At 46.8% G+C, this 288,358-nt stretch overlaps 3 protein-coding genes across 3 annotated transcripts; 2 read left to right on the forward strand and 1 right to left on the reverse strand.

The window, feature by feature from the left end:
* Positions 1-14,407: 14,407 nt before the first annotated feature.
* Suclg1 (succinate-CoA ligase GDP/ADP-forming subunit alpha) lies at positions 14,408-38,282 on the reverse strand. The gene is made up of 9 exons (XM_051202935.1): positions 38,142-38,282; positions 33,530-33,633; positions 29,379-29,495; positions 27,306-27,518; positions 27,049-27,106; positions 22,375-22,458; positions 20,663-20,814; positions 15,931-16,119; positions 14,408-14,631 (listed from the first exon to the last, which is right to left on the reverse strand). Exons 1-9 carry the CDS (start codon positions 38,236-38,238, stop codon positions 14,605-14,607), a joined length of 1,041 nt encoding a protein of 346 aa, XP_051058892.1. The 5' UTR covers positions 38,239-38,282; the 3' UTR covers positions 14,408-14,604.
* Positions 38,283-54,526: 16,244 nt separating this feature from the next.
* Positions 54,527-207,372, forward strand: Dnah6 (dynein axonemal heavy chain 6). The gene is made up of 76 exons (XM_051202998.1): positions 54,527-54,754; positions 57,662-57,814; positions 58,737-58,999; positions 64,047-64,314; positions 66,774-66,908; positions 67,000-67,120; positions 67,405-67,531; positions 68,230-68,398; positions 69,365-69,481; positions 70,571-70,771; positions 75,027-75,147; positions 79,559-79,710; positions 81,828-81,980; positions 84,538-84,789; positions 89,064-89,192; positions 94,533-94,646; positions 96,766-96,909; positions 98,502-98,714; positions 99,617-99,709; positions 101,481-101,600; positions 102,488-102,668; positions 103,325-103,421; positions 104,407-104,626; positions 105,750-105,914; positions 106,001-106,111; positions 111,150-111,275; positions 111,365-111,520; positions 112,621-112,782; positions 115,583-115,720; positions 116,354-116,521; positions 119,376-119,524; positions 119,942-120,049; positions 123,445-124,000; positions 124,907-125,029; positions 129,530-129,712; positions 130,559-130,702; positions 133,514-133,735; positions 134,737-134,884; positions 136,965-137,122; positions 138,461-138,592; positions 140,118-140,289; positions 141,746-141,892; positions 142,874-142,947; positions 145,306-145,460; positions 147,717-147,948; positions 148,940-149,092; positions 153,028-153,168; positions 154,954-155,196; positions 156,848-157,015; positions 158,720-158,955; positions 160,747-161,008; positions 162,643-162,766; positions 163,453-163,649; positions 164,479-164,682; positions 165,328-165,453; positions 167,162-167,326; positions 168,309-168,376; positions 170,230-170,410; positions 170,770-170,949; positions 174,139-174,372; positions 179,041-179,176; positions 183,774-183,916; positions 186,663-186,853; positions 189,776-189,936; positions 191,432-191,520; positions 192,558-192,704; positions 193,615-193,753; positions 195,897-196,016; positions 196,990-197,111; positions 198,023-198,152; positions 200,381-200,508; positions 201,630-201,815; positions 202,310-202,382; positions 204,185-204,336; positions 205,313-205,535; positions 207,148-207,372. The coding sequence occupies exons 1-76, from the start codon at positions 54,527-54,529 to the stop codon at positions 207,249-207,251; spliced, it is 12,426 nt and encodes a 4,141-aa protein (XP_051058955.1). The 3' UTR covers positions 207,252-207,372.
* Positions 207,373-242,379: 35,007 nt separating this feature from the next.
* Tmsb10 (thymosin beta 10) lies at positions 242,380-243,596 on the forward strand. The gene is made up of 3 exons (XM_051203001.1): positions 242,380-242,592; positions 242,909-243,020; positions 243,288-243,596. Exons 1-3 carry the CDS (start codon positions 242,395-242,397, stop codon positions 243,320-243,322), a joined length of 345 nt encoding a protein of 114 aa, XP_051058958.1. The 5' UTR covers positions 242,380-242,394; the 3' UTR covers positions 243,323-243,596.
* The last annotated feature ends 44,762 nt before the right edge of the window (positions 243,597-288,358 follow it).

The following is a 288,358-nucleotide window of genomic DNA, read 5'->3' on the forward strand; positions in this document are numbered from 1 at the left end:
CCTGGGGAGAGAGAAGATGGTTCCAGCATTAAAAGCATTAGTTGTCCTTCCAGAATATCCAGGTTAGGTTTCTAAGCCCACATGGAGGCTCACAATCATCTCCAAATCCAGCTGGTCTGGCGCCCTCTTTTGGACTCTGTGGGCACTGCATTCCTATGGTGCACATACACATACGCAGGCAAACATGCACACACATAAAATAAAAATGTCTTTCCAAAGAAGATAAAATCGTTTCCTTCTTGGAATTTTCCTTTTAGCAGAGAAATGCACACCATTGAGATGATGAACAATTATCTCGATAATAGTATGAGAACTGAAAACAGAAATGTGATTTAATAAATATTCATATAACAATCTATATGAATATTTATTAATTAAATAATCCATTAATAAATATTCAAAATAATATAAATTCATGCTGACAAGTGCATGACCCACACATCATTCACTTACCCAAGGATAAATGAACTAATAAATGAATGGTAAGCTGTTGTAAAAATAGAACATTCCTGTGAGCTGGAAAACTTCCTGCTGGCAGTGGAACTCTCATTCAACACGAACATTTTTATCACATACCTCAGTGGGTGGTCTGAATGAAGGATGAATGACAAATATGCCCATTGGGCTCATGTACTTCAGCACGAAGTCCCCAGTTGGGGGCACTGCTGAGGTGGTTTACAAGGTATGGTCATCCTGGAAGAAATGGTCACTGGGGGGCGAGCTCTGAGAGCTGAAATTCTCCACCACTCCCAGTTCTGTGTTTCTGCCTGGTGCTTACATTTAAGGGTGTGAACTCCAGACCTGCCTGCTGCCCTGCCTCCCTACCCCCACCTCCCATGATGTACTCTATCCCTCTGGAAGCCTGTGCCCAAATAAACTCTTTCTTCCTTAAGTTACTGTGGCCTGGTGCCTTATCAACTCAGCACTGTCCACAATCCCCACAAAGACCAGTGTCCTTCCCCTCCCTCCCACCTCTTCTCCCTTAGATGTACACAATGTACACAATGAACACAATGTTAAATAATATATATGTATATGTATATATATTATATACATATACATATATATATATATACATATATATATAGGAGCCGAATTACAGAAGGAATGGGTAGTAGAATTTTAGGTTAGAGCTAACCGAAACTAAAGCAATGTGTTAACTGGAAACTCCATTAATAGACACAAATAAATTACACACAGATTCCAGTTGACTATGGGGAAAAAAAATATCTTTACTTGGAGTTTTTCAAAATGGAATGAGTTTTGTCTAAGACACTTATTTCCAGGGGAATTCAAGCAGAGCCTATTTGCCTCCTCTTAGAATTGTTATGGGTCATTTCTACTGAGGCTATAAATGGTCCTGTAAGGTCCTTAAAAGAGTTTAATAATATGATTTGAGCTAATGATGAAATAATTTATGAGCCCTATGTCTCTGGGCTCAGCTCAAAGGCCAAAACCATCTCCAGCTAATCAAGGAAGCTACTTGATGTAAGGTGACAGACAGAAACGCCAGGAGAGTGGCCTCAACTTCTCTGCAATTCACCGTAGGCCTCTCCTTCTGAGGGAGCCTCTGACAGGTGGAAAGAATGCTAAGGAATTAGGAAGCCGCTTAATATCTGCTGGCTCCAGAATCACACTCTGCCCTACAGAATGGAGGCACATGCCTCCTACTATCTACTCTGCCTCACCAGTCTCACAGGGGGAGCTTTGCCATGGTGGTAGACACTATAACCTTGGGGCTTCGGAAGCGAAGCAGAAGGATCACGGCCCCAGATCAATGCCCCACTACATAATGGCTCTACGGCCAATCCGGGCTGCATGAGACTCTGTCTCAAGAAGACAGACAGAAAGAGAAAGGTATGTGGGTGGGTGGGAGGTAAGCACAAGAGACTTTGGCTTCTGCTGCAATGGAGACAGGAGATTTGGGGATTACACAACCTCCAGCTCATCTAAATCATATCACATGTGGCATTCCCAATAAATGTTAGTTTCCTCTGTAGCCCGTGAATGCTAGACCTTCACATGTTATCTGATTACTATGAGCTCAGTCTGTATTGTGACAACCACCCACCCACACACACGCACACACACACACACACACACACACACACACATGCACGCGCACACACACACACACACACACACACACATATTTGCACATGCATCATGTATGAGCACACACACACTCACACACAAGAGAATGGGAGGCTCTTTTTGATTTGATCACCTCCACAGCAACAGAGATAACAGATTATTTAAGGGCAGAAAAAAACATTAATTCTCTGACGAGCCTGGAAATGAAAAATCCAAGTCGTTTGTCAACTTTTCATGAGATGTTGTAGGTAGCCAGCACATTTCTGTGATTTTGTGTTACAAATCCACTACACTCTCTCTGCTATAGATGTGGCTTTAACAGACATGGTCTTCCAGATGACCTTGGGACTTGAGTCTCTTCTGTCTCTCCCTGCCTCCATCTACTAGGAGTCCATCTTTTACTTACCACTGATTGCTACATCCTCGCTACTTAAGTTAGCAGACCCTGAGGGCTTCAGACTCAACCAAGTCAGGAAAGCTGCCCCAGATTCCCACCCTCAATGACTGTCTAGTACCAGTTTCTCTAGGTTCAGAGCATTCTATAGAATTCACTTCAGTAACTTATAATTTGAAATAATGTAAGGCTCATTATCAAAGGACTTAAAAAGCAATAGAGTCATTGAGCTGGCCTTGCAGATGCCTGAGAACACGGTTCAGTAGTTGGCCATCTAATATGCTGCGATCAGGAAATTGGGGAGAGGAAGTTATCCATCCATTAGTGTCAAAATCTCTTTACCAGCAAATTATGTAACCTTGTTTCTCAGTATCTACAAAGCTGAAGCTGGACAGCATGATGTTGTGACAGATGCTGGGTTGGATGGGGTGATGTCTCTACAACTATGTCCACTCTACAGTATTAATCTTCCAAACCAACACACAAGGGAGTCTAGGAAACGCCTACAGTGTTTAGAAATGCCTGTGACATTCTCAAGACGGAAAGTCTACACAGTGGAATTTGTTATGGTTTAGACGTTTGTGCAATTTCAAAATTTTCCTGTTAAAAACTAATTCCAGGCTGGTGCCATGCTCAAGAGTTAAGAGCACATACTACTCTTCAAAGAACCTGAGTTCCTTTCCAGCACCCATGTCCTTGGTCGGATCATAACTGCCTATAGCTCCAGATCCAGGATATCTGATGCCCCCTTCTGGCCTCCACCAGCACCTGCATTTATGTGTACATGTCCACACACAAACACAATGTTCAAAAACTAAATATGTTATGAAGGAAGTGTTATCTCCAATGCAACAGTATAAATAAGTAAGTGAGGGCTTTAGGTCAACAGTTCTCATCCTGTGGGTAGGAACCCCTTTGTTGTGGGGGGGGATGCTAACAACACTTTCACAGGGGTCAAATGTCAGATACCCTGCATATCAGATATTTACATTGTGATTCGTATCATACCAAAATTACAGATATGAAGTAGCAATGAAAATAATCTTATGGTTGGGGGTCACCACAACGGGAGGAACTATATTAAAGGTCACAGCATTAGGAAGGTTGAGAACCACTGCTTGGGATTAGACCATGAAAGCTCTACTCACATGAATGGGACCAGTGTTTTATAAAAGGGCTGGAGGAAGCTAGCTACATCTTTCCCTCTCTTCTGCCATGAAAATACATGGTCTTGGGGCCCCTAAAGAGGAAGAGTATTCCCAGTACCACCTGAAAGCAGAAGCCTTGAAAGGCTTCCCAGACTCCTTAACTATGAGCAATATATGCTACTTGTGAATCACTCAGTTGTAGGAGCAGTGTGAGCCTGACAGGAGGCAGACAGGCTTGTTGCTGGAGTAGCAGCCGGGAGCTCACAGCCACAATTGCGAGTTAGAGGCAGAAAGACTGGGAGAGGGGACTGGGTCTGGCATGGGCTTTTGAAACCTCAGTCCACACCCAGTGACACACCTCTTCCAACGAGGCCACACCTTCTAATCCTTCCCAAGCAATTCCACCAACTGGACCAACCATTCCAACATCTATGAGCCTGTAGGGGGCCATTCTCATCCAAACCACCATACCAGCTAATTTAATGTAAGAACTCCTTACATAACTCAGAAACATGCCATTCATCGCCAGTTTAGCCCCAGACGAAAGTCATCAAAGACAATCCCGAAGCCTGCAGGATCCAGCAAATTATGAGAGCTTCATTCAGGGAAGACTCCCCAGCGTGAGGAAAATTCAGAGGTGCATGGCTATCGGCCCATCCCTGACTGAGTCAGAGCACAGGAGGTTTGAGGCCAGCTTGGGTTATATAACGAAACTCTGTCCTGACAGAACAGGAGCTCAGGAGAATGCCTGGTAATTAAGAGCACTTGCTGCTCTTGCTGTAGACCTGAGGTTAGTTTCTGAGTCTGTATCAGGCGGTTTGTAATAACTCTAACTGCAGCTCTGAGGAGCCTAACACCTTATTCTGGACTCTGAAGGCATGTATATATACACCAATAAAAAATAAAATTAATATTTTTGAAAAGAGGTTCCTAATGATTTGTCACTACACCCATAGATCAGTGCGTCTCTCAGCCCTTATTAGAGAAGCTTCCATTTGCAGTAGATGGAGATTGGTACAGAAACTCACAATGGGTCAAATTGCAGAGAATAAGAAGTGTGGCCTGTTCAGCCCTTCCCCCAAAGACTTGCAGAACATGGCAGTCAGAAGGAGCAGGAGGAGGCAGAGAGGTCGCAGGAGCCAAAGGCAGTGAATGGCTACAACAAAACAATGTTTTCTAAACGCCACGGGGCTGCTGCGAACATTCAGCGATTGCAAACATGTGCATAAAACCTTCACAAGTTCAAACCAAGCAGAATTCCAGAACGAAGTCCCAAGCACAGCTAAGGAGCTTCAGCAGATAGCGCTGGGAGAAAAGGAGTCCGTTTTTTTAATGGTGTGATCCCTGATATATCTACCATGCCCTGGGAAAAATCCCAGACCCAGGAAGACTTGGGAAACCTGGTGGGTTTAAAAATAAAAGGGGACACAAAGTTGGGCAGGTAGGAAGAGGGGAAGGAGGGTGAATAAGATCAATTAGACGTACATTCTTGACGTGAAGAGTCATTGCAGAATGGGAAACAGTTAACAGCATAATAAATCAAAGCCAAATCATGCTGGAGGTCTGGAGGGAGGGGGCAAAAAGTTTATGGATAAATAAGAGGGAAACGGAGTAGAGAGGTAGAGAGACTGAAGACGTCATTTTGGCGCTGCCTTTTGGCACTGTTCTCCAAGTTCCCATTTTTTCTGTAGTAATTGCCTGTGAATTACAACATCCTCTCCTGGCAGAAGGATGGCTCATAAGACTGAGGAAACTCATCAAACTTGGAAGGTTCCCATGCTCAGAGAGTTAGACGGCTCTCAGGGTCCTTCCCCAAGGTTCTATAAGCAGGAAGCAATTGCTGTGGAAGAGGAGGCTGTCCAGTAGTGCCTCCTGCACACTGAGCATAGACCTCCAGGAACGCTGTTTTCAAGGGCCATCCACCATGCTGAAGATAGCCTTCTGGTGATGCAGCCGCCTCTGAGTCACTCATGCTCCTGAAAGTAGCCCCTCACCCATGCCCTGGTGAACTCACTGGTCCACAAAGCTAGACTCCCATGGGATGCTTTTGACCCATCATCAGTGTGCTATCTGGGGTGAACAGAAGACATTTCTTCAGGAAAAGTCACACAACTGCCATACATCCTTCAAAACCAAAAAAAAAAAAAAAAAAAAAAAGACTACCTTTCTAAAACACTATCAGAACCTTTAGCTTAATAAGTTATCTGCTCCCAAAAGGTAGCCATTGGGGGGGGGTGGGGAGTAAAACTAGACAACACTGATTACGTAGACTCAGAAGAAATGAATTCAAATCACTTACCACTCTGCTTCCTTGTACAATTAAGCAACTGTTTTAACCTCTAATGACTACTTCCTTGTCCCTGAATTGGGAATAGTATCAGTTTCCTAAAGAATTCCAGAAGATGTCACATTTAAAAGATGTTTCTAAGTTAACATTTTTTTCTGAGATAAAACACGGGCCACACAGAGCAAACACTCCATACGTGCCCCTGAGCTTGCTGGGAAGAGCTGTAGAAGACTGGTCCACAGAAGGAGCTCCTGAGCTGGGGGGGGGGTGCAGAAGGCTGAGGTGGGCAGAGGGCTGGGCAGCTGCCCTGTGTCTGAGAAGTCCACTTGAATGATACCTCTTTATCCCCAAGGTGCTCTCTCTTTAGGTACTCCTGACCAGCAGTGTCTTATTTTATTACTGTGAATAGACCCCAGGACCACAGCAACTCTTATAAAGGAAAGTTTTTAACTGATTTGCAGGCAGCAGGCAGAAAGAGAGTCACTAAGCCTGACGGGAACTTTTGAAACATCAAAGCTCACCTCCAATGGCATACCTCCTCCATCCAACAGGACCATGTTCCCTAATCCTTTCCAAACAGCTCAACAGCCGGGGTCTAAGCATGCAGACATGTGAGCCTATGGGAGCAATCTTCACTCAAACCACCACAGGTGGGAACCTAGGTGTGAACTAGGATGCTCCTAGTTCAGCTTCTATAACAAGGCAGCAGTCACCGTGGGTGCTGCTGGTCATCTCAAGGACCAAGCTCATGGTGGCAGGCCTCCTGCCCTCGCCAACATTAGAGAAGGGGGCTCTCCGTGGCGTCACTCACAACAGACAGCTGGCTTTCCTCCAAGAAAACAGCATCGGAATCATGACCTTGGTCACTTAGTCTGGGAAATGGAACGTAATCACTTTCACCGTATTCTTTCCATTAACCGTGAGCAGTAGGTTCCATCCATGCTCAAGAACATGAGCACCAAGAAAAGGAGCCGCCTGCCAAACCTCCTGAATCAGAAACTCTGCAGTAGAGCCAAACATCTGTTATAACAAGGTCTCCAAGCGACTGATGCACACTAAATTTAAAATCCACTAGGCTATGAAGAAAATACAAGGCCCTCTGTAGATTTCTCAGTAGGATTCTTCCTAAGTGAGTAAAACGTTTTGCTCCCACGATCCTTCATCCACCTTTACTACAAGTAGAAGCCTCTGCTGTCTATCTATTCCGCTCAGTGCGCGCATATTTGTTCGGTATTAGAGGCTGGGGATGTAAACTTTGACAGAGCAATGAGTCCTGATGCCAAGTCCCCCAGGGTGGACATAGAGAGTATTCAGAGAACTTACATTTTAATTTATTAGTATCAGGTACCACTGGTGAGCGGCTGGGACCTGCTACTGTGCTTGAGTATTTGAAAAGTATTACCCATTTTAGTCTTCCCAGGAATCCGGTGAAGAACATCCCATTTTTATTCAGTGAATGGGAATTTTAACGGTTAGTTTTAATTGTCAACTCATCACAACCTAGAGGCACCTGGGGTGACAGGTTCTGCCTGTGGACATGTGTACAGAAGTCTGTCTTGATGTGTGAACTGAGGTGAGAAGACCTGCCAACTGCACGTGGCACTGTATCCCTGTGAAGAGGACCCTGACCTGTACAAGAATGGAGAAATCGAACTCAGCACAAACAAGAATGCATTACTTCCTTGCTCTCTATTCCTAATTATGGATACGGTATGTGTGCTGGCTAGTCTTTCGTCAAACTTGACACAAGCTAGAGCCATCAGAGAGGAGGGAGCTTCAACTGAGAAAATGCCTCCATAAAATCAGGCTGTCGACAAGCCCATAGAGCATTTTCTTAATCAGTGATTGATGGAGAAGGGCCCAGCCCAATGTGGGTGGTGCCAGGCCTGGGTTGGAGGTCCTGTATTCTCTAAGAAAGCAGCCTGAGCAAGGCAGTGAGCTGCAGTTCTCCATGGACTCTGAAATAACTTCTGCCTGCATGTTGAGTTCCCACACTGACTTCCTTCAAAGATGAAGGCAAATAAACTCTCTCCTGTGGAGGTGGGAGATGGCTCTGTGATTAAGAGTACTTGCTGCTGTTCCAGACAATCTGGGTTCCCGGCACCCATATCAGGTGGCTCACAACCACCCGTAATTCTAGCTCCAAGAAATGTGACACCCTTCCAAGCTTCTGCACATGCACGCATGCACGCGCGCACACACCCACACACACACACAAATAAATACTAGATTACATCTTTGAAAAAACAAAATGACCTCAAATATAACAGCAGAAAATCTTTAAAAATAAAGAAATAAATAAGAACATATCCTTCCCTTCCCAAGTTCATCAGGCTTCATATCAATAAAACCCTAAGACAGAGTTCACCATGGTGAACAGAGGGATTGTGCCCTAGAGATAGGAAAAAGATGGTGTGTTATAAAGGAAGATGAATGGTCTATGTGAATGAGGCGGGGTGAGCTGGGATAGATCTGAAGCTTGAAACAACACACTGATCAAAAAAAGGCCTCTTGGAAATCAAAGGAGGATTTTTATGGGAGCCTGCCAAGGCAGGGCCAAGTTTTATGAGGACTGAAGCTCATGAAGTTGTAGAGAAAAGAGCACAAGACAGGAAACAGGAAGTTATTGGGTGCCTGGAGAGCCTTGGAAGAGCAAATAGGAGACCGTACAGCTCAAGCTTGGTTGGCTCCTTGATAATCTGACATAGCTGCCTCAGTTCCCATCTTTCTCATCCTTCTGACTTAGAACTTTCCACAGAGCTGCTAAAGTAAGACTCCTCTGTCCCTTCTAAACAGAGCCCCGTGTAGACCACAGTCTGCAGAACACTAAGGTGTGGGTATTCAGAATCAGGTGATTTAGCAGATATATATTCTTATTTGCTCTTCCAAAAGTTTCATTAAATGCACAGTGTGCTTGGTAGGCTATGATGTAATCTAAAAGGTGTGGAGACCAGGGATACAGCTGCTAATTAGGCAATCACCTAGTTGCCTAGCAGTGTTTGAGTGGGAGGAGGCTTTAAGGCCCTCTGATAATCCAAACTAATAATCTTGTGACCACAACAACCTTCCAGCCAGTAGGTTCAATCAAAACAGAATCGTTTCAGGGAATTTCACAGAGACAGCTGCAGCTGCATGAAGGAAATGGTTGAGCCTGTGGGCATCATCTTAAGTATTCTCCTGCTTGGTTTACCTTGAGAGAGAGAGAGAGAGAGAGGGAGAGGGAGAGGGAGAGGGAGAGAGAGAGAGAGAGAGAGAGAGAGAGAGAGAGAGAGAGAGAGATTTTCATCCCCAAAGACATGCACATACCATGTACTGGGCACACATTGAGTCTCTGTGTGTGTGTGTGTATGTGTGTGTGTGTGTGTGTTTATAATATTTATCATCCCCAAAGACATGCACATACCATGTGCTGGACACCATGACCACATACTGAGTCTTTCCCTCCATGTGATGAGGTTTTTAGACTGCAGTTAGATACTAGCCTATTCCTATATATGGAGACAGGTCTCTGAAGGGGTGGGGGTGGGGTGAAGGACATAGCCTCTGCAGGTAGGTTTCTCCCAGTGTTGACCTTTACAAATAGAGAAGGCTGGGGACAGGATTTGTCTATGGTAATAAAGGCTGGGAATCAAACTCACATCCTCTGCAAGATCAGTAAGTGCTCTTAACCATGAGGCCATCTATCTCTACACACATACACACACACACACACACACATACACACACACACACACACACACACACATTTCTTTCAAGAGAAAACACGTATCAAGAGGGAGACGCATCCTCAACAATTATCACTATCTTCTGTGAAGAGGAGGACAGGCTAATTTGCTTTCAGAGTGGAGGTTCAGCAGATTAACGTCAAATGTCCCTACATGGGAGTGAGCTGTAGAGTTTATGGGCATAAATGTATCAGACAGAACTTGGATCATTCAGACCTCCTTCCCCCCTTTCCTCCTTCCGTGGGGTCTGAAAGTCTCCCGGGGGTCTGCTCGGTGACCTCCAAGTGTCTGGATCAGAGTGATGCGTCATGGCTTCACCCAGAACAGCCCTAGTCACCCTTGTCCCAGTTGCCTGAATTACAGCAAGGTTTCCAGAACTCCTGAAGATTCCTTCCAGTGTGAATTAACTTTATAGGATATAACTGCCTAGTACAAGGTGGTTTTTTTTTTTAAAGTCTTTAATAAAATGTTCTTCTGTGACCTGTTTTTGCAACTACTCCAACAGTTTTTGGTTTACGACTCAAGGTGACCGGGGGCCCTATACCCTTACATGTCACCACCTCCCTATTAGATAAAACAGAAATACAAGGTAATTTGGACTATATTAGGGACATAAAGAATCTAGGAAACCATACCTTAGAGACATCATCAAAATGAAGAATGCGAAAGGAAATGATTTTGCTGGGGTTTGGCTTCTTATTTTTGAACTTTGTGCATAAAACAATTCCTTTGAGTCCTGCCAAGCGAAGTCTAAAAAGGACCATTTTCTTTTAATATTTATCGAACTGGATGGGAGTGTATGCATGACTCTAGGAGCCACACAGCCATAAAATGCAAGCTGTGCCCTTCAGAAATAAACAGATTGCTTGTGAAGCACAAGGCAGTTACAGGAAAGATAAATGGTAGGACCAGCCAGACACCATGAGGAACACTGATGATCTGAGCACACGAGGTCCGAATGCCGGTCACTGTCCCTAGAAGCGTTGGGGAGGTGACATGCAAAGTACAGCTGAGGAATGGGAATGACTTAGGCTTACGAGAAGATGGATTGTTAAGCATGTGTGTGGTCAAAGGGAAGGAGGGAGCCTGTGTGGTTTCTCTCCAGGTTTGGCCAACTGCCTCTGTGCTCTGGGAAAACATGCTCCTTGCTGGGGGAGTCGTGGGGACCCCTCTGGAAAACAAAAGTAGCCTGGGAACAGCCTGGAACCAGTCACTGCCAGAACTCTGAGAAGCAATAAAAGATGGACTCTGTGACGCCACTGAATCAGCCCAGAACCCTGACCTGGCCCTCTCAGTCAGGCCCCGTAGGCCTTCAAAAGCAAACATCTGCCAAGCATTTCCCTAGAGTCATTGGTATCGCTCCAAACATAGCCTGTAGCCTACCTCTGCCAATTCTTAACATGTAATCCCCATCCCCACAATATGAGTCGGGGTGAAACTCTTAAGTTTCTAACTGGTCATCAGGGCCTATTCTCCACCTTTGCCATAATTCTGCGCCCCTGGGAGACGACCCCACGCATGGCATCATCTGTGCCTGCACACTCTCTGCCTTCCAGGTTTCAGCCAACCCTCCTGTCTGGGGATTGCGGGGACGGGGTGGGGAGGGGGTGGCATTGCCAGCAAATGCATTCCCCTCTCTCCATGTCAGCATTTGACCTGGGCGGTGGTCATGTCTCTATGCAGGCCATCGATCCTTCCTGTGACCTCACAGCGTCATAAGTAGCTCACAGCACTTGTCAGTTAAGGTTAACTGTCAGTTAAGTGGTGAAGGCATCGTATTTAAACATGCCATCTGGTAGACACCCACCATGAAAACTCTGGGTGCTACCAAACCCAAGCAAAGTTCAAAGGACAACCAACATCCAAACCCATGGGAGATGAAGTCACTTCCTGCCCAGGAGAGAGAGTTCTAACACATCGACAACTGGGTGAGAGCCAAGCACAGGATTCCAAATAAACAAACTCAATCACAGACAAGTCAAAGGCCCTCTAAGGGACTATCCACAGGAAATCATCTCTTCCTCCTAAGCAGCAGCAATGACTTAATGAAGCAGGATACAGGGACACAGTACATTCTGCAATTCCTGGGTTCATCTCCTCTTCTCCAAGAGCTCAGTGTTAAATATAAATTCCTCAGAGAAGAGTTTTTTTCAACCAAGCATCGTAACCCTGGAGCCCAGACTCACCAGACCCGAAACAAGGGACCCGAGGCTCAAACTGAACATTTGCAGTTAGACTTAGAGCCCGTGCATTCATTCCCTCCCCTTCCAAAGCACTCTTGTTTCTGAAACAGAGTCTCGTGTAGCCCAGGCTACCGAGCTGACTTGAACTTGTGATCCTCTTGCCTCCAACTCCCAAAGGGCTAGATGACAGGAGTGTGCCACCATGAAGGCTGTTCCCCGCCCAGCCTTCTCTTTCCCGACAGAAACGTCAACTCCCTTCTGGCCCTCAGCATTCCGGAAGTACGGGAGCGTAGTGGTGCTCTCCACCACCATGGGGCAAGTGCTGCTGGATTGTCCCATCCTCATGACCTTCCCAGGGTCCTCTCTTCTACTTGGCCGTTTCTGAATGGTTTTGTAATGAGTACTGTGCTTTTAGAGTTGAGTCATCCCAGCAAAGTAGTCTGAGGAGAGTTCCAGAAAAAAAAGCCTCCAACCTAAAACCCAGCCAAGTGTGGGTGGCAGTCAGGGTGACACCAGGGTCTGCAGCTGGCACGTGAAGTAGGCGCACCTGATAAGACGACTTCCCTCGCCTGTGGGGCCTCCGGTTAATGCAGGGAGGTAGGGTCAGAATTGAACCAAACTATGCACAGAGCTGCGGGTCCTGGGGAGTCGGTGTGAGGATGTGACACTACAGGGGACTCCTGCAATGGTGACTGCTTGCACATCGTCCAAGGCTGCTGCTGTGTTTCATCTTGCAGACTGGGACTAAGACAGGGTAAGGCTGCAGGCTCTTCAGAAGAAAGTGTGACGTTCCGAGCTGGCGGCGGCAGCTGGAGCACGGGGATGACGCAGAGCTACTCACACGGGGAGTTTGGCCTGAGATGGGGAAAAAGCCCACACGCCAGCCTGCTGTGGGAGACCACTGCGGTGAGCCTGGCGGACACCTGCCCTAACGCTCCTGGTGATCTGGTGCCCTCTGGTGGCCTCTGTGGGCATCTGCACTCACATGTACACACCCACACACAGACATGCACACATACATATAATTAAGAGTAAATACATCTCTAACAACAACAAAGCAAGAGTTGTGGAGCGTTCAAAGTGAGACTTTGTTGTTTGGGGCTGGGAATGACTCCTGGGAGATGAGGACTAGTCAAGATGTGCCCAGAGCAAACGCTGGAATGAAACACCAGGCCAGGAAAACGACTATTTCATGCTACTCAGGAAGGTCGGCAAGGGTGGTGTGAGCTACCTACACAGGCTCTTAAAACAAGACCATCACTGTGAACACGACAGAAGCACAATACACAGGATGAGAAAGTTTAAAAAAAGAAAAGGTCCTTTTTATCGTTATTTGATAACTTCAGCTCATTAAAAGGCACTGTTGGGCTGGGTGTGGGAGCCGTTGCTTGTAATCCCAGAACTCACAGTTCTGAGGCAGGTCTGTCACTAGTTCAACGGTGGACTACACTGTGTCATATATTCTAACAGGTGTCCCGTGGAGTGCAGTGCGTCATATTCTAACAGGTGTCCCGTGGGATGAGTCACTGTCATATTCTAACAGGTGTCCCATGGGATGAGTCACTGTCATAGTCTAACAGGTGTCCCGTGAACTACACATATATTCTAACATGTGTCCCATGGACTGCAGTGTGTCATATATTCTAACAGGTGTCCCGTGGGAAGAGTCATTGTCAGCTCAAGGTGATGAGACATATGGCCGGGGCACTCCAGAGCCATTCACAGTGCATGCCCCAGGGCTGGGCAGACTCCCACGGTCTCCCCAGGCTCTCTGTGCCTTCAGCAGGAGCCCAGGAAGTCACACGAGCTCAGATCATGTTTCCCTTGTCTCCCCAAACACCTCAAAACCAGCCCTCCTATCCCCCAGGGTGCTTGCCTTCCCCTTCCAGCCCTTAGGTGCCCTGTCCAGGAAGGCTCCACCTAGCCCTCTCTCAGGGTCTTCTCCTTTTTAAAGCTATTACTTATTTGCAGGGTGGTTATACAACTTGAAAATATTTTGTCCTCCCCACTCCTGAATGTAAGTTAGGGTTGGGCATGTCATATTCAGTGACAAATTCCCACTGAAACTTCCAATCAGCAAGGTTTTTATAAACACAAGGCTGCACAGCCTTTGGCTTTCTTCCTTCCATCTTGCAGTAAATATCCAAACCTCAAACTAGGATGGAGACTGTGGAAAAGGAGGTGCCCCACGCCAGCCACAGAGAAGCACTTTGGTAAGCACATTCCACTCCCCAAGTGCAGGAGCTTCGGGCGTGCACCAATGACAGTGGTGTGGACAGGCTCTGAAGGCCGCCAGGCCGCCTTCCTACGGGCCAGGGACTCTCTACACGCATGTCCTGCTCCCTGGTGGGGGGTGGGGGGGACAGTGAAGACACACATGCAAATGAGCTGCTTATGATTCAAAGGCCTAAGGTCTATGCGTAGAATAACTAGACAAATGTGGTTACAGTCTCATTCTGCTAAAAGTCTGCTATGCTTTCCACAGAGCTATTAGCGTGAGCATAAATGCACACACACACACATCTCTCCATCCCCACCACTACCCACCAGAACAGTGACATGTCTTCATAACCATGTTCCAATCAAATGATAGATTTATTATCTGTCTCCGTTACACAGTAAGTGAAAATAGCTCAATTTAGGACATTCTGAAATTTGCCTGGGCTTCCCATGTACTGAGAGGCCAGTGTCAGATGTGTGGGCTGACACTCTGGACTGACCCTCAGTGGATGAGAGTTCTTCCACAGCCTTCAAGAACTTCATGTTGTGTCCTTCATAGCATCTTCCTCTTTTCAAACTCCTTTACAAACAGAGAGAAGAAAGACACACATTACATTCATGGGAGAGTGACCTTCAAAGTATCCACGCTAGGACCTCGCCTCTGCAGAGTTATGCTGTTTAGAAGTCAAGATATGCAAAGACTTGATCAAACACGAACTCTCTTAGAATCCCTAAGATGAGGGCAAATTTCACAGGAAAGTGGAATATTTGAATTCTCTGATAACTGTTCCCTTCTAGGAAAATCACTTATGCCTGTTTTCAGCAAAGTAAGACACAGGGTTTTGTTAAGAGACAAAAGCCATACTGAGTTGTTATCTACCTTTCTTTTTTGTTTCGTCAAGGTTAAAACTCTCATAAAGTAAAGAGGAAAACAGTAAAAAAAAAAAAAAAAAAAAAAAAAAAAAACCGAAACAAACCAACCAGAAAGGGAAGAGTGGTGGTGCTATTCAAGAGGACACCGAGAAGCACCGCAGGCAGAGGCTGAGGGTGTGTGTTTTGCACTACAACATCCTATTAGGAAGGAAAAGCAGAGGCAGCTGAAAGGCAGCCCCTCTAACCAGCCAGCACCTGGACAGCACCACACAACCATTCGAGGCACAGCCGGTCACGGCACAGGCCCACCCTCCTGGGCCCAACTCCCAGCACCTTTTTTACTGTTCGCTTCCTTACTTGCAGCCCTCTCTAAGGAACAGACAAGTATGGAGTTAGGATGGTGGCTACATCCCAATTTTCTGGAAAAGCCCAAACATGAAACACAAAGCTACAACCCTTCCACATTCCAGACTGCAAATCAGGGTACCTGTGTCCTCCAAAATGCTTCCATGAACACCATGTCTTGTCACTGACAAAGAACAGATGTCTAGATTTAAATCAGTATTCTTTTGTTTTTGAGGGGGGATTCAAGCAAGGTTTCTCTGCATAGCCTTGGATGTCCTGGAGCTCACTCTGCAGACTGCACTGGCCTCAAACTCAGAGAGCCACCTGCCTCTGCCTCCCAAGTCAAACTGGGAATAAAGGTGTGTCACCATGGCCTGGCTTGGAAAATTAAGGCAGTGGTTCTCAACCTCCCTAATGCCGTGAACCTTCCATACAGTTCCTCACGCTGTGTGACCCCCCCCCCATCATAATGTTGTTTTGTTGCTACTTTATCATTGTACTTTTGCTACTGTTATGAACTGTAATTTAAATATCTGATAGGCAGGATGGTCTTAGGTGATGCCCGGGAAAGGGGTGGAGACTCGCTGGTGGAGACCCGCTGCATCCGGGCATCAGAACACTGGGTTATGGGGAGAGGAGGACACGGCCGCTGTGCACTCACCTTATGCATGGTAGTTCCCAGCTGTGCAGGGGACATGCTGACAACAACGCCCGCACTCTGAAGGGCAGAGATTTTCTCTTTAGCGCCACCTTTTCCTCCTGCAATAATTGCCCCTGCGTGGCCCATCCTTCTGCCAGGAGGGGCAGTTATACCAGCAATGAACGACACTACGGGCTTGGCGTTTGGACCCTGGAGAGAGAGGGACACTTTGAATACAATCAAACTGGACCTGAAATCCGTGACCGTTGGTAAACCGGAAGTGGCTTGGGAAGGGAGAGCCTGTCACTCAACCCCGACAGGTATTCTCTGCGATAAAACCATTGTGGATTAAAGACCCATGCAGACACTAAGACAGAGGAGAGGATTTCAGAAGGCTTCTGATCGCAGCATTACATGTGACCTTTGAACAGAGGCTGCGTAGTATCTGAGAGTATTTAGGCATCCCAAAGTCAGTTAAAACACATTGTTCTTTCCCATCTGTCTATCTGAGGCTGGAATTTCTTCTTGCGCGTCAGATAAATAAGCTTTCACAACAGGTCAGTTGCAGAAGCAGATATGATTCATTAAGTTAAGCAATCAGAGTTGCAGAAATTACCTGTGAAATGCCACTTGCCTCACTAAAATGTTTTAGACACTATTTTAAAAAGTTGATTTTTAAGTGAATTCACAAATATTTTTGTGTTTTTATAAAATTTTATATTTTTATTAAAAAACCTCAGTTTTATATTTTATGTGTGAGGGTGTGGATATGCACATCTTCCAAATGCTTCCAAATTTCACTATTCAGCATCCACAAGCAGCCACACTGTATCAGAATCAATCACATCAGAAAAGTCTTTTACAGAAAGCAGAACATCCTAAGCTCATGGTGGTGGAAAGCATGTTCTAAACCGTTGCTAAAAGGCTCAAATGTTGTCATTAGCAACAAGCAGCACAGCAGCCTTCTTGCTGTGCTCGGGGAGACGCTCTGCCAGGCACTCAAGTCCTGTGAGTGAACCAGCTCGTCCACCAGCCATTCTCCCAAGTGAAGTTAGTGCCCCCTGGAAGCGGCTGAGAGAAGGCACTCCCAGTGGCCACAAATCGGCTCAAGGGCCACAATTTAATAAAGCTAGTCTCTCACTTCACCAGGAACATTCTTTTTTTTTTTCCTTCTTATTTACATATCGATCCCAGTTCCCTCTCCCTCCCTCCCTCCCATGCCCCCCCGCCCCCGCCCCCACCCACCCCCACTCCATAGGGAGGGTGAGGCCTTCCAGGAGGGGTCAACAAAATCTGTCAAGTCATTTGGAGTAGGGACTAGGCCCTCTTTCCTGTCTCTAGGTTAAGGGAGCATCCTTCCATGGGGAATGTGCTCCCAAAGTCCTTTCTTGCACCAGGGATACATCCTGGTTCCAGTGTCTGAGGTCCCTTAGACTGCCCAGGCCTCCTAACTGAAACCCACGTTCAGGGGGTCTGGGTCAGTCCAATGCTGGTTTCCCAGCTGTCAGTCTGGGGCACCAGGAACATTCTTAAGTAAAAATGACCTGTATAGCCACAGATCCCTAGAGCTAGCCCTCCGGCTCCGGCTCCGGCTCCGGCTCCGGCTCCGGCTCCGGGCCACTGCTCTTCCCTGCTCTAGGCGAACCCTGACCTCTGGCCTCTGCACTTGGCTGGCAATGCTCCCACTCTCCTGTGCACATGCGGCTGCTCACCTGTGACTGTCCTCTCCCTCCTGATGCCCCCTCCCACATCCCACAATCAATGCCGGGGCTGACGGGCCTGAGGCGTCTTACACGCCTCTTACACGCGTCTGTCACACACTCAGAGCATACTGGCTGTGAGATCCCTGAACATCAAAGCCTCCCTCGGCTCCCGGAGTCCAGCACCACCACAGTGCCTGAGAGAGGACACGAACAGGCTGAAGTCATCAGCCATCCCCGGGTCTCTGCAGACCATGAGGATCTCCTACTTGAGTGGAATTAACTTCTACTCCACCCGTTCCCTACCAGCCCCAGAAATGACAACACTGCTGCACTAGGAGAGGGTCACAAGCTCAGAATGCCAAACAAGATTATGCTGTGCCATCGCCAGAGTCAGTGGAGACGCCTGAAGTGCAGGGAAACAGAATTAGAAGCAGGGAAGTGTGATTAGAAACCACGGCAGAGCGATGAGAAATACGAAAAGCCTCAGGACTGGCTGTGGGGAAGAGCCATGACCGTTCCCGTCCTTCAGCAGACACCGCTTACGGTTTACTCCACACCATGTAACGCTTGGTCTTAAACGGTTAACCTTGAACCACATATAGATCAGGCTCTCACCTAAAAAGACAAGTTAGATACAAACAAGCTCTGCAAAACCCAACCAGAAATAGTAAGTGAAACAAATGTGCATGTTTTCCACTGTAAACTGGTTAAGGACAGAGTTGGGAACTAACACGATTTGACAGTGTAACATACACCTGACTTTTTTTCTAAAGTCAGTTTTTACTTAACCTTTCCAACTTTTCTGAACTTATGACAACAGCGAACAATTCACCCTGCTTAGTTATCAGCGCCCATCAGGGGCTCCTATGAACTCCGTCGGGGAGACCAGCACCCTGACAGCTCCAAGTAGCAAGCTGGTACGTCATAGGGGCCCGGATCTGAAGAGGGGGCAGAGGGATCGGATCGGCAAGGAAGTAGAGCATGCGCCAAATGCAGCCTGTAGTGACATTCACCGGTGTGACACACTTCCACGGACAATTTAAAAGGAGAGACTTCGTTTCCACCATGGTTTCAGAAGGTTTGTTTACCCCATACCAGGCATGCGTCCCTACTATGGTGTGTGTGTGGCAGAGAAACGTGCTCAGTTGATGTCTCTGCAGCCAGTAAGCAGAGACAGGAAGACGGGGACAGGGCAAAACAATGCCTCTAGTGACCTGCTCCCTCCAGCTGGGTCCTCCTAAGTTTCAGAACCTCCACAGTGCTAGCAGCCCCTAGAGACCAAGCCTGCTCGCGTGATCTTAAAGGGACGCTTCGCATCCAAAGCCTAGCACGTGCAGTGGGAGCCCTGAGTGGTTTTACCCAGGGACAGAAGGCAGCATGGCCTTAGGAGAAAGCAGTGGCTGGAGCGGAGTAGAGACATCAGGGAGAGCATGACTAGGACAGCCCGAGGGAGCAAGACGACTCACACGCAGAGTGGCACGGGGAACTGGAGTGAGACCTCTGAATCTGGACCTGTCACTGAGTGGACAGAGGGTAAGAGAAGCAAACGCCAGCACTGAGGTGCCCGCCACGGATCGGAGCGCTTAGACACCCTCACAGCGGAGGACAGACACAGGAATAAACAGGGATAAGGAGACAACTACGAGAAGCATCCAGAAGACAAAGGAAATCTGAGGTCTAAGGGGAGGCCCGGGGGAACCTCTTCGGGGACATCAAGAGAGCACCGGCAGCTCGGTTCGCCGAGACTGCTTCCCGTGTTACTGTGACAGCCAGGCTCCATGACCCTCCCACGCTGCAGCAGGCCTGTGCCAACGAGAAGACCAAAGTAGCAATGAAGGGGCGTTCTCAACAGGAAGGGCACTGTGGGAGTGGGGTGCTGTGGTAGGGAGTGGGGGAGGAAGGGCAGAACGCACGAGAGGGGACAGCGGCACCGCATCGAACCAAGTTAGAACTTCGCATCGCCAGAAGGCCAGGGACACTCGCGACAGGCCTTCCCAGCTCCTGAGGGCACAACTAAGTGGAGGAATACCGCAGGTGGCAGGCATTCCTGGCTCCTCTGGCACCACCACATTCACCATTTCCCTTCTGGCATTTCATTCATTCACTCCTCAGGCTTTTCTCTCCCACAGGTACTGAAGGGGGGTTAGCTCCCCTCTTTCTATTCTTTAAACACTTTATTGAGTACAGTGTTTGCCAGCAGGTATGCATGTTCAATAAGTCAGGTGCCTGTACCCACGGAGGCCAGAAGAGGGCACCAGATTCCCTAGAACTGGACTCACAGATAGCTGTGAGCCACCATGTGGGACTGGGGAACTGAACCCCGCCTACCCCAGGGCCTCTGCAAGGGCAACAAGTGTTCTTAACCCCCGAGCCACCTCACCAGTCCCAGCTCCCCTCTCGGACACAGTGGGGCTGGGACAGTGGCTTGCTTCTGGCTTTGTGGCATCTCCTCCCCCACCCACCCCTCACCTACAAAATCCCAACAGAGGAGCCTGGCTCCCTTAGCTAAACAGCATGCTGATACAACACTCTACTCCTTACTTATTTAACTCTAAGGCAGAGCCAACAGTGAAGCCTTCCCCTGGAGGATACAGAGAGCTTTTTTTCTACCTGATCTCTGGTGCTCAGTCTTTCCTATAAGCAAAGACTAAAGCTACGCAGGAGGGAAAAATCACAGAAAAGGGATATAACACAAAGGATCTCTAGAGGGTCAACCTGGAGAAAGGCAAAGGACATTTATTGCCCTTGGAATTCAGAGTAAGAACACAAGGGACATTGGATTTAAGCTTCACATCAGGTGTGAACTTTGACCCATGGCCCCAATTCTCTCCACTTAGCATGTGGGGTGGTGCCTGGGGAGGAGGGTTCAAGCAGGGAAAAGATGAGCTCAGAATCTAGACTTTTCTGAGTGTTATAGAATAGAAAGCTTAGATGTAAAGATAGCTTTCATGTTTTCTTGAGAAATTAATCATGAAAATGCAAAGATAATTTCTAAAGCAATCCCCAGGTTCAGTCAGCAGAGTCCTGAATTCTTCCAAACACAAACTTACTGAATTGTGTTCCTTCAGGAATTCGGCCGCATTTTCTTCAGCATGACCACCAATTTCACCAATCAATATGATGCCTTCTGTGGCTGGATCATTCAGAAAGACTTCAAGGCAATCAATAAAATTTGTCCCGTTAAATGGGTCACCTCCAATGCCTGAGGAGGTCAAAGGGTGTCAGTATTAGTCAAAAATGTAAGGGTGAACCATAGAACTTCCGTCAAAAACTGTTGTAAGTCCACTTTACTCTCCGTACCCTTTCTCTCTAATATTTTCAGATGTGGCAGCACTCGTCAACATTCAAAGGACACAGAGTGGCATCTGTTTCTATTTACAACAGTGTGCATGCACAAATGGCGGTGGGCTACCCATCCTCACAAAGCCAGTCTTCTTTAGATAACCCATAAAACTATCCCACACTCACAAGTGTGCCTTTAACAAATGGATGTGGGGGGCGTGTCTTTCAACGCCTGTTTTGATTATACTTCTTTGAGCATGAACTTAATAAACTTGAAAACACTGCTCAGATAGAGTGAGCTATGGGCATTCCATACACCACAGGGAAAGACTGAACAACGAACAAATTTCTCTGCCCAGAGGAGTTCTTGACAAGTGTGCTGCAGAGAAACAACTGAGTCTGAAGACACCCTGCCAGTGAGCAACAGGATGGAAGGTTCCAGGCCCTGCAGACCCCACGCTGGGAATCTGCAGGCGCTGTGCACAGCTCTACTCTGAGCACATGGCATTTGAGGACTGTGAGAGCTGTGAGAGCTGTGAAGCAAATGTCCCCTACTCTCTAACTGCCAGCGTTTTAGTTTTAACTAAACTACTGAGAGCATCTCTAAGAAATGAAGCTGGGAGAAGGAAACAGCACTGACTGGGTGGCAACCAGGTATCAAGTCCTGTACTCTGCTTCATAAGCATCAGAGCCGCAGCCGCCGAAGGCCCAGCCTGTGAAATGGCAATGGCGTTATCATCACCCTCTGTTCCCGAGTGAAGAGCTGATCCTCAAGACGGAAATGGCAAGTGTGTTTCAAAGCCAGTTCTTAGTCTCCACTGCACCAAACGCTCTCCTGCCTAACCCTGTGTCTGGCCAATAGAAAGGCTTGATTCATGTTTTCCGTTTGAATTATTTATTTAGAGTATAATAATAAAAGGCATTTTTTTAAAGGTTTTTAAGGGTATTCTGAGGATTTGAAGATTTGAAGTTGAGAAACATGTCTAGTTTTGGGGGGGAAGCAGTTTTTGTGTAAACCCTGCTCTGAGTTTGTTTTTAAAGTGTCTGACAGCCCTGTGTGGCACCGAGAAGGATGGCGTGTAGCCATCCTCAACCGTGGCTCTCTGCCCGGTAAGGGACACATTTCAGCCTCAGCTCAGCGGTGCCTCGGGGGTTGTCCGAAGAGAAACAGTGAGGCAAGTAATTCAATAGCGATGAAACCCAGAGCATAACTGTGATAACAGAATGCCCACGTGAGGGTCCATCTCTTCACAGCAAATGAATTAGTGGCGCTTTGGGCACGATGCCTGTCCCACAGTCACCTGCCCTACAATGTGCACTCCTTAACCTAGAAATCAAACCTTCAAAGGTACAGGAAGTAAACGTGAGATCCTAACCCTCTTACAAGAATGGTATCAAAGCCTCTTATAAACCACCTGATAAGTCCTTGTCACTGTCCTTGCTCAGCAAGGACGCTACACCCCTAAGGCCAAGCACTCACCAATGCACAAGGACTGCCCCAGGCCAACTTGGGTTGTTTGGTGAACTGCTTCGTAAGTCAGCGTGCCAGACCTGGACACAATACCTTAAAAGGAAGAGAATGGAAGCTATCAGATCGTGTGGGTGAGAGACTGCCAGGTGGTAATGAAAGTAACACAGGACCGAAAATAAAAATTCACGTCTTGCTTTGCCACTTAGATCAACAGTGTCTTCAAATGATGAAGACAAAAAAGGAATTATTTCATTAGTTCGGGTACTTTTATGACCATGAAACCAATGCCAAGAAAAAGAAACAAAACCCGTTAAAGAGCTTCTCCTGAGACTCTCCACGGAGGATAATATTAATATGAACTGAGTAGGCACTACCCTGCCTAGGGAAGTGGGACAGACTGGCTTCAGGCACCCCAGTCACTAAACCACAAAAACACCACTAATCGTACTGACCGACATTATCCACCCTCCCACACAATTTTTCTAAGAATTTCCACACAATATACAGGCAAGCTCCCTCTGGATTGGGCTAGTCTCCCATTTAACTGCATCAAGCATGTGGTGAGAGCATCTAACTTCCCATCCAAGGTCTGTGGGAGAAGGGCAGCGGCGAGGGTCTGGTCAAGCTCACCAGGGTTGCCTGTGCTGCCCTGCACTTCCCAGAGGCGGCTAGTGCTGCAGCACTGCATGCAACAACAGCAGACACACCAGCAAGGGTCCCTAGTCAACACAAGCTTAACTAACTTTAGTTGTTAGAAAGTATTAGACTTTTCAAACGCCAAACAAAACACATCATAGCATTGACTCTGAATCTTGGACCGCTCTAGTATGTCCATGGTTTGCTGTCCTGCCTTGGGTAAGACTTTGTCCTAACAGTATGACCCTCCTAATAACAGCTAGGTGCTGAATCTCCGCTGTCACTACAGACTCAGGGGCATGACAAATGTGATCTATGCAAACACACCGCTCTGCCCTATGGACTCAGGTACACAAGACTGCAGATTCTCCGCATCTAACAGTCAAACTGGAAGCCTCCAGCACGCCACCATGCTGTTCTTCTAGATGAGTTCCACACAGTTCCCTGACAAAGCCTCACCTCGTGGGGAACTCTGCACCAACTCCTAGCCCAGCACAACTCCCTCCCACAGCCCCGGCCTAAATGTGTTTCCTACCAACTCCTCCTTCTAAAGAACTGAGTCATTCCTCCATTATCCTTCATCTGCCCCATCTTCTCACATCCACTTGGCTTCAAATGGAGTGCCTCACCTCCACCTCTCACAAACGTGCCGGCTACCCACTAAAGTCACACAGAAAGCTTGCGTGCTGCTTTCCCTCACAGGTCCTTCCTGGACTGCCCCAACAGGGATGAGATGGGATCCGCTCCCCTCAGTCTCCTCGGTCTCTGTTTCCTGTAACTCTTAGAGCGGGGTGTGGAGAGAAGTTATGTCTTACATACCACAATGTAACCCTCAGTATTTTCAGGTTAGGAACAACTTTCTTCACTGAATGGGTCACCATTCAGCACAGTAGGAGGGCACGTGGGCCCCCCTCCCTCTTGAGGTCAGGGCTGGTGAGGACAACACTCAACAGCCTCTGACCTATGGGTAACTATTGTGTTCTCTCTTGATACAAAGTATTAGCAGCAGACCAAAGAATATAAACACCCCTTCAACAGGCACCAGGCTGTGAGGGCAGGCCCCACTGAGCTCCTGCAGCCTCCCTCAATCAGCCTAAACACTGCTGGCAGTAGGACTGACAAGTTCAAAGAAGCGAGTAATCAACAAAACTCGTGACGTTTAACGTAATTCTGCAGACTACACCATCAGCAATGCCCTATGACGGTAACTCTTCTTATTTAGCATTAATAGTTATGGTCATAGGAAGAGACGAACACCGCCCCCAACTATTACTACAGAGAAACAGTGCAGTTTGCTCATAGTAGGCTGCAGAGTCTACAGTCAAGACTAGCACAGCTCACTGTGGATTGGCCATTGCCTTAAGGAACCAACCAAGTAACTGCACCATTTCCCAAGGCGTTTGGAGGAAGTTTGTGATATCAATGAGAACAAGATGGGACACAGAAACAATAACGGAAAAATGATCCTGGCTTGCTCTTCCCAAGTGTGCCTCCCACGTGCACCCTCTTGATCAGGAGTAAAGTTTGCCTTCAGTTGGAATGGCAGTTTCTTCATGACCCCAAACTTACCTCTAATAATTTGGGGGCTCAATTCAGGAAACTACCTCACCTGAAGGTGTGCCACACACACACACACACACACACACACACACAGGAAACACATCCTACCAGATCCTTTCTTGGTGGCTCTTAGGTGCTGGGGTCTGGCATTCTTCAAGTTGGCAAAAGAATCCAGGTATGGAAGTGTCTGGACAATACAGAGAGAGCCCAAGAAAATTCCTCAGGGGTCAAGGCCACTCTGTGCACGGGCCAAGGGTAAGAAATGCCATGGAGACTTTGGTGGTCAGAAGTTGAGACTTGCCTTTGACATGAAACTCGGTGCACGAAGCCTCAATAGAGGGGGCTGAGCACAAGATAATTCGGGACAGGAAAATAACTTAGGTTATTTTCAGTTCCCTCAGAGACCTGGGAACCCTTGGGTCAGGTCTGGTAGAAGAAACACAGACAGTCTTGTGGTATGATTAAATCTGACTGCCTTAGAAGATGCCATCCAACGGCTATTTTTCTAACTGGGTAAAAGTGTCACAAGGCTACTAGTGTTTTAAATTTGGATTAACTACTTTAACAAGTTGTTTTCCAAAGGTCTTAAGTTCCTACCAACATGGGAAGTCACAGATCCCTCTGATCTCAGCCCACGCAATACTCAACTGGGATAAAAGGAGGCCAAGCAACAGCCTGTGCCTGTGGGCGGAGGAGAGGCTACGTCACATCCAGATGACAACGCCTGGTGTCCGCAGTTATAATTTGTGTGAAGCCACATAGGACAGACATCATGCTGCCTTGTAGCTAATGTAACATCTACGAAAGAGCATGCAAAGCAGGTTGCAAGTTCATCACTGAGAGAGCAACCTTAGGAGCAAAGGAAAGCAAGGAGTCCAACAGATGGAGGATCCTGTGAGCCCAGCAAGGGCTTGGACATTTGGTGGCTTCACCCCTGCCAGAGGCCAGGGATGCCAGAAGTGTTTTAGGAGCTCTGTGTCTGATTTGGTCCCTGAATGATTCTAGTTCCTCTTTGGGGAGGGGGAATGTCAAAGCTGCAGTGAGAGCACTAAGAGAAAACCCCCTCCAGTCAAGGGATGCCTGGAGACAGACCCAACACGCCAAGAGGGCCAGGTAACTCTCCAGGCCAACCCAACACACCAACAGGGCCAGATAACTCTCCAGGCCAACCCAACACGCCAACAGGGCCAGGTAACTCTCCAGGCCAACCCAACACGCCAACAGGGCCAGGTAACTCTCCAGGCCAACCCAACACGCCAACAGGGCCAGATAACTCTCCAGGCCAACCCAACACTCCAACAGGGCCAGGTAACTCTCCAGGCCAAGGGATCACCTCTAGGAAGGTGGCGCACTCTGAATCATACTAATGAAAGCGTATCTCAGGATTAATTTCTTAGAGGGCATCTCATGAGTTTGAGGAAAATAATGCTTAAAGAAAAAAAGAGAGATTCCTAAGAAATGTCAAATATGAGTCTTTCCCATCAAATCCTACAAAATTTGTGTTAAGGCCAAGGAATTAAAATCCTTTCATCTCTACCACCCTGAAAAACTTTTATGTGAATGTTTTAATCCTCCTCGCCCAGTAAAATCTTTGTTTTCAGGCCCATAGCTCTGTAGGAATCTGATGGCCTGATGCAATAAACGTCTCCTCCTTGGAATGGTGGTCCTCCCCTTCCTCCTTCAATCCCTGTGTGCCAGCTCTTTTCAGACTAGCCAACTAAGACTGTGAAGCGGGGCCCAACCAACAGGAAAGGGCAGTCACTACCTGAGTTAACTAAAAGCCAACTGCACTTCCTGATTCTGTGTGTGGCCTCCAGGCGCACCCTCTAGATCAAGAGTGAAAACATGAGAAGTTGCTCTTCAACATCAGCCCTCGGGACATCAGGATAAAACCCAATGTGACCCCATTTCATCCCCCAGACAAGTTCACTGAAGACAGTGACATTGGAACACAGCGTTAACTGGGACTCTCCACTAATGAGAATATAAAATGGCAAAGTCATCTCCTAGAGATATCTAGCAACTTCTTTAAAAGTCTACCACACTCAGCTTGTGTTCCTGTAAACTTTGCCCAACAGAAATTAAAGTGTATCCATACAAGACTCGTATTTTAGTCTTGTTCCTAATGCTCAAACCGGAAAACAGCCCAAATGACCTCTGAGAAATGGATAAACAACAGTTAAAGCCGCATAAAGCTAGTGATGGAGAAGCTGATATTAATCACAGACACAAAGACACAGAAGACCCCCGAGTCTGAACAGAGGAGGAATCACTGCTCCCCTCCACGGATCTCCAGTGGTTATTTATGCAACAACCAATTCTCAAATAGACACATTTTATTTCAGTTACATCACTGACTCACTGCAGGAATGAACTTCATTCATTACAGTCACACATTTATTCAGGCACAAATTCCCCATGAGTTTTGGGTTTGGATGATGGAATTTTTATTTTTTGCATCTATCAGAAAGTAACACATTTACTCACCTATTTTTCCTTTCTTGTGAATATGGCCAGGCATGATGCCAATCTTGCATTCTCCAGGCTGGAGGAAAGTAAATTGCAGTTTTCAGAAAAGTTCCAAAGAAAATTCTATCTCCAAAGTCTGTCTCTATCTCTGTCTCTGTCTCTCTCTCTCTCTCTCTCTCTCACACACACACACACACAAACACACACACACACACACACACTTGAACAGATTCAAAACCCTATGGCTTCACAGAAGGCTCCTATTTTACACTCACATTGATGACTCCAGGGCAGTTCGGCCCAATCAGCCTCGTCTGTCCTTGGCGCGTCAGCTTGTGCCTGACCCGCACCATGTCCTGCTGTGGGATTCCTTCAGTAATGCACACAACCAGGGGGATCTCTGCGTCAATTGCTTCACTGATGGCAGCGGCAGCAAAAGGGGGAGGTACATAAATGACAGAAGCTGTCGCTCCCGTTTTCTCTTTGGCCTGAAACATTAACCACAATGGGTTGAGTCATAATAAAATACATTCAACAGCCTGATTGGATTAACCTTTAGAAGGGGTCATGGCAGGCTCTCCTCATTCCCCCATGCTGCGGTCCATGGCAGTCAGATTTTTTTCTGTCCCCTCTGAATGTCACTGTGAATTAAAAGGTTCTGTACATCTTACCGGATAAATGGACAGTAACCCTGAGAACAATGCCTGCTTTGCCTGGAGTTCCCTCCTCCCTGGGGCCCTGAACAGCTTCCCTGCTCCTCCCCAGGCTCGCTAACAAGATCCAGTGCCACCTATGCAGCTTCGAACTCTGCACCTCCTTAGAAGGCCAGGCAACCCCAGAGCTCACAACGTGGCTTTCACGCATCTACTTTAAATCTATGGTATATATTATCAACAAAGAGTGAAAGTAGGTGCGCGCGCACGTGTGTGTGTGTGTGTGTGTGTGTGTGTGTGTGTGTGTGTGTGTGGTGTGTGGTGTGTGGTGTGTGTGTGGTGTGTGGTGTGTGTGTGTGTGTGTGTGTGTGTGTGTGTGTGTGGTGTGTGTGTGTGGTGTGTGTGTGTGTGTGTGTGTGTGTGGTGTGTGTGTGGTGTGTGTGTGTGTGTGTGTGTGGTGTATGTGTGGTGTGTGTGTGGTGTGTGTGTGGTGTGTGTGTGTGGTGTGTGTGTAGTGTATTGTGTGGTGTGAGTGTGTGTGTGGTGTATGTGTGGTGTGTGTGTGTGTGGTGTGTGTGTGTGTGGTGTGTGTGTGTGTGTGTGGTGTGTGTGTGTCTGTAGCCTGAGCTACTGGCAGTCGTTAGTGCCAGCGTGAGTGCTGGAAAGGGACCACATGGGGGTCTTCTAGAAGAGAAGCAAGTGCTCTCAGCGTCACCACTGGGCCACTGCTCCGTCGCCTAAGTGAAGTGCTCGTACCTGACATTTTACTTTATACATTCTTACCAGAAATCAGCAAATGGAGCCAAGTGCAGAGACACACACGGGCAAAGAGTAAGGATGTGGGTTAAATAAGCGTTAGGTTAACAGGTGTCACTCTGACCACTGTCCTCTCTATGTGGCCTTGGCACATAAGCTCTCTCCTACTCATCACTTTACTTTGGTTTAGTTTTGTTTCTGTCTTTCTGAGACAGGGTTTCTGTGTGGAGCCCTGGCTGTCCTGGAACTCACTTTATAGATCAGTCTGGCCTCAACTCACAGAGACCCAGCTGCCTCTGCTGGGATTAAAGGCGTGAGCCACCCATCCACCTCTCTGTGTGCCCATGCTTCCTTCTCTGATGGAACCCCATAGCCACAGAGGCTACAGAGCTCTGACTGCAGAGCAGCAGCCGCTCCCCAGCAGTCCTGTGAAGGCTCTGCACAGGAAAACCTCAGGCTGCAGGGTACTCCTGAACCAGAGCATCCCAGGCTACAGATGCAGATGCTGAAGCCTGGGGGTGGGGGTGGGGTGGGGGCCCATGAGAGCTCACCCCTCCCCGCAGGCCTAACAGCAGTTAAAAGTTTGTTGCAGGAAGTCGTTCTCTTCAGTGCTGTAGCCACTGATAAGGTACCCTTGCTCCAACAGGTAGCATTCAGTCCAGGCTCAGGCGAGCTACTCCAATCAAACTCAGTGGCTCACAAGCACGAAGACTCACAGTAGGAAAGAGATTCCTCGGGAGAAGGGCTCTGGTCAGGGAGAAAGAAAAATGGCCTGTGGTGCATAGCTTCAGCAAAAACCATGTACTGGGTTTTACCACAATCCCAGTTTCTCTAGGACAACCAAATGGCAAGTGACTCTCCCAAAAGGCACGCAATTTAAGTCTCTCTCTACCCACAGAGCGTCTGTCTTTGCCCACACACTCAGAAGCCATTACTTACTTCCTTCACAGTATTAAACACGGGCAAGCCCAGGTGTGTCTTGCCGCCCTTCCCTGGCGTGGTTCCTCCCACGAGTTTTGTGCCGTAATCCAAGGCCTGCTGGCTGTGAAAGGTGCCCTGTGAGGAAAGAAGACAAGAGCCATGAAAAAGGCAGAAGGCAGCTGAGAAGCAAAGGCCACCTCAGCACCTTGGGAAAAGAAAACCAAACGCGTTAAGTGCTCCCAGGCAACAGCCTGAGCCCAGCCCTCTCGCCCACTTAGAGAGCCCTGCTGTCAACACTGGAGAAAACTGGGTTCTTTCTGCAAAGCTGAGAGCCACTGAAAGCCTTTCCCTAGTTCCTGCTGTGATTGCCTCCCTCTGAAAACACCGCTGTTTGCTTAAAAGACCATTCCATTCATTTTCCCTCGTCTCCTCGCGCGCCCCACTTCGCCCAACTGCAAACTCATGATCGATCATTACATTTGTTCGACCCTGGCCTTTTCACTTTAATATATATATATATGTATATGATATGTATATATATACATATATATTAACATATGTTATTAACACATATATGTACTATGTATGTACACATACATATGTACATACATACAGAGAGACAGAGCGCAAAAGCACAATGTGGTTTAATCTAATTCACCACCACCCACCACCACCCACACACACACACACACACACTTTCCCGCTAACATTCAGACCTGTCGCCTCTTCTCTTCTCCATCTCAGTCCATGCCTTTTGTGATGCCACCCTTACCAAGGCAGCAAGCAGAATCTACAGGTGGCCCTTGGCATCCACACTCCTCACACAATTAGCCAAGACCTCTGCCTGGTGTCACACTCATTTGCTGCCTACCATCTCTACCTACAGAGCTGGTGGGCATCTCTGACCAGGCCTCAAACTCACTCTGATTACCCTCCTCTCGGTCTGCTCCATCTGTCAATGACGACGCCACTCCCACAAACATTCAGACTAAAGTAAGACGGCACACTAGATCCTTCTCCCTCTTAAACCCTGAACTCAGCAAATCTCACCACTGTATCCTCAAAACAGCCAGCCTCTCCCCTACCTTTCCCGGGAACTGTGCTGGCTGACGTCACCTCATATCCTAGTAATGTTTCCCTTGCTCGCTTTGAATCTATTCCCCACAGCACCATGAGTTAGCCTATAAAACTTGACAAAAGTCCTTCCATCTCTTTCTAGGTCATTAACCATGGAAGTCAACACATCATGTGTCCTCACTGCAGAGCCCACACTGCCAGCCCTCATTTACGGCCTTGAGTATCTGACTGCAGCTACACGTGCCTGCCACAAGGACTCGCTGTGCCCCTGAATAAAACACACCCCGAGGTATCTCCATGATTCGCTCACACATCTCCTTTGGATCTTGACTCAGACAGCACAGCAAGCCTTCCCTGACCACCTGATATGAATTTCTTCTCCCCCATGATGGCCATACAACTCCACGCTAACAAACACACCCTTTCCCGTTCCCTGGTTTGTTCCTCTATAGTGACCATACTGTCTAGCGCCACACAAATCTAGTCACGGACTGTCTGGATACATTTCTTCGTCTCAGCAGAGAGGTACATTCCATGAAGACAGTGATTACTGCCTATTGTACTTATCGCAATATGGTACCTAATTCAACACTTTACATACAGCAGACCCTCAAGAGTGACCAATCAACAGTGAAAGGTCTACGTGACAGGGACCTAAAGTGCTGAGTCAACCTCTTACGTTCTTAACCATTTAATGCATAAGAATTGAGGCTTTAAGCCACTAGCAAACTCAGCCCTAAGCAAATTAAGCAACTAGTTTGAAGCTAGTGGTGGAGTTTTAGAAGGAGCCACACGTCAGTGCTCTGCACTCTCTTTAAACAGTGCTACTCCAGCATGGTCCACAGACCAACTGACCTTAAGTGAAAAATGAGCAAGACAGACGGAAATGCAGAAGACCCCAAAAGCAAGAGGAACAACAAAATGCTACCGTAAAAATCAAAATGTTTGCAAGCACAACAGTGTTACACTACTGTACGTTTACTATGTTTCACATCAGGTCAGAGAGTCAAAACCAACACCCTCACAGATCATTTTCTCCTAAGTCCGAGAAACATCGGCCTAGACTATAACTTCCAGTTAAGTAAAAGTGAATCCACCGTTTTAGTTCTACTGTTACTAACTAAAGGCAATGTTCCTGTGCAAAATCAGCTTTTTCAGTTTTCATGTGGTCACCAGCCACAGGAACAATTTCTGCAACTCATAAGAGCCAGCAAAGAATCCTACGGCATCCACTGGAAACGCACATGGCTAGAATCCGTTCTAACATACAAACATTCCTTGTTTACATGAATAAGGTTAGCACTGAGGAAGGAACTAAACATGACAAACTACAAGCTTCTGTGGCACTTAGCTCAATATTCACTCAAAAAAAAAAAAAAAAAAAAAAAAAAAAAAAAACCTGAGACCATTAGAGTCACAATTACTACAAATGCAAACACAAGGGAAGTGGAAAGATCCCAAACCAACACTCAGGAGGCACAGGTAGTCAGAACTCCATGAGTTCTAAGCCAGCTGATATCAGTGAGTTCCAAGCCAGCCAGGACTATAAAGTGAGGCTCTGTCTCAAAAAAAGAAGGGAGGGAGGGAGGGAGTGATGCCAGCCAACCCTGTGTTCAAAGGCATGAACAAATCATTACCTAATTTAAGAAGCAGAGTCAACCCCAAATAGGGCTTACATATGAAACCACAGCTCTTAGGAAGAAGATCCAGAAGTTAAAGTGTCACAAGAATGGCATATAAAATTCAAGAAAAATAAACAGCATAATAAACTTCCTCAAGAATTTGATTATATACTAATATATCATACACAAAACTAGACTGTACTTGGAAAGAAGGTGACAGATCGCACTTCCTTCCCTCAGGATGTATAGATCTTACTTCTGAGGGTATCTGTATGTAGACATGATATCTGTAACATCTGGCTGGCTATCACCCTCCAGATTAAAGCTTGGCAATCTGGTCTATGAGATTGTGCCTGCATCTACTTTTATAAATTACATTGTGTTAGAACAGTTCTACAGTACAAATGCTGCAAAAGATGCATTATATAAATACAAAATACTTGTACATGTGTTTTTAAAATGAGACATACAGAGCTTGGTCCTGCCTTAAACTGGTACATACAGAGCTTGGTCCTGCCTCAAACTGATATGCCAGGCTTTGCAGACTCCCCAAGGAAGGCCTTACCCCCACTGAGGAGTGGATGAGGGATTGGAAGGGGGGGGGAGGCAGGAGAGGGGAGAGGTGAAGGAGAGGGAGGGGATTGGTATGTAAAATGAAACATAAACTTTAAAAACAGAGAGATACAGACCACAGGAATAAATCAGAAGAGCAAACGCCAACCCTGGCCGCTCCAGAGCCATCTCTTCACTGACAACTACATAGCTGTTTCTAAACTGAGAAGGAAATACTCAAGTTTACCATCTCATTTCTCAGAAAGAAAACTGGGGTACCTGTATTTTTCATCTGGAAGGACACATGCCAACTTAACAGAGGGTTCCTGGTGAGCAGAGTGGTTGGAAAATGGGAAAGGAGAGTCAGGGTGGTTTTAATGCAGACTCAAGTCGTAGGTACATTTCAACTTAGCAAGCTCTATGACAGAAGTAGGGAGAGGGAGAACGTGTGAACAGAAAAGAATGAAAACCAATTCAAGTACTTAAGAGCAAGTCTGCCCAAGAGGGAGTGCCCAATGGGCAAGCCACCAGCGGGTTCATCTGCCCACACTGTCCGGGAGCCTCTGTATTTGTGCATTTCTCCATACCAGGTGTGGAGTGCACGTATAACACAGGCTTTCCTTTATAATCTACTTACCTAGTACTCAAAGGAACAGTCGTCTCTCGCAGGGCTGGAGGAAAACTAGGAGCCCTGCACGTGATGAAAGACAGGGGGCCCCCGACACTGCCGTTTCTGTGCACTACTCTGCTAAGTTTAAACACAATCGCCATCTGAGGGGATTATGACACCTCCTGCCTTCCTGCTAACGCACAGCCCTGAGCCAATCACACAGTACTATTTTTGTATTATTAAGAGTCGAAAATAATCTTTTACATCTTTAGTCTGCACTTAATACATTAAAACGTGGATGCACATACCTGCTTGCCAGTGAAACCCTGGCAAATAACCTTGGTGTTTTTATCAATGTAGAGATGTTTCCGAGAAGCTGCGTACGATCCATGCCGTATCCCATGCTGCTGCACTGAGAGGTAAAGAAAGAATGACACATTATAACTTTCCCACAGTTTGGAACCATGAATTAATTTAAGGTCCCAGTTTTTAACAAGAGAAATCTAACATAAGAGCAATGCTGTGGCCATTCTTGGCTGAGACACACTCTGGAAAAGCAAACACAGGAGCCAGTTTCTTGTGAACAAGACGCCCAATTGTCCAGCACTTTCTGAACTGAGAAAGAAAAGCTGAAATGTGTAATTCCCGTTCCTTGAGGAACCTGAGATTCAAACGTAAGGGTCTGAATTATACACTGAAACCATTCCTTCTAATGTTTACTACGTGCAGCGCCTACTCCGGCGGCAGCCATGGCGCCTGTGAACACCAGGCGAGGGAGGAGGCAGACTTTCGGACCATAAGAGCTACCTATTCCTTGGTCAGAGCCATGCAGGAAATGCTAAGTCGTGGGACAAATCTGCCCAAAATACAACCCAAGATCACTTAGCTTGATCCCTTGTGATGTAGGATTCAAAAGCTCACATATTAAACAGAGAAAATAAAGTGAGTTCTCAAGATGAAAAGAGAAATATGAAACAAAAGCCACATGCCTAAGTCAGTTTGGCAACCCCCCTCAAGGGACACTGAGAACATTTAAGTAGGTACTTAACCCACTCCTATTTCAAAATGCAGTGCAAAGAGCAAAGAGAGGCTCATGGCTCACAACTATGAGTCGCCTTCTAGCCCCTCACAGAGCCTCTTAGCCTGTCTTCTCTATGGCTCATCCCTACCTCTGCAAAGCAGCAGGCCTTCTACGTAACTCGGAGCAGCCCATGAATGGCGGCTCCAGAACAAATCTATCTCCTCAGCTACTTCTCAAAGCCTACCCCCACACACCTTCATGCTTCCTAATCTTCAGACCTCAGGGGCAAAACTGCAGAGGCGCCCACTAGGAGGTGTGTCTGGAGAGCCAGTCCTGTAGGGGAGAGGGAGGCCCCGATTTCAGCCTGGCCCTCTGGGAAAGAAGAGAGCTGCATGTACACAGACAGCTACATGGCATGTAGTGTGTGTCCAGACAGCCACACCGTGTGTGCGCAATAGCTGCACTGCGTGTACACAGACAACTGCACTGATGTACAGACAGCTGTACCTCTTGTACACAGATAGCTACACCACATGTACACAACAGCCAGACAGACAGCTGCTCTGATGGACAGATAGCTACACTGCAATGTACACGCACTGCTGCACCCCTGGACCAGACTATGCTGAACAAGGGACAGTGAAGGCATGATGCAGTCAAGTCCTGGCCCAGGGAACAGCCAAGCACCTTAGCTTGAGTCCCACAACAGGGACTCAAGGACTGAGAGGCTGGGCCCTAGTGCTCTGTGCAGCAGGAGCCAGGGAAGGGACTCAGATCATCTGTACTGATTGAAGCCAGAAATACAACTGACGACAGTGGCAGAGCAGCTTGCAGTGATAGGGAACTGACTGACAGAGAAAACGAGCAGGCTGAAGTATACAGCAGGCCAGCAGGAAGGCCTGAAGGTGGCCATGATTATAACGATGGTGAGAGCTCTAGCTCTCCATAGAGGCTCTAGCACTGGCCAACGTAGCCTTGGTGCTGTTCCCAGGACCAGCTGAGATCACTCACAGAAACCAAACAGGCCTGGGCTAGTGTTCATGCTCTGCTGGTCTCCACACACTTGCAGATACTTCTCTGAGTCTACAAACAAGCCTGTGTAACTTGGCAGGCATGAGGAAGGCACGCAGCCCCTGTAAGCAGATGACCAGAGTGCCAAAATCCCTGCTTCCAACAAGGAGGTTCAAGCTTCCCAAGGCACACATTAGTGAAAAGACACCCACAACATGAGACCTGGGTTTCAGGGTTCCTCAGACTACCCGGGAACTTTTCTGGGTCTGTCTCTTCATTTACCAAACAAAACAGTAGAACTAACTGGACTGTAAGATTTACTATCTGGCATCAAAATACCGTAATTGCAAGGATCAAAATAATAACTGCTCTTATTAACCATTCTGAAAAAAAAAATGTAATTTCCAGAAACCCCTGACTGACGTTTTAAAAGACCCTACCACACTTGAACTTTCTTTTAAAACTTCATTTCAGCCTCATGATGCTAATAAAATTCCTACACATTCTCATCAGAAATTATTCTGTTTCCATGTACCCACCCTCCCTGCAACAACAGGATTCCTCCCCTTCTTTCACAAGCAATAAAAGTGAGGGATAGTGGGTAGCTTAGCAATTTCTAAATTGTCCTTCACCAGGGCCCAGTAGAAGCTAAAACTGTTTGCCTTTTTTTTTTTTTTTTTAAAGTCAGCATTGCAAAACTTGGGACTTCAACACCTAATGTGCCATTGGCTAAAATTTAAGGACAAGAGTGGGATTCCTTATCATCTCTAGTTATTTTAACCTAAGAGCGCAAGTAACTTGTGACTTTCTGGAAGAAGAAGGAAAAGGTGGGGGGGAGGCAGAGGAGGAGGGGAGGAAGGAGGGGCGGCAGCAGCTTGCAGTGTGACCACCGCAGTGGCTTAGAATAAGCATGGCTGGTGTGAAAGGATTCTGAGGTCTGCTGACTTAGAGGTGTTTAGCCACTAAACACAGTCATTCATACCTTAGTACTAATACAGAAACACTCTAGTTTAGCTCTTAGACTCCTTCAGAGCTTTAATAACATGACTCAGATCCAAGATGACTCTAGCAATGGAAAGCTAAGTAGATTTTAGGGTTTCAAGCTTAGGAGTCCAGAAGAAAGCCCTTTAGGGCAACCCTATGGGATGAGGAGTACCAGGTTTTGCTGAGAAATAAACTTAAGGAGCCAGATCACCTAGACATTCTCCTTCTGGAGACACTTGTACTAAGACAGCAGACCTTCTGGATGGAGGCTGGGCTCTTTTAGGTAGGGCCTTAGACCAGCAAGACCTCAGCAGAGTAAGACACTGGCCTGTAGGCGAGCCCCTCTTTGCTGGGCATTACCATCAAACCGACTAAAGGGTACATCTGGTCTTCCACAAACGACTCCAATTAAGCTGGATTAGGCCCATACCCAACACACCAATGTCCAAACTCTCCCGACCACAGCAATTACTGAACTAATCCCTTTCTTCCCTCTATCCACAAGACATTCAAGTCTCCTTTCAATAGTTCAAGAAAGAAGAGTTCCAGAAAACTTTCCCCCAAATAAACTCAACTCTTTCCTATTTGGCAAAGCCTTTGTCCTCAAACGATGGTGCAATGAAGCACTGAGCCCACACTCATCCTTGAACACTTTTAGGATACTCGAGAAGGAACAGAGACTCGCTCACTGTTTGATGCAAGAAACAGAAACGATGTGTAACAAGAAATAATGGGGGGAAACAGTCACCTGAACGTCTGCTGGCTTACTGTGCACAATGAAAAGAGATCACTTGTCGCCTTTTAACATCTCTTGAATGTGGATGTATCTGACAACCAATCGTTCACCACAAGTTTAATTAGCAACCACCCCTCCTGTTGGTAACAGGCAGGCCAATGCTGCATTTGACTAACCACACTGTCTCACATTCATTGCCATATGGTTCTATTTTCATGCGATTGGAAACATTACTTGAGAGTTCTTTTTTTTTTTTTTTTTTTTTTTTTTAATTGGTTTGTTTGTTTTTGTTTTGTTTTCTAGACCGGGTTTCTCTGTGTAACAGCTCTGACTGTCTTGGAACTCATTCTCAAACGCACAAAGATCCACCTGCCTCTGCCTCCGGAGTGGGGATTACAGGTGTGGGCCACCACACCCAGTGAGAAGTTATTCTTTAAAAAGGACTAATATGCAAGCGTGAATGCATCAGCGAAACTGCAATCACAAACGACTGCCTCCAAGGTTGTCTCAGCATATCTAACACAGAGACTTTGGACGCCGCAACAGTATTCAAGAGTCAGCATTACTGAAACAGCAGCAACCCTGGGAGACTAGTTCTCAGAAGCTGGGGTGTTCGTAGCTCCTAGCCATTACTAGTAAAAACACATTATCGGCGAATTACATTATCGGCGAAAGCGCCTGGCCACCCTCAGCTTCTACCCTCAGCGCCCACGGGGTCGTGCGGACTCTGGTTGCTGGAACCGCCTTTCCGTTGGCCCTGCCACACCACGGAACGGTTAGCTCTAGGTGCAGGACCCTTCGGCACAGGTCTAGCCTGCTCGACCCTGGCACGCACTGTCCCAGCGGAGTTCATCCTGGACCTCTTCTTCACCCTTGGCTCCAAGTGAGGGCCAGCCCAGACGCCACCTCCACCCCGCCGCTCGTCACCGTGGGGCTCGAACATGTCCCCGGGACTGCAGGACGCCCGCCCCCCGACTCTGGCCTCGACAGAGCCACCTCCACATCGGGCAAAGCCCCCTCGGCTGACCCTGGGGTCTGCACCAGTGGCTCCCTCGCCCCCCCCCCGGGGCCGCCTGGAAGAGCCCGGTCGCAGCCTGAGCCAGGGCTCGGGGCGTGGATCCCCGGGGCCTGCGGGAGCCTGGAGGAAGGGAGCCCCGGCACGACTCACGGAGGAAGGTGCGCGACAGCAGGCGGGCGGCTACGAGGCCGCAGCTGCCGGAGACCATGGTCGCAGGGGCAGCTGCAGCAGCAAGCGCTGCGGTCATCCACCAATGACACTCCCAGGCCCCCGGGGCCTAGCATGGACCTACGCTCGCGGAGGAAGGCGTCCAGGGCAGTCGCCTGAATGGATGGATTGCTCTCCTCAGAGTCTGTAGTCAGGCAGTGATAGCACCGGTGGGAAAGAAAAAGAAGAAGAATACTGTTTGAAAAGTAGATAAGAAGAGCTCGGGTCTTCTCGAAATGTGGGTTTGAGTAACCATAAGCATGCCGGCAATGTTGCAGTCACGCCTTGCGAGGCCCGGTCGGCGCGCGGTGTTGTGGGAAATGTATTTTTTTTCCTTCGAGCAGGCGGAAAGGGAAGCGGTAGAGCGAGACTTTAACTCTGGCGTGGGCACAGCGAACGAAACCGGCGCGGGGAGGCGCCAGCCTCAAAGCCGTGTCCCAGACCGTGGCCCTACAGCTTGGCTTTCCTCGGCTGCGACAGAGAAGACAGTACCTCCCATGCCTTTCTTGTAAGGATCCGAAAACTTACCCCTGGCGATAGGGACCGAATTCCCTCCCCTTTTGAAAAACCGCTATGAGTCCTGGAGCCAAAACATGGGGTTAGCTGTTTCTTGTCTGAAACCAGGTTCCTGAGATTCCTTATCATCAATAAAGGTATTCTAGCTCACTTAGGATGCCGTAATTTGTACCAGTCTCTACTGTCTACAAGCTTCTTCCTTGTTAAATATTATCAGTGCTTTCCAAATAAATAAGTTCAACATGAAGACTAGTTTTAAAGAGCAAAATTTTCACTGAGCCTTTACTTAATAATTAAAAATTTAGTTTTTTAACAATATATTGTTAACAATGTATATTACAAAATATGCATTATATATATTTGTGTGTGTGTATATATATATACATATATATACATATATAGTAAAATCACTGATTTTTATGTTTTGAGAACATCATGTATGAGAACTACATCTGTATCACTCTGATCCTGCCCCGACCCTGTAATTACTCCAGTATCACCCCTCACAAATTCATGACCTCATTAATCATTATCGATACACCTGTATGTGTAGGTACCTACGTGGATCTACTGAGGCCATTTAGCACTGCTGATACGCATATGTGTCCAGGGCTGACCACCTGGGATTAGACAACCAAGCAGGAGCTTTATCCCTGGGAAAAAACAAAAGTTTCCCTTTCTCAGCAGCCATTGACCAACCATTGTGGCTCTTCATCTAGGGGTGGGACCTTGATTTTAATAAATTTGAATTTCCATGAAGACAGGGATTTTACTTTATTTTGTGCACTTGATGTATCCCTGGCATCTAGAGCAATTCCTCACACGCCCACACTAAACAGGAAAATAGTGTGTACACATTGTTTGTTGACTCCACCATATGTGATGGGCCTAAAGCTGTCTCAATCCCTTGGAGGAACTATGCCACACCTCGATTCTCACAGTCGCTCATAGTTGGGAGGGGGTACATTACACTAGACAGTAACTTCACACTCTAAACACAGATCGAGTATTGGAATCATATGTGGATTCATATTCTAGATCTGCCCTTGGGATTCAGGTTTTCTCAATGAGACCAGGATAAAATTTCCATCCCATAGTTTAGTTGGCGCCCAGAGGGGCAGGGGCCAGGTGGTGTAACCGAATTGCTGAAGATAAGGTGGTGATTGTAATGGGCAGAATAGACAAAGCAATGTCCATAATGGCCTAACACATAAGGGACAGTATAGGCAAAGCAATTTTTATGATGGTGTGACTTGTATGGCCCTTTGGAACTGGCTGGTCAATCATGGTGTTTCCAGCCATGAAATAGGTAAGCCGACTGCATTTTTGTTTGATCTCTATGAATGGAAAAATTCTCAAATGAAAAAAAAAAAAAAGTTTACAATGGAATCTTGGCCAGTGAACTCATTTCCAACGTTGAGCCTGTTTGCAGCCCCTTGAATGAAGGGACTGCCAGGTTCCCCTAAGGGAGGACCTTGATGAAATACCTAAGAGTTTAACTGTTAGCCTTTCTCCAGTCCTACCCCAGCAGGACCTACAGGCCCTTTGCAAAGATAACTGTACACTGGGGGAAAGGAAACAATCAGACTTTCCAGGGTCTGTTGGATACTTGTTCTAAATTGACTCTATTCCATGAAATGGCAAGAAACATTGTACCCTATGAAGGCCCATAGGGGCTTATGGAGGTCAAATGATTAATGGAGTTTTGGTTGAAGTCCAACTCATAGTAGGTCCAGTGAGTCTCTGAAAACATCCTGTCATTATTTCCCCAGTCCGGAATGTATAACTGGGATAGATATACTTAGAAGTTGGCAGAATTCTCACAGTGACTCCCTGATCAGCGAATAAGGCTATTAAGGTTGGAAAGGCTAAATGGAAGCCATTAGAGTAGCCTCTTCCAGGGAAAATAGTGAATTAAAAACAGTATCACATGACTAGAATTGTAGAAATTAGTGCCACCATCAAGAACTTGAAAGTACTGGGCTGGTGGTTCCCATCACATATCCTTTTAACTTTTCCTACCAGTGCAGAAGACAGGTGGATTGAGGAGAACGACAGAAATACACACTGGAAAAAAAAAAAAAAAGACTTCTTCAACAAATGGTTCTGATCAAACTGGATGTCGTCATGTAGAAGAATACAAATAGATACACGTAGAAGAATGCAAATAGATACGTATCTTTCACTGTGCACAAATCTCAACTCCAAATGGATCAAAGACCCCAACATAAAACTAAATACACTGAACTTGACAGAAAAGAAAGTGGGGGATAGCCTTGAATGCCTCAGCACAGGAGATGACTTTCTAAACAGAACTCTGCTAATGCAGGCACTAAGATCAACAATTGATAAATGGGACCTCGTGGAACTGAAAAGCTTCTGTAAGGCAAAAGACACTGTCATTTGGACAAAGCAGCAGCCTAAAGAATGGGAAAATATTTTTACCAACTCCACATCTGAGAAAGGGTTAATATCCAAAGTATATAAAGAACTCAAGAAACTTGATATAAACAGACTTCTCTACAGAGGAAACTCAAATATCATTAAGAAACAAACACTTAAAAAATGCTCAACACTTTTAGCCATCAAGGAAATGCAAATCAAAACTACTTTAAGATTCGATCTTTCAACTGTCACGTGACTAAGGGCAATAGGTACAAGTGACAGCTAATGTGAGGTGGGATATAGGGCAATGGGAACACTCTTCCATTGCTGGTGCGAGTGCAAACTTGCACAGCCACTATAAAAGCCAGCATGGTATTTCCTCAGAAAGATGGGAGTCAATCTACTTCAAGCTCCAGGTGTACTACTCTTGGGCAAATACCCAATGGAAGCTTCTCTCTACACAGGGACACTTGTTCAACCATGTTCATTGCAGTGCCGTTCATAATAGCCAAAAAGTGGAAACAACCTAGATGCCTCTCAACAGAAGAACGGGCAAAGAAAATGAGATAATTTACCCGATGGGGTATTCTGAACTCTTTCAAAAAAAAGAAAAATGACATCATGAAATTTGTAGGCAAATGGATAGAACTAGAAAAAAAAAAAACTCATCCTGAATGAGGTAAGCCAGACCCAGAAAAATAAATATGGTATGTATTCATTTCTATGTAGATATTAGCCATTAAATAAATGGTAACCAAGCTACAATCCTTAGTCTCTGAGAGGTTAGGCAAGAGGGAGGGTTTGGGGGGGAACACATGCATCTCCTTGGGAGAGAAGTCAGTAAAGAGAAACCCTGGAACACACATCCCAAGACCAACTAGAACTGGCTGAAGCCACTGGCATAGTGGCAGAGCCACTGCAGAGAGGCTGAAGGTGACCCGTGGCTCACAGACCTGGTGGGAATTTAAGAGGCTAATGAGGCATGTGATGGATGAAATTACATATGGAACTACATGTAACAGGCAAGGCATGCTCAGGAAAGCCCACACTATGCAAATGAGCTCCAATCCTTTGTGCTGTGACGCTATTTGAGCTAGCGAACTCACTCTCTGCCCATTTCTTCTCTTGGAACCTTTCTTTCTTGTTTGCTTTTGTTTTTTGTTGTTTGTTTGTTTCCAAGACAGGGTTTCTCTGTGTAGCCCTGGGTGTCCTGGAACTCACTCTATAAACCAGGCTGGCCTCAAATTCAGAGATCCTTCAGCCTCTGTCTCCCGAGGGCTGGGATTAAAGGCGTGCACCACCACTGCCCGGCTTCTTTTTCTAATTTTTAAAGAAAGATTTAATTTTTAGTGTGTGTGTGTGTGTGTGTGTGTGTGTGTGTGTGTGTGTGTGTGTGTATACCTGTGCACATGTGTGCAATGTCTGTGGGAGCCATTAGGGGGCATTGGATCCCTGAATCCAGAGTGGTTAGGAGCCTCTCCGTGTGAGTGCTGGAAAGCAAACTAGGGTCCTGTGTGAGAGCAGCAAGCACTTTTAAGGCTGAGCCATCTCTCCACAGACCCAGTATATGTTTTCTCAGCAGCTTCTCTTACTTTGCTAGCTACTGTCCATCTATTTGAGTCTCTGTCCAATTCTTTATTCTGGGCCACAAGACCAGTCTGGGATATAGAGTAAATCCTGAGACACCTGGGGATATATAGTGAGACCTTGCTTCAAAAGTAACTTTTGTTTTGTATCTTGTTTGTTTGTTTCCCATTAAATCTGTGATGTTTACATAACAGCATCAGCTTTGGGTGAGGACGTAGGAAATGCGTCACCTGAACGGCTGGCCATTAGCCCTTCCCTCACTCCAAATCATCTTTTCTCTCCCATCAGCCCTCGTGCAATTCCGATGCTCCCCAAGCCCTCCCAAACATATCTTAATATTTTCACAGTTCTGTACCTTTAAATATAATGAGGGTGCCAGTGCCTTGAGAGGCCACTAGTAAACAGCAAAGTGCCAAAATGACTTTAAACACTCAGTTCCCTGAACTTTTCCCTCCAGCTTTCCCAGCCCAGATCCACTGACGGCTGTGGCTTCCACCTCAAGCTCCCTTGTGCTTACTCTAACTGCTGCTGCCTGGATCAAGTTAGAGAGGATGATGGAGAACGGCGTCTTGCCTTCACCGCCTTACCACCCTAAGCAGAAATGTCAGGAGAACCTCCAGAGAAGAGAGGTGCCCAGGTCAAGGCGTTGAGGGAAATGCTTCTGTCTGCTGGTTAATAGCTAACTAGCTGCCCCTTTATTGCCCACAAACTTGGCAACCCCCTAGGTCTACGTGGCTGTTTACTTTTCCCATGGTGAGAAAGGAGAGGTTTCTTTCACTGCCAACACAGTTGCCACATAAAACCCAGAGCAGAACAAGAGAGGAGATTACCAGAAGAAAACTGTTCTGCATGAGACCGTGCCAGCAGAGTGGCAATGTTCTGAACAGATGCTTGTGTTTAAACTTCTTTGCCTACCAGACACTCACTAGGACCCCAGGAAACTGGAATTTCCCCCTGGAACCTAATGCTGGAGCCCCATGCCATCCTCAGAGGGAAACTCTCCCAGAAAGACAGTTTGTTGGGTTCTGAGTTGTCGGGGCGCCGTGCTGAAGAGACGGTGGGGTGGGACCACACCTTGACCAGGACTGCCGAGTTATCTTAGGACCAGGCTCCTATCGAAAGCCAAGCCTTCGGTCGGGACCCTGAATATGGACTTGAGTCCTGGACTTCTTTCTATCTTCTTACCAATGCAGCCACGTTGAATAAATCTCACCTTTCTACCTTCTACTATTACTTGCTCATTGAATTGAATTATGGAGGATGGATGGTCAAGTCTAGCTTGCCAGGGCTTCCCAGGTCTCACTCAGTTATGACAGCTATTTTTATTGTGTATTTGCCAGAAAATGTTCTGCAAAAGTGTTGTATATAGACTTAAGAAATGGGATGCTGAGGGGGGCGGGGCTCAAAGAAGAAAGATGAAGGAAAGAATAATATTGTCCTTCTACCAACCATTCCCACCTCTTCCTTTTCCATGACAGCCGTTCTTCAAAATCTAACCTTCAGTGAACTGCTTGCGAAATATGATGCTGGCTGATTCAGGAAGTTGGGGGTAGGACGTTAGAGTCTGTATATCTAACAAGTTCCAGATGACGCCAATGCTGCTGGCCCACAAATCACACAATGAAGAGCACCGACATCAGCTGGAGGTACTGGGCCTTGATTGCACCCTGGAGTTATCTGAGGAGCAGGGAATCTTTCCTTCCCAAAAACTCAATTCCCAAAATACAGTTATCCAAGACTGACCGTGGCTTATCAGCTATAAATTAGAAATGTCTCAATATCATATGGGAAATATAATAATTATTGATTTTCATGAGTTCTGAGACACTCAAGTCTTTTTTACAAATCTACCAATGAAATCCACAATTCCTAACTTTGCCAGTAATACACTCATTTGACCACAAGATGTCGCCAAAAGAACAAAATACACATCATGAGCTCCTGGCAAAGTTGAGCGAGGCATCTTACCACACAAGTCAAAGCTAAGAGGCAGCTTGTTTTAGAGGCCACATTCCCAGTTTCTGAGGAAAAACAGATCACAGAACCCTTTGAGAATTGAACACATCTACAGAAAAAAGAAAGTATATTCACAAATAGGAACACAATTTCAAGAAATTCACAGGACCTGAAATTTAAACCTCCCTTGCCTTTGTTACCCCATTTCCATCCTTCTCATGGTTGACTGTATCTCCTGCTTCATAAGGAAAATAGAATCTAGCCATAGATCTTCCAATTTGCTCAGTTCACCTGCCACCTTCCTTTCCTCTCCATAGAGCAGACACAATTTCTTTTAGAAAAGTCTTTTGAATGTATTTATTTTGTGGGGTGTGGGCGGTCAGAGGACAACTTGGAGAAGTTAGTTCTCTCCTTCTGTTGTATGGGTTCAGGCAACTGAGCTCGGATCTTCAGGCTTGGCAGCAAGCTTGCTTAAACGCTGGAGCATCTTACTGGCCGATAAAGTCTTTGTTTGTTTGTTTGTTTGTTCGATCGTTTTTGAAACCCCAAGAAGCTGTGCACACAAGTAAGACCAGGGAGCCACCAACAAGTTCATAAGAGGCTTAGTCAAAAAGAACAAAGCCTGTGTCATCGCCAGACTCCTCAGACCCGGCCTTCTTTGCTTCCATGTCTTATACAGAGTTTTGATGAGTAAGAATAAATACATGATATGTATCACAGCCAGGGTCTGTGAGTTTGACCAAAGGAGTTGTGTAGATTGTAGCTCAGGTTAAGGATTAACAATGGAGTCCTAGATTCTTTTAACCTTAATGTCGGGAGATGTGTTCACAGGTGTCAGAGTGCATCACAGCTGAAACAAAGCTTTAATAACAACAAAGTTAGACTAAGGTGTTTTTGTTAAATAACTTTGAGGTGAAAAACCCCAAGAAGACAATCTAATGTTTTAGAAAGGCACATGGTTAAATGTGGAACTCTTTAAGGGCAGGGAATAAGAACAAAGAAACTCAACTATTACTGACTGATGTGCTCTGCTTGATAGGTTTAGTTGATGAGCAATGGTGATGATAAATTCCTTATACCCATTTCTGCCCTCGATCTCCTGATATGTTAAAAAAAAAAAAAGATATGTACCCAAATTTTAAAGTAGAGCTAATTCATTTTCATCTATGAAAATTTAGGTTTGTGATTTCTTTAAGATTCCTTGTAAGATTACCTTTCAAGACAAGTAATAAAGTAATTGACCCTTTGTTTGTAACAGTAAGATTCAGCCTGCCAGTAAAAGACCTGACAGGAACACCTTGCTTGCCCACATGGTTAATCTATAGCAAGTTGCTTGGGTATGAATGTATGTGGGTTCTTGGGATAATTTGTTTTTCACCTGTAATGCATAAAATGTTTAATCATGTGAGGGAGATGAAAAACATGTTTTTACCTATAATCATTCACTTGAGAAATGGAATGCAACTGCTTTGACTCTTGTACTGCCCAGAATATTCTGTTGGGGTATAAAAGATGTAAAAACATGTGTGGGGGGGGGAGAGAGAGAAGATAAGGAAGGAAATCATCAAGAGAGTTTGTGAGTGCCTTTTTCCCTAAGTCCCCTCAGATAGAAAAGTTTAGCCTCACTGACTCAGCGCCCTGTGCTGCTGGAGGATGGCCTCCCAGACAGCAGGAAGAGTCATCTGAGAGGGGGAAACCTCAATTGAGAAAATGCTTCCCTAAGATCCTGCTGCAGGGCATTTTCTAATTACGGCTTGATGTGGGAGGGCCCAGCACAGGGTTGGTGGGGCCGTCCCCCCCCCCCCCCGACTGGCGGTCCTGGGTTCTACAAGAAAGCAGGCTGAGAACGCCAGGGAAAGAAAAACAGTAGGCAGCATCCCTCTGTGGCCTCTGCATCAGCTCCTGCCTCCAGGTCCCTGCCTTGCTTGAGTTCCTGCCCTGACTTCCTCCAGTGATGAACACTGAAATGGAAGTATAGGCCAAATAAACTTTTCTCCCTAAATTGCTTTTAGTCCTGGGGTTTGATCACAGCAATAGTGACTGCAACTAAGACAACCATCTTATGTAACTGTCCCCTGGCCTGTCTATCTATTTCGTTCTCTGTAACTTTACAATCCTTTTTTTTTTTTAACCTGCAAATGTGGTTCTTAACCAGAGATGAATCATCCATAGATGCTGCAGATATGCTTGGTCAGGGTACCACTTTCAGATCCTATTCGCTAGGTTTGCAATGAAGCTTGGAAATCTATATGCTTTGGAAGTCCTGTCTGTGTCTGAAAGTATAGTAGTAAAATGTAATTTTAGTCAACAGTACAGTTGTAATCTGTATGGCTTGGGACAGAGAGACGGCTCAGAGGTTAGGGGTGCCATCTTGCTGTGGAATTTCCTTGTGCGTGGGAAAAGCATCTTACACGTCGGCAGTGGTGATGGCTGTGCAAGTGAGAACGCACTTTAAACGCCACTGTTTGTAAACTGAATGTTACGTTTACCATGCTGAGACAAACTTGGGAGTGGACGGGATAGCACATTAAATAGAGCTCTAGAGAAAATAAATGAACTGGGAAACAGCAGGAGATGATAAGAAATGAAATATTAGAAACAAGCAAGTAATGGTGGGAAATGCTAAAGAGAAGGCGAGATTTATGTAGGATTCAGAGGAAAGGTGTAGTTCAACTAAAGTTTAGCCCAAGGCTGGAAGGAGAGACAAGATGGACTTAGTTCAGTATTTTCAGAGACAATGACAAGATAAGACATTGCCTGAGAATTTTCTAGAACAGAGATGAGGCACCTGACTTTGGATTTATATACAACTAATGTTAATTATTCCTATTCTCTCTTGTGGTAAGCAATGGAACCTTTGGAGGAAGACTATCTGGGGCTGGGGGAGATGGCTCAGAGGTTAAGAGCACTGGCTGCTCTCCCAGAGGACCTGAGTTCAATTCCCAGCACCCACATGGTAGCTCACAGCCATCTATAATGAGATCCGGTGCCCTCTGATAGCCTGTAGGCATACATGCAGGCAGAACACTGTGCATATAATAAATAAATACATAAATAAATAAAGCTTTAAAAGTCTAAAATATTAAAAGAAGATGATGATGTGACTTTGTGTCTGCGTGTCTCTCTTTGGTAACAATGGGGACAATAGACTGTTGCATTTGACAACTCACATAGCCTCAGAGGAAGAACCCATACAGAACAGTGAGAGACAGTGGTTACTACAGGGGAAGGCGAGTCACATCTCTGAGGCTGTGGTGGCATTTTCTTTAATGATCTTTTTACTTATTCTTCATGTATTTCACATCATGCATTTCCATCGTATTCACTTCCCATCCTTCCTTTCCACCTCCTGCCCTTGCAACCTCCCCGCCATAAAATAAAATAAATAAAATTTGAAAGAATCTTTTAAAAAAGAAGAAAAAGGAAAATCTCGCCATGGACGCTGCAGTGTGACACAGTGAGTCATGGCGCAAACCCTTCCGTTCATGTATTTTTACTTGTAAGTGTTCGTTGCAGATGAGGCTTCGGGTGTCTGCTATAATATCCTCTAGGATGTCCTGTTGTTGCCCTATGTCATGGAGATCCCGTAGTGTTGGATCTGCAGGATGTGCCCTGTAGGATGGGCCCCTTCACAGACTCCCGCAGATCACAGATGGGGTGGATGTTGGGGCAGATCACAGATGGGGTGGATGTTGGGGCAGATCACAGATGGGGTGGATGTTGGGGCAGATCACAGATGGGGTGGATGTTGGAGCAGATCACAGATGGGGTGGATGTTGGGGCGGGCCAACTCATAACCCTGGTTCTGGACCTGCACATTTGCAGGGTTAGTGACTCTGCCAGCCCATCCCTTGTCCTTACCACCGAAGTGAGCTCTCCAGTACTGCTCCAGGTAGTTCATCCTCTGCAGCGATGAGCAATGAGCGGCTCTCCTGCTTTCACACCTTCGGGGTTGGCTCACCCATGTCTACACCGTCAGGGCCAGCTCTACTGTGCTTCCCAGGGGAGGCGAAATGCTGCAGCTGGTGAGCAGCAGGGGCAGGTCTCCCGCTCTTATGACCTGGGGGCCAGCTCTCTCTACTGCCATGCTGACAAGAGGGAAGTGTCTCCCTAGCCACCACTGTAAGGCAGATGAGGGGCGGGGCCAGATCTCCCAAGTACTGTGACTGGTAAGGCTTCCATGTGGGGGAGGGGGGAAGAAGGGGAAAGGGTATATTCCCCTCTCCTTCATGTGGTGACATTTTAAAAAACTTAATGGTACACAAGTAGCTGGGCAGGTGCTGAGATCTGACCCTGGCCCCCACAGACTCAATACACTTGATCTCACTTCTGCACCCAGAGTCTCTTTCGGAACAGGATCTCTCTCTCCGGCTTGAGTCTCTGTGCTCTAGTCCCATTCCGCTGCTGTGACAAAACACTCAGACCAAAAGCTGTTTGGGGAGAAAATGCTTTATTTGGCTTATACATACACGTCATGGTTTATCATTGAGAGAAGTTGGGGCAGGAACTATGAAGGAAACATTTTCTACTGCTGGCTCACTTAGGCTCATGCTTCTCCGGCTTTCTTACCCAGCCTGGGATCCCCTGGTGCTGCCCAAAGTGGTCTGTGCCCTCTTACATCAATTAACAGTCAAGACATTCTCTTCATAGGCATGTCCACAGGCCAGGAGATATAGGTAGTCCCTCAATTGAGACTTCCTTCTCAGATGACTAGGTCAGGTGGCTGTCAAGTTGACAGTCAAAACTAACCAGGACACCCTGGATGTTTTCCAAAAATCTTGTTTAGCAGCTCTAAACAAACAAACAAACAAACAAATAAATAAATAAATAAATGGCCAGGTGTTTTGGGGGATGGGTAGGGAGAAATGAGGAAATGTTGATCAAGGGATGGGTAGTACACTACCTTTTGGTCTGAGAAATAAGGTCTGGTGTTTATCGCATATTTATTGCATTTAGTTCTGAAAGCTTAAAGAAAGTATAGAAAATACAGATTGCAAATGCTTCACAGCCCCTTCAAGACTCCAACAGCCACAAGCTGTTTTTCCCAAGGTGGCCATCAATGCATAGATGCGTCTTTTTCCAGGTCTCCCATGATTTAAAAAAAAAAAAAAAATAGGATTTGAAGAAGATATTACAGCTCGAGAAGAGACTGTGAAGTGAGTGACAGAAGATGCACTGTGAATATGGCTAGCCACAGGGTACTCCTCAGATTTTCAATGAAAGCCAGTACCATTTTCTCTGAGAAATTAATGCAGTTTACATTTTTTTAGGTTTGATGTACCACCAAAAATTAATTTTGTCACACTATAAAAATGTGAATACGGAGGCTGGAAAGATGGCTCAGTGGTGAAGAGCACCGGCTGCTCTTTCAAAGGACTCAGGTTTGGCTCCCAGCACCCATGTGGCAACTCATCACCACCAGTAGTTCCAGACCCAGAGGATCTGATGGCCTTTTCTGACTCTGAGGGCACCAGGCATGCATGTGGTGCACACAGATACATGAAAGCAAAACACTCATAGTCATAAAATAAAGTAATACTTAATAAACTTCAAAATAATGTCAGTATAGACCATTCTGCTTTTCATTGCACTCAAACAACATTAATGGAAAACTCATACCTTTTAGAACCATCAGTGGGCTGGTGAGTGAGCTCCGAGGGTAAAGGTGCTTGCCACCAAGCCTGGCAACCTGTAGTTTGGTTTCTAGGACCAAACTCTCAAATGTTGTCCTCTGACTTTCACATGTGTGTCATGGCAATACACACATACACACACAAAATAAATAACTAAAATGTATATATAATTTTAAATTTATATTTTATGCATGAGTGTTTTGCATGCATACCTGCATGCCAGAAGAAGGCATTAGGTCCCACTAGGGATAGTTGTGGGACACCATGTGGTTGCTGGGAATTGAACTCAGGACCTCTAGAAGAGCAGTCAGTGCTCTTAACCTCTGAGTCATCTCTCCAGTCCCCCCACTCCTGTAATTTTTTAAAGAAAAAATTCATTGGTGTTAACGCATCATGTTCTTTATTCTAATTTTATATTTTATTTAACACAATTTACCTAAAATATTATCATCTCAGCATGTAATCAATATAAAAAGTTAGAGAGCTCTTTTACATTATTTCTTACATTCTAACTCTTGAACTCTATTGTATATTTTATCTTATTGCCTTAGTGTGAAACAGGATCAAAGGTACCCATCTCTCTATAATCAACAATGATCTTGAACTCTTGAAATCGCTGCCTCTATCTCCCGAGTCAGCATATTATCTGCAAAATCATGACCATATGTTTAAAAATAAAGATCATTTAAAGTAAAGGAAAAACCAGTATATTTTTAATTTTAAAATTTAAAATTCTAGAAATAGAAACACAACAGCAATACAAGCAAAACAAGTCATTCCTTCCAAAAAAAAAAAAAAAAAAAAAAAAGCAAACTTAAAAAGATGCCAGCATCTTATACTCAGTGGCAAGCTGTTTTGAACAAGCTGTGAATAAACAGAAGCACCAGGGAGCCCTGGAAAATCCAGGCTGAGAGCCTCGAGGCTAGACGATGTCCAGATAGCTGCCAAATGGAGCAAAGTTGAAATGCCTGTTGTGTGCAATGTAAGTGGAGTGTGCCAACTCAGCCTACTGAGAAATAAGGTCTCTCTCTCTCTCTCTCTCTCTCTCTCTCTCTCTGTCCTCTTTCTCTGAGACCTCTGGGAAGGCAGAATGAAGCCCTTCAGTTACAACACTGATTAAAGTTTGAGTATAAAATCCTACCTGCCCTGAAGCCTCCCCTGCACATAGTGCATAGCCTGTTTGTTCATGGTGGAGAACTGAAGGCCTGGGAAAGGAACACACACACACACACACACACACACACACACACCCAGCCCCGATCCAGGCACAGGCAGAATGCCCAAGAGTGGGGGAAGACAGCCTGAGAGGCTCTGTGGCTTTCCAAAGATCAACCCTGGTCCAGAGCTGCAGTTCTAACGCCAAGCCCTGAGTCTTGTCTATTTTTCTCCTGGCATCGGGCCTTCGTTATTCAAAAATACCTTTGCTGCTAAATTAGTGTGCATTCATAAAACGTGTTATGTTAATTTCATGAGCTTCTAAAAAAAAAAAAAAAAAAACCAAGGCAAAAAAACAAAAGTTTAAACACTCCCTAGGGCCAGTGAGATCGCTCAGCAGGTAAAGGCATCTGCTGCCACGCCTGGTGACCCTGTTTTCATCCCCGGATCCGCATGGTGGTGGGAGTACTGAACTTGTATGAATTGTCCTCTGTCCTACACACACACACACACACACACACACACTATTGCACACCGCGCATCCCCCCACACCCCACAAGTTCCGTGAAGAGACTAACGTCAGCTCAATACTCAGGTGGTGTGCGGGGAGGTGGGTTAGATGGAGTGATCTGACTCTGTGCTCCAGCTCTAGGCAATCCTTTCGGAGGTAGGTGGGGGTCAAACCAGCATGCTGTGTGCACTATGCGCCCCTGTTTTCTCGGTTTCACTTAGGGGGTCGCCACCCAAGACGCGGTCAGGAGAAAAAGCAGGTAGTTCCAGCGGTGATAACGTTTTGTAGGGAAGGTTGAAAAGCGGTGGGTCAAGGCAGGTGAAAGGGCCTCAGCAGTCCACGCATCCTTCTCCTGAGGCTCGTTTCTTTCCCCGTCAGGATTTTAAGACGTGGGCGAACGTCAGGTCAGACTCGAGCGAACATACAGAGAGACCAGATCTCCTCTGCTTGCAGTCCACCCTGCCAGGGATTCAGTTCCATCGCAGGGGAGGACTCCTCGGGGTGGCTCCTGCTTCCTGGCAACTGGTGACGTCAACGCTCCGGAGACACTGATTGGCTCGATTACTTGGCGCGCTCCTGGAGGAGAGCTGCGAGAGCGAAGGCTTCACGACACTGAGCAGAGGCGACTGGCTCCTCCCCGGCGCAGTGAGCAGCGTCCTTGCCCAGTGGTTGCTACGCAACGGGAAACATTTCCTCCTGGGACCCAACTTTTGGCTCCTAGAGACCCCTCAGGAAAGGCTGCAGTTGGACCGCTGGGTGAGTACGATGGAACTGAGCCCTGGGCGGAGCCAGACTCCCAGGGTCGCCTGCCCAGCGATGGAAACCCCTCAGAGATGATGGATTAGGTGATGGGATAGTTTACTGTGGAGGGTGGGGTGGAGGGGTGGATTGGAAAGTGAGGACTAGAGATGTCAGGCTTGCCCAGGATCGTACACTGACCAAATCTAGAGCTGTCCCCTCCAATAAGACAGTTCCTAGACACCAGGTATGAAATGCACTCGGAAAAATTAAATATAGCCCTGCATCACACAGCATCATTGTGTATTGAAACGATAGTTTCAATGTTAGGTAAATAAAGCACATCATTAAAACCGAGGCCTCTCGTATTTTTAATGGGGTTACCGGAGAAGTTAAAATTACTCAAGAGGCTTTTTTAATTCTTATTGTAACTAAGCTAGGTTAAAACGTAGGTATGGCAACACCTGATTTAAGACATTTTGTACTCTATGGTGTGTGTGTGTGTGTGTGTATGGTGTGTATCTGTCTGTGTGTGTCTGTGTGTGTCTGTCTGTATGTCTGTGTGTGTGCATCTGTCTGTGTGTCTGTCTGTGTGTCTGTGTGTGTGTATCTGTCTGTGTGTGTCTGTGTGTGTGTGTCTGTGTGTCTGTGTGTGTCTGTGTGTGTGTGTCTGTATGTATGTCTGTGTGTGTATGTCTGTGTGTCTGTGTGTGTGTGCACACATGCACGTGCGTACCTGTCTGTCCACCCTTGCATGTGTATGTACATGGAAGACTAGAGTTTTGTTTTTTCAAGATGGGGTTTCTTTGTGTAGCCCTGGTTATCCTGGAATTTGCTCTGTAGACCAGGCTGGCCTTGAACTCACTGAGATCTGCCTGCTTCCTCCTCCCAAGTGCTAACATTAAAGGCATACATCACCATCACCACCACCTAGGTCCCACACTTTTTGTTTTTTAAGATGGGATCTCTCACTGAATCTGGACCTTAGCTAGCTTGGCTGGCCAGCAAGCCCGGGGATTCACCTGTCTGCCCCTACTCTCCAGTGCTAGGATTATGTACAACACTGCTATGCTTTGCTTTTCATGTGGTGCTAGGGATCTAAACTCGGGCCCTCCTGCTTGCTGTCCTGTTGCCAACCTGACACAAGCTAAAGTCGTTTGGAAAGGATGCTCCCATAGTATTGGCCTATCGGCTTGTCTGTCCAGCACTTTCTTGATTAATGATTGATATGGGAGGGTCCAGTCCACTGCAGTTTGTGCAATCCTGAACATAGGTGGTCCTGGGTGCAAGTCATAAGGAGCAAGCCAGCAAGCAATGCTCCTCCATAGCCTCTGCTTTAATTCCTGCCCTCATTTCCCTTCGAGAGGGACCACAAGCTATAAGATTAAATACACCCTTTCCTTCCCAAGTTGCTTTTGGTCAGTGTTTTAGCACAGCAACAAAAACCCTAAGACACTCGGATAGTAAGCATTTTACAGACGGAGCCATCTCCCCAGCCTCCTTAGCTACATTTAAGTACCTTGGGAGATGTTTTACGCACTCAGGTCTGAAAATTTTACTGTTCAAAGCCCTTCTCTTCATCCTCCTACACCCAAGCCAGTCTAGAGCCCAGGGCAGGGCTTCTTCAAGCCCAGGCATAACGTCTGTCTCAAATTTTATTCCTCTGGCTCAAGCACTCTGGGGAAGACCTCGAGAGTTGTGATTGCTTTCCTCTCGGGGTGGGGGGGGGGGAGGTAGGTGAATTCAGGCCTCCTTAGTCCTTAATTCTCTCTGCACTGCTTATGTCTCTCCATAACTAATTTCTTCAACTCTTCTGCCTTTCTTTTCCCGTTCACGCAGGAGTAAAGATGAGTTTCCAAACCACAGATAATGAAATTGACCTGAAAAATTTTGAACGCCAGGAAGAAGAAAATCCTGTGCTTGCCAGACTAAACACTATAAAAGCAAAAGGAATTATGAATTATGTGTCACTCAAAGAAAATGAACCTGAAATGCAAACGCTGACATTTAGGCACACCACAAAAGCTCAAGAGAGAACAAGAAAGCGACAACAGCCTGTAAAACTGGAGCCTCTGGTAAGTTAAAAAAGAAAGAAAAACCAAGCAAACAAATCACACACACACACACAAAGAGAAATATAATAAGCAGCATTAACAGTGTTGAATTTTGCCTACTTTGCTTTAAAGTTTATTCTATCTTTTTGAAAATTTTTATATACATTTAGTGTGTGTGTGTGTGTGTGTGTGCGCGCGCGCGCGTGTGCATGCAACATGCTACAGTCATTATGTGTAGACATCAGAGAATAGCTTAGGGGAATCAGGTCTGTCCTACTATCATACGGCTTCAGAGCACTAAACTCAGATTTTAAACCTTGGCTGCAAGCCAAGACTGAGCTGTCTTACTGGCCCAAAATAAAGTGTGTTTTCAAAAGAACCATATACCTTTTATATCTCACTATAGTCTTAGATCCCTGTCTCCTTGCTTAGAGATGACCAGTGTTATGACCAATGTGAATCTGTCCAATTTTTGTATATTTATTACTTCGTTTTAAAATTCCCATTTCTTCCAACTTTCTGCTATTCAAAGTTTGAAATGCATGGAAATGCTGAAGGAACAGTGGGTGCATATGCCTACACAGCCGCTGCCCGGATTCAGGAATTGTTCATGTGTCGCCCCGTTCACTTCACCCCTGCCTGCACACACACCTCCGTGTGCTTGTGAGCATCATAGCCCTTAACGCTCAAATGCCCAGGCTTGCAATCCTGAGAACAAGAGCAGGTGCTTGCTGATTAAAAAATGCTCTTAGGATATTTTTAATTACTTAAAATTTTTGGTTGGGCAGTGCTTCCAGCACTCGGGAGGCAAAGGTAGTTGGATCTCTGTGAGTTCGAGGCCAGCCTGGTCTACAGAGCGAGTGCCAGGATAGGCTCCAAAGCTACACAGAGAAACCCTGTCTGGAAAAACAAACAAAAAAAAATTTAGATTACATTTTTGGGGGACAAGAGCCGTATGGGGAGATATTTGTAAGTCAGAGATCAATTTGTGGGTGTCAGTGCACTCTTCCGACCAGGTAGGCCCCAGGGATTTAACTCAGGATATCAGGCTTGGAAGGAAGTGCCTCGACTTGCTGGGCCTTCTCCTGGTCCCACGGCTTTAAGAAATTCATTATATTTAAAAATCAACAAGAGACTGCTTTGTGATACTAAAATTGTTCCATGCCCATATTTGTTTGTGTTGCTTTTAGAGCACATCTGTATTTTCTTTAAGATGTCAGTATGTATTTATAACTTTAAAGATACTTATTTACTTAGTTATTTTATATGTATGGACATTTTATCTGAATATATATCTGTGGGCCATGTGTGTGCCTGGTGCCCAGGAGGTCATAAAAGAACGTTGGGTCCCCTGGAACTGGAATTGAAGAAGGTTACAGTGATTCGTGGGTACTAGGAACCAAACCCGAACCCCCTGTAAGAGCAGCAAGTGCTCTTAACTGCTGAGCCATCCCTCTAGCCCTTATTCACAGGATTTTAAGAATTCATCATTAGGACTGGTGAGATGGATCAGCAAGCAAGCCTGATGACCTGAGTTCAATCCCCAGGACCTACATCATGGAAGGCGAGAAGTGACTCCTGGAAGTTGTCCTCTGACCTCCACACTTACAATATATGCATGAACACACACACACACACACACACACACACACAGAGAGAGAGAGAGAGAGAGAGAGAGAGAGAGGGTTGTTTTTGTTTGTTTGTTTATGTCAATTAGATACAAGTTAGGACTATCAGGGAAAAGTAAATCTCAATTGAGAAAAATGCCCCATCAGATTTGCTCTTAAGGGAATTGGTCAGTGGGATATTTTCTTGATTAATGGTTGATGTGGGAAGGTCCGGCCCACTAAACTAGTGACACCCCTAGACTGGTAGTCCTGGGAGATACAAATAAAAAAATAGCTGACTGTAAGACTGGAGGGCAAGCCAGTAAGCAACATTCCTCCACGGTCTCTGCTGCTGAGATTTCTGTCCCCCCCCTCCTTACATTTACCTGCCTCAAGTTTCCTGCCTTGACTTCCCCTGAGGGGCTATAAGCTTCAAGAGGAAATAAACACTTTCCTCCCAACATTGTAATTTGGTCATGGTATTTATTACAGCAATAGTAAGCAAACTAGGACACCTTGCAAGCATGGGGGCCTGAGTTCAATCCTTCCGAATTCATGTCATCAAACAAGGCAGGATGTGGAGCTGGATAGGGTGGCATACGGTTGCCATCCTCATTCTGAGAAGGGTGACTCTCAAATCCCTGGGGCTGGGTAGCTATCCATCCTAGTCTTCTTGGCAAGTCCCAAGCCAATGAGAGTCCTGTCTCAAAAACTGGGGTGGATAGAACCCGAGGGGTGACAGCCACAGTTTTCCTCAACCATTCCTTATGCCTCCCAGGATGACCAGTGCACCCTCCCACATCAATCGTTAGCCAAGAAAATGCCCCACAGACCCGCCCACAGGCCAGTGTGATGGAGACAGTTCTGTTCCCAGCGTACTCTGGCTTGTGCCAAGTTGACAAAAATTAAACTGAATAGATACTGACCTCCTTTCCACTGAGTATCTGCTGGAAATTTTTGGGGTGTCCCATTCTAAAGGTCCTTTTGAATCCTGGAGCTTTGGTCCCAGTTCAGCCAGACACAGACTTGTGTGTTGTGGCTTGCTTTTTTCAACAGTGCAGTGGTAGTAAAACTTGCCACAGTTGATTAGGGGTACATGATTCCATGGTTCGGAGCTTTCCTTACCCCTAGTTCTAGAAGCGTTTGTCGACACTGAGAGTCTGACTTGAACAGCAGACCAGGGGCAGGAAGCAGGGGGACTCTAGCTTGGCTAGGAACTTCCAGCAGAGGAGCTCAGCTTCTGAAAGGTTAAGAGTCCAATAGTGAAGAATAAAGTCTGCAATGACTTTAACAAGATCACCCCATCTCTTACTCCCCAAAGCCAGTGCTAAAAGTCTACCAAGATCATAAGCAGCCAGAATACATATATGATCAGAATCGGCGTCAACTAATGAGCTCTGGGATCCTTAAGCCATCACCAAGCATGCTCGAAAGGCCTTCATTTACCACTCTGGATGCTGTGAAGAGGAAACAGGTAAGATATGTGAAAAACTTAAGCAATCTTTTAAACTGCCATGTGTGTAGTGTTGCTCAAATGCTTTTCATTCCTCAGAATATGGACAAGGCCGCCCACACTTGGGAAATAGAATACTTCTAAGGAAAATGAGCATAGGAAAGGAAAATCACAGAGATATTTTTACTGTCGTTATTATCTTCTGAAATTTTCTTGCATGTTAATGGAGCAGGATATGGATTTCCCAGAAAGCTGCTCAAAGCACTGTGGTTTGAGCATGGCAAGGATGGTGCTTGGCCTTCCTGCTCCAAGTGTGGTCCAGTTACCAGTCATGACTCTGAGAGCAGGTTAGAGATGCAGAATCCCAGGCTCCATCCCAGCAGGACTGAACCAGGGTCTGCCTCTAAACAAGCCCCCCCCCCCCAGTCCACATGTGCGGTTACATTTGAGAAGCACTGGTCCATGGAGCAGGCCTTACTCGTTAATAAAAGAAATGCTTCCCCAAAGCCATAACAGAAATGGTTTCCGGGATCCACTCTAACCATCCCTGAGCTTCACAAAGAAGTAAAAATTTAGTGTAAGTTGTGACGGCAGCTGCCTAAGGCCGCGTTCGTCTGTCAGAAGGCATCAGGGTATGCACCAGGTGCTAAGGTGGAGGCGATTCACACACTACACAGCCGAGTGAGGAACAGGATGAGCTCCCTGGGGGGGTGGGCTCCAGAGAGCTAGCAGCGCAGGGGTCTGAGAAGCATGGGGTTAAAGGACAGAAGGCCGTGGGACCGAGGTGCGTGCGGTAGAGGGGTGGTGACGACCGAGATGCTGATGCTGCTCCTCAGTGCCGGTTTGAAAGTTTCCAGCTTTAGACTGCCCCCCCCCTTTGAGGGGCTTTGGTGTCTCTGCCCCCCCTTAGAAACTCACGTTTAATACAATTGTCTTTGCTTAGCTTCATCGATCCTCCGCTGATGTGTTCGGTCCTGCTCCTTCTAAACTGCAACGCACGAGTATTGGGAGAAGAGGGCTCTTTGGAAAGAGGTCTTCAACATATCCTAAGTACATCTTCCAAGACCGAGAGGAAGTCATTAAAGCCAACATAAGAGACCCCTTGCAGATCATCAAAATCATCCATGAGAATGAACACCTCGGATTCCTTTACATGATTTCTGCAGTTCCCAAGTCGTCCATTGAATATGACACATACAATCTAAAGTGAGTTCCCTTGCATGAAGCAATTCAATTAGTATGACAGATCACAAATAAGGTTATAAATATTATCTATAATTGATTTGGTACTAGTGATAAATATGATCGGAAGTTACAAGTGAAACCTCTCGAAGTAATTTTATTTCTCCCATTATCTTCCCTTCTCCTAGATATAAAAATTAAATTTTACAGGGCACTCCACTGCAGTGTGTTTCTCATATATTTAGGTAGCATTACTTAACATAATGTTACAGCGTGTGTTTTGATCAATATTATAAACATTTTTGGTATTTTTTGTTGTTGTTATTGAGAAAAATACCAACCTATAAACAGTAGATGATGCGTGGTTTATTTTACGTACCACTTTGGCTTTTCTTATATTTGGTTTTGTTTTATGTGTATGAGTATTTGCCTGCATATGTGTACCACATGTATGCAGTGCCCTGGAGCTGGAGTTACAGGCTATTGTGTGTTGCGATGTGGGTCCTGGGAACCAGACAGTAAAGGGTCTTTGCTTTTGACCAATAAGCCCTCTCTCCAACACCCCATGGGCTTTTCTTTGTAGGGTAGAAATAAGAGTTTCAAGAAGTCGGGGACATTACCAAAGAGACACACCTGTGTCCCATGGACACTGAGCACACATGTTGCTGTCACATCTGAAGTATCATGCGGTTGTTGATAATTTGAAGCTATCATGCATTAAAAGTCAGAAGCATCAAGGATAGCTCCTCCACCCACTTCAAAAGCCGATGCTGCCTCTCTCCATTACTCAGCCAGCTTGGACGACATTGTCGAGTCTTTCCTTTACGGTGACAATAGTTTGGGCTGTGGCCCCCCAGTTCCTCAAGCAGCTGTCCTCATTGTTGGCTCTCATTTTTTTTTTTTTAATAAAGACTGCACTTTGAAGTGCAGTAAACTGTAAGCCGATCTGTGCGGAAGACAGCTGTTCTGGGGAGAGGAAACACTATTTCAATGAAAACGCAAAGTAATAGACTTGTTGTGAATCGCAAAGTACTAATAAGAGAAATGGTTTGTTCTCAGTAGAGAACGGTGACAAACACAGTACCCGAACTAGTTACACAGAGGCTAAAAGTGAGGCACGTGGGAAAACGAGTAAGTCAAAGAGCTTGGAAGTGTTGGGAAAGAGGGTGTCAGCTAACCAGAATGGCCAGCGTGGTCAGACAAGGGGTTGAAGAAAAAGGAAGGAACTACATGGTGGTGCAAAGAAGATTCCAGGCAGCAAGAGCCATGCTCAAGGGGCATAGGAGGCTGGTGTGCAGCCACAGGGTGAAGGAGACTTGGGGTCGGTCACCTGGCCTTGTTGGTCAGTGGAAAGACTTTCGCCTCTACTGCGCGAACGTGGGAAACGACCGGATTTCAAGTCGAGAAGGGTGAACGTCTGACTTGCGCTTTGGAAAGGGTCCTTGTACCTCCTGTGCAGAGCAGACACTGTCGTGGGCGTGGGGCCAGTGCTGGCACGGGACAACAGTTAAAACCTCTCCTCAGGAAGCCTGAAGAGGAAGGCACTGAGATGCTTCTGAGGGCCACAAGTAAGGAGAGCCACCAGGAGCCAGGATGACATCACCAGTGTCTCCTGCTTCACTCTTAATGTGTTGGATTAAAAAGAAGAATTTTGTCAGTAATCAGAAAATACTTGCAAATGATGCAACTTTGGAGATTTGGTTAGGAACAGTTCTTGGTTACAAAGCCGGGGTTTGTAGCTGGCATGTCCACACCCGAATGAACTGAAGAAAACTCCTAGAGTAGCCGGGAAATTCATTAACACATGCTGACAAGGAAAAGGAATTCAGAGTTTTAGCTCTGAGAAAGGACGATTTATAACAGTTCCTGGATTCCTTCCATTTGAGGTGTGGATCTGAACTAATTACATCTGTATTTGAGAGACAGCTTCACCAATGTTTCCAAAACACTAAGCATGGGAATGTTTGACCAGACTTTAGTGCAATTACACTAGCGCAAGAAGCTTCAACACTGCATCTGTCACAGAAAGAGACATCTTTTAGAGCTAAAAAAGAAACAAAAAAATACAATGGTGCCTTTGATAGCTGATTGCGAGAGGACCAGTCACCCAAATGCTGGGGTCATCTAGCCATCTGGCACATGGCAATAAAGCATCCTCCACCGCTTGCCTCGTCCTGTTTACACGACTCTCTCAGCAGAGGTGGCTGCTGAGACTTTCAACAGATCCCTCACCAAGGCTTGATTCAAAATTCAGGGAGCTACTTCAGAAAGGGTTAGGAGCATCTCCATGGTTACTTAGGAACTGCGCTTTATGAAACCTTTTATTGTATGATGGAAGAATTATCACTAGTGTCTTTATAAGCCCCTGCAGTCACCAAAGTTCTCACTGCAGGCATTTTATATCAAAGTTGGGAAGTGTTCTAGGATTACAGAACACTTTTGTGGTGCATGTGAACATGATCTTTGTTAAAAAAAAAAAAAAAAAAAAAAAAAAAGCACAACTCCATTCCTTCTGTTAACAGTAAAGTTGATTGGTTCCAGATAACGTTGATTATGGTGGAACAACGACCCTGATTGGTGAACTATTTCTTCTGACAGCAGGGACAAGCTGAAAACATGGTAGAGAATCATCACTTTGGGATTCCCATAGCACAGCGACTTGGGACCTGAATTTGGAAAAGGATCCCACCACCCTTCCAAGAGGAAGCCAGTAGATCGTAAATATCTTTACCAGCATGACCTGGAACTATAGAACACATAGGGATTCGTGTGGGTTTGATTTGGATTCTAGTTTCTTCATAAACATTCCGTGTGGCCTCATGATGATGATCCAGTGTCTGAGCCTGAATATGAACTGTCCCCACAGGCTGAGCACAACATCCCCATCCCCAGCTGGTGAGGTATTTTGGGATCCCACCAGTCCCATTCTCTCTCTCTCTCTCTCTCTCTCTCTCTCTCTCTCTTTCTCTCCTCTCTCTCTTCCTCTCCTCCTCTCTTTCTCTCCTCCCTCTCTCTCTCCCCCCTCTCGATTAGGGTGGAGCTCTTAGCTACTGCTCCAGCACTGTGTCTGTCTGCCACCATGCCCCGCACCATAACGATCGTGAGCTAACCTCTGAAACTTGACTCGTATTCCTAATTAAATGCTTTCTTCTATACAAGTTACCTTGATCGTCATATCTCTTCACAGTGACTAGGAAAGAGGCAAGTTGAAGTTTCATATTATGGAGAGAATTACTCCAAATATATACCAGATATTGATAGTGGCAAAGGAAAACCTTTCAAATGTGTCACGCAATGCTCGACATGTTTGCCAGACATTTCCAGTGTGAGCTAATTAGAATGCAAACAAAAAGTTAGAAGCACGTGAATGCAAAACAGGTCAGAGTTTCCTATAGCATCAGTGAAGTAGGAAAGCAACATTCTCACTAGGTTTTATTAGTGCAAAATTATAAATTAAAAACCCAAACCGGCTTATGTCAGTGGTTCATAGCTTTTGATGAAGAGGCACAGAGAAGATAAGAATTTTTTTCTCGTCTCTTAAAAACTGATCATAAATGTGTATCTTAAGTTGCTCATTTGTTTGCTTTTTGAGGCAGGGACAGCCTTGGCTGTCCTGGAACTTTCTCTGTAGACAAGGCTGACCTTGAACTCAGAGATCTGCCTGCCTCTGCCTCCTGAGTGCTGGGATTAAAGGCTACCACTACCTGACAGTTTGTAGCTGAAGTTATTATCTTCAACCACAATAGGCATCTATCTAGCAGATGTCCTCAAAGTTACTGCAAAGGGCCTTAGACTCCTGACTCGGAATGCAGAGCCAAGAACAGAACATACACGTGGAAAATGTTGGCTTTCACTAGAGTGCTACTGTCTACTCTTTACTAGTGCATATGCTGTTTTAAAAAAGATTTTTTTTTTTTTTTTTTCCTGTTTATGTGTGTTGGGGGCTTGGGGAGATGGTCACATGAGTGCAGTACCCTTGGAGACCAGAAGAGGGCAACAGGTCTTCTGGAGCTGGAGGGACGTGTGGCTGCCGGCATCTGACGTGGGTGCTGGGGATTAAACTCAGCCATCTGCAAGAGCAGCCCTCGGTCTTAGCCACGGAGACCCCACTGCACATACTTTTTGCATGGCTTTAATACAGGGATGGTTTGGGCTTTGGTTTCTAATCCCTGTCTTGTGATTTTAGGCTTTCACAGACTATTACTCTCCTCAATTCCCAAACATATTTTGACAAGGTGTTATAGCATATTTCACACTTGTTTGATTTCATTTAAGTGGCACATATTTTGTTGCTGTAGCTAAAGTCGAGGAAACTCTATTCGTATTTTAAATTCTTATCAAAGAATTTTAAATGAAAAAACTCTTACAGAATCTACCTTTTCCTTTTAATTTATCCTGCTCTTGAATATCCTCTTGGTCTAGTTTTCTTTCGTTATGTGAAGTTGATGAAAAGGCCAGATGAGAAAGGGTATCTTTAGCTAAAAATGTTGGGACAATAATCTGTGGCACATACCTTTAATTCCAGCACTCAGGAGGCAGGAACATGCAGATTTCTGTGAGTTCAGGGCCAGCCTGGTCTACATAGTGAGTTCCAAGATAGCCAGGGCTACATGGTAAGATCCTGTCTCAAGAAAAGTAATGTCTATTGTGAGGGTGGCAAGATGCTTGCAGCCACGCCTGAGGGCCTGCGTTGGGTCCCGAGAACCCACACACATAGTGGAAGGAGAAAACTGACTCACATGTTGTTCTCTGATCACCACACACCTGTAAATTATGTAAATAAATGCAATAAAAATGTCTACAGTGGATTTCTTTTGTTGACCAGATCACCCAGCTGGGATGATTAAACATCGCTAATGTGGAATCTCTAATGTCTCATCCGATATTTAAATCTAGCTCTTCTCTCGTCTCTTGAGACTTTCCTTTAACTCAAAAGTTTGTTAGAATTTAGTTAAATTTTAAATGGTATTCACGTTTAATACGTTTATCTTTTTACAACGAAAGGTACCCCCGTTGCTTATTCTTGTGCTGAATACTTTACCCATTTGTCCCAACTGGTATTTGTCCACAGGGTCGTGAGTTATGAGAACATCAATAAAAACGACTACTACACGATTAGCAACAAGGCAGTGACCCACATTTACAACGACGACATCGAATACATCGAGATTGAGCGATGGGAGCAGGAATATCTGTACCACAGAGAACTCACTAAGATCCCCATATTCTCGCTCTTCCGGAAATGGAAGGCGTTCAGTGTGTGGAGGAAGAACGTCCGCTCCAAGAAAATCACCGGCTGTCGAAAAGCGCTACAAAAAAATCTGTTCATTGTTAACCCTGTATGTATTTCTTAATCATGTTTTTAAGAGCGAGGCAGGGCAGGAAAGTGTGACTTGGTCACAGGCATTGCTACACATGCACCTGACACAAACCATTCATCTTGGTGGGAGTTTCACAGTCTTTCTCCTGTTGCGACATCTAGCAACCCAGTCGTCCAGTGGGGTTCCGGCCCCTTAACTAGGGCAGCAAAAGTCAGAAGAGGCAGCCGGGAGGGAATGGGGCCTCGTGCACCCCGGCCCCGTCTATGAAGAATTACATTCAGGCGCTGTGAGGGCACCCACCGCATCTGTCTAATTTCTGCGCTAGTCACTGGTCAGCAGCTACAGTTTGCTGCTCTTTGAGAATAATCTGGTAGGTTTTCGTGGACACGCCAGTGGTACAACAGAGGAGACCAATAATAGTTAAAATTTGTCATGCAAAGTGTGTAGAATATGCCATCTCGGGTTACCCATCCCATTGAGCATGCTGAACTGTGACGGATACCCCGTTCCCTCACAGCATTAACCTTAAACGCCGCGTCGTTAACTTCATTAGCTGCTTCAACTTCTTTACCGTGTTTTAAATCCTGCATGGGTCACACTTTCTTTCTTTCTTTTTTTTTCTTTTTCTTTTTTTTTTTTTTTTCTTTTGCCATTAAGCGAAACTCTTCCTGGATTTGTCTTTTAAGTGATCTTTCCCAGTCTTGTGTTCTCTTCTCTCATGTACCGAGAATCTTGGTTGTGATAGTACCTCCCCTTAGACTTCTTCCTAGTATGCTAGAAAGTTCGCATCTTCCTAAGCTAAGAATTACCTACGACTCCACCTGCTGTCCTGGTTCAAATTGACCTATTAGCTGCTAACCAACACTCCATAAGCGCAATGTGTACAATTAAGTGACTTCAATGGCTGATTCTTCTAGGCCAGGCTAAAAGAAGAAGCTTGGAATTTAAAATTTTGTATATGAGAATTGGTTTTTGAATTTAAAAACTAACCTTTATTTTGTGTGTTTGGGTGTGCTTCCTGCATATTTGTCTCTGTACTGTATACGTGCAGGGCTTGTGGAAGCCAGTAGAGAGTGTTGGATCCCTTGAGGGTGGAGTTACAGATAGTAGTAAGATGCCATGTGGGGTGCCGGGAATAGAACCTGGGTCCTCTGGAAGAGCAGCTAGTGCTCTCTCTTAACCTCTGAGCAATCTCTCCAAAACAAATGTCGTTGCATTTTGTTTTAGTTGTCTGGAGTGTTTGCATGTGTATGTTGTGTGTCCACCTGATTGCCGTGATGTATGTGTGGAGGTCATAGGACAACTTATGTGGGTTGGTTCTCTCCTCTACCTAAGATTGAACTAAGGTCCTCTGCTTGGTGACAGATATCCTTACTTGCTGGCCATGAAACTTTTATTTCATGAAAGTAGCCAACCTCCCAAGTACCTGTGCATACATTTTCCTTAACAACTTCATTGGTACAGAATTTACATGTTTGCTATGTATTCAACTACTCATGGTATATTACTTAGTATATGCACAGGGTGGACCAACCATTGCCACAGTCGATTTGGGCACATAGCCATTGCCCTAAAAAGAAGCTACATTTACCACCATTCTCAATTTCTCCCTAACTTCCCTGTTCCTCCCCAACATCTACTTCCTGTCTCTATACCTTTGCTTATTCTGTGCACTTATGGAATCACACAATATGACTGACATTTTCCCTTAATGTACTCTCTTCAAAATACATCTGCATTGTGAAATACCATTTATTTTCATGGGCTAAATAATATTTCTTTGTGTGGCTATACCTACTTTATTTATTTATCTCTTGATAGATACTTGAATTGTTTCTACTTTCTGGCAATTACAAGTAATGCTTTTACAAATAAATGCAATGGTAAATAAATATCCATGTATATTTTTTCTAGTTGTACTATAAAGTCTCCAAGTGTTTTCTGGACGTAGATATTCACGTATACTTCTTGTCCCCTCCGGGGCACATTGCTAGGATGAAAGTGCTAAGTCATTTGTGACTCTGTTTATCCTTTTCCAATGCATCTTCTTAGCCATGGTAAATTTAAAGTCTGGTTTTGTTATATGTCATAGCATCCGGGATTAATAAGTGGTCCCTACTGTGATCATTGTGACTGGACACTGTGAAGTCGTTTACTAACCGTTAGCCAAAGCTAATGAAATTTAAGATGCATAGCTTTTTGCAACTCACCTTCAGTCTTTTCCCTTTAATAGCCAAAAGATATGCATCCTTCTCCAAGTGAAGAGGAGAGAATTGAGCAAACTAAATACGATAACTTGAGTTACGCTTTCACAAAAAATGTTTCTGGAGAGTTCCTACTCGCTGTGTGATTTTGTTCTTGTTAGCCAACTTAACACACACCCCTAGAATCCTTCATAACCAGGTTTCACTGTGCACACATTTTTACAATGTACGGCATCAAACGTTAAGTAATGATCAATTCTTCTTTTCATTCAGTATCTGCGACCAGCTCTTCTTAAAATTAATGAAATGTGCTACCAACTGAGTTTCATGGGACTTTGTTACATCGAGAAATTCCACACCTACACCCTGCAGGAGTTCAAGGCTGTGCAAATTGTGCGACTACAGGAGGTAATAGATGTCGTCTGTCGAGTTTCAGATTCCTTTCTTCTCAGGATCCTGTCTTTGCTGTCACTGATTATGCACACCCATGAATACTTAGGTGACAGAGCGCCTCGATGACTTCCGAAATGAGGCAAAAGATGTGGTCAGGAAGTCGTGCCGCTTCGCCTTACGTGCTGCAGGATTTATTCCTGACGACTGTGTACTCGAACCCTATGAGGGTATGAGGGGCCGAGAACTGGGAGGGCCCAGGACAGGCTTCTAAAATACTATCTCTTCTGTATTCTCTCCTTTCTAGCTAAATAGATGTTCTTTTCACTTACAAACTTCAGCTTCTATGCATAACTTGTTTGCATAAATTCTATCTATGCCTTTTCTGGGGTCCTGGCTTGTTTCACAAATCAAAGGATTTTGTTGCTTCTGTGTTTTGTTCTGTTTTGTTTCTTTGAATGGATATTGAAATATGGAACTTTTACAGAAGATTTGTGCCTTGTGTTGTCCTTAGATTACTTTAAGGTAAACCTTGCACATTTTGTTGAAGCTCCATTTGACTTGCCCACTTACGGAGAATCTGAAAAAATGACGTACACAGAGCAGGCCAGCAAAAGGCACCACTGCATGAGGCTCACATGGTGAGAGCATCTCCTTCCTTTCAGGGTAGAATAGAGAGTCTATCTCCACTTCTCAAGGCACGAAAAAGTCAACCCTGGGCTGGGGAGATGGATCAGTGGGCAAGGGCTTTGCCCGGCGAGTCTGACGGCCTGAGTTTGATTTCTAGAACCTGTGGGAAACATAGACACAGCTTGCAATGCCAAAACTCCAGTAAGAACACCAACTGGTGCCTTGGGGCTACCACCTGCTGTGGAAGAACACCGATGTGCACTTTGAGTGCCGTGTTACAGGTGTGAGCTTCCCACAATGCATCCCACAGTGCATTCGCCGCAAGAACCAGATTGCAAAGCTCATACTTTTGCTTACAGACACAAGCTACATGCATTGTATGTGCAGAGTTTTCCTGTACAGCTCCCTGAAGAACTCCTGTGGCCCCTTGACTAGACCAGCCGGGTACATTATTCCTAAATAGCATCTTGTTCATCAAATAGCCTGTGGGCAAGTTAGGACCTCTAGTTAGCTTGATATCCTGTATTTGAGTATATTTATGCTTTCAAGGGAAGGTCTGAGACCAACTCTGAAGCATCTCATGTTTTAATATAATTCAAGCAAAATTCCAGGAAACATTATATTGTAAATTTCAAATCCTCGCCTTAGAGTTGCTGTCAGGAATACACGGTAATCACAGAAAGCTGAGAGTGTTTGCCTTTTTCTCAAGCTTCATCCGCCTGAATGACTACCTAATTCAGAACACCCTGCACGTCCTAACAGTAAACACTGGCAGCTCACTTCTGAATTTTCTCTCTGACAAGCTTAAGCGAACACCCTCAGCAGATGTCATTCAGAAGTGGATTACTGAAGAGAAGCCCGAAGTCACTGAGAAAAAGGTACATTTGGACCATGTCTCTGATGTTTACTGAGGAGTGTCTCTATGTTCCAAGTTTTTCTGGTATTTCTGGTATTCTGGTATATTCTGGAGGGAAAAAAGGGAAATTTCAATTTGAATATTATATTGGTTAATATCAATATTCAACTTGGCATAACCTAGGATCATCCAGAACTGTGTAAGTCAGGTTGGCTCTTGGGTGTGTCAGTATTGTTATTGGAACTATCTGGATTGTTAATTGATGAGGAAACCATGGCCTGAGTATGGAAGCCACGAAGTTAAAAAGCAAACAGGGTTGCATTCTGCCTCTGTCCTTGGCTATGGATGTCATGTAACCAGTGGCTTGAGTTCCTGCCGTGACCTCCCCTCAGTAGCAGACTATAGCTTGGAACTGCGAGCCCAATCAAGCCCTTCATCCCCTGTGCTGTGTTTTTTCAGGATAGTTTATGACAGCAACAGAAATTAACAAGTGCGTACCAGTCTCAGTATCGGTTCCTATAAGGTGTGGCTTCCATCAAGTGGATGAACCTCATTCCTTTTTTTTTAACTTTCCTTTTGTTCTCTGTGTCCCCTCGCATGGGGACATCTCACCACGGAAGCCGCGGTGTGACACAGTGAAGCGCGCGGTAAACCCTTCTATCAGTATACCATTGCTTGCGAGTGCTCGATGCAAAGAGTCACCGGTCTGGTTCGGGGCCTCTGGTCGCGGCTGCACTATCGATGCCGCCCATTTCTATTTAAACTCGTTTTCCAAGTTTGCTTGCGTTACACTTTCACATTACATAGCTGTATCGTGTCCAGTAGTTTTATTTTTGTTCTTCGTGTGGTATTATTCCCAGAAAGGCTCCCACACGCCAAGGATCTAAACCCAGCTCGTTGTGTGAACTTGAGCCTGCTCACCTTTGTGTGTGTCCTTCAGCGACCCATTAGGTAGGGTCTTAGTAACGTGTGCATGTGGTCCTTCCAGGGGGCCCCGCTAATGGAGAAGCAGGAAGAAGACGAGTCTCTCATCCCCATGTTCCTCACAGAGCTGATTCTGACCGTGCAGTCGCTGCTCTTCGAGCCTTCTTTGGAAGACTTTCTGGTGTGTACTTCATATTCTAATATCTGCCAATAAGCAACCTTTAAAATAATGGAGCAAATTCCTAATGATCACCTGGCTGGTTAACTGTCGTTAGCACTGTCCCATAGCCTGGGGGCAGATCGAGAGCGGTGCCAAGGCACTCCCTAGAGAGGATGACCAGTGTGCCACAAACCTTAGACTGTGAGCTCATCCTTCTGAGCAGAGTCTAAGACATCATCACGCTGTTGTAAACACCACTTTTGAAGTCTTTTCAAAATCATGTTTTATCTTAGAAAAGTCTTTTCTAACAATTATTTTTTAACAATATTCTACAAATTTATCAAAACAAAATAATAATCATGTGTTCCTCCCAGTCTTGTTTTGTGTGTTCTGGTATGCCTGCATACCTAATCTCCATGAGGTTATATGTACTTGGACACATTTTCAAATTGGAGATGCTATTATTTTTCCTTCCTTCCTTCCTTTCTTTCTCCTTAACATTATATCATACACATTTGTCCATTCTATTAATTATTTTGGAAAATCTTTGACAAAGAATATAGCATTTACATAATAACCATAATTCATGGGCCTGAGCCACCATTATTTAATATTTGTGTTTTCTCTAATTATTTTAGCTATTTGAGTAATTCTACAATGAACGTCTTTGAGCATAAATCTTTGTTTCTATGTCTATTTGTTTCTCAGTTTATAATTCTAGAATAGAAACCATTTTCCAAATACTAATAAACTTCTAGCCTTCATTTAAACTTCCCCCGAAGTTCCGTTTGGCTTTCCTTCTGTCGTAATGCTCTACTGTTTTCTTCATACTGCAAAAATGTGTGTCATCACAATGTATTGCAATGCTTTTGTTTTTGTTTTTGAGACAGGCTTTCACTGTGTAGCCCTGGCTGTCCTGGAACTCTCTCTGTAGACCAGGTTGGCCTCAAACCCACAGAGAGCCACCCACCTCTGCCTCCCGAGTGCAAGGATTAAAGATGTTCACCATCTTCATCCAGCAGGAGTTAATCATATATATCAGAAAAATTTAAAACTTTGTAAACGCAGTCATGTGTGCTCACATTATGTCTGTGCCTTTCTCTCTGACAGGATGGCATCTCTGGGGCAATTAATCATTTTCAAAACACTGTGCTGTCAGTGCCTAACCTGGTGCCTGACTCATACTTCGATGCTTTCACCAGCCCATTCATTAACAAAAAGGTTGAAGAGAAGACCTGCGGCCCCGGACCAAGCCTGTCAGCAGTGTTAGAGGACGACAGGAATTTTCTTACCATCATCCTGCAAATAAAGGTAGATTTTCTCTCACTAAAAACCGTGTATTGTATCCCCAGTTTGCCAGAAATCAAGCAATGCACTTTCTTCCTGTCTTATCTTTGAACGTTGCATTTGTAGAAACATCACAATGGGCACCTAATCTCTAACTAGTAAAATCTGAAAATAATGTGGGTACCTTAAAGATTGTCCTGCAGGGGGCCAGTGAGATCATAGAGGACCATAGAGACAAAGGAGCTACATATGTTGTTCTAGAATATAAGAAATACTCAAGAATAAAAAACACTCAGAATAACAAAAACCGGTAATATGGACAGTAATAACCCAATAGGAAATAGTAAAAGCACACATATGAATGTAAAAAACTTTGAAGATTTTGTGAAAGACACAAACTACAATTGGAAGAGTACTCTCAGGCAGGATGGCTCAATATAATAAGGATATCCTTTGACCCAAAGAGGTGGGCAACTTTATAATCAATCTGGTAAATTAAAACCTGGAAAGGAAAAGTCTTTGAAAGATAGTACACTTAGTATTAAATAATACTCTAGCATTAAAGGGCGTGGTCCTACCTCGTGAATAGATGTCAGATTAATAGACTAAAACAGGAAATCAGAAAGTAAATTCCAATATACAGAGATTTATTAAATGCAAAGTACAGAAACAGAGGTCACTGAAGCCCATACAGACTCTCCTTCATTCGATGGGGCTGTGACCATGGGCTAACCATGTGAACAGTTAGGCCTGTATCCTACCTTGTACACACTAACACATAAGTCAGCAAAATATTTAAAATATGGAAGTTGAAGGGACTGTTTAGGAAGAGAAAAATGGGCTGTTGGGGGCAAAGTAAATGGTATAAAAATATCATAATAAAGCCATCATTTTGTATTATGACTATAAAATAATAGCACTCATTAGAAAATCAATTCAAGAAATCAAATGTGCCTCAGAGTGACTCAAGTTTATATTAACATAGCATTCACTTGAAAATTGCTAAGACTGGTTTTTAACTGTTCTTAAAGTTAGAGAAAATTTGTGTTTATTAGCCCAATTTAGCAAATGTGTAACACATACACATATCAAAATATATTTCATGCCACTAATATCTACAGTTATGTAAATTTAAAAGCAAAATATTCTTTAATACACACAAAAGGAATGTGTTAATCAGGTATATAGGAGTAAAACAATATTATGTAAGTAGAATAAAAAATGAGTCAATTCTTGTATAATGTTGTTCATAAGAAAAGATCATTTAACTATGATTCAAACTATAGATGCACTTAGGGCTGGAGCGATGGCTCAGTGGCTAAGAGCACTTGCTGTCCTTTGAGATGATTAGAGTTCAGTTCCAAATATCTATATATGGTTGTTAAGAGCAGTTTTCCCGACGGCCTGGTCCCAGAGCTGCGCCAGCCACAAATAACACACAGAGACACTGAATTAGATACAAAGCTGTTGGCCAGTTACTAGTTTCTTATCGGCTAGCTCCGTATTAACCCATTTCTATCAATCTAAGTATTTGTATGTGGTCTTATCTTACCGGAGAGAGGGGCTGGCATTCTGTTCTCCCCGCCTATATCTTGAATCTCCTCCTATACCCACAATCACCCCTGACTACAGTTCCAGATCCTACATGCCTCTGAAGAGACACACAATTAAAAATAAATATTTTAAAACCCAGATACACTAATAGAACAAAGTGATAAACTTGTAGAGACAGAGATTCACCTGCCTCTGCCTCCCAAGTTCTGGCATCAAAGGCATGTCATGTCCCACCACCGCTCAGCTCTGCCTTGGTTTCTTAATGCTTGAAGAAACTTTGCACTGGGCGAAAGGAAAGAGAATATAGCCAGGAGGGAAAGGCTGGCCGGAGTGTTAAGGCAGGCATTTTGCCAAACACTATCAACCAACCTGGGATAGGCTGCATCACCCATCTGCTGAATGCAAATTCAAAGAACACGGAAATTGCATTTTTTCAGCTAATATGTTAGTAAAATTTAAAAATGTGTTGAAGCATTCCACAGACTCACCTGTGGGGGAAACAGATAACCCACAGGTGCAGAGAATAAAAGAGAATTTGCATTATGTGAAAAAAAAAAGTATGTGCATTTTCTTTTTGACTCAACAATGCCACCTTTAAAGACATATCCTGAAAACACATAAGTGACAGAAAAGGGCATATGCATGAGGTTACTTTTAGTGCCTTGCATTTAATTACATTGGAAGCTCCTGAAGTAACCATGCCTGGGAGAATGGTTAAGCATTCCAGAAGAAGGATAGGTAGCCAACACAAAATTGCAGAAAGACAGCTGTTAACTATATGGAGTGATTTCCAAGATGCATTGTTAGGTGAGCAAGGCAAGGGACAATGAGTTTCTGTCGTCTGTCCCTTTCATGTAGTATAAACCAGAGGTTAAGGAAACCAGCTCTGCATAAGAGACCATGAAACTGGTTTGGAAAGGGTGAGGACGGTGGGCATGGAGTGAAAACACTCTTCTGAGTGTATGCTTTAATGTGGTTCTAAACAGGCCAACAATGAAGCGTGAAACCCTGAAATAAAATACAAACAAAAAAGAAAATGAACTCAAATTAATTTCAAATGAGCAACATAACCACCCTGAAGAATGGGGAGATGGGACTAAGCAAGTACATCATCAACATCATCATCATCATTATTTCCAAGGACTGAAACTCAGGGCCTCACATAAACCTTGAGCATAGCAATTTGGCCCCACATCCTTATGTTAAAAACACCTGTAGAGCCGTGGCCGTGGGTTTGATTTTGGCAACTGAATCAGGATACAGGCAATCCCAGACTATTTTCTATGTGTCCTACAGTTGCGCAAACAAGTAAAAACATTGCGGACAGTTATACTAGTTAGCTTTCTATTGCTAAGAAACACAGCAAAAAGCAGCTTGGGTGGGGGGGTCTGGAGAGAAGGCTCAGAGGTTCTGTTAGGAGCACTGGCTGCTCTTCCAGAGGTCCTGAGCTCAATTCCCAGCAACCATGTGGTGCCTTGCAACTATATACAATGAGATCTGGTGCCATCTTGTGGCAGGCAGGCGCACTTGGTGGCAGAATGTTGTACACACACACACACACACACACACACACACACACACACACACACACACACACATATATATATATATCTTGGGGAGGAAAGGGTTTATTTCAGCCTACAGTTCTAGGCAGGGCAGGAACTTATGGCGGGCAGGCGCACATGGTGGCAGAATGTTGTATACACACACACACACACACACACACACACACACACACATATATATATATATATATCTTGGGGAGGAAAGGGTTTATTTCAGCCTACAGTTCTAGGAAGGGCAGGAACTTGGAGGCCAGAGCTGAAATGGGGGCCATGAGGCCAGGAAGGAGTGCCATTACTAGCTTGCTCCTCATGGCTTACTCAGCCGGCCTTGTTATACAACCCAGGAATGCCGCGCCAGCCCCCAGTGGGCTGGGCCCCTCATGCATCAATCAAGAAAATGCCCTGCAGATTTGCATGTAGGCAACCTGATGGGGATGATCCCTCAACTAAGGTTCCCTCCTCCCAGACAACTCTAGCTTGTATCACATTGGCCAAAAGAGAAACCTAACCTGCACAACAGCAGAGAGATTGCTCATCTCCAGGGAGTTAACAAATGGGGAGAGAGAGAGGCTGGACTGACCCCAGTGGTAGAGGCTGGACTGACCCCAGTGGTAGAGAGGCTGGACTGACCCCAGTGGTAGAGGCTGGACTGACCCCAGTGGTAGAGAGGCTGGACTGACCCCAGTGGTAGAGGCTGGACTGACCCCAGTGGTAGAGGCTGGACTGACCCCAGTGGTAGAGGCTGGACTGACCCCAGTGGTGTTGTATTGAGATTGTTGTCATTAACGCATGTGTTTTAATTGACTGATAGAAAAACAGAGAATTAAATTTTATGTATGCATGGTGTGTGTGTGTGTGTGTGTGTGTGTGTGTGTGTGTGTGTGTGTGTGTGGTCTTGTCAGGTTGAATTCTACTTAATAAAAATTGCCTTGGGAGTTGGAAGTTACAAACACACATTGATCTTGCAGAGGATCCCAGCTTGATTTCACACACACACACACACACACACACACACACACACACACACACACACTTTGGAGGACCCGTGGGCATCTGCACTCATATGCACATACCTGCCCCCTCCCCCCCATCCCACACACATGTAACTAAATATGATAAGAAAGAAAGGACAACCGTCTTGTTCATCTTCTACCACGTAGGAAACGATTCATGCAGCGTTCGATTCTGCAAGCTTGTATGCAGCGACATTTGAAAAGTTTCAGATATTCTTCAAGGAGAATGAGAGCCTTGATCTGCAGGCACTGAAGCAGCAAGAGCCTGGTGAGTTTCCGTCCGTCCTCACTAAGCACATTTAACAGAGGCAGCAAGATTTGTCTTCTGGGTTTCTGTTCAGTGGTGTTCAGTCACAGAAGGAGCAGCCTGAAACAGCGGACTAACACAAGGCAGGGACTTATGTCCATGTCTAGTCTTGTCCATGGAGTCACCCTGTTCCTTTCCTCTCGCTCCATGTCTGTGTGGGCACTGTGGGAGGAGGCAGTTCCGCAGTTCCTCTGTTGAGGTTGCTGTGGGTGCCAGGGCTGCAGCCCCTGTGAATGCTACAAGGGGCCGAAAGGGTCCCTGCCATTCCTGTGGGGTGAGGCTTAAGGAGGCTTTTGTGTCTCGGCAATTCAAGTTGCATTTTTCTTCTGGTACCACACCGAGACCCGGGGGGAATGATAGACAACTCTTAGTGATGAACTCAGGCCCAGAATACTGTGCAAGAGCAGGCAGTGCGTCTGCTTCTTAACTGCCTTAACTTCCAAAACTCTGAAGACGCCACCTTTTGTCACCCGCTGCTAATGATACCAAACGGGGCCCCACTTTAGAAAACAAAACAATTAGGCAAGATCGTGAGGCAAGCCCACCACAGTGGTCTACAGAGTGAGACTCTGCCTCAAAAAAAAAAAAAAAAAAAAAAAAAAAACAACAGTAATAATAATGATGATGATGGTAATTCAAGAGTATTTAGGCTTTCATTGATCCTAGTGGATTAGAAAGGGGCAGGGAGGAATTGAGGCAAGAAGATTATCAGAATACAGCCTTGACACATACTGGATACAATTTGCCCATTTCAACTGCCTGGTTGGCATGTCCCACAGTGGAGTTTTGGGAGGGGTTGTTTGCTTGTTTCTTGGGGGGCCTTTCATTGGTTTTTGTTGTTGTTGTTGTTTGGGTTTTGTTTTTGTTTTTGTTTTTTGTTTTGTACTGAAATGAACCCATACCAGAGTCTATGACACAGTGCCATGGCGGCAATAACATCATAGAGTCTGGCACTTGAACACAAAGTAGAGCTAATACAAACATCCAGTTTAGTCAATGAGATCTTATAAGGTAGGTAAATTTTCAGAGACACCAGAAGGTGTAAGATGCTGAAAGACAAGTCTATGACTGCAGAATCACATATTCATTAGAAAGGGTTTTTTTTTTTTTTTTTATCAATAGCATGATAAAAATATATTGAAGCCAGGAATGATGGCACATGCTTAAAATCCTAATATTTAGGAGACTGAGGCAGGAAGTGTGTGAGTTCTAGGCCAGCCTGGGGGCTTAGTTAGGGTTTCTATTGCTGTGAAGAGACACCATGACCACAGCAACTCTTATGAGGGAAATATTTCGTTGGGGTGTCGGCTTACAGTTTCAGAGGTTCAGTCCACAGTCATCATGACAGGGAGGATGGAGGCGTGCAGGCAGATGCTGAGGGTGCTGCATCTTTCCCAGAAGGCATTGGGAAGTGGACTGACTGTCACACTGAGGGGAGCTTGAGCAAAAGAGACCTCAAAGCCCACCCCCACAGTGACACGCATCCTCCAACGAGGCCACACCTCCTAATGCCACTCCCTTTGGGGGCCATTTTCTCTCAAACACCACACTGGACTACAGAGTCAGACACTGCTTCAAAACCAAAGCCACAGCAATAATAACAACAACATTCAAGAATATTTATGCTTGCATGGATCCCAGTGGATTGTAAAAGGGGGAAATGGAGGCAGGAAGGTTATGGAAATACAGGCTTGACACATATAGGGTACAAACTGATGATTGCCCAAAGCACGACTCGAGGACAAGGAGCAGAAATGGTAGAAGAGGTTGGAAGGAGGAGTGAAAATAACTTCAGCTACATTTGAGCTCCTGTGTGTTCAAAGTTGTGTTGTGAACAGCGTTGAAATATTTTACCACCAGACACCATGTAGGAGAACTCTTAGATTAAGCATAACTTCAAAACAACCTTGTCCACCGTAACACCGTAGGCTAGATCCTCTAATACATCAGGGTGCTCTAAGTGCGGGTCTGAAGCACCCTAACAAAGTGAATGTCACAAAAGAGACTCTCTTGTTTCCTGGAGCATGCAACATTCACGTTATACTGCGCTGTAGTCTATTAAAGTGTGCGGTAGCATTGTTTTAAAAAGTAGATATACCTTAGCTTAAAAACACCTCATTGTGTCAGGGGAGTGTTCAGCCACAAATAGGACATCTTCCTCAGACTCCCTTCTCCCAAGGTTCAGGGGCCATGGCCATAGGGGTCAGAAAGAGTCGCGAGGACTGGAGCAAAGCAGGGTATTTTGAATAAACATGACCCCTGCCTTCATGAACTTAGCAGCTGTGGTTGCCTGTTCAAGACAAGACACACACAAGATCAATCCAGTTGACTTGCCAGCGTGGGTAGGAAGAGTGCTCAAAACCCACAAATGTAACTGAGGATCTATTGGTAGTTGATGAGTGCTGGAGGAGGGAGAACCAGCTTCCCTCAAAGGTGTGGCCCCGGTGAGTCAGCTAAGTTTCAGCGGATGGCTCCACATCCCGGGTCTATGGGCCACACACACTGGAGACCGTACATTACTTAAAAAAAAAAAAAAAAAAAAAAAAAAAAAACGGGGTTGGGAGTGGCGATCCAGGGTGTGGATGTGGGAGGAGCGGGGATGCTGAGTGTGGTCAGAATACATTGTATGAAATTCTCAACGAATTAGTGAGACATTTATGTTTAAAATAAATAATAAAAAAAAATGTTAGGAGCTACCCCATTAAAGTCTCAGCAGCCTGAGACCGTTCAAATATGAGCTGAACAAGGACAACAATTGACATGCCAAAGTGGGTGGGGAAATCCCATGAGGCCTCAGCCCTGCACAGAGAACTACAGGCAGCCAGGGCTGAGTGAGAGAAGTGTTCTTCCAGCACTAAATTATCAGCCCTGAGAACGTGCATGTGTGTAGCGTTACACACTGAGCCCACTGTGTTTAGGAATAACTGTGCATATGCATTGTAAGGAGTAGGGTTTTTCCGCCCGCCCGCTGCTGGTCCTATCCCGCCGCCGCGCCAGCCCCAATTAATGCACCGAGACTCTGTATTTGAAACAATGCTGTTGGCCAGGTACTAGTTTCTTATCGGCTAGCTCTGTCTTAAGTATTAACCCATTTCTGCTAACCTATGTATTTCCACGTGGTCTCCTCTTACCCTTAGAGAACCGGCTGGCATCCAGCTCTCTCCAGAGTCTCCATCTTGACTCCTCCTCCCTACTTCCTCTTTCCTCCTTTGTTTCCTAGTCTCACCTGTCTTGCTTTCCTACTGGCCAACAGTGCTTTATTCATTAACCAGTATGAGAAACATATTTACAGAGTGGCATCTCCCATCATATGCATACAACAACAATTAATGAAAAAGAGGTCACGAGTTTGAAAGAGATCAAAGAGGAGGTATATAGGAGGATTCGGAAGGAGAAAGGGAAAGGTGGAGATTATGTAAGCGTTACAATCTCAAAAGTAAAAGGCATTGTAAAAATAGTACTGCTGAAGATGGCAACGGACCTTCAGTTTGTTGGAAACACGGTGTCTTATTATCTCTTAATCACAGCCCAAAGACATGATATTGGCATTGTACAGTGGTGGGGTTTTTATTGTGAGAAAAGGGGCATTGTTAAGCATTGTGAATTGACATTTTAGAGTTACACAAAGCAGTCTAAGTATGGGTAAATACATACATAAATTTATTAATTTAAAGTTTTCCTTTTGTATATTCATTATAATGGTAGCATGTTACACAAAGACTTTTCAAACTAATAAACACTGGGCAGTGAGAACGTATCTCCTCCGTACCCCACCCTCCCAACGCCCCCTCCCCCACCTACCCTCCTCTCCCATCTCACTACTCTCCTGCGTCTCTGGACAATTTCATCTCTACTTTCATGTCATATGCACACATACAACTTTCTGTACCTATACAAAACCTAGAGCCACATAAGACAAAAATATTTGTTTCTCAGATTGAGTTAATTTGCCTAATGTGATGACCTGTAGTCATTTTCCCGGAAGTGACATAACTTCATTCTTCACAGCTGAAAGAAACTCCGTCGTGTGTATCAGTCACATTTTCTTTACTCATTTCCTCTGCCATACACCTAGGTTGTCTCCCTAACCTAGCTATTATGCGTAGAGTAGTGCTGCAGTAAATGTCCAAGTGTCTGTCTCTGTGATGTCCTTCAGCTACACACCCAGGAGCGTTTACATTCTCACCCGCAAGGAATAAGGGGTCCCCCGTTCATCCACACCCTTGCAGCATATCTGCTGTTTGCCGCTTAATGGCTGCCCTTCAGGCTGGGGTTGTTTTTTAATATACTGTAAGCTGTCCCCAAAAAAATAAAATAAAATAAAAAAACTAGTGTGAAAGATTCTACCATTTGTGCATCTTGTTTTCTGTAGATGTCAAATTCTTCAGTACCCAGCTGGAAAAATACCATAAGCAGCACAAGGACTCCGTAGCCCTGAGACCCACCCGAAACGTAGGCCTGCTGCTTATCGACACCAAGCAGCTGAAAGAGAAATTAATCCCATCGCCATTGAAGTGCTTGGAGGTAACTGAGAGATTCACTGCTGGTGCCTCCTCTTACCATCATTTTAATTATGGTGTCTGCAAATATCTCACACATTAAAAAGAAATATATTGAGCTTTGTGTGTTACAAATGTGGAAATTAGCATAAGAATATTGGTGATCCCTGATTTGCAAACGTGTGTGTGCACATTGTGGCATGTATGTGTATATGTGTGCAAGGCCAGACTACAACCTCAGCTGTCATTCAGAAGCCATTCACCTTATTTCTTGAGACTGGGTCTCCAGAACTCATTAAGTAAGCTAGGCTGCTGTGAGTAAGTCCCAGGATCCACCCATCCCTAAACCCGCCCCCCCCCCCCGCCTCAGTCTTGGAATGGCAAGTGCATACCATACTTGACATTTTAAAGTGGGTCCTAGGAATCAAACTCAGAACCTTATGATTGCACAGCAAACACTCTGCTGACTATCTCGCAGCCCCATCCTTAATTAGTAGGAGAAATGCTGTATTCTCTCTGTTGCAGACATTGTCGGCTTTTAAGTGTGATTGGGAAGGGGACTGCAGGCTTCAACTTCCCACTCCTGTTTCCTTGGAAAGACGCCATTAGTAGCTCAGTGTGCCAGTGGGACCGTGGCTGGACTAGAATACTGAGATCAAGTTAAGGGATTGTTTTCTGACCTAACTCTCCGTAAGCATCGGGAATAGCTCACACATGGCTGTGTATTCCCAAATGCCTCCAGAGGACAATGGGAACGCGCAGCTGGAGAACTCACCAGCCCGACTTGTTCTGTGCGTGCAGTTAAATCAGAACAAGCGAAGCCACCAGGTTTATGCACCGCCTGTGGCTTCTTGCCCTGCTATGAGGACAGAGTTGGATGTTTTTTACAGATATTGTACACTCTTGAAAGTCTGACATATTTATTGTCTGGACCTTAAGGAAAAATCTTTGCTGACTCCAGGTATACATGATAGGAGATAATAAGAAAGACTGGCAACTTGGATGCTAATTTCTGCTGTGGCATTATGTGCATGGTGGAGAGCTGCCTTCCGGTGTGTTGCTTCTTTATGTCAAAGAAAGAATGAATGAAAGGAAGGAAGGAAGGAAGGAAGGAAGGAAGGAAGGAAGGAAGGAAGGAAGACAGGAGGGAGAGGAAAGGGAGGGAAGCTGGAGAGATGGTTTAGTGCTTAAGAACACAGACTGCTCTCCCAGAGTGGCTGAGTTTGCTCCCAGTACCCACATGGCAGCTCACAACCATTCGTTCAGATGCTTTCTTCTGGCCTCCAAGGGCACCAACCATACACATGGTGTACATATATGTATCATATATGTATTTGGATAAAACACCAGTACACATTCCTTTCCTTTTCCTTTCTTTCTTTCTTTCTTTCTTTTTTTTTTTTTTTTTTGTTTTTTGTTTTTTTTTGAAAAAGATAAACCAATTCAAAGAAAGTAAAATGCTCAGAAAAGTTGTTATACGTTCATAAATACCCAGAAACTGAGTGGACGCCAAGTGTCCCTGTAACACCCGACACTCATTCTCTCTCCCCCCTTTCTAACTGCTGGGTGTGCATCACTGCAAGATGAGCATTGCCTCGTGTTTATGCAATGGTGGTTCAAAGTTTCCAAAGGCCAGATAGTTCCTTGTCTGTCAATGAGACAAGTCAGTCGAGATTCGCGTTTTACGTACACGTCCCCCTCAGCCCTGAACAAAAACTCTCACAGTCAGAGGTCCACCCTAATCTAATCACTTTGGTCAAGAGAAACCTTGCTCATATTCAGCCTGGGATCTCTCAAACGTTATCTTTGTCCCTAAAGAGAGGAGACCGATTTCCTCCACACCGCATGGCTGCTGGCCAATAGGAGAAAAGTGAACCTGGGTCTGATGCTGAGGGGGCAGCCTTGCATCCACTGTGTAGGACAAGAGAGGCAGAAGGTGTCAGAGCACTAAGCAAACTGCCTCAGCTACAAATGAGTGTCAAAATCTGGCCTTAGCTTCGGTTCATTTGGAAAGCAATTATTTAGTGAGAGATTGTCCTCATACACGGCTGTTTCCCATACCACCTGATTTAACAGCTGTGAAGACTCCTCAAAGTATGTAAAAAGCAGAAACGAAATTTCATCTTCGGTTTTATTTCTTAGGTGCTAAATAGCATGCTGCCCCGTTTAAGCAAGAAAAAAGTGGACGCCATCATCTCAGAGGCACAAGATGCAGAGTATAAACTTGAGTTCATTCCAACCACTACCATAGAATATGTCAACAGCTTAGTCTTCCTTGACGAAATCCAGGAGCGGGTAAGTTGGTTGCTCTCCTATAATTTAGTGTCTCAGACCACACAGCAGGAGAGGAAGATGTATGACCAGAAAAACATGTGGGACTCGGGGACAGGAAACAGTTGCCTAAATATCAGAAACATTTTTGGGTATGGTTAATGATGCCCTGTATTTTAACAGTAATGGCAACTAACCTTTACCAAATTCTGACCATTCAGCGGGTATTACATCAGATTCAGGGAACAGAGTAAAACAGGCGGCTATCCAAAGTCACAGAACTTGCCTATGGTAAAGCAGGAATCACAACCTGAATGTCTTTGACCACAAAGACTCAAGCGTAGCTTATTGCCATTCCAGTTTTGCAGTAAGTGATAACGTGGATGTCGGCCATCATGGAGCCATAATCCTTTAGCCTACACATACATAACACCTCAGAATTTTCTGTCAAAAGTGGAAAAAAGGCAACTCAAACTAGCTTAAGTAGAGGCAGTCTCTGCTTCCCTCCCTTCCCCTCCCTCCCCCCACCCCCACTCACCCCCCCACCCTCCCTCACTCCCCCCCACCCCCCACCCCCGTCCTGTGTGCGCCTCTCTTGCTTTCTCCTCTCAGGCTCTTCCCTGTGGCAGCAATAGAACATTTGGCTCCAATAATTGATTTTCCCTAAACTCATTACTATCAGTTTGGCACTGAAGTAGAGATAAGTCACTTCCTAAAATTTGGAGAAATGTGACAAAGTGAAAGCTGGCTACATGTTATTAGCAGAACTAACAGTAAAGCCTCTTTCTGGTGCCTGCAAAAGTAACATTCCCGCCTGTTATTTCGAGGACAGCCCCTTCTCAAGGAGGCAGACGATTGCTGCACCAGACTTGCTGCACCCCCGAGGACTAAAGAAGTCAATGATCTAGCCTTCTCTGTCCACTGTTGTGTTTGGACAAAGAGCCAAACCTTCCACGACCTACTCTAGGCCAAAACGGGGTCATCATTTATGGATCCAAAGCTGTTTGGTGGAAACTCCCCTCTCCCACCACGAGGGCAGCTAGGGTCAGATCTGACCAAGGACAGAACAGGACAGCTCTAACTCCCCCTCTCCTCCTGTCCCCTCGGCTTCTCTTTTTTTTAACCGCAGCTGCTTCGTCCTGGACTAGCAAACATGGCCACCAGCAGCTCCCCAGGAGCAGCCCTGAGTCCACCAGCCACCAAAAGAAAGAGAACTGATTTTTGTGTAGAGAATCAGGCCCATTTGTAATTAGCTTCGGGGCTAGGTACTTTGTTGAAAGCAGTCCACATCACACGAGTTGACTTAGAAAATGGAAAGATGGGGCCGGAGGGGGCTCAGAGGTTAAAAGGGACGGTTGCTCTTCCAGAGGACCCGAATTTGGTTCCTATTACATCAAGAAGCTCACAACTGCCTGTAACTCTAGCCCCAGGGGACCCAGACACCAGCTTCTGGCCTCCTCGGGTACCCACATGCATGTGGGTTCACCAAATAATAAAATAAAATATTAATAAATAAAAAAAAAACAGAAATGGAAAGTGTATTCTAAGCTTGTCTGAGATTTTCTGAAGCTATGGATAGATGAAAAGGATGTGGAGTGGTGACAAGAATAACACAGGAGAAACAAAAAAGCCCTTTCTTCCTCTCCCATCTCTGGTCCTCTCTAGAAAACAGCCTTTCCAGGAGATCAGACCAGAGCAAAGCAGAGCCTGGGTGTTTGTTCTAAAGGAACGACCTTGGGCCCCTTCCTAGGCCTTATGAGTTAGAACCTCTGGGAGGAGCTCTCGAGCCTGTGTGAAGGAGCTTCCTAATGCCACTGTCCTTGCAAGCTACTGCTCTCCCTGAGACTCCCTGCAGCCAAGGTCACATGCTGAGGAGCTGTAGTCCGCTTCCACACAAAAGCAGATAGCTGTAATCACACCAAATCTAACCCTGGCTGTGCTCAAGGAAAGCCAATCGGAGCTAGATTCTCCAGGTCCCAACTGTGGTAGCCAAAGCCAGTGGCTTATAAAATCATTGCAGTAGAGTTGGGGTTGAGGGATTCCCTCCAAACTTCAGAATCATTTGTTCCTAGAAAATTAGGGAACACAGGAAACACACTGTCTATTGAAAATAGACCATCAAGGTTGCTGAGCAGCCATTTGGGACCCAGTAAAAGACTTGAGTGAATTACAGTGCCGTATCACCATAGATCTGGGTTCTGAAGCTGTGGTCTCTCCACACCTGAGGGGCTGTTCCAGAGTGACAGCTACTCAGCACATGCCCCCAATGCTCAGATGCAAACATGTATGGTCGTAGAAACTGGAAGGCAGCAAGGATCAGGAAGTGGGGAGAGAAACTGCTTCCTGAGACTACTTAACTGCACTCAGCTCTGAACATGTATCCCCTGACTCAATTACCCAGTTACCTGTACTGCAGAGATGCACATATTTATCACGTGACCAGCTTCAGCCAACTAGGCGGCCATGACAAATGCACTCATAACTTGACCATTATCACTTTGATGTTCACATTTCGTAGCGGCATCTCCTGTCAGAAAACACTACTGTTCTACTGTGTTTCCCAAACTTTGCTTGTGCGTAGATCGAGAGCCTGGAGGAAGAAGGGAATATAGTGGTCCAGATGTACAGGCTCATTGAGCAGTATCAGGTGCCCACACCTCCCGAAGACTTCGCTGTTTTCGCAACTATGAAGCCGTCCATCACTGCCGTGAGGAACGCCATCGACAAATCAGTGGGCGACCGAGAAACAAGCATCAAACAGTTTTGTATGCACTTGGGCCGAGACCTGGAAGACCTCAACAACGAAGTGAACGAAGTGAGGCTGCAGGCACAGGTGGGTAGGAGCAGCGTCTTTCCAAACAACCTGTCCGTTTGATGATCACAGGTTCCTTAAATTCAGGTCAGACAAATGAAAATGGTATGTATTGCAGTGCGCATCGCCATATGTGTGTGTGTGTGTGTGTGTGTGTGTGTGTGTGTATGCATATATATATATATATATATATATATAGTGGAATTTATTAAGCTAACCTATCTTTTACATAGCATACTTATTGTTTTGTGGTGAGAGCCTTAACATTTACTCTTCAGATCATGTACAGACACTATTTCATTTCAACAAGTTTTTGTTTTTCCTTGTTTTAGTCTAACCAATTCTTTAAGCTGTTTGAAGCTTAGGCATTTCTGAGTCTCTCTTTAAGTATACTGAATGAATTCCAGGCCACTATAAGTCAACTCTGTGTTTAATACTCAATTTTCTTCCTTGTGGCTGGTACTTAGTATTTTTGAGACAGGTGTATTTATTGCTTACTGGCTCCTTTTGTAGCTGATGTCACAGGGTAAAATTTGTTGAGGGCATTGGCAAATTTCCTCTTAATATTAGACATAATATAAATTGGCAAGAGGAGTAGAGTTTATTTAACTTGCACCAGATTTTCCAGGGAAAAGTTTCAGAAAGTCAACCATACATCTAGATGATTCTTAACTAAAATGTTCCTGGAAGCATTTAAAAAAAAAATGGTTCACTATTTTATTATCATTGTCTAAATCTTAGCATAGAATTAGAAAACCATATTAGAATTTTGAAAATAGAAAAACATTCATATAGATCTCCTCAAATGAACATAATGCATTAACAGTTATAATACACATTTATAGTAACACAGAGACACTCAAACCAACTAACACTGTGTGTGTCCTGTTAAACATCCATGGTTCCAAGAACTTGACGTTGTTGTTAGTTTTATATCGAAGCTTTGAAAAAGTTTTTGGACAGACCAGATGGATATCACTGTAGCAACTATAGGCTTCACTGAATTATCGGGAACTGAACACAGTTGTGTTCCTATATCAAGAGCTATTGCATCACTCATATCCGTGAGTGGGAACCTAAACAGCATCTTTATCTCCAAAGTCAGCTGTCGCCCTGAATCCCGGTGTGACCTTGGGGTCACACTGCTCTTTCTTGTATTCTTAACACCTTGTGTGGATGTAGGTGATGTATATTTGTTGCATTTCATCATATTTCAATTACTCACCCCACAGTTGATAGACATTATCTAAAGCATTTTAGAAAAGATAAAGAATGCTTCTGGAAGCCTCCTACATAAGTCTGTGTGGTTTTTCGTATTCTCGGAGCATGTATAAGTTTTATTCACACTTCACAGAGAAGAAAGTAAGCTATGGGGAGGGAAATTGCCCAGGGTCACAAAGACGATAAATGGTGGATGGACGAAGCCTTGGGCACAGGCAGTCTGCTTTCAACGGTTACTGAGGCTGGCGATTCCTGCGCCGTGTGCTGTACTGTGTACATTGTTGATATCAAAGCACACGTAATTATCGGAAGAACAGAGTGCCAACACGTGCCTCGTGTAAGTGTGCATTTGAAATGTGACAGGCATGCCAGGCACTGGGAACTGGGTGTCAGTAGCCAGTCCATCTCCTATGCAGGGTTTAAATAGATTTCCTCTCACCCTTGGGCAAAGAGCTACAATCTATATTTTATTTATAATAATAACACCATCTGCTATCAAGACCCTGCCCCAAGCATACACTGATGGCGGGAAGCTGGGGAGGAAAACTAACTGTGATAGCCAGTGATGACTGGGGGCGGGGGAGGTGAGCCAGATGTTTGAAGGCCATATCGAAAAACTCGTGGATTATTGGGACTGATGGCCTGCAGCATGGTACTTGAGGAAACTGGAAGGACCGTTAGCTAATAGCTGCCTGGGAAAACCAGGTCCAGACAAGAGCATTAGTGCCCACAAGAGCAGCTTTTGCAATACCAATTCCATTGGCCTTTTCTCATCTAAGACACACTGGCATTTTAATGCAAGGCCACACTGGGCAAGAGATGGAGAATTTGTCCCTCAAGTGATAGCTTTAACAGTTCTTAGATTTCCCCACTCCCTCGGATGTTGTCAAGCCCAGTTAGATGCTTCTGCTTTGTTCCTGAACCAGTCAGTCCCCAAATGTCTGCTAAACATTCGCCTTAAGACATATGCCTTCACTTATATATACTTAATTTTCTCTCTTCCTTTCTGTGATTACACAAATACATATCATATACTTGTGTATTTTATACATGTTTGGCAGTACGTGTTTATAATTTCACGGTGCCTGGTTCATAATCCCCACAGTATTTGATTTCTGACATTTCCTAAATTATTAAATAAAAACTGTGTCTTCGTTTTCGTCCTATTGAGAAGGCACCATGACCGAGTGAGTTCTTATAAAGAAAGCATTTAGTTGGGTACTTGCTCACAGTTCTAGAGGCTTAATCCATTATCATCATGGCAGGAAGCTTGGCAGCGTGGCAGGCAGGAATGGAACTGAGCGCTTACATCCTGATCTGCAGGCAGAGAGGGAGAGAGAGAGGGGAAGAGAGAGAGAGAGAGAGAGAGAGAGAGAGAGAGAGAGAGAGAGAGAGAGAGAGAGGCTGAGCCTGGCACGGGCTTTTGAAACCTGAAAGTCCACTCCCAGTGACAAACCTCCTCCAACAATGCCACACCCCCTAGTCCTTCTAATCCTTCTCAAACAGTGCACCAATGGGGACTTAGCATGCAAATGTGTGAGCCTATGGGGCCACTCTCATCCGAACCACCGAACCACCTCAAGATCCAAACAGTAAGACAAACCTTTGTTGTTGTTGAAGCCTTGGAATAACTTTCCAGTAGCAAAGGGGAAATGGAGTCTTGTTACAATGTCTGGGTGCTGCAGGCTGCAAAGTCAATCTCTCCACCCATCCTTCTTTTCCCTCCAAGGGAGGCAGGAGAAACCACTGTTTCTCTTCAGCAGTGCTGGTGGATAAACTGGAAATACACTGTAATGCCCCTACCCCCAGCCTTTCTTTTGGATATGGCCATGAAGACATTTTCTGTTAGTAGCTCATGAGCCCACCCTACCTATACACCTTTCAAAAAAGTCTCCACCCAGTCGAAGAGGAAAGAATTCTGCACAGACGTTGGGGAGATTCTAGACAGGCCCCGCTGGGTTTCTCCACTCAGCCTGTTAGCACCGATCGTACCGGTGTTATCTTGCCATGCTTCAACACAGTAATCTATGCCTCAAGTATGCTTACACAGTGAATCCTAAATACAAACCCCAAAGACCTAGGTTCGCAAACTCTCAGGATAGACAGACACCTGAAAAGCAATGCCGGGCAGGTGCAAAGGTCCCCGCCCCCCCCTCCCCCCCCCCCCCGGTGTCTCTTCATGGTCTCCATCAGGATACTCTCCTTAAACTGCGGAAGGACAAATATCTTCCTAAGTTCCGTGAGCCACTGTTAACTGATCCCCAGGAGGAGTCGAGGGAACCTCAATTAGTCAGGAAGGGAGCTTGCAGTTGGCATCAGAAAGAGAACTGTTTGGGGAATGAGTCCTAAGCCTGTGGCATCCAAGGTGTCTCCAGATAGCATCAGGCTGAACTGAATCAGAGGCTACTTAGCCAGCTGCTACTGCAGAACTGCCGGGTTGGCTGGGAGGGGAACTCACACACACTCCAGTATCAGAAGCACATTGTGAGAAAGCACTTGGAGAATCTGATTTTCCTCACCGCCTCTCACGATTCAGAGCATTTTCTATTGCTTTATCCTAGGAAGGAAACTTTCTACCATAGCCTCCTCTTCTCTCCCCTGTCACACCCAGATCTTCACAGCTGATGTCTTGTTTCAAGCAGGAAACGAAGGAGACTGTGCTGGGTTCTATTTTGTCATTGTGTGTGTGTCAGGGGAGGGGGGTACATGTGTGCCAGGGCTCTTGTATATGCGAGTCAGAAGACAGCTTGCCCCTACCCCTCATCATGTGAGTTCCAGGGTTCAAACCCAAGTCATGCGGGATGGAAGTGAATGCCTGTGCACACTAAGCAATCTTGCCCAGCCCCTACATTATGTTTTAAAAAGTGTCATGTCCCCATTTCATGTCTTTCTACATTTTCTACTATTTACTGTGCTGATGTTTAGCACTTAGAGATTGGCCAGCCATTTTTTAACCATAGAGTCAAAGAGAAAAGAGAATTAGGGAAGATGTATTTTGGAAACAGGTTTATGAATTCCTCCAACCTTCATGAAGGAATAAGCCTGCCTAACCAGAACCCACATTGGTTTTACAGGACCCACAGATCTTGGATATTACTGCTGACCAGGAGAAAATAAAGCAGATGCTGAACGAGCTGCAGACCATTCTGGATGACCTTCAGAAACGCGCCTTTCAGTACAAATCCTACCAGAAGAATTTCAAGGTAACCACAGTTGCTCACATCTGTTTCTGGAGTGCACACACAAAGACGTATTTATTAATAACTGCTTTCCACAAACCAGAACCTCTCAGTGGGAAGTCGTGTTCTGGTCAACGCACCACAGGTACAGCAAGGAAGATTAGTACACAAAAGGGCTGGAGAGATGGCAGGTAAAGTGCGCCATACACAAGTGTGAGGACCGCGTTTGGGTTCCCACAGCTGCATTAGCAGCCTGCCTGTAACCCAGCAGTTGGGAGGTGGAGACAGGGCAAACTGGCTAGCTGGATTAGAAGAACTGGCAAGTTCTGGGTTCAGTGCTCCAAGTAGAGAACAATCCAGGACCATCTCACATCAATCAAGGGCCTGTACATGCACACACACACACACACACACACACACACACACACACACACGTATCACAACACATACATATGCAAAAAATTAGTATAAATGAGAGACAAAATATCCTCATGGGAAATTGTTAGCCGAAACCCCCTGAAGTTGCTATGTTAAAATGAGTGTGCATTTCAAAATGTGGTTAATTAAAGCCCCTCTAACTTTTCTTAAGTAAACTTCAGGCTTTTTTTAAAAAAAAAATTGCATTTGGGTATATTTTGATTCCATGAGCTTTGGCTAACTTGTCCTGGTGTTGCATGAAAGAAGAGCTGAGCCAGAATATAAAGTGAGTCCCAAGAAGTAGGTTTGAAGGGCAAAGGATGGAGAGAGAGAAAGGAGAGAACCAAGAGATGCTAACGCCCAAGACAGCATTTACAGACAGCAACAAGGTAAATGAAAGAGTAGAAAAGAAATAAATCCTGAGGTCAAAAGCAGGAGGCCACAGGCATGAGGAAGGTGTTATGGGTGTCTCAGGAGTCTTGGCAGAGTGTACCTGAACCCATATGGTGATGCACAGGCTCACTCAGAGTCCTTAGGCAGGTCCATGTGAGCCTCACATGAGATGCACAGGCTCACTCAGAGTCCTTAGGCAGGTCCATGTGAGCCTCACATGAGATGCACAGGCTCACTCAGGGTCCTTAGGCAGGTCCATGTGAGCCTCACATGAGATGCACAGGCTCACTCAGAGTCCTTAGGCAGGTCCATGTGAGCCTCACATGAGATGCACAGGCTCACTCAGAGTCCTTAGGCAGGTCCATGTGAGCCTCACATGAGATGCACAGGCTCACTCAGAGTCCTTAGGCAGGTCCATGTGAGCCTCACATGAGATGCACAGGCTCACTCAGAGTCCTTAGGCAGGTCCATGTGAGCCTCACATGAGATGCACAGGCTCACTCCAGAGTCCTGAGGCAGGTCCATGTGAGCCTCACATGAGATGCACAGGCTCACTCAGAGTCCTTAGGCAGGTCCATGTGAACCTCACATGAGATGCACAGGCTCACTCCAGAGTCCTGAGGCAGGTCCATGTGAGCCTCACATGAGATGCACAGGCTCACTCAGAGTCCTTAGGCAGGTCCATGTGAGCCTCACATGAGATGCACAGGCTCACTCCAGAGTCCTGAGGCAGGTCCATGTGAGCCTCACATGAGATGCACAGGCTCACTCAGAGTCCTTAGGCAGGTCCATGTGAGCCTCACATGAGATGCACAGGCTCACTCAGAGTCCTTAGGCAGGTCCATGTGAGCCTCACATGAGATGCACAGGCTCACTCAGGGTCCTTAGGCAGGTCCATGTGAGCCTCACATGAGATGCACAGGCTCACTCAGGGTCCTTAGGCAGGTCCATGTGAGCCTCACATGAGATGCACAGGCTCACTCAGGGTCCTTAGGCAGGTCCATGTGAGTCTCTCATGAGATGCACAGGCTCACTCAGAGTCCTTAGGCAGGTCCATGTGAGCCTCACATGAGATGCACAGGCTCACTCCAGAGTCCTGAGGCATGTCCTCTTCATAGGCCGGGGCTTAACAAAGCAGTCTGAAGAGCAACATGCTTGGTGTCAGGCAATGAGATGGATGGAAGCCTCAGGGAGGGAATACAGCTCATATGGAAGTACAGAGTTGTAAACGGAGCTCTTAATTGGTCTAAGTAACAAAAGCCCAGAGTCAGATATGGAGGAAAATGCTGAGAGATTAGAAAAGGAGCGAGCCATGGCCACACCTTACCTCCTTAGCATCTCAGCAGACGAGAGCGAGTTCCTGTTTCTCCCTGCTTATATCCTGTTTCTGCCCAGTTACCTCACTTCCTGTCTGTCTGTAGGGACCTCCAGACCTCTATGGTTAGCTAGTGGCAAGCTTTATTCTCTGACCTCCAAGACAGGCTTTATTTGTACAAGCAAGATATCACCACACAGAAGGCCCTGGATAACTAACGCGGTCCTGAGCAAAAAGAATAATGCTGGAGATGTCACAAAGCTGCAGAGTCATACTGGCGCAGAAACTGACCCAGACACAGTTCTAGTCAATGGACTAGAACAGAGGACCCAAATTAAACCCACACAACTACAATCAACCTGGATTTTGACAGAAATGCAAAAAAAAAAAAAAAAAAAAAAAAAATACACTGAAGAAAAAGGAGCCTCTCTCATAAATGATGCCAGGGACACCAGGTGTCCACAGAGTAAGGATAAAACAAGATCCCCATCTTTTAGGCTGTATGAAAATCAAATCAGTGTGTGTGTGTGTGTGTGTGTGTGTGTGTGTGTGTGTGTGTGTACTGAAGCTGTCAGGGGAAGTGCTTCAAGATGTCAGCATAGGTAGGCAAGGACTTTCTGGAAAGGCCTCTGCTAAGGAAATAAAACCAATCGTTGACAGATGGGGGCGCATGAACTTCAAAAGCTTCTGCACAGCAAAGGAAACAAGGCGAGGGAAGGGACGGCCTGCAGAATAGCAGAGAATCTTTGACACTGACAGATCTGGGGTTTATTGTGAACTCAAAATACTAAATACACAGACGATAAACAACTTAATAAATGCCCTAGTGAAGTGAAAACGATTCTCTAAAGATGAAATACAAGCACCAGTAAAATATATGAAAAATACTCAATACCCTTATTCATCAGGGAAATGCAGATTGAGGCTGCGTTGCAATCCATCTCGCCTGAGTCGGAATGATCACTGTCGACCAAACACCAATGGGCGAGGACATGGGGAAAGGGGCTGTCAGGCACTGCCGGTGGAAATGCAAATGTACTTGGCTGCCATGGAAAGCAATGTAGGTTCTTCAAAAACTAAGACTACGGTGCAGCTACACCATTCCTGGATGTACATCTGAAGCACTCTAGACCAACAAACCACAGAGACATCTATCTATATATCTGTATTTAATGCTGCACTATTCACAATAGTGAAGTTATAGAATCAGCCTAGATTCCCATAAACAGACAATGGATAAAGAGCGTGGGATGCAGGTACACAATGCAGTTCTACTCAGGCACAAGGAAGAATGAAATTGTGTCACTTCCAGGGAAAAAATAGACGGAAATGAAATAAGCCAGACTCAAATACACAAACATCTTATGTTTTTTTCTTAATTGTGATTCTAGGTTTTATATAGATATCATTTAAAATGCAGGCATGTGTCTTGAAAAGAGAAGGGAGATGTGAAGAAGGAGGAAAAGAGAAAATATAGGGCAGTGTGAGGGGTAGAAATGACCACAGCACTTGATACACCTGAAAGACATTATACTGAATGTCTGTCTGCCAGTCAAGAAAATAAACAAAAACAGAGCCTGGAGAGATGACTTGGGGGTTAAAAGCTCACACTGATCGTGCAGAGGACCTGAGTTTGGTTCCCGGCACCCAAATTTGGTGGCGCATAGCTGCCTCAGCACCAGCTCCGGGGAATCTGATATGTGTGGAAGGTGGAGCCAACACCATACTGTTCTCTAATCTCCACACGTGCACCTTGGCATGTGTGTGCCCTATGCTCAGATGCAAGCATGTAGTACACAGAGAGAGAGAGGGAGGGAGGGAGGGAGGGAAGGAAGGAGGGAGGGAGGGAGGGAGGGAGGGAGGGAGGGAGGGAGGAGGGAGGGAGGAGGGAGAGGAGAGAGAGCCCAAAGTAGGAGCATCTCACTTCTTTCATAGCTGCTTCTAACCCAAACATCCTTCTGTAGCTGTCAATCATTTGAGAAGAGCAAATGTATCACGAATGGCTTTGGTGGCTTTAATGGAAGATAGGTCTAAACGCCCCAATGTCAAAGCTCTAATTTAATCACAGATTCCAACAGTTTCTGTCCACTGGATTCAATGGAAGTTTCCTTACATTCAATCCAAAGCACTCTTACCTGAGTTCTCATGGAAACACCTCCAGGAGTTGGAGCGATGGCTCAGCGATTAAAAGTGCTCGCTGCTCCTCCAAAGGACAGGACTTCAGTTCTCAGCACCCACAATGGATGGCCTGTGGCTCCAGCTCCAGAGAATTAGGTGACTTTTTCTGGCCTCCAAGGATGCTTGCTGTGTGTGTGTGTGTGTGTGTGTGTGTGTGTGTGTGTGTGTGTGTGTGTGCGCGCGTGCGTGCGTACACGTATGAGTCCCCCCTGAGGTTCCAGGTGCCTGCTTTTCTCAAGATTTTATCTGCCTTCATGGCTCAGAGAGATATGCATGCCTTATTGCCAGAGAGTTATTATATGTGTCTGTGGGCATTAAAATCTAGAAGCCTTGTGGGACAGAAGGAACTTCCAGAGGGTTTTTAGGAGAAACTTTTCACAAATCTAAAGAGAACTTTAAGAGAAGCTTTTGAGAGAGGACTTTTGGGAAGAACATTTTCCTGAAGAACAAAGAGCTATAAGAAGATAGAGCAATACGTGTATGAACTGATTCGTTGGCCCCCGGATCTTATTAGTTAGCCCCAGCCGGCCTGCTATAAGCCCTGCCTGAACCTGCAATGTCTGCATGAATCCTCTCCACAAAGTCCCTCTACAGACCAAGGTCAGCGCCCTCCACCCTCCCTTCCCGCAGCCGCCACAAACATTTGTCCCTCTTCCATCAACAAAGCGTAGGAGCCCTGAAGGAAAGCAGTCAGCCTGAAGACCCACCATTTCCCCAAAGGCCAAGCATTCAAATCCAGTGACCACAGTGCTCTTCCAGTAATGATCCTGCTCGGGATATGTAAGTTGTAAGGAAATATCATCGATGTTTTGTTACTCAAATGAGGACTTACAATGTGTGTGTGATTTTGTAGGGTTTTTAACTTCAGTAGTCCCCTCCCCTTCTCCCTCCCCTCCCCTACCCTCCTCTTCCACTCTCCTCTCCTCTCCTTTCCTTTGCTCTTCTTTCCCCATTTAGGATCCACGTTCTTCCATGAAATCATTACACCCAAAGTTGCCAGCAGGACGAGACAGTTGTTGTCTGAACCCTAAGCACCGCATTTTGCTTCTTGCGTTTTAAAGGTGGAGGTGTCTAAGTTTGATGCTTTGGAGGAAGTTAGTGCGGAACTGAAGCTCAAGCAGCTGCTCTGGGACTCCTTGTCTGAATGGGATAATCTCCAGCAGGAATGGCTAAAGGTATGGAAAAACAGCTCAGTGGTTGTGTTTGTATTAACCCCCTCAGAATACTAATACTATGAACTATATTTCAGTGATCTCGTGTCTTCTTATCATCAGTTAAACATGTATTTTAATACCCAGAAAGTCAAACTCACATATCTACCATGGGAAAAAGTAGCTATGATGTAGCTGAAACTAGGAAATAAGGAAAAAAAAATAGTTTTCTATCCTTGTTCATATTTTATGTGTCCATTTTTGCATTCCAAAGGAATTCACCATGTGTGGTTCCTTTGTGGCTGTGGTTATGAACCCTGGGCTTTCTCTCTGGCTGCATTGCCATTGTCTGTAGGAACTAGACATGACTAGTCACTGGATGCATTTGCCACATTGACCCACTTAGAAAAACCGGGGTGGAGGTTTTGTAACCTGAAGATTTCCATTTTTTTTTCCTTCTGCTTAAAACTATTTCAAATCATTCCATTGTGGTGCTACTTAATGTATAAATTGTATTGCTATGCATAAAATAAAGTACAGTTTTATGAAAACACGATCAGTCATCTGATTAAATTGGATTCCCTTTGTCACTAAATGTTTACAAAGCAAAAACTTTTCTTATAAGGCAGACTTCTTGACTCCTTTAAGAGGGATGCATGACGGAAGTGTCCAAGGACACGTAACATGATGTCTGACTGCAGTGTAACTTCTAAACATGAAATGCCCCTGTGTTCTTGAGGACTACAGGGTTTGATTTGTGGTTTGCCCTTTTTAGGTATCTGTTAGCTTAGGCATCTATTCTTCTTGTCCTTGAAGGAAGGAAGACGTTTTGTTCACACCAGTAGGGTAGAACAGGAGGAGAAGCCTCAGTAGCAAGCTCTCAAGTCTGTGGGGTCCAGTGTGGCAGTCAGTGTAGCTAGCTTCACCTCAAGGACCTGCCCTTATTCAAAACTTGAAAAGGAAGCAGAAGGTGTGACCACTTTAAAGTGTGGTCAACTTTGAGGTATCACTCTTTCACGTATGATGCTCATGCGTGGAAAACACAGTCCGCTTCACAAATCCATCACACTCCCCATGCATCCCACCAGTGATAATGCCTGTAACCGGAGGCCTCTCGCCTGAATAAAAATCCAAACGACACAGGAAATGATTTCCAGGTAATATTCCGGGGGTTGGGAGAGCCAGAGAGGCATTTAAAAGAGTAAAGTTTATCTCTCACAGAACCCGACTTCTGGTGGAAAAGACAAACGGTGAGCAGGAAAGAGGCAGAACACATATGCTGTAATGTGAGAGAATTTCACACTTTCTCCTGGGACTCATTTGTCAATGACTTAGAGAAGCCTCTTACACCATAGCGGTTAGAGTGGTGGCTTCCAGAGAACAATGTGCCCCTCCCATGAAATCTGCAAGGAGACCAATTAGGAGACAGAAGGGACATGTGGAATCTAGAGGAAATAAGAAACCACAGGGTTACAAATTTTCTGTTGCCCTCAGTCCACGTGACTAACAGGCCAAAAACTATATGTCCTTTATATCCGTGTAACTAAAAATATAGAGATACGCATGTTTTAAAAATACATCTTTACATGAGTATTATTAAAAAGCATTTGTTAAAAGTAACAAAGTCAGCCAGTTTTCTCCTTAAAATTTCTGTAAGCATTGACCCTCAAGGGTCACAGTGTGGCACTTGATGGTGAGGGACATAAGGCTATGGAAAGAATTGGCAGTTGACATTAGAAACAGCTGTTTCCAAGCCTCCAGACTTGATTTGGTTTACAATTTTGAATGCCAGAGCGGAACCAGGATATATCCCTAGTGCACAAACAGACTTTGGGAGCACATTCCCCATGGAGGGGAGGGCCAGGGCCCCACCCCAAATGAGTTGACAGATTTTGATGATCCCTCATGGAAGGCCTCACCCTCTCTGGGGAGTGGATGGGAGATGGGATGGGGGGGTCGGTGGGAGGCATGGGAGGATGGGGGAGAGGGAACTGGGATTGATATGTAAAATAAGAAAAAATATTAAGTAATAATAATTTAAAAAGCAAAAAAAATTTGAATGCCAGAAAAATTCCAATTAAGTAAAACTTTTATACTCCTACAAGCATGACTTTTAACATGTGTTTTAACTTTTCCCCGACAGTCCAAATTTGACTGCTTGGATCCAGAAGCCCTAAACAACCAAGTCACCAAATATGCTAAATTTGTGACGCAATTGGAAAAGGGCTTGCCCCCCAACAATGTGGTGCCCCAGCTCAAACAGAGAGTGGAGAAAATGAAAGAAAAGGTAAGGGAATCATCTCAGAACGGAGCTCAGATGCCCTGGAAAAAGGATTGAGGGGGTTGGCAGGTGAGGGGGAGTAACAGTCCAATTTGTTCGTCTCAACAACTGGCAAAGTTGTGCGATCAATCGAGCGAGTGTGGTGATCAGAAGAGGCACCCGGTGTCCACTAAGAGACAGGGAAGCTGATGTTAGGATGCTGATGCCCTCAGCACGCAGGCAACAAGCAGGTTTGCCTGGCACAAACATCCATGCCCGTTTACCCTATTGTGCCACACATTGTCCAGATGTATTGGTGTGGAAAAAGTCAGGGAAGCCAGGTAGAGCATGTACAGGGCTCATTTGAAAGCTTACATTGCAGCCAAGCCAGTCCTCAAAACAGGTAAACGGGGCGGACAGGACTCCTCGGTGGGAACAGGCTCTGGCCTGCCGGCTCCCTCTTCATTGAGACCTCTGATAAATTCATGGCAGTTAATTTAAATGCCCCCCCCCCCCGCCCAGTACGTGACATCTCCAGATTCTGGTCACTGTTGACCTTCCAGTGTGTTCTGTGGTCATTTTGCTTTGCTGAGTGCCTTTTCCTTCTGTTGTTTCGTTGTTGTGGGAACACAAACATCTGCCACAGTGAGTGACTTCTGGTGTATGTGGTCATTCCTCTGTTTACCTTTTTGTTTGCCATACCACATTAACTCCAGTTAGGAGGAGGGCTGGCTTTGAAATACGATGCTGCTGTAGTTTGCCTCACAGCACCTCAGATCTCTTATTTTCTAATGACGCCTACGATTTCTCACGTATGCTGGGTCCCAGGAGCTGTGTTTTCAGTTCCTTACTCCTAGAGCCACACCCTTCTTTTTTTTTTTGTTGGGCTCAATGAGAATCAGTTTGCGGGAGCTTTCCATTCTATACTGCATTATTTTTGTCTGACAAATGATAGCTGGGTGGAAGAGGCACACACCCCCTTCATGATCTTCTCTGCTCGGTGAGGCACTCCATTCCTGCCCTCTCTTCGGGTCTTCAGAGAAACAAGTGACTGCCAGTTTTCCCAAAATTTTGAATTAGTCAGCCCCGCCCTGAAACTCGGTGCCCTGCAGTCTTAAATTCCTTAATTTGCATTGTCCTCCTGAATTTTCTTCTCCACAGATACAAGGGGTGCGGTTTTCATGTCTCTGTGTTTATAAACCGAAACCGTGTACATTCTTTTGATTAATTCCACCCATCATTCCTCCCCTCCATCCTCCCCTGATTCCTCACATTGCTCCAACTTCTCCCCAATTCCCCACATTGCCCCCAATCTCCCCGATTCCCCACATTGCCCCCCACCTCATGCACTCCTTCGCACACACTGAGTCTGGTAAGTGCCACCAGTACGTTCGTGGTTCTGCGAGCATCCAATGCAGCACCCGGCAAACTATTCTGGGCCACATCCCTTAAGAAAACGATAAGGCCTGCTCCCATGAGCCAGCTGCTTCCATTGCCCCTACTCAACTAATGATGGGGCTTCACGAGCCGCTCCCCATCCATGCTGGGGTATGACAGGCTTGCACACATTACACTTTCTACAATTGAAAATACAACGGCCCTGAATGTTTGTTTCCCAGCTTCCTGTCATCATTGACTTGAGGAACCCAACTCTGAAGGCTCGACACTGGGCAGCGATTGAGCAAACTGTCGATGCCCTACTAGTGGACGTTGAAATCCCCCTGACCCTAGAGAGGCTGTCTGAACTACATGTCTTTGATTTTGGTCAAGAAATCCAGGACATATCTGGCCAGGCCTCTGGGGAAGCTGCCTTAGAGACAATCCTTAAGAAGGTAAACCAGGGAAGAGCCAGGGGTGGTGGCTTGTCCCTTACATTTCAGCACCAGGGAAAAGGAGGGAGATGGATGGATCCCTGGGGCTTGGGCCAGCCAGCTTAGCCTACTTAGGAAGTTCCAGCCCAATGAAAGACTAAAACAATCAATCAATCAAGGACATCTGCAGCTGACATTTGACCTCCACATACACATGTCCCTATAGACATAGTCTACACATGTAAACACAATTATGTATACACACACAAGCCATAGCATGTGAAGGTTTCCAGATACAACACAAAGGTCACTGATACCTGTGCTATCTGGATGAAGTTTTCAACAGCACAAGCAGCATCCTCTGTGTCCCTTGCACGAGCCACTTGGTACTTACTATGTATTCAGTCTATAGCCCAACCAGAACTTGACAGCAACAAGGTTGGCTATGTGCTGGCTTTTATAAAAAACAAAACAAAACAAAACAAAACTGAATGCCAGAGATTTTTTTTTTTTTTTTTTTTTTTACAGAAAAAAAAAATGTTATTTTCTGAAACCCTGGGGAAGGCTAGTCTGAGCTAACTACCTTAAACTGCACCAAGGAGACTTTTGTACTTACAACACAGTCTTCTTAGCCAAACAATGTGTGTCTATGTGCGAGATGTCTAAATACAAAGAACATTTTCCTTCCATGAAAAGAGTAAGATGCACATTATTATCAGCAGCCCTTCGATTGTATTAATAACAGTCAGACGAAACCAAGAAAAGCAGTGGCTTCTGACCAAGAAAAGGCTCTTGAGAGTTTCAGGGGCCGTGAGGAGGAAGGCGGGGTGGTAACGGTTTTCTCCTACTTCATTCCATGTGCCTTTATTGTGTGTCTAGACACACTCAAGTTTACGTGTCCTAATGCTCGAGCTCTTTCTAAGGTGGAAGACTCTTGGAAAACAACTGAATTTGTCATTCTCCCTCACCGTGACTCTAAGGATGTATTTATCCTGGGTGGCACAGATGACATTCAGGTATGGAACTGGGTTAAGGGAAGTCTGTGGCAGACCAGGCATGGTGGCACTTGCCTGTGGTCTCAACTTTTGGGAGAAAATGGCAGGAGGATTGCTGTAAGTTCAAGGCCAGCCCAGGCTGCATAGCAAGTTCTAGGCTAGCCAGGGATAGATAGTGAGACTCTGCCTCAAAATAAAGAAGGAAAGAAGGGAGAGGGGGCGAGGAAGGGACGTGGAAGAGGGAGGGGGACCCAGAGGGGGGGTGATTTTATGATAAAAGTCCTGACCATACCTTTTAAAGTGTGTGTGAAAGGTTAAGTAGAATTGAACTAAGGAAAGGCTAATTTGAAACCAAGATGTGAATAATTGACACCAATGCTTATTCATGGATACTTAACCAAGTAATAAAATGGTGTGTGTGTGTGTGTGCGTGCGTGCGCGCGTGCGCTTGTGAGCACCTTTGTTCATGCGTGTGTGTGTGTGTGTGTGTGCATGCGTGCGTGCACGCACATGCGCATGGGTAGCAATTACAGTCCTGTTATGAGTGAAATGATAGGAGAGTCTCCTAGATCATCCAGGACAACCGACCTTGAGGATGGGAGATGACAGAAAGGAGTAGGGAACTTCAAAGTGTTTCAACACAGCAAAGTAATATGAGTGAGCAGTTCATGTGTGCAGCAGGCTAAGACGATAAACTCACTTTTATTTGTTTAGGTGGATAAATTCTAACCCGCATCCTTAGCGCTTTTAAAATCTAAAGGTCCACTTGCTTAGCAAAGGGAATTGGACCTATGGCCCAACTTAAAAGGCAAAGCCATAGCCTGAGTGTGTGTGCAAGGCAGAGATGGAAATGAGGTTGTTGGTGAGGAGGGCGAAATCAGACGTCGCTCTGCAGCAGGTGGCAGGACCCAGCAGAGCCAGTTGACGGAGCTGCAGCAAACAGCTCAGTTTTCTAGGCCAGCAGCTACTTTTTTAAACTCACGTGTTCTACGAGCGATGCTGTTGTTCGGGAGGAGCAGTGGGGAGGGAGGTGGGATGAATACTTCCTCTAGTGCATTCAGCTTCATCTTCCTGGAGATAATTTAAGAGAAAATGATCAGTCATTGAACAGAGGCTAACTTCGCAAGCACAGGGCTTTTTGAGAGATGAAAGCCTAGCAGGGTAACCAAAGCGTGTTAAGATGATGGCAGCTGCCTAATACTTCCAGCAAGAGAAGAGCACTAAACTAAGTAAGAACACTTGTGCCATTAATGATTACAGGAGCACGGGCTTAGAGACGGCTCAGTCAGTAAAACACCTGCCATACAAACACGAAGACCTGAGTTCAAGTCCCAACACCCATGTAAAAAGCTGGGGTGGGGCAGGGAAGTGATGTGTGATTATAATCCTAGCACCAAGTCAGAGACAGGGGGCCCTCTGGAGCTCACTGGCCAGACAGTCTAGTCAAATCAGAGAGCCCTGGGTCCCAGGAAGAGACCCTGTCTCGAAAGGCAAAGTGGATGGCTATGGAGGAACATCACCCTAGGTTAGCCTCTGGCCTCCAAATGTAAGTGCATTCATGTGCATGCACAGGAGTACACACACACACACACACACACACACACACACACACACACACACGTGCACATACACACAAGTCTCTTAGTTAAGTGTCCCCCTGTGACCTCTGAGGTTTGTAAACACAATGAAAAGGCCAAGCTTGGCAGTGGCTGGGTAAGAAGCAGTAGGTAGGGTTACATTATTTGTTCAAGGATACATGGTTCGGCCTGTGTTTGGCCCCCTCTCTCTGAAGGTCCTTCTTGATGACAGTACCATCAACATTGCGACCATCGCCTCATCACGGTATGTGGGCCCCCTGAAGTCTCGGGTGGATGACTGGCAGAAACAACTTTCCTTATTTAATCAAACCCTGGTGAGTAAGGGCAACTTCAACTCCTAGACTCCGAGGTGGAGGGCCACGAGGACCTTGGAAATATTGATTCTGTGGGGCTAGGGATGTCTCAGTCTAGAGAGAAGGCTTGCCCAGCGTGGGTTTGCTCCCCAACACACACACACACACACACACACACACACACACACGCATGCATGCACACACATGCACACACACGCACACATGCATGCACACACACACACACTGTTGTTTCTATGTAATTTAGAAATGTAGGGTTTAATTGTTGACATGTTGCATGCATCCGGTTGGTTACATCATTATTCATCCTGCTGTCACTTTTATCATCACTGTGAAATCATTTTGACATAAAACAAAAGGCCACAAAATTCAACAAGTTACACCTTTATTGGTCAGCGTATTTGTCAGTTAAGTACATGTGGAGTCTCACAGCCGTGCGATCAGGAAGTGAGACTGGCTTGTGCTGGCTCCCTCTGCTTAGGGGATCTCAAAGCCACAAAGAAGATATCAGGAGCTGGATAATTCCTCATTAAGACTTTCTCCTTCCCCGAATGGCTCTAGGGGCTCTAGGTTCTGCTTGTATATATTTGGGAGCCATCCTGAACAGTTGCCCACCGTACCCTTCAGATTTCTGTCAGAAAGCAGCTGGTCCCACAATAGAATGTGTCCTCTACACAGTTTAACCATGTTTTGTGGGACCCCTCCGGCTTTCTACACAGCTGACTCGTTGTAATTACCGTCAGTGGAAAGTGGGGTGGAATCAAGTTGGACTGAATCTTTGGCTCTTCTAAGAAATTTTATTTCAAAGGACCCAAGGCAGATGTGAGCAGCTCCCCAAAGAAAGATGGGTTTGGAGGTTACACTTTGATAGTCCCCTTGTTTTTCTCCAGGAAGAGTGGCTGAACTGTCAGAGAAACTGGCTCTATCTAGAGAGCATCTTTAATGCCCCAGATATTCAGAGGCAGCTGCCTGCAGAAGCCAAGATGTTCCTTCAGGTGGACAAGTCATGGAAGGAAATCATGAGGAAGGTGAACCGGCTGCCTAACGCGCTCCGAGCTGCTACTCAGCCAGGTGGGGACTTCAAAACAAACATTGTGTTACCTCTAAAACTCATGTCCCAGACTCAACTTGATCTGAGCACTTGGCTTATAGTTCAGTTTGTGATTTTAGAACCCAAGTTAATTCTGTTCAGACTCTTCCATCATAGGTAGAATTACAAAAAAAAGTCATAGACTTTTATTAGAATGAATTAAAACTCTACCACTTATTGCAATTGAAGTAACAAGGTGAAGGATGATGCTCACATGTAATCCAGCCAAGGATAATGACTAACTGAAGGCAGAGATGGGAGATGCCCAAAGGGAGCTGAGCAAGACTGGCTGAGAGACCCTGCCTCAAAAAAGGAGGGAAGATGATCCATCAAGGAAGATTCTTGCTGCAGACGCCAGGCCTTGAATACCCACATGTGCATGAGCTCACATGCGTGCATACATGTGCCCCCCACAAACGTGCATGCATACACTCATACATGCACAGTCATACACATCACATACATGAAAAGGGAAAAGTTTTAAAGAATGAAGCTTCTTAGCCAAAACTTCCATTTATTATTTAATATTCTACCAAACAAAACAAGAGCTTTAAAATGTCAACACCTTTTACTTTCATTTAAAATTATATTCCCTATTTTAATACAATATGGCCAACATTTTTTTTTCAACCAATAGGGCTTCTGGAGACTTTTCAAAACAATAATGCTTTACTTGACCAAATTCAGAAGTGTCTGGAGGCATACTTAGAGTCAAAGAGAGTTATCTTTCCAAGGTAAGTTAAGAAGAAACAACCTAAGGCATTTTGTTGTAGACTGTAGATCAATTGGAGATGATGATTACATCCTCCAAACATCAGAGAACTGGAGAGGAGACACGGATTCCTTGCCTCAGACTTGCGGGACAAACACCAAGCTCTCGGAGACGCCCAGGCCTGAGGGGAACGAGGGCACAGGGAACCCACAGAACATTCCCTCCATCTCCCCACCCTCAGCTCTGCAGCCTTTCCGGCTTTAACTCTTCTATTCCCTGCATTTAGTTGGGGCCCCCGAGTCTCTCCCCTCCCCCCCTCACCATGAGTCCCTGAGAGGCCAGATAACTCACTTTGCAGTGTTGGCATGATGTGGTAGTCTAGAGATTCAGACCAGAGACTGAAATAACTGCATTCTTAATACACACTTGCATTACTTGGGCCTAAGTTTGCTCAGGAACAGACAAGCTCACTCTTTACCCATTTTGCACAAAATGATATGGAAACACATACAAGATGTCTCGGGTCTACCTAAGTACGGCCATGTTAAGGTTGGAAATGGCATGTTGGCAGAATAATGTTCTGCCACTTTTTGTGGCACCATGTGCTGCCTTTTGATTGGTATGGTGTCACAGGACCAAGGAAGGAAGGGCGCCACAACCACCCATCTGTCTATGGGCTCTTCAATAATTAACATGCTCTATGGCATCTTCACTAAAGCTCAAAGCCAAGTAACCGGCAAGCAGACCAATGGCATAGAATTGAATAGAATAATCCTTTCTATTCTAGCTACTGGGCCTAGGTGTTTGAGACACATCATCATTAACCTTTACAAGAACTTCCTTAGAGACATGTGACCTGCCCCCAGACCCAGAGCAAGTGTGACTAGAGGCCCAGGTCATCAGTGCCTAGGAGCAGATGAGGCAGGATCTTACCTCTTGTGTCTACCCAAGGCCGGCCGTCAACATCAAGTCATGCTCTGCATTAAAGCGTCTCTTCAACTCTGCAGGTTTTACTTCCTGTCAAACGATGAGCTCCTGGAGATCTTGGCCCAGACTCGAAACCCACAAGCCGTGCAGCCTCATCTAAGGAAATGCTTCGACTCCATTTCAAAGCTCGAGTTTGCACTCATGCCGCCCACAGAAGGGAAAATCCCTGGCATCGATACTGAGCCAGAAAAGGTCTTCACCAACGACATTCTGGCAATGCTGTCACCTGAGGGAGAGCGGGTGAGGTGCTTTGGTTTAATAGTTTCTCACAGATAAACTTGACCGTGTGCCTGGGACTGGGGCCGAGGCTGCTCACTCTCACCTTGGGCTTTGCCAGGGACCCCACTAGCCCAGCAGTTTCGAGAACAGCTGAGATAAACCCTTACCCTCAAACAACTAGCTACCTGATAGAGAAGTCAAGCAACTAGAAGTTGCCAGAATAATGGCAGTGGTCTGTTTGGGGAGTGAAGTGGGGAGAGGCAGTCACGTTTTAGACAGCTCTGCAAAGAGGGCAGCTCCTGGCCCAGAGCTCCAGGGCCTTGCCAGGCCGCCTGGATCAAGGCCTATGGCCCTCTAATCACATCCACGAGACAGTATGAGTAATAGCACCTACTAGCAGGACGACAGGGACTTGCAACTGTTACTTTATGAAAATGACTTCATGTGGCACCCATTGAGATCTGTGAGTGTGAGGTCTGTGTGAGTGTGAGGTCTGTGTGTGTGTGAGGTCTGTGTGAGTGTGAGGTCTGTGTGAGTGTGAGGTCTGTGTGAATGTGAGGTCTGTGTGAGTGTGAGATCTGTGTGAGTGTGAGGTCTGTGTGAGTGTGAGATCTGTGTGAGTGTGAGGTCTGTGTGAGTGTGAGGTCTGTGTGAGTGTGAGGTCTGTGTGAGTGTGAGGTCTGTGTGAGTGTGAGGTCTGTGTGTGTGTGAGGTCTGTGTGAGTGTGAGGTCTGTGTGAGTGTGAGGTCTGTGTGAATGTGAGGTCTGTGTGAGTGTGAGATCTGTGTGAGTGTGAGGTCTGTGTGAGTGTGAGATCTGTGTGAGTGTGAGGTCTGTGTGAGTGTGAGGTCTGTGTGTGTGTGAGGTCTGTGTGAGTGTGAGGTCTGTGTGAGTGTGAGGTCTGTGTGAATGTGAGGTCTGTGTGAGTGTGAGATCTGTGTGAGTGTGAGGTCTGTGTGAGTGTGAGATCTGTGTGAGTGTGAGGTCTGTGTGAGTGTGAGATCTGTGTGAGTGTGAGGTCTGTGTGAGTGTGAGATCTGTGTGAGTGTGAGGTCTGTGTGAGTGTGAGATCTGTGTGAGAAATGAGCGCGTGGACAGCTCAGCAGTCCCGCTAAGACACGTTCTCATCCTAATTGCCTCACAGGTTGGCCTGGGGAAAGGCCTCAAGGCGAGAGGCAATGTGGAAGAGTGGCTGGGTAAGGTGGAGGAAGCCATGTTCACATCTCTCCGCCGCCTGTGCAAAGCCGCCATCGCTGACTACCAGGGGAAACCCAGGACAGAGTGGGTGACGTCCGGTCACCCTTCCCAAGTAATGCTCTTGTTAAGCGTCCCCCTCGGGAGCCTGCTCTGGTGCCACACAGCACATGCTTAGGGGTGGGGGGCGTTTCATTGCAGGTGATCCTGACCATTTCTCAGATTATGTGGTGTCGGGATCTGACTGAGTGCTTAGAGTGTGAAGGCAGTCACTTAGAGGCCCTGGAAGAATTTGAAAAAGTCAATTTTGAGGTGAGTTCTTTATCAGAGAGGCTTAGTACATGTTGCCACGCAAACTGGCAATACTGCCCCCATGGGCTTTGTGGGAGGATTGTTTTGTTTTGAGTTTTTCCAAGACAGGGTTTCTCTGTGTAACCTTGGCTGCTCTGGGACTCGCTCTGTAGACCAGGCTGGCCTTAAACTCACAGAGATCCACCTGCCTCTGCCTCCCGAGATTAAAGGTGTGCTCTGTCGCCGCCGCCACCACCTGGCCTAGGTCCCCACGGCTTTTATCATAGTTAATGCAAAGTCACTTTGTTTCAGAAGTTCCAGTGTGCTGACATGACTTCAAAAGCTTCGGCATTCTTACCGAAATCATTGAGTTCGGTTTTTCTTAGGGACACTCCTTTAATGCTTATTTAGTGTTTGTATTTCCTAGAAGGAAAAGCGATTTAGGAGGAAAACATAATGATTTACAAATGTTTAGACATAATTGGGGTAGAGGGGCTGGAGAGATGGCTCAGAGGTTAAGAGCACTGAGTGCTCCTCCAGAGGTCTTAAGTTCAATTCCCAGCAACCACTCGGTGGCTCACAACTATCTATAATGAGACCTGGTACCCTCTTCTAGCCTGAAGGCAGACATACAGTGATGGGAGATGTCACTCTGTAAATATGTTTCTTGTATTGGTTAATGAATAAAGCACTGCTGGCCAATAGAAAAGCAAGATAGGCGGGACGAGGAGACAAGGAGGACTGGAGGAAGTAGTGAGGAGGAGTCAGCATGGGGAGACTAGAGAACAGAGGTCTGGGCCCACTCTCCGGTAAGATGAGACCACATGGAAATACTTAGATTAATAGAAATGGGTTACTACTTAAGACAGAGCTAGCCGATATGAAACAAGTAACTGGCCAACAGAATTATATCTAATACAGGGTGTCTGTGTGTTATTTGGGGCAGGCATGGCAGTGGGCCCAGGCGGGGGGGGAGGGGGGACCTACTCATAACAATGCAGACAGAGCACTGTATATGTAAAGACATAATTGTGTTTACTAGGATTAGCGTGGTGGATTGAATGAGCTATCCCACATAGTTTCGGTATTTGAATACTTGTTCCCCAGTTGATGGCACTATCTGGGGAGGCTTGGGAGATGAGAGGCTTAGGAGAGGAGGCCTTGTTGGGGGAAGTATGTCACTGGGGGCGGGCTTTGGGGTTTCAAAGCCTCCCGCTATTCCTAATGTGATCTGCCTGTTTTGTGCTTTCGAACTGATGACGAGAGCCCCTGGCTCCCTGCTCTACCTCTGCTCTGCCATCCAGAACTCGTTTTTACCCCTCTGGGGTTGTAAGCCCAGATAAGCACTTCCTTCTTGATTGCCTTGATCATGACGTTTTTTTTATCACAGCAATATGATCAAGGTCACCATTCCAGCTAGGATGCCTCTCACAGAAATTTACATTTCTATTAAAGATTCTTAAGTGAAGCCAGCATTGCCATGCATGCCTCAAACCACAGAGTTGTGAGGCAAAGTGGATCCTAGGAACTTATGGGGGAGCTAGCCAGCCTCCCGTAAACAGCAAACTTCCGTTTCAGTGAGACGCGCCTCCAATTCAGTGCAACTCGGGAAGGCATTCTCTGTCCTCCTCTGGCTTCTGCATAGATGAGAGACTTCACACGCATGCGCACACACAATGAAAAATGCTGTAAATGCACAGTACGGTATTTCTAGCAAGGGGCACAGTGTTGTGCACCAGAACTCCAGAACCTATTCATCTTACCTAACTGTCCAGCAATACTCCGCAGCCCCAGCCCTGGCAACCACCGCGCTTGTGTTTATATGAGTCTGATGACAACAGACTCCTCGTTCCTGTAACTGGCTTATTTTATTTAACTTGCTGCCCACCCAGGGTCCACCCATTTCATTCATGCTGTCCCCTGTGACAGAATTCCCTTCCTTTTCAGGCTGAATTCTAGTCCGTTGTGTGTACAGGACACATTTTCTTTTTCCACCGATGGGTTTTAGGCTGTTTCTTCATGCTCACTGTGGTAAATAATGCTCTTTAAGATCCTCATTTCAATTCTTGATATAGATGCTCAGAAATAGACTTACTCAATCAAATGGTAGTTGCATTTTTTTTTGAGAAACCTCCGTACCATGTCCCATCCATAAGTCCCAATAACATATTCCTATCAGCAGTGTGATCTCTAGCCACTTGCCCTTGCTAGTACCAGTCATCTTTTTGTTTTTTGATAATAGGTTTGAGATGATGTCACATTGTGTGTGTGTGTGTGTGTGTTTACTATTTGTCCTTTGACAATTTCATACATGTACATAGTGCGATCGCCCTACCCTCTCTCATGTGTCCCTGACATTTTTATCTCCAGCACACTTTTTGGAGGTCCCTTCCTCACATTCCTGTCCTTTGTTTTGTTTTGTTTTGTGATCCACCGACTTTTCACCAGGACCACCTGTGTGGCCACAGGTTTGGGAAAGTTCATTGGAACCTGGTGGGCCCACCAGTAGTTACACCAAAAGGCCATGACTGACCTTCCTCTGAGGCATCATCAGTAGCCAATAGTTCCGCAAGGAGGGGTAAGCCCCCATGAGCCCCTCCTTGATGCATGACTGGCTATTGACAGGCCCAGCCTTGTGCAGGCCTGTCAGCCGCCTGCAGCTGCTATGAGGTCATGTAATGACTGTGCCACGCCCTGACGTCCACACTTCTGAGACCTCCTCCCCATGGTCTGGTTCTTCCATGCCCCCTGTTCTAGTATGCCCCCTTGAGCCTTAGAGAGGGTGCTATCAGTGTCTTACTTAAGGCTGAACACGCAACCCTTATTTACCGTCTGTGCTGGGTTTTTCGGTTTTGGTTTTTGTCACCTTGACCCACACTGGAGAGTTGGAGATACCCAAGAAGAGTGAGCCTCGGTTGAGAAATTGCCTCTGTAAGACTGACTTGTGAGCACGTCTGTGGGAGCTTTCTTGATTAGTGATTGATGTGGGAGGGATCTGCCCACTGTAGGTGGTACCATCCTTGCACAGGTGATCCTAGTATACAAGAAAGCAAGCTGAGCAAGCGATGGAGAACAAACCAGTAAAGCAGCATCCCTCCATGGCCTCTGCCTCAGTTCCTACCTTGAGTTCCCACCCCGGCCTCCCTGGATGACAGCCTGTAACTTATAAGTGGAAATAAACCCTTTACTCCCAAGAGGCACCATTGAACTTTGATAAAGATGTGACAGTTTGGGGTAAATGGGGAACTAAAATATTTGCATTTATTTAGTCATTGGCCTGGTTAAAAGCTCTGCTATTTTCTTACTTTTTTTTTTTCAAAGTGTAAATTTATTTTGTCATTTCAATAATATTCATACTTGCAATTTTAATTATTTTTCAAGTATAGGGACAGAAATAGCCTCCTCTCTCTTGCTTCACCTAATTTCTTACCAATGGCAATGGCAATGGCAATGTAGCATCGTCACTCATGCAATAGGCGCCACTACTACCTTCATTGTTCACTTTGTAGACACTGTCTGTTTTTCTGATGTGCTTCTAATTGACCAAGTAATTAAACCGTGTCCTAATAAATGAATTACACAAAATTTATTTTTTGGCAAATCATTCCACAAATATATATATGAGTCCTTGATGCAGAATAGTTTTAATGAGATCTGTGCTTAATATTCATCACAGGTATGTACAGGAATAATTTAACTTGTGCTCCCATGATATTTATTGACTTAGCATATGGTGCTATGTACTGGAAGGAATGCTTCCTTTTTATTTCTTACAACTAATGCATCAAAAGGTGTGCTTTTATCCTTCATAGTTGCTCTTCAAGTACAGAAAAGATTTCTCTCTGCTATATATTGAATTCTGCTATCAGAGGATGACAAAAATACCTAGAAGGAGAAAAAGGGAACCCAGAGGCAGATCATCACTGAGGGTGGGCGTTGGAGAAAATAATAGTCTGAGGCCATCATACCTTACTAATTCAGATCTCTAGAAGTCAATAAAAACTGCACAAAGTCCTCAAATCAGTGTTCATAGAACCAAAACATGCTATTTCTTTTATTAAAATAAAATAAACAGGAAACAAGACCAGAGAAGTAGATAGAAGCAGTGTCTTGTATGTATGTTGTCAGTGCTGACAATTTCATACTGGATAATCAAAATGCTATACTCTTTCTGTGGGAGATTAATTTCCCCTTTCAATGTTCCTTAGTTGTCTTTTGTTCTTTGTGAAGTGTTGCGTCATCATGTTCTTTCCATAGTTCACATTAACATGTCCATTTTTACCATGCTCATGTTATGGCAGTCATGTAGGTAAGACTGCATGAGCGTAGCTGGTGACATTACTAGAAGACATAGTCTCACATCAAATTCACTGAGCATCAGGCACCTGAAAGCTTTCTGCCATTTTTAAAAGTGAGATTTTATGTCCTCTCTTTAGTAACTTTTCAATTCTTCAATTTTAATGCTGTCCTTTAACATGTATGCTTTCTTTTATGCTATTTTCTTTATTATTATTATTACTATTACTATTACTATTACTATTACTATTACTATTATTGGAAAACTACCCTTACAAATGAGAAGCAGCATCACCAGGATGACCTAGAACTCTGTTTAGGTCAAGATAACCCCAAACTCATTAACAGTTGCCAGCTTTTGTCTTTGAGTGCTGGGATTAAAAGTGTGGACCACCAACCATATCTGGTGAATTTCTAGGTAGAACATTCTACCCCCAGAGACTTCATATGTATCAGGGGCTTTCAAGAAGCAAATGTCCACTCAAGTCTAATTTTACTATTTCATAACTGTGTGACAGCCATCCAGTTATTGACCCTCTCTGATTATCAGTTTACTTAAGTGCAAAAATGGTGTCAGGATAATCTATGCTTCATAGAAGCCTTATGGAAATTAAATAAGATGTTGTAGTATTTTGTCACTGAATTATAAAGTTTTCTAATTAGATGGATTCTTCTTAACATATATCTACTTTAAATTTAATAATGAAAATGCACGTTGCAAGCTGATGTTGAAAATTCACTGTGACAATGCTTTCACTTGTAGAGATTAAACGCCCTGGCTGCAATAGTCCGAGGCTCTCTTCCCAAGTTACACAGAAACATCATAACCGCATTGATTACCATTGATGTGCATGCAAGAGATATAGTTACTGAGCTGGTTCAAACCAAGGTAAATGTTTCACTGGTGGAGAGTGGCATGGCAATCTGTGATCTCCGTTCGTGTGTCTAACACTTCCACCGTTTCTACCGCCGATGTAGGTCAACACAGCCGACTCCTTTGACTGGCAGAGACAACTGCGCTATTATTGGGATCTAGACCTGGATAACTGTGTGGCTAGAATGGCGCTCTCTCAGTACACCTATGGCTATGAGTATTTGGGAGCATGCCCAAGACTGGTTATCACTCCTCTCACAGTGCGTCCCTGGTTACCTTTCCATCAGGGTGGAGTGGAAAGTACTCTCCGTTGTAAAACAAAGACTTGATTGTTTGGTTTTTGTGTCTGGGCCCATGGGTATATTTTAGTTAGAATTTTTCAGGGCCAGAGAGATGTTTCGTTCTAGAAAGTGCTTGCCATGCAAGCATGAAGACTTGAGTTCAGATCCCTAGCACCCATATAAAAAGTTGGGCACGGGAGCATGCGCTGTAACAACAATGTTGGGAAGACTGAGACAGGAAGACCCCTGCAGATCACTGGTTACCAGCCTAACCAGACCGTGGGAGACCCTGTCTCAAGCAATGAAGTGCAGAGTGACTGAGGAAGGCACCCGGTGTTGACCTGATGTATACATGCACACCCTACATGAATCCCACACACATGTGAGCACACACACACACCTACGTGAATATCCCACACACATGTGAGCACGCACACACACACACCTACGTGAATATCCCACACACATGTGAGCACACACACACACCCCTATGTGAATATCCCACACACATGTGAACACACACACCCCTATGTGAATATCCCACACACATGTGAGCATGCACATACACACACCCTTATGTGAATATCCCACACACATGTGAGCACACACACACACCCTTATGTGAATATCCCACACACATGTGAACACACACACACCCCTATGTGAATATCCCACACACACGTGAGCACACACACACACACCTACGTGAATATCCCACACACACGTGAGCACACACACACACCCCTACGTGAATATCCCACACACACGTGAGCACACACACACACACCCCTATGTGAATATCCCACACACATGTGAGCACACACACACCCCTATGTGAATATCCCACACACATGTGAGCACACACACCCCTATGTGAATATCCCACACACATGTGAGCACACACACACACACCTACGTGAATATCCCACACACATGTGAGCACACACACACACACCCCTATGTGAATATCCCACACACATGTGAGCACACACACTTCTATTAAGTAAAACGAATTAGTCCTATGAATTTGTAAATAAAGCCATTTCCTTTCAATAATGACGATTGCTTGATTTCTTCAGGATCGTTGCTACCTTTGCCTCATGGGGGCTTTGCAGCTTGACCTGGGAGGCGCACCTGCCGGGCCTGCTGGCACTGGGAAAACAGAGACCACCAAGGACCTAGCAAAAGCTCTCGCCATCCAGTGTGTGGTGTTCAACTGCTCTGACGGTTTGGACTACAAGGTGCGGCTGCAGTTTGTAATCTGCATACATGTATTAAACACTCTCATCAGCCTTCTCCGTTTACAAATGACCTAAAGCAAGGAGAGACGGCGGCGGCCAGTAGAAAAGGCAGTGGGACTGAAATGGGGCGAACGGAGCGAGGCGGCATGGGGTGGGCTTGGCCATCTGCTGAAATCTCCTGGGCCAAGCCCACCCCTATAACAACCCCTTTCCTCATGTTCTACAGCGACCCATGGTTCCCTCGGGGATCACAGGGTTCACGTCACCAAATGTGTGTCCTCCCTTGTTGGGACAAGTAATGCATGCGATTGTGCTTGATTATAGGTATGTCCCTGTGTGCCTTGGCTCCTAGGCTTTGCCCTCTCCTTCACTTGCATCGAAAGGGGCTGGAAAAATGGCTCAATAGTTAAAACTGTATACTACTATTGCAGAGGACCTGAGTTCAGCTCCGACAACCCATGTGACAAAGCTCACAGCCACTTGTAAATGTAACTCTGGGGGATCCTAGACCTTATCCGGCCCCTGCAGTCACCTGCATATGTGTGTGCATGTATGCAGACCCACACACACAGAGCCACACACACACATAGCCACACATACACACACCTAAAAATCTACCTAACTTACAAAAACATTTGTTAATCAGTGGGTCACTAGAAGCATTCTTTTTTTGTTTGTTTTTGTTTTTCAAGATAGGGTTTCTTTATGTAGCCCTAGCTGTCCTGGAACTCACTGTGTAGACCAGACTGGCCTCAAACTCACAGAGAACTGCCTGCCTCTGCCTCTCAAATACTGGGAATAAAATTGTGCATCACTACAGCCTGTCAAAGCACCCTTTCTTAAATTGGGACCACTCCTCTGTTAGACAGGATGAAAGTTTTGCATTCTGAACCAGTGTATCATAGTAAGATATGGTTTGGGTAAGGCCAGGCTGCCCTTAGCATCTACTGAGCTTTGATACAGACAACCCATGTGAGAACTGGATTTCAAACTCCCACAGTCCTCCTTGGCCAAGAGTGACAAAATGAGAGGGTCATTTGTGTAGGCATGTTCTCAAGGAGAAATGTTTCAGCAAAGAACTTAAATCAAAAATCAAAAGGAACGTCTTTCTTACTTCTGTTAAATTGCACACACGTGAATATCATGTGAACATCTTCATATGTGCCAGAGATACAGGCATCTCCTTAGGAAAATTCCTTGCTCCGTGATGCCAGCCTGAGCTCTAGTTCCCCCCATTCTGCTGTTCAGCACATGTTACGTTTTGCTACTGTTGAGCATGGTGCTTTTAGTTTTCAAAGACTTACCTGTGCCAGCGTTCGTAGCGTATTGCGAGAATGCAATTTCCTCTCAAGTCTCTCGGAGGAGTCCACTGAAATTATTTCAGACACTCGCCCGTCTCCTAAACAATCTTCATTTCCTCCCCGGTTGCTCGCTCATCTCATCCCTTCTTCTCATGCTCGCCTGTTTTCACCCTCACAGCTGCTGGTTGACTTCGCGGCTCACACGCACGAACAGAGGACTAAGTTGTCTATGTGGGGAGCTTGTTTCCCCAGAGTGTAAGCTGGGCTCTTTGAGGCTATAGTGTGAATGGAGAGCAGACTCCTCCACAGAAAGTCTGGCCACGGAGCAAGCAGTACACGTTGTCGGATGGTAGCTGAGGATTTTCCTTCTATGTGTTCTCATTTCAGCCATTTTCCCTCCCGAGTAGAACCACCTTTCATTATTACTGAGCGTCAATGACTGAATTGGGTGGTCTGGAATCTTCCTTCCTCGTCTCTGCTTTCCTGGCCCCACTCCCAATGTCCTTCTCTCCCACAATCTCATAATGTCTCCCCTAAATAGACCTCCTTTGTCTACAAATGAGGCCCTGGCCTTTTAATTTGGTGGGGGAAAGTTAACTGATTGACTTAATCGGTGGGGGAAGACAACTCTGTGTCTCCCACGTAGAAGAGGAGAGGAAAAGGCCAATAGCTGAACCACGAATGGTCCTGCACGTCCTGATGCTGGGTTTGGCAATTCTTAAAGGCCCCACGGAAGAGTGCCTCTGCCTTTTTCTACCTCGGGCTTCACTTCCCTGTTATACCATCCGTTTCCATCTTCTGGCAACTTCCCCCCCAAACTTTCTTCCTGAGTTATTTTCCCCTTTACATCATGATTTTGTCAAAGGGGAACGGGTATGAGTGTGGACACACAAATGAAGACACACACGCGCGCGCACACACACACACACGCACACACGCGTGCAGACAAGATCCTCAAACATATAACATAAAAATAAATTGTTTCTGTTTTAAAAGAATAAATCAAGACCCACTCCCAGTGCATCAGTGTCTCTGCTTGGGAGTGCTCCTTGGGAGTGCTCCTTGGGAGTGCTCCTGCACTGCCTGCCACAGTGGGCACTCTACAGAGATAACAGAGATTCCCGCTGGTGAAATTCCCCAAGGCCTCCTTAAAACTCTCGTTTGTCTCTTCCATGAATTACACTTTCTGAGAACCTATATTTGCCACAGATAAGTGGAGGTTATGAATAAAATTCTCCAAGGAGATATGTTACACGTTACCATTTTCTGTTTAAGAGGAAAATCAGATCCAGACCACTTGAAGAGAAGCAAAAGGGTATTATGTCCTCTTATAGAAATGTGCTTGCTTTGGGTATATAACGTTTGCCGCCCTTAGAATACCAGTAGCAACAACACTGCACAAACGGCCGCCTTTATCTTTAGTGTCTTAGCTCCTGATTGTGTACAACGGAGGAGATCGACAATGCACCTGAAGCTGACCTGCCCTGCTTGCGTTTCAGATGATGGGCCGTTTCTTCAGTGGCCTGGCACAGTCCGGGGCCTGGTGCTGCTTTGATGAATTCAATCGAATTGACATTGAAGTCTTGTCAGTCATCGCCCAGCAACTCATCACCATTAGGAACGCCAAAGCCGCAAAGGTGAGACGTGGGGGTGGCCGGCTGTTGATGTAGCTTTCTCAGACCGGTCATGAATTCAGCAAGCAGTGCCTTAGGGAAGACACAGTTTCGGTGTAATCAGTAAATGCCGCCGTAACAATGATTACTTGGGTATGCGAAGTCCCGGTCTAAGCAAAATGAAGGAGCAAAGTCCCTGTGCTAGTCCCTGGGCATACAGAGACTATGAGAACTAGCACCTGAGCTCAGGAAGCCCTTCTTGCCACCCCCAAAATACACAGGCACACATGCACACGCATGTACACATACATTCATACGCACAAGCATACACACAGCGTACATAGACGCAGACACACGCACACACACATTTTCTTCCTCACTTTTCTTCTCCTTGCTTTTGAGATTTACTTACCGGATGTTTCTTTAGTGCCTTGTTTTCTGGGTCCCCTAACTTTCTTGGTGGCATCCAGGGTCAGCCTAGTGACGGTGGGAAAATAGGAGAGAAAACCTAAGAAGCCCAAGGAGTCCACAGGGGACTGGGGGGGGGGCTCTGCTTGGCCGCTGCTTAGGGGAAATTCTAATTCAAGAAGTGATTGTGTGAACGGATTCACAAACTCTCAGAGAAGGACTCATTTACTACACCTTTGCTTGGAACAGCTCTCCAGATTCATGTTTGAGGGACGGGAAATCAAGCTCGTTATGACCTGTGCAGCTTTCATCACCATGAACCCTGGCTACGCCGGCAGAACGGAACTGCCAGACAACCTGAAAGCCCTGTTCAGACCGTTTGCTATGATGGTTCCAAATTACGCGTTGATTGCAGAGGTGAGCTTCAGACTACAACGAGGCAAGGTTTTAAGCACGGTTTATCTTATTTGCCATCTAATTCTCTCAAGACAGAGACTTCTTTTATTTCCTAGTTTCCTTTTTGTTACTGTAATAAAATGCCTTGGCCAAAAGCAACTTAGGAGAAAAAAAGGATTTATTTTGCCTCTTAATTCCAGATTATAGTCCATCAAAGCCAATAAGAAGGAAAGGGTGGGCAGGAACGTACAGGAGCTAGTCACATCCACAGCCAAAAACAGAGAGGAATGAATGTGTTCTTGCTAGGACCCAAGCCTAGGGAGTAGTACTGCCCACAATGGACAGGACTTGCCCCTCAGCAACAAAAACAATCCCCCACAGACATAACCACAGGCCAACCTGATGTAAGCAATCCGTCATTAAGACTCTCTTTTTAGCTGGGCATTGATGGCACATGCCTTTTAATCCCAGCACTCAGGAGGCAGAGGCAGGGGGATCTCTGTGATTTCAATCAAGGCCAGCCTGGTCTACTGAGCAAGTTCCAGGACAGGCTCCAAAGCAATACAGAGAAACCCTGTCTCAAAAAAAAAAACCAAAACAGAAAGCAAACAAACAGAAAACTCCCTTCCCAGGCCATTCTAGATTGTGACAAGTTGACAATTCAGCCTCCACATCTTTCTAAGCACCCAAGCAATGGCGGTTCATTATCACTCACCCTTAGTGTAAATTCCAGCAAACAGAGAATGTCGCATTCTGCACTATTGTTTGATTTTCGGTCTTACTGCTAACATCCAGAATTCTCCCCAAATGGTTTATAGAATATAGCAGACTTGTAAACATGGGATGAATCAGTGTATTTAATTAACCCATTTACTGGGGTTTAATCAGTTCATCTCTAGGAGTTAAAGTGCCAGGACTTGTTCTAAAAAGGCAGCATTATCCTCATTTCTCTTTGGATATAAATTTAATTAGAGTCAAGAAGTATTGGAGCTCAGCCTGGTGCCTCATGCCTGTAATCCCATTACTCAGAAAGCTGAGACAGAAGCATTACTGTGAGTTCAAAACCAGCTTGGGTAATACAGTGAGACTTTATCTCAAAAAAAAAAAAAGAGAGAGAGAGAGAGAGACAAAATTAGGAAGAAGTAATGTTAAGTCAAAGCTGTATTAATCACTCAATGTTAATAATCACTCAGTTATGAGGAAGGAAGTTCATTTGTAATCTGTAACAGTTTAAAAACAGTGATTAATAAATTATTATGATTGTTCCTACATCTGTCAAGGCATGCTTTTATTTGAAGGCTTTGTTCTTTCATCCTAGCCAAGACTCCGCGTGTGTAAGTTTTACCTGTGTTTCTCAGAGCACTTCTAATGAGGTATGCTTTATGTACAATGAAGCGCACACCGCTCATCCCAATATGAGCAAATATTTGCACAGAGATTCATCTGTCTGGCGCCAATATCAAAACACAGGGCTTCCTTTCAGGACGCCAAAAGCTCCCTTGAGCCCTGTGCAGCATTTCGTATCGACGGACACTTCCCCTTTTAGACTGGAATTTCTCGGAAAGCACCGGTCACTCCCGCGGCTAATACATCCCTTTGAATTATTCAAGAATCTCCCACCCGAAGTAAAAGGAATTGATTAAGACTAGACCAGACCAGGCCTAGAGGAACTTGAACCCGAGTTAGCATAGTGCTCGAAGCGATCAGGGGTGTCCTTGTCTCCTGCGGACAGGGCCCAGGGCAGGCACTGTGGCGGGCAGTTCAGGCAAGCAGCCCTTTGCTCTCACTTCTGCCCGCTCACACCTCCCACTCTGCCCATTGTGCTGCTGCTCAGTCCTGAATTGGAGGGGTTTCCAAGTCCAGTCTTCTGGGCACACTTCCTGTTGTTGTCCCAGATGGACAGTCAGGGTTTTCTCATCAGCAAATGCTTTTCATTGGGACAAATACCCTCACTTCATAATAAGAGCACTGGAGACTCCAAGTAGGGAAAGCGAGGCGGTTCACTTTCTGGCCTCGCAAAGCTGGCCAGCAGCTAGCACGGCAGGGAGTGCATCCCTAACACAAGCCCCTTCCTTCTGCCTTTGCCCCCAGGGCTGGGGAATACGCACGCGCTCCCTCTCTCCCTCTCTCTCTCCCTCTCTCTCTCTCCCTCTCTCTCTCTCCCTCTCTCTCTCTCTCTCTCCCCCTCTCTCTCTCCCTTCCTCTCTCTCTCCCTCTCTCTCTCCCTCTCTCTCTCCTTCTCTCTCCCTCTCTCTCTCCCTCTCTCCCTCTCTTTCTCTCTCTCTCTCTCTCTCTCTCTGTCACACACACACAAATATAAATAAAGACAGCAGCTTTCTGTTATGGGGAGGGGCTGCAAACCTTTGCTTAGGTTACCTTGGCTAAAGGGGGCAAAGAGTAATTCTGTCTCACCAGAGTAGCTCTCCTCAGCCTGAAGAAGCATCATTCTTGCTTTTATGTTCAGAGTTCACGCCGCCATTCAACCTCTGTGTGAACACTTTTAAACTCCGGACACGGCTGCTCCTCAAACCAAGCGTCACCAAGGTCCCATCACTATCTGCAGAGATGGACAGTACGCTACCTGTCACTGTCCCCGGGGCACAGAAAGCCCTTCTCATTACATCCCTTACTTTTCTCGGTGCTATTACAAAGTGTCTGACAGAAGCAGCTGAAGGAAGGAAGGCTTGGACAGTTTGAGGGTACGGCGCGCGAGTGTCAGGCAGCTGGTCACGTTACTACCACACTCTTCAATCGTGGTCTCCTCAGTAAGCAATATAAAGATGTGACATCTAGGGTACAGGTCAAGTTCATCCATATAAGACTCGTATGTCGAAGGCAAGACTACGTAAACGCTACCTTCTGTTTTCTCTCCCAGGTGATTCTGTATTCTGAAGGATTTGAATCCAGTAAAATACTGGCGAGAAAGATGACGCAGATGTACAAGCTCTGCAGTGAGCAGCTCTCCCAGCAGGATCACTATGACTTCGGCATGAGAGCTGTCAAGTCTGTACTGGTCATGGCTGGGTAAGAAACCCAAAGGGAGATAGCGCAGTCACTAAAGCGCTGGCCAGGCCATTGCGAGTTCCATCCTCAGAAGCCGCGTAAGAAAGCCAAGCGTGATGCTGCATGCTTGCAATCCCAGTGCTGAGGAGGCAGAGACAGGCAGATACCTGGGGCTCACTAGCCAGCAGTGTTTGGGAACTGGGAAGCTAATTGCAGGGAGAGACAGGGGAGGGTATTTAAAATCTGTCTCCAGCACTCTCCTCACGGCCTCCTAGCAATGAAGGACTTGTCCCTGTGCTGTGATAGAGGCGAATCAACACACACGGGAAGACACAGCTCTGGCTGGAATCTCAGCCGAGTCCCTGACCCACAGATCTAGAACATTCCATTCTGTCTTACATTCTCTCATTGCCGCCTTAATGACTCTCTTGGATTTAGATCCCTAAAAAGAGAGAACCCAGACCTAAGTGAAGACGTGGTCCTGATCAGAGCTCTGCGAGACTCCAATCTGCCGAAATTCTTAACAGACGATGCTCTCCTGTTCAGGTAAGTTCTCAGGGCTCCCGGGGGTAGAGGGAAAGGGTGCTGCTCCCCGGGCCTTCTGGCATTCCTTGTCTCTTCTGGACATAGATGCATCCCTTTAAGAAGCACAGCCACAGGTAACCGGGGCCGACCACCTCTTGGGAGGGGGCAGGAAGATCAGACTGGGCAACATGAGACCTTATCCCAAAAGACCAACAGCAAAGAAAAGGAAATGAGGCTGGGCGGTGGCGCACGCCTTTAATCCCAGTGCTCAGTGGGCAGAGGCAGGTGGATCTCTGTGAGTTTCAGACCGGCCTGGTCTACAGAGTTCCAGGACAGCCAGGGCTGTTACACAGAGAAATTCTGTCTCAAACAACCAACCAAACAAACAAAAACAATAGAGACAGAGAGAGAAGGAAATAACCCCTATTTAGAACAAACGAACCAAAGTTAATATACTATTCTAATCACCTTTTTTTTTTTTTTTAAATATCGGTCACCAAATTGCGTCATTTTACAACAAATTGTCAAATTCCTGATCTTAGAGGAATGTCTAGTGTGAAAAACAAGTCAGGCTTGGAATTTAACACGAATGCAACCATTTTAATAATTTCTTTTTAATGCATTTAATTTTATGTTTCTCCGAGCTGAGTGCGTACATGATAAAATAGCGTATGAATTAGTCTTACAGGAAGCAGCGCTTCTCCCCTCCCCCTCCCCCAGGCCACCAATTCTCAGTGCCTCTGTTTAATTTGCTTTTCTCTCCACACTTCATACTGCGCTCGTGCCATTTCCTAGTTTGTAAGTTTGGGAACTTCTGTGTCTACGGCAGACAGGGACACACAGCCCAGCCTTTCCTTTCCACCCATTCCCTCCGCACAGTCATGCTGCAACGGTTTCCCGCCTGTCTTAGTTAGGTTATCGTTGCTGTGACAAAACACCATGACCAAACAGCAAGTTGGGGGGAGGAAGGGTTCATTTGGCTTACACGTTCATGTCAGTGTTCAGCATCAAAGGAAGTAAGGGCATGAACTCAAACAGGGCAGGAACCTGGAGGCAACGGCTGAGCAGAGGGCGTGGAGGGGAGCTGCTTACTGGCTGGCTTCCCCTGGCTTGGTCAGGCTGTTTTCTTATAGAACCCAGGACCACCACCAACCCAGGGATTGAACCACCCAAAATAGGCTGGGCCCTCCCCCATCAATCACTAATTAAGAAATTGCCTTATAGGGGGATCTTATAGAGGCATTATCTCCTTTCAGATAACTCTAGCTTGTATGTCAAGTTGACATAAGACCAGCCAGCACACTGTATGCATGTTAGCCGAGCTGTGTTTGTCTCGGTGTTGATATTTGAATATTATTTTCCATGCGTGTGTCTTTGCCAAGTTACCGTCTTTCTGTTGGGGGGAGATTCCTTGAGGCAGACTCTCTGTGTCATAGATTGTCTGTGTGATGTCTTCCTCACCAGGCCTCCACCTTTATTTTTTGAGGCAGGTTCTCTCACTGAACCTGAAACTCATTGATTTGTCTCTGCTCGCTAGCCAATGAACTTCCAGAATTCGTCTGTCTGCCAGCTTGCCCCTTCCTGGTGCCGGGTTACAGGTGTGCTACGTAGGCCTTTTACATTGGTCCCAGGAATACACATTCGGACACTTTACTCACTGAGCCACCTCCCCAGTCCTAAAAATATTTAATTTAAATAGATTCCATCATGTTAAGAGGTTTTGCCTTTCTATAGTTACATATGGATGTATGAAAATACCAATTTCCCCTCAAATACAATGAGTGGTCAAGAACAGAAGACTGTTTTCATGTGCAGGTCTTCAATTATCTGTGTCCTTGAGTGTCATTTCCTGTGTCTGGTAGCATTTTATTATTCTTAGATGATTTCCCCATTATGTTCTTTTACTTATGTTTATAAAAACTCAAACCCTTGACCTGATATAAACAATGGGTCTGTCTTTTTAAGTCTCCCATTCTTTTTTGAAGAGGAGGGACTTGAGGCAAGCTCTAAGTATTTAGCGCAGGCTGCCCTTGAATTTATGATCCTCCCGCCACAGCTTCCTGGGCTCTGGGATTGCAGGTATGGGCTGTCATTCATTCACCAAGTGTACTGAAGTTTGCTATTTGCCTTACCGGATTTTCATAGTTGTAAGCTTTCTGTCTTCCTTAGAAAGACCTCCTTACTCCTTACTGAAGTGTGGAAAGCCCATCCCTTTTCCCCATCTGGTACTTTTGCCACATTGTGTCTCCATTCTGGAAAACAAAATATAATTTTTATTATAACTTTAAACGTTTCTTCTTTGAAATTTGCGTTATATAAGGGCATTTTCATTCAAGTCTATATTGTTCACTGAGCACCCCCCCACACACACACACCCTGTGGTCTTCTTCCCTCCCCATTCCTCTCCTCTTAGTCTACTTTGTTCCTCTCAACAGTTATGTTTTCGTGGCACACATACATATATGTTCATCTCAAATGTATCTGTGTATCTGTCGTGTGATGCTGACTTAGTCTCTGTCTTCCCACAGGGATGTTTCTTCTCGACTATTTCTCAGAAGTTTCACAGCTCTTTTTAACTAGTGTAATTCTCTATTTTATTTGCGAAACTTTGTCTTCTGAAGCTTTCATTCAGTGTGTTTTGATCACATTCACTCCCTTCCCCAACTCCTCCCAGATTACCTCCCTCAAGCTACCCACCTAACTCTACGTCTTTTTTTAAAGAACTAAGTCCAATTTGTGTTGACCATATATATACTCTTGGGTGTGTGGCCTTCCACTGCAGTGTGGTGCATGAGGAAATTAGTAAAGGGCCATGGTGTGGAGGTCTTTAAAGGACACAGTGGTATAAAGTGTTAATCAGAAGGTGGGATGGGGATGGGTTAAATAGTGGAAAAAGGGAGAGAGAGCCGGACAGATGAGGAGGTATGTGAAGAGATAGATAACACTAAAGACCTTTTGAAAAGACCATACAGAAACCTACTACTCTAGAAGCTTCCAATACCCCTATATAAAAAGAGTTTAAATGGAGTTCCCTTATAATTGGCTGCCAAAGCCCCTACAAATTTTCTATTTCAGTTTCCATCTTATGTTTCTCAATATCCACATATAGTCATAAGCATATATAATACTTTAGGGAAACATTGAAATGAAAATTTCAAGTCTATTGATAAATTCATCAGCTAGGTGTTTGGTGCTGTGCTACTGTTCCTCCTGAAGGGATTCCTGTTGTGCAGAAAAGACACCAGCCTGCCAAGCAGGGAACCAGATCACATAATAGTTCAGAAGAAGGGGTGGGTCCTGGCACAGCCCAGGGCGGACCTGTAATGAGGACGGCCAAAGGGCCATTCCATTACTTATGACAAGTATGGGGAACAGGAACGGCTCCTAACTAACTAATGTCTTTTCTGTTTTGTCAGTGGGATCATATCTGATCTTTTTCCTGGAGTCCAAATCCCAGAACACGACTATGGTATTTTGCAGTCAACGATTGTGGACGTCATGATTGGACAAAATCTTCAGCCTGAGTTATGTATGGTCAAAAAGGTGATACAGTTGTATGAAACTATGCTGGTGAGGCACGGCGTTATGTTAGTCGGACCGACAGGAGGTGGCAAAACCACAGTTTACCAAGTATTAGCAGAAACTTTAGGGAATCTGGAAAAACTCAGCGTAGGCAATTCTTTTTATCAGCCTGTAAAAACCTATGTCCTCAATCCCAAATCCATCACGATGGGCGAGCTATACGGGGAAGTCAATAACATAACCTTGGAATGGAAGGATGGTCTGATGGCACTCAGTGTCCGAGCAGCTGTGAACGATACTTCAGAAGATCATAAATGGATAATCAGCGATGGGCCAGTGGATGCTCTCTGGATTGAAAACATGAATACAGTGTTAGACGATAACAAGATGCTGTGCCTGGCCAACAGTGAAAGGATTAAACTCACACCTCAAATCCACATGCTTTTTGAGGTAAACGCATGCCTTACTTGGCAGTGAAGTACTCAATGAATTGACCACCACCATCCAAAACAACTTACTTTACAGGGATTTACCGTTTTCCTCGTTTATCTGTGGTATTTTTTTAACTTACTTGCTGTGTACTTATTATCTTTTGCAATAGATTGGCAACACCTGCCAGATGTTCCTGCTTCTCTGTGAAACCGAAGTAGAATCAATTCTAGTTTCCTTCTCTTTTCTTTCTTTCTTTCTTTCTTTCTTTCTTTCTTTCTTTCTTTCTTTTTTTTTTTTCTTTTTGAGACAGATACGTATGTGGCTTACCTAATTCTAATTTCTAGGTAGCAATAATGTTTGGCATTCTGTGAATAGATTATTCCACTGTGCCCGGAATGGACACTACCTACCTTCTCTGCCACTTTGTGAGGGGCTGTGAGAAGGATGAGAGTCAAACACAGCTACAAAAATTCTCTGGGGATGCCACCTGTGCCCCCTCCACCCAATCAAATACTGAAGAGTGTCTGCCCACACCTGTACGTGGCTAGGTGTTAGGAATCAAGAATGACAAAAATAAATAGAACAAGGGGGGGGTGACCATTCTTATTTTGCGTGCGTGCAGGTATAGTAAGGCATAGCTGTAATCCCAGCAGCTGGAAAGCAGAGGCAGGTGGTCCTCTGTGAGTCTCAGACCAGACAGATCGGGACTATGTCGACGGGGAGGGGGAGGAGGAAGGACGACTGATAATGCCGTCTACGTAAACCTTCACCTGACTTCCTGTTCCTTTCCGGATCGCACACCCTCCCATTCTTCCTACATAATGGTTTCCCATGTCAGCTTATACTTTTAAAATGTGGCTCTTGGCCACAGGAGTTGAAAGGACATGGAAGTAACCTATTGGTTTGTTCCCTGTTCAACTTCAGGTACAAGATCTCAAGGTGGCCTCTCCTGCAACTGTCAGCCGTTGTGGAATGGTGTTTGTGGACCCAGACGAACTCAAGTGGATGCCTTACGTTAAAACGTGGATGAGCAGGATGTCTAAAAAAGTGAGTACGCCCAGATGCCCCCCTGTTCCGCCCCCCCCCCAGTCTCCCTGTGTGTGCTGGGGCTTCCCACAAATGTGAGTCGCTCTAGCGGTGTGTGTGATTAGAGGGATTCCATCATCTTAGCTTCTCTGTCTCCCGACAAATCCCTGGATCCTCCGAGAACTTACACACCCACCCCACAAGCCTGTTGTACTCTACGTCGCCTGCCAGCCCAGCCGCCTGTCACTCTGCCTCTGCCTCCTGCCCTCCCTGCACCCTTCTCTGCAAACTGCTTCCTCTTAAGGACCAACGTGAGGGGCAGCCTCAGTCTCACTGTGCCCCTCATGCCCCCCTCAAGAAAAGAAGAGAAAAAGAAAAAGAACAGTGAACAACACTTCCCCGACATCGTGGTGGGCGATCAAAGGAAATGGTAATAAGGAACATTTAAATTCAGACGCTGGTTGGATTTCAGGGTTTAGGAGCCTTGAATATCTGGGAGAGCCAGAAGAAAAGAAAAACCTGTTTACCTCCTGCCCTGATCATAGGGGCAGTACACATGGTCACCCCAAGAGGTACAAGGTGTAAGATACATTATTTCTGACATCTTACGGTGACGTGATAGGCTTGCTATAGTCAGGGCACCAATCCCAGGGTTATCGTTTGCAACTGGAGTGTGTGGCTTACAGCAGGGTTCACGCTGCGCTCGGTGGCGCGCGGGGATTTTAAACACACACATTCACGTGTTTACCATTATAGCGCTTCACTTACGTGCCCTGAAACTCCGCCGTGTTCTACCTAGTCATGCTTCCTTTGCCCAGGCTCGGACTCAGTGATCTTTTACTACCCCTGTGCTTTCAACCCTTTCCCAGAAGCCAGACAGTTGGGATCATAATATACAACCTTTGGGAACTAACTTTTTCTTTTAGCTTAGCACTGTGCATTTAAGGTACCCAATGTCTATCTTGATCTGCTATTTCTGTTTAACATTGAGTGATAATGTTCACAGCTCATTTGTTCATTTGCTTACTAAAAGACATTGTGGACGCCTGGGGTTTGCGCAATTACCAATAAATTTACTAAGGGCACTAGTGTGCAGATTTTCCCTTGAAATTTTGGTTAGTTTGGGTAAATACGTAGAAGTAGAGTTTCTAGATCAGATCCATGTCGTTGGCTTTGTAAGAAATTTCCAGATTGTCCCCTCCAGTGGCTGTGACATTTTAGTGTTCACACCCACAGGGGAGGAAAGTTCCTGTTGCTCAAATGCTTCCCACCCTTTGGCACGTTTGGTGCTGTGGGACTTACGCAGCAGGGTCTTATTTCAATTTACAGGTGCTCACTCAAGCATGCCTTTGTGTTCTGGTTTCCACGTATCATATGTCACCTTCGCTAAAGTATGAATTAGGGAACAGTTTTGCCCATTACTTAAGTAGTGTTCAAGATGTGTGTTCAACAATTGATTACGCTGTGGAACGTTTGCTTGATGGTGCCAAGATCTGTTGCATGTGTGTAACTCCGTGAAGCCGCGTCTCTCTGCCTGTCTAATGAAGATGCGAATGGCCAACAGTGTGGCAGGAGAAAGGAAAATAAGAGTGAAAGAGTGCTGCCGGACAGGAGGGTTGATGCCGGCGGCGGTGGCGATCTGAGTGGGGCTGGCAGGCAGAGACAGGAAATGGGAGGAGAGATCTGCGAAGAGAGGGTTGCCGTACGAGAAAAGAAAGGGCCAGCCACCCAGCTAGCTACACAGCAAGCCGTGGAGTAAGAAGTAAAGAAAGGGTTGGAGAAAAGCCTGGAGGCAAACTATAGATGGGATAATTTAAGAAAAGCTGGCTAGACGTTATTTGTAACAGCCAGAACCTGGAAGCAACCTAGATGCCCCTCAACCGAAGAATGGATAAAGAAGATGTGGTACATTCACACAATGGAGGATTACTCAGCAGGAAAGCACAATGGAATCCTGGAGTTCACAGGGAAATGGATGGAGCTAGAAGAAACCATCCTGAGTGAGGTAACCCAGTCACAGAAAGACAAACATGGTATGTACTCACTAGTGTGTGGATTTTAGACACAGAGCAAAGGGCCACCAGCCTACAGTTCACACCACCAGAAAAGCCAGGAAACAAGGAGGACCCTAAGAGAGACATACATGGTCCCCCAGAGAAGGGAAAGGGACAAGATCTCCTGAGCAAATTGGGAGCATGGAGGGAGGGGAGAGGGAGTCCGGAGAAAGAGAAGGGGAGAACAGGAGGGGAGAGGAGAGAGGGCAGGAGGGAACAGGAAGATTGAGACAGAGAAAGAATAGAGGAGAGCAAGAAAAGAGATACCATAATAGAGGGAGCCATTATGGATATAAGGAGAAATCTGGCTCTAGGGAAATGCTCAGAGATCTACAAGGATGAACCCAACTAACAATCTAAGCAATAGTGGAGAGGCTACTTCAATGCCCTTCCACGGTAATGATATTGATGACTACCTTATATGCCATCCTAGAGCCTTCATCTAGTAGCTGATGGAAGCAGAAGCAGGTACCCACAGCTAAATACTAGCCGAACTCCTGGAATCCAGTTGCAGAGAGGGAAGAGTGATGAGCAAAGGGGTCAAGACCAGGCTACAGAAACCCACAGGAACAGCTGACCTGAACAAGGGGGAGCTCATGCACCCCAGTCTGCATAGGACTGACCCAGACCCCCTGAATGTGGGTGTTTGTTAAAAGGATTGGACAGTCTACTGGGCCTCTAGTAATGGACCAGTATTTATCCCTAGTATACGAATGGACTTTGGGAGCCCATTCCACATAGAGGGATACTGTCTCAGCCTAGACACATGGGGGAGGGCCTAGGCTTTGATTGACTGTGAAGATCCCCCAGAGAAGGCCTCACCCTCCTGGGGGAGCAAAAAGGGTATGGGCTGGGGTTTGGTGGGGGTGACAGGGGAGGGTGAGGGATTGACATGTAAAACAAGCTTGTTTCAAATTTAAATAAAAAAGACAGGAAGGGAGGGAAGGAAGGAAGGAAGGAGGGAGGGAGGAAGGAAAGCTAGCTAGAAACAAGCCAAGCTAAGGCCAGGGACTCATAAGAAAGAATATGCCTCTGTGTGTATTTATTTGGGAGCTGGGTGGTGGGTCCCCAAAAGAGCAAAAGAATAAAATTTTAAAAAACAACCAAAAACTACAGAGATCTAGTACATGTTTTGGTTGATTTACAAGTATTGACTCTTATTGTAATGCAATCATGCTATGTTTTAAATGTAAATTCCAATTGTTCATGCTAGTGCATAAGGAATTATTATCTTCCTTATCGTGTATTAGCCTATGACCTACAATGACCTAAAACTTTTCTGTGTAGTTGCTTCTTAGTTCTAGTTGTATTTTGCCAGTTGGGGGGGATTTTACTCACAGATAATCCTGCCATTTTTGAATAAAGACAGTTTTACTTTTTCCTTTCTTTTTTATATTTTAGTTTTCTGGGTTTGGGAGTGGTTTCTGGTGTGTGTGTGTGTGTGTGTGTGTGTGTGTGTGTGTGTGTGTGTGTGCGTGTGTGTGCCCAGAAGGGGGCATCGGATGCTCTGCAGCTAGAGTTAAAGGCATTTGTGTTCCTCCTGATGTGCTTGTCTTCCACAAAAGTTAACATGTGTTCTTAGCCGCAGAGACATTTCTCCAACCCCTACTTCTCCAGTTCTAATCTGCGAATCTTTGCTTTTATTGTCCTGTGACATTAGCTTGAACTTCCCCCGCAGCACGGGATCATACGGGTTGAACTAACTTTTACATCTTTGGAAATTATCCCTTCCACCTTGTTGAGACATTGAAATGCCCCCTTCTCTGCTGGTGCTTTTTATTGTTCTTAGACGTGATAGTCAGAAAACAATGCTGTGTGATGCATGCACTGGTCCTTTAGGAAGTCCTTATGAAGTGACACCTCTGGACCCATTACCAGACAAGAAGTGCAGTGCATCCTCCACTGCCTCGTCTGTCCTCTGTATACTCCTACTGATCTGTGGGTTTCTGCAGACTTTGTTTCATGCTATGTGATGCTAAAACCCTCTGTTCTAAAGGCTACTGAATACACTACACACATGGATTTTAAACACCCCCTTTCTAATTTTAATCAGGATTGTAGGAGCCAGAGGAATCAGGGACACACAAGAAAACTCACAGAATCCGCTAACCTGGGCTCACAGGGGCTCACAGAGACTGAACTGACAGCCAGGGAAATGGCTTGGGACTGACCTATGTCCTCTGCATGTGTATTGTGTGTATTACAGTTGTGTAGCTTGCTCTTCCTTTGGGACCACTCATACTGGGTTGCCTTGCCTGACCTTAATACCTTGATTTGCCATGCTTTGTTGATAATAACTTCCTAAACAGAAATGGAGGAGGAAGGGATTGGGGGAGGAGGGACTGGGAGGAGAGGAGGGAGGGAAGCTGCAGGCAGGATGTAAAATAAATAAATGAAATTATTTTTTTAAACACATAAATGATACAAGAAAGAATGTCCTCATAGGTTATTTATGTTTCATTTTCAGCTGAATGATGACACCCAAGAATATCTATTGAACCTTTTCAAACGTTATATTGATGAAGGATTACATTTTATAAACAAAAAGTGCAGCCAAGCCATCCCACAGGTGGACATCAGCAAAGTGACCACACTCTGTTGTCTGCTGGAGTCTTTGCTACTCAGCAAAGATGGAAGCATCTTGTCAATGGTATGAAATTTTGTTTTGTTTGAAAGGTGTGTGTGTGTGTGTGTGTGTGTGTGCATTGAGCCAGGCATGGTGGTGCACACCTTTAATCCCAGGAGGCAGAAGCAGGCAGATCTCTTTGAATTTGAGGCCAGCCTGGTCTACAGAGGAAGTTCCAGGACAGCTGGAGCTGTTACACAGAGAAACCCCATCTTGTAAAACCAAAGAAATAAATAAGTAAATGAATAATAAATAATATACTTTGGGGGGACAGGACAAATGGCTCAGTGTTTAAGAGTGCTGGTGATATGCATGTATGTATGTAAGTATACATAAGACATAATACTCATACACATAAAAAGATAAATCAAAGTGTATGTGCTGTGTATGTGTGTGTGTGTTTCTGTGTGTGTGTTTGTGCATGTGTGTGTGTGTGTGTGTGTGTGTGTTGGCATGTGAATGCCATTGTGCACAGGTGAAGATCAGAAGGTAATGTTGGGGATTTGTTCTCTTCCTACCAATGGTCCTGGAATCAAGCTCGGGTTGGCGTGCATAAGTGCTTTTACACACTGAGCCACCTCATCAGCCCTACTATAAAACTACAGTATGCTGAAGTCCACATCAGGGTGTGTCTCCTATTGGTTCCTGTCATTCACTTTTCACGGTTTCCCTTCATGTAAACGAGGAAACGAGGAATTGCTACTTTGTAGAACCACTAATGAGGAATCGCTACTTTGTAGAACCACTAAATAAAACACTTGCCCAGTTAAACTCTTAAGTCTAATGAGACAAAATCCTAAATCTTACAATTTAGGGTTTCTTTTCTCTCAGAAAGTAAGATGTTCACACTGTTTCTCTTTGTCCTTTCAGGAACAAATGAAGCTGAACACTTTACTGTGCCAGACTTTTGTGTTCTGTTATTTGTGGTCTTTGGGTGGAAACTTAACTGAAAATTACTGGGATTCTTTTGATACATTTATTCGAACACAATTTGATGATAATCCTGATGCCAGGGTAAGGACCAAAGGGGGCGACATCATAACTTCAAATCCTTAAAATTTAAGAGTAAAACTTTATGACCTTTATGTTTTGTAAATAGAAGAGTAATACCCACGTGATTAAACAAACACTCCAGAAAATGTAGTTGTAAGCTTAACGTTTTGAATTAATAGAATATAATTTAATTGTAAATAAAAAGAAATGTGTGAACAAGAAAATCAACGTCTTTAAGAACTTTAGCCCTATTCTTTGAGAGGATTTTAAAAAGAAAAGTTATTCTCTCTTAGACACTGACAATATCTATCATATTCAAAATAAAGAACAAACAAGCAAGCAAATAAGAAATATTGGTGTGCTTTTAGGAGGCATTTGATATCAATAAGGCAAATGGTCTGTGAACCCCTGAACTGTAAATGAATACTAAGTCCTAATTAACAGGTGCATTTTCACAGTTGGTCTGTATATTAACTCTTTTAACTATGTTTTATGCAACCCAACATTAAGCAAATATGCTATGGTGACCAGATCCCTCCCCGTCACAGATAGATTTGCAAATATGGAGGAAGAGGCAAATATACCTTGTGTTATTGGACTAGACCTCAAAATAACACTACTCATTCATTTTCAGAATACTAATGTATGGGTATAATTGTATGAAAATGGACATGTGCATACAGATGTCCTTGGAGAAACTGATTACAGTATGCTCTCAAGGGTGCAAAGTCTGCAGATGCTCAATTCCCTTCTTTAAATGGGCATTTGTTGACAAATACCCTACACATCCCGCCTGTGTGCACTAACCCGTCTCTAGATTACTTACAGCACCTAAAGCAATGAAGCACATTCAGTACAGAGAGAATGTTTGGAAACATCTTACTGTATCTGTTTGATTAACTGTCTCTTTCACTTCTGGCATTTCTGTTTGGTTCTTTTCCAGACTCTCAATTTCCTTGGAAAATTTTTCACCCATGTTGTCAAATTTCTCATGCATTTTGCTAGTTTTCTCACTCATATTGGTGATTTTAATCTAGGACCTGAACTAATTTCCTTATTTCACTCACCCTGTCAACATCATCCCTGAAATTATTCATTTTTTAAAATGTAGGATGTGAATTTTTTTGTAAGTAGGGTCTCACTGTGAAACCCTGGCCTGGAACTTACCTATGTAGACCAAGCTGGCCTAAACCTCACAGAGATCCACCTGCTTCTGCCTTCTGGGTGGGAGGGTTAAAGGCATATGCCACCTCTGACAAAACAAAGAATTGTTTTTCACAACATCTCTGTTTCTCCATAACCTTTGCCTTCTGCAGGATCTGTATTAGCTATTTTGTATTTTGGGTGTTTCTGAGCTGTAATTTGCGCATCTGTTGGGTTGAAAGATTTTTTTTTTCCTCTTACCACTTTTGTTTTACTTTAAAGGTGTACTTCCTTTTATTTTACGTATATGAGTGTTTTGCCTGGATGTATGTTCGCACACCACATGTGCGCAGTGTCCATGGAGGCCAGAGGAGGGAATTGGATACCCTGGGACTGGAGTTCCAGGTCATTGTGAGCCACTACGCAGGTGCTGGAAACTGAACCTGGTTCCTCTACAAGAGCAGCAAGTGCTCTTCGCAGCCAAGCCATCTTTCCATCCAGCTCCTTATCTGCTTTGTTTTATGTGGGTCTTCTTAGTGCCAAGTCTTCCCTATGTAGAGAGGAGAAGCAGATAGCAGTAAGAGTGATAGTGATTTGAAAACAAACCCGACACTAGAATGTAGTAAAAAGCAATAATGGATTTCATCTTCATCCCCCAACGTGGTACAAGAAAAGAGGGTTAGGATATTGTGGAGAAAATGGAGCATGCGGGTTGTGACAGCTAAAGAAAGTTCTAAAGGATAAGTAATGGGAGAAAGGAAGAAAGACAAAATTTGACAAAGTAAAATAAGAATTCAACAAAGAAACTAAGAAGTCTGTATGGGGCTGGGAACTCAGAGGCAGAGTGCTTGGCTAGAAGAAAGAGAAAGGAAAGGAAGGAAGGAAAGAATGGAGGGAGGGAGGGAGGGAGAAGGAAGGAAAGAAAGAAAATGAAGATTCAGAAAATAAAAGAGAAGTGAGGCTCGTTTTAGAAACTTCTGCCACAATTTCTTCCTAACTGAAGCTCCCAGTAGAGTGCCTCTGTGGGTCCCAGTCAGCTGGACTGGCCTCCTCCCTTCCCTATTGAGCAGTGGCCTTGTCCCCTTTGAAGTTTCTCAGCCAGCAGCATGGGGTGCACTCTCAGGGCAATGTCCACCTTGCCAGCTACTGTCCCCTTTCTGCATGTGTCAGATTTTAATGCTGAAGGCTCCAAGGGGATTGAGCTGGCACGCATACAGACAAGTAGGCACACACACACATAAATAAGTATGTAAATAAATAAATTCCATCCCCACACTCTGTAAGGTGGAGACAGGAAGATCTCTGGCTGGGTCTTGTTAGCCACCAACCTCCCTCCAGGTTCAGTAAGACATCACTGAGAGAGGACACCCAACGTCCTCCACTGACCTCTGCACTCATCCACACATGAGCATATCACATGCACACATGCGCGCATACACACACACTCACACACACACACACACACACACACACACACACACACACACACACGGAATGAATGCATCCCCACTGCAGTTAAATTAAAAAGGAAAAGACTTGGGTTATGATATGTGAACAAATACTTCTTAAAAATAAAATGAAACTCAAGTCCGCTTGTGCTCTCTGACCGCCTTTGTTTTTACGTGGATGTATCTATTGCTGGGGGGGGGGGTCAGTGTTGTCCATTGATACTTGAATTTTCTGTTTCAGCTTCCCAGTTCTGGAGACCTGTGGAGCATCCATGTCGACTTTGACACCAAACGCTTGGACCCCTGGGAACGAATCATACCCACCTTCAAGTACACCAGGGAGGTCCCATTCTTTGAGATGCTCGTCCCTACAACAGACACAGTGCGCTATGGCTACCTAATGGAAAAGCTTCTGGCGGTCAGGCATTCAGTGTTGTTCACGGGAACAACTGGAGTGGGCAAGGTAGGAGACCGGCATCACATAAGAAGTGCTATCTATCAACAGAGGGGGGACTGTGGAGTTGGGGTCCTGTGCATTGGAAATAACACATTGTTTCCCAGGGGAAATTGGGTTTTTAGATTGTATCACTTCTTCAGGATGAATTTTCTCTGTGGAATCTACATAGACCCTGGGATTCCCCCAAAGTTTATCAGTTCCTGACTATATCCTCAGGTTGATGTTATCAACCAGGCTTTGAGCTTAGGGGCATTTCTGTACTCTGCAGTCGTCTAGTGCTGTCTGGAGAGAAACTGCCCAGGGCAGCTGTGTCCCCCAAGGACTGTTAATGGAGGTCATTCTGTCCCTTTTCCTAGTTACTTTTAACTTACACAGCCACAACTTCTGTGTCATTTTAACTTGAGGAGGGGGAGAAGAAAATGCTTAGAGGAGACCACACAGACCAGGGTTCATTGTTTCCCTCCTATTTTATCACTAAGAAATGTGGACCAGCAAGACAGCTCAGCAAACAAAGGAGCTTGCTGTCAAGATTGGCTACCTGGGTTCAATCCCTGGGACACCGCATCGGAAGGAGAAAACCAATTCCTGTTCAGTTGTCCTCTGGGCTCCACACATGTGCACCATGACATACAGGCACTCCCACATACATGCTCACACACACCCACATACAAACTCACACATGCACACAATAAATACAATATAAATTTTAGAAGATTTCAAATAAAGAAATGTCGGTCTACCTCGGTGTCAAATTGGGCTGAATAGTACAGATGAATTTTGGTGTAACTCTAAGACTTTTTTTCTGAGTTAGATCTGATTAAAATATTTCTTCGGTTCTAATGAGTATAACTGAAATCAGTGTCCACAGTGAAAGAATCCCCAACAGTTCCATCTAGATCCAGACCTCCTGTTTCTCATTCACTGTGCTGGATCCTGACCAGTGTAGGCTACTGAGAAGCTATCATATTGAATGTGAAATCGGTTAACATATTCTGTTTTATTCAAAGTCTGTTATTGCAAAAGGATTGCTGAATCGAATTCAAGAGTCAGCTGGCTACGTCCCTGTTTATCTCAATTTTTCTGCCCAAACATCTTCTGCAAGGACACAAGAGATCATTGAGTCAAAACTGGAAAGAAAAAGAAAAAATATTCTAGGTAAGAATCACCATTCCAGGTTTTTTTTTTCCACACAAAGTATTCATTCAGCCAACGAATTGCACACAAGGAGGCAGGCTGAGGGAACTGGCTAGCTTCCTCCTCTTTTCATGGGATGGAGCCACCTTCTCCATTCTCACAGACGCAGCAGGAGGTGCGTCCCCTAGGATTCCAAGTGAAGTCAAAGTGAAGATCAGCCCGACCATCTTCAGTCTGTGACACTGCATGTCTCCCCTCGTGTCCACCCAAGGTCCTCACATCTCAGTTGACTCCCATTTGTTTAAAACCAGCAAAGGTCTTCATAGCCGGCACATGGAGTTTCTGGGTTTAATTGGAAGTAAGCATAAGATGGAGTTTCTGGGTTTGATTGGAAGTAAGCATAAGATTAGGTTTGTTATCAGCCAAGGCTTAGTGGCTCCTTCTCTTTCCTTTATTAGCTAATTAGATTTTTTTTAAGGTGTAATTTTCCTGTCACCTTTAGATGCTTCAGCGCTGGATCAGTGTAAAACATCAATGCCAAGCCTAATTTAAAGTCCGCCCTTGCCTCTGACATGAGCCGGATTTTCAGTTCCAGGTCCTGGCGTGGAGGGTAGCGTGGGGTGTTTCTTACGAGCCCTGGAGGTCCCGATGTGCAGAGGTGGAAGATGGAATAGACTCGTGATTTGTCCCTCTTTGGTGTTTAGATTGTCACTGTGTGTGGCCCCTGCTCCTCTGGGGCTGGACTGCTATCCATGTTCTCTGGGAGGCAGGCGTGCCCCAGCAAACTCTTGTGAGCTTTCCTAAAAGAGCAGTTCACGGGTCAGGCTCCGGCCTCCTTACTGAAGGGCTGCATGGGTCTGCACTCATTCCCGTCTTCCAGCAATAGGGCCTTCACCTCCCACATGCTGGGCTTCTCTTAGCAGAGCCCACAGCCCTTCTGGACGGGTACCTGACAGAGCTCAGGCTCAGCTGTTTCCACATTCATTGTCCACCATGCACTGACCTCCATGTGTCAACAGTGGGGTTACCAATGCCTCCCTTTTCCTTGATGAGCTAAGCACGGGGCAGCAGATGCCAGGCCGGGTTTGTGACGGAGCTCCATGTTTTTATGAATGGTTCTCGTAGGTCCTTTCTTTGCAGCCTGGTCTTGCCACATGGCTTCTTTGAAGCAGAAGATGGTTTGGAGCCCTGAATTAGCTTCAGTTGCCTTGGAACCGCCACCTATCATTGCTCGCAGCCAAGGGGCTGTAGCTGCTTTCTCAAGCTCTGAATGCCAGAATGGGTGAACTCACCTTCTGCTCTTCCTTCCTACTGTCCAGGAATCTCCACGGATGGGATTGGGGTGGTTTTAAATACCGAAGCCCATTTTCAGGGTCAGAGCGGTGAGGTGGTGGTCGTGAATGAAATCTTTGGTCTCTGTCTCAGTTAGGATTTCTATTGCTGCAAAGAGACTCCATGACCACAGCAAGTCTTATAAAGGAAAACACTTTAATTGGGGGCTGGCTTAAAGTTCAGAGGTTTAGTCCACTGTCATCATGGCGGCACACAGCAGAATGGAGCTGGAGAGGTAGCTGTGAGTTCTAATATGGATCCGTAGGCAACCGAAAGGACCCTGAGCCACTGGCCTGGCTTGAGCACCTGAAACTTCCAAGTCTGCCTCCAGTGACACACTTCCTCCACACCTCCTGAGAGTACCACTCCCTATGGGCTTCTGGGGGCCATTTTTTCTTCCGGGTCACCACAGTATCCCTCTACCTCCTTCTATGGAAAGATAATTCCTTTCCCTCCCCATGCTCAGGTGCTCAGGCCATCTAGTCCTCACATCTGGAAAGGTTCAGACCTCACTGGGGAGTTTCCTAGACTAAAGGCGGGGATCACATGACACAATAATGTGAATGCCTTAATTGATCTATCTCTCCTGGAAGAGGGCCGGTGGGCAGATCCCTCATGACCCCACCCCTCTCAACACGGAGAACTACACCTCAACATGAACCTTTGTAAGGACAAACCGTCTTCAAGCAACAACAACAACAACAACAAAATGGCCTTACATTTTCTAATGACAAACTGTAATTCTTTTAAAACCCTTTCTTTCCCCCAGGAGCCCCAGGGAACAAACACGTTGTGATTTTTGTTGATGATCTGAATATGCCCCGACTGGATCGCTATGGCTCCCAACCACCAATAGAATTGCTTCGGCAATATCAAGATTTTGGTGGATTTTATGATAGAAACAAACTCTTTTGGAAAGAAATACAGGTTAATTTTAGATTTTACATTAATTGGTATATTCAAATATGGAATATTATTTGTCAGAGCTACTATAATAAAAGACTATGGTCTGGGCAGTTTAACCTATTTTTTTCATAATTCTGAAGGCTAGAAATGCAAGATCAATGAGTCAGCAGAATCTGTTCTTCTAGGACTTCTCTGCTTGACCTGTAGATGTCTTCTCCTCCTCATGTCTCCCCACCAATCCCACCCCACCCCCACCCCCCTCCCCACCCCCACGCTGAGGCAGGGTTTCTCTGTGTAGCAGCCCTGGCTGTCCTGGAACTAACTTTATAGATCAGGCTGGTCTTGAACTCACAGAGATCCACCCACACCTGCCTCCCAAGTGCTGGGATTAAAAGCATATGCCATCACCACCCAGCTACTCATGTCTTTGCATGGGCTTATTAGTCTACTTTTTGTTGCTAACCACAGGTTGGGTAAGTTATAAAGAGTCTGAGGGAGAATGAAGAGACTGCGTTGACTTCCCGCTCTGTTTCTGTTCTGCAAAGGGACATGTCTGGGGTGTCCTTACTATGAGCAAAATGATTTACCTCAGACGTGTCCCTTGGCAGAACATTTGCTCATAGCAAAGACAAATTGCACCAAGCTCTGTTACGCCATTTAACTCTCCCCGCATCCCTGCAATCCAATGTTGTTATTAGCTCCAAGACAAATAGACAGCCCAAACCGTACAGTTTGGGTTATCCATTGTAAATGTTTCTCTGATCACTTATTCCTTTTCATTTCCATGGTCGTTATCTGAAGCCAAGCCTTCTCTCACACAGACTTCTGAAGTCGGTAGTGTCTACCTCGTGTGGCTATCCACTGGATTAAACTAACACAATGAACTGATCCCTAGACTCCCTAGGTCTATTCCCTGATCTGCAGACAGCCAGAGTGGACTTTTAATCTCTACTGTTTGTTCTCAAAGATTTATTATTTTTATTTTTAATTATGTGCCTATATGGGGAGACGTGCACATGCCCCCGTAGAGTCCAGATGTGGGTGCTGGGAATGAAGCTCTGCAACAGCAAACTACAGTCCCCTGAAAGATGGAAGGCATTCTTAAACACTGAGCCAGCTTGCCAGCCCCCAGAGCGGCCTTTTCCAAATACAGCCCTGACACCACCAACTGAGCAACTTAGTTAAACATCCAAGACCTTGGCTTCTCCATCATGAAGGGAGGGGAGGAATAGTGACCTCAGATGGCCATGGGGTTGCAATGCTGCCTCAGAAGAAGGTCTGTTCTGAGTCTGATGTTAGGGAGGGCAGGTCTTATCTCTTTGTCTACAGAGTGACCCGAGTGGCTTTCTCTCCACACAGGATGTAACCATCGTATCAGCATGCGCACCTCCAGGAGGGGGCCGAAACCCTGTGACACCCCGCTTCATCAGACACTTCAGCATGCTGTGCCTGCCCATGCCCTCCGAGCACAGTCTGAAGCAGATTTTCCAGGTGAGAGTGGAGTCTAACCTGAACCAGATGGGAAAAGAAACCATGTGACGTGAGCTCCTTGGATCTCCTGGTCCAAACTGTCCACTGGGTTCCTGGGACCCCGTCCATCCCCTTCCTAAGGAGGAAGCATTCCGCCATGGGCACCCAGAGAGAAGCTGCCAGGTGTCTGCATCATTGATTTCTGTATTTGTGGTCCCACGGGCATACCATTTAGGCGTGCAGACAGATTAAATACGGCAGATCTCTTCCACTGCCCAAGCCCTTACCTCTGCTCACACTTCAGACATGACCTCTAGGCCTGGGTCTCCCCTTAAACCACATACCACTCCAGGCAGCTCCTGTTCAACACATCTCAGACAGGCTTACTTCATAGACTTACTTACTTCACCGCTGTGAACAATCAGCCATCCTTCTCCCACCTGAACTAACCTCCCCATCCGACAAATCCCTCATCTCTTTAGATGGGAAACACATGGCCGCCTTAACCTTTCAGTGCTCAGTAGTATCCATTAACGAGAAGCATTATTCTGAGAAGGATGACGACAAAGCATTAATCAGGGAGGGTGTGCCATCACCCATCACCCAAGGCTGGTCTTGGAGGATGCTAATTGATGGAGAGGAAAGAGATCCCAGGGACAGAGGGTTTTAAAGTGAACAGAGTCACAGACACAGGAAATGGGAAGTTTGTGGCAAGGCACATATCAGCTGTGAGTTCCACTCAGCCAACCCAAACAACCACAGATCACAAGAAAGAGCCTGTTCTTGAAACTGTAATCTGAAATGAACCAGGACCTGACACACAGGCGCCTTTGTGTTGGAATTTAGCCTTCCAGTTGCTCTTAGAAAAGGGCATCAGAGACTAACTTGTCCACCATCATAGAGCCCTCATCCAGTAGCTGATGGAAAGAGAAGCAGACACCCACAGCTAAACACTGAGCTGAACTGGAATCCAGATGCAGAAAGGGAGGACAAGATCAGGCTACAGAAACCCACAGAGACAGCTGACCTGAACAAGGGGGAACTAATGATCCCCCAGACTGATAGCTGGGAATCCAGCATTGTACGGACTCAGACCCCCTGAACATGGGTCTCAGTTAGAAGGCCTGGGCAGTCTACGGGACCTCTGACAGTGGAACCAGGATGTATCCCTGGTGCACAAAAGGTCTTTGGGAGCACATTCCCCATGGAGGGGTACTCCCTTAACCTAGAGGCAGGAGGGAAGGCCTGGCCCCTTCTCTAAATGACTTGACAGATTTAGATGACCCCTTCTGGAAGGCACCACCCTCCCTATGGAGTGGGGGAGTGGGGTGGGATGGGAGGGTGTTCCAGGGGCATGGAAGGGAGGGAGAGAGGGAACTAGGGTCGATATGTAAAATAAGAAAAAAAAATAAATTATTTTTAAAATTTATTAACAATTTAGAAACCTGGAAAAAAAGAAAAAGAAAAGGGTATCAGAACTAGAATATTTGAAAAACAAATATTTGGTTTTTAAAAACTCTAACTCATATTACATTTCCGGTTCTAGGCCATCTTGAATGGCTTCCTGGCTGACTTCCCACCAGCTGTAAAGCAAACTTCATCAAACATCGTGGAAGCTGCAGTTGAGATTTATAACAGGATGAGTGTCGATCTCCTGCCAACCCCAGCCAAGTCCCATTACGTCTTTAACCTGAGAGATTTATCCAAGTGTGTGCAAGGTAGTGTACTGAACCTTCTTCCTTGGCTCTGCATTTCCAACGCCCTCCACCAGCCCTCTCAGAATCACGTGCACCGAGGTGTCTGTGTTTGACTCAGCTAGGCACCCCTACATGATGCTTGCTCTCTACTGTCCCCATGAGATCTCGAATGAGGTCACCTGGGAGAGGACTTCCTGGCATGGTTCACTGAGGAGGGAAGACCTGCCCACTGTGGGTGGCACTATCGTCTGCGTTTGAGGTCGCTGCTACCGGCTGTGGATGTGCTGTGCACAGCCGGCCCACGCTCCTGCCCATATGACCCCCTATGACCCCCACGGGCTGTGGGGGAAACCGAGCCCGTCCTTCTTCCTAAGCTGCTTTCAGCGGGACATTTTATCAGAGCAACCGGAAGGTCGCTAAGACACAGAGCGTAACTTGTTCAAGTCCCCTTACACCCCTACCTCAGCTGAACTCCGGAACTTTCTCGGATCCCCAACATCCATCCCACTTCTCACTCCCAGCTGAGAGTGAGGAAGCGAAAACCAGAAGCAACCAGACCGGAGATGCCTCATCTCCCAAATCTCCCGGACCACCGTCTCCTGCCCCGAGCTGAATGTCCCCATACACTCCCTCGGGCATAAATTCTCCCCGGACACCCCTCCTCTCCTTTTCTAGAAAGACTTCTGTAAAAAAGAAATGGCCTCTCCTCATGATCCCTCCAGTTCTACCTTTTAATAGGTGTCAATCAAAGCATATACCTAACCCTGGGCTGAACGTCCCTTCCCATAGGCCAGGTCTCAGTGTTTGGCACTGCCCCCTACCCCATCACAGCAGTCCAAGGTGGAAACTCTCCTGTGTTCTTGACTCTGTCCCTGGCTTTTGTCACTCTGTCTGCATCAATGGCTGCTCATCCACCCTGCCTGAAAATTGTGGTGTCTGGGTTCTGTCCTCGGTCCACTTTTTGTCCAACCTCCTCAGTCAATTCGCCATTACAGATTTCAGCCTCCCGTCTAAGTGGGCACCTCCCACATTCAACACTTCCCAGTGTTGGACTTCTTTAAAGTTGGCAGATTGAAACTAGACTCTTAGCCAGACGTGTTGATGCACACCTTTAGTTCCAGCATTCAGGAAGCAGAGGCAGGCAGGTCTCTGTGGGTGCTACGCCAGCCTGATCTACAAAGTGTGTTCTAGGACAACCAGAGCTACATAGTGAAACCATATCTCTCTCTCTCTCTGTCTCTGTCTCTGTCTCTGTCTCTCTCTCTCTCACACACACACACACACACACAAAGAAGATTCTTGCTCTATGCCTCCACCACTGGCCACCCCTTCAAATTATATCCCAAAGCTAACTACCTCTTTCCATCCCAAGCTGAACTTAAATGTTTCCTACTCTATTAAACTGTTTTAAAATTGATTCCATAAATGCAAATTTCCTCTTTTTACCCCCCCCCCTTCTCTCAAAAAAACTACACAGGTATTCTCCAATGTGATCCAGGAACAATAAGAGAAGAAATGCAGATATTTAGACTGTTTTGCCACGAATGTCAAAGAGTATTCCATGATCGTTTGATCAATAATGAAGACAAACACTACTTCCATGTCATTTTGACAGAAATGGCCAGTAAATATCTGTTCTTTTATTTAAAAAAAAAAAAAACTGGAAAGTAATTTGGTTTCCATAAGGGAAATGAAACAAGTTTGAGTTTTAGTCACTCACAAGTAAAATTTTTGATAATATATTATGAAAGATAGTTATTAGAATAAAGAAAGGCTTGGTAGTCTTAGTCAGGTATGAAATTAGAAAGTAGAGGCATGAGAGTGGAGAAATAGAATATTGTCTGATGAGAATCCAGGAGCATGTTTCCTCTCAGACCAGAAATAGGCAGAGATACAGAGAATGAATAATGATGGGTGCTGCAGCAGGAGAAATGTAGGGAGGAAGCAAAAGAGGGTGTGGGTGAACGGAAAGACAAATATCACATGTCTTCTAGCATGAGACAGACAGACAGACAGACAGACAGATATACAGACAGATATACAGACAGATAGACAGACAGACAGACAGGATTAGTTAGCAGAAAGAAGATTAGAAGGGAAGGGAGAGGGGTGAGTAAGGGAAAACACAAATAAAAGCAATGACTTGCATTATCAAATGGTTTAATGAAACCCATTATTTTACATGATAACTACAAAACGTATTTTTATCTGGGTGTGGTATCTCATTTCCATAATCCAAGGCTCCAGCAAGAGAATTGCCCTGAGTCTGAGGCTAGCCTTGGCTACAATATAAGACTCTGTCTAAAAAAAAAAAAAAAATATGCTTTTAATTTTTAAAACTAGATTAAATTAAAAAGAAATGACTGTAATTCTAAAATGATCCTTTTTATTGAATAAGTCTTTAATATTTACTATTTAACAGAAGTTTTAAATACTTGATAAATAACCTTAAATCCGGGAAATTATCCACCCACCTAAAATAGTATATTGTTTGCATAGCTCTCTCTCCGTTTTCATATCAACTGCAGATGTGATGCTGCAGATCTTATTAAACTGCTACATTCAAGCTGAGTCCCATAGTAAAACTGCTTTTGTGTCTTAACAGACAAACACTTTGGAATTGCAATTGACCTGGAATATTTTTTAAGCAGGCCTATCATATTTGGCGACTTCATTAAGGTGAGTAGTTTGTTGCTTCACTGGACTTAAAGGTTATATTGCATTGGCTGTTTTCCAAATACAGTTCATCAACACCTCTATACGAATACATTCTGCATTGTTGACAGTTAAACATTTAAGCCGAGTGTGGGCAAGCTCCAGTCCCATTGGCAAAATCTCTGTGCTGCCTAGTTTTTATAAATACATTTTATCTAAGCGCAGCTACGCTCACTTTTTTTGCGTGCATCTATATGGCCACCTTTGCCCTGCGATGGCCGAGTACAGTAGCAGAGGGCAACACCAAAAACATTTGCTCTCTGGTCTTTTGCAGGAAAAGTTACATGCATTTTTGGCGATAGCTCAAACTCACACCATCAGATGGAAGCAAAGAGTTTTCATGCCATTCCTCAGGCCCAGAACTCTGTATTCTACATGGCTGTGCAACCCCTGATCAAAGGCTTCCAGCCATGGAAGCTTCTTAGTCAAAGGAGCTGCCCTCTTCAATTCAAGAAACTAATTAGTGGCATTCTTATATTTAACTACCTTTTATATCATTGTATGCTTCTCTTCTATCCTTCCAAATTTTCCACACATGGGCCTAAATTTACCCTCTGAACATTCCTAGAACAAATCTTCCCCCTCTACCCCACTCCACCCCACCTACACAGCAAACCACCATCTGCCTCCACAAAATGTACTCTTACTTGGGGAATACATTCCTGATGCTTCAAGGCCAAGGGACACACCCATTTTTGTTCACCAAAATTTCAGCCTCACACACAGAGCAAGGTACATAGCAGCCTGCCAACCAAAACTAATAATTTGATAATGAGCAAACCGGTCCTTCTATGAGTGTTACCACCTGACGGGGGGAAAGGGTAACTTATTTGTGTGAAATATACCTATTTAAAGATATTAAAAATGAAGGGCCGACAGCCGTAGGTGCCTATACAAGTCTGCACTAGGTTAAAGCAGTCAACATTCCCCATGGGTGCCCATACTCCTGGGTAAGAAGCTATTAGCAAATGGTGGCTGCTGGGGGAGATAATAGCTAATAGAGTCCATTCTTCAGGGACATGGCCCTGATAGTTTACTTGCCCATGCTTCAATGGGTGTGCCTATACCCATGCATATACAGGCACCCATGTTCCAATAGGCATGCTACACCCATGCATGTACAGTTACTGCTGATTGGACTAGGTAGTTATAAAACTCAACCAATAAATTAATTCTTTAAAAAATGACGACATGAATTAGGAGGGGTTTTATAGAGGGCCGTATTAGCGGAGTTGAGGGGAAGATGGAGATAATCTAAATATATTATATGATGTTTAAAATTCCCAACAAAATTTTTAAAGGGGAAGAAAGACCAAACACAGCAAAGTAAGTAAAAATAAATTGAGTTCAAGGGTTTTTTCACAAATTACATTTGCTATGTGTTTTTAGTGGTAGCTTCATCAGTTGACAGCCCTGGGGAGTGAAGTGCATGTGTGAAGACATGAGTTCTGATCCCCAGAACTCTACGTAAAAATCCAGGTGCAGTAGCATACGCCTGTAATCCTAACAACAGCAAGATGAGAGGCTTAACAAGAGCAACATGGGGATCCCTGGAAACTGCAGGCCAAATAGCCTGCCCTACTTTGCAAAGTTCCAGGCCAATAAGACAAAAAATGGAAGGCTTCCAGAGACAGATATCACACAAGGTTGTCCTATGACCCCCCACAATAGAACAAGCACAGCTACTCATGCGCGCGCACACACACTAACCTGTACAGAGACGGGGGGGGGGGGTAAAATAGATGGGCCAGACCTGAGTTGGGGTCATGATTAAATGGTAGAGCATTTACCTACCTTGTGTGAGCTCCTCAGTGACAGCAGAACGCTGGTAGCTTTCCCAGACATATTTTAGTAGGTTCCTCCCAGCAATTGCTACAGCATAAAAAAGACATCCTCAATTGGTCCAACCAGGGAACCCAATTCCTTTTCATTTACAACTGAGTTTTAGTCTCAACAATATTTAGATCTAGGTGACTGCTGTTGTCAAAAAAAAAAAAAAAAAAAACACAAGCAACAACAAAAACTGCATACAGTCCAGGAATGATCATTCATAGAGACAGCAATCTGCTATGCATATTTTCAGTTGCCTTTTTGAATGTCGACAGCCTAAGAGTAAAGTATGAAACAGAGCACTGGATTCCACACAAAAAAACTAAGATTATTCCAAACTCCTTTCTCCGTGAATTTTATTACAAAAATCATTGACATTACAACCTACCACTTGAAAAGGTGAAGTGACATGAATATTCCAGACTGTGTGTGTCATATGCCTATGCAAGGTAATTGATCCAGTTTGGTGTGTCCCCATAAAATACCTTACAGTTTGGAGCAGAGAAGGCTGACCGTATCTACGATGATTTGCCTGACATGGAGAAAATTGGGAATGTTCTACAGGACTACCTTGACGACTATAACCTCACAAACCCAAAGGAAGTGAAGCTGGTGTTCTTTCAGGATGCCATAGAGCACGTGTCAAGGTACAGTGCTTCAAGGCCCCAAGTTATACATTGATCCTATTTGTCATTAAAGGCTAGGACATTAGAAGCATTAGTAGATGAGTGAAAGACTTGTAGAAATACTCAGTGTGGACTAAAAGATATTTTATAGTGTTCTTCAAGCATTTTAGTTATTTATTGTGTGTGTGCGTGTGTGTGTGTGTGTGTGTGTGTGTGTCTGTGTGTGTGTGTGTGTGTGTGTGTGTGTGTGTGTGGTGCCTGAGGTGTCCAGAAAAGGATGTTGGGTCCCCTAAAGCTGGAGCTACCAGCAGTTGTGAACTGTCTAATGTGGGTACTGGGAACACTCTTCCTCTGGAAGAGCAGCACACGCTCTTAATCACTGAGTCATCTCTCTAGCCCCCAAATATATGTTAATATGCCTTAAATACATGCCACAAGAACTTTCCGTGGAATATCACAGGTTATTATTGCTAAATATGAAGGTGTTAGATTTATTTATGTGGATGGATGTGCTGTCTGTATGTATATATGTGTACTGTGTCCCGTGTGTATGTCTGAAACCCTTGGCGATGAAAAGAGCGTGTTGGATTCCCTGGAACTAGAGTTACAGGTGGTTATACGCACCGTGAAGGTGCTGGGAGCCAAACCTGAGTCCTCGGCAAGAACAACCAGTGTTCTTAACCACTAAGCTATTTCTCTAGTCCCTATTATTGCTAAATATTAAGCGATTTTACTTGTTTGTTTTCATTCTTGTCTAGTTACAAACAGAATATAAAGTGGTTTAAAAGGTGTATTAGGCTAATTATATATGTGTCCAGAGAGGAAGCTCAAGATTATAGTACTGGACCCTGATGGTAGCTCTATTGCTTAGAAGTGTGGCTCCTATTCACTTACAGCACTCTGGGAGGGGCATTCCTCATATTTGGCCACAGACCCTGAGTATCTTCAGTCCTCATGTCTTTTTAGACAATTCTAAGTGTTAAAATTTGCCTTCTGTGACTTCTGGTGTCAGGTCCACCCTATTTAATAGGAACATTAAGGCACCATACATGGCATCATATCACAGGTCCCGCTTGGCTCAGTACCCCAGTCTCTCTGAAAATAATGCTCAGAAAATGTTCCCCCTGACTCTTTAGACATGCTTGCCCCCATTGGCTCTAGCTCACCCTTGTCTTTTATGGCTATAGGCCACTTTCTTGGGGCATCCCTTGTAGTCTCATCAGACAGTACCTGGAGTGTGTGCAGCATCTGTCCTCAGATGCTATCTATCTCCATGTGCTCCTCTGTGGCAGCATTGGGATGTCTGGGCTTCCCTAAATGATGGTCCTGGCCCCAACAGCAGAAGAAAAGCCAAATGCCCCTACTACTTAACTTTGGGAGTCGTACCTATTCTACTAGACATATTCTTTCAGTCAAAGCAGCCACACAAAGCACACCCAGGCTCATAAGAAGAGAGCAGAGCTCTAGCCCTTGATGGGATTCAAGAACACATTGGGCCAGGAACAATACTGCAGCCAACTTTTGGGCTGTGTCATGGAAAAAAATAGATACAGTTTCCCAAGTCTTCTTTCTAATGAGTGACAAGCTTGGGGTCATATTCAAACCTTTTCCCCTAACTCCACTCCATGGCTCCCAAACCAGAACAGGCCCAATATTTCATAAAATTGTAAGTGTTTTAAGAGTCACCCCCATGCTTCCCGTAGCTCCATTCTCACCAGATGCAACTGGCCCGGATCATTCCAGAAATACAATGCTTGTGATACCAGCGCTTGAGAGGGTGGATCCAGATTGCTACACGTTTGAGGCTAGCCTGGGCTATTATATCAAGACCTGTCTCAAATCCCTCTCCTCTAAAAAGTTATCCTGAATCTTCCATGTTACCTTCAGAACCACCGTGTCTTTTTCTAGATCCCATGATTTTTGTGCATGGTTACCCCACTAGGTGGAGACTTGGGCTCTGCTGATATATGAACAGTATCCAAGATCACGCAAGGTTCCTGACAAAGCCCTTTACACTTAAACAAAGAGAAAAGAAATCTTCCTTTATTTTAAATCTGCATGCCTACAGCAGAGAGCCACCAGCCTGTGGTGAAACGGGAGAGATGGAGAAAGGAGCCAGCAACAGCATTCACCCCACTGTGGCTGCCTGGGATAGCCTGCTTCTCTGTTGCATACCCTGCCTTGCTGGCCACAGCCATCCCCACTGTAGCGGGCCCTCTCCTCAGAAGCCATGTCTGTGGTCCTGAACTCAGTCTTCCTCTGCTTTGCCTCCCGCAGGATTGCAAGGATGATCCGCCAGGAAAGAGGCAATGCCCTGTTGGTCGGGGTAGGAGGCACAGGGAAGCAGTCGCTCACGAGACTCGCAGCGCACATATGTGGTTACAAGTGTTTGCAGATTGAACTTAGCCGAGGGTATAATTACGACACTTTCCACGAAGACCTGAGGAAGTTGTACAAGATGGCTGGTGTGGATGACAAAAATATGGTTTTCCTTTTCACAGACACCCAGGTACATACTCAAACAGTGAGCACGTAGGGTTACAACCCACTGTGAACCTACTGGCGACACACGGGGTTACCATCCACTGTGTTTTGAGGATGGGTAAAGTATAGAAAGAAGATCATTGCCCCTCCCAGCCTGATGTCTTCCTTTTTTCTTTCTTTTTTTCTTTTTTTTCCTTATAATCCACTGAGTCCATTTAGTTCCACCCACATGTGCATGGGTGTACAGGCATCTACTGAAGCATGGACAACCTACCATGGGCTGTCCTCAATGGGGGGGGGGACTAACTCACCCAGTCTCTTGGGCCATCAGAGATCAGTAGGTTCTTAGCAAGGGGCAAGGCTTTGCACACCCTTCCCCATCCATGCTGGAACTGGCTTGACAGCATGCAGGTCTTCCGCAGATAGCCACAGCTGTGGTGAGTCCTGAGTACAAAGCCCCGTCATGTTCATAAGACACTGTTTTGTGGTAGTACGCCCAGAGAAGTCAATGTGACGAACTCTGCTCTTGCATAAAAAACAAAGGCATGCCAATTAAATTCTCCAAAAGGAAGTATTTATAAACCCATATTAACAAAAGTAAATGTTAAGCATTACTAAAGTCATTACTAGGTGAGAAGCAGTTGATATTAATTCACTTTACATGCTAATCTCACTCCTGGGACTTTTATCCATGAAAATAATTTGCTCCCAGCTGAGGAGAAAAGCTGTAGACGTAAAGATGAATTTGTAATATAAACTAAATTTTCAACAGTTTATGCCCATGGAAATGCAAGGTGCATTGTGTCCATGGTCCATGCATTGCACTCACACATCTGGGATTAAGATGAGTACTCTACAGAGGTGTGGTTTAGTATTTACAATAAAAATCATAACGGGATGGAGCAGAACATATACTGGTACATATGTCTTTGATGGGTAAGGTATTGTGCCAGCTAGGCTTCTTATAATAACTGGACCACAATGGACTTACGATGGCCACTCTGCTTTTCCTACAGATCGTCGTGGAAGAGTTCCTTGAAGACATAAATAATATTCTAAACTCGGGTGAAGTGCCTAATTTATTCGAAAAGGATGAGCTGGAGCAGGTTTTAGCAGCCACCCGCCCAAAAGCGAAGGAAGTTGGAATTTCTGAAGGGAACAGAGACGAGGTATCACATTCCAGAATAGTTGCACGACTTCCTATGCGAAGAGTACCTTAGCCTTTTTGCTAGCAGCTCACAGTTGGCCTAGAAGCAGTCCATGGGTAGATTTTTTTTTTTTTTTTTTATGATTCTCCTGTAGTTCTGTGTATTTTATTTTCTGCGTGTCCATGGAAACACAGATCAGAAATCCTATTGCCCCCACAGAGATTACAGTTCCCGTCAGCCCCCCCTTACCTTTCTTTGAGCCTGTGCTTGTTAGATACACCTGCAGTGTCTAGCCTGAGGGAGGCTGCAGGCTCAAGCCTAAAGCTTTCCATACCCGTGCCCGGCAGGAAGGTTCTGCACAATGAAAACAGAGATACGTTGTCTCTCTCCGGAACAGTGTAGCTGCTACCCACCTGTCTCTCCAGCACTGTGGCTTCCTGTGTGGCCCTGCCCCTCCCCTCTCTCTGCGTCTCCTCCCCCCTTCGGGGCTATTATACCTGGACAGTTACCAGGTCCCTGTGAGATAAGCACACTCAGCAAGCCTCCTGCAGAGGGGATTCATTAGGGAGGTGAGGACCCTCAGAAGGCAAAAGAAACAGAGGCAGCCTGACTCCCGGGGATGAATTACAATGGCACTGCCCTCCTTCCATCCCTGCCCTGTGGGAATAATCCGACAGAAGCACGTGGGAGAGAAAGTGAAGTCCCTGGTAGCTGGGAAGTCAAGGCAGGTGCTTGAAGCAGGTCATGCCACGGTCAAGAGCAGATGGGAAGCAGAAGCAGCCCTGGTGCCTGCTCTCCTCCCCTCACCACACACAGCGCCCAGTCCACGCCCTGCCACCCACACCCAGCGCCCAGTCCACGCCGTGCCACCCACACACAGCGCCCAGTCCACGCCGTGCCACCCACACACAGCGCCCAGTCCACGCCGTGCCACCCACACACAGCGCCCAGTCCACGCCGTGCCACCCACACACAGCGCCCAGTCCACGCCGTGCCACCCACACACAGCGCCCAGTCCACGCCCTGCCACCCACACACAGCGCCCAATCCACGCCGTGCCACCCACACACAGCGCCCAGTCCACGCCCTGCCACCCACACACAGCGCCCAGTCCACGCCCTGCCACCCACACACTGCGCCCAGTCCACGCCCTGCCACCCACACACAGCGCCCAGTCCACGCCCTGCCACCCACACACTGCGCCCAGTCCACGCCGTGCCACCCACACACAGCGCCCAGTCCACGCCCTGCCACCCACACACAGCGCCCAGTCCACGCCGTGCCACCCACACACAGCGCCCAGTCCACGCCGTGCCACCCACACACAGCGCCCAGTCCACGCCGTGCCACCCACACACAGCGCCCAGTCCACGCCGTGCCACCCACACACAGCGCCCAGTCCACGCCCTGCCACCCACACACAGCGCCCAGTCCACGCCGTGCCACCCACACACAGCGCCCAGTCCACGCCCTGCCACCCACACACAGCGCCCAATCCACGCCGTGCCACCCACACACAGCGCCCAGTCCACGCCCTGCCACCCACACACAGCGCCCAGTCCACGCCCTGCCACCAACACACTGCGCCCAGTCCACGCCCTGCCACCCACACACAGCGCCCAGTCCACGCCCTGCCACCCACACACTGCGCCCAGTCCACGCCGTGCCACCCACACACAGCGCCCAGTCCACGCCGTGCCACCCACACACAGCGCCCAGTCCACGCCGTGCCACCCACACACAGCGCCCAGTCCACGCCGTGCCACCCACACACAGCGCCCAGTCCACGCCGTGCCACCCACACACAGCGCCCAGTCCACGCCCTGCCACCCACACACAGCGCCCAGTCCACGCCCTGCCACCCATACACAGCGCCCAGTCCACGCCCTGCCACCCACACACTGCGCCCAGTCCACGCCCTGCCACCCACACACAGTGACCAGTCCACGCCCTGCCACCCACACACTGCGCCCAGTCCACGCCGTGCCACCCACACACAGCGCCCAGTCCACGCCGTGCCACCCACACACAGCGCCCAGTCCACGCCGTGCCACCCACACACAGCGCCCAGTCCACGCCGTGCCACCCACACACAGCGCCCAGTCCACGCCCTGCCACCCACACACAGCGCCCAGTCCACGCCCTGCCACCCACACACAGCGCCCAGTCCACGCCGTGCCACCCACACACAGCGCCCAGTCCACGCCCTGCCACCCACACACAGCGCCCAGTCCACGCCGTGCCACCCACACACAGCGCCCAGTCCACGCCGTGCCACCCACACACAGCGCCCAGTCCACGCCGTGCCACCCCACACACAGCGCCCAGTCCACGCCCTGCCACCCACACACAGCGCCCAGTCCACGCCGTGCCACCCACACACAGCGCCCAGTCCACGCCCTGCCACCCACACACAGCGCCCAGTCCACGCCCTGCCACCCACACACTGCGCCCAGTCCACGCCCTGCCACCCACACACAGCGCCCAGTCCACGCCCTGCCACCCACACACTGCGCCCAGTCCACGCCGTGCCACCCACACACAGCGCCCAGTCCACGCCGTGCCACCCACACACAGCGCCCAGTCCACGCCGTGCCACCCACACACAGCGCCCAGTCCACGCCGTGCCACCCACACACAGCGCCCAGTCCACGCCGTGCACACCCACACACAGCGCCCAGTCCACGCCGTGCCACCCACACACAGCGCCCAGTCCACGCCCTGCCACCCACACACAGCGCCCAGTCCACGCCCTGCCACCCATACACAGCGCCCAGTCCACGCCCTGCCACCCACACACTGCGCCCAGTCCACGCCCTGCCACCCACACACAGTGACCAGTCCACGCCCTGCCACCCACACACTGCGCCCAGTCCACGCCGTGCCACCCACACACAGCGCCCAGTCCACGCCCTGCCACCCACACACAGCGCCCAGTCCACGCCGTGCCACCCACACACAGCGCCCAGTCCACGCCGTGCCACCCACACACAGCGCCCAGTCCACGCCGTGCCACCCACACACAGCGCCCAGTCCACGCCGTGCCACACACACACAGCGCCCAGTCCACGCCGTGCCACCCACACACAGCGCCCAGTCCACGCCGTGCCACCCACACACAGCGCCCAATCCACGCCGTGCCACCCACACACTGCGCCCAGTCCACGCCCTGCCACCCATACACAGCGCCCAGTCCACGCCCTGCCACCCACACACTGCGCCCAGTCCACGCCCTGCCACCCACACACAGCGCCCAGTCCACGCCCTGCCACCCACACACTGCGCCCAGTCCACGCCGTGCCACCCACACACAGCGCCCAGTCCACGCCCTGCCACCCACACACAGCGCCCAGTCCACGCCCTGCCACCCACACACAGCGCCCAGTCCACGCCCTGCCACCCACACACAGCGCCCAGTCCACGCCGTGCCACCCACACACAGCGCCCAGTCCACGCCCTGCCACCCACACACAGCGCCCAGTCCACGCCGTGCCACCCACACATTCTTGTTGCTGTGATAAAAATGCCTAGCAAAGGTAACTTAAAGATGAAAGAGTTTATTCCAGCCCATCACTCAGGGGTTTAGTCCACCATGGGCACAGCCCATCATGGCAGGGAAGTCATGGTACCAAGAGCTTGAAGCTCCTGAACACATCACATCCACAACTGGAAAGCAGAGACATGAATGCGTGCATGTTAGAGCCCAGCTCCTTTCTCTGCGTTATAAAGTCCAGGAAATGGTCCCACCCAGATTTAAGATGAGTCACATCAAGTAATGTGACCAAGATGACCCCTCACAGGCATCCTCTGGGTGGGTCTAGATTTTGTTGACCACGCCGAGCGTGGATGCCAACAATCCATGCGTCTGTGCTGGTTATATTTGGTGGTGGTCTCCTCCCTTGCTCTCCTTGCTGATTCCTCCTTATTCTAAACTGAAACCTGACCTTGGCTGCCAGGTGTTTCAATATTTCATCAGCCGAGTGCGCCAGAAGCTGCACATCGTCCTCTGCATGAGCCCCGTTGGCGAGGCCTTCAGGTCCCGATGCCGGATGTTTCCGTCCCTGGTGAACTGCTGCACCATTGATTGGTTTGTCCAGGTTGGTGACACCAGGGTACCCCCTTTGAGAAGGCAGATTTGCGTGTTTGGAGCTACCACGCTGCCTGAGCACAGCTCACGACACCTGTGTTAGTTCCAAAGGCCTCTGGGAAGTTACGCACACAAGGGATCACGGTGATGGGCACAACCAACAGAACACATAGCTTGTGAAGGAAGGAGAGGCCATGGACACCGAAGTCGGGCACGGTCTGGGAGAACCCTGGAAAAGAGAGAGGCGGTGTGGGGAGAGAAGGCTCTGCAGTTAGGAGCACTAGGTGTTCTTCCAGATGACTGATTCCCACGCCCCCATGGCTGCTGGAATTTGTCTGTAATACCAGTTCCAGAAGCTCTAACTACCTCTTCTGGCCTCCAAGGGCACACATGTGATGCCCAGACATACATGCAGGCACAATACCAACACACATAAAAAATATATAAATCTCAACGAAAGGATTCAGAGGCGGTGAATATAAGCAACAGTCTCGGGAAGTTTTCCCAAAGGAGAGCCCATGAGTAAGAGCTAGAAGGATACAAATAGGCCAAGGAAGCGCCATCTTTAAGTTGATTATAGCGTTTCTTTAAGGGCAGGGGTGTGCTACAGCGCTCACACAGAGGTCACATGTCATCTTGCTGAGGTCAGTTCTCTCCTTCCACCACGTGCGTCCAGGGGTCAAACTCAGGTTGGAGGGCTTGGCAGCATCGGCCTTTACCTGCTGATCCATCCCACCTACTGAGAAAGGAGTACTTTTAAACTCTGTGTGTGCTGATGAGAAACGATCCAGGAAGAGAAAAACACTGCTGCTAGGACATTAAGCCTCATGGAACCATTGTCATTGAATAGCAGAGAAGCTTTGGGTGTAGCTGTCATGAGAGAAGCTGTGCTCTGGGAGGGGCACAGGTGCAGATGGGAAGCTATCCGCGTGGGCCGTGGGTGTTGGGGGGAGAGCTCACTGGAGTTTTATTTGCTTCTGGCCTTTTTATTCCCGTGGGAAGCAAGATGATCAACGGGGAGTAACGCAAAGGGAAACGTAAGTCTTGGGAATGGTGTGCAAAGCACAAGACTACAAAAGGGATGTGTTGGGAAAGGCGGCTGTGTTAGCACAGGCGGAGGCGCGCCTGGGCCTCACGCAGGGGCAGGTTGTCATGGACAGAAAGGGAAGCGAGCCAAGAGCAATGCTTGCCATCCCAGCGCCAGGGAGGCTAAAAACAGGACATTCGAGGGCAGCCTGGGCCGCACAGTCAAAGAGCCTGGCTCAAAAACCAAGCAACCATCAGGGAATGTGAGGGGGAATGGGGTTTCTCTCCAGCTTCACTCGGCTGCCCAGCAGCAGCACAGAGCAACTAAGGGTCAAATTTGACTGAGGGTCAGAGGCGCTTGAAATGGAAGAGGTGGGAAGGAGTTGGGGGGGGTCTATGTCTATGTAGGACCGTGATCATGTTGACAGACCTGACCCCACAACTGTGTGTTACAGGGGAGACCACGGGTCCTGGTAACCTGTATCATTCCATGCATGGAATCCCAAAGATAACCAGCCATTCCTTCTATGTGCTTGACACTGTTTCTGGGGGGTGGGGGTGGGGGCAAACTGGTCAGCAAGTGCAGACCTGAGGCCCTGGCAATAAGGGTCAGTTGATGAAGCTCCAAAGGCGGCAGTGGGAGCAGACTAGGCGAAAGGAAGGACCAGACAAGGACCAGTCCCAGACAAACAGCCGTTCTCAGTTGTTGAGTGGCGTGTTGTGAAAATGACCCACAGAATTCTTTTCCTGATGCCCTCTTTATTTACAGTGGCCCAGAGAAGCGCTCCTGTCTGTGTCAAAGACGTTTTTCTCGGCCGTTGACACTGGAAATGAGGATCTGAAAGAAAAGCTTTCCCTCATGTGTGTGAATGTGCACCTGAGCGTCTCCCAGATGGCGGACCGCTACTATAACGAGTTGCGCAGGCGCTACTACACCACGCCCACTTCCTACCTGGAGCTCATCAACCTCTACCTGACCATGCTCACTGAGAAAAGGAAGCAGTTAGTTTCAGTACGTTCAGTCTTGACCGTAAAAAAAAAAAAAAAAAAAAAAAAAAAAAAAATCTGTCTTTTGGCTTAAAGCCAAAACTTGGGGGGTGGGGTGGGGGGGAGTTGAATAAAAGATCTATGCATCTGTCTTACTCCAAATGCTAAGCAATCGCTCCACCACTGAGCTACATTCCCTACTATCTTCAGAGCCATCTTCAAGCCAAACCACACTCTTCACAACCTGTAAAGACATAAAGAAGGGTCTTCTTGTGTCAGTGCAAGCCCCCCCCTTCCTGAATATTTATGTTTTCCTTCTTTGACGTATATGCACTGTTGGTGCAATAGAATTAAGACAGCACGCTAGCACAGAAGTCTAGCAGAGACCTCCCCATCTCTGTAGAGTTTCACACGGAAGAAAGCTTTTTGATGAGCAGTGGAGATGGGTTCTGAATGCTCTAACATGTGCTGACGGTCAGCACCAAGACCAAGGACTTAATGCCACATTGTCTCCACGCCGCCAGAACTCTGCCTATTATATCACAATCTTAAGCCTGTTATGAAAGGTCTGTAAACTTGAATAGAAGATAACCCTAAACTTGGAGCGATAATCCCAGCACATAACACCAGAGCAGGAGTTCAAGGCCATCCTCAGCTACATAGTGAGCTTGATAATCCCAGCACATAACACCAGAGCAGGAGTTCAAGGCCATCCTCAGCTACATAGTGAGCTTGATAATCCCAGCACATAACACCAGAGCAGGAGTTCAAGGCCATCCTCAGCTACATAGTGAGCTTGAGGTTAGCCCGGACTGCATGAGATCCCATAAGAACAGAAAGCAACACAGAATTGTTTTTTGTTTTTGTTTTTTTTTTTTAATTTAGAAAACAGACTTTAGAGATACTTGTAGCTCCTACTTAGTTTGTTGTGATATTTAAAGAAGACTGCAAAAGAAAAAAAAATACATAGGGCACAGTTTTCATGGAGTACTTAAATATGGCCTGGTGTATGAGGTGCCCAGGAACAGTGGCTGGCATCCCCCTGCCCATGGAGTCATTAACATGATCCAAACTTCAAACATTTTAGACACAAAGTGGAAGCCTTTGCTACTTAGACATTTAAAACACTTTCCAGGTGTCCTATCCTTATAAAACGCAGGACTTGCAACTAGTCCAATAGTCGCCTTGACGTCTGTCCATTTGAAATGACCTTTTTGATGCACCTTCAAACCAGGGCCTCCTGTTTCTTCCAGAGGAGTCTGCTGCGCTGTGCACCACCCCTGCAACCCTAGGCAAGGGTTCTGCAGGGTTCAGATGCAGCAATCAGAGCCCCATTCTCAGGCCTCCGTCTCCAGGGGTTCCTGTCTGAACTTGTCTCTGACTTTGAACATGCTACCGTGAAGAATAAAAATAGCAGACTTTGCTCCCTTCCCTCGCTAAGCCAAACGATTCCGAGACAGCCGTAGCCAGAGGGTTGGATCCAAACACATGGCCAATGATGTGGTCATTCCCTAGAGCTGTACCGCCTGTACAGGGTTCCCTACTTGCAGTAGGTTCACAGCAGTAGGTTACACAATGGTGTGATGATTCTGTAAGTATAAAATTTAACATATAAATAATGAATGCCAGCAACCTACAGCTTATAACACTGTTGTGACATTTTTGTTGTCGTTTAGGCACGAGACCGTGTGAAGAATGGTCTCTCCAAGCTATTGGAAACCAACATATTAGTGGATAAAATGAAATTAGACCTTTCAGCTTTAGAGCCTGTGCTGCTGCAAAAATCACAAGACGTAGAAGCCCTGATGGAGAAGCTAGTGGTGGATCAAGAAAACGCTGATCAGGTATTCGGTGTTGTGATGCTGATCAGGTATTTGGTGTTGTGATGCTGATCAGGTAGTCCGTGTTGTAGGAATGAATGGTCGTACACGCGGGTAAGGCTTCAGCTGGAGTCTCAACAGTTGCTTAAGATAAGTGCATCATTTTTCTCATAGTTATGACCAAATATCTGACAGGAAGCGACTTAAGTGTGGAAGGTTTGTTTGAGCTAACAGTGTGAGGGAGGATGGTCCATCATGGCTTCAGGAGTATGGGACAGTTGGTCACAGTGTATCCGCAATGGAGAAACAGACACAACTGGACACATAGGTGTTCAGCTTGCTTTCACCTTTGTGTTCAGTCTAAGACCCTACCCCACCCCAGCTCAGGGGATGGTGCCACCCACAGTCAGGGTGGTCTTCCCTGCTCAGTTAAAACCAGTTTTGAGACAACCCTATAGATATTATGTTTCCATGGTGATTGTAAATTCTGTCAACTTGACAATGAAGATTAATCCACAGTAAGTGATCAGATCATTTTATTATTATATGTGTCATTAAAACAGATACCAGAATCAGTGAAGCTATTTTTCTAGAAATTCAGTAATATTTTAAGTTGTAATCACTTGACCAAGTTAGGACGGTTGTGTGCCAGTGAATTGGTATCGCTCAGTGACCATAGCTGAAAGAGTCATGACAGAAGCAATATCTGACATTATAAAAGAGCTTCTCCTCCTCCTACTCCTACTCCTCCTCCTAAGAAGGAACTGCCATCTGATTTTATCACAAGACAAGAGGTAGACGAAACACAGCTCCCTCTCACCACTGGTTTAGTAACACAAAGGGAAAGAACAGGTCATTATCCCAACTCTTCAAACACACGTCAAATGTCTTTTATCAGAAATGCTTAGCACAAGAAGTGTTTTGGATTTTCTAGATTTTGGAATATCTGCATAATATGGAATACACAACATGTGTTGTTAGCTGTTTTTACTCTTTTGAGGAGCACACTGGGCTTATTATTACTTATAAATCCAGCCTTAACTTGGCTTGTTTCTAGCCAGCTTTTCTTAGCTTAAATTATCCCATCTAACTTTTGCCTCTGGGCCTTTCTCTTTCTATATTCTGTTTCTTTTTTTACTTCTTACACCATGGCTGTGTGTGTGTGTGTGTGTGTGTGTGTGTGTGTGTGTGTGTGTGTGTGTTTGGACCCTGAAGTCTTCCTCCTTTTCTTGCTCCTCAGTCTTCTCCCAGATTTCTCTTCCTATTTATTCTCTCTGCCTGCCAGCCCTGCCCATCCTTTCTACTGCCTTACTATTGGCCATTCAACTATTAGACCAATCAGATATTTCAGACAGGCAAAGTACCGGAGTTAAACAAATGCAGCATAAAAGAATGCAACACATCTTTGCATTGTTAAACAAATGTTCCACAGCGTAAACAAATATAACACATCATAAAATAATATTCTACAACAACATGAGACTCAAATCTAAGTTCAAGTCCATTCAACTTATCTACACTTTATAAACATCATCTTATAGTAACCAGGCACAATCATGCTAACTGCCTGAACTCGACTGTAGCCGTCACATGAGGTCAAGGGTAAAATTGTCTGCTTGTGGAGATATTTGGTGCTCTAAACATTTCAGATTTCAGATTTTTCTTTTTTACTGAAGATATGCTCAAGCCTTAACGAGACCTCTTAAGCAACCTTGATTCCGTGGTTAGGTCCGAAATGTTGTGCAAGAAGATGAAGCCATCGCAAAGGTGAAAGCTGAAGAGACTCAAGCAATAGCTGATGACGCCCAGAGAGACCTTGAGGAAGCTCTCCCCGCCCTTGATGCTGCCAATAAAGCTCTGGATTCCTTAGATAAAGCAGATATATCAGAAATCAGAGTCTTCACAAAGCCTCCTGATTTGGTCATGACTGTGATGGAAGCCATCTCCATCCTCCTAAATGCCAAGTGAGTCACACAGAATATCCAGTGAGCTCTTCCTTTAATGCATTTCCCTCATTTTCGTATTTCCTTACACATACATGCATCCTACTCTCCAACCACCTCTTTTTGGTGTGATTGCTCATTCAAAAAACTTATTCAATGTCTATTTTATGATGATAGTGGGGGATATAAAACTATCGCCTATAGGATGCAGGTAGTAAGGGGCAAAGATATGAACAGTGTAGACGGAAGTTTCTGTCCTGCCCTGCCCTGCCCTTCAGCTGTTCAGTCCCAAATAAGCACACAGAGGCTTGCATTAATTATAAACAGTTTGGCCTATTGCCCAGGCTTATTACTAACTAGCTCTTACAACTTAAATTAACCCATAATTCTTATTTATGTGTAGCCACGTGGCTTGGTACCTTTTCTCAGTGAGGCGTTCTCTTCTTGCTTGCTCCGTGTCTGTCTCGAGACTCGCTCTCTGCTTTTCCTCTCCCAGAATCCTCCTGGTCTGCTAGCTCCAACTATACTTCCTGCCTGGCTCCTGGCCAATCAGTGTTTTATTCAACCAATATGAGTGACAAATTTTCACATTATCCCACATCAGAGCAGTGTTTGTTGTTGTTTTCTTTTGTTTTGTTTGTTGTTTTTTAGAAGAAGATGCTCATTTGGAATGTAGGGCCTTGGCAAAAGATTGGAGACCCATGATTTTCATAGAATGGGAGGGAGTTGAGTAGACAGTGACATCTTCACAAAGGGTCAGGTATATGTCGTGCCAAGCAGATTCTTTCTTGATGGCATTTAGTTTTCAAATTTTCTTTTGAAGTGTGTGTGTGTGTGTGTGTGTGTGTGTGTGTGTGTGTGTCCCTTTCTATGTAAAACTGAGCAGAGTCTTGAACACCCCACTACCACCAGATGTCTCCACTGACCTGACCCTTAGGCTGGTACCATCAGGGGGCCCTAGGCAAAACACAGGTTAACATGGGCAAAGGGGCACCTAAGACCCACTGAACATTTTTTTAACCCAGTCAGAATTTCTTAGAAATATCAGTGTGCAGCCTGATCTACAGGGCAAGTTCCAGTAAAGCCAAGCCTACACAGAGAAACCCTGCCTTGAAAAAAAAGAAAGAAGTAACAAGTATCAGTGTAGCAAGAGCTCACAAAAACTTGTTTGCTTGACCAAGAGATGCGAAGCCTGGTTAGAAGGCAGTTTTAAAGACATCCTAGCAAGAGAGTTCAAAGGTCAAAGTTGGGGTAAAGGAGATAAAACGTAACTACTTTGGTATTTTTAAAATAAAAATTCTAACTTCAGGGCTGGAGAGATGGCTCAGCAGTTAAAAGCACCTGCTGATCTTTCAGAGGACCCAAGTTCAGTTCCCAGCACCCACACCAGCTGGCTCACACCTACCTGTAACTGCGGTTCTGGGGGATCCCATGTCTCCTTTGACCTTCACAGCCACTACACTCACACATACACATTCCCATACACATACACACACAGAGAAACACATGCACATCATTAAAAATAACCTTTAAAAAAACCTACTCTTTCTACAATATCTTACATATCTAAAACTGTTGTTTTGTGTTTCATTCTCTACCGATCTAAGTCATAGAGATTTTATCACGCAGTTGCCCCCTCTCCCCCCCCCCCATGAACTAGTCGGGCCATTACCAGAACTACGGTGCTGAGGTTAAAGCTCCCCACCTCCTGGAGTGATGTTATAATTAATGTCCTCACAGGAGTTGGTCCTGGTGTTCTCCCATCGCTTGACGGCAATGCCGATAACTCACAGTGGTCTGTCTGTGTTTCAGGCCCGACTGGCCCACAGCAAAGCAACTTCTTGGTGACTCTAACTTCCTCCGAAGGCTTTTGGAGTACGATAAAGAAAACATAAAGCCTCAGATACTGGCAAAGCTGCAAAAGTACATCAACAATCCCGACTTCGCGCCTGAGAAGGTGGAGAAGGTGTCCAAAGCCTGCAAATCCATGTGTATGTGGGTGAGAGCCATGGATCTGTACTCTCGGGTGGTCAAGGAAGTCGAACCAAAGAGACAGAAACTCCGAGCTGCCCAGGTACGGGAGCCATACTGGGGTGTTTCATAGCACGGAAGGCCATGACCAGACGTCACCCATACCCTGTGGGAGGCCACTGTGATCTGTATGTGTGCACTGACATAGTGACTGCAGCCCTTAAAGTAGCCCACTTTTAACAATAGCAGGCAGATTCCTCCCCCCCCCCAGAAATGTTCTCTAAAGGCAGCCTATTGTAGAATAAGGAGAAAGTGAATCCTTGAGCATTGAGCAGGCTCGTCTCCTCAATACGGGGCGGGGGGGGGGGGGAGGGAAATACATCTGTGATGCTTGTGAAGTTTCTGGTGTTCTCTTGTGTGGTGGTAGTGTCATCTCAGGTGTGAGGTGTGAGAACCACCAAACCCACAATCAGACATAAGGTCCTCAGTCTTCCCAGGGAGAGCAAAGAATGAACTGCCTGTGGAGCAAGTTACCAAAGCCAAGGGTATCAAGCAGGGCTGAGCAGAACCTGTCCTGATACATCCAGACAGTGAACTGTGCTCTAGCGCTGCGATAACCTCCGCAGAAGCAGCCCCTGCATAAACAACGCGTACGACCAGAAGCATGGCGGGCTTCCAGCGTAGCTTGATGATGGACACTGTCGTCCAGCCTCAAACTGTCCTCCTTTTGATTTTTTTTCCCCTAGTATTACAAGTTATGAAAGCCATTCCTAGAGGCTGGGGAGGCGTGGCTCAGTGAGAGAAGGCTGTGAGTTAGGTCCTCAGCACACTGAAGAGCGAGGAGCAGCCGGGAGGAAAGAAGTCCTAGTCTAGCCCACTGCAAGTGCGGAAGCGGAAGCGGACAGTAGTTCGCCACTGCTGGGAGACGGAGGAGGAGCACTGGCACCCTGGCATGGTGCCCTCGGTCCCGTAGACAAGCCTGATGAAACTCATCTGGTTATTAAGAGCAAGAGGCATGAAAGAGGGAGACGAGCTGGAAAGAGAAGGGGAGAGGCACAAGAGAGGGCGACGGAAAGTGGATGTGATAAATATACATTTTAAACATATATGATAACGTCATGATGAAGCCTATTATGTGTAACTCCTGCATGCCAGTGAAGCATTTCTTAAAAAACAATCAATAGGCCAGCTGTGACCCACAAGCCTTAGTTGGTAGACTTCCGATACAGAGAACTAGTTAGGAGAGGATCGTCTCTATCACACGTGAATGTTCGATTTGTTTTAGAATTTGCAATAATAACCCAGTATGCTAACTACTACATCGGTTCCTCTATTCATTTTGTGATTTGTTTTGTTGGCCACTGCCCGGTTCTTCATTTGTTTGATTACAATCCTATATTCTAGTTTGTAGAGAGGGGGGCTGCTCGTGTAGCCTGGGCTGGCCCTAAACTCGCTATGTGGATCTCTGACCCTCTTGCCTCGGCCTCTCAGGTAGGCGATGGATTGGATTACAGGTGTGCACAGCCATGCCTGGTTTTATGCAGCACTGGGGATCAAACCCAGGGCTTCACACATGCTCCACAAGTATCCTATCAACAAGCTGCATCCCTAGCCCGGGCTATGCAAGATGGAAGTGTTTGGGGACATGTCAAAAGGAACATAAAGAACATGCATCATATTTTAAATCGATGTTATGCCCGTCTTTGCGGGACCCATTTGCTTGCTTGCTTTTGTTAGGCTGAACTTGACATTACAATGGCTACCCTGAAAGAAAAGCAAGCATTGCTGAAACAAGTGGAAGACCAAATAAAGGCCTTGCAAGAGGAGTACGACAAGGGCGTGAACGAGAAGGAAAGTCTGGGTAAGGGGCTCGTGACTCATTCTGGATAGGGAAGGCCCGGTGTTCAAAAGGAGGGGGAGCTTTCAGAGAGTGAGAGCATGGCTTTCAGAAGACCTTATCTTATCTTCAGTGCTTGCATGTGTGAGGAGTCTGTGTGTGGGTATAAGCACATGAGTTCAGTACCTGCAGGAGCCAGGAAAGGGCATCCCATGCCCCAAAGCCAGAGCTGTGGGCCATCTGACATGGGCACTGGGAGCCACACTCAAGTCCTCTGCAAGAGCAGTAAGCGCTCTTACCTGCTGAGCCCTCTCTGCAGCCCCCAGCTCAGCTTCTGCTGTCCTTCTAGTGCCGGGAGAGAAGCTTGCAGATGCTTGCAAATTCACCATCTCACATAGAGGGCTTGTTGAAGCGCTTACGGCATAACTCTAAAGGACACGTAACTTTGATCCAAACAACAAACAGTGCACACCCTCAGAGAGCATTGTCTTCAGAGCGAGGAGCACACAGGAAGTCCCTGGCGTGGAAGAGGCTAGGCCTCGGCTCTGAAATGCACACACAAGAGGGACAGCTGTGAGATTTGGGCCCAGAGGAGCTGACGCCATTAGCAATGCAGCACTAGCTTCTTTGGAAACCAAAGCAAATCGGTCAACTTTTCACGATTTGGAAAGTGTTGACTAACACGAACACTGTCCTCAAATCTATCCCAGCAAAGAACATGGCCCTGACCCAGGCGCGCCTGGTGCGTGCTGGAAAGCTGACGGCTGCGTTAGGAGACGAGCAGGTTCGGTGGGAAGAAAGCATTGAGAAATTCCAGGAGGAGATAGCGAACATCATCGGCAATGTGTTTATAGCAGCAGCCTGCGTGGCTTATTATGGGGCGTTCACAGCCCAGTACAGGCAGCTGGTGAGTACGACTGCTGTGTGCAGAACGGTAAGAAGCTGGTGGAATTGGTGAGACATGGGGGACTCGTTTAGATGGAAGTTCTCCATAATGGCAGTTCACCGGGGCAGAAATATTCACACACACACACACACACACACACACACACACACACACACACACACACATGATCCTTCACCTCTCCCACTGGCTCATGACCACCTACACCATAAAGCTATCCATCATTCAACACAATAACCTGGGGAACAAGGGAGCTACAGTGAGGTCCCTGCCTTTATGTCAGAAATGGCATCTAAAGTTAGCAGAGATGTGGATTTGTGAAGAGCCAGGACAAGCACCCAGAGATGTGCTACACACGCGCGCACACACGCACTTTATCAGAACACAAATATTCTGTCTACACGCACTTTCCAGAGAACTAAATTGCCGGGAAGAATTGCATAGTCATTTTTTGTGAACTAACTTCCTATAAATGTTCACCTTTGTGAGCAGTGGAACCTGGTCTAAGAGCCACCCGGACTCGGAAAGCTCTGTGGTCCTCTGGTTCGGTGTGAATGGTCCTTTGTTGGGGAGGGAGAAGACAGTTCTGAGTCATGCAGTCATGCTCACAGCCATCGTGAGAACCCATTCTTCTACACATGAGAAAACTGAACTCCACACAGGAGATAGCATGCCTGATGTCACAGCTAACGACACCGTTCTAGCATTAGACCCCTGGCTTTAAGCCACACCCTTTTTCCTTGTCCCCTATGGAACTGATTAGGTCACATCTCTCCCAGCCACTGGCTTCCTGCTTCTCTCCATCATATATTGAGTGTTCCTCCTTATGCAGCTTATAGAGTGCTGGATTGAGTCCTGCCTGGTCCTGGAAATCCCGATTGACCCCTCCTTCAGCCTCATTAACATTCTCGGAGATCCCTACGAAATCCGGCAGTGGAACACAGATGGACTGCCCAGAGACTTGATATCAACTGAAAATGGCATTTTGGTTACTCAGGGGAGAAGGTGGCCTTTGATGATTGATCCCCAAGATCAGGTGTGTAACAAATACTCGTGATAGAGTGATCCACTGCTAAATGTTCATCTGCCTGTGATAACACATAAGAGGATTTTAACAGAATTGAAGGGCCATGGAGACTTAGACGGAGGAAGCTGGGACACCTTCTACTCAGAGTCCTCTGCCTTACAGAAGTGTCCAGTTTTGTGAGAAGGGACCTGCACAAGAGCTCATCTTTCTTCATTCTGACTCGTTCTGTTTAGAAGGCTGGCCATTCGTTTTCCATTTTCTATTGGGGAGCATATAAATTGACAGAAATATGTGATCATGGATCCTTTTACCCTAAAAAGCCCAAGGAATCAGCGTGAAGCCAGGATAGATGGAATTGGAGGCAATCCTGCCCTTAATTTACAGACCCCTGCTGTCTGGCTTCCTAAAGGCCAAATGCCCGAAGTCTGGGCTTTCCCTTTTCTTCCTTTGTTTCAAATTTGAACAGGGATCTCGAACATTGGACATCAAAAGTGTTTTCATTGGGAAGAGGAATTTTTGTTTTATTTGGGGGTTTTGTTGTTTATGTCTCCAATTTAGCTGAGTAACATCTCTAAACTCTATTCTAGAAACTTCCCCTTTCCAGATCTTTGTTTTGCTCAACAGCAAAGGCGTTCTGTGTGCTTCCTCTCACAGGCCAACCGCTGGATACGAAACAAGGAAAGTAAGAGCGGGCTGAAGATCATTAAGCTTACAGACAACAATTTCTTACGGACGCTGGAGAATTCCATCAGGCTGGGTTTGCCTGTCTTACTGGAAGAGGTTTGATTTTTACTTTGCCTTCTCATGCTAGTTCCTAACTACCCGGTGTCTGGAATTCTGTACAGGCCAATAGACCACACCTGCACCTGTGAAGGACACCGGTCAGGTCCGTTTTCAAGTTGGCCAAACCAGTTGCTACTCAAGCAGTACATTCTCAGATGAGGGGCAATCTGTGGGTTGAAGGAATTTTTACCTCATTATTTTGCAGCTGAAAGCCTCTACTTTCCAGCACTGCTCATTCCCAGGCCTCACTGTGGGCCTTAAAGGCTGGAAAATTCAAAGCAGTAATGACAGTAAGAACCTCTGTCTACATACATGCTGCACACTAACGATGAACGGCGAACCGTTCCTGTAAATGTAACCATTATTTCTACTTGGGTTTACCATACGGCCAGGTTAAATTGATTAGCAATGAAAATGAACTTTTTGGAGACAAGTCGCATATGTACAGGCTGGTCTCAAACCTATTACGTAGCCAAAACCTACCTTGAACTCTTGATCCACTCTACCTCCTGAATGCTGCAATTACAAATTGTGCCATCAAAGCTGGTTTCTACAGTGCTAGGGCTAGAACTTGGGACTTTCGGCATGCTGGGTAAGCACTCTACCGAATGAGCAACACTCCCAGCCCCCAAAGGGGCGGCTCATCGAGTTAACATGTCCTACTGTGGGAGTTATCACTCCAAAACTAATGCCTACACTGTTGACTCAATTCCACAAGCATCTGAGAACAAACTGCAAACAATATAAACAGAGTTCCTGCCTTCAATAGCTGGCAGACTCATTAGGGACAGAGATAGTAAACAAAGAAAGAAGGGGAGGGGAGGAGGAGATCTTTCCATCAACATCTTTGAAGGAACAAGCAGGGCACAGAGACAATCAGAGCAGGGATACCACCCACTTCTGGTTTCATCCTCTCACTGGGATAAGACGCGCTGACAGAGAGCAACTTGGGGAGGAAGGAATTTGTTTGGCGTACACGTCCAAGTCACAGCCCGTCACTGAGGGGGGCAGGGTAGGGACCATGAGAGCACTGCTTGTTGGTTCCTTCGCTGACTCATGGTTTTGTTACTACAGCCCAGAGCCACCTTCCCATAGATGGCTGGGCCCTCCAACACCAATCAGTCACCAAGACCGTGTCCCACAGACGTGCCCATAGGCCATTCTGACCCAGGCAATTCCTCAACCTTGGGTGTCTTCCTCCATCAGCCTACACCTTGGTTTTTGAAGCAGGGTTTCTCACTAAACAAGGAGCTTCCAAGTAAATATGAAATCTTAAATGATCTCAAGGCTGATCATTAACTTGGCTACAAGGTCTATTGAAGTCCAATCTCTCTGAGATCAAGAGGTATTTTCAGACAGCTGTGTCAGCACATTGACCTACCTGTGTGCAGTCAGCTGAGGAGTGGATCACCCAGAGAGATGGCCCATCATGCTCCTCTCCGAGCTTGTTTCTCACAGGGATGATTAGCGTGTGAGGTCACTCTAAATAAATGCATCCCCTTCTTGTGCTCTTACTCACTTTGTGCAACTGATAAATAATCAGAAAACATGTACCGTTAGAGGTAAGGTAAGGATATTAGGAAACTCGTGGTCACTGGGAAAAGCACTTATTCAGAGAAAATCCCGAGGTCCTTAAATGTCAAGTTGGTGGCATCCATTTTCAACTCCTTGCTTTTTTCCCCCATGGTTTGTTTCTGTTTTTAAGCTCAAAGAAGTCCTGGACCCAGCCCTGGAACCGATCCTTTTAAAACAAACTTTCATGAGCGGAGGAAGACTACTCATCCGCCTTGGGGATTCGGACATCGATTACGACAAGAGTTTCAGGTTTTACATGACAACCAAAATGCCGAATCCTCACTACCTGCCCGAGGTGCGTATGAGCAGCTAGTCTGGGACCTTTCACCCAGATGAATTATGTATGATGTGTCTCCAAAGCATGGTGGGCTCCCACCTGCAGGGATCAGCCGGCAACCTCTCCTGCTCCCCCTTTCCTCCCTGGGTCACCCTCTGTCACCCCTCATAGGACAGAAGTGCCCCACCCGGCCAGTCTCACAGCGCTGTGCAGATGCCCATGTCCTATACTCCCAAATAAAGTCACCACCAACTGGAAAACTCTAGAGACTGGGTGAATCCAGAGAATCATTGTCCAGAGTTCCAGTCGCTGTTGTTAGACACGCAGGGAGTACTATCCCTCTTCCTTCCCCTTGCCCTTGATTTGTTCGAGTAAAGTCTGAACATTATGGGAGTATACTAATACTTCCCCATAAAGACGTTATGATGAGTCCAAAGAAGCAAAGCAGCTCATTTTATTACAAATAAAGCTTTTTAACAAAGACACTGTGGAAGTCACTATACATAACTGATCTCATTACCTCGCTCAGTCCCCGTAGATACCCTATGAACCCTTTATAACTATCAGAAAAGAACGTTTGACCCAGGCCGAAGGCTTGCCCACCATCACGCAACCACTAAAAGGTGCAGCTGAAATCAAATCCCAAGTTGTTGATTCTGAACTGCTGCTGCTATCACGTCCTGACTCATGGGCCTTAGACTATCCTGTAGGACCCTGTGGGGGCGGGGCGGGGCGGGGCGGGGCGGGGCAGGGGCGGGGCGGGGGAAGAGGAGGAGGAGCAAGATCACCACTCCCACTGGCAGGGAAAGTCATGAATGGAATTCTGAAATCACTGAATTCCGAAAGCCATGTTACACTTGGTGAATGTGGGTAGGCGTGTGCATATCCAGGCTTGAGACGCCAGTTCCTGGATAACAGGGAACCCCGGCCCCACAGAGAAAGCCCGTCTTGTTATACCAGCTGCTCTTTGGCATTCACACCCTCCATGCTTCTCTTCTAGGTGTGCATTAAAGTCACGATCATCAATTTCACTGTAACTAAATCCGGTCTGGAGGATCAGTTGCTAAGGTAACCAAAAAGAGGTGTGGGGGAAAGTATGAGAACCTGGGTGATGGCCATGGGTTTCCTGGCGTTCTGTTTACAAAAGCCTTTTGCAATTTATTTTTCATATTTAATCGTGTTCATGCATGTTTGTCTCTGTGCATCTGTACTTGAGTGCAGGTGACTTCAGAGGCCAGAATGTGGCATCAGACCCCACGGAGCTGGAGTTACAGAAGGTCATAAGCCACCCACTGAGGGTGCTGGGAACAGAACTCAGGTGTTCTGTAAGAGCAGTGTCCACTCTTAATCACCGAGACATCTTTCTAGCCATTGTTTTGAAGTTTTGACAAAGAAAAACAAATGATAAAATAAAACTCAAAAAAGATGTACCGGTCATTATCAAATTCACCACTAAACAGAGGGTCTTTTTTTAATGTGATCAAACTGAAAGCTCTACCTGTTGTATTATTTTAGCAATATACCATTGAACTTATTCTATGTCTACACACATATAAACATACATAAAAATATTTTATGTTATAGTTTACATTTATGATGTTATGTATTTATATTACTGTATACAGTGCTTTATGATTTTATTGCATTATTTACTGTGGATGCATATGTTGTGTGAATCTCCTACACCCCCACTCAAAGGCCAAACACAGGAGCTGCTGCTCTCCCTCCACTACATGGGTCCCAGGGATTGAACGCAAGTTGCCAGGCTCAGCAGCAAGCACCTTTAACTGCTGAGCCTTCACAACGGCACATCCAAAGGAAGGGCTTCAGAAGGGTGCCTTTCAGACCATGGCAACCTCTAAGGAGGGCATGGAGCTGGAGACGGAACCTTTCTGACCATGCTTATGTCTAAGGAGACTGAGCTCACAGAATAGAACTTGCATCTTTTCATCTTTTGCTTTGTTATAAGAATAGATTCATGTAGCGTTTATATACAAGAATTGCTTCTTTGAGGTGGTAAGGATTCATAACCTCCTGGGTCCACATTTTTTACTCCTGTATAAAAAGTTCTGCTTCAACTTTTTGACTTGGCGTAGATGAGCATTAGTGAATGAAACTGAGTGCTTGGACTGGAAAACTGGTCTCCTTCAAATGAGTAGAAGCTGTGAGAACTGTGGTGGAGAATATATGTCTGACATAAAAGATAAAGAATCAGAACTGACATTCAGAGCTGTTGGGGGGGGGCAGCTCAGTCCACAGAGTGCTTGATGGACAAGCATAGGGACCTGAGTTCGGGGTATTTATTTATATACTTATTTATTATTTAGTGGGGAGTATCATATGCACTGGACCATGGAGTATATGTAGAAGCCAACATTTAGTAATCTCTCCCTTATGTGTGTTCTAGGTCATCAGGCTGGTACTACAAGCCTTTACCTACTAAGCAATCTCTGGGGCCCCTAGAATCTCAGTTCAATTCCCAGAGCTCACATAAAAAGTCAGGTTTGGTGGCCCATGCTTGTAATCGCAGTGCTGGGAAGATTGAGACAGGCAGATGCCTGGAGGTCTTCAGTCAGCCAGGCTCGCCTAATTGGTGAGCTCCATGCCAATGAGGAACACCATCAGAGGTCATCATTTGCATGTACACACACACACACACACACACACACACACACACCAACTATGTAGATACATATAAAAACAAATCAATGATTGGCATGCAGCACTCTGAAGAGCCATCATGTCAACCCGGCAACCCGGGATGTTGTGCTTTCAGAATCAGCTACACGGTGCTCCCAATGGCCGGTTGGAAAATACTCAGAAAAAAATTAATAATAACCAGTTATACACAGGGAAGGAAACAGCAGTGACTTAGGGGAGCTGACAAGGTTGTAACCCAGCCCTCTCAACATCGGTTCTAGCGATGTGGTGCGGCTTGAAAAACCTGAGTTGGAGGAGCAGCGAATCAAGCTCATTGTGAGGATCAATAGCGATAAGAACCAGCTGAAATCTATCGAAGACAAGATCCTGAAACTGCTCTTTACATCTGAAGGGAATATTCTGGATAATGAAGAGCTCATCGATACGCTCCAGGACTCAAAGGCAAGTGACAGTCTCTGTTTGCAGAGAGTGTGTTCATCCATCCATGAAAGTGCAGGCCTGTCCCAGCATCCAAGAGGCTGAGGCAGGAGCATCAAAAATTGAATGCCAACCTGGACCATAGTGAATAGCAGAGTAGCCTGGATTATATAAGGAAACTCAGTCTCAAAACAAGAAATGTGTGGCTCCAAAAGTCGTAGTTTAGGGGCCTGGGTGGCTCCCGGGTGGCTCGAAGGACCTACTACTACTGTAAAGGATCCAGCTGTTATTTGCAGCACCTACATGGTGACTCGACTGGGCGTGTTCTCAAACCCGCACTATTTTTCAGTAACAGATCCCTGAGAACTTGTGTGTTTGTCTAGATCACTTCGGGTGCCATTAAAACCAGGCTGAAGGAGGCAGAGTCCACCGAGCTGATGATCAACGTGGCTCGAGAGAAGTACCGCCCGGTGGCCACACAGGGCTCCGTGATGTACTTTGTCATCGCCAGCCTCTCAGAAATCGATCCTATGTATCAGTATTCGCTGAAGTATTTTAAACAGGTGACTGCCTTTGTTGTTGTGACTTCCCTTTGACAAGCCACGGATCAAGTTTAGGGGTAAAATCCTCTGGGACTCGGGGTGCAGGCACGGAGTTCAAGAGTGGGCCCATCTACCAAATCGCCCAGTGTGTGCAGAGTGCTGCAGAGGGAGAGGAGGGCCAAGCTTGGCAAAGCCCCTTTCCTCTCCGATCCCTCAACTACCTAGCTTGCTTGCTTTTCCTCTGGTCCTTCTGTTGTAAGAATCTCTTTAGGTCAGTGATCCTCAACCTGTGGGTCGTGGCCCTCTAGAGGTTCAAACAACCCTTTCACAGGGGTTACCTAAGACCTCAGAAAACACAGATGTTTACATTACAGTACATAGCAGTGGCTACAGTTATGAAGTAGCAACAAAAATTTTATGATTGAGGTCACAACAACATGGGGGATTGTATTAAAGGGTCCCAGCATTAGAAAGTTTGAGAACCACTGCTTTGGGGTTATGGAGATGGAGTAGTGGTTAAAGTGTTTCCTACTAAAGAATGAAGACTAGAGCAAATGCCAGGTGGCCAGGGCACCTCCCTATAATCCCAGCCCCGGAAGGCAGAAGGCAAAAAGAGCCGGGATCCCCAGAGCGAGCTGGCTAGCAGCATTAGCCATGTGGATGAGTGTTGGGTTTGACTGAGAGACCCTGTCTTAATAAGTAAGATGGAAGAGTGATTGGGGGTGATTCCCAACATCAACCTCGGGTCTCCACATGCATGTTCACATATGCACACATGTTCACATACACACAAAGCATGCATAAATACACTCACGCATAAACATCTCACATACACACATACACAGGCACACCACACAAGCAAAAATGAAAACTCGTCTCTTTCTACCTTGTGCTGAGTTTCTACTCCGCAGTAGGCTTGGTAGTGTGACAGCATCCTTCCTGAAGCTGGCTCCTGCGTCTCCCCCACCCCTCCCCGGAGTGCTTCCTCCCCGGGCTGCACCGACTTCCTGGTACCTGTGGTTCAGAGGATTCTCTTTCCTTTGCCCCTTCTCCATTTCACCATCACCCGACTGTGAGACATCCCTGTTTTATTTCAGTATTTCTTGCCTCACCGTCACACCTGACTCTCACCTGATCTCTCCTGAGGAAGTCTGAATGCTTGCCTCGCTGTCTTTATAGCCACGCTCAGAATTTACCACGAGCAGAGTGCCTTCCGAGTCACGGAGCTTCCACAAGCTCTGTTGGGCTCGTTGATGACTTCAGGGAAGCAGAGAGCTCACCCCACAAGTACTTCACTAGCCCAACCTTCCACCTCCCTGCTCCTCCCGTCAGGTCTATGTTGTGTCTTTTATCTAAAAACTAAATAGTTAGAGGGTGGGGAAGAGTAGGGATTTTAGCTAAAAATTATAAAAACAGTATGCGGTGCCTATTTTTATGCACATACAAAAGCTTGGAAGGAAAAAGTCAGCAAATAAAAATTATTATGTGTGTTTACGATATCTATAGCGTGTCATGGGATTCATATAGATATTATAAAGGTGACAGTAGAGGAGCCTATCCATATCCTCACAGTCACCCATAGTTTTATAGTAAAAGCAATCAACAGCTACTCATTGAAGCAGGAACCCAATAGAAGACTGCAATGGTGTTTTTTACAGGCTTCGGGTCGTATCTTAGATAGACTTGGTCATCCTACTACCTTCTACTCAGTGTTCTCCAATCTCCCTCTTCCGTGTCTCCCCATCCCCTAAGCTCACAGCACATGTTGTCCCTTTCTATGTGGGGCAGTTTAGCTTACTCCGCTTTTCTAGTCGTCCGCATCCATGCCCATGGCGATGCAGCAAAGGGTTCCTCCTTCTGTGTGGCTGACCCCCTGGGGCACACCAGCCAAGCTGACCAGGCTGTGCACAGGCAACGACTCCCTCACGTGGCTGGGTTATTATTAGCCACTCGAAGAAGTGGGTCTGGTATCTCAAGAAAATAACCACACGAGCCGAAAGTGCCGGAAGTGTTTCAGCAAGGCAAAAGGTTTGCTTCTTCAGAACAGTGCCTAGCTGTGCCCTCTCAAGGGGGCAAGTGCACCTGGCAGGAGCCCCGCAGGGTTTAAATCCCTAACTCAAAGGGTCCTTGCCTCACTCCAAGTGGCCACATTCTCCCTTGGCTGGATAATTTTAAATGCCGCTGTTGAGAAGCAGAATGCAATTTGGAGCACAAAGTGCAATCTTCAGCACATTTGGATTTCAGGAAGTGCTGTTGGCCCTGAGGGAGTTTAAATCTCTTCCAAGCAGTTTCTTTACAATTTTTTTATGGTTTTGTTTTATTTAACTCTTTAGGGGGAAAAAACCCAGTACATCTTGTTTACAATTCCCCATCTTTTGATTTTCTTCAAATTTAATTAACATTGGCCAGCTTTCCGGGTTTATGGTATTCGTCGGGAACATATGCTAAAATATGGGGAGTCTCTTACATTTGTTTAGATTAGTAGTTGGACTAACCCTCGTGTGCACTCGATCATCCAGCCTCACAGCATCCAACCATACGCATCCATGGTCAGTGGTCACTCCAAGGCCTTGCTCATCTTGCCACAAGAAAAATGGGGTGGGTCCCAAGAGGGCATCTCCCTGAAGCAAAGGTACTAAGAACCCAGGCAAGGTTCCTGGTCCAACCCGAAGAGGTATGTATGGCAACTCAGGCTAAGGCCTAGCAAATTGTTCACGGTAGTCCAGACTTGAGGGAAGAGGATAGAGCCCTGACTCCAGATGGGAGAAGTAACCAACAATTCCAGCAGTTATTTCTTTCACCTGATAGGCCAGTGTGCCACTCACTCCACCTTGCCTAGGGTGGAGGGTGTCCCTCTGCAGCTGTAGTCTGGCCTCCCTGAAGGCGGTGCTAAAGCTGTCCCATCCCTCTGTCCTCCAGGCTGTACAGTGTGTAGCACCACATGAATCTCTTTGAGTGAAGAGACTGTTTCCTTTCATCCATAGCAGTCCATCAATTCCCGTGAAAATGGAAACCCCTGGACAAATATGACACGAAAACGAGCCAGATTTTCCTCTAGTGTTCTTCCTGGTGCAGAACACAAACACACCAAGTTGAGATCCATTCTAGATTTTCCCCACAGCGTTCGACTACTACTTTGCTCACGGGATGTCAAAATGGGTCAAGAGTTGCTTCACAGAGGATTAGTCAAAAGTCTTCTCTCTTTCTCAGCTGTTCAACACAACAATCGAAACTTCCGAGAAGGTGGATGATCTGCAGTACCGCCTGGCCATCCTCCTGCAGCAGACCCTCCTCACTGCATACACCAACGTTTCCCGGGGGCTCTTTGAGCAGCACAAACTCATCTACAGCTTCATGCTCTGCGTCGAGATCATGCGCCAGCAAGCGCAGCTGACTGAGGCAGAGTGGAATTTCTTCCTCCGAGGTTCTGCAGGAATGGAGAAGGTACCGCAGAGGGTGAAGGGTCTCCCAACTTTCAGCTCATGAGTCACTTTTCTGATTGTTGTGACCAGATAATGACAAAACAGTTGACAAGAGACATCTTGAGGAAGGCAGTGTGCCCTTGAACCCAGCAGTGGGCACAGTCTGCCGTGCAGGGATTGGCATGGCAGCAGAGCAGAAAGCACATGGTCACACTTCCTCCTGAGTCCGGAAGAAGTGGGACCTACAGAAAGGTTGAAAGCAGCTCGTAGGAACAGGTGTTAATGTCTGTTTGATTTGGAGTGCTATCCTGGGTCAGTTAAGTAAATTCTTCCCTCGTAAAACTCTGTTAAAGATTTCGGGGGGGGGGGTGGAGTGTTCCTCATTTCCTCCCGAACCATGTTTTCTGTTCAATAAATACAGAGCAAAGTCCTTCCTTGTTAGGGACAAACAACAAGGTCAGAGATCAGACACATTAACTGATAAGCTACTGACAGGCCACTAACCATGAACTGTAGAAATGGAAGGGGAAAAAAGCAAAGGAAGGGAAGTGGAGAATTCAAATTTGGGCATGGTCTTGGTCTAAACAAACAAACAGTGGTGCCAGGCAATTAAAAGCTCAAGACCCACCCCCAATTACCCACTTCCTCCAGCAATACCCCACCCCCTAGAGCTTCCACTGCCTTAACCGGGGTGCCATCAGCTAGAGACCCAGCTATCCATTGGGTAGCTGGTTTTCAAGTCTCACTACATAAAAAGCATATCTCGTAAGGATGTCTGCCATAGAATGCGATCCTTCTAAAGATTGGGCATAGTAAATTGAAAACCTTTTGGAAAGAGCTCAACATCTGGACACTGTTATGAGTGTCCGAGATTTAAAGAGGGGTTAACAGAAATGAAAGTAAGTTGACTTCAACTCTCATGGATGGCATTGAGAGGATCCAGACGTCTATACAGGAAGGAAGTATAGATGTAATTTTTAGAAATCCAGAAAATAGGAATTAGAAGTGTCTGGGGAGTTGGAGAGAATGACTGATTTGCTACAATCTCATGATGAAATCCAAATTGCTTCTTATAGACCAAAGGGTGTGAGATCTGGAGATGGAGACTCCTTCCGGTGAAGACACTTTGACACCTTGTGCAAATAACAAGGGCTTTAAAATATTACACAAGGGACTGGAGAGGGGGCTCAATGGATAAGAGCATTTTCTACTCTTACAGAACCTCTGAAGGCACCTGTGCACACGTCACACACACACACACACACACACACATAGTAAAAATAAATCTTTTTAAATAGAACAGAATCACACAAACTTACTTGAATGAGAAGGATTTGAGAAAACTGTCTCCAACTTTGAAAGATGTTCTACTGTGGGTGAGACGCTGCAAGCAGCATCTCAAGCTGCAGAGAAATCTGTTGTGAAAGAAAGAAGCAAGGTTTGCACTGAATTAAAGAAACTGCCATGGCCACCACCCTGAACAGTCAGCAGCCACCAACACCAGGGCCCTCCACCAGTGAAGACATCACAACTCAGCAAACTCAGATGATCATTAGCAACTTTTAGCAATGGTGTTTTAAATTAAGGCATATGCATCTTTAGGCATAATGCTACCTGTTGCATATGTGATAGACTACAGTATAGTATAAAATAATTTCATGTGCCCTGGCAAACCAGAAACTTAATATAACATGTAATTCATTATCCACCCTATTGCAGAGATCTGGAGTTGAACCTGAGATGTCTCCTAGAGTATGTTTAGAGGATTAAGTCTTCTAAAACTGACTGTGGAGCAGTTACACTTATCTGTTAATATTCAAAAGTCATTGGGTTATAGCAGCAGTTTTCATCCTGTGTTTTGAGACCCCTTTGGGGATTTCTTATCAGATGCCCTGCATATAAGATATTATGACTTATAGCAGCAGCAAAATTAGTTATGAAGTAGCAATGAAATAATTTTATGATCAGGGTCACCACAACAAAAGGAACTGTATTAAAGGGTCACAGCATTAGGAACATTGAGAATCGCTGGGTTATATCCTTTAAATGGTTGGACTGGTTGGTGTGTAATTTGTACGCAACAAACTGTTTGAAAACATAGTCCAGAAAAGCTGGGAAACAAGGAGGACCTTAAGAGAGACATACATGGTCCCCTGGAGAAGGGGGGAGGGACAAGATCTCCTGAGCAAATTGGGAGTGGGGGGGGAGAGTTGGGAGAAAGAGAAGGGGAGGAGAGGAGGGGAGAGGAGGACATGAGGGAGCAGGAAAACTGACTCAGAGGAAGAATAGAGAAGAGCAAGAAAAGAGAGACCATAGTAGAGAGAGCCAGTATAGTTTTAAGGAGAAATCTGGCACTAGGGAAATGTCCAGCGATCTGCAAGGATGGCCCCAACTAACAATCTAAGCAATAGTGGAGAGGCTACCGTAAATGCCTTTCTCTGATAATGAGATTGATGACTTCCTTACATGCCATCCTAGAGGCTTCATCCAGTAGCTGATGGAAGCAGAAGCAGACACCCACAGCTAAACACTGAGCCAAACTCCTGGAATCCAGTTGCAGAGAGGGAGGAGTGATGAGCAAATGGGTCAAGACCAGGCTGGAGAAACCCATAGAATCAGCTGACCTGAACTAGGGGGAGCTCATGGACCCCAGTCTGATAGCTGGGAAACCAGCATAGGACCAACCCAGACACCCTGAATGTGGTGTTAGTTAGGAGGACTGGGCAGTCTGTGGGGCCTCTGGTAGCGGATCAGTATTTATCCCTAGTATACGAATGGACTTAGGGAGCCCACTCCACATAGAGGGATACTCTCTCAGCCTAGACACATGGGGGAGGCCTAGGCCCTGCTCCAAATGATATGACAGACTTTGATGATCCTCCATGGAAGGCCTTACCCTCCCTGGGGAGCAGAAAGGGGGATGGGATAGGGGTTGGGGAGGTCAGGGGAGGAGGGGAGGGAGAGGGAACTGGGATTGATATATAAAACAAGCTTTTTTTCAAATTTAAATAGAAAGAAAGGTAGGAAGGAAAAGAGGGAGAGAGGGAGGGAGGGAGGGAGGGAGGGAGGGAGGGAGGGAGGGAGGGAGGGAGGGAGAAAACATAGTCCAAAACCTCAGGCATCTATTTAGGGAAATTTCATAGAACTAGTCTTAGTCTGCAATCATAGTTACTTTTCTTTTGAAAAACTCTTTAGCCTTATGTAAATACTTCATGGAATGTTGCCTGGTGGCACAATGGAGATTTCTAGTAACATTTGAAGTAGCTCCTATTTATGCTCACCACAGCTACAGTGTGTGTGTGTGAGTGTGTGTTCTTAAAGGCTTGTCTTTTGAATTGTACGCACTTTGGGGGGGCGTGGCCACACACAGGCTGGCCAAGTCCAGGAGAGGGTGTCAGATCCCCTGGCACCAAATTCACAGGAGGGTCTAAGCTGTCTAGCATGGCTGCTGGAATCTGAACTCAGGTTCTGTGCAAAAGAAGCAAGCGTTCTTAACCTCTGAGACGCCTCTCCATCCCTGCAATTGCCTTTTTACTGTCTTGGTGCTGGTGTTACTCCACTGTTGAGCTTTCCTCGCCTTCCTGACCGGGTCCATCTTGGTCTCTGCTTTAGAGTATAGTTGTACAAGGAAAAGAAGATGGGTGTAGGATGAGGCGGGAGAGCCAGAATGTGAGCATAACAGATTTACCTTCACTCCCTCACCAGGTCAACTCTGCTCTCTGCGGCGTCCACCGGAAAGGCTCAGTACCTGTCCTGACGTGCAGAGCAGTCCCCTGAGAGCTGCAGTTGACACAGCGCTGTGCCTTTTGCCTTCTTGCTTGCTTCCTTGCTTTTTAAGACAATAGAGCTTAGGCTGGGTTTGAACTCATGGCCCTCCTGTCTGTAGGCTATTTTCCCGTCCTAGCAGCCACTCCCAAATAGCCACTCTACGGCTTACATTAACTGTAAATGCTCGGCCACTAGCTCAGGCTTATTACTTGCTAGTTCTTACATTTTAAGTTAACCCATGGGTCAGTCCCATTATTAACATGACACATTCACCTCCCGCTCCCTCTGCATCTGCCAGTGACTCCTCCGACTCCGCCCTTCCTTATCCCACATTCTTGGTTTGGCTTTCCCACCTAACCGTGTCCTGTTCAGCTACTGGCGAGTCGGCTTGATTATTAACCCAATGGCAGGGACAGATCTTCACGGTACGCAAGAGGAATTTCCGTAGCACCTGTCTGTCTCCAGTGGGATTAGGGGTGTAACACATTTATTTTTACCACTCCTATTTCATCCTACCTTACTGTTTGTCTTAAGGAAATGTTTGTGGGGGGGCTATGTGGGGGTGCACACATGGGGGTGGAGGCCAGCACAGGATGCTGGGTACCCTCCTCCGGTACTCTCTTTCCCTTGAGACAGGCTCCACTGGCCTAGAGCTCACTGGTTTTTGGTTAGCAAGTTCCAACTCTCCTCCTGACTCTGAAAGATGTAGACAGTCACCCCCAAATGTTCCCCCTGATGCTGAGGAAACGCAAGCCCTCGTTCTTGCACAGAAGGTCCCCGCTACCCAGGGGCCTCTCCCGGACCCGAGAATGGCTGTTTCTAACATGCTGTTACAGCATGGTATTTTTCCCTAGACAAAGTAGAAGTGCGTGCCATTAGGGTTCCCCCTGTAATCTCCTGCTCCTGCTCTGTCTCCCTGTAGGAGCGGCCTCCTAAGCCGGAGGCTCCCTGGCTGCCTCTTCAAATGTGGTTCTCATGCTGTGACTTAGAAGAGTTCTTTCCAGTTTTTGAAGGACTTACGAAATATATACTGCTACATCCCATAGCTGTGCGCTTAGGTAAGATGACAAAAAGTACTGTTGTTGAGGGGGAGAGGGTGAACAGGCTCCTGAACCCTGACTTTAATTCGTGCATTCACCCTTTCTCCAATGTCTATACTTTTTGTCAAAAAAAAAAAAAAATTATAAGTTAATCACTTTTACAATGTCTTGAATTGAATGGTCGGTCCATGAATTTTGAATATTTCAAGGCCATTTTGCATGCTGTGTGTTTGTGAGTGAGCGAGAGAGAGAGAGAGAGAGAGAGAGAGAGAGAGAGAGAGAGAGATGAGAGACAGGAACTGGCATCAGATGTCTCTCTACTATCACTTCTCCCTCCACCTTTTATTTTTTGAGACAGGGTCTCTCACTGAGCCGGAAGTTAGCCATCTCCACCAGGCTGGCTGGCCAGAGACCCACCTGCCTCCACTGTCCATTACTAAACTTACAGGCAAGAACAATAACACCTGACTTTTACATGGGTGCTGGGGATCTGAACTCGGGTCTTCATGCTTCCCATTAGGCCCCTTGCCCATCTTCCCAGGCCCTGCTCTACCACTTTTAAGGCAGCTGTAACCGCATTTCATCGATCTTTAAACTTTTTTAAGGGATGACGTGCACACTGAGCAGTCAGAAGTACAACTTGACGCCACACACGCACACACTTATAAAGCACCACTGCACTGAGAAATGGGACCGTGCCAACATCCCAGAATCCCTCCCACCTCTCCACGGTGCCTTTTCCCCGTGGCCACAGGCAACAACAGCTCCCAACTGTAAGGTTTTCTCTTCCCCGTTTGACTTCATTTGTGTTCTTTCCATTTTAAAACTAAAAGCTCTTGTAGTTCAGAAGCAATTAATATTTGGGGCGGGGGGGGGGGCTTATCTTATGGATCAAGTTGAGTTATATAATGAAAATTACCCTTGTGCTTTGCATGAGGTTGATTCTTTATGGTTCCTTAGACATTCTGGCAGCCTGATGCATGTGCTGTCTCTGGAAAATGTTCTGCGCATCTCATTTATTGAAGGCAAGATATATAAGTAATGGGGTGTCATTGTTTTGGTTTCAGGTGTATCTTTGGTGGGGTGTTGTTGTTGTGAGGCACGCAAGAGTCCCTATTAACAGTCAGGTTTTAGTCCGTTGTATTTATTTCAGATATTGACCTATTTCTGTTTTCCAAACTGATGAAGATCCCCCCCCAAGGATATTTGGTAATGTCTGGAGAATCCCCCCCCCAAGGATATTTGGTAATGTCTGGAGAATTCCCCGCCCCCCCCCAGGATATTTGGTAATGTCTGGAGAATTCCCCGCCCCCCCCAGGATATTTGGTAATGTCTGGAGAATTCCCCGCCCCCCCAGGATATTTGGTAATGTCTGGAGAATTCCCCGCCCCCCAGGATATTTGGTAATGTCTGGAGAATCCCCGCCCCCCCAGGTTATTTGGTAATGTCTGGAGAATTCCCCGCCCCCCGAGGATATTTGGTAATGTCTGGAGAATTCCCCGCCCCCCCCCCGAGGATATTTGGTAATGTCTGGAGAATCCCCCCCCCGAGGATATTTGGTAATGTCTGGAGAATCCCCCCCCGAGGATATTTGGTAATGTCTGGAGAATCCCCCCCCCCGAGGATATTTGGTAATGTCTGGAGAATTCCCCGCCCCCCGAGGATATTTGGTAATGTCTGGAGAATCCCCCCCCGAGGATATTTGGTAATATCTGGAGAATTCCCCCCCGAGGATATTTGGTAATGTCTGGAGAATTCCCCGCCCCCCCCCCAGGTTATTTGGTAATGTCTGGAGAATTCCCCGCCCCCCCCCAGGATATTTGGTAATGTCTGGAGAATTCCCCGCCCCCCCCAGGATATTTGGTAATGTCTGGAGAATTCCCCGCCCCCCCAGGATATTTGGTAATGTCTGGAGAATTCCCCGCCCCCCCCAGGATATTTGGTAATGTCTGGAGAATTCCCGCCCCCCCCGAGGATATTTGGTAATGTCTGGAGAATTCCCCCCGCCCCCGAGGATATTTGGTAATGTCTGGAGAATTCCCGCCCCCCCCAGGATATTTGGTAATGTCTGGAGAATTCCCCGCCCCCCAGAATATTTGGTAATGTCTGGAGAATTCCCGCCCCCCCAGGATATTTGGTAATGTCTGGAGAATTCCCCGCCCCCCCAGGATATTTGGTAATGTCTGGAGAATCCCCCCCAGGATATTTGGTAATGTCTGGAGAATCCCCCCCCAGGATATTTGGTAATGTCTGGAGAATTCCCCGCCCCCCCCAGGATATTTGGTAATGTCTGGAGAATTCCCCGCCCCCCGAGGATATTTGGTAATGTCTGGAGATAATTTCTCCGTCCCACTGGGGTGGTGTTGCAGGTGAGAAGAGAACCAGAATGCATCTGAGCTCCTTAAAATGCTCGGAACTCTCCACAGGAAGGAACCCGGTCCAGAAGGTCAGCTTTAGTGAGCCTGAGTGGTCCAGAAGGTCAGCTTTAGTGAGCCTGAGTGGTCCAGAAGGTCAGCTTTAGTGAGCCTGAGTGGTCCAGAAGGTCAGCTTTAGTGAGCCTGAGTGGTCCAGAAGGTCAGCTTTAGTGAGCCTGAGTGGTCCAGAAGGTCAGCTTTAGTGAGCCTGGGTGGTCCAGAAGGTCAGCTTTAGTGAGCCTGAGGAGCTGGCCAATGTGGGTTTGCTTTTACTGTCTCGGCTTTCAGATATTTCCTTCTTCCCTTCTTGGCTTCAGATGGATTGTCCACAGATCATCTTAGTTTCTCCCCTACTGGCGTGAAGTTATTTCTCTTTTTCTCAGTAATTACTCATACGTCTAACATCACTGTTTCTTTAGCTAAGCACATCCAGAAAGTGTCCTAGTGTGGAGTCTACGTGGACCAGAATTTCTAGGATCCTAATATTCTCATTTGACTTCCAAATAAAGACTATCAAAAAATGCTACTCAGTGAGGGCATAAAACATAAATTGCACTTGTGTATAGTACATCAGTTAGTGAGCTAGCTAGAGGCTATGGCAGAACCCTACATGAAATCCACTCAACAGAGAAGCCGGAACATGGACAGTTAGGGGTAGACTCGATGAGGCAAGTGTGGACACAGGAAGAAGATAGGAGTTGGGTTGAGAGGGTGGCAGTTCTGGGAGCAGCCCATTACTTCAGGATAAAATGATAAGATGGTGAAGACTCCACAGAACTAAAACTTTACAAGACTGTACAAGTGTCTAAGATTCATGCTCTAAAGCTGAGATTCAGGTCTTCACTGGTGACATTTATCACTGCCACTCAATCCCGTCTTCATAACCGTATCAACATGTACACCTTTTATGACTTTCAAGTACCACAAATTCTATTAGTTGAGAGTGATTACTTAGAATATGCAGGGCTGGAGAGATGGCTCAGTGCTTGAGAGCTCCCTGGCCTTCCAGAACACCTGGGTTCATTTCCCAGCACCCACATCAGGCAGCTCAGAGCCACCTGTAACCCCAGCTCCGGGGGCGAGAAGCCCTTTATGACCTCTTTGGAAACCTGCACACACAGGCATCAGGCATAAATTCACATATAGACACACACATACACATAAATAAAAATTTAAAAATAGAAGGAAGAGTGGAGGTGTATTCATCTATTACATATCTCAATCAAATTCCATGTACCAGAGTCAATATTTCTTCTGTGGAAGGCTAACAGCTGTGTGCTATTTTTCTAATTTTCTTTTTTTTTTAACTTTTTAATTATTTTTTTCTTATTTTACATATCAATCCCAGTTCCCTCTCCCTCCTTCTCTCCCTCTCTTCATCTCTCCCTGCCTCCCTCCCTCCCATGCCCCCTGACCACCCTCCCATCCCACCCCACCCCCCCTAATTTTCTTTTTAGGTGTATTTATTTTTATGTTTATCGGTGTTCTACTTGCCTGTGTGACTGTGAACCGTGAACCATGTGTATGTGTGTGCCCACAGAGTTCAGAAGAAAGCATCGGATCCCCTGGAACTGGAGTTATGGGAAGTTGTGAGCCACCCTACAAAAGCTAGGGATTGAACTTGGGTCCCTGAAAGAACAGCCAGTGCTTTTAACCTCTGAGCATTTCCCCAGCCCCCTGCATGCCATCTCTTAAAACTATTGTATTTTTCCCTGCTTTTCCTACTACCTCCAACAGGCACTGCTTGACATATTTCATGTTCTTATCTAATTTATGTCTTTACTTTGTTATGTTTTTGTTGTATAATTTACATTTTGATTAATAGAACTTGACCTATTGCCTCGATTATGATTACTTTATGTTACTGTAATCATTTCCAATTTCACCTTTAACATAATTAATATATATGTATGTATATATATTCCTTTATTTTTAACCTCTCGATATTATGGTTTTTGGTGTTTTGCTGTTGAATTCTGCTTTGTGATCTCGTTTCAAACTTGTTGTTTTCTAACTAGTTTGAGTAGGGGAGAGGTTAATGTTTTCACAGTTGCTGTTTTATTTTGTTTTGTTTTGTTTTTTGAACACTGGCAGCAAACATAGGTATCTTCTTTTTAACTAGCAACATGTATTTATTTAATTTCAGAGCCAAAGCTGCTTGTATTTAAAAAAAAAAAAACCCTTTAAAATTGTCTTTCCAGGATCTTTTGAGACCTATATTAACCCGCAGCAATGGGAAGGATACCCTAAATCCAAACAGGAAGAGGGGAAGGACCGCAGTTGGGGCACAGACTTCAGCTCTTTCCACAAGTTAATTCTCATAAAGTGCTGTAAAGAAGAGAAGGTGAGTTGCCACTCCTACACCGAAGGACAGCTCCGTAGCGTTTCCACCGCGGATCAGCTGGTTGGCAGTCCTGCATTTACTGCGGCTAACAACAGCCTCGTCTAGGAAGAGGCTTTAGAACGGAAAATGACTGTTTTAGGAGAGTTATGTTTTCCATGCAGGATGAGAGAAAAGCTGGCTGGGAACCTGGTCAGCTGTGCACTATTAGGGAAGCTCTGCCTTCTCTCACATAGGACTGGGGTCTGTTGGAAGGTTTTGGCAGGGAATTGATCTTAGCAATAACAGGGAGGAGGCATTTGATGGGCACAAAACCATAGTCTCCAGCCCTGTTTAACAACTATGGAGGTAGTCTGTGTGAGAGATCGCAGATACCCGAGTTAAGACAGAAGCAGCAGATTTTCGAGAGACAGGGATGTGATGAGGGAACCTGTGTGGTGGCTCCCAGGTTCTGCCTGGGTGCCAGTGGGGCTATTTGTTCCAAAAACTAAGCCAAAGGGGAAGGTTAAGCGTGCGGTAGAGAAGGATGGCCGTGAGCCGCCAAAGCCTGCCCGCTGTCAGAGTGGGATGGCTGTCTGGGAACCCCGAGAGAGATGTGTGTTAGACTTCAGATGAGGGACTCATCGGTGTTCACTTGGAAAGTAAAGCCACCAAGGATATTGTGACTGGGAGAGTAACACTTAGTAGAACAGAAGCTCACTCACGGGGCAGAGGATGATACTCAGATGAGCCCCGCCTCTGAGGAAGGCTCTGAGTAGTCACAAAAGCAGGAAGGGATGCATCGTGGGAAAGAGTAAGGCTTGTAGTTTCATCATGACAAAGTGACAGTGGATGCTGACGGGTCCTTTTCATATGTGCAGATGTGATCCCACTTCTGCTGGCAATAAAGGATTAAAATCACCCGCTAAGAACCCTCACAGTGAGTTTCAGGAGGCGCAAAATAGAAACACAAAGCTGTTCCTTGTAGGAGAGGCGGAGGTAGGAGATGGACACTGTGGGGAGAACTAACCGGAATTAGCTGGAAATGGCTAGAGCATTTCTACTGATGCGGTATTGCCCTATCTCTGTAGGAAAATGGGGTTGGCATGGGGTGCAGACGTCTGTAGTGAAAGTATAACAGCCACAGCGCCATGGAAAGCATGGCTAAGAGGTTTCTAGGAAAAGGAAGTATAGTAAAGAAGGAGGCTTCATTGTGAACAGGTGACAGTGAACTATGGTCGTTAGCTCAGGTTGGCCATCTCCACAGCTATCTGAGGTGAGATGGAGATGGACAAGGGACTTGGCGTTTGGATACTGATTATGCATGCTGACCCTGAGCTTGGCTCGTGTCACCTCGCGTGATGGCAGAGTGGCTGGGACCCAGCAACACGTTGGTAATGACGGCTCTGAAACATATGGAAAGCCTTCAAAGAAAAATGGGACGGTGGCAAAGTGAGGGGCGGCCAGAGAGCAAGAGGAGCTTTGGGGAAGAGGCCACTGTGGTTAGAAGACCCCCCACCGTGAGGAATGGGGCAAGCTGTGTCGTCTGTTTTACGCGACTGCATGTTTGTTTCTCAAGGGGAAAAGAAGCTTTGTTTTAAAAAAAAAAAAAAAGATTTCTTTTACGTGTATTAGTGGTTTGCCTATACATACTTGCGTGCCTGGTACCTACCAAGGTCACAAGAGGCCATTGGATCCTTTGGAAACATATAGGTGCTAAGAAGTGAGCCCAGGTCCTCTGCAAGAGCAGCAAATGCTTTTCATCCCTGGCTTTCATCTCTAGCTTTCCGAAAGAAGTTGTTAATAGGGATAGACGTGTGAGAGAAATGAACTAACTATTCTTTATGTACAAGCTTTATTCTGGCTCTACATTAAACATATTGCTACTTAAGCATGCATACATGCACATTTACTATTCAGTCAGATAAAGGTGAACACTGGCTGTATGCTTGAAATTAATGGATTGTAATTAGCAGCTGTGTGATGCTGTTAAAAGACTGTCCTACAGAAGCATACCGAATTCCTTAAAGGTAAAATGGTGTGACCTGTGAGACTTGCCCTGAAATAACCCTGGGAAATGAAAGAGCGAGCAGAAAAATCCGTGAGGCGAGATCCAGTCTTGTCTTAAGTCTGTAGCTGTAACTCCTGGCCTTTGCTGATACATAGCTGGGCTCTCCGTGATATAAGGAAGCTGGCTCAGCAGTTCAGAGAATATACTGCCTGCCTGTAGTCCCAGCTCCAGGGGATTGTATCCCCTCTCCTGGCCTCTATGGCCTTAATGAGCCATAGGAACGCTCGGTGGGTAAAAGCACTTGCTGTGCAAACCCAGTGATGTGAGTTCAGTGCCCGGACACCAAGGTGGAAAGAGAGAACTGATCTTCAAAAGTTGTCTTCTGACCTTCATACACACACACACACACACACACACACACGCACGCACGCACGCACGCACGCACGCACGCACTCACTCAGAGGTCCTGCACCCAGCACCCAGCACGCAGCCCAGGCAGCAAACATCTAGTCACTTGCACACACATGGCATACACAGATCTAGGGGATTCAGCGCCCTCTTCTGGCCTCTACCAGTACCTGCACTCACATGCACATACCCACATGCAGACATACACATAATTAAAAATAAAGTAAGTTGTGTTTTAGATACCAATGCACAGACCCCCCCCTTCTTAAGAGAGAGAAAACCTGGATAGGAATGTAAGGTGTCCTCATCCAGCATACTACTTTCAACCTTCTTTTTCTTTCCAACTTTCAGGTGGTTTTTGCTCTTACCGACTTTGTGATAGAGAATCTTGGCAAGCAGTTTATCGAGACGCCTCCAGTAGACCTGGCCACCCTGTATCAGGACATGTCCAGCAGCACACCTCTGGTGTTCATCTTGAGCACAGGCTCTGATCCCATGGGCGCCTTTCAAAGGTTTGCCCGGGAGAGTGGGTATGCAGAACGGTAAGGTCACACCACAAAGTTACAGTTGTACATGTCGGTGTGTGTGTGCATATATGCATTATGTATGATATTGTTCACATCAACCTTACACTAAAGTCTATAGAAATATAAGGAATTGGATCATATAATTATGGAGTCTGAGCAGTCCAAGTTCCGCAGTAGGCACCTTGCAGGCTCTGAAGAGCAGATGATATAGAATCCCAGTCTAAGTCTGGGAGGCAGAGATCCAGGACAGGTGATGGGATAAGATCCAGGCCAATGTCTTGAGACCTAAGAAGGGCCTTTGCTGCGGTCTGAACCTGAGGTCTAGAAAATACCGTGCCTCAGTTTGACAGCCAGGAAGACTGAGTTCTCTCCATTCCTGGTGAGCAAGCAGACATACAGAGCCCACAGGCAAATGTGAGCAGTTCGGGGTCACTCCAGACATTGAGTGACACCTCTGCTTCACTACCACACCAGCTGACCCCTAAGCCAACCAACCAGAGGGATTGGTGTGTCGACATTGCAAAGAACCCAAACACTAGGAAAGTCACTAAATAAAAATAGCAACCACAGACGTAGTAACAGTAAACATCAGAGTCAGGTGACAACCTCACTCATATAGTTGCCACATTATATATTCAAAATGTCTACATTTCAAAAACGTAGGAACAAGAAAAATGGGATAGTATGGTTCATTCACGGGAAATAATTAAAAACTTACTTTGAAGAATTAAGACATGGAACTTAATGAAACTTTTAAAATACATTTTAGCTGACCCATAATAACTATGAGTTACTGTGTTATAAGTATATATACATTATACACACACACACAAAGTAACTATGAGTTACATGTCATCAGACATGTGTACATGCCGTGTGTTAGGATCAAATATGTGTGACTGACATGTCCATCAAAATCCTCTCTACCAGCAATTCTGAAATAGGAAGTTAACTCTTGTCAACCAGTTAGTATCATCTTCCTACTCACCTGCACCCTGCACCTGCTGACTGTCCTTTATCCTCTCCAAACCCCTTCCCAGGGTCAGTTTGAACCATGATCCTATTCTATATGGTTTTAAGCTCAACTTTTTTAGACAGACAGTGGTGACACACACCTTTAATCCCAGCACTGTGGAGGCAGATGCAGGCGGATATCTGTAAGTTCAAAGCCCACCTGGTCTACAGAGCGAGTTCCAGGACAGCCAGGGCTGTTACACAGAGCAACCCTGTCTCAAAAACTAAAAATCAACTTTTTTTATTTTCTACATTATAAGTAAGAATATTTAGTATTTGAATAACAAAAACTTGGGCTGTTTTCATTTTACTCATAACAGCTAAATTTTAAAAAGCACAGACAAGGGGCTGAAGGAAAACACAAAAGATGTCTCACCCAAACAAGGATATCAATAAACAGGATTTACGTAAAGAAATTGTAGATATGGGAAACACAATACCGAAGGGAAGGCAGCACTGAAGGGATGCAACACGCATGCGCATGCGAGGGGGCAAGGGAAAGGAAAAGACGCAGAGGGTGTGACCATGCGGGATGCAACACGCATGCGCATGCGAGAGGGCAAGGGAAAGGGGAAAGATGCAGAGGGTGTGAACACGGGTCAACTGACATTGTTCAGAGCAGAAAGAAAACTTAGCAGAAGCCTGAGAGGCGCAAATGAGACAGTCCCAGGGAGCAAACAGAAAAGCGCAGACGGTGTGGCTGAAGACACGGTCCTTGGCACTCACACCGTGTCACAGAGCCTGTGGGCTCAGACTGAGGGAAATGACCAGCTTTCTGCGTGCTCGGCTTATGGGTTGGCCTGGTCTCCACCATCACTTGAGCCAATACGCCTTATAGCTTTCCTATGAACATACACACACACAATTGTGCTGAGAATGTGTTTGCATACATTTTTAAGGAAGATGTGTGTGTGTGTGTGTGTGTGTGTGTGTGTGTGAGAGAGAGAGAGAGAGAGAGAGAGAGAGAGAGAGAGAGAGAGAGACCTATTGGTTCTGATTTTCTGAAGAACTCTAACCGTGGGTATGAGGTTTCCCAGGATGGGGGTGTGAAAATATTTCTGAAAAGAGCAGTCACTCACTGGCCATTCAGCAGTGGAAATGCACTGGAAGACACTGGACTACGCACTTTACAATGGCTAAAAGGGATGAATAAATACCACTGAAGCAAAACAAGGCGACATATTTTAATGCATGTCAAGATTTACTATAACCTATTATAAAGAGTCATTTAGACATTGTGGTCCAGTCAAAGCAAATAGATAAATAGATGGCCAAAAGAGAATAGAAAGATCAGAAATACACCCACCTAATTTGGGAAACCGTTTATGACGAAAGTGATACTAAAGCAATGAAGAAAAACCAATCACGTTTATATGTCGTCCTGGGTCAGTAGCAGGGCCACACATACGAAATGAACTTGTGCATGTAAATCAATCCTGGTAGCTGGTAGATAGAAACATGGTAGTTGAAGCAATAAATAGAGGGTAATATAAGAAATATCATCTGAAGTATGGAAATGTTCCTCAAATGAAACATGAAAAGGAGGTCATTTAAAAGCTTGGCACGCTAGGTGTCATTGTGCATACCCATAATCCTAACATTCAGGAGGTGGTGGAAGAGAATTTCACACCCATGGCCAAGCTGAATCACGCAGCGAGTCTGAAACCCACTGAGCAAAGGCATCTGCAGCCAAGCTTAATGACATAAGTTCGGTCCCTGGGTCCCACATGGTAGAAGGCGAGAACCAACTCACTCCTGTAATCGTCCTGTGATTTCCGTCCGCACACCATGAAACCTAAGCACCCATGCACACGTGTGTCACACGCGCATGCAGGAAGTATAAATAAATGTAGTTTATAAATTAATTAAAGTATCTGTATTGCTTAAAATACCGTGAAAATCTCCCGCTGTTGTTCCGCCCAGAGTGCAGTCCATTTCCCTGGGACAGGGGCAAGGCCCCATTGCTGAGAAGATGATCAAAGATGCAATGAAATCCGGAAACTGGGTGTTTCTGCAGAACTGCCATCTGGCTGTTTCCTGGATGTTGGCGATGGAAGAGCTGATCAAAACCTTCACAGACCCAAGTAAGTTGTGCCCATTGCATCTGAGTAATGGCGCCACCCTCACGCGGCCTAACGATGAGTCCCCATTGTGACCTCACACTTCCCTTCCTCTTATTGGAAAGAGTAGAGCAATAGGGAAATTGGCTAAGGCCCACAGTCAGGACTGAACAGGCCTTTGAACTCCAAGTGAGGGGATGGCACACTAAATCGTGTGTCCCACGTCGTGTTCTGTGGGAAGCCACCTGAACTCGAACTCGAAAGGCACTGTAAAGGTGTGTGATTAAAAACAAAAAGAAAAACAAGCCTGGGTGGAGGAGGAATATTAAATCTTAGCCTATGCAATGGAAAGCACAGAGCCTGCGCAGTCCTTGAATCCCTACACTGGAGAAGTAAAGGCAAGAAGACCGGGAGGGCAAAGTCCTCTTTGGCAGCAAGGGAAGTTCAAGACCAGCCTGGGCTACAGGGCACGCTGTCTAAAATAAAACAGAATTGAAATAGAAGTACAGGACGAGGTGTGGTGGCTCACATCCCAGTACTCTGGAGTCAGGGGCAATTGGGTCTCTGTGAGCTCGAGGCAAGCCTGATCTGTGTCATCTCAAAAAAAAAAGGAAAAAAGTCAGAGCCAGGACGCCACAGGAAAAGCAGCAGGTGTCCTTGGGTGCCCAGGACCCTTTCTCTGGGACCTTACCCACTACAGAAAGCTTTCAGAGTCGGTAAGAGCTATGTGACTCTTGTCTCATTTATTCACAGCTGCCTATTGAAGAAACAAGCTGCCTCTTCACAGGGTACCCAACTGCCCTGGTCACTAAGACACCTTCCCTGAAAGGCCCCTCATCCCCAACGCCATACCTACACATTTAAATGAGAAACAAACTATGACAGGTGAAATGGTCTCACACCCAGTGAGAAAAGACAGGGTCTTAAGTACAGGTCAGAGTCCGGCATCACAAAAGCACTTCCTGGCAGTAGGGCTCCGTGGGCTCCTTGCCAGCTCTTCAAACAGCCTTAGAAGACTGACAGGGGGTGGGCGTGAAGTGCCTCCACCCCCACCCCCACCCCGCAGCCCCGGAGCTACATTAGCAATCGATAGCTGCTGGCCCCGGTGAGGCGAGCCTGCTTCACCGGAAGGCCACACATCTAAAAACATTTAGGCGCGCACAAATTGGACTTGATAGATGTAAAAGGAAAGACTCCAAGTTGTGTGAAAGGGGTATGGGAGAAGTTCAGGGAGAAGATGAAATGATCAAAAGTTCTCAGAGAACCAACAAAACATATCTTAAACGAAGGTGAATGTCTTTATTGATGTGTCTGATTTCTTTATTGAAGCATGCCAGCTTCTAGGCTGCAAGCCCCCATGGCAGGAAGTCCCAAGACAGGACCTCTGCTTTCACCCTCATCCAGTCTGTGATATTCTCTCGGAGCATTGTATTCGCTCCCTAGAATAACTGTGCCTCGCAGAAAAGGGCTCCTCCAAGCTGCACGTTTTCCTTCCATTGTTTTGTTTTTCTTCTAACAGATCAGGCGATCAAGGAGACCTTCCGGCTTTTTCTAAGCTCCATGCCTAGTCCAACATTTCCTGTGACAGTCCTTCAGAACTCTGTCAAGGTAACGCACGCACGCACGTATGCAGCTAGAATGTGGGAGAACTGGTCTCATGTGTATCCACCCGGAGACCCAGGGGTCACAGAGCTTGCAGAGGTCCACCTAGAGGACTCTGAAGGCAAGCAGGGAAGTGATTTCCAAGACAGCTCTCATTTTTCCATGCCCTGGCCATTCAGCTCTTCCGACTCTCCCCTCTGCAAGGCAGGGCTACACGCCCAGTAATGAGAATGGGCCCCTCCTAGAGCTAAAGGGCTGTCTCCCCATTGGACAGACAGGGAGACCTTCAGGTTTCAGGGCAGTAAGTTTCCAATATGAGGGAAACTTTGCATATGGGAAACAAGAGATGCCTCTTGCCATCCTTCCCTCATGCCATGGTGGGACAACATATACAGGATAGTTCTGTGTTTTGAGATGACCAAGAGATCCAACGGAGATTTGCTGGGCTTTCTGTCTTATGTTTAACGGGGGAAGGACTCCAAGTGGAAATGTCTGGGGTTCTTGTGATGGTGGTTCAACCATGGTGGCTCTGAGAACCCCACTGGACTCTGTTCTCCATGGACTGTGGCTACACGAGACAAAAAAGTAGTGGGAGACGGCTCAGTGAGTAACAGAACTTGCTGTGCAAACATGAGAACCTGAGTTCAAATCCCCAGCACTCATACAAAAAGCCAGGCATAACATAAATGCCTATAACCCCAGTGCTATGAGGGCAGAGTTAAGAAAATTACTGGGGTTTGCCAGTCTCTAGCCTCTCTCTAGGGCCAGTGAGAGACTGTCTCAAACAAGATAGAGAATGATAGACTAGAACCCCTGACATCCTCCTCTAACCCCTGAGCACACGTGGGTGTGCACATAAACACACATATACACACGTACACACATAAATGCACGCAAGACACAAAGAAGGCCTCCCCATCCCAAAAGTGTCCCCGTGGGCATCAGTTATCCGTGTGCCGGTGGTTCCAGTATATGCGTGCTATCCAGAAGTAATGCAGCCCTATAAAATCCCACTCCATGCCGTGTGTGTTCTCTAAATCCAGGTGACCAATGAGCCTCCAAAGGGCTTGCGTGCAAATATCAGGAGAGCCTTTACTGAGATGACACCTTCATTTTTTGAAGAAAATATCCTTGGAAGGAAATGGAGACAACTAATATTTGGCATTTGTTTCTTCCATGCAATTATTCAGGTATACTCCATTCTGCTTTTTCAAAAGATTTGCTTATTTCTAGTTATTTCTGTGTATGTGTGTGTGTGTGTGTGTATGTGTGTGAGTGAATGTGTGTGTATATGTGTGAGTGAATGTGTTGGGGGGGAGAGGGTGAGTGAGGGTATGCCACATATGTGTGGGTGCTTGGGCCCTCTGGTTCTGCAGTTACAGTCAGGACCCACCTGACATGGATGCAGGAACCCAACTTGGGTCCTCTGGAGGGGCAGCAATCGCTCTTACATCACTGCGCATCTCCCTCTAGACTTGGATTCTGCTTTTTAACAGCAATAAACTCTGTTAGAAATATGTAAATAGCTAAGACGTAAGTGAAAACTTGAAAATGGCATTTTGAAACTCTACGGGTCCATTCTGTGTTGGAACCAAAGTTGATTTCGCTCATCCATCAATCTCTATCCCTCCCTTGTCTCAGCATCTCACAGCCCAGCTCTTGCCTCTATCCTGATCCGCCTAGAGGGTACCATCGCCCAGGTGAATGCATGAGATCCAGTTCAACGGCTCAACTCTGCCTCATACTCCAAATCTGCTCCCCTCCAGAATCCAGGCCCAAAACTGGTGGTCCCTACAATAAAAACTCCAAGAATACTTTTATTCTTTGTTCACCCACACATATTTTGCCAGTCTTCAAGGTCGCCTTATTTTTTAAATATTTCATTTTGCCTGTAAGAGATTTTCTTTTAGAAGCATGGAGAACATTGAATGAAGATAGATGCCCTTGGCGTGTTTGGTAAAACCCTGACTGAAGCTGAACCAGATGTTTTTAACTGATTGCAGCATGGGAATGCCCACCAATGATGAAAACTTTTATTTTTCAATACTGAAAATCAACCTCATCAGCTGTATCTCTGAATGTTTTCCTCTTCCATTCTAGGAGAGAAAGAAGTTTGGCCCCCTTGGCTGGAATATCTGCTATGAATTTAATGACAGTGATAGAGAATGTGCCTTACTGAACCTCAACCTTTACTGTCACGAAGGAAAGATCCCCTGGGATGCGCTAATTTACATTACAGGTCAGTGTGTGCACAGGGCTCCCGGCATCTGGCTGTGGAGCAGAGCTATTGTTGTACACCTGCCTGGCCCCTGAGAAGAACGTGTGTGCCTTCCTCCCCCCCCCCCCAGTGTTTAAAGTTGGCAATGGCAACGGATGTCCCCTCTGCGAACTTACAACAGTGATAAGCATGTCATGAGAGTATTTGCACATAGAAAATTGGGGAGACATTTCCCCCCAGCAGCAATAATACCAGACATCGTGTGTGTGTGTGTGTGTGTGTGTGTGTGTGTGTCTTGTGTATGCCTGTGTGTGTGCATGCGTGTGAATGTACATGTGTATACATGTAAAATATAGAGGTAAACATTCAGTATGCTGATGAAACAATTTTTTTTTCCTTGAAAATTCATATACTTACCCAGTGCATCTTAATCAAACCTGTCTCCCTTCTTCCCTCTCCCACGCCCCCTAGACAAAGGGAGAGCCATTTCTCTTTGGGGCTGTGACCACTGGAAGATTTCCACCTTACTTTTTGAGGCAGGGTCTCTCACTGGAGCTTACTATTTGGCTAGGTTGACTGGCCAGTGAGCTCCAGGGACCCACCTGTCTCTGCCCCCACCCCTGGTACTGACTGGGAGCTGGGGATCCAGACTCTGCTTCTCATGCTGGTCCAGCAGGCACTTTACTGACATCCTTCTCCTTAGCCCCAGGCACGACTTCACATATTAAGATGAGTCAGTATGTTAAAGTCTCAAGTCAACCTTGACAATGCTGTATCATACATGAAATCATTCTGGAACACTACAGTGATAAATAGTAGATCGTGCCAATGGATCTAGAATTTTCCCAAGGCATTATGTGGTCCCTTCCTGCTCATGTTTTTGGAGCAACACTGAAGCATGCTGAGACAGGCAACCATGAATTTAAACGCCCCTGATTTAATCTGTGACAGACAAACTCTTTATTTCACTTCAGATCCACCTCCTTCCTGGCTTGATAGCAAAGATTTATGAGGTGAGGTGTGTGCAGATCGTCTACCTTTCTCCAAATGTGAGGTCCGTCTTCTTAGTGAGCTCAAGCAAGAGCAATGTCTCACGGAATCTGACAGCCAATGGGCCGGCGGGGGGGGGGGGGGGTGTCAACACTCAAGAACATTCTAAAAGAAAGGAAAGGGAAGAAATCCTTCAGTAGAACCTAGTAGCTTTAGTTTCTCTTATTTGACAAAAATCAAATTGTGAAGCTGGGCATTGGTGGTGCACGCCTTTAATCCCAGCACTTGGCAGGCAGATCTCTGCGAGTTCTAGGCCAGCCTGGTCTACAGAGCAAGTGCCAAAACAATACAGAGAAACCCTGTCTCGAAAAATCGAAAACAAATAAATAAATAAATAAAATTGTGGGACTGAAGAGATGGTTCAGTGGTTAAGAGCACTCACTGCTCTTGCAGAGGACTCAAGTTCTGTTCCAAGCACCAACACCTTTAACTCCAGTTCCAAGTGATCTGATGCCCCCTTCCAGACTCCATAGACTCCTGCATGCTCATTCTGCATCTAAACTCCTACAAGATCACATACATACACATATAATCTTTAAAAACTAAAGAAAGATAATTAGGAGAGCATGCATGTTAGATTCCTTTCTGCTTTTTAAAAATGGGTTTATTATAGGGACATAGCAACTGCTCTGTCCGCTATCTTGGCAGCTGTGGAGGCCTGCTGGGAACAGGATTTCTAAAAGGCAAACATGCCTGGAAGGCTTTGGTGCAAGGCCATTTTTGCTGATTATAAGCGGGGTCTCCAGAACCATAGAGAGCACACGGCTCTTCTGAAAATTGAAGGTGTTTATGCCCGAGATGAAACTGAATTCTGCTTGGGCCAGAGATATACTTATGTGAATAAAGCCAAAAGTAGCCCAGTGACTCCTGGAGGCAAACAACTCAAGCTCGTGGAAACAGTGGCAACCTTCCTGCAAAGGCCATTGGACACAGAATCTGTGTGATGCTGTGCCCTTCCCAGTTTAAACTAATGAAAAGTAAATAAATACAGGTGGATTTGTAAAGCCACCACTTTCAATACCAACTAAATGTTCGCATAAATAAACCTGTAGAAAATGTCTACTAATGGAAAAAGTAAACAGTAATGCATTTTAAAATGCACGCTCCCTCCCAGGTGAGATCACCTACGGTGGAAGAGTGACAGACACCTGGGATCAGAGATGCCTTCGAACCGTCTTGAAAAGATTTTTCTCTCCTGAGACCCTGAAAGCTAATTATAGATACTCTGAATCGGGTAAGTGACCTTTATGCAAAAAGCCCCTTCCCCAGAAGCTTCAGACAGCATCCTTCCGTTTTCCAGCAAGGTGCCCTGTCGTCTTCACAGCTTTAACCCATCCCACTGTCGAAGCTGGTTTGGTGTCGAGAACACAGTATTGTATATTATATAGCAACCGCCGGTGAACTTGTTTGCTATTAAATTTGACCGTATTATATCTGAATGCATGTTTTCAGAGATATGGAATAATGTATTTTTAATATAAGTAGAGAACACTTCCATGACCAAATGTTGAGCACCGAAGACGTATGAATTGGAGGTAACTCATTTGGGGTCAGACAGGAAGCAGATCAATGGCCTTGGATGTCAGTTCCTTGGAGGAAGGAATCTGAATACTACAGTGCAAGCTCACAAAAGCTCCTATGGTTAAGTTGCTAGACACTGCTTCAAGTCACCAGTATGTCTTGCCATCATTAGGGAAAGGGCAGTGATGCTAGATTTCAACATTTTGCAAATGCAGCCATTGATTTGATGAAGCAGAAATCTATTTATCAAATCAGTACAAAGACAGTTTCTAACATGAGCATAAATTTGGATCCCCTAATGAGACTCACTTCCGAGAGTGGCCAGAACCCTTTTGGGCTTCATGCTCTGAAAAAACCATGATGCTCATCGCTGATGCTCAAGGCCTCGGGGAAAAAAAATGAATGTGACTATGGAGCTAAAACAAGGCTGAATGGCTAAGAGCACGGACAGCTCTTGGAGAGGACATGCATTCTGTCCCCAGCACCGGGTGGGTGGCTCACAATCACCTGTAACTCCGGCTTCAGGAAATCCAGCACCCTCTCTCTGGCCCTCACGGGCACATGGACTCACATGTGCATACCCATGGGAAGACACACACATACAGATGATTTTTTAATTAATGTAAGAACCAGGCAATTGCTGATCCAATTCATATACATTTGTCCTCTGTGCTTTTTCTTGACAGGCATCTATTTTTCCCCTTTGGCTGACAGTCTCCAAGAATTTAAAGACTACATTGAAGATCTACCTTTGATAGATGATCCAGAAATTTTTGGAATGCATGAAAATGCCAACCTCGTTTTCCAGGCATGTCACTTAAAATACATATTTATATTGTTTATATAAACTCAAGGTATTACTCCTGCCCTCACAGCTCGTGAGCTGCAATGCCTTCAGGGAAGAAGTAAGAGACTGGCTAACCTTTCTTTCAGCAATGGCTTCAATTCATCCTGGAGTCTTTAATGAGACTCGCTTCCCATCATGGCCAGAATCCTTCTGGCTCCATACTCTGAAAAGAGGAAGATGCTCCCAGTCCAAGCTCAGGGATGCCCACTCCGGTGTTGTGTCCCGAGCTCCATGGGAGGCCACGTGTCATCGTGTCTCAGAGGCCAGGGAAGAAGGAGCTGAAATGTGCCGCTAAGCTTGCAAAGCCCAAGCTAGAATTGTAGACCAAGGTCACCGACTGTGCCTGTGCTGGGCAAACTCAATGAGGTGACGATTGATGGGGAAGCACTGTTCACCCTTCCTTCCTAACCAGTGGGCATTAGGGTTTGGTCAGGAAAAATGAGTAGGTCCAGAGAGCTGACAAGCAGCACTCTGTATGGAGCCAATGGTACTATACGCTCAAATTCTGATGGAGAGCGAGCTGGTGCCGCAACTCAGTGCATCAAGGCAGCTGCCACCAAACCTAATGGCATGCGTCCAATCGCTACCACGCTAACACGCTCAAGGTGGACTCCTACAAGTCCTCCTCTGACCTCCGCTTCCACGGCATACATGTGCACATGCACACACCACCTTCTTAGTGTAAAAAAAAAAAACAATTGATTCGGTTAAGAGAGCAACCCTTGCATTGTCTTCTAACCGCTGCTGAATTAATACCTTTGTTTTTGAGAGCTTGGTTTATTCCCGTATGTGAACGCTTCTCATGACAGGCTTCATTCACCTTGACTCCCATTTTCCCATCCTCCCTGTCCTGTGTCTTACCACCACTGCAGTACAAGGAGACCAACACCCTGATTACCACCATCCTCGAGGTCCAGCCAAGGTCCTCCTCCGGTGGCGAGGGGAAAAGCAATGATGAAATTGTCCAGGAGCTCGTGTCTTCAATTCGCACCAGAGTCCCAGGTAATAAACGCTTGCTGGCGCCCACCGGCAACGGGAGCTTGAGGAGAACTAAATGGGAAGCAGATGTGGAGGCTTAATCTGAGTCATAGATTTTTCTCCCCCCTGGAGAGCTCGCCTGGCGTGGAGTTCTCTGTTTATGTCTAGAAATCTATTGCACCCCAGCAGCCCACCCGCAAGGACCAGGAGGGGCCACATGTCTTTACAGCCCACACAACTTCAGGCAGCCTTTGCTCTGAGCCCTGATTCTAAGGTCTCTGGACCTGTGGCGTCCAAGACAGTAGCTGCTGGTCACGTGTGGCAGCTTGTTAACCTTGAATTTTTGACATTGAGTCCCTGGTTGCCCTAAGCATTTTAAGTGCGTGTGTCTTGGACAGCGTGGATGGGCCCGTTTCCATCATGGCTTAAAGCTTTATTAGAATCCTGTTCTAGAATCCACCTCGGTATTTTCTTCATTCGGGAGAAATGGCTGTGTTACCTTCACCTGACTTGCTGGTGATTTATGGAGCTTTCCTGGAGGACCCCTAGAGAGCTAGCTACTGTCCCACTCCCCTGAGACTGACAAAATATTCACATCCCTAGATCGATTGTTCATGGTCGGAAGTGTTACCATAACAACAGAAAGAAAACTGAGACAGAGAAAAAGAACGCAGGACAGTACTCTAAAGGCCTCCAGGTGAAAGGGAGCCATGAGCCATGTGACCCAAGAATAATCGTGTCACCCCCTCCCCAACACACAAGGGACAGTGGGTTCTGTCAGCGCTGAAGAAGACTGTCAGTTAAACTCGGGAGCAGTTTCTTCTAAATACAGAGAATGGGGGGGGGGGGGCGCAGAGGCGGGGCAGAGTAGGAATAAAAGCTGAGGGGCAGCGGCAGAGACTGCATTTTCTCCCATTGAGGTGGGGAGATTTTGCCTCCATGCTCGGTAAAGCTCACACTTAACACTGTGAAATGGGAAGCAGCTCCACCGAAGAACTTGGGGGCTTGAAGTGCCCCTTGTGGGGAATAGAAGGCTCCCGGAAGGACCCCGGCTCTGTGGTCCAGAGAGAGCAGGCTGACCCACACCCTGCCGAGTGACTTCCTCCAGCAGCCAAACTGTGAGTGCTTAGGAAGAAATCCAGTGTGTGTGTGTGGTGTATCTTAACACCGTAAGTGCTCACACTAGCCGCAGACATTCAAGAACACAATCCCTTCCTTGGTCCTAGCCCATGCGGCTCATCTGGACCTCGTTTTGTAGGACTGGGGTAGGAAGGACATATCGTTCTCCCTCCGGTTTGACCCCAGTGTTTTGCCAAAGCAAAATGTATTTTGTGTAAGGTCAGAGGATGACTTGTAGGAGTCAGTTCTCTCCCTTTAACTGGGTGGGACTCGGGGATTGAACTCGAGTTAGCAGGTTTAGCAGCAGGCACCATTACCCACTGACCCATCTCCCAACCCCAAATGTGTTTTCTTGTGCCTCCCTGACACGCCTCTGACCACACTCTGACCACAGCATCCCCTCACTCAGACCTCCAGATCCCACACAGTGGCACTGACTTCTGCTTCGCTCGCTCCCCCTCAGCTCCTCCCCTGCTCCTCCCCCACGGTTACCCAGAAAGGGAGCGGGCTGCCCTTTACTTGGGTACAAGTATGCCTTCCTTCCACACTATCCCAGTCAGTGTCTCTTGTGCCCTACTGCCTGTGCCCAAGCCAATGTTCAGACTCGCACAGAAGATGAATGCTCTCTCTCTCTCTCTCTCTCTCTCTCTCTCTGGGATGGAGGCACATTTTCCCATGATTTCCATTAATTTAAGCCTTATTATTTTGTGACTACTTCTATGTAAACACAGGTGGGTAATCAAAGTCTTATAAATTAAAAAAAAAATGTTGCCAAATTTAAGTTCTTGTCTTAAGTAATGAGAGAAATTAGCTTTAGGGGGGAAACACATAACAAGAAGCCAGGCCCAGTGCGAAGGCTCAGTGGATAGAGAGCTCCTCCGGCATGTCTGAGGACCTCTGTTAATCCCGGAACTCACACAAGGTGGAAGCAGAAGAGATCTGATGCCTCAGAGTTGCCCTTTGACCCCCACAGGCACGCATGTCACGGCATGCCTGCGCCTGCATCACATATCACAGGAAAACACAACAATAATAAATACAACTTAAAGGAGAAGCGCATGATGGTCGCAGGGTTATGAGGACGGGAATCAAGGATGGATGTCTGTTCTGAGAAGCCAGCTGTTGTGTTTCAGAAGCCCTGAGAATGGAGGGAGCTTCCGACAGCCTTTTTGTCAAAGACCCCCAGGGCCGCCTGAACTCTCTGACCACCGTCCTTGGACAGGAAGTGGACCGGTTCAACAACCTGCTGAAGTTAATACACGTATGAAAGCTTACCTCCATTATTGCTACTGGGTAGCCAGGCCGGGTAGAGAGCCATATAAGAACAAGAGTGTGCTTGGAATCTTGGTCCTATCATTTCTAGGCTTGTGTTTGGCTGTACTGACTCCTCAGACCCAGGCTGTGTACGGTTGAATCAGTGTTTCCCTTATTCTAGCAGTGGCTGTGTGAGTGTGTGACATTACAAACCCTCAAGTTCCTCAGTGGCCTGCCTTATATCTTTGGAATTACTGTTGGGGGCTGGAGAGATGGCTCAGTGGTCAAGAGCACTGGCTGTTCTTCCAGAGGACCCGGGTTCGATTCCCAGGACCCACATGGCAGCTCACAACTGTCTGTAACTCCACCTTCAGGGGATCTAACACCCTCACACAGACATACACGCAGGCAAAACACCAATGCACATAAGTAAAAATAAGTAAATATAATAAGTAAAATAAGTAAAAATAATAAGTCATTAGAATTACTGTCAACTCACTGAAATTCTCCAGGACCTCAACACTCAGTTAAGAGTGTGTTGGGGTTAAGGAAATAGTTGAGTCAGTACAAGCACAATGACCAAAGTCCAAGCCCCAGAACCCACGGGAAAAACAAAAAAGCCTTGGGCAGTGGCATGCATGTGTAATCCCCTCTCTGGGAAATAAAGAAAAGTGGGTGCTTGGGGGATTTTTTTTTTTTTGGTCAGCTGGTTTAGCCTGCTTGGTAAGTTCTAGGCCAGTGAAAAAACTTATCAGAAAAAAAAATAATAATTAGGGCTAAAGAGCTATAGCTCGGCAGTTAAGAGCAATTTTTGTTCTTCCAGAGGAGCTGGGTTCAATTCCCAGCACCCACATGGCAGCTCACAGCCACTGTGACATCAGACCCAGGGAATCAGATGGCCTTTTCTGGCCTCCACGGGCACACATGTGGCACACATACATATGCACAGGCAAAACACTTAAGCACGTAAGATAATAAAACAAATGGACACCTGCCGTTGTCTTTTGCCACGTGCATGCAAGCAAGCATGCGCCCATGCTCAGTCACACACATACAAACTGTGAGAGCCATTGTCCACTCCCCGATAATTATGCCTACAACGTGCATCCATCTCTTTTGTCCTCTCAGATTTCTCTAGAAACACTCAACAAAGCCATTGCTGGACTCGTGGTGATGTCTGAAGAAATGGAAAAAGTGTATCAGAGTTTCCTCAACAACCAGGTTCCCTCTCTCTGGTCTAACACAGCCTACCCATCCCTGAAGCCACTGGGATCATGGGTCAAAGACCTTATCCTGAGAACTGCATTCGTGGATGTACGGGAGATGTCACCTGCGTGGGTTTGACGGGTTTGACAGCATGGCTGGCCCTAAACTCCTGAGGGAGTTCTGAGTAGCGACTGCTAGGAGTCATTTGATTCCAGAGAAACAGAGCCTTCCAGCATGGCTTCGCTTTGAAAGTCTTACGTAGATTATAATGCCATCCTCCCTAGGCTCTTATCTATACATTGGTCTTCAGCCTCAGGCCATTCTTGCAGTTTTAGCTGCAGTGCATAGCCCCACTGTAAGATGCGAAACACGGCAGGCAGGGCTGCACTCAGCCAAATGTGCCTTGACTTCTCCAGCCTCTTATCCCCTGTGCTTCCAGGTTTGTAGTCAGGGCTGGTAGGCGAGAAGGGGAACGGACCAGCAGGAAGTAATACAAGGGGCAGGGGGTAACTCGGGATTCGATCAGACGCCACCCTCCCCTCCCAACACAGCTCTGATTTAGATGGCACATTCCACCTCATAAAATCATGTCTCTCCCCTAGCTGTGGCTCAAAAGAGGACAGCCCAAGTCCTTCTGGATCTCCGGGTTCTTCTTCCCCCAAGGATTTCTCACAGGTACTGATGCCTCCCCTGAAGAAAGTGTCGAGGGAAAGGTTGTGGTTTGTTGCACGAACAGGGTTTCTAGGAGCTGGGGGACTGTGGCCATCAATGGCCTGACCCTGACCAACCCTGGTGATCTAGGACAATCTAGGATTACTCTTCCTCCATCACGGGGGGGGGGGGGAGTGTGTAAATGCTCCATGGTAAGCTAATCCTTGCCCCTCTCAGGTTTTCTATGCATGGGTTTGATTTAGGCTAAATCCATGAATAGGTAGCTATTGGGCCAACGCTCCATGTGACACAACCCTGTCATCCTGCACCCTCCTTCTAGAGCTTCAACTGCTGTCCCCTGCACATGCCCCAGCCCTAAGCAGCCTCCTCTCTCTAAAAGACACTTTCTATTTTAAGACAGGGTCTCCTGTGGCCCACATGGCCTTGACCTCATTGTACCGTCACGGATGACCCTGAATTTCTAATCCTACTGCCTCCACCGCCTGAATTCTGGGATTACATGCTTAAGGCTACCTTACCCCAGTTTTATGACAGTGCTGGGAATTGAACCCAGAGATTTGTGCACGCACTTTACCTTATGAGCAACATCCCCAGCCTAAAGCAATACTCTTAATATCCCTTCATAAGTCCTAGTGGGTTTGGCTGGAGAGTCCCAGAGGGTCCCAGACCATAGGGCTCTGAACACCCAATGCTCAATTTGTCTCATTCCAATTCCCTGATGGACAGCCCATAGAAGGAAGCCGGGAAAAATCCGGAAGTTAGGGAGCCTTGCCCTAAAACCTTCCCACCAGTTTGTCTCTCTCATGGCAGAGCAAGACCCTTGAATCTTAGTCTCTCCTGCCCTTTGTTTCTGGATTGTTTGGTTTTAGTTTGGTGTTTTTTTGTTTTTGTTTTTGTTTTCTTGGTTTTTGTTCTTTTTGAGGGGTTGGGTTTTTGTTTTTTGTTTGCTTGTTTGGTTGGTTGGGGTTTTTTTTTTTTTTTTGGTTGTTGTTGTTTAGTTGGTTTTGGTTTTTGTTTTTTTGTTTTGTTTTGTTTTGAGACAGTCTCATTATGTAGCCCTAACTATGTTAGAACTCACTATGTAGCCTAGACTAGCCTTGAATTTACAGAAATCTGCCTGCCTCTGCCTCCCAACTGCTAGATTTAAAAGTGTTTGCCACTATACCTGGTTTGTTTGTTCTATAGTGTGTGTGTGTGTGTGTGTGTGTGTGTGTGTGTGTGTGTGTGTGTATACAAATGCCTGTGGAGGCCGGGAGAGGCTGTTGAATCCCCCTAGCTCTGAAGTTGTATAGGTGGTTGTGAGCTGCCTGATGTGGACACTGGGAACTGAACACTGAACTCTGGTCTCTGCAAGAGTAACAACTGCCCTTAACCACGGAGCCATCCCTCCAGCACCCTCCTCTGGTCTTCATCATGGTCCTTAGTCACCTCACCCCCCAGCATGATCCAGCCTTCTATGCTCTGTGAACTAATCCCATGTAGAGTGTTAATGGCTTGAGTTTCTTTTTATTTTTCCTTACATTTGTTTGTTTGGAGAAAAGACATGCATACCACAAGGCAGATGTGGAGGTCAGGGGACAACTTGCTGGAGTTGGCTCTCTCCTTCCACGGAGTAGGTTCTGGGGATCAAACTCAGGTCATCAGGCTGGGCAGCAAGTGCCTTCACCTGCCGAGTCATCCACCGGGCCGGATAAGGGTTTGTGTGGAAATGAATGTCCCTGATGCTAGCACGGCCTGGGTGAATGTGAGGAGTATGTGTGGAGCAGGAACGTGCTTTAAAGGACCCCCCCCCTTTCTGTTTTCAGGAACTCTTCAGAACCATGCTCGGAAATATAATTTGCCTATAGATGAGCTGAGTTTCAAGTATAACGTGATCCCAGTCTACCGAGACCAAGCGGCGGTCATAGAAGCTGCCAAGGACATTCATTTTGGAGAAGAACTTCCCATGGACCTGGAGGTACCGCCCACCTGGCCACATGGCGAAGCCTCCCTCTCACTGTCAGCCTCCCCTGCCCTACCCCGCTCCTCAGGGGTGGGGCGCAGGGCGGAGCTCACACCCTAAGGCCAGTCCTCAGCAGCAACTGCACGGGAACTTCCCCAACGCAGTGCAACATAAATGCTTTTCTGTGTAGATCTACATTGTTTAGATGGAGACGGCAATGGTCACAGAGGCAGTGTGATAGGACATTAAGAACAGATTTCAGGACGAAACAAACTTGAGTTTGAACCCTGGTTCTACCCTTCACCAGCCACGCGTGCGGAAACAATTGCTCGCGCGCCTGAGCTTTGGTGTTCCCATCTATAAAATGGGGCTGGCGACAGGACTCAAAGAGTGAAGTGTCCCATGTCACATAGCCAACACAAAGCTCTCTGGCAATAATCCACGGTAATAGTATAGACGAAGTGTGTCTAGAGCAGCCACGCGGCCCCCTCCTGGCAGAACTGGCGTGCTGTCTCCATGCCCCTTCTAACTACAACCACAGGAAACAACTGCGGTGTGCTAGGGAGCAGTCGTAGTGGGTTTTGCACTCTTCGAATAGTATTGCCAATATATAACCTGTCTTCTGGAAGGGCACCCAGATCCTCCGGGAGCCCTGAAGAGAATACACGGTAATCCCAGCCCTTACCTCCCTCTGCTTCTCAAGAGGGAAAGTAAAGTCATTACTCATAAGGTCAGACAGTCTAAAGTCGACATAATTGGGTTTCCCAGGAGCATCCCCCCCCCCAATCCTGCATCCTAGTAGGGTGTGGGCAGCACCAAATTCAGTACCAAATGGAGGGTCTACCCTCAGATTAGAGTGTCCCTTTCTAAAGGGCAGTAATAGAACCCACTGTTTTTAGGGGTACTTATTGAAGAGGTGGGACACAGGCAGTGACCCAAACTGTTAACCCCTTCCCCTCCGCTCACCCCTAAACTTCCGAGTGTCTTTCAGTTGCCCTCCCCTGAAGACGGCGTTCTTGTTCATGGGATGTTCATGGATGCCTCCCGGTGGGACGACAATGAGATGGTCATAGAAGACGCGTTGCCAGGACAGATGAACCCCATGCTGCCGGTAGTTCATTTTGAGCCACAGCAAAACTATGAGCCAATCCGAACACTCTACCACTCCCCGCTCTACAAAACAGGAGCCCGAGCAGGAACACTTTCCACCACAGGTGAGCGCGTCCTTAAGATTTGTACGTAGGGCTGAGAGATGGCTCAGCAGTGAATGGCAGTTAAGAACCCAGGCTTCCTTCTCAGTGCCCACCAGGCAGCTGACAGCCATCTGTAATTCCAGTTCCAGAGGGTGCAGTGACCTCTTCTAGCTGCCCCTGCCCCCTGGGGGGGGGGAGAATGGGGGGAGCACTGTAGCACATGAGCTGCACACACAAGCAAGCAAGCAACACCCATGTACATAAAAATAAATAAATATGTTTTAATTATAAAGGTAATAACTAGATAAAAACCTCAGCCAAAACCCAAACACTTCTGGGCAGGGTGGCACGTACCTTTAATCCCAGCATGAGCAGGGAGCCTGTGAGTTCAAGGTCATCATGGTCTACACAGTGAGTTCCAGACTAGCCACAGGTACAGAGTAAGATGCTGTCTCGAAAAGAAAAGAAAAGACCAAAAACAACAGCAAATGTTGGTCACTCGGTGCAATGCTTGCCCAGCATGCACAAAGTCCCGTGTAAAGTTTCAGCGCTGTGGAAAACAGGACATGGTGGCATGTGCCCACAATCCCAGCACCCTAGGCCAAGGCAAGAAGATCAGAAGGTGGAGATCATCTTCAACTATTTAGCAACTTTGTGTGGCTAGCCTGATCTATGAGACTCTCTGTCTGTCTCTGTCTCTGTCTCTGTCTCTGTCTCTGTCTCTCTCTCTCTCTCTCTCTCACACACACACACACACACTGCTGGACTGGGAATGAAACTTGGTTATAGAATACTTCCCTGGCATGGAAAGTACTAGATTCAATGCCCAGAAGTGAAAGGGAAAAATAAATGCTAGCTGTAATGCACTAAGAAAGTTATTAGTCCCGGGCACTGAAGAACGCGGGGGGGGGGGAGCGTGAGCTGACAGTGCGGTGCTTAGGGCCATGGACAGGTTTCTGAACTGCATAAAACCAGCAAATACATTGGAATACTGTCTAGATTGGCTGCCACTGAACGTGGCTGTCGCACTGGAAGACCCGATATTCAATGGGACACAAAAGCAAGCAGAAGGTAGGGCACCCTCTGCTGGGTACAGCAGTTCCCTGATGTCCTGTCCACAGACGGCGCCTGGCAAAGTAGTGCCAAAAACGAGCACAGTAGCGCCTTCTCCATACCCCCGAGGCAGCCACATAATGGAGAGTATTGTAGTGAGGTAGAAGAGTGACTTTTTCTATGGAGTGTCTGGACACTGACGTCGGAATGCCTGGCACTATGCTGATTCATTTCAGGGTCCCTAGACCCTCCCAGACCTATCTACCATAGATAGATACCCCTAAACCCCACTGGAACGTCAGGCCTTAATCCCAGCCTAACGCACCTACATTCAGACTACAGAGAACCTGAAACATGCTCGTCAAGTTACAAGGTCTAAGGCCGAAGGGCCCTAAAGCGCTGTTTTTAAAGTCTCGGTCTGTGTAGCATGAAGCTGGGTCGGTCAGGTCTGGAACTAGAGTCTCCTGACCCTCGGTATCTTATCTCTGTGAATCCAGAGGTTGCACTTTAAATGACAGCTCTTCTCTCCCACCCCACCCCTGCCCTTACCCCACCAACCCCGCCCTGTACCTTTTCTTAGGTCATTCAACCAACTTCGTGGTGACTGTCCTCTTACCCTCCAAGCGGCCCAGTGATTACTGGATTGCCAAGGGATCCGCGCTGCTCTGCCAGCTGAGCGAGTGAAGGCGGACCATGCTGACCCAGAGGCCCTCCCTGACGGGGAGAAAGCGACTTCAACGTGGCCTGAGTGTACCTGTTGCAGCTGTTGTCTCTCCCATGACCTAAAATAAAGAAGTTTCTAGTTGTTTCTGTTGGCAACCCCAGCCGTGACATGGAGGTTACAAGTTCACACGGCCGCTGTTAAACTCTCTCCCCAACTCCGCGTGAAAGCCAGGCTGCTTCCCTTTAGTGTCTTGCGCAGAGCCCTGGAAAGTTTCTACAAGCTCTCTTCCTCGTCGCACTTGTATGAGAGGCCCACGGTCCCTGCCAGCCACATGGACCCAGATACTTCTGTTTCTAGACCTAGTTGAGGTTATCAAAAGCACAACATGTAGAAGGCTGGTCCAACAACAGCAACGGCCATCAGGTGTGTCCAACCTTTTGACACTGACATTGTCACCCACAAAGTTCACTTTAAGAACTGTGCAACTGGATTGAATTATTTGTGCAAAAAAAGGTGGGGGGGAAATCTGTCTCATAAGTGTGTGTGTGTGTGTGCATGTATGAGTGTGTGAATGTAGGCACATCATGCCATCACAGAGCACATGTGAAGATCAGAGGGCAATCCTCACTGTCCACTCTGAGGCAGGGTCTCTCCCATTCACTGCTGCATATACCAGCATAGCTGGCCCATGGCATACCTGCATAGCTAGCCCATGGCATACCTGCAGAGCTGGCCCATGGACTTCTGGCAGTTCCCCTGCCTCTGCCTCCCATGTTCTGGAGAGAATGGGCTGGGTTTCAGACATGCTTCTGTGTCTGATTTTCATCTGGGTTGTGGCTCAGGCTGTCTACCCATTGAGCCATGTCCGTCACTCTAAACCTTCCACTCAAGGATGAACCAGTGTCAAAATTGTCCACAACCCAATTGGGGGCATCTGAGCCTGGGAAATGACTGGGAAGGAGCCCACAAAAGTCTCCAGAAGGACTAAGAAGATGGCTCACTGTGCGAACATAAGGACTTGAGTTTGGCTCTCTACCATCCACGTAAAAGCTGTGCTTGCAGAATCCACAACCACAACGCTAAGAGCGAGGGAACAGAGACAGACAGCAGGGTCCCTCTTGTTCATTGGACAGCCAGCCTCGTCAGATGGATGAGGCAGAGGGGCACTGAGAGGCCCTGTCTCAGGAAGTAAAGAGTGCAGAGGAAACCCGGGGCCAACCACATGCACTGCACACACACATATAAACAAGCACATACAAAACACACGTGCACACACGTACACACACATACACACACACAAACGCACGCACACATACACAACATATACACACTCAAACACATACACACACATGCACACACACACACCACACTCACATACACATATACACACACATACACACACATACACGCACGCATGCACACGCACGCACACAAATACACACACTCACACACACATACATACACGCACTCACACACACACACAAATACACACACGCACGCACACACACCAGGAAAGGAGGGGAAGCCAGAGCTTAAAATCCAGGCAATCAAGCTACCCTAAGCCAAATGACGAATAAACAATAGTGATACTTACTCCTTTCCAATACTGGACAACCACTCTGAGGTTTCCTGAGAATTTCCACAGCAGGGAAGCTGCAGCTGGGTCAGAGGAACGGGCCTGTCCATGACAGGGGTCTGGAGCTGTAGACTTTAAGAGGCAAAGACAAAGACTCATTGCACAGTGGGAGCCACAGCAGTTTCCCCCACCCCAGGTCCACATGGTGACTTTTTATCTCCCTTCTTCGACGATGGAAATGCGTGTTAATACACTACCTTGGTGTTTTGGGTCATTCCCACCAGAAGCCAAATGACAGAACACTCGGACAGCCGTCCCGAGTTAGTGAGCGCTGAGAGCCTTGATAGAGGGAAGCCCAATCCAGTGGTCCCATCCGCAGCCTCTGTCATCTCAGGCACAGCTCTGGCTCTCTGAGCATAGCCAGGCGGGGAGGGTTCCTCCCTGGGTCTCCAGCCCTCTCACATACCCTAGCCTGGGCCTGTGTGAACACTATGCAGGCATGCCAAGCCAAGGCAAGACAAGGTGATGGGCCGATGACCTCAGGCTCACCTGGTCCTTTCAGCTCACCCACGGCTTGAACGGAAGTTGAAAATACCATACAGGGGAACGTGATATCCCATCGGTGAAGGGAGGGTAAAGAGGCACCATGGGACACAGACAGTTGCTAGCCCTTTCACCTGGCTATCTCCAGGCTGCCAGCTTTTATGCATCTGAAACTGAAATTTGGGGCTGGGCTTGCTGGTCAAAAGCACTCGCTGCTATTATAGAGGACCTAGGTTCAAAGCAGAATTCTGCTTTCCAGTCCCATTTCAACGTCCTTTTCCAATCAAATGTCAACTCAGAAAGAAAAACACAGCAGCAGCAATCAGCGTCTCTGAGCTTGTCCCACACCTGCCCAGTGGATGAGCTGCCCAGGAAGAGGAGTCTGGAAAATGCCAAAGCTGCACAGGGTACCAGCCGAGACTCAGCTGTAAAACTAGGTTCCAGGCAGACTGGATGGCCCGTGTCCTGAACTCCCAAAAGCAGAGGCTCTCGCTGTGTCTGTGTTGGAGTCACTTGCAAAGCCCTGGAGACCAATCAGGATATCTGGACGTAGGAAGTCATTTATTTAACTAGCATGTTAAAGCTTCTAGTGTACCTCTACATTCACAATGTACTTTAGTTACCATGGTATAGTAAGCCTGACCTCAAGCTTGCTCCTGTCCCTGTAGGACACTGACTGTCTGCTGTATTTCTCTTACACAAAGCCTCCTGGTTCAACAGCAACAAACCAGATTCCCCCAGCAGCCTCACAGGCTGAACAGTGTGTATGCCATGTAAGGCCCGGACTTGCTCTTTACCTTGGAGCATCTCTCAGAGGACATTAAGTGTCCATTTGTAAACAGGTGCTATCTAAAGACGTACCCAGGACTGCTCTCAGACTTCATACAACAGAATGAACTGTGCATCCCACAATTCAGAGATGGAAAAATAAAGGAAAGAACAGGAGCTCATGCCCTTTTCAAAAGGCGTTGACTTCTGGAGCCTTTTCTGTAAGATGATTGCCTGGATGTGTGTGTGTGTGTGTGTGTGCGCGCACGTGTGCGCATGTGTGCATACAATCTGTTCTCATTATTTAGGGCATGTTGCATAAAGTTGGCGCAAACATGGAATTAGTAAATCTGAGTCACTGCTCTCCGGGGAAGGTAGAGGGTTGGCTTCCCGTCAGTCTCTGGTCTTGCCATTCTGCATCAGTAGTCAAAGCCCAATCTTAATGTTTCTGCTGGGAGGCTCTCTGTTCAGAATGTACACCAAAGCTCAATGCTGGTGCTTTCTGTCTAGGTGCCTGGCACCCTTCTGCTCAGAACACAGCCAGCTTTCCTGGGCCACACTTGGAGCCATTCTCCAAAGTAAAATCACCCACCCAAAAAAAGGCATGCGGTGTGTTAGCAGGCCACTGGAGGCTGGGGACTCTGCTCAGCTGGTGGAGCGCTTGCCTGGCACACGTGAGTCCCTGGCTTTGATCTCCAGGCTTAGTGGAGCACACCTGTAATCCCAGCATTGGCGGAGTGAAGGCAGGTGGGTTGGGAGTTCAAGGTCATCCTTGGCAGCACAGCAAGTTTGAGATAAGCCTAGGCTACAGGAGACTCCACCAAATAAATAAAGAGTCCCAGGTACTTTTCCTGTTGCTGTGATAAAACATCATCCAAACTGAGGAGGAGGAAAGGGTTTGTTTCAGCATACAGCTTAAAGTCCATTGTGAAGTAGAAATCAGGACGGGAGCTCAAGGCAGGAACTTGGAGGCAGGGGCTGAAGCAGACATCACAGAGGAGTGATGCTTAAGAGATCGCTCCCCCATGGCTTGCTCAACTCCATCTTTTTATATAATCCAGGACACTGTCCAGTGATGGCATCATCCACAGTGGGCTGGGCCCTCCCACCTGCATTATTAATCAAGAAAGTGCCATACAGACTTACCTATAAGCTAATGGGATGGAGGCATTTTCTCAATTGAGGTCCCCTCTCCCCAGAAGACCCTAACTTGCATCAAGCTGATTAAAAATTAAAAATAAATAAAAGCCACAGCACAATAAACACACCCCAGGAAGGACAGACGTGTACAGACAAGGCGGAGCCAGAACATGCTAACTCTCAGAGGGGAATGCACACATCGCCAATCCAAAACCTTCCATTTTGCACGAGATGGGGGAGGGCTCCATCAATAAAGTGTTTGCTATACAAACATAAAGACCTGAGTTCAGAGCCTCAGAGCATGTGTTGTAACACCAGGTGAGGAGCACATAGAGTAAGGCCGGTGCTGGGGGGAAGTGACCGGAGGGTCCCTGGGACTCCAGTGTGGCCAAATTAGTGAGCTCCAGCTCACGTAATACACTGAAAAACTGAATCTCCCAACACGCGACAGGCAAGAGTCCAGCTGGCTGAAGCTGCCCCTCACCGCACTGCCTCCCGCTGAAGCAGCATGTGACCAGGCCACACGCTCACAGCAGAGCAGAGCAAACTGAGGGACACTGGGTGGCAAACAAGCCTGAGCGCTGGTCAGACACGAGGGAACAGAGACCTGGGGCCCGAGAACAAGCATCTCTCTGACATCTGGTCTCACAGGAAACCTCCCCATTTGTTCATGGCCTCAGTTTCTCAAGCTGCAGGAATTCCGGAGGAAACCCATCCCACCAGGCTTCAGCCTACAAGCTTGTTGTTCTAAATCATTTAAGCTACAGTTCTGCCCACACAGCCAGCTCTCCAGGCAAGGAGTCCACACTCTGCCTCCGGCTCAGCCTCCCTCTTCAAGCATTTCATCTGCATGTCTCTGCATCCCCGCCTGTAAGTCAGATAACCAGTCCTGCTCTAGACTACTGTCCTGAACAAACTGAACACAGCCTTTGTTTGGGAAAGTTGTGTGTGTGTGTGTGTGTGTGTGTGTGTGTGTGTGTGTGTGTGTCTGAAGAAGCCTGAGATGGAACTGGATTCCTTGGAGTTGTGAGCCACCTGAGTGGACACCAGAAGCTTGGATTGTAAAGGAGGCCCAGGAAAAACAACCCGTGTCTGGAACTCCTGTGAAGCAGGTGAGGGGCCAGGTGGACAAGCGGGTGTCCCCAGAGAAGAGCATCCCTTCATCCTGGGGGAAGGCAGGGATAGCAGTGCAAAGTCCCTGAGGCAGGATGGCCCCTGATGCGTTGGCTGGACAGCAAGGAGGCCAGCTTGTCAGAGAGCCAGCTGAGAGGAAATCAGGAGGCAAAGTTCAAGTGGGGGGGTGGCCTTACAAGACAGAGGGTGCAGAAGGGTTCTGAAGATGGTGAGTGGCTGGGGGCACAGCCAGAGCTAGACTGGTGAGGAGTGATACAAACCTGTATCTCCAAAAATATTTACCTTACAATTCATAACTGTAGCAAATGACAGTTATGAAGTAGCATCAAAAATAATCTTACGGTTGGGGTCCCCACAGCATGAGGAACTGGGTTAAAGGGTCGAAAGGTAAAGCAGCCTGCTGTCCAGATTAGTGATCCAAGTTCTCTCTGCAGAACCAGCTCCCACAGTGATCCTCTGACCTCCCCAACAGCACTAAATAAATAATAAAACAAAAAGGTGCATAAAAAGGTCCCTCTGGCAGCTGTGGAGAACTCTGCCTGAAGAACGAGGGGCCGCACAAGCAGGCCGGTTAGGACAGCGCCAGGGTAATCTGAGTGACAGAACACACACACACCACACACACACCTACACACACACACCTACACACACCTACACACACCTACACACACCTACACCTACATACACACCTACACACACCTATACACACCTACACACACAACTCTACACACACCTATACACACCTACATACACACCTACACACACCTACACACACCTACACACCTACACACACCTACACACCACACACCTACATACACACCTACACACACCTATACACACACACCTATACACACACACCTACATACACACCTACACACACCTATACACACCTACACACACACCTACACACACAACTCTACACACACACAACTACACACACAACTACACACACACCTACACACACACAACTCTAGACACACACACATTCACATACACACACATACACACACACATACACATACACACGCATACACACACATACCTACACATACACACGCATACACACACACACCTACACATACACACGCATACACACACACCTATACACACACACCTATACACACCTACATAGACACACACACACAATCACACCTATACACACACACAGAGAAGGAAAGAGAGGATGAGAACTAATAAAAATAAATCTCTAAAAAAGTATAGTGTTTGGGAGAGCTCAGGGCCAGAGATAAAAACAACTATTATTTAGATGCCATGTAAAGCCGTAAGACTGAACTGTCCAAGGGACTGAATGCCAGTGGGAGGGAGGGGTCTTGGTCCAGGGCCGTCTGTCACGGAGACGTCAGCGGACAGAAGGGTGGCCAGACAAGGGCGTGAGATCTGGCGGCAGGCGATTGTTGGGAAATCTGAAGAGTAAAGCCAGCTGAAGAAAGGGCCTTGCGAGGCAAACAAGTGGTTTGAGGTGACAGCAGGGACAGAGCAGTGAGGGCCTGAGAGAGAGCTGGCCGTGCATGGAGACACAGGGCAGTCACAGGGGACCCAGTCCAGGGAGCAGGAGCTGTTCTGTCCCCGCTCAAAGGACAGCAGGGGGACAGGCTGAGGGGCACGCATGTCGGTAGCAACGGCTCTTTGCAGGCAGAGAAACTGAGGCCTTCAGAGTCACGGACTTTTCCTCAAAAGTCTCATAGTGTCGACCATGACCCAAGCCCCAAGTTCTCAATACATCTACTCATGTATGTATTACGTGTTTATTGTATATGGTGTGTGGGGAACGTCACATGTGTCAGGGTGCACATGTGGAGTTCAGGGGACAACTTTCCAAAGTCAGGTCTCTCATCCCACATGGGTCCCAGAGACAGAGCCCAGGTTGTCAGGCTTGGCACCCAGCACCTCTACCCACTGAGCCATCTGTCTCACGGGCTCCTAGTTTTTAACCAGCATGCCATGAAACTTTCCATGCCGTAGAGTGTGCTTGAAGTCCGTTGTCCTGTCTTTTCAAGACAAGTGACAGACATCTGTCCTTCCAGCTCCTCAGGAAGCAGAGGGAAGGGAATCACTAAAGCCCAGGGCCTGCAACAGAGCAAGGCTCCCAACTCAAAAGAAAATTCATTAATCGATTAAACAGAACCACTTCTTCGACGCATGGTCATTCAAGAGCACTGGCTGAGGCTGAATCTACCAAGGCTCTACTTGGCACCCCTTCCTGACTGCAGGAGATCTGCCCGGGAAATGCCACACTAAGGTCAATGAACCCTTGGGTGCCATCTTTCCCCGAGTGACTCCCCTTTACATTTACACAGTTCACACGCTTTTCTGCTTGTTTGTGCCTAGACTGCATCTTATTTATTTATTTATTTTAATGTGCGTGTGAGTGAGTGGATTCTGGTACCCACAGAGGCCAGAAGAGGGTATCAGATCCTCTGGGCCTGTGCCTCCATCTCTCCCTGCCCCCTAAAGTTGTATCTTATTCACCTCTGTAGTCATATGAAAAAAAAAAGTTGCCATGGGTATAAAACATAGTGATAATCTCAAGACTGGCCAGCCTCCACTACTAGCAAGTTTGAGGCCAGCCTAGGCGACACGAGACATTGTCTCAAAAAGAGGTGTGTGTAGCTCAGCTGGTAGTATGCTAGCCTGGTGTCCCCAAAGCCCTGGGGGTGGCTCACAGCTGTGAGCCCGTGCTGGGGAGGCTGAGACCAGATCAAAAGTTCTCAGCCAGCCTTTGATCGCGAGTTTGAAGCCAACTTCTGATCCATGAGATTGGGGGGCTGGGGGTAGAGAAAAAAGAAGCCTTATCTTCCAGGCCCCCTCAAGACATACAGCTCTCTTCTGACAAGCAAAGCAGCTGCTTCACGCTCTGAACACCAGCAGCCACCCCTGAGGGCCTAGGATGCGGCTCTACCAGGCACAGGCTCAGCCACACACTCAGGAAGAGCCTCTAGGGCTCTACCTGCAGGTCTTGCCTCTGCGCCCCAGCCCCAGCCCAGAGCACTGACAGAGCAGGTATGTCTGCCTCTGCTGCCCTCAGACCCAGATCCTCAGGAGCAGAGCAGTCTGTCTGCACAGAAACAACCACCACCCCACGTCAGCATAACTACAGCCCCCACACGCTAGGAGCAAAAGCTGTGCGTGCCGGTGTTATGATTTAAAAGAAAACTGAAAACATAACCAGCCCAAACCTCATTGCAAGGGTCTTCAAAGGAGGAAGACCCTGCCTGTGGCCGCCTGAGACAGAGCCGGCACCCTCCAGCCTTAGGTTTGTAAGGCACCTGTGCAGTGCACGCTACGAAGCCAAACAAGGTTCACGGGTACCTGTAGCCCCTCGGCTCCCCACCCCCATCCTAACCCTGGGATCTGCGGCACCTGTGCTTTTCCAAACGACTCTCCCGCAGCCGTATTTATTGAGCACCGATTACTGCCAAACACTGAGAATACAACGGACACTTGGCTGGGTTAGGGGACAGTCTCAGAAAGACAAAGATCTACGTTCTCTCACTTATGAGTCCTAGATTTTATATTAATGGGGGGGATATACAAAATCAAAGTAAGAATGAAATTATCTAAGGGAACAGAAGGAGCAAATGGGAGTGGGGGAGAGGCAAGCAAAGAAGACAGGATCAAGGTAAAATATATAACAGCACAAACTTTGACAAAATAAAATAAAATTGGGGCAGGCCAGTCGGCGTCCCCAGGTAGAAGCACTTGGCACACAAGCTGATGACCTGAGCTCGGCCCCGGAGCCCACGTAAGAACAGCTGGATGCAGCAGTGTGCATCTGGAGTCCCAGAACGCTGTGGTGCAATGGCAGTCAGGAGGATCTGCCTCAAAGTGATGCCGGAGGAAAGAGCCAGCTCCCCCAGAAACACACACACACACTGATGGGAGATGTCATTCTGTATACATTTCTCATACTGGTTAATGAATAAAGCACTGTTGGCCAATAGGAAAGCAAGATAGGAGGGACTAGGAGACTAGGAGGAAAGAGGAAGGAGTAAGGGGGTCAAGATGGAGAGTATGGAGAAGGCAGAACCGCCAGCCGCCTCTCCCTGGTAAGACCATGTGGAAATACATAGAAATGGGTTAATATTTAAGACAGAGCTAGCCAATAAGAAACTAGTAACTGGCCAACAACATTATGTCAAATACAGAGTCTCTGTGTGTTAATTGGGGCTGGCGCAGCGGCAGGACAGGACCGGCGGCAGGTGGAAAAATCCTACTCCTTACAACACACATTCATACACACACACTCACACATATTTATACACATTCATACACATACACACATTCATACACACACACTCACACACACACATTCATACACACACACATTCATACACACTCACACTCACACACTCACACACATTCATACACACACACTCACACACACATTCATATATACACATTCATACACACACACACACTCATATTCATACACACACTCACACACTCACACACACATTCATACACCCATTCACACACTCACACACATTCATACACACACTCACACACACATTCATATATATACATTCATACATACACACTCACACTCATATTCATACACACACACACTCACACACACATTCATACACACACACATTCATACACACTCACACTCACACACATTCATACACACACACACATTCATATATACACATTCATACACACACACTCACACTCATATTCATACACACACTCACACACTCACACATACATTCATACACCCATTCACACACTCACACACATTCATACACACACTCACACACACATACACATTCATACACACTCTCACACATATATACACACACACATTCATACACACACACTCACACACATTCACACACACACACATTCATACACACTCACACTCACACACATTCATACACACACACACATTCATATATACACATTCATACACACACACTCACACTCATATTCATACACACACTCACACACTCACACATACATTCATACACCCATTCACACACTCACACACATTCATACACACACTCACACACACATACACATTCATACACACTCTCACACATATATACACACACACTCACACACATTCACACACACACACTCACATACACACACATACACACTCACACACATTCACACAAGTTACACACACACACTCTCTTGGTAAATGTAAGCTATCATCCCCAGCCCACCCCATCAAAGAAGCCTTTTTAACAGCAAATAGAGACGGTGCAGGAAAAACACAACACAGAGATAAACAGACCACGTGGGTCTGCACCACCGCCCCTGTACCTGTGGGGAACATCTCAGGAGAAGGGGAAGTTGTATGACCCCACAGCAGGGAATCTGCTGCGCAACAGACTCTCCTGTTGCCTACAAATGCAGGACCACAATGAGGGCAGTACCAACCGACATGTTAGCATGGAAAGGGAGAAATTTTCTCAGGGTCCAACTCCCCAGACAAAGAACTACAGGCAACTAATGAACTGGAGGCTCACGCCAGGAGAGGGAGCCCACGCCTCATACTGCCTGGAGGGCAGTATCCAGAGTCTGGAGCCCAGAGACCAAGGAGAGGACCTAACATGATGGGGGGGGGCAATGAAATGATTCCTAATGATACTCTGCTACACTCAGACCAGAGCTGAGCCGTAGCTGTCATCAGAGAGGCTTCCCTCAGCAACTGATGGGAGCAGATGCAGAGACCACAGCCAGACCTTAGGCAGGGCTCAGGGAACCCTGAGGGGTGGAGGAAGGACTGTAGGAGCCAGGGGGAGCATGGCACCCCAAGAACATGGCCCACAGAATCAACCAACCAGGGCTCAGAGGGGCCCACAGGGACTCGAGCAATAATCACAGAGCCTCTATGGGTCTGACCCATGTCCTATGTGGCTGTGTGGGACTCCTAACAGTGGGCGTAGGTGCTGCTTTGGGGACCCTTCTCCTATTACTGGGTGGGCTCGTCCAACCTTAATATGAGGGGGTGTGCATAGTTTTATTATAACGTGGCATGTCATGTTTGGTTGACATCCCCGGGAGACTTGTCCTTTTCTGAAGGTTTAAAAGGAGCAGGATTGGATCTGCAGGACAGGGGATGTGTTGGGGGAGGGAAAGCTGTGGTCGGGAAGCAATAAGTGAGAGAAGAATAATTATTTACAAATTAAAATTCTGGAAAATAAAAAGACAGGAGCGAGGCATCACACATGACATAATAGATGAGGTTTCTCTAGTATTTTATTTTAATTAGGGGGGCGTGTGAGTGCAGAAGTGAGCGATTCTTCTGGAGCTGCCCAAGGTGGGAGCCGAACTCGGGTCCTCTGGAATAGATGTACACACCCTTAACCACTGAGTCATCTCTTCAGCACTCAATGGATGAGTTTTTCTAGTTTTTACTAGAAATTGGTGACTGATCTATGGCCCCTTTAAGAACGCTTAGTATCACATGTCTGGTTGGTACACACTGGTTTTTGTCCCTCTGTATCCCTTCTAGAAGCTTCTTCATTCATTTATTCAGTGCCCTTACTAAATACCTGAGTGCCTTGGTATCAAGTGACACTGATGTTGATATTGATGATGGTGACAGCTATGAGTGACTCTTGGCACTAGGGAACTTCCTATCCATCTCACCATTTCTGAACATAACTTGGGAGCCCTCAAAACTAACAGAGCTCAGCCCTGTCCCTGGTTATACACTCAGAACTTTTGGGAAAATGTAACAGGAACCCTAATAATTTAAAAGCCACACTAGGGCTGAGGGGTTGGCAATATTGGTAAAAGTGCTTGCTGCACAAGGGTGGGGATCTGAGTTCGAGCCCCCAGAACCCACATAAAGCTGGATACAGAAAATGAGAAGTACAAACAGAAGAAGGCCAGGAAGCTCTTGGATCAGCTAGCCTTGTGTACACAGCAGTAAACACAAGACCCTAGTCAAACAATATAGAAGATAAAGATGGACGTAAGGTTGTCCCCCAGCCCCCACACATGCACTATGGTATGTGCATGCCTTTACTCCAACACTAGGACACACACCAATAACAATAGTAAACGATAACAATAAATAGTGAGCTAAATTAAACCTTTCCTGGTAATTTTAGAGCTCAGCCAGGCAACTAGGATCCAGAAGCAAACAGACAAATAGCGTGGTGAGTGTGCTGTTTGTCCTTCCAGAGTTTTCCATTGGAATGTTGTCCGGACAAAAGCCAGAACTTGAGAAGAATTTACTGAACAGCAGCATTTCAGGAAGAGGAAAGCGCATCAGGGAAGGAGAGAGGTGTGGTCACAGGATTGACTCAAGGTCATACGGGCGAGAGAGCAGCAATGCGGCCAGAGGAGAGGTTCCAGAAGCTTCCGGGTAAGGAGCCGAAGGCCCTGAAGAGCCCAGCATAGGTTTGCACAAGCAGATACAGCTTTGCTTAGCTCACTAGGCTGCAGGATGGAAAGGACTGGAATTGGTCACAGCTACCTTACTCCATGGTTGACTGAACGTCAGGAGAGAGAAAGAAGTAGAAACTTCCTGGAATTAGAACCTAGGAAGATCTACAGATCCCTCCCTCTGATCTCCACACCACAACCACAGTGATATAAGGGTGTGAAAAGGTACTCTGTCTGCATTGCATAAGCATCTGGAAGGTCCTTAGTTCCAATGCCCCCAGCACGGACTACGCCCCCCACAAGCATGTATGCTGATGGCATAGGTTAGCGCCGCTCTCAGCCTGGGTGGGAGCGTTTTGCAGAGGGCGACTCTCAATGCAGAGACTCACTTCTGTCAAAGTGTTGAGAATAAATGACCTGGAGTGCTCAGCCCCTAACAGAGCATCTCATCGCCCCTCCCACACCCAGGGAGCGTGGAGGAAGATGAGGTGGAAAGACCATAAGAATTGAAGGGTTCTTCTAGAAACAGCGTGCCCGTGGTAATCACAGGGAATAGGAGGGGGCAGTGGCTGGGGGAAGAAACTCAAAAGTGGGAGCAGGAAAACAGGATATGGGGATATATCACAGTATGGTTACCATGTGTGAAAGTGTCAATAGAATAAAATAATAATGTAAAAGCAAAATAGGTGGAGTGTGATGGTGAACACTTTTAATTCCAGCACTTGGTAGGCAGAAGAAGGCAGATCTCTGTGAGTTCAAGGCCCTTCTGGTCCTGTCTCAAAAATTAATCAAATAATTAATTCAAAACAAAATAAAGAAAAGCACTAACTTCCAGATCTCCTCCCTGCAAAGTTTCCCCCTGCCTTCTAAAACTATGATCACCTTTAGGCTTTTCCAGACCTGCTTACCCTCTGCAGTGTCCCATCTCAGGCATTTCCCGCTCTGGCCTGGCCTGAGCACCATAAAAAGAAGAACTCTAGGCTAGCAAGGGTCAGAACTGGTCTCCTCTTGTTGCTTAAGCCCTGCAGCCTCAGGCAAGCCACGTAATTCTCTGAACTTTGCCTTGGTCATCTGCAAAATGAGTAGCAGGGCATTTGCCCCCAGCGCTGGGGGATGTGGGGGGGGGGGTTGTCCTAAAGGTCAGAGATAAAGAGATAACAGAGAGTGGCCAGAGCTCACCTGCACTCACAGCCCTCAGGAGGCTGAGTGAGGAGGGTGGCAAGTTACAGGCCAGCCTTGGCTGCGAAAGTGACACTGACTCAAACAAAAAATAGAAAACAAAGAAAAATATGCCTGGCAGAGGCAGGTAGATTTTTGCGAGTTCAAGATCAGCCTGGTCTCCAGAGTGAGCTCCAGGACAGGCAGGGCTACACAAAGAAACCATCTCAGAAATTTATATATATGTACATATAAATAAATATATATATGCAAATAAATTCTGGAGAGTGACGATGATGCCCTCCCCAAAATGTAAATGTACTTACTGTGCCCTAATTGGACAGTGCACTAGTGGTCAAAATGTTCCAGTTTATATTATAGATATTTACACAAATGAAAGATAAAAGCCAGGGCTGGTGAGATGGCTCAGTTGGTAAAGGCTGATGCTACCAAAGATGATAACGGGAGTTTGATCCCTGAAGCCCTCTCTCTCTCTCTCTCTCTCTCTCTCTCTCTCTCTCTCTCTCTTTTTGTTTCTCTCTCACACACACACACAATGCTGTGCACATGCACATACACACCACACACACACACAGCATAAATAAATATTCAAATAGGAATGATAAGTTAATAAAAGTTAGCCAGGACTATATAAGACCTGTCTGAAAAGTAAAATAAAATAAAAGCCAACACTAAAGCACACACCATTAATCCCAACATTAGGGAGGAAGAGTCAGGCCAATCCCTGTGAGTTCAAGGTCAGTCTGTTCTACATAGTGAGTTCCAGGGCAACCAAGGCTACATAGGCTACAAGGCTCAAAAACAAACAAAAAAAAAGAAAAGAAAAAAGAAAGAAAAGAAAAGAAAAAGAAAAAGCCAGACACTTGGGAGGCAGAGGCCAGAGGATCAGAACTCACTTTCAGCTACATGGCCGGTTTGAGGAGAGCCTGGACTAGACTACATGTGATTTTGTCCTCTCTCTCTGTGTGTGTGTGTGTGTGTGTGTGTGTGTGTGTGTGTGTGTGTGTGTGTGTGTGTATAAATAATATTGTCATGCAGGATTTGACCCTGTAGCCCTTGCTGACTTAGAACTCACTGTGTAGCCCAGTCTGGCCTCATACTCATGATCCTCCCTCAGACTCCAGAGAGCTAGGATCGTCATCACTACCTCCATGCCCAACTATGATAACTTAAAAGCAAATTAAAAACCACTGCGTGCATTTCCACCAATGCTCAATTCTCAATTCCAATTCTCAAACTGCCGAAAATAAAACCTTGTCAACGTCCAGTAAGAATATCAAAGTCTTTTGTAAGGCACTTGGCGCCGTTTAAAACGTGCGTGCCTTTTGGCCTCAAAATATCATAATAAGAATCTGCCCTAAGGAAATACTGACTCCTGTATGCAGATGTAGGTGAGGGGGTGGGGAGGGTTGGGGAGAAGGGATGGGAAAGAAAAGAGAGAAGAAAGAGAGGTGAGGGGAAGGATAGAGAAGGGAAGGGAAAGGAGGGGGAGGGAGAATTTGGAAACGGCACTGCATAGCTGCCTTCTGCTGCAGTGGGAAGCGGCAGAGGGGTCCAGCACTGTGCAGCATCCTAAAGAATACTGCAGGGAATGAGGAAGCCAGGTGTCCAGGCTCGGCAAAAGGCCTGAGGATCATCACTCTATTCATTGCCTGTTGGTCAGTGCTGCAGCTGCTTGCCAGGCTGGAATTCTGTGCGTATGCCGTGCTCTGATCTCCTTCCCTGCCCGTCTCCCCAGCCCTGGCTGCCTGTCACCACCGCCTGCCCCTGAGATCCCACCAGCCTTCCGAACCCTGCCCTGACATCTTGCAGCTGATGTAGTCATGCCCGGGCCAGTGAGGAAGAGGAGACCTCACCTCAATCCTCATCTCCCTCTTCCTTGTCTGGTGTCTCGGGTAGCAGGTCCCTTCTGTCTGTTCTATGAATAGTGCTCTCCATGGGGCCTGCCCATGGACCTGCAGATAGCCTTAGCAGAGGGTGACTCGGCCCAGAAGCTTGACTTCAGGCTGTAAGTCAAAAACTTCTCTGGCCACGGAGGGCCAGAGATATGCTTTCCTTCTTGCTATGGCCTGTGTGAGATCTTGTGTCCTGTAATTCCAGGCCCAGAGGAGGCTTCTCTCCAAGCGTGATCCAAGAAAAGCACTGTCTCTGCAAAGAAAACTGCACTGCCCAAATGACAACATAGCCACTCTGCTCTTTCTGGTTGACCATAGAGAAGGGATGGATGCTCACTCACAAATAGAGAGGGATGGATGCTCACTCACAAATAGAGAAGGGATGAATGCTCACTCTCAAATAGAGAAGGATGGATGCTCACTCACAAATAGAGAGGGATGGATGCTCACTCACAAATAGAGAGGGATGGATGCTCACTCACAAATAGAGAGGGATGGATGCTCACTCACACACAGAGAAGGGATGGATGCTCACACACAAACAAGGCTTATTTCATGACACGCTTTATTCAGTTGCTTGTTTGTTTGTTTGCTTTTGAAGCAGGGTCTCTCTAAATAGCCCTGGCTGTCCTAGAACTCACTTTGTAGACCAGGCTGGCCTCCTGAGTGCTGGGATTGAAGGAGTGTGACACCATGCCCAGCTGCTTGCTTGCTGTTTTTAATAAAGGTGTCCTATGTAGCCCTGGCTAGGTAGTACTCACTACGTTTGTCTTTTTCTGACCCCTCTTCTGCAAGGCTCATGTATCCCAGGCTAGCCTAGCTGTGTGTATCTGAGGGTGGCTTTGCTGCTTACAACTCCCAAGTGCTAGGATTACAGGAATGTACCAATGCATCCCATTTATGCAGGGCCAGGAGTCAAACCCAGATATTCCTGAACTCTAGGCAAGCACTCTACCAACTTGTCCACAACCCTGGTCACATCTTTAAAAGAAAGTAGTCCAGCTGGGTGGCAGTAGCGCACACCTTTGATCCCAGCACCGGGGAGGCAGAGACAGACAGATCTCTGAGTTTGAGTTCAGCCTGGTCTACAGAGTGAATTCCGGGACAGCCAGAGCTGCACAGAGAAAATTGTGTCTCAAAAAAACTAATAAATAGATAAACAAACAAATAAGACAGAAGTCCATGAAATGTTCTACTTCATATTTTCTATCAGGAGTCTAGAGAGATAGCTCGGTTGGTTAAGTTCTTGCCAGGCAGTTCTATGACCACAGTTTATCTCCAGAACCCACATAAAAAGCTGGCATGGTGGGACATTGTAATTCCAACACTGGGAAGGAAGAGACAGAGGCCCCGGGCTCCCTTGCTAGCCAGTCTAGCCGATTCAGTGAGCTGCAGGCCAGTGAAATCAGTGTCTCCAAGGAGGTGGGTGGCTCCCGAGGAAGAACACGCGGCATTGTCGTCTAACAGAGGAGCACACAGCGCATACAAACGCATGCCTGTCACAAACACCCACACATGCACAAAGATGCGTGTACACACGAGCCAAAGAGAAAAGAGGCAGGGCAGATGGGCCAGAGAGGTAGTAGAGGCTGGAGAAGGATCTGGAAGGAGCCGAGTCCATCAGTCAGTCTCCAGAGTCCCCTGGAGTGGACCCTGCTCAGCACTGGGCAGATTCTCAATCCAGACAGGACCTGTCCCAGCTGCCCAGAGGACTGACCAACAGAGAGCACCTGCCCCGCCCCAGAGCCATTGCAGCTCTTCCAGAAAGGACTGCAGTGCCAGTGGTCCCGTGGGGTGTCAGAGGAACAGAAATTGTCATCAAGCAGGAGTTGACATCACACTTGGACTTCTTTCTGCTCTACTCTGCTTCCTTCCTCTCTTTCAGGAGGCGAGGGAAGTCCTGAATAAACACGCCGACTTTAACCCTGTCTGGGAAAGGCAGTGTGCCATAGCCCCTGATTTCAGGAAGCCCAAGTCACCAGACCAAATCTGGAGAGCCCGCAAGTTAAGACAGCAATGCTCCCCGAAATCTCCTCTATAGGAAATGGCCCAGGATAGAGACCCTTGACAACTGAAAAAGGCTCGTAAATTGCATGTGTCTGGGCGGGGATAATCACACTTGACAGTCAGACCTGTTCTGCGGAAGAAAACTCTCTCTCTCTCTCTCTCTCTCTCTCTCTCTCTCTCTCTCTCTGTGTGTGTGTGTGTGTGTCTGTAGGTGTCTCTGTCTCTGTCTCTCTCTCTGTGTGTGTAAGCTTGTGGATGTCAGAAGGGAACTTTTAGGGACCAGTTCTGCCCTCCCACCATATGAGTCCCAAAGACAAACGTGGGACATTAGAATTGGAGCTAGTGCCTTTGCCTACACAGCCATCTGGCTCACACCCTTTTTTTTTTTTTTTTTTTTTTTTTTAAGACAAGGTCTCTCTTTGAATCCAAAGCCTGACAATTTAGCTAGACTGCTGGTCAGTGAGCTCCCAGGATCCATCCATCTCCTCCCCTCCATCAAAGTTACTTGTACCAGACCTAACTTTTTTCTGTGGACTCTAGCGATCTGAACTCAAGTCCTCAAGCTTGCCTGGCTGCCTTTGCCAACTTCACACAAGCTAGAGTTGTTTAGAAAGAGGGAACTAAAATTGAAAAAAATGTCCCCAAACAAATTGGCCTGTAGGTAATCTGTAGGGTTAATGATTGATATGGGGGCCCAGTTCACTGTGGGCAGTGTGGTCCTGAGTTGTACAGAGAAGCAGGCTAACGCATCCCGCAGCCGAAGGAGTCTACAACCCACAGCAGAGGCTGCTGCCCAGACCCTGATTCCAAACGCTAGCGCTGACCAGGGACAAAGGAACAAAGATACCCCCACACAGCACTGGGACAAGGGCCTGGGGGAGTTCTACAATCTGGGACCAGTTGGAGCTCTGCTCGCACCTGGCCCACAAATACTTTTCACAAAAACATTCCGCCAAGTACTGTCCAACACAGGTACCCACACCCGTCAAGCCAGCGGCTATGTAGCCTGACAGCCTGGTCTGGCCACATTACCTGGTCATCATCAATGCCCAGAGCACCTGTGCCAAAGACTTCCTTAGTGCTCTGGTGAACTGTCCCAACAAGGTCACCTAAAAGACACCAGGCCCTCACCTGGCCCTGGGGACAGTCTCTAAGGTCCTGGGCAAGAAGTAGATGGGGGGGGGAGCGTGAATGGTCTAAGGCAAAGGGGGGGTGGTACCTAAAGCATGCATCCCCCCCATTCTTTCCTGGGAGTACAGTAATGACTGAAACTTCGATCCTCCTTGTCTGTTATAAATTCATACCTCTTATTCAGTGAACTACACATTGTCTCTATGTGAGATTTCATCGAAGGGGAGGGAATATGATGTGAACGCAAATCTCCACTGTTACCGCGACACCGTGTGGAATCTTCCAGAAAGGCTTAGCTGAAGAGGAAGCCCCAGCCTGGATATGGGTGGCATCATCCCATGGCCTCCTTCCTGAACGGAGAGAAAGGGAGAGAGCGAGCCGAGCGCCAGCATTCATAGCTCTCTGCTTCCCAACACTGTGACCAGCTGCCTTACAATCCTGCTGCCCTGCCTTGATGGCCGTGCTTGGCTGCACCCCAACTGGGAACCCAAATAAACTCGCCCTTCCTTTGAGGGCTTTCATCAGACATTTTTGTCATAGACACAAGAAAAGTAAGCGGGGTTGAAGGAGCAATGCTCCGAGCCAAAAAGACAGCAAGCATGTTGTCCCAAGGGGTCAGAAAAAGAACACAAATTCCAAAAGGGATAAAGGAACTCTACAGAAAATAGGTATTCTGCATTTTCATCAAAGACAGGGAAAAACATGGGATGCAGACTGGGGCCATATCAGCTCAGTTATCCAAACTAAACGGAAGTCAGACGAGGGTGGGTGAAAATCACATCTAAAGACACAGTTACAGGGTCTTGGCTCGATGCCTTGCAGCACTGTTCAAAGGGATAAATAAGCTCACTTCAACCAGGGCAGGAGGGGCCAGCGGTGTGGAGGAGGCGCCTCCCCTTACAGGAGCTCTAAAACAAGGCTTCCCCGCTCTGTGTCCTGGAAACAAAGAACTGCACCTCAGACTCACCGAACTGTGTAGGGGTGGGTACACCCAAACGCGAAAGCTAGCACAGCCCCAGTTGGAGCGATGCAAGCATTTACCCACTCCAGCCCTTCCTCTCTTAAGGCTCCCCAGCTGCCCTAGGTCTGTTTCCCTCCTCACGTTTTCTTGTCCTCTGCTCCATGGTTCCAGAAATTAGCCCAGAAATTCCCAAGGTGGCAGCAATGACTCAGCCATCAGGAATGAGCAGTCTTCCAACAGTTGTAGAGGACAGCTGAGACATATTTTGCTGTAATACATGGCTCATATCCCATCAAATATGTGCTCATGGTGACCTGGACATAACACACAGAAAAGGAGACAGACTCCTCACATTGGCTACAAGATGGAATGCTAAGATCGCAACATGAGTTTCCTTTGATAGACTTGTTGAAGCTCAGGCGCTTGAGGCAGGAGGATCACCTTAAGTTCAACGCACCTTGTGTTACATAGTGAGTTCTAGGTCAATCCATGACTTCTATGTGAGATCCTGTCTCAAAAAAAAAAAGTTTAATTAATAGACTAAAATTATTAACCATATCAATTCCTACAAAAGTTATAGTAAATATTTCACTTTTGAGTAATTGTGATTGACATCTCTGCACTAATAATTATGTGCACTTGGTTTTAGAACACTAGACAATGAGTGGTAATATCACAGAAGAATATAATTCTAGCGTATATGAAAAAATAGTTTGTGTGGTGCCCAGGGCAAACGGACAGGGCTCTGTGTACTACTGAAAGCACTGTCGAGCATCCCTAACAGGCACAAGAATCAGACACACTGCAGGGGAAACATTGTGTATTAAGCTTCATTCGTTGGTTGTTGGCAGTTCTGGGGACTGAACCCAAAGCATCACACAGGATTGGCAAGTGTCCCTCCTGCTGTGTCCCCAGGTTTTCACTAAGTTGACCAGGCTGGTCTTGAACTCATTGTGAACCCAGTCCTGCCTTGTAATTGTAATCCTCCTGCCTCAGCCTCAAGTGTGGCTGAGATTACAAGATTGCACCACCAGGCCCAATGCAGAGGAATTCAGTCTAATAACCCAACACCCCCCCTTCGGTCTTTTGTGCTGTTTTATTTGGGGGGGGAACAGAGTCTCCATAACAGGCTGACCTTGAGTTTGCTATGTAGCCAAATCCGTTCGGGAGCCTCCGGCCTCCATCCTCCTAGTGCTGGGATTACATACGTATGCTACCCTGTCTGGCTAACAGTTCATTTTAAAATAGGGTGCGGTCAACAGAAAAAAATATCAAGCAGGATTATATATTGAAATTGTGGCCACAGGCTCATAGGAAACTCGCTCTGTATTTCCTCTATGCAAAAGTGGCTCAATCTTCACCAATTTGATATTTACTGCAAGTTTACAGAAAATGAGTACACGTCACAAGATTTTGAACACTTTGAATATATTATAGTTTTAATCTCTAGATCATTATTATCTAAGGGGATGGAACCTTGTTTAAAAAGGAGAAGTCGTGTCACTGGGAATGGGCCGATACCAGGTCCGGTGTTACTCCCTGCCGCTACCCGAAGATCAGGGTGCTACCAGCACCACGCCCACCAGCAGGCCACCGCGCTCCCCCACACGATGAGAATGGACTAACCTGAAAGTGTAAGCAAGCCCCCAATCAAATGCTTTCTTTTATAAGAGTTACACTTGCAGACAAAGGCAGGTGGATCTCTGTGAGTTCTAGGCCAGCCGGTCGATAAAGTGAGTTCTAGGCCAGCCAAGATTGTCAAACAAAGAAACCCTGTCTCAGAAATACCAGGGGAAAATAAAAAGAGTTGCCTCTTCACAGCAATAGAAAAATGAGCAAGACACTGGTTAAGGCAACTGCTGCCAATGCTTCACTAAATGGACATGGTATGCCTGTCAAATTGTCTTCTAAATAACTGTGCTCGCGCCCGGGGGACAGTGCCACTGCCCTCTGCAGCTCCCACTTGCAGTGGGTTGTGGGGACTCTAAACTAGTTACTTTCCTATTGCTGTGAAGAGATGTCAGCACCAAGGCAACACACAGAGAAGAAAGGGTTTGTGGTCTCAGAGGCTTAGAGTCCACTATGGGCGGCAGCAGGCAGCTAAAGCAGCAGCTGAGAGCTCACATCCTCAGTGGCAAGCAGGAAAACGAAAGCTAACTCAAAATGCCGGGGAGTCTCTGAAACATCCGAGCCTGCACACGGTGACACACCTCCTCCAACAAGGCTACGCCTCCTAATCCTTCCCAAGCAGCCCCACCGACTAGGAAGCAAGTATCCAAACATGTACCTATGAGAAGCCATTCTCATCCAAGACACCACTGGCTTGTGACTGGCTGTGTGCTCAGAACAGCTCTAAGTGGGGACATCTACATCATTTCCCCAAGGCTTAGGGAACATCACAGAAGACAGGCCACAAGGAATGCCAGACCCCAGGATGCTGTGGACTGTTGGGAAACACTGGCATCAGGGCACAGCACGGTCCCAGCACTCTCGGAATCACAAAAGCTGTGATTACCTGCGCAAGAGCTGTGAAAGATGAGGCTGATAGCATCTTATCACGGAAGGAGAATGAACATATGAGGCCCCGGCCCTGCATGCAGTGCCATGGGCAGTTAGTGGCTGCTAACAAAGGAAGAGAGATTTCCTTCAGTGGTGAACCCATGCTCCTGTAAATATTGTCTCAGCCATGCTCCGATAAGCAACCTTAATGAAACTCATTAGGTTTACCAAAAGGAAGACTTGAGAGTAGAAAGGGCTGAGTTAGGAGAGGAAAGAGAGTCATCAGGAATGGGAGGGGTCAGACAGGGTAATGGGGTAAATAATGGGGTAAATGCTTATGTATATGTGCATATCTATTATATATTGTATTATACTGTGTATAATAATGCCATACTTAACATATAAATACTTATGCTAATAAAATGTCAAACAATGACAATTTATGAACCATGTATGTTTTCATTTCTAGCCCTTCAAAACATCCACAGTGAAACATACAGATACATCATGTGTTATTAAATGCAGTCATCTGTGGTGGTTGGCTCACTTTTACGCATTTAAAAACAAAAAAAAAAAGTTAACTCATATAACAACCAAAACTGTTGGTAGGACAAATGTGATGGCACACATCTTTAATACTGGAGAAGTACAGGCAGGCAGATGTCTCTGAGTTTGAGGCCAGTCTGATTTAGACAGAAAGTTCCAGGCCAGGCAGGGCTACATAGTGAAACCCTGTCTCAATACTTTTTATTTAACATTCATTCGCTTGCCTTATACTCTAAACATTCACTCCTGTGGTTTATGAGCCTTCCTTTATTATTCTTGCCCTGGGCCCTGGAAATATTAAAGGTAGCAAACTGCTGAGAAAAATGCTAAAGAAATATAATATCGATTCAATAATGCACGGAACATCTAAATAATAGAATTGGATGGAAATTTCAATAAGACATGTAAAACAGGGCTTGGAGCAAAACCATTAGGGATCAAGTTTGGCTCAGTAGGTATGAATGAAGCCTTAGTTATTTGAGCTCTTTTTGCCTCCATTTCTGCATCTGAAAAGAGGGAAATAATAGGATTCTGTTGATTAGTCTATTTGTTGATTTGACACGCGGTCTCACATAGCCTAGAATGGCCTAGAACTTGCTAATGTAGTCAAGGCTGGCTTGGAATTCCTTATCATCCTGCCTGCCTTCCAGAGTGCCAGGATTACACGTGTGCACCCCCAGCAGCCAAAGAAGAATTTGTTGCCAAACCTGGCAAGCTAAATTTAATCTCCAGGGTGAAGCCCACACGGCAGGAGAAAACCAATTCCCACAAGTTGTCCTGAGACCTCCTTACAAGTACTGTATCGAGTACTGTGGCACTTTCTCAAACACACATGCACACACACATACAATTTTGTTTGTTTATTTTGGGTTTGGGGGTTTTGGGGGGCTTGTTTTTTGTTTTGGTTTGTTTTAGGGGGTTGTTTGTTTGTTTGTTTGGGGTTTTTTGAGACAGGATTTCTCTGTGTAACTTTGGCTATCCTGGAACTCACTCTGTAGACCAAGCTCAATTCCAGTTCACAGTGATCCGCCTACCTCTGCCTCCCACATGCAGGAATTAAAGGTGTGTGTCACCACAACCTGGCAATAAGGGTAATTTTAAAAAATAAATACATACATAAATAAATAAATAAGAAAATACAGGTGAGCACAGTACTACAGTACAGCACCCTGAAAGGTAAGGCAGGAAAAATTTTTAGTTCAAAGCCAGCCTGGGCTACAGAGAAAGATCTTATTTTCAGAAAACAAAAAATAGGCAGGGGAGTCAGAAGTGACAGACCCATTTCAGCTACATTGTGAGTCTGGGGCCACTGTCCTAAAAAAAGAAAGTCAAAATTAAAAGGCAAAAATAAACCAGAAAAAAAATCAATATCTTGACCTAGGCTCAACAGAACAAAAAGAAATAAATGAGAAAATGTGTGATTCCCAGTTTGTTTCCCAGAGATTCAAAATTGTATATTTTTGTACATTTCTGGCGAATAGGTAAAGAGCTCAGAAGGAAAGAACGGGCTCCAGCTGCCCACACACTTACACCGTTAAAAAGCCAGTCATGTGTCTGAGGATGGGCACCGAAGATGATGACTAAATGTGAGACAAAGGGATTTGGGAGTTGGGTTAAGAAAAACAAAATCTAAAATAAGACTTTGATGGCAATGATTGCACAACTCCATAAAATTTACTAACGATACTTAAGTTATGTATCTATAAGTAAATCTTATGTTACAAATTAAGCATTAGAAATAAAAGTAAGTAAAGGTATGCACTGTGATCTTAGCACTCAGGAGGCTGGGCTGGGAGGATTCCCTGTTCAAGGACAGCCAAGATTACATAGACAGACCCTGTATCAAAAGCAAATAAGCAAGCCAGTCCCTGTAAGTGATCAAAACAGTGAGGGTCTCATAGCGTGTACACAGAGCTGTCGGCATCGGTGCATGAGTTATTTACAGGAAAATAATGTCAGCCAAAAAGGATGAAGGCGGAAAGGGAGTGTGCAGAGAATAACACATTGTCGTTTGTGGAAGAGGCAGGCAGGGCACACACATGGGATCCCAGCACTCAGGGGGCTAAGGCGGGGGACCACAAGTGTGAGGTCAGAGCCTCCCTCCACAAGTGGGGGGATGGTAAAAAATAAAATAAAACAGAGCTGGCAAGGCGATGACGGGGCCGGCAAAGGTGTCGTGACCAAAGTTTATCCCGGGAACCCCCCTGACGGCTACATATGTCCCATGGCAGTCAAGCTTGCACACGCGGCAGAGCTGCAGTTCACCGTGTAGACCAGGCTGGCCCAGAACTTCCCTGTCTCCTCTGTGCTAGGAGTAAGGGCATGCACCGCCACACCCAGCAGGATGATTTTTTTTAACTGAATCTTTTAATCAAAAGTAAAGAAAATGCATATGCATACATGCATGCTGTGTCACACTGGCATATATACATACAGCTCTCTCTGAAAATATTCCCAAGAAATCATTTACAGTGCCAGCTTCTAGGGAGGGAAATAGAACTGGGGCTCGTGGTGGACAAAAGACTACCCACTGAGGGTTCCAGTGCCTGGCTCTGTAACAAGTCACATGCTCCCCAGACCCAGGGGCTTAAGCTCTCCAGACAAGGCTCACTGCATAAGAGACTAGAGACCCTGCAGAGCTCACTGGGCAGCCCAGCCAAAAGGGCAGACTTCTGGCTCAGCATGCCTCAGAACAAGACAGCGAGCAAGAGGCAGTTGTCCAGCTTGCATCCTACTCTGATCTTGCATACTTACATATGCACACACACACATATACACACAACCAAAAACAACCACAGTCTGTATGGTATCTCACGGCTTTGGGGGCTCAGGAGACCAGACGGAGCCTGCCAGAGATAGCTTATCTCTGCTCTGTGATGTCTGCGCTCCTATGGCTTGTTGTGTTTTGTGACCAAAAATGAGTAAAATAAGACAAGATGAATGCACAAGTGTGTGCGTGTGTGTGCGCGCGTGTGTGTATGTGTGTGTGTGTGTGTGTGTGTGTGTGTGTGTGTTCACGCTGTATTACCCACAAGCCTATGCACTCAGAAGGATCTTGGTGGAATAAATGAAGAGAATAACATGCCCCATTTTCTCTACGGCCCCTTTACCCATCAGTCCCTGGCCCTCTACATCAGTGGTTCTCACCCATGGGCCTCGACCATCCAGTGGTTGAGAGACCCTTTCACAGGAATTGCCTAAGACCATCAGAAAACAGTAGCAGAGTTATAGTTGTGAAGTAGCCGTGAAATCATTTTATGGTTGGGGTCACCGTGAGGACCTGTATGAAAGGGTCTCAGCACTAGGAAGGTGAAGAAACGCCACTGCCCAACCTTCTTTTTCTCCCCAGCGCCAGGGCACAGAGCCTGAAGGTCACACCCAGAACAAAGTCCCCTCTGTTTGCAAGTGGACACATCTTGTATCATACTGACTGCAGAGAACTGTATCAGCTGAGCGTCTGGAGCAGAAAATAGAGGAGGGAATTGTCCTTGGTCAGGGCTGGGCAGGAACAGACTTCTCACACACATGGAGACAGGCAGAAGCCAACAGATGCAGAAGTTAACAACCAGATGTGCACACAGGAGAGAAGACAGGCTGACCTTGAATTCCTGTCTGTCTCTTGTCTCTGTCCCACAAGAGCCAGAACTACAGGTCTGCACCACTTGCCTGTTTGTTGAGACAAGGTCTCCATATACAACCCTGGTTAGCCTGAAACTATTGAGGTTTAATAAGGATCAGGAGAAACAAATAAGCCGAACAGATGTTTATTCAGGAAGAAATAACTTACAATATAGACAGATGAACACCAGCAGGTTCCTGGTCCCAAGGATGCCTCCGGATGCTCTCTTGTCCCCATGCTGCAAGCCAGAGAGCTCTGGGGCCCCCAGGTAACATCCACCCCTGTCCCTAACCCCAATGGACATGGTCAGTGCCACAGGTGTGGACAAAGTGAACAGCTTACTACGTGGAACTCTCTACCTTACCCAGGCCAGCCTCAAATGTATGGTGGTCTTCTGCTTCCTCCTCACAATTCCAGCATTACAGGCATGCACCACCTCAACTAGCTCTAAAGGCGTGGCGCTGAGGGCCGACACAAAGCCGTTGTTAGAAATGATGGGTTTACTACAGCTGAGTTTGAACCCCTGGTCCCAACCAACTCCTGGGTAATAAAATCAACTGCCCAGGTCACAAAGGGCATTTTTAAAGAAAAACTACAATGGAGAAAAATCATTCAACACCATCATCCACCAAAAAAAATAATAATAATAATAATGGAAAGTGAAGTGGTGGTGCTACATCTCTGACAACAACTAAAATATTTAGATGGTTTAGAACAACTAAAACCAAAAGTGAGACAATATGTAAACGAGAATGGAGTTCTTAAACACTGCCAGCAAATGCAAAATAGCACAGCTACTCTGCAAAATTGTTTGGCAGTCTCTTATAAAAGTAAAAATACTTACCATATGACCTAGCATTCATCCCAAGAAATGAAAACACATACATATGCATCAATTATGTAGAGGTTCATCCCAGCTCTAGTTTAGAAGGCCAAACTGGAAATTGCCAAAATGCCGTTGAGGAGATGGTATGTTTATTCCAAGGAACAGGAATACTACTCAGGGTTGAAAATGAATGAATCGAAACGCTGGGTATGGTGGTTCAACTCACATCTATAATGCCGGCCTACAGGAAACTGAGGCAGGAGGAGCTCAAATGGCAGCTAGCCTGGACTACACAAGACCCCATCTCAAAAAGCAAATGGACATGAATGTATGATGTAATCAACCATGTGGCAGGCCTTTGTGATGGTCAGGGTTAGTTGTCAACTTGATGGGACAAGAATTGCCTAGGAGGGACTGGAGAACGCTCCACAGTTAAGAGTACACACTGCTCGAGCAAAGGGCTGGGGGTTTGAGTCCAAGCACCTGTACAAGGCAGTTTCACAACTACCCATAATGCCAGCTCCGGAGGAGTCAACACCTCTGGCATCCTCAGGCATCAACATATACTCGCGTACATATGCCCACACACAGATATATACATATACATAATTAAAAACAATAAAGGGAGTCTTTTAAAAACTTTTTAAAACATGAACCATCCAAGAGACAAGCCTCCAGGAGCACCTGTGGCCTGCCTGAAAGGGAGTTTTTTGAGTAGGTTAATTGATGAAGATACACCTTCACTGTGGGTGTGGCCATTTCCTGGATCTTAGACTGCACACCACTGAGCACCAGCATCCATCACCCTCTGCTTCCTGTGTGATGTAGCCAGCTGCTTCAAGGCCCTTCAGCCTTAACTTCTCTGCCAGGACAGATTGTGTCCCTGAACTATGAGCTGAAATAAATCCATTCTCCCTGAGTTTGCTTTGGTCAGAGTATTTTATCCAGTGACAGGACAAGAAACAGACCCTATGGGCACAATAGAGCCAGTCTCAAAGGAATCCATACTCTGGTGCTTGTGTGTAATAGCTCTGAAACGACAGTATTCCAAGAGGTGGAGGACAACTTCATGGCCGCTGGGGTGATGGCGTGAAACCCCGGGAGATGATGGGATGGGTCTGTGTCTGCACCGTGGTGGTCAGTCAAGTCTTCGGTGGCGGCTGCACCTGAGATGAAGCTGCAGAGAACTGCGCACACAGACGTAAGTGACCGCGCGCAGCCCTGGTGGGAGCTGGGAAGCGCCAGTCACAGATTGAACCAGTGGCTTTTGATACTGCCGTGTAGTTTTGTACTGGAGAACGGTAGAAGGGACCTTGGTAGGTTTTTCTTTCTGAAATTTCCCATGTCTGTAACTATATCAAAACAAATGACTCTAAACTGAAAAAAGGGAGTAAGGCAGAGGCCAGAGTCTGGCTCTCAGCAAGGGCAAGTGTCTTTCTGGTGGCAACTTCATTTCATTTTGTGTTCATGTGAACATGGTATCACCCTGGGAAATGTCCTTAATGTCCTTCTTTGGATAAGATTTTAAAAAACAAAAAAGCTTGGAAATTATTATCTTACAGCAAGTCTGGCTGGCTCCAAGGCTCTAGGGGCTGGAGACTTGTGAGGACCTGTGGCCTGGCTCATAAAAGTGTTGTCACTCACCTTGGCCAAAGCTAATACTATGGCAAGTATATAGTATCCTTCTGCCCATTGACAATCATGTTCTTGGGGCTGGAGGGCAGCTCAGCAGTTTAGCCAGAGATGGTCCTGGCTGGACTCCTGAAGCTGCCTGTGATTCGCCATAGTTTTCAATCGTCTGAGGACTCACCTGGGGTCAGAAGCCACATTTCCCAGTCTATGTCAGCAAGCCTCAGCTCCTCACCCGCTGGACACATACCTCCACTCTTTGTCACACAGACCTCTCTAAAGGGCTGCTCACATCACGCCAATTACCTGTCTTTATAATGGGAGGATGACATACATCAGATACCCATATGGAAATATATGACCTCATGTAGAGAATGACAGCTCTCCTGTCCTGATGGCATGAGTATAGGTGACCTGGCTGAGCAGGGCCACCTCAGTGGCCTGGACTGACCAACTCAACTATAACCCAGGCACACAGCCAAGCCTTGGGTTAGCCCACCCTAGCATCTGCCACATCTAGAACCTGCTGGAGCTTGTGAAGTGACTGGTCATACGGAAGGATACCCAGAGGATCTTCATGACTCGGGGTGGCCCCGAGAGTAAGGATCCAGTGATAATGATGTATCAGAAACCAGAGGCCTTGAGCCAGTGCCTCATTGCAATAAAGCTGCTCGCCGGTAAAGCTGATTGGACAAAAGGGTGTGCTATATGACACTCCCAATGCCATCAGAACCAGTGACGAAGTGTTGGAGAGGCTGGAAAGGTGGATGATTGCCTGCTTGATTTGGTTTGGTTTAATTTTTTTTTTTAATTTTTCATTTGGGAGGCTGCTTCATGGGGAAGGGGAGGGGACGGAAGGACTGGAAGGTGAGCAGAACTGGGGTGCAAAATGTGAAATTCCCTGAGATTCTATAAAGAAATTACATACATGCATACATACATGCATACATACATACATGCATACATACATACATATATTTTAAAGGCAGCTCGCTCCTCACAATGCCGATAGTGCAGGTGCTCAGGGTCTGGGTCAGGGTCAGGGACTTACCGGTTCCTGTCCCCTAACTCAAAGAATTGAAACAAAAGCCCACATTGACTGCAAAGTAGCCGTCAAGGAAACTTTATTGAAAGCAAAGCTACAGTGCAGCCAGAACACACTTCAGAAGGGCAATGGCCTTAATGAGCAAAGTGCTTGGGGGCCCAAGTGTCACTTAGGGCTCGCCTGCAAGGATCCAAGAGAAGGAGAAACGTGATTCCTACTAGGCATAGTGAGAAGGATTCTTTGTTCTGATTGATGGATTACGTCATATAACCATTTTTCAACTGTGTGTGTCCCTTCTCAGAATATACCTGGGTTATTTGTATATACACCCAATCTGCATGGGCACCAGATTGTAACGATGGCAAAGTCACTTGAAAACCCAGCACTGGGTAAGCAGAGGCAGTGCATGCCTGCCTGAACCACGTGGACAGTTCAAAGCCAGCCTGGGCTATATAGCAAGACCCTGCTTCAAAAACTAAAACACATAAAACATACATTCATATTTGGCCAGGGAGATGACTTCATACATAAAGATACCAGGCACCAAGCCCGAGACCAGTTTCAGAGGCCCACACAGGAAAAAGACAGAACCTACCCCCACTGGTTCTCAGTTATCCTGGTTCTCAGTTATCCTCTGTGAATATCTTCCATGACCTCCACATGCCTGCACACACGTGCTGAAGCGCGCGCGCGCACACACACACACACACACACACACACACACACACAATAGTTAAAAACAAAGCATGTCAAGGGGCTGCAGAGACAGCTCAGCGGTTACATGTACTGCACTCACAGAGGTCTAAGTTTGGCTCCCAGCACCCACATCAAGCAGCTTTACAAACACTTGCAACTCTAGCCTCGGGAGATCCTATGCTCTCTTCCAATTTCTGGGGGTACCCGCATGAATGTGGCACACATAAGCTCACGCAGGGACACATTAATAACTCTTTAGAAGCAGCTGAGGGCAGGAAGGTGTGCTGCTGTTCAGCCCTGCACCCTTCTGCAGACCAGAATCCCCGTCAGGGACCAGCAATACGCAATAGTTAAGGAGCTTCACCCCTTAACTAATGTGATCAGGACAATTCTCCATAAGCATGCCCAAAAGCCCAACTCTGAGTGAGTCTAAGTTCTGTCAAATTGACAGCACTAACCATGAGACACAGGCTCCATCCCGATTCGCTTCCCATGTTTCTTCTGTCTAATGTCACCAGATGGCAAGACCAATCCCACAAAGGAGACTTTCACAAATGTAACCCCAGCTATAGAAGGAGCAGGGAGGTGGCGTTTTTGTCTCCTTGTGAGCATCCTTTCGCACACTGCATAGTATGTGAGCACGCTATACAGAAGCATAAGCCACTCCTATAACAGCCCAAACAGCTGCCCACTGTGCACTGAATGCCTCGTCAGAGTGCTCATCACCGCTCCAGCAATAACTCACTCTCCTGGCTGGGACACTTGAGCATTTGTTCAAAGGAATGCAGACTGAGCAGTGACCATGTCAGACAATGCACTCGGCACTGGGGAAATGGCAGCAGAGAACAGAGCTAAGGTCTCTCATTTCCTGTCGTGGGATGTGGAAGAAAAACGAAAATATAGCATGTCTGGTTATGCTGTGGCTAGAGGCAGAGTCTACGAAGACAAAATGAAACACAATACAATAAAGGGTATTGGGTATAAATACAATCAATACACAATAAAAGGCAAGGGTATTGTTACGATATAAGGGTACCCGAGATTCCCCGAGGAGAAGGACATGTGAACGGTCTCCTAAACTAAGACAGAACAAAGTCAAAAGTCCTTGCAGCCAAACATAATCTAGGAGCTGAGGATCCAATCAATTGGTTGAGTTCTTGCCTAGCATGAAGAAGGCCCTGGGTTCAACTAGCACCACATAAGCCAGGCACGCTGCCATGCACCTGCAACCCAGTACTTGGAGGTAGAGGCAAAAGGAACAGAAAAATCGAAGTTTTTCTTAGCTACACAGCAAATTTGATATCGACCTGGGCTACATGAGAGCCAGCCCCCCCTCCCAAAAATAAGGCAATCTGGACTCTATCCACGAAGCCATGGATCATAGACACCACATCCATCATGAACCCTTGTCTTGGTGGGATTGGTGATTAGGCCGGAAGGCTCCACAGCTGTCCCTCACCTCAGCAGCTTTTATAAAATTACCATTCTGTCCACATCTTCATTCTAGTCTGATAAAAATGTCATACTTCAGATTTGAGCTGTAGCTCGGCTGATAGAGTACTGATCTACCCTACACAAAGCCCTGGGTTCAAACCCAATACCAAACAAAGAGGTCTAGTGTCTCATGCCATAATCCCAAGTTGAAAGCAAGAAGGCCAGCTACATAGCAAGTTCCAGGCCAGCCTGAGACTGTGAAGAGCCTGTTTCAAAACAAATAAAAGTTAAATAACAAAATAAAACAAACAAAAAAGAAACCAACAACACAATGCCAGGCTGGACAAGAGAGGAAAGAAAGGCTCCTCCCACCTCTCCGCCCCCTCCCCCGCTGGCCATCGGCTTACTCCAAGCCATCTGTGAGCAGTGTCCAGTCTGCTCCAAGCAGCAGACAGAAACATCATCACTGATAATGACAGCCCCAGTGGTAAGTGAACACAAAGCCGGAGCCCTATCGATCGAGTCATTCCTCTACTCTGAGTGTGTCTTGCCATCACCCTCCACACTCAGAATCCTGCCACCTACTCCACATACACTCAGCGAACACTGACTCTGTGTGTGTGTGTGTGTGTGTGTGTGTGTGTGCCATGAAAGACACACAGGAAAAGGTCTCCAAGCGGGACCTGGGGACCTGACACTCCCAGGTTCTGACTTTCTTGTGCCTTGTGGTTTTCCCAGTTGCTTGTTGCTCTGTAACAAGACATCCAGAAACTTAATACCATCAAGCAGCTGTGATGTCTGCCCTGCTCCTGAGTTGGGTTTGGCCAGGGACAGCTTGTCTCCACTCCACTCTGGAATGCAGACATGCAGCCCTTCCTCCCAGATGCTGGATTCCCTCAGAGCCTGGAGGCAACACCCTTGCAGACAGTGGCTCAAAGCCCTGTGGTCCTTTATGGCCTGGCCTCTTAAGTCATAAAGGCTCATTTCTGCCACATTTACTAGAAGAAAGTCGGTAAGGCAACCTGGAGGTGAGAAACGGTGAGAGAATGGTTGGGTTACCTGCGAGGATTTTTAAGTCTATGAGATTGAATGAGGCCGCTAGATTCGATCATTACTTTTGTTCATTTATTTTTGGTCTGTTTTTGAGACAGGGTCTCAGGTAGCCCACACTTGCCTCCAACTCACTCTGTAGCTAAGGCTGGCCTTTAACTCCTGACGCTTCTCCCTCTACCTCCCAGGAACTAAGATTGTTTATGTGACATTGGGGATGAAGCCCAGGGTCTCAAGTATGTTAGGCAAGCACTCTATCAACTCAGTTACATCCCCAGCCTGACCATATTGTTAAGCGCAAATGCTGAAGAGGGTGTTTTATTTCTGCAGAGGAGTCACTGAGCTGAACTTAGCAAGAACAGGGAATGTCTGCGAGTGGACTTAATGATCTTTTGTTTGGGGATCCAGCAAGCTTACTCCCCCGCCCCCATCTGCATCCTCTCTCTGTGCCTCTGCCTAGAAAAGTCAAATTCCTTTCCTAAATAAAGAGAAGTTGGGACTGGAGTTCACCTTGGGCCCAAACTTGTACAACTGAACATGTATTCACTCATGTCAAGGTGAAGCTCATGACGATCAAACCTACTTAGTTTGCATCCAACAAGGAATCGGGTGCCAGTGAAACCCTCCAGGGAGACTGTATCTCTGGATGTCTGGATAGTTTCGTGCTCAAGTTTAGCAGACCCTTCAGCAAGCAGAGACTGTTTCAATCCACCCAGGTCAGCTTTTGCTCTCTCCAGAGACCAGTTTGACTAATGGACCATGTGACTAAGTCTGACCAAGGAAATGAAGACAGAAGTAAAGAAATCCTGGCCCATAAAAACCTAGTGTGGTCCTCTTTCCTGGTCCACTGTCTGGAGGGAGGGATAGAGAGGCTCCACATTAACAGGAGAGAGGAGGCCTGAGTCACTATGTGGCTGGTGGAGAGCACAAAGCCAGGCATGGTAGCATGGGCTTTTAGCCCCAAGATCCAGGCTAATCTCTGTGAGTTCAAAGCTAGCCTGGTCTACACAGTAAGTTGCAGGTCAGCCAGGGCTACAAAGTGAAGCCCTGTCATAACAAAAGAAGTTAGCACAGATCTTGTTGCATCAGTTTTTTAAAAAAAAAAAAAAAAAAAAAAAGAATTTTCTTTAAAATATTTATTTTTTATTTCACGTACAAGACTGTTTGCCTGACTTGTAACATGTCTGTGTACCACATGCATACCTGGTGCCCAAGGAGACCGGCAGAGGATGTAGGATCTCCTAAAACTGGAGCTACGGAAGTCTGTGAGCCACCATGGGGGTGAGCCACCTCTCCAGGCCTCCAAATAAACTTTTATTCCCTCAAGCGCCCTAGCAAAGATGTTTTGGCGGTTGTCTATCTGGACCGTCATTCAGAAGTGGTTCTCCTGTTCCTCTCTTGTCAGTGGGGGGTGGATAAGTTTCACCCCTAGCTGAATATAATAAAACTTATTATCTAATGGGGTCGCACAAGCTGAAGAGGTAACTTTTTCTAGGAATACATTATTCCACTCCCGAAATGAGTTAATAAGTAAAGCAAGATTTGAAGGCACACTGGCTTTTTTTTTTTTTTTTTTTTTTTTCTTTTTCTTTTTAAAATCACATTGAAGGTTAACTGAAGGAGGTAAACCACACCCTCTGATACTGTGTTCCTAAGAGGCCACTCACTGAGAGAGGGAACAGCGAGCGAGCGGAGCCGCCCCCCCCCCCAGGACTCCTAGCTCCCACCTCCACCCTTAGACAATGCCCGAAACAGTGTGTGTGTTTTAAGAAGCACCGGCCACAAGAAAGGAGAGAAAGAGACTCTAGAGAGGCAAACACCAGTGACTTAGGGCGAGGCGGGTTGGGTGTCTCCCGCGAGCAGGGCTGCAGCAGAGCGCGCGTGCTCGCCCGCACACCCACAACCCCACACTACACATGCACGCAACAAAACCTCAAGTCCTGCCCCGCTGCCCCCCACGCCCTCCCCACGAGGCGAGCCGCGGACTCCTGGGTGCTGGGAGAAGGAGATGCAGCAGGGAGGGAGCCCGCGGGGAGCCGGCGTCTGCCACCCGCCACGCGGGACCGCAACGGGCAAAGGGCGCGGGCCGAGAAGGGCGGAGCCCTGACTGCCTGGAGATGCTGGGCCCCCACCCACCCCCCCACGCGCGCGCTGGCCACGCCCCCGCGCGCTGGCCACGCCCCCCGATGCGGCGGGCGAGGGGCGGGGCGGGGCGCGGTGTATATAAGGCGAGGGGCGGGCGCCGCTCTTTTGTCTCTTGCTGCAGCGAGGCGAGTGGGAGCACCTGGAGCGCGAGCTCGGAACGAGACTCCACGGTGAGGCACATCGCTGGGCTTAGGGCCTACCCTGGGTGGGGTCGGGGCAGCTTGCGGCTGGCGGTCGCGTACCCTCTGGGTTGCAACAGGCGGCTCGGCGGTTTGGAACATTCCGAGGCTGGCAGGCCACGCCCTGGGACTTCGGAGGGAGGGTGTGGTGGACGAGCCCCGGATCCTCGGCCTCCCCGCTACGGGAACGCCCCGGGCCGGGAATGCCACGTCGAGATGTGTCCGCGGAGGGCGCAGGATCCCGGGATCGCTGGTCACCCCCGAGCCTCAGGCCACCCACTCTCTATCGCCTTGGTTCGCCCATCAGGGTTGTAAGAAAATGGCAGACAAGCCGGACATGGGGGAAATCGCCAGCTTCGATAAGGCCAAGCTGAAGAAAACCGAGACGCAGGAAAAGAACACCCTGCCGACCAAAGAGAGTGAGTGTGCCCCCGCCTCCGGGTCCCCACCCCAGCACTCCGCCCTTCCCTGCTGAGCCAGCCCGGCACCCCCCACCCCGCACCCCCATCCCGGCCACTGCCCTCCACCCCAGCCACCCTTCCAGTTACACAAAGCACTCTGTCCTTTCCAAATCCCCTCCTTGTCCCCAGGCCTCGTGGGTGCCTCACCCACACCGGGTTTGTGGGGGTGGGGGGCCGCAAGGTGGCTGGCTCCATCCTCCAGTACCCACAACCCGCCCTTCGCAGCCATTGAACAGGAAAAGAGGAGTGAAATTTCCTAAAAGCCTAGACTGGAGGATTTCTCCACCCCACCCCACCCCGCCATCTCCGAGACCCCCTTCGTGATGTGGAGGAAGAGCCACCTGCAAGATGGACGCGAGCCACAAGCTGCACTGTGAACCCGGGCATTCCGCGCTGATGCCACCGGCCCGCGGGTCTCTTAAGGGGGACCCTCCCCCCACTAATCGGACTGCCAAATTTCACCGGTTTGCCCTGGGATATTATAGAAAATTATTTGTATGATTGATGAAAATAAAACACACCTCGTGGCATGGCTGGCGTGGTCTGAATCTTTTAGTTGAGTACGTGTGGGCAGAGCGCACTGGGAGTGAGTTGTGTCGCAGAGCCGGGCGCGGGGGAGGGGACATCACTTTTATTTTGGTTTTTACATACTTTGCCCCAAGGTTTTCTGGGTTCTCGGCCGCTCGAGCTCTCAATGCAACCCTCGTAAAATTTAACTCCATTTTGAAACATGCTGCCCAAAAGATTAAGATGGACTTCTGATTCGCTCTTCAAATGCTGCCCTGTCGCCTCTCACGCATACCAGAAGCAGTGATTTAAAGTCTGAGAGGAAAGGGGGCAAAGAGTCAATCTGGAATGTTGGAATTGGGCGAGGTGGGGTCGGTCCCTTATACAAGGTTTCTCCCCTGGATGTTACAGGATGAGATGAAATAAAAAACAAAGGCCGGATCTAGTGAAACAAGGTGATTTATCAGAACTTGCAGAAGGGACATCAGAACTACACCACGCGCAACGGCCCCAGGTGTGGGGAGGGTTTTTTCTTCAGGAGGTTTTTGGTTTTTATCTCTGGGCCTTCTGCAAATGCGTTGGCCATTAGAGGGCCAGTGTTGTCTGCGATCTGCAGAAGGAGTGGAAGTGAGGGAATGTGGCTGCCTGTGGCAGAACTGAAGGAGGTCACACCCTATCACGACCCCGGGGAAGGCGTGGGACCAGCCCACGAGGGGCCTAGTGGAGGAGGAGGAGCCCAGGACTACTGGGCATGAACCGGGCTTACATTTCAGGGGTAGCCTTTTCCGGGAGGAGGGAAGCGAGGGAGACAATTGACAGGGTTTGCCCCACACGTTTACCCCGCCTCCACCCCCGCCAAATGAGAAATTTAAAATCTAGTAGACAGGCAGTCAGAGTAGATCAGAGGCAAACAGGTTGGGGAGGCCCTGCCTATTTTATATAAAGGAGATACACAACAGACCTACACATTGTCAATTCCTGCCGCTGGTTCCTGGAGGCCTAAATCATCTTTGAATGGGGAAGAATTCCTTTTCACTGGAATTAGTGATTTCCCCCAGATGCAGCTTTTGCAGTGACCCAGGACAAGATGGGGCTGATGGATGAACAGTCCCAAACTTGAGTAAGAAATCTCTAGTTGGTGCTCTCCTAAGTGGACCTAACCTCATTAGTTCAGAAGAAAGAAAAGAGAGAAAGAGAACATTCTGGATCATAACTCGCCTCACCTGCTCCATCTTGGCCATGCTAAAGCCAAGCAGCTACCATGATTCTTTTCCCCTGCTCTGGTTTGTTGGCTCCCGTTCCTTGATTGGCAGGTCCCGAGCATGATGAACCTGAGATAATCACTATGCTTTATGGAAGCCAAACCATACTCATTTCCCTCCCGGGGGCCCAATCCAGGGTAGGAAGGAAGTACTGTTAATTTCCAATTGTGGCTAATGACAGAAGGCTGCCTATTCCCTAAGAGGCCAGCTACATTAGTCGGCTTGTCACTAGAAGAAACACCTGTAAGGGAAATAGAAAAGATTTCTTTTGTCTTAGAAGTTCCAGTCTGTATTCTGCTGATTGACCCTGCTTTGTCAGAGAAAAGCAAAAAGCACCGGAAGACATGGCCAGGAAGCAAAGGGGGGCGGGTGCAGTACACCTTCCACTTGGCCCCAGCTCTTGAAAGGTTCTGCCACCTCTCAACAGTGCCGCCCTAAGGATAAGGTCTCCAACATGTGGCACCTTGCAACCATTTCAAGATCCCAATTATAGGAAGAACCACGTATGTTCAGGTTAGATTTTTTTTTTTTTTTTTTTTTTTTTTTTTTGGAGCTAGGTATAGTGGTGCAGCACTTGGGAGGTGGGGCTAGGAGGATCTGGAGTTCAAGGCCATCCTCAGCTAACCCCGAGAACTGAAGATCTGCATGGGCTACTTGAGACCCTGTCTGAAAGAATAGAACTTAAGGATTCTGGGAAACTTACTCAGACTGTGAGAGCGAGCGGCGGCCTTGGGGAAAGAGGAAGCGTTTGAATGAAGACAGGAAGTGAGACTAGGGTGAGGTCTGCTTGACCCCAGAGCGTGCTCAGTGAACTGAAAGAGCAATCACTGAATGAAAACAGAAGTAACCTCAAAACGAACCCAGGAAGGAAGGTGGGTGTGCTGTACCCTGTCGAGGCCGCTACCGCTTTGGGGGTCAAAATAAAGTGACCCGAGAGGTTATGTGAGAGCGTGGGGAGACACAAATAGCATCACCAACAGCAGCGCCTAGCCCGCCACAGCCACCTCCACCAAACCAACCCCATCTTCACTAGGACACTGCTGCTACCATGATCAACCCGGACTCACCACAGCCACACTATCCACAGCATCTATTCTGCCGTCACCGTTATTACCGTTGCCTTCACAATCACCCTTACCCCCTCCCACCACGATCACCTTACTACCCCACCCTCGCTACCACAATCACTGTCAGTATTCGGGCATCTGTACTGGCCTGTCTTTGGGCTCTGACAGGATACACCCTTAGCTTCAGCCACTAAGAGCAACACCTGTGCACATTCACTGTGTTCCCTTTTAAAAGGGCCTGCCCACCTCCCATCCTCTCTCTCTTTCTCTCCCTCCTACCCCTCCTCTCCTTCCCCTTCCTTTCTCCTCTCCTGCTGCTCCTGTTTCCCAAGGCCAGTCTCTCCCCTCCCCTTTCCCCTTTATATGATCCCTTTCCCTACTTTTAAAAAAAAAAAAAAAAAAACCCTCTGCTTGAATCCTCTGTCATGGCATCTTTCTCTTGCACGATGCTTTTCTTAAATTACAACAATCACCATCATCACACCAGTACCGTCATGCCTGATGCCTACAGCCAGAAAAAGGTATTGAATCCCCTGGAACTAGAGTTATAGATAATTGTAAGCCACTATGTGGGTGCTGGGAGTCAAACCAGTCTCCTGGAAGAACTTCCAGTGCTCTTAACCACCAAGCCATCTCAACAGGTCTTCATTTGTTTTTAATTTCTTTTTGTGTGTGCATGAGCATGTGTGATATGAGTGTGTGGACACATGTGCCCATACTTGCACATGTAGAGACCAAAGGTCAACACGGGGTGCATCTTCGTCTACTGCATGTTGTCTGCCTTATTTTATTTTTGTTGTTTGCATGTGTTTATGTGTTTCTGTGTGTGCTGTGTAAGTGTGTGTGTGTGTGTGTGTGTGTGTGTGTGTGTGTGTGCAGGTGCGCACACACAGCATCTGTCTGAAAGTCAGAGGACAACCTTCAAGTCCTCAGCTTTTCACCTTGTCTGACACAGTCTCTCTTTGTTGCAGTGTAAGCCTGGATCACTGGCCCAGCTTCTAGAGCATCTCCCATCTCTGCCTCCTGTCTCTTTGTAGGGACACACAAGAACTACAGATGCTTGTACTATTGTAACCAGCCTGTTTGCATGGGTTCTAGAGACCCTAACTCAAGTCATCAGGGTTGTGAAGAAAGCTTTTTAGCCACTGATCCATCTCCCCAGCCCATCTCTGACTTATTTTTTGAAGCGGGATCTCTTACTAACCCTGGAACTCACTGTTTTGTCTGGCTCATGGGATCTGCCTGTCCACAAGCACTGGAGTTACAAACGCATGCTGCCACACACAGCTTTTTACGAGGTTGCTAACTCAAGTGTCCACGCTTGTGTAGCAAGCACTTTACCCATGATCCATCTCTCTAGCCCTTTTTAAAAATGATGTATGTATTTACCTATGTGTGTTTTGCCTGCATATATGTATATATGCCTCGTGTATGCCTGCCGTCCTTGGAGGCAGAAAGAGGGTATCAGATCATCCCCTGAAACTGGACTTACAGATGGGTGGTGCCATTCTGGACCAGTGTGGGTGACCCTGAGTTATACAAGAAAGCAGGCTGAGCAAGCAGGAGGAGCAAATCAATTAGCAGCACTCTTCATGGTCCGTGCACTCTTCGTTCTTGCCTCCGTGTTCTTGCCTGGAGTTCCTGCCCCAACTTCCCTCAGTGACAGAGTGTGAACTGAGAGCTGTACGCTGGAAGAAAGCCACCTTGCCTTTGGTTACGGTATTTCACCACAGCAATAGAAACCAAAGATAGCACCCAAAATCTCACCGACTTACAACACATTATAATCATAATTACTATCAGTTTCTCGTCTGCACTCCTTTTTCATTCAGCCAGCGAGGCAGGCTGGGCAATCAGGTTTCATGTGGGGCACAGCGTTGCCATGGCCGATGGAGAAGGTTGCACAGTCACTCAATGGTGTTTCCCTCTTCTCAGACTCAACTTCCATCCAGTCCCACCCAGCAAAGCAAATCAAGAAGCAAGGCACTGTCAGTCGTCAGCCATCAGGCTGTGATGTCTAATTCCGTCCTACGGCGGAGAACAAGAAATCATTGGTACCCTGGGGTGGTTTGAAGTGAGATACACCCACTTGATCCCCAGCTGGTGGCTCTGTTTGGGAAGGTTGTGGAGCCTTTAGGAGTGGAGACTTGATGGAGGAAGTATGTCAATTTCCTGTTCTCTCAGCTTCCCGACTGCCAGGCCAGCTTCAGGCTTCTCCTACTGTGCCTACCCCACCGTGATGAACTCTATCCCCTGGGAATACAAACCAAAATAAACCCTTCCTTCCCTAACGTCCTGTGTCAGGGTATTCTATCATAGCAACGGAAGGATAACTAACACAGAGGTATAATACAGTTTATTCTGCGCACCACAATGCATATACATAGAAATTTTTAGAGAGTATCTTTCTTAAATCAGACACTTTGACTCATACCTGCAATCCCAACAGTGCAGAGGTGGAGGCAGGAGGATTAGGAGTTTAAGGCCACCCATGGCTACATTGGGAGTTAGACCCATCCAGGATAAATGAGACTCTGTCTCAAAAAAAAAAAAAGTGTCTTTTAAAGATTATCTTTTTTAGCCGGGCATGATGGCACCCAGGAGACAGAGACAGGTGGATCTCTGTGAGTTCAAGGCCAATCTGGTCTATAAAGTGAGTTCCAGGACAGCCAGGGATACACAGAGAAATCCTGTCCTCAAAAAAAAAAAAAAAAGAAAGAAAAAAAGAAAAAGACAATCTTTCTCTATTTCACCTTTACATCCCAATGGGAATCACATTGTGTTTTTACAGTATAACACTGTAAATTTATCCTTAATTTTTATTTCAAAAAGAGAAGTATCGTCAAATATTTGACCGATTAAGATGTTAGGTCCCTGAGGGTTGATGATGGCTGTCACTTTGCTGGTGGCTGAGGGTTGATGATGGCTGTCATTTTGCTGCTGGTGGCTGAGGGTTGATGATGGCTGTCACTTTGCTGGTGGCTGATTCAGGAGTAAGTGTTCACTGTGATTCTAACACAGAAGCCACAGGAGGAAATCTGCTTGAAGAAACTGTGCATAATGAAAACATACAAATGCCACTATTGAAGGATGTGACGTTTGAACGAAGACAGTCACCTTGAAACCATTAAAGGAAACTGAGCTGAACAAGGAGGTAACATTAAAACAAGGAAAGGGAGTAAGTGCTGGCTGAGCCGGAGTCACAGAGTTTCCTAAAAGGGAATTTCGTGTGTGGATAAATTTCCGTGTCTAGTGAGAAGACTCGGCAGGTAATGCTCCTGCCGTGAAAGCTTGAAACAGAGTTCCAGTGCTGCAGTTCCAATGCCCAGAAGGTGAGACAGAATCCATGTCTGGTCAGCCAGACTAGCCTTATGGGCAGTGAGCTCCAGTTGTCAGCCGAAATAAAGCTTGACAGCTTTCCACAATGACCAAGTTAAAGAGTGATGAATAAAGACTCCAGATTCAACCTCAGAGCTCCGCAGGCACGCGCGCACACACACACACACACACACACACACACACACACACACACACATGTGCACATGCACACAAACAAAAACACGTATACCCACATGAGGAAAATAAATCAATTTTCTCATATTTGCAAACTCTGTAGTTGGCTTTTCTGTTATAGTCAAAAAAAAAACTCTACTGCCTGCCGTCAGGCATAAGGGATGTCTCACATCAGAAGCAACGCAGACTTAAATGAGAGGAAGACCAGCAGATGGTGACTGTCTGGAAGTGTCTAGCAATCAGCAAGATGGTCCAGCAGGTAAAGGCATGGCCAACCAAGCTTGATGCCTGGCAGCTAGAGTCTTCTGGACTCTGCACCTGCCCGCAGTGTGTCCACATACTCACATGAATAAATGTGATTTTAAAAATAATTAGGGACTAGAGAGCTAGATTGGCAGTTAAAAGTGCTTACTGCCCATCCAGAGGACCCAAGTTCAGTTTCTACCACTCACATTGGGTGGCTCATCCCTACCTGTAACTGCAAGTCCAAGGGACCCAATGCCCTCTTCTAGCACACACACACACACACACACACACACTGTAGAGGACACATTTTAAGAAATTGTCTGGCACAGGTATGGGACCTGGAAAGTCTGAAATCTGCATATTGGAAAGCTCCAGTACCAGCTTTTACATGTTATAATCTTGGTACTTATCTTTAATAGATTTATTGTTTTATTTTCTATGTATGAATGTTTTGCCTGCATGTACATATGTGTACCGTGCACGAGCCTGGTGCCCATAGAGATAGAAGAGGAGATAGAAGAGGGCTTCAGATCCCCTTCAACTGGCGTGAACTAGGGTGTGGATGCTGGGGATTGAGTCTGGGTCCTCTGCGAGAGCAAGCAGCACATGCCCTAAACTACTGAGACTCTTCTCTGGGCCCTTGTTTATCTCTTGAAACAAGGTTTCATGTTATAGCATCAACTGGCCTAGAGCTTACTATGTAACCCAGGTAACCTCAAACTCACAATAACTCTTTTGCCTTAGTCTCCTAAGTTCTGAGGTGTCAGACATGAGCCTCCACACTACTCTCTGCTTTATATTGTAGCCATGAGTGCACTGTGTGAGTGTGTGTGTGTGCGTGCGTGTGTGAGTGTGTGTGTGTGTGTGCGTGCATGCGTGTAGAGGAAACCCAGGCTGTCCTCAAACCTGCTACTCATCCTCCTACCTCCACAAGTTCTGGGATGACAGATGTGCACCCCTATACCAAGTTTATATAGTGATCAGTACCGATCCCAGAGGACTGTGCACGCTAGGCAAGCCCTAACAGCTGAGCCAAACACTCAGCCCCTTATTATAGTCTTCACATAGGACTCCTTCTCAGAGAAATTACTTTTGGTCTTAAGGCCTTCAACTGACAGGATGCTATCTTCCCACAAGCTAATCTCCTTGTGACTCACATCACCAAAACACCTCTGCAGCAGCTCCTAGCCTGTGGGGGACGAAATACCTGGGCCCCACCCTCTACCCACCACAGTGATGGAGGGGCAGTTCCTTTTGTCTCCTTGCAGACTCTAGGTTTGCCTGCTGCTGGCCTGGCCTGCTGGGAGAGCACAGACAGGGATGCAGAGACCAGCTCCTACGGAACTGTGGCCAGGAAATGTCTGACCCTGAGGGCAGAAACCAAATGCTGCGGGTGGGGTGCGGGTGGAGCCTGAAGGCAGAAAGGACCCTCAGAGCCACTCACCAGACCTTGGGTGCTGCTCCCAGGCTCCCTCCTGCAGGGCAGAAATAAGCTTTCACAAGTTCACTCCTTGTGTTTTCCAACATATGGAGCTCAGCCCCATTCTATGCAGTATAAAAATCAAAGAAACAAAGTTTGTTTAAGGAAAGCTGTTAGACAAAGGAGCAAACTAGAAATATTCTAAACTTTTTAACAACTATTTATAAATTTACTCATCGTGTGTAGGTGGGGTTTAGGGTTAGGAGGGGTGGGTGGGGGATAGGAGAGGTGAGGTTTGGGGGTGGGGATAGGAGAGGTGTGGGGATGGGAGGGTGTGTGTGTGTGTGTGTGTGTTTGGGGGGTGTCTGGGGTGTTTGTGTGTGTTTGTGTGTGTGTGTGTTGGAGTGTGTGTGTTTGGGGGTGTCTGGGTGTGTGTGTGTTGGGGGGTGTTGGGGTGTGTGTGTTTGGGGGTGTTTGGGGTGTTTGGGTGTGTGTGTGTTTGGGGGTGTCTGGTGTGTGTGTATGTGTGTGTTTGGGGGTGTCTGGGGGTGTTTGTGTGTGTGTTTGGGGGGTGTCTGGGGTGTTTGTGTGTGTGTGTGTGTGTGTGTTTGGGGGTGTTTGGGGTGTTGGGGTGTGTGTGTTTGGGGGTGTCTGGGGGGTGTTTGTGTGTGTGTTGGGGTGTGTGTGTTGGGTTGTGTGTGTTTGGGGGTGTTTGGGGTGTTTGGGTGTGTGTGTGTTTGGGGGTGTCTGGGGTGTGTGTGCGTGCGTGCGTGTGTGTGTGTGTGTGTGTGTGTGTGTGTGTGTTGGGGGGGTGTACATGTTTTCAGGAGTCGTTATCCCTCCACCATTCCACAATGTGGTAGTTGGGGATCAAACTTAGGCCCTCAGTCTTAACAGGAAGTGCCTGTACTTTGCTGAGTCATCCTAGCAGCCCTTATCTTTTTCTGTGTGTTGTTGTGTGTGTGTGTATGTGTATGACAGTGTACATGTATGTGGAGCTCAGACCAGAACTTTGTGCAGCTGGTTCTCTTCTTAAGTAGTTCCAGGGGATCCAACTCAGCCATCAGGCTTGTCATGGGATAACACCTCTCACTGCTGAGCCATCTTCACAGCCCTGGGGACATTTGTAAAGAACACAGTTCATGAAGACAGAAATAAAACTAAAGAAAACTTGGGGGTTGAGGGTCACTAGCTGGAATGTCGCTCAGTTTGTAGAGTGCCTGCCTAGCGTGTCTGAGGAGGATGAGGATGAGGAGAAGGAGGAAGGAGAAGAAAGAGGAGGAGGAGGAGAACCCATAAATCCTTTTCTTTCTGCACAGAATCCCCACCACCTACACAGGAGCGGGCGGTGCACACACTGTGAGTTCATAGGAGAGAGCCAGGCCCAGATGGTTCCACAGATGACTTCTTTCAAAGCTGCAAGAAAACAATAACTCCAATACCTCAAGATTTGTTTCAGTAGCTAGAAAAGGACATATGTCTTCCATGATGACTAATCTTGGGTGTCAGCCTGACTGGAATCTCAAAGCATTAGTTCTGGGTATGCCCTTAAGTGTGCTTCCAGAGGACATGGGCGCACGTTAGGGGGCTGAGCCGGGAAGATTGGCTCTCTATGGAGGTGGGCAGCATCCAACCAGCTGTGAGCGCAGACAGAGCAAAAGAGAAAAACAAAAACAAAACAAAAACCATGGATCCATCCACACACACACACACACACACACACACACACACACACACACCCTTTCTTAGAGCTGGGACACTCTTCCTCCTTCTCTGGCCTTCAGGGACTTGGCTCATACTTCAGACTGAAAAATTATGACATCACTTCCTTAGTTCTGAAGCTTTTGGCCTGGGCCTGAGCTGGGCCTCCAACCTGCAGATAGCTTGTGATGGGATGTCTTGTACCCACATTAGCCAACCACCCCCACAAAACCTACCTTCAGGCACCTGCATCGACAGAGACACTATTGCTTCTATTTCTCTGGAAAATTCAAGTGGCAACTTGATGTTAATCTTCTTTCTCCCTTTTTCAGAGATTCCTCTATTTTAATTTTATGTGTATGAGTAAACACATGTATGCACATATGCATGTAGGCATGCATGTGAGAGACTAGGAGTGAGACGGGCTTCTGGTAGGGAGAGGGGCCATGGCTAGATAGTAAGGGTGTCTAGCTTCCAAGATGGCTGGTTTCTTCCTCGTCTTTCTGACTTTAGGCAACAGCTGACACTGTAAGCACAGGCCTTAGGGTTTTGTCCCCTGCCTGTGGGCCCGTGCTGATAGACTTCCTCAACAAGTCTGAGCTGGATCAGGGCCTGTTTTTTGTTATACAACCGTTGTGGGCCAATCCTACCTTTCTTCAAACTGACCAACCCTAAATTAGAGGAGAAATATTCTTCCAAGACTTAGAGAAAAGGCCAACCCTTGAGAAAAGGCTAGAGTTTTCTGGTCTCCCCCACCCACCCATCATGCAGCGGCCACGGCTGCCACTTCCCTGCGCGGCTTTTTCTCTGAGTGTTTGTTGTTTGCCGTGTGCCTGCCTTTCCTCACCCCAAAACACACTTTCCTTCAACTGTAGCCTGTCTGCTGCTGCCCTCTCTATTTCCCCACGGCTACTTGTGCTTGAGATTTTTCCTGCCTTTTCATTCTTTAACTGGCGGAGAAAAGTGCCTGCTCAAGGTCCCTAGGGATGGCTCAGTGGTTAAGAGCATTGGCTGTTCTTCCAGAGGACCTGGGTTCAATTCCCAGCAACCACAGGGCAGCTCACCATACCCTCCAACTCCAGTTTCAGTGTATGCAACATTCTCACATAGACATGTGCAGGCAAAATGCCAATGCACATCATAAGACTTTGTTTTTAATTTTTAAAAAAATTAAATTAAAAAAATCCCTAGATTGTATCGTATGTATGTGCACCATGTATACTCAGGCACACAGACACACACATATGCATGTAAAAGGAAGTCCTGTCATATGTCCTTTACAGGCTGCAGACCTTGGAATGCCAGAAATGCCAGAAGCATGGCTCAGCTCAATTCTGAAGGCCTTTGAAAGCAGGAAAGCCAAGTATAATTCTAAGTCTATGGCCAAAACCCCTGTGAAAATGCAGGGGTTTGCTTCTGATGTAAGCCCCGAGTCAAAAGGTTAAGAATCTAGAGAAGAATATCCCAGCTGCAGGAGGGAGCACACACACACGCACGCACACACACACGCACACGCACGCGCACACACACGCACACGCATGCACACGCGCACACACACACACACACACACACGCACACGCGAGTGAACTTTTTCTGCTTTGGGTTCCATCTGGGCCTTCAGCCGTTAGCTGGCTGCTGTATCTACTCGAGACACCAGAAGCCTGTGGGATGGCTTGGGGGGGGGGTGCTTGCTGGCAAGCTTGATGACTGGACTTTGTCCCTGGGACCCACGTGAGGTCTGTTGTGCATGGGCACGCCATGCTATGCATGTATGTGGATTCAGAGGACAGCCCGTAGAGGTAGAGGTCATCCCTGCTTCTACCACATTGGACCCAGGAATCAAACTCACGTTCACCAGACTTGACAGCGAGTGTCTTTACCACTGCGCTGGCTTGCTGCTTCTCAGGTGTTTTATCATAGGAAAAAGAAGAAGTGATACACTGTCACCACTCAGCCATATCAGGACACAACATGGATGCTTGACTTAGAACCCCCGGGATTCTGTAAGTGCATCTAATGATGTCTGACGAAACAGCTTACTGTGGCATTTCTTAGGATGTGCCCAGCATGACGATTATTGGGTATGCCTGCCGCATCTGTGTCTCTCTAAGGAAGGACATGTCCGTGGACACAGCAAGGCAAGGCTGTGGGTCTCGGCAGCTTGAGGAAACTTCGGGTTTCAGGCCTTCCCACTTGTAGTCTGTGTAAACTTTGCCTTTGCCCTGTGACTAGTGCTCACTCCCTCCCTTGAGGTCAATCTGAGGCAAGAGAGGAGTACATGGCAGATTATGGGAACACGGGGCAGAGGAAGGGGCTCCTTACCCTGGCGTCTGCTTGAAACCTCTTACCGGCTGAGGCCCCTGTGCAATGAACAGTTGCTGACTTTGTCCCTTCCCTGCCAAAAGCCTGAAACCTCCTAGGATTCCCGCCAGAATCCCCATCTATAGTTTAGGACATATCCTATTTGTGCAACTATAGTGGCTCCTGTTTATTAGATTGTAATTCCATCCAAGCACCTTGTTTTAGGATTTGTATTGCTGTGAAGACACACCATAACCATAGCAACTCAAAACAAAAGCAAACAAAACAAAATTCAATTGAGGCAGTGGCTTACAGTTTCAGGGGTTCAGTCCGTTGTCATCATGGGTGGGGAGCATGGTGGCAGCAGACAGACATGACACTGGAGAGGTAGCGGAGAGACAACAGGAAGCCACTGACTCACTGGGCAGTGTCCTGAGCATAGGAAACCTCTAAGCCCGCCCCCACAGTGACGCGCTTCCTCCAACAAGGCCACACCCACTCCAGCAAAGCCACACCGCCTAATAGTGCCACCCCTCATGAAACTATGGGGGCCAATTGTATTCAGACTACCTCATTCCACTCCACTCATAACAACATCACAATGCAAAATGCATTTAGTCCAACTTCAAAAGTCCCCAAAGTCTACCACAGTCTCAAACCTATCCGAAAGTCCAAAGTTCAAAGTCTCTTCTGCGATTCATTCAACCTCTTCACTGTAATCACCTGTAAAAATCAGAATCCAAAAGCAGATCACATACCTCCAACAAAAAATGGCACAGGCTATACATTACAATTCCAAAATACAGAGAAGGGAATATAGTGAGGGAATACTGGACCAAAGCAAGACCAAACACCAGCTGGGCAAACTCCAAGCTCTCCATCTGCGTGTCTGATGTCAAAACTCTCTCCAGATCGCCAACTCCTCTCAACTTTGTTGACTGCAGCACACATCTTTCCCTTGGGCTGATTCCACTCCCAGTTAGCGGCTCTCCTCGGCAGGTGCCCCATGACTCTGGCATTGCTAACATCTCTGAGGCAATCCAGGCTTCACCTTCACAGCTTCACACAATGGCCTCTCCATTCAGGGACACCCCTGACACGGCCTGACATCAGTGACTTTCCTTAGGTGTGTAGGCATATTCTACAACTCATTTTTCCTGTCCTTAACTCTAAAGCCAGCAAAGCTGCCAGGTTCTGCTGCTTCCCGGGGCTGGAACACGACCCCCTCGCTCAGTTACATCACCAGCTTTCAGTCCTTCACTGCCTAAGCTTGATTCCTTTCCACAAGTTGGAAACTTAGCTGGGTGGGGTCTTGCCCTGAGGTCAACACTCCCCTTATTCCATTTCTTAATCCATTTATCTCCTTGAGCACAGAATTTATCTCCATTCCATTTCCTGGTGCCCCTTTTCTCTTCAAGCTTTACATTTTATAATTTACCCTGTTCAGTTCGCTCCTTTTCGTTATAAATCTTCATCAGAGTGAACACTAATCACCACACCACAGAGTGTATACTATGCTGTTTTGAGACTTCCTCTGCCAAGGGAATTAATCCAAAACTCATCAGTTTAGTCTCAGGCAGACTTTCCAGACAAGGGCAAATAAAGCAGCCACGTACTTCACCAAAATATCATAAGAATGATCTCTAAGCCACATACTAATACTCTTCTCTGAAACCTCTTGAGCAAGACCCCCACAGTTCATCAAATCGTTCTCAACACCACTGCCCTCCATGTTCCTACTGGTATGGCAGGGCTAAACACATTCCAGGGCTTTCCTAACTCAAAGTACCAAAGTCCAAATTCCTCCAAACAAAAGCATGGTCAGGCCAATCATAGCAATTACCCACTCCCGGCACCACCTTCTGTCTTAGGGACTCTAGTGTTGTGAAAAGACACCAATACCATGGCAACTCTTATAAAGGAAAACATTTAATTGAGGTGGCCACCTACAGTTCAGAGGTTCCGTCCATTGTCACCATGTAAGGAACATGGTAGAAAGCAAACAAGGTACTGGCTACACCTTGATCAGAAGGCAATAGGAAGTGGACTGAGAACCAGGCAGTTTGGACATATATGAGACCTCAAACCCTACCTCTACAGGGACACACTTCCTCCAACACGACCACACCTCCTAATCGTGCCGCTCCCTATGAGATTATGGGGGTCAGTTACCTTCAAACCACCACAACCACACACCCCAAGGAGAGAAAACCGCTGTCTGGCAGCTGGCCAAGGAGATAGTCCCAGAAAATGGCGTCCCAGGGACACAAGTCTCATTTGGCACTGTATGCCTTGATGGCAGCATTTACAATCTCCCAAGGGTTAGCTTTCTCTCAGACTTCAAAACAAATGGTATGTATGGCTTAGAATTAAACAGTAGGGTGGCCTTGAATGGACCTGGCCCAGAGGTCCCTATAGCTTATAGGGAAATAGATCTGAATTGAAGAGAGGAAGGAAAGAAGTAGTCCCTGCTGCTCAAAGGGCAGACACCCAGGACAAAGGACACAGAAAGGCTCAACACAGTTGCCAGGCATGAGGTGTGTGGGGCAAGAAGAGATGGGCATAAGGGGGCCCCTTCAGTAATGTGTGGGCGTGGCCCCTCCATCAGTATCACTGTACAACTTCAGGTGCCAGGCTCCGGGTCAAAGGGGACCTGGCCTCGAAACGCGGAACGGAAGGGCCGCTGTGCCATCTCACTTTCATCATCACTGCGGGGCCCCATTTCAAGCTATGGTCACCTCCCTCCGGCTGGGATCCCATTCTGCCTGGGAATGCTCAGAGAACCCCGGGTGGTTTTGAGGAGAGACATCGCTTATGCAAGTTTTCAAGGACCTCAACCCACCAAGGCTGCGGGTGCTGGCTCCTGTATCAGGCAAAGCCCAGACCTCAGAAAGGAAGAAGGTGCACCATCTGGTGGCCCTTTCTGGAGTGGCAGCAGATAACTGGGAGACATCTCGTACTGGCTTTGCAGTGGTCGTGAGCAAAAACTAAAATCCAGAGGATGCTCTAAACCCTAAAGACCACACCAGATCAGAAACAGCAACAAAAGGACACACCAAAACAAGTTCTTTAGACCAAGCACGGTGGCACCGGCCTGGGATCTCAACACTAGAAAGGCAGAGAGGAAGGAGTTCCCACAAATTCAAGGCCAGCCTGGTCTACACACCAAGTTTCAAGATAGCAGGAACTAGACGGACAGACACTGTTTCAAAAAACAAAACAAGAAGGAAAAAAATCTATTTTATGTTCATACTCTTTGAATTTTCTTTTTTTTTGGGGGGGGGGGTTTGTTGAGACAGGGTTTCTCTGTATTGTTTTGGAACCTGTCCTGGAACTAGCTCTGTAGACCAGGCTGGTCTCGAACTCACAGAGATCCTGCCTGCCTCTGCCTCCTGAGTGCTGGGATTAGGATTAAAGGCGTTTGCCTCCAACACCCTGCTCTCTTGGAAAATTTTTACACGTTTTTACTTATGGGACCGAGTGGCTTGAGCACGTCGCCATACATGTAGAAGTCAGAGGCCATCTTGCAGGAGTCCATTCTCCTCCTACCATGTGAGTCCTGCAGATTAAACTTAGGTCATCAGACTTGGCAGGAAGTGCCTTTACCCTGAGCCATCTCACTGGCCCGTTTTCCTGTCTCAATTGATCGAACAGCTAATTATCCAGTTATAATAACAATAGTATCAGTAGTCCAACAATGTATCTTTCAATTGCCATGCATGGATAAGTGAAATAAAGGATACCAGTGTTTATAAAGAGGTACCAAGCCCCCATGAACTCACTGGAAGGTGATAACAGCTGAAGTGAGCTATCCACCGGCCCACACCTGTTCCACTGGCTACTCCCCTTTGTCTGGGCGTGGTCACAGGTGCCGACTTGACGAGGTAGGCTGGTCTGGAGCCCCAGACCCTAGCTCACTCTCTTGGTTCCAGTCAGGTCACAGAGAGCAGCCTGGGTGTGGATCCTTGGAGCAGGAACTTTCGGGTCATCGGTTTCTAGTGTAAGTGACTTTTCCCGGAAGTCATACATATATATGTATATAAAATATATAACCCATATTTTATCCTCGGCCGTGTACCTTAACCTGTGCATCATTAGCGTGCGTGCATGCGTGCTGGGAGACAGTATACATGTGTATCTGACCCAATGAGTTCTATCAGAGTTGCTTACAGAGGCATGGGGGAGAGGCTGTTTACAGGATCCTGGGTATCTTTTTCTCTTAACTTTCTTTTTATTTATTCTTTGTGCCTTTCACATTATGCCTCCTGATTCCATCCCTCTCTTCCCCCCCCCCCCCAGAATAAGGCAGAATAAAATTTAAGAGAAAAAAAGGAGAAAGGAAAAACCTCATCGCGAGGCTGCAGTGTGACCCAGTGAGTCGGGCAGTAAACCCCTTTATCCATACATCATTACACGCGTGTGTCCACCACAAAGAATCCTTGGTCTTGTTCAAAGACCCTGGTCTCTGCTACACGTTGACGCTGGGCCCTCGCCGGAACTCTTCCAGGACATCCTGTTGCTGCCCTGTGTTGTGGAGATCCTGCAGCCCCGGGTCCACAGGACGGACCCCATCCCCACCCCCCACCGCCCTACTCCCGCAGATCACAGAGGGGTGGGCCTGAGTAGGTGCAGGGCTGGTTAGCCTGACAGCCTTCAGTCTTTACCACCAGCTCTCCAGCATGGCCCTGGCTAGTTCACCCCTAGCGTTGATGAGCAAGGGGCTGGACCAGTTCTGCTTTCACATCTTCAGGGTTAGGTCTCCCACACCTACACCTTCAGGACCAGCTCTACTGTGTCACCCAGGAGAGGTGCAGGGTCTGCTCTCCCGAGTGCCACAGCTGTGTCCTTGTCAACAGGGTCGGCTTGATGCGATGCGCATGGACATGCAGGGCCCACTTCCCATATAGCCGCAAAGGCACAGTTCCCTCACCAGCTGGAGGTAGTAGGGACAAGGGGAGAGGCCACCTTTCCCCCCAACCCCACCACCACACCACAGACAAGGGAGGTGGCACCAGCTGTGCCCTTAGGGGTGGCTCATCTGCTCCCCTGCCCACAGGGCCAACCCTCCTGTGCTGCCCAGGTATGGGCCCGTTCTCCCGAGTGCTGCAGCTGGTGAGGGGTTGGTGAGGAGCTGCTGTGGTGTTAGGGGGTGAGTGAAGGAGGGCATCTTTCATCCACATGGCAGATGCGAGGGGAGTGATCCGGGCTCCCATTTCCATGCCACTGTGAACAGGGTCAGCTATACTGTGATACCCAGGTGAAGTGTAGGGCCCTCTCTCCCGAGTGCTTCAACCAGTCGGGGCCAACTCTGTACAGCCCTATCCCCTCTGCCTTCACCAGAGTCACAGACCAAGCCGTGGCCCTTGGCAGCCAGACATCTGGCGCTGGGTGGCTGTAGGGCATCAGTCCATTCCTCAGCTCCCTCGGCTCTTCAAATCTACCTCTCTCCCATGCTCATAACTCATTCTCTCTCTCTCTCTCTCTCTCACACACACACACACACACACACACACACACACACACACACACACACCCCAGCCCCCAATATGGCCATCCTGCACTCACTCCTAGTTGATTCCTTCCCCTTCGAGCCACATGGAATGGTAGGGTGCTGTTGCTGTGTCTCAGCCTGGGAGCTGGAGCCCCCAGGCAGCTCCTGGTTGAGTCCTGCCGCTGCTGGCTACAGGCATAATGGGGAGTTGTTGATACTGGGTATCTTACTAGGGGCTACAGCACTGGGAAAAAAAAAATAAATGCCTCTTGTCCTCTAGTAGCGATAAACTGCCTATAGATTCCCAGGGAGAAACAGGGTCTCTCTCCCCTTTTCTTCAGATTTTTGAGAAAAAAAAAAAAAAATCTTCATGGATCCCAGGCTGTCTTTGAACTTTGATGCTCCTGTCCCCCCCCTGCCAAGTGCTGGCATTACAGACACAGTGTATTTTGAAGTTCTAAAGGGCAGAGATGCTAATTAAATAGTAAAGTGAACAAAATAAATGCTGAAGCTATCAAAATCCAGGGCCGATCTTCCTGATCAAAGAGCCTTTGAGCTGCCACACAAGGATGAGGGCTTCCTGGTACCATCCAAGGTCAAGCAGCATGCAGCTGCCCTGAGGCACTTCTAAGGGCCTGAAGACTGCAGACTGGGGGCTGCCGGCAGCCTGAGAAGTGCAGAGCTTCCTCTGGGTGTGCGCACCGGACGCCCATCCTAGGTCTGGATACTTACTACATTTCAGTAAGATTGGCGGGGCTGAGGAGGGGCTCAGCTCCAGCATGAGTGACCCTAAGTTAGGGTCTCTGTTGCTGTGAAGAGACATCATGACCACCGCAACTCTTAGAAAGGAGAACATTTACTTGGGGTGACTCACAGTTCAGAGGTTCATTATCATCTTGGTGGGACGTGGCAGCATGTAGGCAGACATGGTGCTGGAGAGTTCCGCATCTCGTACTGCCAACAGGAAGTGGTCATAATTTGGTACCAGGAGTGGGATTTTGCTGTGATGGGCCCGACCATGCTTTTGTTTGAAGGATATGGACCTTGGGACTGTGGATTAGAAAAGCAGCTGGCCACTTTAAGTGCTGCTTAATAGGTCATCCTAGCAGAAACATGGAAGACAGTGGTGTTGAGTCTGACTGGAACTGTGGGTGCCTGTATCAAGAGGTTTTAGAGGGGAAGAACATTAGAATGTGGGCTAGACATCAGTTGTCTGAGTTAGGGGTTTTATTGCTGTGAAAAGACACCATGACCACAGCAACTCTTATAAAGAAAACCTTTCCTTGGGGCTGGCTTACAGGCTTCAGCGGTTCAGTCCATTGTCATCATGACAGAGAGCATGGCAGTGTGCCGGCAGACACGGTGTTGGAGTTGAGAGCCCTGTATCTTGCAAGCACGGTAGCACGATTGTAATCAGGAAGTAGAGGCAAGACCAAGAGTTGGATATCATCCCTAACTACAAATGAACTGGAAGCTAGCCTGAGCTATCTGATACTGCCTCTTCAAAAGCAAACTCAAACACAGCCAAGTGTGGCGGTGCCTGCCTGAATCCCCAGCACCAGGAAAGCTGAGACACTAGGACTACAGGGGTTGAGGCTGAGCTGGGCTGCACAACAAGACCTTGTCTCAAAAAACCAAACACCAGGGCTGAGGACATAGCTCAGGAAAATGCTCGGTGCACACGTGTGAGGTCCTGAGCTCAGGTCAGAAGCCATGCAAGCACCAGGCAGGGTGGCACACTCCCCTAGTCTCCTAGTCAGGGAACAGCTGAGCCGGGGCTCACTGACCAGCCAGCCCTGCCTACGTAGTAAGCTTCAGGCACATGGTGATAGCAACAGAATTAAAACAACAAAGACAGTTTCTCAAAAGGAAAAGGTAAACCCAGAGTTTCACACACACACACACACACACACACACAGAGAGAGAGAGAGAGAGAGAGAGAGAGAGAGAGAGAGAGAGAGAGAGAGAGTACATCTTCTCCCCTCCCTAAAACAAAACACAAAGAAACAAACAAAACCAATTCAGGCTGGGGAGGGCAGCTGCCTGGTGAATGGAAGCCAGGAACTCACAGCTCTCACAGGGTTCACTCCACAAAAAGCTGTTCCCATTGGTCTTACCTGCCTGACCAATCAGGTACATTCTCACCCCCTCTGGAAGTTTCCAAAGGAAAAGGGGGCCATGCCTCTGACTCTCTTCCTTGGAGGTCCTTTTGCCTTTGAATGTACAATATTCAGCTACATTTAAAATGTGAATGATAAAAGGAAAAGGGCTTAGAAGAGGTAGAGAGGCAGAGGACAAAATTATTCTATAAAGACAAAATTAATCCAGATCTTGATACTCTGGGCTCTGAGCTTCTATGGTCTTTAACTTTCCAGGACAGGGTTTAGAAGGAACTGGAATCCTTCAGTTGGTAAAGCTCTGACTTTGTGGCAACCAGCCGTTAGACCCTGGTTTCAGTTTTAAACTTGTGGCTTTAAAGGGGACCCCCCACCCCCACCCCAAGCAGGAAATGCTGATGACAGGCAAATCCTTGGCCAGAAAATACCTACATCTGTTGAGCATTATTGGCTGAGTCGATGGAGTAGCTACACAGCTACCAGCTGCTAGGTCCAAGCAGGTGACCCGAACATCTGAGACCCAGGACCTTTTCAGGAGTAAGTACCCAAGTTGTGAAACCTCAAAATCTCTTTTCTTTTGTAGGGAGAAGTGATTGGGAAATGAAAGCTAACATTATGGTAAGCAGCTGTCAAAAACAGTAAATTCATGCCAAGTCAATTGAGGAACCAAATGCCAAGAGAGCCTTTGGGCAAAGGGTAAAGGCCTGACTAAGGCAGGGCATGGTGTAAAACACCTGTAACCTCCGCATTCAATAGGCTGCGGCAGAATCAGCATGGGCTACAAAGCAGCAAAGCAACACCTTTCTCAAAAAAAAAAAAAAAATCAAAATAACAACAACAAAGCAGAGGACATCACACACACACAGCACCCAGTGTGTCCTGTGAGCCCAGCAGTCAGAAGCTGAGATAAGCCTACCAAGGAAACAGACACCAGACTACTGGAAGAAAGCCATGGGATTCACTGGGGTGGGCACTGGTGGCCAGAGGGGGTCCCTAAACCAGCTTGGCATGGGGTTATTTCCTTGGGGGTGATCATTCCTGAATTTTAAAAGTCAAAGACCAAAAAAGCAGGTCACTCCCTGTAACGTCAGTGCTTCAGAGGTAGAAACAGGAGGGTCAGGAACACAAGGGTCATCCTTCACTACATAGTAAGTTCCAAGCTAGCCTGTCTTTTAAAAAGAGAGAGTGCCTGGCAGTGGCACACGCCTCTAATCCCAGCACTGCGGAGGCAGAGGCAAGCAGACCTCTGTGAGTTCAAAGCCAGCCTGGTCTACACAGCCTGGACCACACAGAGAAACCCTGTCTCAGAAAGAAAGAAATGAAGGAAGAAAGGAGAGGGAGGGAGGGGGAGGGAGGGAGGGAGGGAAAGCTAGTTTCAGCCTGACATAGCTCCCCCACACCCCAAGTAATCTCCATCTAGAGAGAGTAGACAGTGAGTTTGGGACCAGGGAGTGTGATAGGGATTGAACCCAGGGCCCCATGCTAACCTACTGCGTTCTCTATATCTACACTGTATGGGCATGCAAAGAACTTTCCCCTTTTTCCTACAGTGTAATATGTAAGAATAGCAGTGTGCCCGAGAGGATGTTCCAGATTAGTCCATCAAGGGTCTCCTTGTTCCCACATCTACACAATGTCCATGGAATGGCGGTGCCATCCTCACTGTGTTCAGCCTTGGGCTTATTTCTGATTTTGCAGGGGGGGGGGGTAGGGGGACTTTTCATGAGAGAAGTGTAGTCCCTAGGAGGAAAATAAATGATGACATTTTCATTTTCACCAGCATATAATTATGCCGATTTCACCATTCCACCTGTAGCACCCCAGCTGCAAATGGAGCTACCCTGACCCTTGTTCTAGAAAAGGGCTTTTCAAGGGTTCCTGCGTAGCTGAGTTGGCTACACAAGGGGGCATAGTTCTAGTGGAAGAGGTGCTTCCTCCAGCTGTTAAAACCACCTAACTCCTCACGGCCATTTGTCTGGCTAGCACGTTTTTTTTAAGAAGAGGTGGTGCACACCTGTGCATCTATAAAAGCAACACTCCAGAGATGGAGGCAGGAAGGTCAGGAGTTCAAGGTCAGAGGTCTGGCAGGCAGCTCATTAGGTAAAATGTTTTCCTCGAAAGCAGCCCTGAGGACCTGAGATCAGTCCCCAGAGCCCGTGAACTTAAGCCGGGGAATGGGGGCGGGGGGCGGGGCTTAGAATTGGAACCCTGGGGAGTCAGGCAGGAACATCCTTGCCACCCCTCGCTAGCCAGCCTAAGCTAGTGAGTGAGTTCCGGGTACCAGCGAAGGTCAAAAACTATGTGGATACCTTCTGAGGAAGTGGCTTTCCTGATTCCACACACACACACACACACACACACACACACACAAATACCTATATGCACACATAGATCATGCATAGATGAACAATCACATGCACAAGTAAAAATAGATCACTGTAGTAAAGGACCTGTCTCGGTGCCATGTCTTTCGCCCCAGCATTCAGGAAACAGAAGCAGGCAGAGTCTGAGGCCAGCCTGGTCTACATAGTGAGTGCCAGACCAGGCAGAGATACGCATAAGACCCTGTCTCAAAAATAAATAAGTAAGTAAGTAAATAAATAAATAAATAAATAAAAATTTTGGGTTGGGTGGTAGGGTGAGTAAAGATACTTTTCAAAATAAAAGTTATATTAGATGAGAAAACAAATTAGGGTTGGGCTTCCATGGGCGTAGCAGCACGCAAGCTCAGCTCCAGAGGAGGCAGACGCAGGACATCTATGAGGCTCACTGGCTGGCCAGTCCAACCAAAATGGTGAGTTCTAGATCCAGGGAGAGCAGCTATCTCAAAAATTATGTGGATGCGGAGCAGTGGTGGCACATGACTTTAATCCCAGCGCTCAGGAGGCAGAGGCAGGTGGATCTCTGTGAGTGTGAGGCCAGCCTGGTCTACAGAGCTAGATCCAGCACAGCCAGGGCTACACACAGAGTAACCCTGTCTGAAAAAACAGGAAATAATAATAATGTGGAAAGTGATTGAGGAACATACCTAAAGTTGACCTCTGGACTCCACATACTGTGGTGTTATATGTTTATGATTTATTAAAGCCCAGGAGATCAAAATAGCAAAGTAGCCACACTAGATAGCGGTAGAAGCCAGGCACACACCTTTAATCCCAGGATTCAGGGGAAAGACAGATGGATCTCTAAGTCCAAGTCCACCTTGGGCTACTGGGAAGTGAATCAGAGCTCACACCTTTAATCCCAGGGTTTGAAAGATATAAAGGTAGAGGCATTCAGTCTAAGAGTGAAAGATTTAAACTAGCAAAGAAATGAAATGAAGCCCAAATAATTGGAATGCTGGGCGGAATTTGCTAACCATCAGCCCTGAGATAGCAGGATACCAAGAATTCACACTGCCCCTCTTTTTCGTGAGTCAGCAGGTGGTAAATAGGGTCCTTAAGAAACAAAGAGATAGCTGCAACTCTGGTTTGCCCAGACAAGAATAATTAGCACACCCCGAGGCCCTAAGGTCTGTTGACCCTAACAGCCTCAAAGGGTCACATACTCAATGGACAGAGGGTCACACCCCTCCCTAAGCTTGTGAGTTTTACCTTTAAAAACACCTGTTCCCCGGGGAATGGGGCTTCTCTCTGGCCTGTGCTCTGAGGGAGCCCGTTTGTGCAAACGTTTCCTGTTCATTAAAGCCTCTTGCGTTTTGCAGCAGCTGGACTGGACATTGAGTTCTTGGGGTACCCACTGAAACTGGGAGACTCCTCATTCTGAGGGTCTTACAAGAGTCAGTCTCTAGCCATGTGGAGGAGAGCACAGCAGTGTGAGTGAATCTGAATCTGAGGCGCAGTGAAGTCGGGAGCAGTCTGAGGGTCTCCCCTCTGGTCTGAGCAGTAGGAGGAGGAGCCCGTAGATGGTTGCTCTGCTTCCCTGATCTTTAGCTTGAGGCTTGAACCCTAATGCCAGTGTCTTTTATTTACCGTGCTACAACACATATATACATATTCCCAACACACACACACACACACACACACACACAAACTGTTCGGTTGGAACCTCCAGCTTGCCTCTGCATGATCTGGAAAGCTCCTTTCCTGCCTCTCTCCAAACCCTACCCACTCAGAGCATCTCCAAACAAAGGAAAGGTACAAACAGCCCAGTTCCGCTTCTTCCCCTGAGGCTGCCAGCCACTCAAGTCCACCAAAGTGTTCAGCTTTTGACCATACTTGAACGCAAACTCAGCTGGTAGCAGACATGTCAGCACACCTCGCCTACAACTTATAAAGTCTGCCTGTTTTTGTTTGTGGGCACAGCTTCTCCAGCCTCAGTCACTGGGGCTGGAGAGCCAGCCCATCCAGGAGTTGCTTTGCTCAAATAAACCTGTTGTTATACTTTTTAAATTCAGCTTGATCTGGCTTACTGCATCGGCAGAGATACCTCTTACTGGGGGGGGGGGGGCAGAAAGCCTATTACTAATAACTAAAAGCAAGTCCCAGGACAGCCAGGACTGTCACACAGAGAAACCCTATCTCGAAAACAAAACAAAAAATAAAGTTTGAATTTGACAAAAGGAAGAAGGAAGCAGCTTGGCCTCTAGGTTCTGCTGTGTGAGAACTCAGGCTAGAGTAATTCAACCTCACCATGCTGCCTTTTTACTTTCTACCCCGCATTTCCCAAGAAAGATTACTTATTAACTATCTAAAACAAGACAGATCTGTGCTTTGAATGCATTTGCAGCATCTTGACTTAGCCAGAGGCATTGATAGCTTCTTGTGCCCACGTTTACCTTACCCCCAGGACACAGCTTCTATCTGCCTCAATCCTGCATGAAGGCTCCGTGGGGCTCATACTGTCGGGTAACATGGAAGTATTTCCCCTGAGGGCCATGATGTGCCAGGCACTATGCTGGTAATGTCTGATTTCAGAGAGATGAAGATACAGACACCCACTCACATTCCAGTAAATGCCTATGACTTACTTGTCTCTCAGCCCCACCCTGAAGCCATCCCTCTTCTGCAGGTCCCTGAGCTCAGGGACCATTCTGGAGCCAACAAATTTGGTCCTGGCCCCATCAGTGTGGTTCCAGGAACTCTGCAGGCACTTGAGGATAACAGACCTTCCCTGAGGCTTGACTTACCCGCAGAAGGACCAGGCAGAGACTTGTTGCCAAGTGGAAAGAATCCTGAGAACAGGAAGTGAGACAGGGTGGGGGGGGAGTGGAGGGGAGGTGGAGGGGGGGTGGTCAGACACAGGTGTACAAGCTGCACAAGGGGGCGAGAGGAGCTTTAGAACAAGTGTAAAAAGGCCCAAAATACCAGAAAATTCTGCTTAGGCTCTGACCAGCATCTGAAAGAAAGACAGAAAAAAAAAAAAAAAAAAAAGGAAAAGTTACACCTTGCTGAGTCAGGACTCAGAAAGACAGAGACACCCAGATCCAAACTCTCGGAACCTCATGGGGACTGGTTTTTGCTGTTGTTTGAAAATTATGTATTATGTTAGGCATAGTGGCGTACATCTTTAATCCCAGCACTCAAGAATCAGAGACCACCTCTGGAACACAGCTCTGTGTGCTGACTCCCGGGAAACACTTCCAGATTTCACCTCAATGACACTGGTCCCTTTTTAATTAAGGCTAATCTCTGAGCTCCAGCTGACCAGAAACTATTGCGTCTACAAAGCGAAGGTTTCACGTCAGGGGTGATGGTCTCTTGTTAATCACGACTAATTTTTCAGTCCCAGCAGACCCAAACCACAGCATTTCAATTCAAAACAGCAAATGGCCCTGAGAGAGTCTGAACTTCCCTCTGAGGTGTAACAAACCAGACCTCCATTGGCAGCATCATCCTCAACACACTTATCATGAAAGCACTCAACACTCAATGTTTTTTTCCTAGCCAAAATTCCAAAGTCCTTCCACAATCCTCCCCCAAAATAACATGGCCAGGTCTGTCACAACAGTACACCACAACCCTGGTACAGATCTGCCTTAGCTAGGGTTTCTGTTGCTGTGATGAAACACCATGACCAAAAGCAACTTGGGGAGGAAAGGTTTTCTTTTACTGACTTCCACGTCACAATTCATCACTGAAGGAAGTCAGGGCAGGAACTCACACATGGCAGGAACCTGGAGGCAGGAGCTGATACAGATTCTCTTGGAGGGGTGCTGTTTACTGGCTTGCTCCTCATAGCTTGCTCAACCTGTTTTTAAAACCCAGGACCACCATCCCAAGGATGACCTCACCCACAATGGGCTGGGCCCCTTGTGGAATTAAGAAAATTCCTACCGGCTTACCAACAGCCTGGTCTTAATAGAGACATTTTCTCAATTGCGGCTCCTTCCTCTTATGACTGTAGCTTATGTCAAGTTGACATAAAAGTAGCCAGCATGGTTACTGAATTAGTTACTTCTTCTTTTTTTTCTTTTTTTTTTTTTTTTTTTTTTTTTTTTTTTTTTTTTTTTTTTGGTTTTGGGGTTTTTTTGGTTTTGTTTGATTTTTATATTTTGCTTTTGTTTTTTCTTGTTTGTTTGTTTTTGTTTTGTTTCTGTTTCTTTTGCTTTGTTTTTTCAAGACAGGGTTTCTCTGTGTAACAACTCTGAAACTTGCTTTGTAGACAAGACTGACCTGGAATTCACAGAGATGCACCTGCCTCTGTCTCTGGAGCACTGGGAATAAATGTGTGTGCCACCACCTCCTGGCTATTCCTTACTTTTCCATAGTCATAACAAACATCATGAGGAAGGCAAGTTATAGAAGGAAGGGCTTATGTGGGCTCATGGTTCCAGAGCAGTAAGTGTCCATCATGAAAGGGAGCCTTCATAGTAAGCAGCAGGCACAGACAGGAACAGGAAGCTAAAAGCTCACATCTCGAACCACGTGCACAAGGCAGAGAGAGGAAACTTGAAATGTCTCCACTGACTTGCTTCTTCCAACAAGGCCACACTCCTAAGCATCCCCAAACAGCTCTATCAAGTAGGGTCCAAGCATTCAAATGCCTAAGACGATGGGGAACATTCTCATTCAAATCACCGCACTACATAATAATTCCAGACTAGCCTGAGCTATCAAGTGAGACCTAGTCTCAAAAACAAAAACCGGTCAGGTGGTGATGGCGCACACCTTTAATCCTAGCACTCTGGAGGCAGAGGGAGGCGGATGTCTGTGAGTTCCAGGCCAGCCTGGTCTACAGAGTCCTAGGGTAGGCAGGGATATACAGAGAAACCCTGTTTTTTTTTGGGGGGAGGGGCTTACTGGCTGCATACCTCAACTGGTAGAGCAGTTGCCCAGCATGCACAAAGCCCTGGGATTTAACCCCACAGTCACGAGTATCAGCAAATCCACGATCTCTGCACTCAGAAGGCTAAGATAGGAGTATAAGAAGTTCAAAATCAACGTCTGCTACGCAGTTAAATTTAAAGCCAGCCAGCCTTGGATATCAATAAAAGTAAAAGCAACTCAGGGTGGACAAGATAATTTTGCAGGTAAAGATGCTGGCCAACAAGCCCAAGGTGCTGGGTTCAATCCATGGCAGGAGAGGACAGCCCCCCACAAGTGTCCTCTGTCCTCCACAAGATAAATAAATAATGTCGAAATAATTCAGATGTCTCCTGTACCCAAGCCAGAAACCCCAGAGCATGTTAGATGCCACCTACAAACTGCCCATTTTTCATTAGCTCCTGACTCTCAGCTCTTGCCCAACTGTTCTGGTCCAACCGCTCACATCTCTCCCCTCCCAACCCCTCCCGACCCCTCCCGACCCCTCCCGACCCCTCCCGACCCCTCCCGACCCCTCCGGTTTCATTTGTCAGTTCCCACCACTATGATTTGCTATCTACCCACCCTGTCTGTGGTGGGCTTTGTGCTTGGCATTTGGGGTGGTTTAAATCTAAGACATGGGGGCTGGAGAGATGGCCCAGCAGTCAAGAGCACTGGCTGCTCTTCCAGAGGAGTTCGGTTCCCAGCACCCACATGATGGCTCACAACCATCTGCAATGGGATCCGATGGCCTGCAGGCATATGTAGGGCGCAGGGCAACTTAGAACACATTAGGTGTTCCCCTCGTCCTTCCCTGCCATGATTGGCTGAACCCCTGAAACTGTGAGCCGTACATCCTCTGTCCTCCTTAAGCTGTTTCTGCTGGGTGTGTAAGCAGAGCTACAGGATAAGTAACAAAAAGGAGTCTGGAAGGCCCAGGGACCCGTGAAATCTGGCGCTTTCCAAACACCAGTCTGAGATTTTGCAACACCACACCTGCTACATGTGACTCTGGGGACCCAGGCCAGGGCTTTGTGCTTCCTAGGTGTGGTAATTTGGATGAAAATGGCCCCCCAGGCTCCTCTTTTTGAATGCTTCATCACCAGTGAGTGGCACTTCTTGAGAAGTATTAAGAGGTGTGGCCTTGTTGGAGAAGGTGTGACTTAGATGGAGGAAGTGTGTCCCTGGTGTCACTGGGGGTGGGCTTTGGAGGTGTCAGAAGCTCTAGCCAGGCCCAGTGTCTCTCTTCTTCCTGCTGCCTGCAGATCCTGATACAGAACTCTGAACTTCACCAGCACCAAGTCTGCTTGTGTGCCATCACGATCATAATGAACGTGTAAAACTGTAAGGCAGCCTCAGGCAGATGCATTCCCTATCAAGCCTTGCCGTGGTCACGGTCTCTTCACAGAAATACAGCATTGACTGAGACACCAGGCACCTGCTCTGCCAGCTGAGCTATGCAGTTAGTAAGTTTCTATGTTTGTCTAGCTCAGGTTATTCTGGAATTTATTATGTAGCTATGGTGATTGGAATGAGAATGTTCCCCATAGTCTTAGGCTATGAATGCTTAGGCTTTGAATGTTTGGTCCCCCACTTGATAGGACTGTTTGAGGATGCTTAGGAGATGTGGCCTTGTTGGAGAAAACAGAGTCCAAATCATAGTCATAAAGCCAGAGATTCATAGACATAGGCCCTGGAACTTCCCAGACCAGCTTGGAATGGGACTGGGCTGGGATGGCAGTGGATATTTTATTGGTTGTGGCCACTCCTAAATTTTAAAAGCCAAGCATGAAAACATTTGGACACCCCCTATAATCCCAGAATTTTAAAGGAGGAGGCTGGAATATCAGAAGTTTAATGTGGGTTGGAGGTTCAGGTCAGTGTTTAAGACTATATAGCAAGTTTGAGGCCAGCCTGGTTTACAGAGTAAGTTCTAAGACAGACAGGGCAACACAAAGAAACTCTGTCTCCAAACACACACACACACACACACACACACACACACACACACAGGAACTGGGAAGTGGTGGCACATGCCTTTAATCCCAGCACTCCAGAGGCAGAGGCAGGCAGATCTCTGTGAGTTTAAGGTCAGTCTAGTCTACAGAGTGAGTTCCTGGACAGCCAGGACTGCACAGAGAAGCCTGTTGTTTTCCTGTCAGTTTAGCGACTCACCTTAATCTACTGATATCTTAACTACTGCCTGTGCCCTTTGGCTCAGACCATGGCCTAGTCCTCCTGGCAGCCACCTGCTTGGCCTCGGTCACCAGACATAGGTTTTAGCTAAGTCTCTATTGTTTCGTTTACCAATAGACTCGGGAATCAGATGTTGGGATGAAAATCTGCTTGATCAGAAGCAACCAGCAGACCTTCCATTTTTGGCCAGAGACCCAGCAAGTGAGTCTCTCCACTTGACCCAAACCAAAAACATGTAAATCTCTAATTCCCTCCCTACTCCTCTCTGTGAGTCTCTCTATCCATCTTCCTGGATCCTCTATCCTCTCTATGACTAATTCTTGTAAAGTAGTCGATGGCTCTGCCCCGATCCAAAATTAATTTTATTAACACAGTCTCAGAGTTTCACAGTTCAATCAAATATTCCAAAGCAGAAACTGCTTCCAAATACCAAACAAACAACAACAATTTATTGTGCATGTATCTGGTGTGCACATGAGTGCCCGTGCCCGCTGAGGCCAGAGGTGTCAGATCTCCTGAGCGGGCGTTACAGGCAGTTGTAAGCAACCTGATGTGGGTTCTGGGAACCAAGCTCAGATGCTCTGGAAGAGCAGAGTGGACTCTTAGCTACTGCCATCTCTCCAGCCCCAAAGCATTTTTTAAAGTCAAAGACCAAAGGAGAAGGTCAAGGAAGACAGTTCAGTTGACAAGTTGTTAGCCATGAAAATATGAAGGTTTTTATTCCTAAAACCTACATTTTAAAACAAAGCCATTAAGCCGGGAGTGGCAGCCCATCCTTTAATGCCCAGCACTTGGAAGGCACAGACAGACGGGCAAATGAATTCCTGTGAGGCCCAGGCCAGCCTGGTCTCCATAGGGAGTTCCTGGCCATGGTTACACAGTGAGACCCTGGCTTTAAAAAAAGAAAAGGCCAACAGTATGACGTGATCCCAGGGTACATCCTGCGGTTTGTTGGGTTCCAGGTTGGGGTGGGAAGCCTTCAGGGCCATACGAGGAGGCAAGGGAGGCGATCGAGGAGCCTGAGGTAGGTGTGCAGCACCTATGCACTGTGGTCAGCACTCAGGCATCGTTCCTTCTCACCTGGACCCAGGGTCTTTAACTGCTGCCCCCACCTCTCCTCCTGCCCTTCCCACCAGAGCAAGCTCCCCGAACTCAGATCTGACTTCTGTCTCCCGCGGGCGCAGCTCTGACGGCTCCCTCCCTGCTCCACAGGCTCCCGCTTGTTTCTCAACGTCTTAGCGTTTGCGATCACGCTCGCGGTCTCCGGACCCTTGAGTCTCCCTTCAGTCCGCCTGGAATTCCGTGTCCTGCTGTCCTCCCTGCAGTAGACTCCATTGCTGTTTCTGAGTCACTCAGGGGTGACTCCAGTGTGACTCATTCCACCACGGCCCCGCCCACTTAGACTCGCCTCTACTGGGTGTGGCTCCTGCCTGTTCTCTGGCTGACCTACCTTCTGCAACAACTGGTGTGAGACTCCTCCCCCTCCATGGGGACCTGGCCTGTAAGGGACCCTCAACAAAAGAGAATGTAGGCAGTAAAGAGGCAGCTAGACCACAGGCTGCTGTGTCCCGGGGCTGGCAAGAGGTAGCTGAGCTGGTTGCTCTGCCCCCTCTCAGCTCAGACCCTGTCTCCAGCTGCAATCAAGGCTCAGTGGCTTCCCAGCATCCCACCTTTCGGTCTAAACACCCATTTACAGCTGGGAGCAACAGCAGGTCACAGACTGAGTCAACCCTGATTATGATCAGGCAAATATTCAATTTTAAGTAGCATACAAACTTATGTACCAGGCAGACTCTCGCCTCAAAGGGGACAGGAGACAGTTTATTTTGGAGCCACATCTAAGTGATCATGGCCCAGGAACACAAATTGAAGCTACCACAAATTCCATGTTCCAACGTGGTAATAGCCGGGAGAGGTTTTATAGGAAGGAACAGAACAAATAAAGTTGTAAATCAAGGCATTTTCTAAACACATTGCGAGAAACATTAAGTGGGTGATGAAGCAAAACAGAAATATCAGCTATAGGTTTCAGGTCTTGATTGGCAGAAACCAGAGTTCTAAAAGGTCTTTTGAGACATGGTACCCCTGTATCCCTGACTGGCCTGGAGCTTGCTATGTAGCCCATTCTAACCTCAGACTTGGAGCAATCTCCTGCTTCTGCATCCCAGGAGCTGGGATTGTAGGGGTGAGCCACTACAACAGACTGATTTATTTATTTTTATTTTGTTTTGTTTTGCTTTTGGTTTTAGTTTTTGTTTGTTTGTTTTTTGTTTGTTTGTTTTGTTTTTGTTTTTTGAGACAGGGTTTCTCTGTAGCTTTGGAAACTGTCCTGAAACTCACTCACTCTTGTAGATCAAGCTGGCCTCAAACTCAGAGAGCTCCACCTACCTCTGCCTCCCAAGTGCTGGGACTAAAGGCATGTGCCACAACCACCTGGCTCAAGTTTACTGTTTTTGTTTGGTTTGGTTTGAAGGGTTTGAGGGAGCAAGGTCTCAGTCTTAGCCCAGGCTAGAACCACAGAGGAATGACACTTGCTGGTTTATCGGCTGGCTTACTCTCTGTCAGCCTCTTACTTGGCCAACCTTCATATACAGCCCAGAACCACCTGCTTAAGGAATGGTTCCAACAGCAGTGGGCTGGGCCCTCCTACATGGATCATTAGTCAGATGTGCCCACAAGCCAATCCGATCTAAGCAGCTCCTCAGTTGAGGTTTCTCTCAAATGTCACCAAGCTGTGCAAAGTTTACAGTTAAGGCTAATGAGGACATTTGATCTCTGAGTTTGCACAGCAACAGAACTGAGAGATTGAATCCAAGACTGGCCCACGACTATTGCGGTAAATAAGGATCAGGATAAACAAATAGGCCGAATAGATGTTTATTCAGGGAGAAATAACTTACAACCTAGACAGATGAACACCAGGAAATTCAACCCGATCCTCTCCTGTCCGAGTCACGCCAGCAAGAGAGAGCGCCTTCCTGGCCCCCTCCGACCTCCTTCCTCAGGTCCTCTCCGCCCATCGCTCCACCCCCCAATGGGCGTGGTCAGTGCTACAGAAGGACTACCTCACTACAATTGATGAAAGAATTTACTCTCTGGTCATCGTGGGAAAAGTGTACTACCATTGTGGTTTGGATTTGGGGATGTGCCACTGGTAAAGAGCTTGTCTAGCATGTAAGGAACCCTGGGTTTGGTCTCTAGCATCACACATACCTGGCTTGTGCACACCTGTATTCCCAGCACTTAGGACATAGAGGCAGGAGGATCGGGAGGTCAAGGTCGTCAACAATAGCACAATGGGTTCACAGACAGCCTGGGATGCACAAGACCTTGTCTAGAGAAAAATAAAGGGGGGATGGGAAAGGGGGCTGGGGAGGGGGGCTGGAGAGATGTCTCAGTGGTTAAAGGCAGTTGGTGCCTTGCAAAGGATCAGAGTTCACAGTACACATATATGACACTCAGTACACATATATGCGCACACTCAGAAGGCCACACATGCATTTTTTAAAAACCCACTACATTTTTAAAAGAAAGAAGAGAAAGCATCCCTACCTACTGCCTCTTGAGGTCTTCATCACTCCCCCTGTGTGTAGAAACCCAACCCAGCTCTTCCAGACCCTGTTCCATCAGGCCTGGAAATCAGTATGGGTATGGTCCCTATTGGGGACCAGACTATGATACTATACTTAGCTAATGATTTCTTTTTTATCGTTGCTACCTTTTTTAGATAACTCAGGCCCACCTAGAACTTGAAGTCATCCTGCTTCAGCCTCCCAAGTGTTGTTAGGGTTAACAGTGTGCACCACTGTGACTAGTTTAATATTTCAATTTACATACAATATGGTAATTCAATACACACAAAAGTATGCAATGATCAAATCAAGGTAGATAACATTTCTAACTCCTTAAACAGTTTCTGAGGGGGACAGGCACTGGGGAGATAGCTGAGGGAATAAAGTGCTTGATTGGTAAGCCTGAGGACCTAGGTTTGGATCCCCTGTGACCACGCAAACCCAAGGAGCTCACTGGCTAGCCAATCTAGGCAGGGTGGAGACTCAGGCTCGCCAAGAGACTATCTCAAACGTAAGGTCAACAGAAAGAAGAAGATACCAATATCCTTCCCTGGCCTCTGCATTCGTATAGGGGAGGGCGCCCCACACACTAACACACCACGGTACACACTGGGAGGGGGGGCAGGTATGCACATACACACTTTTTGGTTTTTGAAAGCCAGGTGTGGTGGCTCACACCTTTAGTCCCAGCAGAGACAGAGGCAGGTGGATCTATGTGACTTGGAGGCCAGCATGGTCTATAGAATGAATGAGTTCCAAGACAAGGCTACATACAGAGAAACATTGTCTCAGAAACAAAAGTTTCTGAGTCTAGCTTACACTAGGCATGTGATCATCAGTGTGCTACATCTAAGCTTTAAATTCTTAACAAGAAGTTATATATTTATAACTATATATTTATAATTACATGTAGTTATTTTATTGCTTGTGAATAAGTAATATAATATATACTACATAGATATTATACATTATATACAGTTGCATGTAATGATATTATGTATAACATATATAGAAATATAGTTATATATAATGTTTAATAACTGCATATAGTTATTACTTGCCAATAAGTTAAATAATATATATACTTTATATGTACTTTTTTGTTTGCTTGCTTTTTGTTTTTGTTTTTTTAAGACAGGGTTTCTCTGTCTTAAGACAGTGTACCCCTGGCTGCCCTGGAACTTGCTCTGTAGCCTTGAACTCAGAGACGCACCCGCCTCTGCCTCCTGAATGCTGGGATTAAAGGCGTGATCCACTTTGACAGATATATATATATATATATATATATATATATATATATATCACAGTGTGATGTTTTAATTTCAGTTCACGAGTGCAATGTTTACTGTTTCAGTCAGGGAAGTTCGCGCCTGCACCTCATCTTAGCCCAGGGTGACCTTAAACATCTATTTGATCCTGCTGCATCTTCTTTCTCAGTGCTAGAGGCCAAACCCAGACTTCACACAGGCCAGGTAACACCCCAGCCCCTTGTAGTCTATTTTATTTTATTATGGTGCTAGAGACTGAACCCAGAACCCAGTGCATGCTAGGCGTCTTGGTTGCTGTTCTGTTGCTGTGAGGAGACACAGTGAACAAGGCAAAGTACAGAAGAAAGCCTTTAATTGGGGGTTGGCTTACCGTTTCAGTGTTAGTTCATTTCATTGCCCTTGTGGTGGCGAGCATGGTAGAGGGCAGACAGGTGTGGTGCTGGGGAAGTGGCTGAGACCTTTGCATTGTAATCCATGGGAAGCAAGCACGGGGCCTCGCTGGGCTTTTGAAACCTCAAGCCCCCACCCACCCCTACTTCCGTCCCCTTCCTACCCTACCCCCCCACCGCACTTAACACATCTCCTCCAACAAGGCATACAAGGCAATGCTTTTGAGCTAACATTGACTGTCCCTGTGTAGCTGGCTCCTGGGTCCTGGTTATAAATCAGAGGATTCAGAACAGCAGCCCAGGAAGTGGGGAATCAGCCCTGGGCTGAGGCTGTTGCTGGAAGGAGCTGCAGGGCAGGATGCTGGAGGGATGCGGGGTGAAACAGCAGTGCACTTCCAGTGTTAGGCTGAAGCACCTGGGCAGAAGCCAGAGGCAGGGCCAGAGCCAGAGGTGTCCGGGCAGAGCAAGTGTGTCTGAAAGGAGAGGAGAGAAGCCTGCAGAAACATCTCTCAAATACTGATGGGCCTCCCGGCATAGCTTTGCCGCTCTGGTGAAGCTCGGTGTGAGCACACTTGCAGGTGCCGAAGGAGACTCTGGGTTTGATCCCCGGCATAACAGATAGAAGGAAACCAAAACACGTGGCTTTTATGCCCCTGTCCCAGGAAGGTAGGAATACAAACACCACCACCAAGACCAAAGGCAGCTTACAGATGTGAAATGAGGGTCTCAGGGAAAAGCTTCACCCGTGCTAAAGAATTAAAGGCAGCTCGTGAGAACTGTGGCTGTGGGAGTTGGGATGTTGCAGGTACAGAGTCACTGCGTCTCAGCCCCTGTGATTGTCCCTTTCACACCTCTGGCTCTGGACCTAGCATCCTTGTTATAGCCTGGTGAAATCTTTGGAAACGTACCAATAAATAGGCTACCGACTCAGGGGCTAAGAGTACCATCAGATAGCTTCTGAGGTGCCACAGCTTTGCCATAAGCTGCCATTTCCACGGATGTATATTAAAAGTGCCTTGACTTTTGCCTCTCTTTGTTCGGCTACACTAAAAGCTTGAGGAAACTGGGCTGCCGCTCAGTTCAGTTGGTAGTGTGCTTGCCCTGTGCTCACAAAGCTCTGGGTCCCATCCCCAGCACCATGGAAACTGAGCATGGTGGTACATGTCTGTGCCTCTGGCACTAGGAAGGTGGAGGTAGGAGAACCAGTAAGTAGTTCAAGGCCATCCTCAGCTACATAGGGAGTCTGAGGCCAGCCAGAGCCATGTGAGATTCGGTCTCAATGAATGAAACCATTACCGTTGTAACATGGTATTTGAGGTAACTTAAATCCGATTTCTTGAGTCGGTATCACTAATATTTGTCTCCAGAATGAATTCTCTTTAGAAAATATTTATCTATCATTTACGTGTATGTGTGTGAGCCTGAGCATATGTCTTCGTATCACATGAGTGCAGGAGCCCTTGGAGGTCAGAAGAGGGTGTTGGATCCCTGGGAGCTGCAATTACAGGCAGCTGTGAGCTAACATGTGGGTGGTGACAAGCAAACCCAGGTCCTCTGCAAGAGCAGCGATGCTCATAACCATTGGTCCATCTCTCCAGCCTCCAGATCCAGCCTCCAGAGTAAGTCCTCCTATGGCTTTTTAATGGAGAACTATTCAGTGTGGATACAGGCTATGCTCCTGCACTGGCCCCAGGCAGCAGCAGAGGATCTCCCCGCCTAGCCAGGAGCAGCTCACAGGATGACTCTAGTTATAACTGATCTTCAGAGGCTTCCCAGTACTTCTCCTTTCACTGAAGTTCACCTTATCTGATGATTTACCAGCCACGGCCTCTGCAGCAACAAGCAAACGCAAGTGTCTGCTAATAAGGCAATTAGGCACAAGCTTTTTGCAAAGAAAAGAATAGGCTGGGGTTTTTTGGTTGTTGTTTGTTTGTTTGTTTGTTTTTTCAGGGTTTTTCCCCCCCTTGGTTTTTTGAGACAGGGTTTCTCTGTGCAACCCTGGCTGTCCTGGAATTCAGTCTGTAGACAGGGCTGACCTCAAACTCACTGAGATCCACCTGCCTCTGCCTCCTGAGCGCTCAGTTCTTGAGAGGAAGAAAAATGCACAGCTGTGGTAGCTTAGGCAGGAAGATAGACACAAGTGTGAACCCAGGCTGAGGTATTTATAGAGAATCTGTCTCAAAATTACCACACAGGAGATGGAGGATTGTAGCTCAGTGGGTAGAGCATTTGCCTACCGTGCGTAAAGACCTGGGTTCAACTCCTAGTGCCACCTGGCAGGGCCGGGTTGGGCCGGGTTAATCACTTGGCTAAGAGACCGTAAGCCATGCTGAAGAGAAGGCAGAAGAAGCAGTCTTGTAGTGAGGTGCTGTGCCTTTCCTTCCCAGAATCCTCGTCTTCATGCAGCATTCAACGCGGCTACACCTCGAGTCTGCTCACTTTCTGAATTAGCCTTTTCTCCTTTCTCTCTCTTCTAAACTTACTTCTCTAACTTGGGGTCCCCCTCTTGGGCTTCCTTACTCTTTCTCTGAGCCCCCTCCCCCTACCAGCTCCAACAGGATGGTTCTTCCCTCTCCGTCCTATCCCTCCAGGTGGCAGCCGAAGTTCATAGCTTTCCTGCCCTGGGGTTTCTCCTTTAAGCCCTAATAAAACTGCCCTTGGACCCCAGGGGTGGTGGCACACACCTCTTAATCCCAGCACTCTGGAGGCATAAGTAGGCGGATATGTGAGTTCGAGACCAGCCTGGTCTATGGGGCTAGTTCTGGAACATTCAGCAGGGATGTACAAAGAAACTCTATCTTGCAAAACAAAACAAACAAAAAACAACCTGCCCTTGGGCTTAGGTGTCCATTTGAGTCGATTCTTACTAATTTTACTAATGAGACTTAAGTATCCCAAAAATTCCAGCAACAGTGTGATACTGCACCCTGTAGTTCTAGCACTCAGGAAGCAGAGGCAGGAGGATCAAGAATCTAAGTGATCATTCTTGGCTACTTAACCATAAAACAAGCAATCCAAAGCTGAAAAGGCGGCTCAGCTATTGAGAGTGCCTGCTGCTGTCTCGGGGGACCCTAGCTCCGTTCCTGTTGTTGGCACAGTGGCTCACAACCATATGGGATCCAGTTTCAGGACATCGGATCCCTCTTCTGACTCCAAAGGCACAAGGCCTTCACACTCAAGCAAAACACTCACACACCTAAAGTAAAACAAACACATCTAAAACAAAACAGAGCGAAAGAACAAGCAATCCCAAATGCCACCCTACCACTCTTGAGAAGCCTGTATTCGGCTCTTGTCATAAACTTCCGCCAGGTGCCTTTCTTTGCCTCCTCTGTGAATTCCTTCTCTGGTGGAGATAAGGATGGTGACACATGGGGAAGAACTCTCAATCTGCTCTGTCTGAGATGTGCCCGCTCTCACACCCTACGGTGATATTCCTATTCTAGCGGTGTTCAATACTCGGACCGCAACAGTCCACCGAGCTGGATGGTCACCTGTCCGGCTCAGTAACTGAGCCCCTGCCCTTCCCTACAATGTGCTTTTCCTTGGCCTCTACTGTTCCAACTCATACATCGCCACAAGCCTCCACAAACCCTTACCCCAGACAGTGTCTCAAGTAGCCCAGGCTAGCTACGAACTCACAATACAGCCTGAGGAAACCCTTGAGCTGATCCCTCAGCGTCTGCTTCCTGGGGATTGGAATTACAGACCTATTCCCACGTGTGTCACCCACAGGCTTTAAAGTGGGGTAAGGAGGAGTATTATTCATGAATAAGAGGAAAGGTGGCAAGTTCAGGGATGGGCTGGGCTTTCCCAGGATGGGGTTTACTCCACTCCTCTGTCCTTATATGGCCTTTTCTCTCCCAGATGTGGTATGACATCCTGATGCATGATGGGAAGGGGCACTCTTGCAAGGCTGAGGATGTGGAGCTGCCATTAGAATGAAGTCAAGGGTAGTTACTACTGGTCATCTTGTAAGATAAAAAGCAAAGTTAGCTGAGTGTGCTAGTGCACGTCTCTGTGCCCAGCACTCAGCAAGCAGAGGCAGGGGGACGGATCTCTGTGAGTTCAAGGCCAGCCTGGTCTACAACGTGAGTTCCAGGACAGGCAGAGCTACATAGAGAAACCCTGTCTGGGAAAACAAAAAGAAATAAAAATGAGAGAGAGAAAAAAGAGAGAGAGAGGGAGAGGAAGGGAGGGAGGGAGGATAGGAAGGAGGGAGGAAAGGGGAGGGAAGGAGGAAGGGAGGGAGAAAAAGAGAGGGGGGAAGGAAAGGAAAGGAAGGAAGGAAGGAAGACAAAACAATGTTTGCTGTCAAAGGCGGCTAGTCCACACAAAACCTATATTCCAGAAACCACACTACCTTGTAAAACTTGTGTTTACTTAAAGGCCCGATGCATGTCTAGAACAGGACACAAAGCAATGTGATCCTTCCTCCTTCCTTTGATGTCCCTTATACTCCTTTCCAAGTTAGTCAATTGGGAGTAGACTATGAGGATGCACTTCAGCCAGAGAGGAACAGCTGAGTTCACCCTTGCACTAGGGATAAAAGGCAAAGACCATATTGTCCTGTATACACAGACAGTATGAGGCCGCTTGCTTGCTGGGTTTGCGTCACTGTAAATCTTTTTTCAAAAAGAAATTGCCAGGTTCCTCTCACTTTGCTCATGTAGTTCTTTGAATGACACTAAGCCTATTCCTTTCCAATGCCTCTTCAGCCATGTTGGCCCCAACAGGTTTGAGAGGACTGTTTTTACTATTGGAGTAGTCCCATGGTGTTCTGTTTAATTCACCATCACCCGGAAGACATCATGTAGCTAGCCTGCTTCCCTGTGTCTTCATAGGACGATACAGAGGAAGGTTGAAGCCAGAAGGTTAAATCCTAAAAATTACACCTGAGGGATGGTATGGTAGGGCACACCTACAACCCCAGCATTTGGAAGACAGGCCAACCTGGGCTACAGAGAGAAAGTGTCTAAACCTCTCCCCACCCCCAAACATACGAGGGTGCTCAGTTGGTAGAGGCTTGCCTATCATGTATGAAGCCCCAGGCTCCATCCCCATCCCCAGAATCATACAAGCTGAGCATGATGTTTCATGCCTGTTACCCCGGGACTTGGGAGGCAGGGGTCCAGGAGTTCAAAGTCCCTGTTTCAAAAAAAAAAAAAGGCAGAAGGCTCAGCAAGTAAAAGGACTCACCGCCAAGCCTGATGACCTGAATCGAGCTGGCCTGAGCTACTCTTTACTGAAAGCTACCATGAAAAGGACGCTTCATCTACTTTTTCCTTGGTCCTCATAGCAAACTTGCAGTAAAATGGTATTGGCTCCCTTTTACAGATAAGCAAACTGAGGCGGAGAGGTGTTTATGGATGGTATTCAGCAAAGCTGGGTTTCAAGCTCAGGTTAAAGACCTCCTGCTGGACGCGGTCAAGAGGCAGGGACTGAGCAGGGTTGCAGCTCAGCGAACACTGGCGTAGCAAGGGTTGTGCCCTGGATTTGATCCCCAGCATTGGGGAGAAGAGGCATAGGGAGGGAATGGGGAGGACTTAGGACTTGGGATCTGAGAACATTCACCCAGGAACTCACCCATCCATCCCTTCAACATTTTACTCATATCACACACAAAAGTACTGATGAACAAGAGTTAGAAACCAGTCAGACAGGGCAGGTCCCCAGAGCAGCAGCTCTGAGAGGGGGCTTTCCGGGCAGGCACCAGGAGCCGGCAGAAAGCTCGGCTTCTTTTTCTTGTTATCTCCTGGAAAAGCCCCTCCTCTGCCTCCAGGCTGTAGGGGGAAAATGACTGGTACTGATGGAGCCTCTCAGGGCTGCACCAACTGGACTGACCGGCCCACCCCACCCCACCCCCTTTAACTCCACTCTAGTTTCTGCCTTGAGTCCTTTGAAAGGCCCCTGGAAGGGATCCTCAGAGCTACCCTGGGACCACCCCGCTCTCTGCCTTTTCTCAACTCCCACGTGTGAGTCTGTAATGCAGTTAATAAGTTTCTCTCTCATACGCATCCTTTGTGGCCCATGAATTTCATTCCTCCAGTTCTTAACACAAGAACTGCAAATCCACTGTTCCAGGGCACTTTGGTGGCTTTGTAACTTTCAGGGACCCATCTAGCCTTCTCTCCCCCTGTCCCTCCCCAAGCCTAGCTCATCAAGGGAAGGGCTCCCCACTGTCTCAAAGACTGCCCAGTATTTCCATTTCAGTACTAAGGGTTCAAATCGTTCAGCAGCTCAGCATTTGGCATGCAAATCTCTGAGTGCTCTCTATGTAGACCAGGCTGATCTGAAACTCAGAGATCCCTTGTCTCTCTCTGCCTTGGCTGGCATGAAAGGTATGCGCCACCACACCCAGCTGTGAGTACTTGTTGCTCTTGCACAGGACCCAGTTTCTGTTTCCAGCACCCACATGGTGTCTCCCAACCATCAGTGACTCCAGTTCCAGGGGATCTGACACCCTCTTCTGACCTCCAAGGACATCAGGCATGCACATGGTGCACATACATACATGCAGGCAAAACTCTCATACTCATAAAGCCATGGTGTGTATCCTGCTTCCTCCTTTTAGGCATCCAGACAGCACTGTCTGGGTCTTTGGAGAGGTATCGTCAATGCTACAGTCAGGTCTACTGTGAAACTATTGAAATTCTAGTATGGCAGAATATATTTGTTTTCACTGTGTGAAGATGTGTCACTGTGATTGGTTTAATAAAGAGCTGAGCTGGGAGGTGGTGGCTCACACCTTTAATGCCAGCACTTCAGAGGCAGAAGCAGGCAGATCTCTGTGAGTTCGAAGCCAGCCTGGTCTACAGAGCGAGTTCCAGGACCGCCAGGACTGTCACACAGAGAAACCCTGGCTCAAAAAACCAAAACAAGAAAACAAATAAACAAACAAATGAAGAGCTGAATGGCCAATAGCTAGGCAGGAGAGAATAGGCAGGATTTCTTGGGAGAGAGAACACTGGGAAAAGGAAGGCAGGGATATGAAGAACACACCCAAAAGGTCAAACATAGGTTAACAGAGTAGAGGTAACCAAGCCACATGGCAGACCATAAATTAATAAAACCAGATTAATTTAAATTATGCAAGCTACTGGGACAAGCCTAAGCTAATGGCCAAGCCTCATAATTGATAATAAATCTGCATGTCGTTCTTTGTGAGCTGGCGATCCCCACGAAAAAGCTTGTAACATTCTAGCTTCAGGATTCTTTACTTCCCAAAACAGGGCTTCAGAGGTCCTCCAGCTAATTGCATTTTCCCCCTCAGGGTTGAAAAGTTTCTACAACCCCATAAGCCTCTCCTACGAGCAGCAATCCAAATCAGACCAAATCAAACCGAATTAAAAAACAAACAAACAAACAAAACCACCTTTCTCAGGCCCAGAGATGGCTCCGTAGGAAAGGGCACTTGCCGCCAAGTCTGATGACCTGAGTTCAGTCTCCAAAACCCAGGGTGGAAATAGAGAGAAAGAACCAAAGTCAGAAAGTTGTCCTCTGATCTCCACGCACATAACATGGCATGTACCACCCATACACACAGACAGTAAATGCAATCTAATCTCAGCTTAAAGACCACTGTCTCCAGAGGTAAACTTTGGGCTCTCAAACCTCAAGGCATTGTTACAGTGGGTCTTCAAGATACTGTTCCGGACCCTCAGGCACTTTTTCCAGAGACACTAAGAAGTTAGGGCTGACCTCATTGTTTGTTACTGGTTCAGCCAATCCCAAGCCAATGTTTATCTATCTCCTTCCTCTGCTTATTCCTTCTTCCTTTAAAACACAGCCCTGGCCTCTGCATCTTCTGCCAACATGAGCTCTGTGATGAGGATGCTCAGGTACCAGGGCTCTAAGAATCCTCTCTGCCATTTCTGGGGCGGGGAGACATTCAAGCAACAAAGGAAACATACCACCTTAATGGAGTTAGGGGATGATGGAGGAGCTGTACAAGCCTAGGGGGGGGGGGGTGATGGAGGCCATGCACTAACTGGAACCCTATGGAAGGCAGGAAGGGATGTCTTGTTGGCCATAGCAGCTAGCCCAGCTTTTTACCCTGTGTCCCAGGAGTCCGTCTCCAAAGAAACAAGCTGTAAATGATCCAAACCAGAACGTTATTAATGTGGGGACAGGAGGTCTGGCTCTGGCTATTGGCTCAAAGCACAGTGCCGTGTCAGGCCAATACACAAAGCATACAGAATCACAGGCTGGAAGTGAGCAAGCAGAACCTGTGACTCCTCAAGAACAGGGTTTGCACCTGTTGTGATCTTTTTCATATCTGAAACTGCTAGCTGGTTCAACAAATACATGAGGCATAGAGTAGCTATGGCAACAATCCCAGTATCTGGGAGGTAGAGGGAAACCATAAAACTGAGGCCAACTTGGTCTGTATAGCAAGTTCTAAAGCTGGTCAAAGATACACATGGAGTCTTAGCCTCAACAAACAGGGCTGGAAAGATGGTTAAGAAGTTAGTAGCAGTTGCTCCTCAATCACGAGGACCAGAGGTCAGATCTAGGCCCCTACGGAACACACTGGGCATCCCAAGCATATCTGCAACACCACTTTCAACGGGGTCAGAGACTGAGGCTTGCTGGCTTCCAGCCTACCTGGAAGAATGCAAACCCCGGCATTCAGGGAGAGACCCTGCCTCAAAGGAGTAGGTGGAGAGTGATAGCAAACATCTGACCCATTCTTCTGGCATCTGCATGTAACAGATGCATGCACAAACACGCACACACATGATCATACATTCCACACAAATAGGTGATAGATAGATGATACATAGATCTACACAAACAACAAAAATACTTGAATAATTAAAGAGATTAGTGTCGCAGGATATTTGACCACACCGTGGTGTGAAGATGTGTCTCTGTCTTTCCTTGCCTGCCTAAGGCACCTTCTGATTTGTTTAAGAAAGAGCTGAATGGTCAATAGCTAGGCAGGAGAGCATAGGCAGGACTTCCAGGGAAAGAATCTGAGAGGCGGGGATTCACCAGCCAGACAAGGAGAAAGTTGGACACATGGTACTGAGGAGAGGTAATGAACCACATAACAGAACATAGATTAATATAAACAGGCTAATTTAAGTTTTAAGAGCTAGATGGGAACAAGCCGAAGCTAAGACCAAGCTCTTCTAATTAATAAAAAGTCTCTATGTCATTATTCAGGAGCTTGGCAACCTCCCCCCCCAAAAAAAAGTCTGACTACAGATTAGTTGGTCACATGGGGAATACCTGTTTCTCCTAAAATGAGCCTGTATTCTTGTGGCTCATGACCAATAGTTTCAGTCCCCTGTCCTTAGACTGAACGGTGCTGTCTGGGTGCTGTCGTGCGGTCACATACAAACATGGAGTCACTCACTACTATCGTGTTCATTGCTTCGTTCTGGAACCCTTTTCCTCCGACTTAGCTTCTTCATGATTGCTGGCTACCACACTTAGAATAGGCAACTACTGAGTAAAGGCTTGAGTTCATCAGTTTGCCTTCAGCTTCCCCGGTAGCTGGAATCACAGGTGCATGCCACTGTCCAGCTGTTTCCTGTGACCTCTCTCCTTTCAGTTGGTTGCTGATTTGGCTTGAGGCAGAGTTTCATGAATGGAAGTCTTGCTTCAAACTCATTATGTAGCCTTCAAACCTTGCTCCCCCTTCCTGCCTCTGTTACAATAACCTATATCAGAAGTCTGTTGAACTCCACAAGGGGAAGGAAGCTATTTCTTTCTGATAAAAAAAAAAAAAAAATCTATTTTTGGGTAGGAACATTACATTGAAAGTTACACAAAACAGAAGATTTAATCCAGTTGGGCCTATTGTTGTGGGTGTTTGTTTCCTGACGGAGACACAGCCAGGGTCATTCGGGAAGAGGGAATCTCATTTGAGAAAATGCCTCCATCAGGTGGCCTAGAGGCAAATCTGTAAAGCATTTTCTTGTTTGATGATCAATATGGGAGATTCTAGCCAACAAGGGATGGTGTCGCTCCTGGGTAGGGGGCCCTGAGTTGTCGGAAACAAACCAATAAACAACGTTCTTGCATGGCCTCTGCTTGGGCCTTCCGCTCCTGCTGTGACTCCCGCAGCGTTGGACTTTACAATAAAGCAAATCCTTTCCTTGTTTTTGCTCAGGGTGTTTATCACAACCATAAAAAGTGACTAAGAGCATTCAGAGGCAGAGACAGGTGACCCCTGTGTCCAGGTCTGTAAAGTGAGTCCCAGGACAGCCAGGGCTACACAGAGAAACCCTGCCCCAAAACAAACAAATAAACAAAGACACCTGCCAATCACCTGGTGGAGACCACGCCTCAGGAAGGCTGATTCACCTTAAGCCATGCTAAAGAGGGGCGGGGACAATCGTCCCTCTAGTGATACAATGCCCCTTCCCACCCCCCAAGACCCACCCTGGTGCAGTTGCTACAGAGCTGGGCGGGCACCACAGCGTAGAAGGAAAGAACAGAGAACAACTTCTGAGAATTCATTCTCCCCTTCCAACATGGGAGTCCTGGGGGTTGAACCCAGCTCTTCAAGCTTTACTGCAGTCACCTTTTACCCACTGAGTCATCTCACCGGCCTTGAAGTTCTCTTATTAACAAAGAGGGGAATCCAAACTTCCCCGGTAGCATCTTTACACCCTAAGTGCTGGGTGTTAAGCTGGGAATCTGGCTTCAGCCTCACTCTGCCCCATTCCAAACCCCACTCCTTCTCAGAAAGCCCGGTCAAGAGGGCTCCTCCCCTGAAACACAAGACTGGACCTACAGGGTATTTAAGGCCAGGACCCTAGCCCTAGCATCTGGGAATTGCTTCGCTCTGTTTATTAACCCTGGTTGTATTAATTCGGCTGGATTTGGCTTATTGCATCGGCAGAGAAACCCACAACTAGGGATCCAAAAATACTTATCATCTGGTGCTGAAATTATACTTAACACTGAGATTACTCCACCACACCTAGTGTTGCGAACCCGTATGTCTTCACATAACCTAATTTTCTAACATTCCTTAGGGTAGCCA

The sequence above is a fragment of the Phodopus roborovskii genome, unplaced genomic scaffold (assembly GCF_943737965.1).
Source record: "Phodopus roborovskii unplaced genomic scaffold, PHOROB, whole genome shotgun sequence".
In the NCBI taxonomy this organism is placed as follows: Eukaryota; Metazoa; Chordata; class Mammalia; order Rodentia; family Cricetidae; genus Phodopus; species Phodopus roborovskii.

Coding starts and splice junctions, on each gene's coding strand:
- Dnah6 (XM_051202998.1), top strand. CDS start 54,527: ATGAGTTTCCAAACCACAGATAATGAAATTGACCTGAAAAATTTTGAA. Junction 54,755..57,661: donor CTGTAAAACTGGAGCCTCTG/GTAAGTTAAAAA, acceptor TACTCCCCAAAG/CCAGTGCTAAAAGTCTACCA. Junction 149,093..153,027: donor CTGAAGGGAACAGAGACGAG/GTATCACATTCC, acceptor CTTGGCTGCCAG/GTGTTTCAATATTTCATCAG.
- Tmsb10 (XM_051203001.1), top strand. CDS start 242,395: ATGCTGGGCCCCCACCCACCCCCCCACGCGCGCGCTGGCCACGCCCCC. Junction 242,593..242,908: donor GCTCGGAACGAGACTCCACG/GTGAGGCACATC, acceptor TTCGCCCATCAG/GGTTGTAAGAAAATGGCAGA. Junction 243,021..243,287: donor CACCCTGCCGACCAAAGAGA/GTGAGTGTGCCC, acceptor CGCCCTTCGCAG/CCATTGAACAGGAAAAGAGG.
- Suclg1 (XM_051202935.1), bottom strand. CDS start 38,238: ATGACCGCAGCGCTTGCTGCTGCAGCTGCCCCTGCGACCATGGTCTCC. Junction 27,107..27,305: donor ACTGCCCTGGAGTCATCAAT/GTGAGTGTAAAA, acceptor ACTTTCCTCCAG/CCTGGAGAATGCAAGATTGG. Junction 14,632..15,930: donor TGGGAACTACCATGCATAAG/GTGAGTGCACAG, acceptor CTGTTTGTAAAG/GAGTTTGAAAAGAGGAAGAT.